We start from the raw sequence: 243,793 nt of genomic DNA, 5'->3' as shown, positions 1-243,793 counted from the left end.
GAAGGAATCAAACTTTCAGGTCAGGAAACCCTGAACAGACAAATACAATCAATCGCTGCATCATTCACTACAATGAAGCTAAGAACTAAATTTAACCTAGCAGCCTAACTAGAGGAGGAAGCTACATGAATAATTAAACATGGGGGACAGTTTCTTCTTTCTTTCTTTCTTTTTTCTTTTTTTTTAATTGAGAGAATTTTAATTCTTGGGACAGTTGTCGGTGGGGAGCATGTCTCTGGTTAAAAACTGTAATAATCTTCAGTTGTATTGGAACATTTGGTCATGGTAAAATTATATTTGAGACAAACAGCAGCTACAACTTTTTCTTCCATTATTTTTATTTATTATAATGATAGGTACTAAGGTACCTATGTGACATTATTGCATTTTATTTGAATGTACTGTAGTAGTTCAGCTAACACTAAACACCACATTTATGGAAATTGTAGATCATTCAGAGCATACATCCCTTAAAGTCCAGATCTTCTTCCAGTTGCTGGGCTTTTTCACAGAGATAAGAATATTTAGGATTCTGACAATCATTTGGGTTTGGGAACCATTCAAACCACGTGTCTTTGCCTATAATATAGGAATATCTGCAGGAAGAGAACAAGTACAAAAAGTGATGGAGGGTGAGAAACTGAACACACCAGAGGAATTGTTGGGGCCAGGACATATTGTGCATAATTTTATACAGGTTTCTTTTTTCAGAGAATAGCTGCAGGAACCCACCCTCCGCAGTCAACTCCCGCCCCCAATCCAGTCCCCAATCCCATCATTCCTCAGGAAAGATAGCCAAATAATACATGTGGTTAAGCCCCGATCTGCAGCTAATCTCCCCCCCATTCAAAGCTCCCCCTCTCCCCCTCCATCTATAGCTCACCCTCTCCCCTGTCATTAACAGTTCACCTCCCCCCCCCCATTCACAGCTCACCCTTTTCCCCATCATCCACAGCTCACCCTCTCCCACACCATCAACAGCTCACCCTCTCTCTTATGTCCACAGCTCAGCTGGAATAGTCTAAAAAATGTATTGAAAGTCCAACGTGACAATGCCCAACACCAAAAAATAAAAGTGCTTCTAGACAGATGTGTCTTCTAGTGGCTTCACCACGTTTGTTTATAGAGTAGACGGCAACGCACCAAAGATGTTTGACCCCTTTTTACAGAAGGTCAAATATGCACCTTTGGATAACCAGATTGGTTCCTGAGCTTGCACCCTTCCACTCCACTGATCCCTCAGGGTAAAACTAGAATGTAGGAATATACTCCACCAGAGACACAGAAGGATTTTATAGTGTAGTAAGTTTTATTTAATGTTTAAAAGCAAGTGCATAAAAAAAGTTGCAATGACAAAATACGATATTTAACATTTTGGATTTCTATTATAAATGAACGTGATTGTGTATCCAGTATGGGCGGATGGACAAGTTTTGGCTGAGGGTCATAAAGGAAAAGAGAAAGGCGCCTCTAAGTGCAGTGGTTAAAAGATTTATTACAGGCACAATGGGATTAAAACACTTATAAGATAGTAAGAGGTCATAGGCATATCATGATTAGTCCTCCTGCGTATCTCTGTAATCCTTGTCTGTCTGGGGGAGAGAGCCGTTCTGCAGCTGTCATAGTCCCCGGTGATGAGGATTAGCAAGGAGGTGAAGATGCAATGAGGTGGCCTGGGTTCTGGGACCAAACTGGAATGCACACGTGTAACATCAGGTGATGGTGGTGGGCGGTAACGCATTTCGGAGCATGCATGGCTCCTTCATCAGACCTATGCCCATGCTTGCGTGGCAGGCTTATGAGAGGTAAGGGGAAGGGTGGAGGAGAGAGGAGGGATTGGTGTCTGCTGATAGGCTGCGGGAAAGAGTGTAAACCTGTTGATGGATGTTGGTTTCATAAAGGGCCAGAGTCATGTGACTAGACATGTATAAGCACATTAGATTTATGCCCCGTACACACGGTCGGACTTTGTTCGGACATTCCGACAACAAAATCCTAGGATTTTTTCCGACGGATGTTGGCTCAAACTTGTCTTGCATACACACAGTCACACAAAGTTGTCGGAAAATCCGATCGTTTTAAACGCGGTGACGTAAAACATGTACGTCGGGACTATAAACGGGGCAGTGGCCAATAGCTTTCATCTCTTTATTTATTCTGAGCATGCGTGGCACTTTGTCCGTCGGATTTGTGTACACACGATCGGAATTTCTGACAACAGATTTTGTTGTCGGAAAATTTTATAGCCTGCTCTCAAACTTTGTGTGTTGGAAATTCCGATAGAAAATGTGTGATGGAGCCCACACACGGTCGGAATTTCCGACAACAAGGTCCTATCACAAATTTTCCGTCGGCACTTTGTCCGTCGGATTTGTGTACACACGATCGGAATTTCTGACAACAGATTTTGTTGTCGGAAAATTTTATCTCCTGCTCTCCAACTTTGTGTGTTGGAAAATCCGATGGAAAATGTCCGATGGAGCCCACACACAGTCGGAATTTCCGACAACATGCTCCGATCGGACATTTTCCATCGGAAAATCTGACCGTGTGTACAGGGCATTAGTGTGCATCTGGTCTTAATGGTCCCAGAAGGTGAGATACCCAGCCTCGCCAGAGCACCCTCATTTCTCCCATGTTTTGGCTGAGGAAGATTGTCTATCCAAATTTTGTTTGGAGGAGCCCAACCAATAGAATCTGTTCTTCCATTATAAATGCAAACCGGAAATGGCGGTTTGTCACTTCCTAAGGACGCCAAGTACGGTGAAACGTACGTCAGAGCGGGGATTCGTCACTTCCAGGTTCCTATATGACTACCCACTAAGGCCCATCATTGAGAGCGAGGCGTGGATTGCACATCAGCGCCTGACTGACAGGCCCCATCTGTAGCTGTAGACACCTAGTGCCAGGTTTAGGCATGGATACATGTTTTTTATATACTTGCTTTTAATCACTTCAGCCCCGGAAGGTTTCACCAGGCCATTTTTTGCCATACGGCACTGCGTCGCCTTAACTGACAATTGTGTGGTCGTGCAATGCTGCACCGAAACAAAATTTATGTCCTATTTTCCCACAAATAGAGCTTTCTTTTGGTGGTATTTGATCACCTCTGCGGTTTTTATTTTTTGCGCTATAAACAAAAAAAGGCCCACAATTTTGAAAAAAAAAAAAAAAATATTTTTTACTCTTTAATATAATAAATATCCAAAAAAAAATGTAAAAAAAAATAATTTCTTCATCAATTTAGGCCAATATGTATTCTTCGACATATTTTTGGTAAAAAAAATCCCAATAAGCGTATATTGATTGATTTGCGCAAAAGTTATAGCATCTACAAAAAAGGGAATATATTTCTGACACTTTTATTTTTATCTATATATATATATATATATATATATATATATATATATATATATATATATATATATATATATATATATTTTTTTTTTTTTTTTTAATAGTAATGGCAGTGATCAGCGATTTATTAGCGGGACTGCGACATTGAGGCGGACAGATCGGACCCTTTTGACACTTTTTTGGGACCATTGACATTTATACAGTGATCAGTGCTATAAAAATGCACTGATTACTTTGTATATGTCACTGGTAGGGAAGGGGTTAACAAAAGGAGGCGATCAAGGAGGAGTACAGAGAGAGATCGCTGTTCCTGATCACTAGGAACATACGATCACTCCGTAATCCCCTGACAGAACAGCAATCTGTTTGTTTACATTGACATCCCCATTCTGGCTCTCTGTGGAGCAATCGTAGGTGGCCGGCGGACATTGCGTCCACCAGCCATGCGAATCGGCTTCGGCGCTGTGCACGAACCCACTGTATCTGTTGCATGAAGCGACGTACACCTAAGGCGATTCGCGCAATAGAGCCGACCTGCCGCAATATAACTATGGTGACTGGTCAGCAAGTGGTTAAAGACTACAATAAAACTTACTACACTATAAAGTACTTTTCTGTGTCTTTGGTGGAGTATATTCCCACATTCTGGCCTTATCCTGAGGGATTATCAGAGTGGAAGGGTGCAAGCTCAGGAACCAATCTGGTTTTCCAAAATTGCATTTTGACCTTCTGCAAAAAGGGGTTGAACACCCTTGGTGAGTAGCCATCTAACCTATGAACACCCGTGGGGAAGCCACTAGAAGACACATCTGTCTAGAAGCATTTTTTAATTTTGGTGTTGGGCATTGTCACATTGGACTTTATGTCTTGCATTTCTTATTGTATTTTTTTTTCCATTATTCCATTTTTTGGATTTATAACACACCACGTGTTATTCATTCATCACTTTTATCCTATGACTATGACTATGATTCCACATTGTGAGCGCCAATAACTTCTCCCTATGGTTTTTTGTTTTTTCTAATTTTGAGGTGATTTAATCACCCTCTTGCCTGCCATCCACAGCTCACCCTCTCCCCTGCCAGCCACAGCTAACCCCCCCCATCTACAAGTTACCCTCTCCCCCTAGGTTCACAACTCATCTTCCCCCCACCAACATCTCACCTTCTCCCCCCCAACATTCCACAGTTCACCTTAGAATGCCCCCCCAACCCCACATCTTTCACCTCTGCACACCCAGCTCCCCCAACAGCTCTCTTAACTCTGCACAAACTCCCAGCCCCCCCCCCCTTCACTTTGAACAATTTACCAACCCCCCCAGCTCTGAAATGTGTAGGACATCCACAGCTTTTCCACAGGTGTCTCACTGCACAACTGTCCCCTTTTTCCCTTTGCGGCTCTCTCATCGCTTCACATTTGCATTAGAGCGGTTCAGCCAGCTCCATTTTATTAGGTAGAGCTGGCATTTTTTTCCCTCAGCCTACTGCACTCTCATGTCTGCAGCTTCGCCTGTTAGATCTGTGTAGCACAGAGCCAAGGAGGACTTCAAGAGCACTTCACTTGGCTCTGTGCTACAGAGATCTGACAAGCAGCAGGCAGGGATAGGAGCTGCCTCAGGAATCCCTCATCAATTTACAAGTTGCTAGCAGTTGCAGTGTCTGGACCTGGGGGGGACCCATCAGATGTTCGGCAGGTGCCCTGGGTGTCGGGGCTGGCACACAGAATCTGGTAGAGAAGAACTACAGAAAACGTCCTCTACAGGCTTGTGTGTTCCGCCACGTTCCGGCTGAAAAAAAGCTCTGATTTTATACATGTATTTGTATAGTTTTTCAATTTTGTTTTCCCACAATTATAAGCAAACTTTGGAAAAAAGGTTAATGGACAAAAATTGCTACCTACCTCTGGTGGACAAGAAGTTGGAACAAAGATGCTGTCCAATGGAACAGGCAGGACTTTGTTTCTATGGGGTTGATTTACTAAAGGCAATTAGTATGTGCACTTTGCAAAGTGCAGTTGCACTCTACCAGTGCAATTGCTCCAGAACTTAGTAAATGAGGTAAAATTTCACTTTGCAAAGAATGCCCAATCACGTGCAAGGAAAAAAAAACTATTTTTGCTTGCACATGATTGGATGATAGAAGTCAGCAGAGCTTCTGCACATTTATTAAGCTCTGTGGCAACTTTACTTGCAGAGTGCAACTGCACTTTGCAAAGTGCACAGACTATTTGCCTTTAGGAAAACAACCCCTTGCTGTATTTAGCATAAAGCTAATAGTAGATTGAAAAACCTCAGAATTGTTTGAGACTTACACAGATGGCAGACTCCAAAGATCCTCACTTTTACCCCAGAGGAAGTAATCTCTTCCCTTCTCCAACTTCAGAAAATGTTGACAAGCTTTGTGATTCAGAAAATTACGCTTCCAACCTTGAGATACTTCATCTGCACCTAGAAAGTAAAAAAAAAAAAAAACTTTTGGGGGTGGATTCACTAAAGGCAAATAAGATTGTGCACTTTGCAAAGTGCAGTTGCACTCTGCAAGAGCAGTTGCTAAAGAGCTTAGTAAATGAGGTAAAGGTCCACTTTGAAAAAAGAGTACCCAATCATTGCAAGGAATTTTTAAAAAAAAAAGCATTTTTTGCTTGCACATGATTGGATGATGGAAGTCAGCAGAGCTTCCCTCATTTACTAAGTTCTGGAGCAACTGCTAATGCAGGGTGCAATGCACTTTGCAAAGTGCACAGCCTATTTGCCTTTAGTAAATCAACCCCCTTAGTATCTTGAATATTCTTGGTGCTCTTTTCATTAAACATGAAGCATTTTTGGAAATACTACTGTTGAACTTTTTTGTGGAGCTACAATTTTAGGAAAACAGCTGCAGGTGGTCATCTTTGAAGCATGGGTATAGTACTGATACAAATGTATGTGCCATACATACAAGTGTACATAAAACCTAAAAATAGCAAAGACCCCCTAGGGTACCTCTGATTTTAGAGGGTCCTCCTAGCCCTGCTAGTGATGATCTGGCCTACAGCTGCTCCAGAGTACTCAATGACACACCGGTAGCGACCAAATGACAAACATTCATGCTGTCAGTCTTTACTTGTAGGTCTTATTGGCTCAATGCCCAGGGGAGAGAGGGATAAGCCGTACAGCAGCCTCTCTCAACCAGGGTCCCTCCAGAAGTTGTTTTGACTCCCAGATAAGTAACCACTGACAACAATCATCTTTTTAGCTATCTGTAAGAAGGCATTCTTCCCACTAACGACCAATGTAATGAGCATTCTCTCCACTGGCCTTCAATGTTAGGAACATTCTTCCCACTGACCACCATTGTAATTATCATTCTTTCCACTGACCAGTGTAATGGGTCTCTTCTTCCCACTGAATAGCAATGAAAGGAACATCTTTGCACTCACCACCAATGTAGGGAGCTTTTTTCCCTCTGGCCACCATTGTATAGGGGCCCTTCTTCCAATGATCACCAATGTGAAGGTCTTCTCCCAGTGACCAACATCATAATAGGACTTTTCCCCACTGGACACCAATGTACGGGGGATCTTCACAGACCATCAGTTTAAGAGGGACCGTCTCCACTGACCACAAATGTGATATAACACAACAACAACATTTTTCATCATCTTTTCCAGCCATTACTATTATTCTTTCATTTTTATTGCTGAAAAGTGTTGTATAAAACAGGCCATATCCAGGTGCTAGACTTTGAAGCTGATAATGTGTCCCCAGGCAACAGGCTCGAGAGTTAAAAACGTTCCTCTCAGTGGACCTCCTTTCCAAGCAAAGTCTGGGAGGCAAAGGCTGGGTCCCTGGATTCACATGTTCTCCAGGTAATGCCTGGAGGGAAAGACTTTTTTAAAGGGTTCTCTGAATTATTATCTCCTTCCTCAGCCCACATCACAGGCAAAACAACTAATAGTGATTAAACAGGAGAGAACAAATTTGGGACTTTGAATGAGGCACAAGGGGGCAAAACATGTAAATTGGATAAAAATGCGATTTATTCTTGAATTAATACAAAGTTTCATATTTTTACATACATATTTAGGCACGTGGCTCTGTATATGCTGGCACATGGCTCTACAATAATAACTATAATCATCCAAGAAATCTCCTATCCCCCTTTTTCCACACTCCCTCACCCTCTGTTCTTTATGTTTCTCTCCTTCCACATTTTTTTCCCTTGACTATCTCTTTCTGTTCCCTTTACTTGATTATTCTCTCACTTCCCCTCTCTTCTTCTTCCTTTCTTCTTCCCTTATCTTTCCCTTCCCCCATTCCACCCCACACTTCATATCTTCGATAGCATCACACACTCACTTGATTTTTACACAGTACTCCCCACACTTGTTTTTATAGGCTGTGCATCGTATACCTCCCCTCCTCCTCACGAGGCCACATACATCCCTATTCCCCACACTCACCCAGTCTGGGGGGCCACCTGTGTGGGCGGCGCCGCCGAATCACACCCCCTCAGCTTCGGACCCTGGCACATGAGCTGGCTGGGCATGTGGGGCCGTGCTACCTCTCCACATGCGGGTTGTGAGTCCATGTTTCTGGTGAGAAAATTGCACTTAGTTTTGTTCCATTACTACCCATTTGTTTTTCATCATTACTTAATACTGCTATTTCTCTAAATCTATAGATGGTACAACGGTTATTGCTCCTGATGAGTGGCTATAAGGCCCCGAAACGACGTAGAGCTTAGATCCACCGTTTTGTATACACAATGATCCATCATAAGCGTATGAACGTTCCTACCCATTGCATGTTATATTTGCTTTTGTAACCCATGTTGAAATTATATTTCTTGGATGATTATAGTTATTATTGTAGAGCCATGTTCCAGCATATACAGAGCCACGTGCCTAAATATGTATGTAAAAATATGAAACTTTGTATTAATTCAAGAATAAATCGCATTTTTATCCAATTTACATGTTTTGCCCCCTTGTGCCTCATTCAAAGTCCCAAATTTGTTCTCTCCTGTTTTTTCATTGAATCGGGATGGAGGAGGGGTATTGGGCGGCCCCATTGTCCTCACGCAAAGTCCCAAGCACTACTTATCCACATATTTAAACTAATAGTGATTAGTCAAAGTGAAAGAAAATATTCATAACCTATACCTATAACATGCTGGGAAGATACTGTTTGAATGAAAAGCGGCCAGAAAACGTAATCAGGGACTCATCAACACAAACAACGTGATCGGGAGTAAATAAGAGTGCAAGCTGCTGGTTGAAGTGGTTTACAAGGGGCCGAATTTTGTAGAGCCGATCGTATTCAGGATCATCCTGAGGACGACAGAGTTTTTTGTCATTGAAATGCATGAACTGCAAGATCTGCTCGCATCGTGTCCTGGAGGCAGAGAACAAGGGCATATGGTGAATTGGGTCAGTGGACCAATATGACCGCAACTCATAGGCCCAGGAAGGTCTTAAAGTCGGAGACAGTAATAGGTCTCCAATCTCTGGCAAGGGTCAACTGGGGATTAGCGGCGATGAATTGACCAGCATACAAATTGCTTTGGTCCACAATAGATCTATAGAGATCTTCTGTGAAAAACAGTGAATAAAAATAAAGTGACGTAAAATCAACTGTTTCCACCTGAATTCCGGTTGGGCCAGTGAATGGGGGAAGTACGGGTGCTGCAGAAGTGGTGGGCTCCCAATTCGGATTGACAAAAGCAGCAGGAAGGACACTTTGGGATAGATGGGCCTGTCTTTGTCTTCTTGGTGGCTGTGGGACACTAGTTGTGCTTACCACCTCACCAGCTTGAACTGCACTTCTGGGACTCGCCACGTCACCAAGTGTTACATCAGTGCTGGATGTATGACCAGGATGTACTAGGCTGTTGGTACTTGCCAGTTCACCAGAAGGATGAACGGCACTAGTACTGGCTCTCTGCTCCTTTCGAGAGCTTGGCAAGGACCACTACTCCATCATCAGAGCTATCTGTCAGGGTGCCGCTGCTGTCTACAGGTTTGTATTCTGAGCCTGAATCTGATAGATATGTGACTTCCTCTTCACTCTCATCTGTCATGCTCAGAAACGTGTAGGCCTTTTCACTAGTGTACCTTCAATTGGACATTTTGGCCTCTAAATTTACTGGTACAACTAGTGAGACTCACATGAAAAAAGAGCACCTGTCAGGGACTGCTTCAAATACTACCAAAAAAACTGTTAGCATTCGCAGGGATCAGGCCTGACTCTGCGAATGCTGCAGTTATGAAAAAATTGATATAGTGTTTTTTCAAGAAACAGATTTCCGTTTCGGATGCTATCCCAACATGTGAAAATAAATATTATACTACTTGGTTTTATAGTACAAATCCATATGCAAAATCCAAAGGAGTATCAATCGCTATGCAGAAGAAGGTGAAGTGTCAAGTTTTAGATTCTAAATCTGACTTTCAAGGTAGATATTTATTTCTAAAAATTAAAAATGGAATAAAAGTATATACTATAGCTAATGTATATTTCCTGAATACCTCTCAAGTCTCTGAGAGTCTTAAATACATACGTATTCTTGAGACTTTTGCAGAGGGTGATATTATTCTTGGGGGTGATTTTAATCTGGTTTTCGATCCCCGAATGGATTCATCTTCGGGAAAAAAACATATTTCATATTCGGCTCTTCGTAAATGAAAGCAGAAATAATCTTCAATGACATTATTTGATTCATGGCGTATACTACACCCTTCTGATAGGGACTATACTTTCTTTTCTTCAGTTCATAAAACTCATAGTAGGCTTGATTATATTTTTGTTTCACAATTTTTATTAGATGCTACTCCGACAATTAGCATTAAACCTAAAATTTTGTCATCTTAATTTCACAGAATTTCGTGCCAGGAATAGATTCTGGCAACTTAATGATAATCTACTAGTAGTTCCATTATGTGTAACTGATATCAAAAAATCAATTTTGCATTTTATGGAAGATCACGAATTGGACAATACTGCACCACCAATTAAATGGGTGGCTCTAAAATACGCCTTGAGGGGAATTCTCATATCGCATGGATCAAGATTAAAAAAAAATTAGAACTGCAGAACATCTAACATTACTACAGAAGATTTCTTATTTAGAATCAATCAATAAAAATATTAATAGTGATAGAGTCAGAATTGAACTTACCAATACCAGAAGTCAATTCTTGCGTTGTCTTGATCAACATTCTTTAAGAGATAAAACCTTGAGGATTTCCTACAAATATAGTAACAAGAGTGGTGCCTTTTTGGCACATTCTCTTCATCCTAAGACACTATCATCATCTGTCTTGAAATTATCTGGTCCTGGTAAAGGGTTGGTTTATACTAACTCAACTATCATAGATCCTTTTCGCAATTATTATTCCTCCCTATATAATATTTAACAAACATTTCAGAGTTACTGAAATTGACTATTCTTTTATAGAGATGGAAAAAAAAAATTTCATATATGAAAAACACAGCTTTTCCAAGTCTTCACTTGGCCACTAGTTCTTCCTTAGAGGTTCCTTTTACTCCTGAGGAACTACTAACTGTTATTAAGACTGCTAAGATTGGTAAAGTGCCAGGCCCGGACGGCTTTTCTAGCCAGTTCTATAAAACGTTTGCGTTAGATTTGTTTCCAATTCTTTTGCATTTGTTTAATTCTATTTTAGAGTCTCAGTCTTTTCCCCCGGAAGCCTTGAAGGCTTATATTTCTATTATTTCTATTATTTTTCTATTATTTTGAAACCAGGTAAAGATGAAACAAACCCAAGCAGGTTATCTTCCTCTCTCATTGCTGAATCAAAATATAAAATTTTACGCTAAACTTATTGCTAATAGGCTTCAACCAATATTGCCTCAAATAATTCATACAGATCAGACTGGTTTTGTGAGGTCTAGAGAGACCCGAGATAACACCAGTAAGACTCTCTCATTAATCTCTCTAGCACAGAAACAAAATATCCCGGTGTGCTTGCTTTCAATCGATGCTGAAAAGGCATTTGATCACCTAAACTGGAGGTTCTTGCTCCATTCACTTTGTCAGATTAATCTGGGCAATAATTTGATTAATAAAATCATGGCATCATATACAATTCCATCTGCACAGGTTCGAACAAATGGTACTCTTTCCACTTTATTCAAGATTAATAACGGAACCCGTCAGGGTTGTCCATTATCTCCATTACAATATGTGATCACAATGGAGCACTTAGCAATAGCTATACGTAATAACCCTTCTATACATAGGATCACTATTAATGAGATAGACTATAAAACCTCACTTTATGCAGATGACATCTTACTTTATATAACATCACCAAAGATTAGTATTCCATCTATCTTAAAAGAATTGAATTCCTTTGGATGCCTAAGCAACTTTAAGGTAAATCTAACTAAATCTGATCTATTAAATATTTCACTACCCAGAGATGAGGTTTCTTCGTTAGCAGCATTATTTCCTTTCCATTGGCAAGAAGTAGCAGTGGAATATACAGGAGTGAAAATTTCAACAGACCTTACTATTGTTTAGGAGCTAAATTTTCATCCACTTTTATTACGAACTCAGGCTGAACTGTTATCATGGTCAAAGCTTTCTTTATCATGGTTTGGTCATATTAATTCCATCAAGATGGATATTCTTCCAAAATATCTATATTTATTCCAAACCTTACCTATTAAACTACCTAAAAAATTTTTTTTAAAATTGAACAGCTTTTTTTCACAATTTGTTTGAAAAAGCACTAAACCTCGAATAAATTGGAAAACACTTTGTCGGTCAAAAGTTCGTGGAAGAGCAGCTTTGCCAGATTTTGAGTATTACTATAATATTCTCTCGCATTCTGGATTGGTTTCCCCACTTTCATGACAAACAATGGATTCAATTAGAAATAGGTTCTTCTCCATTAAATCCTAAAACTGCTCTCTGGCTCCCTATCAAAGATACAGGATCACATTCTTCTTGGCCCTGGCTTACCTATACGGTTTTGGAATGCTGGCATCATTATTTAAAATCATTTCCTTTGTCTTCTATTCCAGGTCCTCTCACTCCTTTAATAGATAATCCTTCATTTCCTATTGGTGTCCATTCACATTCTATTTTAAGCTGGGACAAATCTTACTGGCCCCAGATCAGACATATGATTCTGGAGGGTACATTTATGTCATTTTTAAATTTTCAAACTCTACATGATCAGAAGAAAGGCCTTTGTTTTTTTTTTATCTGCAACTACAGAGTTTTTATTATTCTTTGACTCCGAAATATGCCATCCATCGACCGCTCTCAGACTTTGAGCAGTTATGTACATCTCTGGAACCAACAACACATACTATATCTAAGATATATATGTTACTATCTATTCTCTATTTACCTGATCTACCATTATATATGGCTAAATGGGTGATGGAACTCGTCCGTCCAATACAAGAGGAAGATTGGGATCAAATTTTTATTAATACTTATAAATTTTTAATTTCTTGTGATACCCAAGAGCGCAATTTTAAATTGCTATCAAGATAGTATCGCAGTCCAGTTAATCTGAACCAAATCTTTCCATCACAATCAGATCTAGGCTGGTGTTGTAATGCTGCTATAGGTAATCTTTCTTATCTCTGGTGGGCCTGTCCTTCTATTTATAAACTTTGGGATCAAGTAATTCGTTTATATAATACTGTTGCGGATGAGTCAATCTGTAATTCTGTTGATTTAGCTTTTTTTTTCTTTTTTACCTTGATCACTGCCTAAAACCAAAAAAAATCTCTCCTCTGTTTCTTTCTTTCAGCAGTTAGACAATTGATACCAAGATATTGGAAATCTTCTACTGCCCCTTCAATTCCAGAGTGGATTGAGACTCTTAATGGTATTATGCATATGGAGGAATTGGTAGCTAAAAACAATGATACTATTAAGAAGTTTAAAGGGGTGTGACAGACCTGGATAACATTTAAAGTCTCATCAAAGTTCTTAGAATTTTTTTAATTTCTAAGTTCATTGAAGCCTAAGCACATATATTCTATTCTGTTTTAAATTAGTAAATGTTGAAGAAGAAAGATTCTATACTTTATTTAGTATATTCATGGGAGACATCCCTATGTGTGCCCCCCCCCCCTTTTTTTATGCTGGAGGGTTTTTGTGGAGATGTATTATTACGCAATTTAGTTGTTTTGTATAGTATTTAGAATTATAATGAACCTATCAGTTATTGGTATGCATTCAGGTTGGTTGTATTTGTTTTTGTGTGGTTTTTCTTTTTTTGGTTATCTTGTGCCTTTTTTTTTAACTCTGAATATCAATAAAAATATATTGGAGTATAAACAGTTGGATAACTATTTCTCTCCAGGCAATAACCACCTTGTAGATTTTTCTGTAGCTTCATTTTTTACCTTAAAATTTTTGTAATTTTTCTTTTTGTTGACATAGCAGGCGTCTATTTTATTTCACACAATTGATCACTTACTTGCAGTATAGTAACTTGTGAATTCGTGAAATACAGACATTCTGTCTAATCGTCATATATACATGGTTATTGACTCTACAGGGAAGTTTTATAATTTCTGTGTCATTTAAAAAGTATAGCACTACCATTAGCGGGTGTTTCAATTAATTTTCTTTATATTTTATGTACCATTTATTTCTGTCAACCAATACATATAACTATTTTGTATGAATACATGTCTGGTGAATAAATCTCCTATTTTTAGTCTGTGTTCATATTGATTGATCCTGTATCTTACAAATATTATCATATAAAAATTATCCATAATTATCGTGCGGGAAAAATTATTCTCAAAAGTACAACATGCCACAGAATTAGATATTCAGTCACATAAACATGGTGACCTCCATTTTTAAAGTCTTTCCTCCACTTGACTACTATAGTAGTTTTGCAGTGTCTCTATCTATAACTATGCAGTGTAAAATAAACTAGAGTCTGCACACTGCCCAGTGGCCAGTAATATAGCAGACCTGGTCAGACATGCCACTTCTCTTCCTCAGCACTACAAGTCTGTGTAAGGATGCCAATGATAAGGGGTGTGGCCATTACTCCGCTATGCCAGCACAAAGCACTGGAGTGGAATGACAGAAAGAACATTTCCACAAAGACAAAAAACATTTTTGGGTATTTACAAGTGAAAACTGATTTTTAAAGATAAGGTACAGCAGTATTATACTAGTATGAAACTTCAATTGAGCTTCATTCTAATCACATGCAAATAAAAGGTGTTACCTTCCTTAAAAACTCTTTGAATGGTCATCACATAAGTGGTGTAGCTGTCACTGTCTTCTATGTCACTGAGTGTTGCCTTGTATGCTGTGGAAAAAAAAAAGATCTAATTATTTTTGATTTAAAAGGAAATCAACTGAGAAAAAAATATTTTGGGGAGCCACCTATAGATACTGAGCTGGAGACCTAACCCACATCCCAAAATACAGAGAAAAAACTGGGATTTTATGGGCAAAGGATGAAGACCAGATAAAGGAGTAAAGAACGTATGTAAAAAAGTAATAGAAAATTTATTAATTACAAAAAACATGTAAATACACAAAATTCAATGATTATAAAAGCAAGATGGATAGTCATGCTATAATAATACAATACAGCTAGGCTCTGGAACACATGATTGATCTCATCGTGGGAGGCCAAACAAAGTGCATATGTACAGAAATCCCAACATGTTTCGGAATATATGTTTAAATGTTTAATTCCTTCTTCAGGGTTGCTTTAAGCAAGCTATATTATCTGGTGAGACAACCACAAAAAAAAATAAAGTCAAAAAAAATATTTATATACAGAATACAGTATATATAAGTATACAAATATATGAACAAAAGCAGGAAATAGCAAAATATAAATACAGAACGTGGCTTGGCGCAGCTTGGATGGCAGCACACCAGAGGAGCTCCGGCGAACACACAGACTTACAGCCTGATACCCAACCTCTAAGACGCCAATGTTGGGTAAAAAGCTTTACAGCACCTCACACTCACGTTCCCGTCACGGGCAGGCGACCGCCGCAGCACGGAACATATCGAATCTATTTAAACAAAAGTCAGCGGCCCATAACAGTGCGGCCTGCTCCAAGATGGCGCCAGCACACCACAAAGAGGGATTCTGAATCAGCTGCAAAGACACAGGTAGGGGAAAATCCCGGTCCGATAAACCCCTGATCTACGCTGACATGAAACTTGAGGACTTGAAAACTAACCTCGTGATTCTCACTGAAAAGTTAGCTTCAGTGAAACATGCAGCGAGGCAGAAAGACAAGGCCATCCACAGGCTGGACAGGGTCACTGTCTCACACGCACAGAATTTCATTAAAATGAACAGGCACTTGGAAGATCTTGACAAAGGCAGGAGGAACAATATTAGGGTGAGGGGCATTCCAGAATCTGTTGAAAATGGCCAAATTATCCCTGCTTTCAAAAGAGTATTCAACAGCCTGCTAGACAGACAGGAAAATATGGAGATAGATTTCATCTGGGCTCACCGGGGCCTCAGACTGAGGGGACCAGACATGGCTCTGCCAAGAGATATAATATGCTGTCTTCAGAGCTTTCAAATAAAAGAAGACATAATGCAAAAGGCCAGGAGAAATTACCAAATCATTTTTAATGGAGAAACTATAAGGCTGTTTCAGGACTTATCCCAAATCCCACCTTAAAAAAAAAATCGCAGGGCCCTGCGTCCTCATCTGGATAAACTGAAAGACAAGGAATTAAAATACACTTGGCATTTCCCCTTTAGGCTCATTGTGGTCACCAATGGCCACCAACATGTTCTACGCACCCCGGCGGAGTTACCTGACTTCTGTGAGGGTTTAGGCCTGGATTTGATAGAACTGCCGGACTGGTACGCTGACTGCAATACCACCTCCAGATAAAAGCCCACTCAGTTCGCAATTCTCCGAGGAGAGGATCTCCAAAAAGATGAAACATAACAGAAGTGGATTTTCCAAGCCTGGCACTCCTAATTCATGACCTATGGCTGAACGAGGGGTCGAAGAGGGTTAATGGGCGGGTCAGACCAACAATTTCACCCTTACTCCACTCTTTGTTTTCAATTTGCAGGTCTTTTCATTTTTCCTGTATCTTCTCTCAGCCCCCGAAATGCAGCTTTGCCACATGGCCTGAACCTCATGTTTTCCCTGAATGTTCGATAGTAAATGTACCAATGGGTGAATCTTCTGGGACGCATCAATCTCCTTAAAATGATGATACTACCTAAATTTAACTACCTGTTCAGAAATTGCCCGGTTTGGGTCCCTGTTTCGTTTTTTAAGGACATTGATCAAATAGTGGGCTCCTTTATTTGGTCAGGGAGGAACCCTAGGCTGGCACGTTCCACATTATGGTTACCTGCTGATTTGGTTGGACTAGCTCTACCCAACTTTCAAATTTACTTTTGGGTGGCTATGTTGGTGACAGTACACTGGTGGTTTCAGGGCTGCAGAACTAATGCTGCAGTCTGCCTCAAGGCGAATATTCTGGGCTCCTTGACCGACCTTCATAACTTTCCCTACAGAGGGTCCAGGGCATACCCTGAGGTGCCCGGACCTACTAAGGCAACATGGAGGGTATGGGTGGCTGTTAGACGGAGGTATCTAAAACCTGGCCAATTGTCTCCTGCTCATCCTCTGTGGGGAAACCCAATGCTTAAACACTTCCGTACGATTCCGGACCCGCAGGTTTGGCCCAGATACGGTATTACCACATTGGGACATATAATGCCTGGGGGACAACTGCTCTCCTATCAGGAGTTGACAACTAAATTTGGTCTGCCCCGGTGGATGAGGTTCAGGTATCTGCAGCTGAGACACACGGCCAGAGCTCAATTCCCACAAACCCCCCTGTTACAGGCAGACCCTATTGAAGACCTATTGTCTCCTGGAGATGTCTCTAAACCTCTATCTTCTCTTTACAATGCGCTTATAGGAACAGATTCCCCCAAGTTGGACAAACTATGGGAAAGACGGCGGGCGGACATACCATCACTGGATAAGGAGGGATGGGAGGACTGTTTAGAATATGGCCCCAGACTGGTGATAGCATCCAAGGACAAACTAATTCAGGTTAAATTTATACACAGGGTTTATTATACCCCACAGAGACTCAATCGCATATTTCCTGAGAAGGATCCCATATGTCCTAAATGTAAAGTTCAAATTGGTACATTTTTCCATATGTTCTGGGAATGCCCAGCTGTAGCGACATTTTGGTCTGAGATATTTGGAGAAATGAACTCCAGATTGCAACAGTCTATTCCGCTTTTGCCGGGGTTGGCCCTTTTGGGGGTACATGATGACGAGCAGAGGCCCTATCATCTTAAGATACTAATTTCCTTCCTTCTCTTCTATGCAAAAAAGGATATCCTCATGAAATGGATTGACTCTTCCCCTCCATGCTTTTCAGCCTGGGAGGCACAGATTGAGGCAGTTATCCCCATGTATAAAATGACCTACATAAATCGTGGTTGCCCATGGAAATTTGAGAAAGTGTGGGATCCATGGATGGCCTCATAGGGGCGTGCAGTACATTTTTGGTCTTGTGCTTAAATGGGGGAGGGCTCTGGGGGGAGGGCTCTGGGGGGAGGGCTCTAGGGGGAGGGAGGGTGGGCGGTACTTGGTATGTATGGTACTACTACCCGTATATGTTACCCTACAGGTTGTTCACACTAATTCTCTATGATAAGTATGTATTTCCTCCATGAAGTGTATTGTACTGTGTCAGTTGGTATTTTGTAATTTTTACCTCTTTACAACAATAAAGCACCACTGTTTTTGTCAAAAAAAATGTACCAATGGGGCTCTTCAGGAAAAGTATCTGAGAACATTTGATATACTTTAAGATTACACATATTTTAGCACAGGTTTCATTTATCATTCCAGGGACTATCGATGTTTATCTCTGGTAGTAACATAATTGCTGACATAGTGAGGGTCAGTACCTTTTTGCTGCAATTGTTATGCTGCTGCGGAGGTCTAAACTGTTAGGCCTGAACCACCCATCTCTGCTGTGGCACAGATGGGAGGTGGGTTGAGTACTGGTCCTGCCACCTACGTGTGGCTGACACAGATGGGAACTGTGACGGTGCAAACCATTAGGTCACATCATACGTTTCAGAAAGGGGTGGTGACGATGTGCTCTAATGTTTACATGGGAGCATATACCCACCGACCAGTTGGGTTTTAATAAATAGCACTCTATATTGTTGCCCTTAAGGCTGTGTGTTTTGTGGAGGTGTGGTTTCACCCGTTAATACATATACTATTCTATACTGTACGTTAGTAATATCTGTTCACTCAACGAGTAGCCGCCTCCCTCTCTCCCCCACAAAGTGATCTGGAACACAAAAGCAGTGTCCAGGATACACTAACATTAACCTTTACAGATAGTGTTCTATCTAAAGGTAGTTCTGTACTTCTCCAACTTTCTATCACTTAGGGTCTTAGATTGACCATTTTGCTTATACAACAGTGAAATAATACCCGGTATATACAAGTCTGTATTTCAGGTGCTCATATCAATACACCTCCTCCTGAATCTTTATCATGGCGTACTCCTCCTTAGGTCGTGGCCCTATGGTGATCTCACATAACGTGAGGGGGCTGGATATTCCAGAAAAGCGATCCACGCTACTTATGAAACTCAAAAAAGGTTACATTTTGTGTTCTTACAAGAAATTAATTATAATACCCACCACATGCCGAGACTCACTGATTCAGTCTTCACTAGGACATTTCATGCCACCAATGACCACGCCAGATCCAAAGGGGTATCGATTCTAATAAGTAAAGATGCCCCTTTTGAGCTGACGGAACAACTGACAGACCCTGACGGCAGGTTCGTTTTTTTGAAAGGGGGCGCACACCTCACTTTAGCAAACGCGTACTTCCCCAACAAGTCCTACCTTACATTTTGCAAACATATAGTAAAGCAGCTACAGGGTTTCATGTCAGGATGCCTAATATTGGGAGGGGATTTTAACATCCCATTGAACCCTCTGGCGGACACTTCCACCAGTAAGACCAGCATTAAATACAAGGTTCTCAAGAAAATGAAATCCCTCCTACATTCTCTCCAGTTAATAGACTCATGGTGCTTTCTCAACCCCGACGGACGAGACTTCACGTTCTACTCGATCCCACATGAGAGATAAGCCCACCTAGACTACCTTTTCATATCACAAAAAGATCTCTCAGTCGTAACAGACGCCTGTATAGGCATACAGTCGATATCCGACCATTTACCAATAGCTTTGACACTTTATCTGACGAAGACTCCTCCTAAACCTCAGAGCAGGAGACTTAACTCCTCTTTAATTTCTAGCCCCTCTCTTTTGACCAAACTCACAGCATCACTTAAGAACACACTAGGAAGACACTGCAACAGATCCTAGACACTAGAACTAAATGCTTCCTGTTCTGTAGGAAGAAAATCTATTATGAATCAGGGAACAAAAGGGGCAAAGTGTTAGTGAGGGCCCGAGGGGACACACCGCTAGCAATACCATCATGGGCATTAAGCGAGCCAATGGCTGCTTAGATGTCACAACGGAGGTGATCGCACAACATTTACACACTTTTTACTCTAACCTATACAATCTACCACAGCAACGTAGACAACCAGGCATGGTCGGTGACAGGTCACAGATTATTCAGGACTATCTAGACAAAAGTGTCCTACCTGCCCTGGAGGATTTGGACCCTGTTAGAAAACCAGATAGAACCATCAGAAATAAGAAATGCAATTAAACATTTAAAAATTGGTAAAAGTCCGGGCCCAGATGGTTTCACATCTATATATTACAAAACCTTCATAGACATCTTAACAGATCCATTGGCGGCTGCTTTGAACTCCATGTCTCAACCTAGAGAGCTAACTCCGGACCTGCTTTCAGCCTTTATAACAGTCCTTCCGAAACCCGGTAAGGACCCCTGAGTGTGTGCAATCTATCGACCTATATCCCTTCTAAATCTAGATGTAAAATTTGCAAAGATACTTACCAACAGACTGAGACCCCTCCTACAGAAGCTTATCGGCCATGAACAAGTAGGCTTCATGCAGAGAGGCTAAGGATAATGTGACTAAGTCCCTGATTTTAATTAATTCGGCCAGAGCACGGGACATCAGGGCCCTTCTCCTATCCACTGATGCAGAGAAGGCCTTTGACCGTGTGGCGGGGGACTTCATGCTGGCCACCTGTAGACATGTGGGAATGGGCTCTCGTATGATGGCATGGATCTAAGCTCTTTACCAAAAACCAACAGCGAGATACAAAGTGTGCCGTTTATTTTCAGAGAGGGTCCTTATCACTAATGGCACGAGACAAGGCTGCCCATTGTCCCCTCTTCTATTTATCCTCTCCTTGGAGCCCTTTATCAGAACAATTAACGCAGATACCTCCATAAGTGGATTCAAGGTGCTGGATAGGGAGTTCAAGGTAGCCGCCTATGCTGATGATTTATTATTTTTCCTAACCAATCCTCACATTACACTTTCCAACCTAACCAAAGTGTTTTCACACTATGGCTATATTTCAAATTTATAGATAAACTACTCCAAATTCCGAAGCTATTAATGTGTCTCTACCTGATGACATTCTTAAATCCACTAAAGAGAACTCCCCTTACAAGTGGGATCCCAAGACCCTGAAATACCTGGGAGTTAGGCTGACACCGCAGCTTTCACAAATTTACGAACAAAACTTTCCATCATTACTCAAAACAATAGAGACAGGCACCTTTTCATGGTTTGGCCGAGCGGCCATCATTAAGATGACCATCCTACCTAGGCTTCTCTATCTCATAAGCACACTACCAGTCAAACTACCCCAACGTCTGTTTAAATCACTACATTCCATCCTATTAAGGTTCTTATGTGCTCATAAGAAACCGAGAATTTTTCTGACTTGATTTTTTTGCTGTTGTGTCACCAGATAATACAGCTTGCTTTAAATCAGCCCCTGAAGAAAGAATTAAACATTTAAACATATACATTCCGAAACATGTTAGGATTTTTGTACATATGCACTTTGTTTGGCCTCCCATGATGAGATCAATCATGTGTTCCAGAACCTAGCTGTATTGTACAGGCATACCCTACTTTTAAGTACACAATGGGGTTTATTTACTAAAGCTGGAAAGTGCAAAATCAGGCTCACTTCTGCATAGAAACCAATGAGCTTCTAACCCCAGCTTGTTCAATCAAGCTTTTGTAATAAAACCTGGAAGCTCATTGGTTTCTATGCAGAAGTGAGCCTAATTTTGCACTTTCCAAGTTTAGTAAATAAACCCCATTGTGTACTTAAAAGTGGGGTATGTCTGTACTATTATAGCATGACTATCCATCTTGCTTTAATAATTATTCAATTTTGTGTATTTACATGTTTTTTGTAATTAATAAATGTTGTATTACGTTTTTACATACATTCTTTACTCTGGCCTTCAAACTTTGCCCATAAAATCCCAGGGGCACCTCCTCTGTTTTTTTTTTTTTTTTTTTAAAGGAAATCAACAATATGTTTAAAGTCAAACTCCAGGCAAACAGCAAATATGTAGATTAAATACAATTAGTGTAGCTGTTTTATTTACCAAAGACCCTCCAGTAAGCACGTCAGGATTAAAGTTAGAGATGTTCACGAGGGAAACATTTGTTTCATTTCTGATCCATTTGTTAAGTAAATCATTTTGTTTTGTAATAATTTCTATGTTAGAATGATTTGTTTTTGGAATTTGTTTTGTATATTGGGATTTGTTTCATATATTTGTTGTTTCAGATCAATTTGTATGTTCGCAAGTTATTTCGCAAGATTGGCTGTGTTCCTTTTTAACAAGTTAATTTGTAAAATAGGGGTCAGTGCCCATCAATGCAGCCTCAGCATTGCCCAACTGCAGCCTCACCATTTCCATTAACGCAGCCTCCCTATTGCCATGAATGCAGCCTCACAAGTGCCATGAATGCAGCCTCACAAGTGCCATGAATGCAGCCTCACAATTGCCATGAATGCAGCCTCACCATTGCAATGAATGCAGTCTCACCATTGCCATGAATGCAGCCTCCCCATTGCCATGAATGCAGCCTCCCCATTGCCATCAGTGCAGCCTGATCCATGCCCATCTGCAGCCTCGAAGAGGACAGGGAGGGGGGCGGGACGAGCGCTGACAGATTACATACAGGAGAATCTCCTGTTTACTCAACGGCCTCTTTAATACAAAGTCCCGCCTCCTATGATAGACAGAACAGTCATCCAATGCCAGCCCAGGGGACAGGACTTCCTATTACAGAGGCCACTGAGTAAAAAGGAGATTCTCACTGCATGTAATCTGATAGTGCTCGTCTCGCCCCCCTCCCTTTCCCCTCCGAGGCAGCCAGGACTGAACGATCGGCGTATAACATGCACACACGATTTTCACCTGATTTTCAGGGTAAAAAAGTGCGTATTATACGCCAGTAAATATGGTAGTTAATGTTATGATTCAGAGATTCCGATGGATTCACCTCCATCCAACTCAAACACAATAAGTAGGGATCATCAACTTATTTCACTTTATATCTTACTGTATTTATTGCAATATGTTAAAATTTCATATGTAGAGCACTTTTTATAAAAATTTAAAATGTTGATTAAAAGAATCGGCTTATTATCCAAGAGAGTCAAAGACTATCACGCCCCCCCTCATCCAAAACATAAATATTCGTTTGTTATGTTATTAAGTTGAATTCATTTCCCCATTTCCAAATGACTTTGTTGGGCCGTGCACATACAAATGAAATGAAAGGTCTCTCAAGTTGTACCCCAATACAAAAAGAATCTTACGCTCACTAAAATAAAAATGAATGGATCTGAATCAAGTTGGATAATTTGTTATGTTGTTACATTATTTCGGATGCTTCAGACATTAACAAAAAGCCCAAATTATCGCATATTGTCATCCGAATGAATACTAATGAATTTTTTGTTTTTGTCATAATTTATTTTGGATTAGTTGAAATTTGTTACTATTGTGATTTGGAGATTTATAATGAAACAATTGCACATGACTAGACTGAGTTTAGTTTTTTTGTTTTTTTCAGCACAGCATGCTTCATGGGGAGTGCAGGTCAAGCAGCTAAATTAACCCCCACGCACTGAGGATTTATACAGCCCCACTGGGGGTTACTCATCCTAACACATGTCATGTTCTCCTCTCTTTGTCGGATGTCTCTGTCCACACCATTTCCAGTGGATTCCCATAACGTATGAGGTGTGGGCTTCTAGCATTTTAAAAACGCCAGAAAACTCTCTGGGAAGTGACTATTGAGTTTTTATATTAATTGATGATACAATTTACATTTGTGAAAAGCGTAGAGGCTGCTGGGAGATTTTGACGTCACTTCCCGTCTAGTGAGAGCGAGGCTTGGAACACACGCAGCGTGAGAGTGAGGCTTGGAACGCACACGGCGTAGGAGATACACAGGGGAACGCACAGACAGGCATTCCAGGCCCCGCATACACAGCTGTGCCGGCTTATGGGCACAGAAATATGTGAGTGCAATAGTCTATTTATACCTTTTTAATAAATAAGTTTAGACATACTACACCATGATGGTCATTTATTTTCCATGAGAACTGGTAGTCTGAAGAGGGTGCGGATTGATCCATTGTGTGGTTATCCAACTAATGAACCAAAGGCGCATATTCACCTGTATCCGGTGAGTGGCCAATCTATAAGTGGTGGTGGAATCACAAAAGGGTGGTACTTAGTTGCACTAATAAGAGATGAATCCATAGGAACTGGCTTATCACTCACTGAGGTGACTTATCTGGGACTTGTCAGCTACTTGGAATCACTCACTGCACTGAGTGTATTGAACCTTTTACTAAAAAATTACTGTATTTATCGGCGTATAACACGCACTTTTTTCCCCTTAAAATTGCGGGTGCGTGTTATACGCCGATCCCCTGCGATCCCCCACTGACTGAGCGGAGCGATCGCCGACCGCGATTTGAAAATGGCGCCGCTGGCGCCGAAATACACAGAGCTGGTCCTCGGCTCTTCTCGGCCACTTTTGGCTTCACTCGAGCGCCGCCCGAACCTAGCCGAGAACACTTCGGCTAGCTCCGCTCACAGCCACGCCCATCCCGGGCGGGACTACGAGTGGAGCCGAAAGTGGCCGAAAGTGAACGAGAGCCGCCGAGAAGAGCCGAGGACCGGCTCTGTGTATTTCGGCGCCGGCGGCGCCATTTTCAAACTGCAGTGACACTGACATGTCACTGCAGTTTAACTGCAGTCTGGGCAAGGCTGCAAAAGGACACAGACAAAGCTGCAGATCGGCACTGGCAAAGCTGCAAGGCTGCAAATGGACACTGATAAGGCTGCAAATGACACCAAGGCTGCTGACTGCAAGGCTGCAAATGACACCAAGGCTGCTGACTGCAAGGCTGCAAATGACTGCAAGGCTGCAAATGACACTGGACAAGCATGCAGATGGACGCTGTGCAAGGCTGCATTGATGGGCATTTAAATGTAAGTTTTTTTCCTTGAAACATTTTTTTCCTTAAAATTCCCTCCTAAACTTGGGGTGCGTGTTATACGCCGACGCGTGTTATACGCCGATGAATATGGTATATATTGAATGGTTATTTATGTCACAACAGTTATTTTTATATATATTTATATTTTTTTTGTTTTTACATATGTTCAGTTGGATATTGCATGTGGGTCTGAACCTTACGGTTTAGGACGCGCATTTTTTTATATGTTTATCATTTGGGCACATGAGCGTCTTTTGAAGGGCACAATCCTTAGTGTTTGACATAGAAATATAGTTATTCACGTAGCGCACTGTTAGGATAATTTAATATGTATAAAGTCTATGGTAACTAACACATAGTGGTGGTACACAAATTTATTTAAACTAGTTGGCGCAGTCCACAAACATGTCTATTCTTGGGGTATGACCCAAACACAGACAGTGTGCGTACACACCTTCACACCTGTCAGATTGGGAGCAGCGATTATGTCTGTGCAGCCATTGCGTCCCAATTGACCTGAATGGGACTGCCTGCACGGGAATGCACAAAACATCTGTGCATGCCCTTGGGGGGAAACACGGTGTAAGCTGCAGTATGCTCAAGTGAACAAGGCCTTATGTTAACTTTTGAAATACTTCTCCTAAAAAAGCAGAATTCTGTTACGAGAAACAGGTATAGAATACACTCCAACCCATTACCTGTCCAGCAGAATAGTAATAAATAGTGATGACAATTTTGAGCCATTTATATGAACAATGATCACAAGTGATACAGATATATTGAATGCGGGTAGGTATGGGCCAGGGGTAATGACAAATACTGAGACCTAATAATGTAAAACTATGATGTGAACCATTCATTTTTTACCACTTCCCGCCTGGCCTATAGCAAAATGATGGCCAGCGGTGACTTTCACGTTCTGACTGGACATCATATGACGTCCTTCAGAACAAGCCACTTGTGCGCGCCCCTGGGGGTGCGCAGCGCGACGATCGGTGGTGGGGTGTGACGCTTGAACACCAATCACAGTAAAGAGCCTATGACATGCAGCTCCATCAAGGATGCCTGCCAGTGCCCACCAGTGATGCCAATCACTGCCCATCAGTATTTCCAACCAGTGCCAATCAGTGATGCCTTTAGGTGCCTCCTCATCAGTGCCGCCTATCAGAACCGCCCATTAGTGCAGCCTATCAGTATCCATCATTGCCGCCTATCAGTGCCCATAAAGGCTGCCCATCAGTGCTCATCGGTGCCCCCTATCAGTGGCCATTACTGCTGCATATCAGTGACGCTTATCAGTGCCCATCAGTGCTGCATATCAGTGCCGCCCATCAGTGCTGCATATCGGTGCCGCCTATCAATGCCCATCAGTGCTGAATATCGGTGCCGCGTATCAGTGCCCATCAGTGCTGCATATTAGTGCCTCCTCATTAGTACCCATCAGTGTCCTTCAGTGGCGTCCCATCAGTGCCTATCAGTGCTGCCTCATCAGTGAAGGTGAAAAATTACTTATTTGCAAAACTGTATCGTGGAAACAAAGAAAAACATTTTTTTTTCAAAATTGTTGGTCTTTTTAAATTTATTTAGCAAAAAATTAAAAACTCAGTGGTGATTAAATACCACCAAAAGAAAGCTGTATTGAAGTGGTTAAACATATTTTATTATGATACCTATAACAAATTCTATAGATTTTGACATACCTATGTTGTAATCTGCTACATTAAAATCCTACCCTTTTTCACTGTTCTAACCTAAAATATTACTATATGGATGTGGTACTTTCAATGGACCATTATCCTTGTATGGTGTTGCATTCAGTCAGGCCAGATACTGTACTTCAATGGTCTGACTTTTAGTTTGTGACATGAATGATCACCTTTAGGCACAGAAATTTCAAAACTAAAGTGCAAAAAGTAGCATTCATGCGATTGGTTTGTCACATGATTATCATTATCCAGTATCTCACCATAGGCCACACTTTCTTCACATATCTTGTTGTACAGGAAGTCAGGATTGTTGTCATCTATTTGATGTTCAAAGTAACAGTTTCCTAAAAGAAAGTAATTGAATACAGTTTACTAAATGTGTATAAAACATCAAGAGTAGGGATGAGCTTCGTGTTCGAGTCGAACCCATGTTCGACTCGAACATCGGCTGTTCGATCGTTCGCCGAATTGCGAACGATATGGGCCGTTCGCGCCAAATTCGTGTGGCGCGTCACGGCCCATAATTCACTGCGGCATTGCAGTGCATTGCTTGCTGATGATTGGCCAAGCATGCACTATGACCCGCATGCTTGGCCAATCACAGTGCCGCCTTAACAGAGAGCCATAATTGGCCAAAGCCAAGGAGGCTTTGGCCAATTATGGCTCAGGGGATTTAGTACACGCCCCACACTATATAAGGCCACCTGCACGGCGGCCCTGTGCACTGTGTTCCGGTGTGCTTAGAGAGAGAGAGAGAGAGACAGTGTCATTTCATTTGAGTTAGCTAGATTAGGCAGGACAGTCAGTCAGTTAGCTGCACTTAAAGTGTATTGTGTATATATATGCATCCCAGGTGTTGCATATATATATATATATATATATATATATATATACACACTGTATTCAGTTTAGCTAGATCCGTTCCTGTTATCTTCTAGACTATTTACATTTAGTGCAGTGCGTCCTGCTCACAGTGTTCAGCTAGATCCGTTCCTGTTATATTCCTACTGACAGGCAGGCTTGTCTTGTTACAGTATTTTGAAGAAAATTACTGATGTTCTTTTGATCCTATTAGTACCACAGTCAGGCAGCTAGACTATTTACATTTAGTGCAGTGCGTCCTGCTCACAGTGTTCAGCTAGATCCGTTCCTGTTATCTTCTTACTGACAGGCAGGCTTGTCTTGTTACAGTATTTTAAAGAAAATTACTGGTGTTCTTTTGATCCTATTAGTACCACAGTCAGGCAGCTAGACTATTTACAGTTCGTGCAGTGCGTCCTGCCCACAGTGTTCTGCTAAACCTACAAGTAAGTGGGGTGCGTCCTGCTCACAGTGTTCAGCTAAACCTACAAGTTAGTGGGGTGCGTCCACCTCACAGTGTTCAGCTAAACCTACAAGCTAGTGGGGTGCGTCCTGCTCACAGTGTTCAGCTAGATCCGTTTCTGTTATCTTCTTACTAACAGGCAGGCTTGTCTTGTTACAGTAAATACAGCTACCTGAAGAAAATTGCTGGTGTTCTTTTGATCCTATTAGTACCACAGTCAGGCAGCTAGACTATTTACAGTTAGGGCAGTGCGTCCTGCTCACAGTGTTCTGCTAAACCTACAAGTTAGTGGGGTGCGTCCTGCTCACAGTGTTCAGCTAAACCTACAAGTTAGTGGGGTGCGTCCACCTCACAGTGTTCAGCTAAACCTACAAGCTAGTGGGGTGCGTCCTGCTCACAGTGTTCAGCTAGATCCGTTTCTGTTATCTTCTTACTAACAGGCAGGCTTGTCTTGTTACAGTAAATACAGCTACCTGAAGAAAATTGCTGGTGTTCTTTTGATCCTATTAGTACCACAGTCAGGCAGCTAGACTATTTACAGTTAGTGCAGTGCGTCCTGCTCACAGTGTTCTGCTAAACCTACAAGTTAGTGGGGTGCGTCCTGCTCACAGTGTTCAGCTAAACCTACAAGTTAGTGGGGTGCGTCCACCTCACAGTGTTCAGCTAAACCTACAAGCTAGTGGGGTGCGTCCTGCTCACAGTGTTCAGCTAGATCCGTTCCTGTTATCTTCTTACTGACAGGCAGGCTTGTCTTGTTACAGTAAATACAGCTACCTGAAGAAATTTGCTGGTGTTCTTTTGATCCTATTAGTACCACAGTCAGGCAGCTAGACTATTTACAGTTAGTGCAGTGCGTCCTGCTCACAGTGTTCTCCTAAACCTACAAGTTAGTGGGGTGCGTCCTGCTCACAGTGTTCTGCTAAACCTACAAGTTAGTGGGGTGCGTCCACATCACAGTGTTCAGCTAAACCTACAAGCTAGTGGGGTGCGTCCTGCTCACAGTGTTCAGCTAGATCCGTTCCTGTTATCTTCTTACTGACAGGCAGGCTTGTCTTGTTACAGTAAATACAGCTACCTGAAGAAAATTGCTGGTGTTCTTTTGATCCTATTAGTACCACAGTCAGGCAGCAAGACTATTTACAGTTAGTGCAGTGCGTCCTGCTCACAGTGTTCTGTTAAACCTACAAGTTAGTGGGGTGCGTCCTGCTCACAGTGTTCAGCTAAACCTACAAGTTAGTGGGGTGCGTCCACCTCACAGTGTTCAGCTAAACCTACAAGCTAGTGGGGTGCGTCCTGCTCACAGTGTTCAGCTAGATCCGTTTCTGTTATCTTCTTACTGACAGGCAGGCTTGTCTTGTTACAGTAAATACAGCTACCTGAAGAAAATTGCTGGTGTTCTTTTGATCCTATTAGTACCACAGTCAGGCAGCTAGACTATTTACAGTTAGTGCAGTGCGTCCTGCTCACAGTGTTCTGCTAAACCTACAAGTTAGTGGGGTGCGTCCTGCTCACAGTGTTCAGCTAAAGCTACCTGTAGAAGGTTGGTGGTGTTCTCATACTACAGGCAGGCAGTTGATTTTGCTAGCTGCAGTATCAGTACATATATATATATATATATATATATATATATATATATATATATATATATATATATATCCCAGCTTAGTGCAGCTACAGGCCATTAGTATGTCTGGAAGGCCAAGAAGGAGAGGCAGACAGTCACAAGCCAATAAGAGAGGGCAAGCAGGCTCTGTGTCAAGTGCTGGTCGTGGAGACGGTGCATCCTCATCAGCACGTGGCCATGGGACACGCTTGGCCTTTTTTTCGGCAGCTGGCCATGTTGAGCCACAACATGCGGAAGACTTGGTCGAGTGGATGACCAAGCCGTCCTCATCCTCCTCATCCTCTCTCACCCATGCCCAGGGTACTTTGTCTGGCAAAGCAGCGGCCTCTTCCCTCGGCTCATCAGTGACTCCTTCCCTAGCCCCACCATGTCCTCCTGAGGAGTCCCTCGAACTGTTTGACCACAGTGTTGGGTACATGCTCCAGGAGGATGCCCAGCGTTTGGAAGGCTCTGATGATGATACTGAGCTCGATGAAGGCAGTAACACGAGCACGGACAGAGGGGGTGCCCAAGAAGGACAGCAATCTGGCAGTCATGCTCCCCCTGCTGCAGCATACTGCCAGGTTTGCTCCAGTGATGAGGAGGGAGGGGATGATGAGGTCACTGACTCAACGTGGGTGCCTGATAGGAGAGAGGAGGAGGAGGAGGAGGAGGCGGCACATCACCAACGAGGCAGGATGCCCTCCAGGGGCCAGCCTAAGGGCAGCACATTGACTGCATCACACCCCAAAGCTCCACATGTGCAGGGCGCTGCAGTCTCTGCGCGTTATTCAAAAAGTTCTTTGGTGTGGGCCTTTTTTGAGACGAGTGCATCAGATCGCACCGCTGCTATTTGCAACATATGTCTCAAGCGTATCTCGCGTGGCCAAAACATCTCCCGCTTGGGTACCACATGCTTGACCAGACATATGTTGACCTGCCATGCAGTTCGTTGGCAAGCGTGTCTAAAAGACCCACACCAAAGAACAAAGAGGACCTCTGCTTGCTCCTCATCAGCTGAGATTTCCAACCCCACTAGACCTTCAGTCCTCTCTGAGACCTGCACTGAGAGGAATGAAGGTGTAGAATTAGGTGTGTCACAGCCACGTACTTGTGGGCAATCTGATTTTGGTACACCGACGTCAGATTGTACCAGGCAAATTTCCCTGCCCCAGCTGCTGCACCGCCGAAAGAAGTTTGCTCCCAGCCATCCACATGCCCAGCGGTTGAATGCTAGCTTGGCAAAATTGCTAGCACTTCAACTGCTGCCTTTTCAGTTGGTAGACTCTGCCCCCTTCCGTGAGTTTGTGGAATGTGCGGTTCCTCAGTGGCAGGTACCCAAACGCCACTTTTTCTCACGGAAGGCGATTCCAGCTCCCTACCAGCATGTGGAAGGCAATGTCCATGCCTCGCTGGACAGGGCGGTCAGCGGTAAGGTGCATATTACCGCTGACTCATGGTCCAGCAGGCATGGACAGGGACGTTACCTAAGTTTCACGGCGCATTGGGTGACTCTGCTGGCAGCTGGGAAGGATGCAGGACAAGGTGCAGTAGTGTTGGAGGTTGTTCCGCCACCACGCCTCCAAAATGCTAATGATTGTGACACACCTCTCTCCTCCACCCCCTCCTCTTCTTCTTCCTCCATGGCCTCTTCCTCTGAACCAGCGGTGCTCCGTAGTCGTTCAAGGGGCTACGCAAGTACGCAGGCCAAAAGATGCCATGCGGTGCTTGAGCTGGTGTGCTTGGGGGACAGGAGCCACACTGGGGCAGAGGTTCTGTCAGCTCTGCAGGGGCAGGTTCAGAGGTGGTTGACGCCACGCCAACTTAAGGCAGGAATGGTGGTTTGCGACAATGGCACCAACCTCCTCTCTGCCCTCCGACAGGGACAAATGACCCATGTGCCCTGTTTGGCTAACGTCCTTAACTTGGTGGTGCAGCGGTTCTTGGGCAGGTACCCGGGCTTACAGGATGTCCTGAGGCAGGCCAGGAAAGTCTGTGTGCATTTCCGCCGGTCATATAATGCCAGTGCTCGGCTGACGGACCTCCAAAAGGAGTTTAACCTGCCCAAGAACCGCCTAATCTGTGACATGCCCACCAGGTGGAACTCAACGTTGGCCATGCTGCAGCGGCTGCACACGCAGCAGAGGGCCATCAATGAGTACCTGTGCGACTATGGCACCAGGACAGGGTCAGGGGAGCTTGGTTTTTTTTCCCCACGCCAGTGGGCCATGATCAGGGATGCATGCACTGTCCTGTCACCATTTGAGGAGGCCACGAGGATGGTGAGCAGTGACAGTGCATGCATCAGTGACACTGTCCCCCTTGTCCACCTGTTGGAGCACACGCTGCGTGGAATAATGGACAGGGCACTTGAGGCAGAACAGAGGCAGGAAGAGGAGGACTTCCTTAGCTCTCAAGGCCCCCTTTATCCAGACAGTGTTCCTGCGTGCCCGCCGATCACACAGGAAGAGGACGAGGAGGAAGAGGAGGAGGAGGAGGAGGAGGAAGATTGTGTCAGTATGGAGGTGGAGCCTGGCACTCAGCATCAGTAGCAGTCTTTAAGGGATCAGTCCCAAGAAACACATGGACTTGTACGTGGCTGGGAGGAGGTGGCTGCGGACCATGTCGTCCTTAGTGACCCAGAGGACTCCGGACCGAATGCCTCAGCAAACCTACGCTGCATGGCCTCCCTGATCCTGCAAAGCCTGCGTAAGGATCCTCGTATTCGTGGTATCAAGGAGAAGGACCAATACTGGCTGGCAACCCTCCTTGATCCACGTTACAAGGGTAAGGTTGCGGACCTTATCTTGCCATCGCAGAGGGAGCAGAGGATGAAACATCTTCGGGAGGCCTTGCAGAAAGGTCTGTGCAACGCGTTCCCAGAGACTGGGAGGTTACAAACTCCTGTTTCTGGACAACGTGTTGCTGAGGCTTCGGTCAGTCAAAGAAGGAGCGGTGGAGAAGGTGGCCGTCTGACCGATGCGTTCAGACAATTTTTTGGTCCGCAGCCCCAAGGTATGATCGGTTCCAGCAACCATCGCCAGCGTCTGTTTTACATGGTGCAGGAATACCTAGGGGCAAGATCAGACTTGGACACCTTTCCCACCGAAAATCCTCTGGGTTACTGGGTCTTGAGGATGGATCACTGGCCAGAGCTTGCACAGTATGCAATTGAGCTACTGGCCTGTCCTGCATCCAGCGTTCTTTCGGAACGCACATTCAGTGCTGCTGGAGGCGTGGTAACCGATCACAGGGTGCGTCTGTCCACTGACTCGGTCGATCGACTGACCTTCATAAAAATGAATGAGTCTTGGATCACCACCAGCTACCAAGCACCTGATGCTGATGTAACCGAATAATTTTTTTTGAAATCTCAGATCCCTTCAAAGACTGCCTATGCTGATGCTGAGTGACTATCCCTGAGTAATTATCCTCTTCCTCCTCAATCATCACGCTGATAGCTTGTAAGAACATTTTTGGTTCTGGGTGCCACCACCAGTGCCTAAGGCACAATTTTTCAGCCCCTGTTTAACAGGGGCGTGTAATTACGATTTTTGATGTAATACTTTGCAGCAGGGCTCGTTCCTGCATTCCAACTAGAGTGTCTGTGAGGGGTTGCAGTGTTGTGGCACCAGCACCAGTGCCTAAGGCCCAATTTTTCAGCCCTTGTTTAACAGGGGCGTGTAATTACAATTTTTGATGCAATACTTTGCAGCAGGGCTCGTTCCTGCATTCCAACTAGAGTGTCTGTGAGGGGTTGCAGTGTTGTGGCACCAGCACCAGTGCCTAAGGCCTAATTTTTCAGCTCCTGTTCAACAGGGGCATGTAATTACAATTCTTGATTTAATATTTCACAGCAGAGCCCTGTGAGGGCTTACAGTGTTGTGGCCACAGCAACACCTAAGGCCCAAATTTCTGCTGAGTATATAGGGCAGGACCCTACTTTCAAACAACTAACTTACAAACGACTCCTACTTGCAAATGGAAGGAGACAACAGGAAGTGAAATCTACCCCTAGGAAGGGAAATTCTCTCCTGTAAGCGTTAATATGGGAAAAACATTTCTCCTTTCCACTGATGCTTTCCAATCCATTGGGACAAAAAGTGAGGTGAAATCTTCTGAAGAGGAGGAAAGACAGCAAAACAAATGTCACAGGGGTGATAACCCTTCCCTATGTTTTCCAAAAAGCTTAAAAAAGATTTTTTGGCTGGAGCTGGAGCACGTTAAAAATGTACCCGTTCAAAATTACAAAGAGATTCTACTTAACAACAAACCTACAGCCTGTATACTGCTGTTCAGAGTATATAGGGCCTGGTGGCCCCACACCTTTCCTTATTTTAATTTGGGTGCGGGGTTCCCCTTAATATCCATACAAGACCCAAAGGGCCTGGTAATGGACTGGGGGGTACCCATGCCGTTTGTCTCATTGATTTTCATCCATATTGCCAGGACCCGACATTACATTAAACCCGCAAGCAGTTTTAAATTTGATTTTTTCCTTTAAAAATGACATTTGGTGCAGGGACTGTTCTAAACACGGGAAACACGCGTCACTTTACAGGCATACTATAGACACCCCTCAGGTACGATATTTAAAGGAATATTTCACTTTTTTTTTTTTTTACTTTAAGCATCATTAAAATCACTGCTCCCGAAAAAACGGCCGTTTTTAAAAGTTTTTTTTGCATTGATACATGTCCCCTGGGGTAGGACCCGGGTCCCCAAACCCTTTTTAGAACAATACCATGCAAATTAGCCTTTAAAATGAGCACTTTTGATTTCGAACGTTCGAGTCCCATAGACGTCAATGGGGTTCTAACGTTCGTGCAAACTTTCGGTCCGTTCGCAGGTTCTGGTGCGAACCGAACCGGGGGGTGTTCGGCTCATCCCTAATCAAGAGTCACCTATTCAGCAACAATTGCTGGGTTCACCATCTTTGATTACAGTCTGCTTCTGCAGAGGTTACAGGACACTCGCCCCTTGACATGGGTAAAAAAATGAGAACACCAGGCAGAATAATTAATAAATACATCACCCAATAAGGCCCCATTCATGCTTGAAAATGGGGCTATCAGAGATTACATGTGTAAGACTTAGCAGGGGTTCTACAAGAGGAAGGTCCAATAAAATCAATAGGAGGCTGACAACTTCCGCAGATAATCATGTAACAGCTCATGGAGCAATTAGCTTCAAATGATCAGCACAGGACACAGTATTCAGGGCTGAATCAGTTCAGGTAGATGCTGCTTGAGTGATTACATGTGAGAAGCTGCCATTAGCTGTGCTCCCATTGCTTTCAATCAGTGGCAGCAGCTCTACTAGGGGCGCAGGGGCGCGGCCCGACTTATCCATGCACCTGGCCCCAAATCTACATGCAGGGCGCCGGAAGCATGGATTTCAATGGGTTTTTTTTTTTTTTTGAAGCACATGATTAGAGCCTGAGGCTCTAATTGGCTTCAAAAAAGGGTGAGCACTGTGCCCTGAGCCCACCCAGTTGTGTGACAATAGCAAATTAATATTTGCTATTGTCTTCCTGATTCTCCTCCCAGCCAATCAGGAAGCAGGTCTTAAGACTCTATCGGCCGAGAAGAGAAGCGACTGTATTGGCCGCTAAGGAGGAAGCCGGCAAAGAGGAGGAACCTGCCGAGGAGGAGGAGTTGCAGGGGAAGCCGTCGAAGCTGCCCGCCACCTAGATGGGGTAAGTGCGGGGCTGGTGGGCGGACGGCAAGCAATGGTGGGTGGGGTGTATTTACTAATGAATTGACCGACCCAAAGAGGGGGTTGTTGGCGGTTGGTTTGTTTGTCCACCCCCAAAAATGAAGCACCAGCCACGACTGTTTTTAAATGGATCTTCCACCTGCAGCTTTTTGTTGGGAACCCCTGCTTGGTCTCCTACATATAATTGCTGATAGCACCATTATAATACTCAATTTCAATCTGAAAACTTCCCCCTGCAGTAATTGCATTCCACCACAAGATGTCCTTCATCTTTTGGGTTAAATGACAACCTGCATCATTCAACTCTCTTCCTTTGAGCCCAGGCAGTCATAGTAGAGCAGAGTCTGGCACACAGATATCAGTCTTGCAATGTGAATGTGTTTATTAGCTGATGCTTTCCAGCCCACAAAAAGGCCTTAGCCATAGATGACTGCAAATACTCTACAGTGAATAAAATACCCCTCCTCACACACAGGTGGGTATAGTAATAATCATCAGCTGAAAAATATTAAAAACATTCCAATACAAAATAACATAAGCATTCAATAAAAAGATAAGATTAGGATTCTTGACAAAGTGTAAGCTCCCTCAAAAATGCATTGCCGCCCCCTGTACCTGAAGCATGGTCCAACTAGGACAGCATATAGCACGGGGAACATTACTTTGGGTCAGCGGAGGTCTTTTTTCCCTTACTGCACAGCTGGATCCTAATGTGCTTCCCACCTCCACATACCTATGCCTGATACAAGCTACTGAAAAGTAAGCAGCCTATGGCCAGAACAGGGTTCAACCATGGATCCACTTCTTTGAAGGGAAAATCACCAAAGATCAAAGACCAGAATATTAGATATTAATTATCAGAGCACACTGTTACCGCAAGAGCAGAGGAAAGACCCATGACATCACCACCAGACTGGTTGGAAGATCCTTGAATAAAAGATATCCTTGAGTATGTATAGTTATGAAACCAGCAGATGATTTGTTTTTCTCTATGCTAATATTGGTTTAGGATTCCAAGCAGAAAAAAAAATTGGCAAACGGTTAAGACTTGCCTTCAGTACAGCGACAAATATCTTCTTTACAGACTTTGTTCAGATCTTTGTTTTCCTCCTTCATGTGATAGAATTTAGTGCATCTGTTGTCTACAAAGAGAAAATATCATCCTAAACACACAATTTACACAATTTACATAGAGTTCCTGGACTGATTAGTATACTAAATTCCTCTGAAGACCTAGCTGTGGGTTAAAGTACACAACTCTCTAGAGGAAGATTAGAAAATATTAGAGATCCTGTTACAATAAATATTATGTTCCCCTTCCCCCTACAAGATAAGCTCTCCTCCACCCTACATCTGCCATGCTCAAGCCCACATTTTAGAAGGGGTTAAAAGAAATAAATAAAACTTGTCAACTTCCAGTGGTTCACACACAGTCTCTTACCCAATTTATGTTGCTCCCGCAGACTCTTATGCCAAGTACACACGACTGGTTTAGCCGTCGGAATAAACACCAAAGGTTTCTCCGACGGAACTCCAACGGAATTCCATTCAAGTGGTCTTGCCTACACATGGTCAACCCAAAGTCCGACTAAAGTCCGACTGTCCAGAACGCGGTGACGTACAACACTTACGAGGGGACTAGAAAAAGGAAGTTCAAAAGCCAGTAGCCAATAGCTTCCATCTCGTACTTGCTTCAGAGCATGCGTCGTTTTTGGTCCGTCGGACCAGCATACAGAAGATTGGTTTTCACGATAGGCATTGGGTCCGTTGGAAATATTTAAAACATGTTCCATTTCTAGGTCCGTCAGAATTAAAAAAAAAAAAGTCCGATGAGGCCTACACACGATCGGAATAGACGATGAAAAGCTTTTGGATTTTTTCTGTCGGACATTCCGCTGGTGTGTATGCGGATTTAGTGGTGTATACCAAGTCACAAGTTTAGGGCAGCTAAATATAAGTGCCTGTTGAAGCCAAGAAAGATAACGATTCTTACCTGGAATGTAATAGTCGTATATAGTGACAGATGCAGGCTGTAGGTGTTCGAACCAGAAGTACTGGTGAACATTAAACTGTAGGCATTGTTTCTTGGTCTGGGAGACCTGGCTCACATAAATAAAAAAATAAAGATAAAGAGAGGGGCAGAACAATAAATATACAGGACTGACAACCATCAATCTAAATTGGACTATAGCAACATGCAACGTTTGACAGCATTCCACAACTTACCTTTAGCTATGTAAACTGAGGAACTAACACCTACAGTACATAAGCTTTCTGACAAGAACTATGTAATTAAAAAAAAAAACAGGCAGTAGAAACCTTTCTGCCCCCCTCGCAGGTTTCTGGAGGTTTCTCATGTGCAAGGTCTGGTGGGATAACTTTAAACTAAGTAGTGTGCACAACAGCTGGTAGATGGAGATGGCCATCGTTACTTGGCTTGTCACGTTTTTTTGTGGTTGTGTTCCATATGTGCAAAGAGAAATTTAAGCATAAAATTTATTAAAGATAATGACAGATAAAGATAAAGAAAATGTAGCGGTACCCCCATAGGGGCTGCCAAGTGATGTGGCCCACCTGTCACCTTGCCCAGCCCGGCATTCACTTCCAGACACTCCAAGACAATGAACAGTCCATTAGCTATGTTTTGTGTTGTTATTGAGGGATTGTAACTTGGATGGGTTTAAAGAATTCATGGGATGCCCAGAATGATTTGCATAGCTTGGGACAAAATGACAAACTCTCCTCTTCCTCCAGCACAACTCTTGCTGCAGACTATTCTTCCCTCTTCCTCCAGCACAACTAGCACATGGTTCGGCCTGACACTGGCTTCAGCCAGGCCTTAACAACAGCCCTTTGCAAGCAGGGACTACGGGCCCCTCTGGTGTAGCAACAAAGAATGTAAAGTTCTGGTTCTAGCTGCCCTAGGTGGACTATTGATCCTATTCAGCCCTCTTCAGGCCCTGCCAGCCCCCCTGGCTGCAGCTGCCTGTCTCCACTGCCCATGACACCCCAGTCCTCACTGGCTCTACATCCTTCTCAGATTGCATCCTCCCAATCCGCTCCGGCATGCCTCCCCAGGTTTCCTGGCTGTGTGTCACTCACCAACACTTGGTGGATCTCTCAGTACACTCCCGCAGTACACTCCACTGTCCTCTCCAGCTCCTGGTCAGGACACCCCCGAGCTCCAGGCCCAAGGTCACCCCCATTTCTTCCACCCGACAACTCCTCCCCAGCTGGGCTGACTCTAAGTATTTAAAGAGGCCTGCCCCCTACCAATCCAGATTGGGGATTGGTCAGGGCTCCTTGGAACACCCCAGACAGCTCCACCCTTCTTCCCCACCTTCCTTCTAGAAGCCTCTAGAAGCAGAAGGAAGATAACCGAAAGATGATGCTATCTGTGAGTCACCAGCCTACTTTGAGCCACTCTCAGCCTACAAAGATCAAAGCAAACAGGCCTAGCTAGGCCTGCCCAAATTTACCTGCTCTCTCAAAAATATCATTCTAGCACCTACCTAATGTAGAGGATGCTACAAAAATATGACAAGAATACCTAACTAAAGATGCTGTTTCCAGCACGAGTCCCTCCACTTAAATTGGCATGTCAGGCAGGTGACCACAGACGCATGCATATTTGCAAGCTCTGAAGACAAGACTAACATCAGTTTGGGCTGTGGTGTTTAGACTTGTGTATAAGGAATAGACAACTCCCTTTGCAATATGACCCCTCAAGGACTTGGTCAGTTAAAAATAACATTCATTTGGTATAAGGTAAAGCCATGCTTTTGTTCTTATATGGCCTCCTTAACCAAGATTTGGAGGCCTAAAATGCATTAGTGAGCTACAGTATTAGCAAGGAAATATTTAATATGCAATTTCCCTTCACTACTGTACATTACACATACATAAGTTGCACCACAATTTATTACAAACTGACAGCTGAAAGAAGATGAGCTTTTAAAGATACAAACTGTAATGTGACCCTGATGTTGATGGTTTATGTACCGTATTTATCGGCGTATAACACGCACCCCAAGTTTAGGAGGGAATTTTAAGGAAAAAACTTTTAGAGGGAAGTTTAAGGAAAAAAACTTACATTTAAATGCCCATCAATGCAGCCTCATCAGTGTCCATCTGCAGCTTTGTCAGTGTCCATCTGTAGCATTGTCCCTCATTGCAGCCTTGTCAGTGTCCATATGTAGCATTGTCCCCCATTGCAGCCTTGTCCCCCATTGCAGCCTTGTCCCCCATTGCAACCTTGTCCCACATTGCAGCATTGTCCCCCATTGCAGCCTTGTCCCCCATTGTAGCATTGTCCCCCATTGTCCCCCATTGCAACCTTGTCAGTGTCCATCAGTAGTCTGCAGCCCATTCCAGCCTTTCCCTGTGTCGTTTGCAGTACATCTGGCGTTTAAAAATGGCGCCGCCGTTCTCAGCCGCTCTCGGTGGCTCTCTCGGCGGCTTTCGGCTATTCTCGGCGGCTTTCAGCCATTCTCGGTGGCTCTCGCCCGTTCTCGGCGGCTTTCGGACGCACTCGGCTTTCAGCGGCACACGCGGGACTGCGAAAGCCCCCGAGCATGGCCGAAAGGGCCCGAAAGCCGCCGAGAACTGCCGAGAGCCGCCGAGAATGGCCAAAAGCTGCCGAAAGCCGCGAGAATGGCCGAAAGCTGCTGAGAACATCCAAAACCCGCCGAGAGCCGCCAAAAGGCTCACAATCAGCGGGGGATCAGCGTATAACACGCACACACGAGTTTCCCCTGATTTTAAGGGGAAAAAAGTGCGTGTTATATGCTGATAAATACGGTACTTTAAATTGTTATTGGCTACATTACATCAATACAGTATTTGCTCTATAGAGTCTTTAATGGAAAGTTTTAATTTCTTTGAGTCTTTTGTAAACAATTTAGGGAAGCTTCATTGTAATTTTCTTTCATGATCAAATCAATATTATTTTCATCTGTTTTTGCGGGGCCCTTAAACAATGTGGGGCCCAAAGGCTGGTGCCTACTTTGCCTACAGTGCCTTGAAAAAGTATTCATACCCCTTGGAATTTTCCACATTTTATCATGTTACAACCAAAAACGAAAATGTATTTTTTTGGGATTTTATGTGATAGACCAACACAAAGTGGCACATAATTGTGAAGTGGAAGGAAAAGGATAAATGGTTTTCAATAAAATACATCTGTTCTGTGAAGCCCTCAAAGGTTTGTTAGAGAAACAGCATCATGAATGCCAAGGAACACACCAGACAGGTCAGGCATAAAGTTGTGGAGAAGTTTAAAGCAGGCTTAGGTTATAAAAATATTTTTCCAAACTTTGGACATCTCACGGAGTACTGTTCAATCCATCATCTGAAAATGGAAACAGTATGGCACAACTGCAAACCTACCAAGACATGGCCGTCCACCTAAACTGACAGGCCGGGCAAGGAGAGCATTAATCAGAGAAGCAGCCAAGAGGCCCATGATAACTCTGGAGGAGCTGCAGAGATCCACAGCTCAGGTGGGAGAATCTGTCCACAGGACAACTATTAGTCGTACACTCCACAAATCTGACCTTTATGGAACAGTGGCAAGAAGAAAGCCATTGTTGAAAGAAAGTCATAAGAAGTCCCATTTGCGAGAGTTTGCGAGAAGCCATGTGGGGGACACTGCAAACATATGGAAGAAGGTGCTCTGGTCAGATGAAACCAAAATTTAACTTTTTGGCCTAAAAGCAAAACGCTATGTGTGGTGGAAAACTAACACTGCACATCACCCTGAACACACCACCCCCACCGTGAAACATGGTGGTGGAAGCATCATGTTGTGGGGATGCTTTTCAGAGTGAAGCTAGTCAGAGTTGATGGGAAGAAGGTTGGAGCCAAATACTGGGCAATCTTATAAGAAAACCTGTAATGCCGCGTACACACGGGCGGACTTTCCGACTGGACTGGTCCGCCGGACTTTCCGACAGACTTTTGACAGACTTCCGCCGGACTTTTTTTTACGGACTTGCCTACACACGACCAGACTATGGACAGACTTGCCTACACATGACCGGACTTTCCGGCAGACTATGCCCACCGGTCTTCCCGACGGAGTTACGATGGACTTTCTGAATTAACGGACTTGCCCACACACGAATAAGTCCGTTCATTTTGAACGTGACCCGGGTACGACGGGACTATAAAAGGAAGTCAATCTCGCCGCTTTTATCTGCGAGATTGACACCTTGCTAGCCCAGTCGTGGGGCATACCAGGCCCTTAGGTCTGGTATGGATTTTCAGGGGAACCCCCCTACGCTGAAAAACCGGCGTAGGGTCCCCCCAAAATCCATATCAGACTCCTATCCGAGCACGCAGCCCGGCCGGTCAGGAAAGGGGGTGAGGAAGAGCGAGCGCCCCCCCTCCTGAACATACCAGGCCACATGCCATCAACATGGGGGGTTGGGTGCTTTGGGGGAGGGGGGCACCCTGCGGCCCCCCCCACCCCAAAGCACTTTGTCCCCATGTTGATGAGGACAAGGGCCTCTTCCCAACAATCCTGGCCATTGGTTGTCGGGGTCTGCGGGCGGGGGGCATATCGGAATCCAGGAGCCCCCTTTAATAAGGGGGCCCCCAGATCCCAGCCCCCCACCCTATGTGAATGGGTAGGGGTACACAGTACCCCTACCCATTCACCTAGGGAAAAAGTGTCAATAAAAAAAACACACCACACAGTTTTTTAAATTTATTAGACAGCTCCGGGGGGTCTTCTTCCGACTTTGGGGGGTCTCCTTCTGACTTTTCCGCTCTCTCCGGCCTCTTCTCTTGGTGTCCGGTTCTTCTGCCGCTCTCCGGCCTCTTCTCCCGGTGTCCGGTTCTTCTGCCGGCTCCTCCGATATCTTCTGCCGCTCTTTAGCTAGCGGTGGCCCGGACTTCTGCATTGTCTTCTTCCCTCTTCTCTTCTTCCGATGTTGACACGACGCTCTCTTCAGCTGTAATGCTCTCTGAGCGCTCCACTCTGACTCATATAGGTGGTGACCCCGCTCCCTTATAATGTCACAGTCCCTGAGCATGCTGGGACTGTGACGCTATAAGGGGGCGTGGTCACCGGGTGATGTTGACCATACCCCCTTATAACGTCACAGTCCCTGGGCATGCTGGGACTATGACGCTATAAGGGGGCGTGGTCACCGGGTGATGTTGACCATACCCCCTTATAACGTCACAGTCCCAGCATGCCCAGGGACTGTGACGTTATAAGGGGCGGGGTCACCGTCTATATAAATTAGTGCAGAGCGTTCAGAGAGCATTACAGCTGAAGAGAGCTTTGTGTCAACATCGGAAGAAGAGAAGAGGGAAGAAGACAACACAGAAGTCCGGGCCACCACTAGCAAAAGAGTGGCAGAAGATAACAGAGGAGCTGGCAGAAGAACCGGACACCGGGAGAAGAGGCCGGAGAGCGGCAGAAGAACCGGACACCGGGAGAAGAGGCCGGAGAGCGGCGAAGTTGGAAGAAGACCCCCCGAAGTCGGAAGAAGACCCCCGGAGCTGTCTAATAAATTACTTTAAAAAACTGTGTAGTGTGTTTTTTTTATTGACACTTTTTCCCTAGGTGAATGGGTAGGGGTACCATGTACCCTATACTCATTCACATAGGGTGGGGGGCCGGCATCTGGGGGCCCCCTTATTAAAGGGGGCTCCCGGATTCCGATAAGCCCCCGGCCGCAGCCCCCGACAACCAACGGCCAGGGTTGTTGGGAAGAGGCCCTTGTCCTCATCAGCATGGGGACAAGGTGCTTTGGGGGAGGGGGGGGCCGCAGGGCGCCCCCCCTCCCCCAAAGCACCCACCCCCCCATGTTGAGGACATGCGGCCTAGTACGGTTCAGGAGGGGGGGCGCTCATTTGTCCCCACCCCCTTTCCTGACCGGCCAGGCTGCGTGCTGAGATAGGGGTCTGGTATGGATTTTGGGGGGACCCCACGCCGGTTTTTCGGTGTAGGGGATTCCCCTGAAAATCCATACCAGACCTAAAAGACATCGTCGCCTCGCGCTCGCCGCAATAGGAAAATGTGTTTTTCCTATTGCAGAGAGTGCGAGATGTAGTACCCTGCCCTTGCATCGTATCTGGCCCGTCGGACCAGCATACAGACGAACGGGCTTTCCATTAGGAACTGAGTCCGGCAGAGTTACGACGTGAAGATTTGAAGCCGGTTTCAAATCTAAAGTCCATCGGATTTCCGACCGGAACGGTCCGTCGGAGGTCCGATTCAGCCCACACATGGTCGGACTGTCCGCCGGATTCGGTCCGTCAGACCAGTCTGGTCAGAAAGTCCGCTCGTGTGTACGCTGCATTAGAGTCTGCAAAAGACCTGAGACTGGGGCGGAGGTTCACCTTCCAGCAGGACAACGACCCTAAACATACAGCCAGAGCTACAATGGAATGGTTTCGATCAAAGCATATTCATGTGTTACAATGGCCCAGTGAAAGTCCAGACCTAAATCCAATTGAGAATCTGTGGCAAGACTTGAAAATTGCTGTTCACAGACGCTCTCCATCCAATCTTACAGAGCTTGAACTATTTTGCAAAGAACGGGCAAAAATATCACTCTCTAGATGTGCAAAGCTGGTAGAGACATCCCCAAAAAGACTTGCAGCTGTAATTGCAGTGAAAGGTGGTTCTACAAAGTATTGACTCAGGGGGGCTGAATACAAATGTACCCCACACTTTTCACATATTTATTTGTAAATAAATTTGAAAACCATTTATCATTTTCCTTCCACTTCACAATTATGTGCCATTTTGAGTTGGTCTATAAAATCTAGACGTGCACTGACAAAAAATGTGTTTGTTTTCATTTCATTCTTTTTTTTGCTTTTTTCGGAAATTCGGAAAAACAAAAATTCGGATTTCTGAATTTCCAAATTTCTGAATTTCGAATTTCCGAATTTTCAAAAATTTCCAAATTTCCGCATTTCCGCATTTACAAATTTACAAATTTACACATTTTCGAATTTACGAATTTTCAATTCACGAATTTTCAATTTACGAATTTTCAATTTTCGAAATTTCGGAATTTCAAAAATCTGAAAATCAGTAAATCTGAAAAAAAAGAAAGAAAATCTGTAAAATTTGAAATAATAACTAACTATTAAATTATAGGTATTGGAATTTCCTTTCAAATTTGGCTGTTAGTGAAGGTAACAAATACAAATTTATCTGAAGTTACAAATTATCTGAAATAACGAATGCCGCATCTAAACAAATGGAATGGAACAAATTAATAATAAATAATAATAATAAAAAGGTTTTATTATCATTATCGTTATTTACTATTATTTGAACATTCGTTTAGATGCGGCATTCGTTATTTCAGGTAATTCGTAACTTCGGATAAATTCATATTCGTTATGTTCACTAACAGACAAATTTGAAAGGAAATTCCAATACCTATAATTTAATACTTATTATTAGTTAGTTATTATTTCAGATTTTAGAATTTTCAGATTTTCATTCTTTTGAATTTTCAGATTTTCATTCTAATGCCGCGTACACATGAGCGGACTTTCCGGCATACTTGGTCCGGCGGACCAGAGTCTGCCGGACAATCCGATCGTGTGCAGGCTCCGGCGGACTTTTCTGGCGGACTTTTTCCCAAAAGCCCGCCGGACCTAGATTTGAAACATGTTTTAAATCTTTCCGTTGGACTCAGTTTCTGTCGGAAAGTCCGCTCGTCTGTGTGCTGGTCCGACGGAAAGCCCGTTCGTCTGTATGCTGGTCCAACGGACCAGATACGACGCAAGGGCAGGGTATTGCATTTCGCGCTCGCTGCAATAGGAAAAACAATTTTTCCTATTGCGGCGAGCACGGGGCATACCAGGCCCTTAGGTCTGGTATGGATTTTAAAGGGAAGCCCCTACGCTGAAAAAACGGCGTGGGATCCCCCCTAGAATCCATACCAGACCCCGATCCGAGCACCCCCGGCCGGTCAGGAAAGGGGGTGGGGACGAGCGAGCACCCCCCCTCCTGAACTGTACCAGGCCGCATGCCCTCAACATGGGGGGTGGGTGCTTTGGGGGAGGGGGGCCCTGTGGGGCCCCCCTCCCCCAAAGCACCTTGTCCCCATGTTGATGAGGACAAGGGCCTCTTCCCGACAACCCTGGCCGTTGGTTGTCGGGGTCTGCGGGCGGGGGGCTTATCGGAATCCGGGAGCCTCCTATAATAGGAGGGTCCCCAGATCCCGGCCCCCCACCCTATGTGAATGAGTATGCCCAGGGACTGTGACATCATAAGGGGGCAGGGTCTCCGCCTATATAAGTCACAACGGAGCGCTCAGAGAGCAGTCCAGCCGGAGAGAGCATCGTGTCAACATCTAGAGAAGAGAAGAGAAGAGGGAAGAAGACAAGAAGCCCAGAAGTCCGGACCTCCGCTGGCAAAAGAGCGGCCTGAAGACAGCGGAGGAGCCAGCCGAAGAACTGGAACACCAGGAGAAGAGGCCGGAGGGAGCGGAGAAGAACCAACCGGACACCGGGAGAAGAGGAACAGGAGGGACCCCCGAAGCCGGAAGAAGACCCCCGAAGCCGGAGGAAGACCCCCCCCCGGAGCTGTCTAATAAATTATAAAAACCTGTGTAGTGTATTTTATTATTGACACTTTTTCCCTAGGTGAATGGGTAGGGGTACCATGTACCCCATACTCATTCACATAGGGTGGGGGGCCAGGATCTGGGGGCCCTCTTATTATAGGGGGCTCCCGGATTCCGATAAGGCCCCCACCCGCAGACCCCGTACAACCAACGGCCAGGGTTGTCGGGAAGAGGCCCTTGTCCTCATCAACATGGGGACAAGGTGCTTTGGGGGGGCCCCGCAGGGCCCCCCTCCCCCAAAGCACCCACCCCCCATGTTGAGGGCATGCGGCCTGGTACGGTTCAGGAGGGGGGGCGCTCGGTCGTCCCCACCCCCTTTCCTGACAGGCTGGGCTGCGTGCTCGGATCGGGGTCTGGTATGGATTTTAGGGGGGGCCCCACACCGTTTTTTCGGCGTAGGGGGTTCCCTTTATAACCCATACCAGATCTAAGGGCCTGGTATGATCCGTGACGGGGCTCGCAAGGTGTCAATTTCACCGATAAAAGCGCCAAGATTGACTTCCTTTTCTAGTCCCGTTGCACCTGAGTCACGTTCAAAATGAACGGACTTGTCCGTGTGTGGGCAAGTCCGTTCATTCTGAAAGTCCGCCGTAGCTCCGGCGAAAGTCTGTCGGAAACACGGGCGGATTTAGCCCGCCGGAAAGTCCGGTCGTGTGTGGGCAGGTCCATCCGTTTTAAAGTCCGGCGCACCTGGTGGACCAAGTATGCCAGAAAGTCCGATCGTGTGTACGTGGCATTATTCTTAGATTTTCACATTTCCAAATTTTAGAATTTTTAAACTTATGCAATTTCGAATTTCGGAAATTTTGGAAATTGAAAAATTCTGAAATTTTCTGAATTAACGAATTTGTCAAAATTCGTTAAAAAATGAATTTGGAACTAAACGAATTGCACGTCTAATAAAATCCCAATTATATACATTTTTGTTTTTGGTTGTAACTTGACAAAATGTGGAAAATGTCAAGGGGTATGAATACTTTGTCAAGGCACTGCATTTGGTAATCCGGCACTAGAGTCACCTGACTTATACATGTATTGGAGATGTTTTACATGGCAAAGAATATGGTATTGCTGTCCATCCACCAATGAGATTAACATTATTAACATTGCTCTGCCACACAGCACAGTCCTGTCTGGTGATAGCGGGGATAAAATGTATCCCTGCTGCAGTTAAGAAGGACCCCCCCTTCCTCCTCTATATACCACTAATACAAAGGGGGGGGGGGTAAGTAAGTATACTTACCTATGTCCATATGACTTTCCTATATTTTTAACAGTTTTCATTCAGCCTCCAATCTGCCTGGAACCCCACTCCCGCCATTTTGAAAATCTTCCAGTTGAATTCTGTCCTACTGCGCATGCGCATGACCTCATGCGTCTTATCTTGTGCATGCGCCATACGTCATCGTATGCATCTTTTGAAATACAAAGAAAACCCTTCCCCTATTGTCTCGTGAGCTCTCAGGGGGAAGTTTTTTTTTTTTTTTTACAAGCAAATGAGTGTAATTGCTTACAGCACACGCCGCAGTCAATGTCATACATTTCATCTTACAGTGTTAGTTTATATCAGCAAGAAATGCATGCCGATGTGAATTTTAGTGAAAGGAGGTAAAAGATCTGCTTTAGGTAGCGTTTACAGGTCTTGTCCCCCCCCCCCCCCAGCCTGTGAGTGGAGAGTGAGAAACAACAGACTGAGTTCATCTCTGTCACACTGCTCTCTCATCCTATCAGCAGGCTCCTTGTCAGCATATGTACAGTATATAGGCTCAATGTGTTGCTTCTTCCCCTCCAAGTCTAAGCTCTGCTGTGTGAAAGATTTCTAGAGGCTGATACCAAGTCAAATTCAGATACATATGTTGATTACATTCAAGAAAAAATATATTTCAGGATGTACATGCAGAGCTGCATTAATAGGCATTTATTATACACTGCCAGGCCACTTTATTAGATACACCTGTTTGATTGCTTGGTAACACAAATCGCAATCAGCCAATCACATGGCAGCAACTCAATGCATTTAGGCATCTAGATGTGGTGAAGACGACTTTCTGAAGTTCAAACTGGGAATAAGAATAAGGAAAAAAGGGGATTTAAGTGACTTTGAACGTGGCATGTTTGTTGGTGCCAGACTGGCTGGTCTGAGCATTTAAAAAACTGCTGATCTACTGGGATTTTCACACACAACCATCTCTCGGGAAAATATCCAGTGATCGGCAGTTGTGTGGAGGAAAATACCTTGTTGAAGTCAGAGGAGAATGGGCGGACTGGTTCTAGATGATAGAAAGGCAACAGTAACTCAAATAATCACTCGTTACAACCAAGGTATGCAGAATACCATCTCTGAATGTACAACACATCAAACCTTGAAGCAGATGGGCTACAGCAGCAGAAGACCACACCGGGTGCCACTCCTCTCAGCTAATGACAGGAAACTCAGGCTACAATTTGCACAGGATCACCAAAATTGAACAATAGAAGATTGGAAAAACGTTGCCTGGTCTGATGAGTCTTGATTTCAGCTTCGACATTCAGATGGTGGGGTCAGAATTTGATGTAAACAACATGAAAGCATGGATCCATCCTGCCTTGTATCAATGGTTCAGGCTGGTGGTGGTGATGTAATGGTGTGGGGGTATTTTCTTGGCACACTTTGGGCCCCTTAGTACCAATTGAGCATTGTTTAAACCCCTCACGGCCTACCTGAGTATTGTTGCTGACCATGTCCATTCCCTTATGACTACAGTGTACCCATCTTCTGATGGCTCCTTCCAGCAGGATAATGCACCATGTCACAAAGCTCCAATCATCTCACCACTGGACAATGAGGTCACTGTACTCCAATGGTCTCCACACTCACCAGATCTCATCCAATAGAGCACCTTTGGGAGACTCACATCATGGATGTGCAGCTGACAAATCTGCAACAACTGCGTGATGCTATCATGTCACTATGGACCAAAATCTCTGAGGAATGTTACCAACACCTTGTTGAATCTATACCATGAAGAATTAAGGCAAAAGGGGGTCCAACCCGGTACTAGCAAGGTGTACCTAATAAAGTGGCCGATGTGTGTGTGTTCCTGTATTTATACCTATATTCCTTTGGGACACAGACATCAATAAAAACATGAGAGGGGATGTAACTTTTACATCATATGTTATGAATAGAGATATGGATGCATTTCAATGTAAATCAGTGTTACAGAAGAATATTAAAAAATGGCAATTAAAAAAGAAATAATACACATACATATACACACACACACATATATATATATATATATATATATATATATATATATATATATATATATATATATATATATATATATATATATATATACACACACAGTATCTCACAAAAGTGAGTACACCCCTTACATTTTTGTAAATATTTTATTATATCTTTTCTTGTGACAACACTAAAGAAATGGCACTTTGCTACAATGGAGAGTAGTGAGTGTACAGCTTGTATAACTGTGTAAATTTGCTGTCCCTCAAAATAACTCAACACACAGCCATTAATGTCTAAACCACTGGCAACAAAAGTGAGTACACCCCTAGGTGAAAATGTCCAAATTGGGCCCAATAAGCAATTTTCCCTCCCCGGTGTCATGTGACTCGTTAGTGTTCCAAGGTCTCAGGTGTGAATGGGGAGCAGGTGTGTTAAATTTGGTGTTATCGCTCTCACTCTCTCATACTGGTCACTGGAAGTTCAACATGGCACCTCATGGCAAAGAACTCTCTGGGGATCTGGAAGAAAAGAATTGTTGCTCTACATAAAGATGGCCTAGGCTACAAGAAGATTGCCAAGACCCTGAAACTGAGCTGCAGCACGGTGGCCAAGACCATACAGCGATTTAACAGGACAGTTTCCACTCAGAACAGGCCTCGCCATGGTCCTCCAAAGAAGTTAAGTGCACACGCTCAGCATCATATCCAGAGGTTGTCTTTATAAGCATTAAAGGCTCTCCTCCTTTTAAACGTTACTTCGCGATTGGAGTCCCTTTGTCTCCAAGTGTATTTTTTAGATCAGAGTGTCTGCCTGTCGGGTTTTTTACCGCACCCTGCTGAAGTGATCCCCGCTCATTACTGGAAGACACTGGAGGTATCGGAGGTACTGGAGATTCATCAGTCCTTGCAGAGGGCTTAATCTGCCTGCGCTTAAGACCCCACTCTTGAGGGGGTCCACCTGTTCTGGTAAGGGTTCCCACTTACAGAGCTCCTTCTCTTCAGACTGAGACCCCTTTCTCCTTTCCCTATCCCTTCCTTTCAGCGAAGGTCGACAGGCATTGGAATTCATGCCTTAATTGGACTTAGTTCATCTTTATTTATCGCTCCATATATTCATCAGTTTTTTTGTATTCAATATTAACTTGTGTTATATTCATTGATTTGTGCATATGGACATTTTCTGAATGATTACCATTGTAGTATTTGTTATTTGCACTTCGTGTCTTCGTGTCTTCGTGTCTAATTCTTTAGCGCGGTATTTATTTATTTTTACTTGTAAATTCTTGGGCTGTCTTGCATAAACTGCACATTTGAGATCTCCCCAGAGTGGCTCAATGATAATGAGGTTAGGAGACTGAGATGGACACTCCAGAACCTTCACTTTATTCTGCTGTAGCCAATGACAGGTCGACTTGGCCTTGTGTTTTGGATCATTGTCCAAGTACGTCCCATGAGCACACACACACTAATTCCAAGCAAACAGATCACAGGTGAGGATGGTACCTTTAATAGCCGTTCAAACCCCTTTGTGTCAACTTGTGTGCATGTTAGACGAACAAGACAAGGAATTGGTCGCACATTGGAACTCCAAATTATCTCGATGTCATCTTTATTGTAAAAAGGGTCAGACAGATACAGGCAATGGTAACCATTACCATTGCCTGTATCCAGGGCTTTTTTTCTCAGAGAATAGGTGCAGGAACTCAACCATGCCCACCACACACACATACCTGCCAAATGGCATCAAATAGTAGCTCTTCCCTCTGCATACAGCCCCCTCCCTCCACTGCCCTCATCTCCCCCCCCCCCCCTTAAAAGCTTCACCATCTGTCATATGCCTTACCTTTGTTGCAATATTAATCTAAAACACCTATCAGGCTGTAGTACCTCCCAGCATACTATACTATACTACAGTCACTTGCAAGGGAGATCATGCAGTAGGAGCATCAACAACTGGTCACCAGGGAAAAAATGGAGACCACAGAGGGTGCAGCCTACCACACACCCTCTCCTGCCTATGACTGCACTGAACCCTGGGCACCTGTTCTGTATCTCCCTTGTCCCTGTCCGTCACTCAGTGGGATCTACGCAGGAGATATGAGCTGTGGTGGGAGCTACTGGGAAATAAGCTATCACTTCTAAATGCAGAAGCTGGACTTCAGTGTTACCAAGTGATAGTGGTGAGCAGGGAGCAGAAAACCTGAGCCAGAGGTGGTGGAACTGAGTTCCCCCTAGTTCCTGCTGAAAAAAGTCCTGCTTGTATCTGTCTGACCCTTTTGACAATAAAGATGACATCGAGATAATTTGGAGTTCCAGTGTGCGACCAATTCCTTGTCTTGTTCATCTTCCACTGTGGTGAGCCGAGGTCTGCACCTGTAATCCATTCTGCACCTGATTTTGCCTGGAGCGGTGTGCTTCTCTTTGTTCTTTGTTGTGTGCATGTTATCAGGCCAAAATCACCGGGGTATGTAAACTTTTGATTAGGGTCATTTGGGTAGTTTCTGTTGTCAATATGATTTAAAAAGAGTAAACACAGTTGATTGATAATAAATGGCTTCAGCCAAACACTAACCATGAGTGAAAGAAAAGTGTTTGTGTTATCATTCATATTCTCTGAAAAATGGCCAAGAAATCATAAATTCTGCCAGGGCATGTAAATTTATGAGCACAACTGTACATAAATATATATATATATATATATATTTATGGTCGGAGCCCTATGTCCGATATGGACATAGATAACACTTAATAATAAAGATAAGACTTACCATCGGAAATAGACCTGGAAGTGTGGACTTACCATATGAAATGGACCTGAAAGTGTGCCTTGGTCTAATGGCCGGTATGCCAAAATAAGGGGGCATACCCTGGTTTTAAGAAATGATTATTCTGTAGAGAGAAATGAGATGAAATGAATGAAATGAAATGAATGCCTTGAAATGGGGATGGGAGGGTGGGTATCGCGCACAGGAAACCGACAAGCACCACAGGTGAGCGGGCTGCTTAAATACCCACCGGGCTCCTCCCATAAATTCAGGCCACCATACTGGCCTTCCTACTTATGGTCGGAGCCCTATGTCCGATATGGACATAGATAACACTTAATAATAAAGATAAGACTTACCATCGGAAATAGACCTGGAAGTGTGGACTTACCATATGAAATGGACCTGAAAGTGTGCCTTGGTCTAATGGCCGGTATGCCAAAATAAGGGGGCAAAAACATTCAGGTAGGGATATAATATATAATTGGTTTTCAGGTATTCATTGAGCCAATTTGGAGAATGCCTGTGCCATCTCTACTTGAGGATTGGGTATATACCGGGCGACGCAGGCTGATTTCCATCTGCCTAGTCTTTTGATGATGTGGTCTGGAACCCCCTGGCGGGTTGCTGCGGAGGCTGCTCCGATGCGGAAGGAGTGTCCGGAGTACTGACTGGGTTTAAGGTGAAGATTGCGGAGAAGTATCCTTATGTGTTTTACAAAGTGACATGCGTTTAAGGGTTTAACTGGGAATGGTAGAAGAGGACTGGTGTCCGATTGTTCAGGCAGGAGTGAGAGGAGACGGTTAAGTACGGTGACTGGACACCAGCTGTTATTGGTTCTGTAGAGGTGAAATGTCCACTCCAGAGCCTGTTTCCTGGGTTTAAGAAACCTCGAGGTGAAGGATGAAATGGTCTTGGTGGCGAAGCAAGTGCCGTCTGCGTAATACTTGGTCTGTGGGGTGGTTATAGGTGAACCCGTAGTAAGCCAACTATATGGCTGCTTGTAGGACCGTGCTGGGCAGGAGACCGAATGGCGAAGTAGCCAGAATAGTCGACATATCCCTGAAGATGGGCCCCGTAATGGGTAAGCGCTTAGTACTAATCACTGGTTGTTGTTTCTGGATGCCCCTTAGGATGGCTCGTATAGCGTGTGATGAGAACAGTGAAGATTTTGTGGGGTCTTCCAGGGTCACGAAATGTTGTATGCCGGCTAGGTATAGCCGAATGGTATTGTAAGATAAGGTCAGCTGAGTGTGGCAGTATGAAATGCAGGCCAATACCTGTTTGACATCTATTGGTCCTTTACGGCAGGATGTGAGAAATTTATTGAACGCCTTTCAAGCTGTCTGGTAGGCTTTGAGTGTGTTATGAGAGAGTGAGTGATTGATGAGCTGCGTTGCTCCTTGTAAATGTTAAACTAGTCCAGGGTCAGTTGTGACCAGGCAGGGATAGGGGCCGACACTGGATCGGCTCCGGGAACCTGTTTGGAAAGGAGGTGTAGTTAGAACGTGACAGTGCGTCAGCAGCTAATTGTGTCTGCCTGGAATAAATACACAGTGTATGTTAAACTGATGCTGTAAGAACAGTTGTACCAATCTGCGCAGGAAGGACATGACTGCTGGGGAATTGGACCTGCCTTTGTTGATGTCTGCCGTGGCCTGATTGTCGGTGGTGAAGATTACGGTTTGCCCTGTCCAATGGTGACCCCAGAGTTGTGCAGCTGCCACCATGGGGTAGAGTTCGAGGAGGGAAGATGTTTTGAATAAGCCGGGTATCAACAGTATCTGTTGAGGCCAGGGTCCTGAAAACCAATGATGGCCAAAAATTGCAGCGAAACCTGTGGTGGCTGCAGCGTCTGTCACCACCTGGGGTGACAGGGCTGAAACCATGGGTATAATTAGGGATATGCCATTCCGGGAGGACGGAATTCGTCCCACATAGATAGGTCCGCTATTGCTGCGGAGTCTAGATTTAAGATCTGACCGGGGTCTTGTGTTTCTGGCAGGAATCTCAGCAGGCGTGACACGAAGGTGCGGCCTTGTGGAATAATTCGTATGGCGAAATTCAGCATTGCCAGGAGAGATTGCAACTGCTTCTTGGTACACCCCTTGGTGTGGGTGAATTTGTGAAGGACCGCCTTAATGCGGGTTAGTTTGTCGAGGGGGAGACTGGCTTGCATAGCGCAGGTGTCTAAGTTGGCCCCCGAGAAAGGTGATGTTATGTGCTGGGCCTTCTACTTTGTGCTTGGTGATGGGAAGATTGGGTTTTCCGAATATCGCTCTGAGTTTGTCGAGGTCTCCTGGGGGCTTGCTGGGAGGTTCCATTAGTAGGAAGTCGTCCAGGTAATGGATGACTTTTGTCACTGAGCCTTGTGTAACAGTATCCAAGCAAGAGACTGAGCGAATGTGTCGAAGAGCCAAGGGCTGCTCTTCGAACCGAACGTCAGTTTTGTGGCCAAATAATATGCCTCCTTCCACTTGATGCCATGCCAGCACCAAAGGGATGGATGGATAGGCAGGAGCTTAAAGGCATCCAAGATGTCGGTTTTGGAAAGCCAGGCACCTGTACCTGCTTTGATGACTGCTTGTATCGGCATGTCTACGGAGGAATATTTTAGGGAGAATTCTTCGGAGGGAATCAGGGAATTGAGACTGGGGATGTGGGAAGAATGAGGCGCAGACAGGCGGTACCCCAAACGTAATTTATTTGTGAATTTGCCCTTGACGAGCCCCAAATAGGGCTGACTCTCCAAGTGCTGAAAGGGGGCTGAGTGAAAGGCCTATAACGTACTCTCGGTCTAGTTCTGTTTGTAAGAGCCGACCTATGGTTTGTTCGTCGATGGCTGCTGAACGAATATTCCCACATTCGTACGTACTGTGAGGTAGTGAAATGAGGCCTGTGTGAAAGCCGACAGAGGGGCCGTGAAGTCTTCGCTGCCGGCCTGTGACATGATTTGATCTGATGAGAATATCCTGTTTTTGAGCTCGTATATTTTTTTTTTTTTTTTTTTGTGAGAACGAAATGATTCGAAATGTTTGCCTTGATGTTTGAAATGACTGAACTGCATGACAAAGGTCCGGCCTGGCCGTGTCGTGACTGATGCGACCGTGAACCGGGCCCTGGAGCATGCACTGAAACGAGGCAACAGAAGAAACATTGGTGCACACCGGGACGAATCGGTGCTTGTTTGATGCATCTGGATTCGAATCGGAGCGCAGCATGAAATGAAATGAGAGAAATGTTTACCTTGACCGAGGCTTGAATTGGTTGTGCCGTGTTTTGCGACTGGCAACCGACCGAGCTCTGGTATAGGTATGGATTTTTTTTTTTTTTTTTTTTTTTTTTTGAGGAAAATGAAAAGGTGACAATTCGTGAAGGGATTGCTAAGTAACTTGAAGCAATGATTTGTATGATGCTTGCAATCTTGTGACAATGAAATGATTCGAAATGTTTGCTTTGATTGTGAAATGAATGAACTGCATGACAGAGGTGCGGCCTGGACGTGTCACGATTTGTTCGACCGTGAACCGGGCTCTGGAGCATGTATTGAAATGGGGCAACTGAAAATATTGGTGCTCCTGGGACGAATCGGTGCTTGTTTGATGCATCTGGATTCGAATAGGAGTGCAGTATTAAATGACATGAGAGAAATGATTGTTTTGACCGCGGCTCGAATTGGTTGTGCCGTGTTAGCGACTGGCAACTAACCGAGCTCTGGTATAGGTATGAAATGCGATCGGAACCAGTGATGCATGCCGTGACGAATCGGTGCACCTCAGATGCGACTGGTTTCGAAACGGTGATGCGTTGTGGGAGTGAAATGGTAGAAATTGCATGACAGAGATGTGGATCAATCCCCCGATGTCTGCGATTAGCTATGATCTGGACTCTGGAGCATGTGTCAGAAATGTGGCCAATCCTGGGCACGCCGAGACGAATCGGTGCATTTTCATGCGACTGATTTCATGTCGGAATGTGACACGTGGAAATGAAATGATAACCATGACAGAGGTACAAATGACTGATAACGTAACTCTGGAGCATGTATAGAAATGAGGCCAATCCTGGGGCACGCCGAGACGAATCGGTGCATTTCATGCGACTGAATTCATGTCGGAACGTGATACGTGGAAATGAAATGATAACCATGACAGAGGTACGAATGACTGATAAAACGTAACTCTGGAGCATGTATAGAAATGAGGCCAGTCCTGGGGCACGCCGAGACGAATCGGTGCATTTCATGCGACTGAATTCATGTCGGAACGTGATACATGGAAATGAAATGATAACCATGACAGAGGTACGAATGACTGATAAAACGTAACTCTGGAGCATGTATAGAAATGAGGCCAATCCTGGGGCACGCCGAGACGAATCGGTGCATTTTTCATGCGACTGAATTCATGTCGGGACGTGATACATGGAAATGAAATGATAACCATGACAGAGGTACGAATGACTGATAAAACGTAACTCTGGAGCATGTATAGAAATGAGGCCAATCCTGGGGCACGCCGAGATGAATCGGTGCATTTCATGCGACTGAATTCATGTCGGAACGTGATACATGGAAATGAAATGATAACCATGACAGAGGTACGAATGACTGATAAAACGTAACTCTGGAGCATGTATAGAAATGAGGCCAATCCTGGGGCACGCCGAGATGAATCGGTGCATTTCATGCGACTGAATTCATGTCGGAACGTGATAGATGGAAATGAAATGATAACCATGACAGAGGTACGAATGACTGATAAAACGTAACTCTGGAGCATGTATAGAAATGAGGCCAATCCTGGGGCACGCCGAGACGAATCGGTGCATTTTTCATGCGACTGAATTCATGTCGGGACGTGATACATGGAAATGAAATGATAACCATGACAGAGGTACAATTGACTGACAATAACGTAACTCTGGAGCATGTATAGAAATGAGGCCGTAATAACTGGGGCACACCGGAACGAATCGGCGCATCTTTGGTGCGACTGGATTCGAATCGGAGCGCGGTAGCTGACTGAAATGAGAAATGATTTGAAAATGTCAGAAATGAGTTCAGAAATGTTTTCAGAAATGAGAAATGATTTGAAATGTCCGAAATGAGTTTAGAAACGTCTCAGAAATGAGAAATGATTGGTATCGAACTAACTTGATTTGATCTTTTACAAAATTGCGACTGGCTATGGCTGTCTACTGATACCGACATGCTAGAAATGAAGCGACGTCAGCGTCGCTGTGCTATCGAATTTGTAACATATCGAAAGTACGAGCGATACACATTGCAGTTTGTGAAATGCGGGTGAAACGAAATTTGAACTCACGGTTTAGTGACATGATATGAAAAACGAAAAGTCCGACGGGACCCTACCTGCGACAGCCAAGCCAGACGCGTGGTACGAACGATACGGATCGGTAAACACTGACACTCTCGAGCACGAAATAGCAAATGCGGGAACTTCGCGAGACAACGATTTACGGACGTTTGGTATTCGGATAGTCGGCCTAGTGACGTAACGTATCGCGCACAGGAAACCGACAAGCACCACAGGTGAGCGGGCTGCTTAAATACCCACCGGGCTCCTCCCATAAATTCAGGCCACCATACTGGCCTTCCTACATATATATATATATATATATATATAATTTATTTACATTTCTTTTATGCTTACCTTGCTTAGGTAGAAAATGAGAGGACCTTTAGAAAGGTTGAAGTCAATGCTCATGTCCTTTCTTTCCTTTAGCTGTCATTAATGGAAAAATATAGTATGAGTAATGTGACTGACATTCAGCGTTTAGCTATATAACATTTTTAACCACCTCGCAGTTCACACTGCAGAGATGTGCTGAAAATAAAGACCCTAACAAAGTACATGGATGTAAAATATACTGGACTTCCCTGACTAACAAACAAAAAAAAAAGACTATAACCCAAAAAAAAGCAATATATATATTAGAAGTCTCCTAGATTCCTTCTGTTCTGCCCTTTGCACCACCCACACTCCAACACTTAGACAGGAAATGGGAACTCTCTAGACACCGATGACGTCATATAAGTTCCATATTATTGTAGCCAACAATCACTATAACAGCCCTCGCCCTTGGAACCTCCCAGATAAAGTATTTTGTGTAAAAGGGCTTTGTGACAGAACCACTTGGCACCCCAATTAGTTGCTTCCTTCCGCCAAACAGTGCCTCCTGCACTCCAAACTGTTCTGAGCAGACCGAGAGCTGATACCGGCCCTTTTTACGAGCCAGAAGCTGTCAGTCTTGTAAACAAGCGTTTGTAATGGAGAATTAACATTAGTGACCTGGCAAATTATGAAATCTTGAAATACAGCGCACAATTCTCTTCTTTTTTAATGGGATAATAATGAAGCTGCTTTGCTGGTGACACTGATGGAATTATTGCAAACAAATTTTCAAAGGCTTTTTTTTTTTTAGTGATATCAAGAATAATATTACTATGCTTTTTTTTTTTATTTGGGCAAGTTACCACAACACCATTATTATCCCGTAGTTTTTCAGATCAAAGATACAACTATGTTGGTGTTCCTTGTTAATTTTACATTGTATTTTTTAAAATGTAACTGCCTACTCCAAAACTGTCATTTGAAGTAAAACACATAGCCAAGTATTATTCTCCACAATTTTTTTATTGTGCATTAAAAAAAGAAAACAAATAAAATTAGACATGCTATCTGCCAATAGAACTTAACCAAAAAGTGCATTCTATGCATCCAAAAAGAAAGAAAATATAACAAATCAAATCATTATTCAACCAAAAAAATAATGTCAAGCAATAACTCCAAGGCCAATAATAAATAACAAGTTATCTCCTCCGATTCCGCAACATGTCTGGTTGACGAACGACCGTTCAGAAACCAACTGAAACGCACAAAATGAAAAACGCAAACTGAAAAGCGCTAAATGAAAAGTGCGAAAAGAAAAGTGCAAATCAACACCCACCAAACTTCTACTAACACGAAATTAGCAGAAGGAGCCCAAAGGGTGGCGCTAAAGAGCTGAAAAACAACGTAATACGTCACAACATTCGTATTTGTTGGCCAACAATTGTTTGGCCGTGTGTATGCAAGACAAGTTTGGGCCAATGCCCTTCGGGCAAAATTCCACGGTTTTGTTGGTAAACAATCCGAACGTGTGTACAGGACTTAAGAGACAGAAACTTGGATTTAATCTTGCCATTCACAAATAGAATTTTGTTCGAAATTTTTCACTTTAAAAATGTTCAATCAAACAGGGGGTCAAACCGACATTAGTTTCCAACCACAGTGATGAGAAAATTTGAAGGAGTAGGATGGAAAGTTTTTGTTGCACAAACAAATTTCAAACAGTGAATGTGGTATTCTTTGCGGAAGGTTCATTCATTTAATAACTGAATGTTAAAAGTAATGCCGCTAACACACGGTCGGACTTTCCGGCAGAAAAGGTCCGACGGAATCATTCCATCGGATAGTCCGATCGTGTGTGGGCTTCATCGGACCTTCTCTTTCGTAAAATTCGGACGGACTTAGTAATAGAACATGTTTTAAATCTTTCCGACGGAATCAATTCCTATCGGGAAAACCGTTCGTCTGTATACTGTTCCGACGGACCAAAAAGGACGCAAGGACAGCTATTGGCTACTGGCTATTTAACTTCCTTTTTCTAGTTCCGTCGTACGTGTTGTACGTCACCGCATTCTAAGTGATTGGACTTTGGTGTGATCATGTGTATGCAAGTCCATTTCAGCGGAACTCCGTCGGAACTCCATCGGAACTCCGTCAGAAAAACCGTCAGAGTTTATCCTGCCGGAAAAACCGGTCATGTGTACGCGGCATAAGAGTTTTTTTATGTACTTTGACCATTCATGAAGTCATCGAATGCACTGATGAGAATTTTTGTACAAATATATAGAACCATTAACAGCGGAAGAAGGAAGCTGTCATATTTAGTAGTGTAGCATACCCCACATAGGAGCTGCAAAGAACAGGGATCCCCCACTCCTGCACAGCCAGGCACACTGAATCTTCACAAGCACTCAGAGTCAGAAAACAGTCCTTAGCTTTGTTTTATATTAGGGGGTTAACAACTTGGATGGGGATATGGAGTTTATGGGATGCCCACTTGACTGTAACAAGAACTTCAGGGACAACTTTCTATATACTGTACAGACTCCTCTTCAGCTTTCCTCCTGCACACACTTCTGCTGATTCACTCCTGATGAAACCGACAGACTCCTTGTCAGTTCAGTAACAGCCCAATTATGGACAGGAACTCACAGTCCCTTAAAACAGCATGTGGAGTGAAACAGCGCTTTTTATCTCCTTCCTCTGTCTCCACTGATCCAGCACCACTTCTTCAGGCAATGCTGAACCTGGCTGCAGCTGCCTCTTCCACTAGCCCTCCTGGCTGTCTCTCTACACCAGTGGTGGCTGGTGCTCAAAAAATTTTGGGGGGGCGCAAACAAACTGAAAACATTTTGAAGAAAAAAACATCAATTGCAGCCACTGTGCCATCAAATGCAGCCACTGTGCTCATCAAATGCTGTCAGTGTGCCCAACTGCCCATCATATGCTGCCAGTGTGCCCATCAAATTCTGCCAGTGTGCCCATTAAATGCTGCCAGTGTGCCCCCTGCCGGGCCCAGCACTTACCCTGTGTCTGTGGGGCAGCAGGTGACAGCGACGAGTGAGGTCTTTCATACGTCTCCTGCCTCATCTCCCATCCTCTCCTCCTGATAGGCGTCCAATAGGGGCGCCTTTTGTTTCAGCCAATCAGGTGACAGGTAACAGACCCGAGCACCTGATTGGTGGAGAGGCGGTTCAGTGTTAGGAAAGCGAATAGTCATTCGCTTTCCTAAAACAGCTGAGTGGACTGCGAGCGCCAAGCAGCCTATTGGAGCCTTACTTGCCAGCTCCGCTCGGGCCGTGCGTTCCACGGAGCTTCTGACGTCACTTCCGGTTTACCACTAGCACAGGGAAACGGGAAGTGACGTCTTAACTCGGAGAACAAAGCACCTCCGAGTTAAGTGATACTACGGACAAGCGAAAGTAGTCCAGCGCAATGGACTAAGCAGAAGTAGTCCATCGCAATGGACTGCGCCACAAGCCAACTCAGAAGCCTGCAAATGAAGTGCCTCATCTGCAATCTCGTGATTGCATTGACGTGGCGCTTCCCATATGCACTGTGTCCGGCGCCCGAACACAATGCACTTAAAGGACATTTTTTTCTATTTTATTTTTTTTAAAGGGCCTTTTTTTAAATTTTTCTTTATTTTCCTAATTTTTTTTGTGACTGCTGGGGGGGGGGGGGCCTATGGACAGGTGGCCACTGCTCTACACCAGTCCGCCTGACTGACTCTTCATCAGCCCACCTGGGTGACTCTCTGGAGATCTCTCAGGGGAAAGGTAGAAGACTTAAGCCCACCTCTGTCTTCAACGGAGACTGGCTACATGTGGCAGTCTCCCCCCTTTGTTAGTCCCCACAGTGTTGCACTACTCACTCTCTCCTCTCTTTGCTCCTGTACCTCCAGGAAAGCTTTCTCCCTTGTGTCTTTGGAAGGATCCTTCCAGAACCCAAGCCCTGGTCACCCCCCAGACTAGGGCGCACCCCTCAGGGCCACCGACAGCCTCCTCAACACTATATCGCCAACTGCCCCTGCTGGCATGGCTCATCAATATTTAAAGGCTCCCTGCCAGGCCCAATCCCGGGGATTGTCCAGAGACCTCTAAATATGCTGAGCAACTCCTCCTAGCCTCTGCCCAGCCAACACTCTGGAAACAGGGGGAGGCACCAGATCTGCTGAGATGCGTCATCCAACCCTGAACTCCAATAATCCTGACCCAATTATAGACTCACAAATTTACAGCATGAGTCAGGATATAGTTTGCCTATTCTACTTCTAGCACACACTAGAGGGTGCTACAGTAGCAGGAGATGTTTGGTTCCTGTTGAATGGGCTAAAACTTTGACATTGGGACAAAAGACTCAAGAGGCTAAATTGAGTCCTAACTTCTGCTGGGAATAAACTGAAAGCTTATCTCTGTTAATACTGTAAGAGTTTTTAACCACCTCCCTCCTGGCCACTGTAAACAGCCAGGCAGAAGCTTCCTTGTTCCAGGAGGATGTAGCGGTACGTCCTCCTGCTCGCTCGCCTCGTTGGCACCCCAATGGAAGCACAGCAGTGCAATTTGTGACCGTTGTGTCCAACAGACACAGCAGATCACCGATCTGGTTACTGGGCCACTGTGATTAGCCTTGTGACCTGTGGCCAATCACAGCAATCGCAAAAGTATACAATGGTATCATAAATGGATGCCAAATAAAGTTAAAATGATTGCTTACTATAAACGGTGATCATCACTGTAATAAGCAATCATAGTATAAAAAAAAAAAAAAAATCCCAACCCTCCCCTAGAGCATTGGTGTCACTATGGTGATACTACACTGCTCCTGTGACAATATGTAAAAAAAATTGTAAAAAAAAATAGTAATAAAAAAAATATAACATTTTTTTTCTTTTACATACTGTCAACAGTCAGTGTAAATAACCATCACACCAATTATAGTATCCCTGATCACTGCCACACCAAATATAGTGTCCCTGATCACTACCACACTACTCCCAGTGTCCCCGATCACTACCACACTACTCCCAGTCAGTGCCGGGATAAGGTCATTTGGTGCCCAGGGCGAAGATGGCAAACTGCCCCCCCCCCCCCAAACACACACACAATATTTTCGAGCCAGCAGCACAGCAGTGGAGCTCATTGTGGCAGTCAGTAATAGCTTAACCTGCTATCCTCTAGCCTGCAGAAGCAGTATTAGGGCTAGAGGATAGCAGGTTAGGCAGTTCCTAATGGCTCAGTCCCTAGGATCAGTAAAGGATAATGGCCAACAGGCCCTCTCACCAGACCCAGTGAAACTGCCGCAGTGATCCCTCCAGCTAGATGTTTGCTCACTCTGTGTTGCCAGGGGCAACTCTGGTCAGTAGTGTAGCACGTCTGTACCCTGGTAGTGGCTCAGCGTGGCTCTCTCTGGTGGTTCTGGTTAGAAGTGTGGCTCTCTGGTGGTTCTGGTTAGCAGTGTGGCTCTCTGGTGGTTCTGGTTAGCAGTGTGGCTCTTTGGTGGCTCTGGTTAGCAGCGTGGCTCTCTGGTGATGCTGGTTAGCAGCGTGGCTCTCTCTGGTGGCGCTGGTTAGCAGCGTGGCTCTCTCTGGTGGCACTGGTTAGCAGCGTGGCTCTCTCTGGTGCCGCTGGTTAGCAGCGTGGCTCTCTCTGGTGCCGCTGGTTAGCATCGTGGCTCTCTCTGGTGGTGCTGGTTAGCAGCAAGGCTCTCTCTGGTGGTGCTGGTTAGCAGCGTGGCTCTCTCTGGTGGTGCTGGTTAGCAGCGTGGCTCTCTCTGGTGGCTCTGGTTAGCAGCGTGGCTCTCTCTGGTGGCGCTAGTTAGCAGCGTGGCTCTCTCTGGTGGCGCTGGTTAGCAGCGTGGCTCACCCTGGTGGCACTGGTTAGCAGCGTGGCTCTCTCTGGTTAGCAGCATGGCTCTCTGTTTGGGTTCCCCGGGTACACTCCTCTCTCTCTATTTCTGTCTTTTGGAGCAGTTAAAGTATATCACTCATTCCCCCAGCTTGTTTCTGGGTTCCGGGCTCTCTCTCTCTTTTTTCCCCCAGCAGAGTGCATGCTGGGAGCTGTAGTCTCTTCCCTGTGGAGAGCAATGGGTCGCTGTGATTGGCCCTGCGTTGTGGCCAATGGGGAGGGGATCACTATCCCGATCACTACCACACTACTCCCAGTGTCCCCGATCACTACCACACTACTCCCAGTGTCCCTGATCACTACCACACTACTCCCAGTGTCCCTGATCACTAACACACTACTCCCAGTGTCCCTGATCACTACCACACTATTCCCAGTTTCATTGATCACTACCACACTACTCCCAGTGTCCCCGATCACTACCACACTACTCCCAGTGTCCCCGATCACTACCACACTACTCCCAGTGTCCCCGATCACTACCACACCAGTCATATTGTCCTTAATTACAGCCACGCCAGTGTGGCTGTAAAGTCAGAAGGTTTTTTATCTTAATGCATATGCATTAAGATAAAAAACCTTCTGTGTGCAGCAGCCTCCCTCAGCCCCCCAATACTAACTTGAGCCCACCTCGATCTAGCGATGTTGCGGGAGTGCCTTGGCTGCCCAGGACTCTCCCTCCTCATTGGCTGAGACAGCAAGGGGTGCCATTGGCTCTCACTACTGTCAATCAAAGTCAGTGAGCCAATGAGGAGAGATAGTGAGCGGGGCCCAGCCGCAGCTCCGTGTAAGAATGGACACAGGGAGCTGTAGCTTAGCTCGAGTGCCCCCATAGCAAGCTACATGCTGCGGGGGCACTAAGCAGAGGGAAGGGGCCAGGAGCGCCAGTGAGGGACCTGAGAAGAGGAGGATCTGGGCTGCTCTGTGCAAATCCACTACACAGAACAGGTAAGTATAACATGTTTGTTATGTTTAAGGAAAAACAACTGAGACTTTAGTATCATTTTTAACTTACCTTATCGAGGGTAGACGTATCTGGGATGAACCCAGACAACATAACTACTTCCACCACAGCTAGAGATGCATAACTTGCTTTCAAGGACCTTAAAAATTTTAACAATTATATTAGTAAATTTAATTAACAATGATGTCAAACAACTAAAATGCAGCAAAATAGCTGAATAAAAGTGAGCTGAATGGATTGGAATACAAATCCTTTGGCAGGTCATACAGCTCCTATATATGTAGTGTCTATTTAGATGTAAACCTGGAATTGCTGAGGCTGATGCTTTGCTGGCATTGAGTGTATGTTTTTATGTTAAGTGCATACATGCCTCTACCAGACATCACTGACCATGCCTTCATCTGCTTTTCTCTCCAGGCAGACAGAGCCATCTTTGTTCAGGCATCGTCTAGGGTCAACATCTACTTCCTGGACTGAGATGCCGGTGTTCTATACACAGGCGCCAGGATTTACATAATTGTGTCATCTCTGAGCCGGTGTTCTATCAGATAGCCGCTACCCATCAGAAAGCCGCTATCCGGCCTACTGCGCATGCGCGATGCGCAGACGAAGTGACGTTGCCTTGGCACACACGCACTCCTTCGCAGTAAGCCTGGAGTTAGAAGTCGGCAAGCGGACATCTTTATACACCCAGCAGAGTCTTGCTTTTCACAGTTATTTTTAACAGTAAACTCCGCTTACATAGTGAAATGCAGTACTTAGAAGTCCGTAACACTGTTTTGATGTCTAATTGTAAAAGCAGCAGTGTTCGGTCACATCCGCAAACCTGTGAGGTCAGCAGGCTTGCCACTGCTTTTAAATGTCAACATCAAAAGAGTGTACCCCTACCATTTCACAAAACTGTGTGAAAATGGTAAAAATGACATGGCTTGGGACAAGTCCTTTATTAAAAAATAAAAAAATAAAAATGTCCCACAAAGTCTTCTTCTTCTTCTCTTGCTCCACCGACGGACCGAAAAAGAAAAAAAAAAAACGCCCTCAGGTATAAAAGAACTGTCAAAGCAAAGACGCGTCATACAGCAGGTTCCTTGTGGGTTTTTTTTCCGTCTGTGGAGCAAGAGAAGAAGAAGACTTCGTTGGACAGTTTTATTTTTAAATTTTTTAATAAAGGACTTGTCCCAAGCCGTATCAAGTCATTTTTTTTTTAATTTTGGTGCTGGGTTCCCCTTAAAATCCATACCAGACCTGAAGGGTCTGGTCCCCACGCCTTTTTTTTTAAAAAATATTGGCACGGGTTCCCCTTAATATCCATACCAGACCTGAAGGGCCTGGTATAGAATTTGGGGGGACCCCCAAGCTATTTTTTTTTTAATTTTGGTTCGGGGTTCCCCTTAATATTCACACCAGACCCAAAGGACCTGGTAATGGACTGTGGAGGAATCTCATGCCGTTTTTTTTAAATGACTTTTATGTGTATTGCCGGGACAGACAATTCATTATAGCCGCGAGTACTTTTAAATTACTTTTTTTCCTTTAGAAATGTAATTTTGCTCTCGGACTGTTCTAAACATGGGAAACATGCGCCACTTTACAGGCATACTATAGACACCCCCCAGGTACGAAATTTAAAGGAATATTTCACTTTTATTGTTTCACTTTAAGCATTATTAAAATCACTGCTCCCGAAAAAACTGCCATTTTAATAAAACGTTTTTTTGCATTAATTAATACATGTCCCCTGGGGCAGGACCCAGGTCCCCAAACACTTTTTATGAAAATACCATGCATATAAGCCTTAAAAAGTAGCACTCTTGATTTCTCCCATAGACTTTTAAAGGGTATTCCGCGGCTTTCGAGTTTGCCGCCAACACACCAAATTGTTCGCTATTCGGCGAACAGGCAAACACCCGATATTTGAGTCGAACTTACATTCGACTCGAACATCGGGCTCATCCATAATACTGACCATCGTTTACCTTCTGAGACTGGCGGCATCTAATGGCAGTAAGGTATTACTGCAAACAGCTCTAGAATGAAGGTAAAGAGGATCTTCAGTGGCCCCAAGAAAAATTAAAAGTCAGCAACCACAGATACTGTAGCTGCTAAAATTTATTAAAGGGAAGTTTACCTGTCCAGGGATCCAGAGCTGTCCTCACCTGGCTGGTTTCTTGGCCAGTCTTCTGGTCCCCAGCGCCAGCATCTTTATTATGGGATGTCCTCTGTGAGCCCTAGCAGCTTCAAAGTCGGCTTCCTACTGTGAGCTGCACTGCGCTTTGTGAATGGTCCGGCAAATTTCTGGGACATGTGACATGTCCCAGAAAACTATGGGGGAATGGGGCGCAGTGGGAGCGGGTGCTTTCAAAATCACGTACCTGCTCCCCAAGAACAAAAATGTGTGTTCTAAGGTGTTTGGGAGGAGGGGGAGAAGGAAAGCAGAACTCCATTTGGGTGACGTTCCCATTTAACTGAAGCAGCAAATCTGATAATTTTATTTTGACTTTTACTGGTCTGTTTTTTTTTTCCTGGAATTGTGCTTTAAACATTTAATTGGAAAACAAAAATGTATATACATAATAAAAACATAGCTATAAAACAATAGAATTGGCCCAAAACCCATTGTATGTCTCTATAAGAATAAGAACCCTTGTCTCTCTTTATTTCCCACAGACACAGTTAAAATGTTTAATATTTTGGTTTATGCATTACCTGACACAGATGGTGATGGCCACAGTAGACTTCACATCTTTGGGGTTCTCAACTGCTCGAGAGGAAATAAAAAAACTCATTAAAATAAAGCAACATAAATCATTATATATATATATATATATATATATATATATATATATATATATATATATACACACAGTATTTTTAACTATGGCTTATAGAAGTTTTTCTTGGTATCAGCTTCCTCTGTGTAATTCCCAGTAAAGCAGTACTCAGGCCATAGCTTCCAACTGTCCCTGATTTGGAAGGACTGTCCCTCTTTAGGTACCAAAGCTCTCTTCCCTTTGCATGTATCCTTTATTTTTGGTCTGATGCATAGACCTCTATAAACAAATGCAACATTAAGTTATTGGACATGTTTTGCTGCAGTCCACCGTACATCTAACCACTAAATTATTGCATTTTTTTTCTTTGAAAGTAGTGGTGAAAAAAAAAATCACCCCATTTAACCAATCTTTTTTTGCATATTAAGTCTTCATGGTCCACATAAATAGATGCATTGCAGGAGTGTGCCCTTTGCCTAAATACCTTATACCAGGGATCTCCAAACTACGGCCCTCCAGCTGTTGCCAAACTACACGTCCCATGAGGCATTGTAAAACTCTGACATTCACAGACATGACTAGGCATGAGGGGAATTGTAGTTCTTGATAAACTGGAGAGCCATAGTTTGGAGACCCCTGCTATACTAAGGTGTCCCTCTTTCTCATCTTAGAAGGTTGGGAGATATGCTTAGACTGGAAATAGGAAGCTACAGTACTAGTAGCTAGTCACAATATGCTGAAAAGGAATATGCTCATTGAAAGGGACAGTAGAGTGAGCTGGTAGTTATACTCTTCAATTTGTAGTGTCTCTCTCATTGTCTAATAAGTAAAAGTTGTGTTCCTGACCCAACTGTGCTGCTGCAATGTTGGTAGTGATATGGCTATGCTGTCCTACAGGGATACTTAAATTGTAAGGCTGGCTAAACATGATTACAAATCTTTTGTCAGGAAAAACAGTTCCCACATATGTATTTCAACTGTGTATTAAGCTAATTGCCTGGAGTTCAGCTTTAAGCACATACACTGTATTACCTAAAGTATTGGGACACCTGCCTTTACACGCACATGAACTTTAATGGCATTCCAGTCTTATGCCCCGTACACACTGTCGGATTTTCCGACGGAAAATGTGTGATAGGACCTTGTTGTCGGAAATTCCGACCGTGTGTAGGCTCCATCACACATTTTCCATCGGAATTTCCGACACACAAAGTTTGAGAGCTTGCTATAAAATTTTCCGACAACAAAATCCGTTGTCGGAATTTCCGATCGCGTGTACACAAATCCGACGGACAAAGTGCCACGCATGCTCAGAATAAATAAAGAGATGAAAGCTATTGGCTACTGCCCCGTTTATAGTCCTGACGTACGTGTTTTACGTCACCGCGTTTAGAATGATCGGATTTTCCGACAACTTTGTGTGACCGTGTGTATGCAAGACAAGTTTGAGCCAACATCCGTCGGAAAAAATCCTAGGATTTTGTTGTCGGAATGTCCGATCAATGTCCGGCCGTGTGTACGGGGCATTAGTCTGTAGTGTTCAATATTGAGTTGGCCCACCCTTTGCAGCTATAACAGCTTCACGTCTTCTGGAAAGGCTGTCCACAAGGTTTAGGAGTGTGTCTATGGGAGTGTTTGACCATTCTTCCAGAAGCGCATTTGTGAGGTCAGGCACTGATGTTGGCCTGGCTCACAGTCTCCGCTCATCCCAAAGGTGTTCTATCGTGTTGAAGTAAGTACTCTGTGCAGGCCAGTCAAGTTCCTCCACCCCAAACTCGTTAATGCATGTCTTTATGGACCTTGCTTTGTGCACTGGTCCAAATCATTTGGTGGAGGGGGGGTTATGGTGTGGGGTTGTTTTTCAGCAGTTGGTTCTGTCCCTTTAGTTCTAGTGAAGGGAACTCTTGGAAAATGTAATGCTCCCAACTTTGTGGGAACCGTTTGAGGATGGCCTTTTCCTGTTCTAACATGCCAGTGCACAAATAAGGTCCATAAAGACATGGATGAGCGAGTTTGGGGTGGAGGAACTTGACTGGCCTGCACAGAGTCCTGTCTTCAACCCAATAGAAGATGGGTGGTAATCTTTTAAGGTTAATTTGTAGCATCTTACTTCGCTTTTCCCTGAGCTCAGTGTTGCTGCTGCTCTTGGCTGCTGCCAGTAGGTGTCACTGGCAGCATTAGACAGGGGAGCTGCAATAATGCTGGGTTATGAATATTTACGTCCCCCCTGGCCAACGACAATAAAGTTTACTGTCAGTGGGTGTAAACAAATGGCCCCTGCCCCCACCTATAACTGGCCTTCACAGCAAGGAGCACATGGAAGGGCAAACATGAAAGACAGAAACAGAACATTCCATAGCTCAACTCACCAACCAGTCTGCCAACTGACCAAATTAACCTGTCCAACAGTTTGCGTTAAAAACAGGGGTTTAGTTAGCACGCATTTGCAAACGCATGCATTAGCAGCAAGGCCTCTTCACGGCACCCTGTGTATGCTTGCAGTCCTAACACTACTGAATTTATGAGGGGCATGCTGGGAGAGAAAATAGATATTTTGAAGGTGGCCTGGTGATTGGTGCTTCTCCATGAACTGCAGCCTGGGGAGGTATGTGTAGTTGTATGTGCTAGTTAAGCAGGGAGCCTTTTTGGGCCTAGCACAGTCATCCTGAAGCAGTCCTCCCAGGTGGAAGAAGATACAACACCCAAAGTGGAGTCAGGGGAATAAGACCTGCTGGGGCCGGAATGAGTCTGACCCTCAGAGGATCCTGGTTCTTTTGCTTGGTGAGGATGCATGGAGGTACCCGCTCTCTGAATGTGAAGCTCTGATGACAGTGCTGCTGTTGTTAGCCTAATGGTATTTATTTATGCAATACACCATGGACCAAGTTCTCTTCATGCACTGTGACAGCGGGAGTACGCTTAGAGTCTGGAAAATATGCTGCTGGAGGTGTCTTAGCTCTAACCCTCTCCCCCTGTGAGCTTAAAGCAGATATACATCTGGAAAAGACAAGTAATTACTGGTGCCCAACATTATATCAATCCTTGACTACATTGATGGATCCACCCTGGGGCAATGTCAGCCTGCTCCAGCACTAGGGGTTCTCTTTCCTGGGGTGGTAGGTCGCAGCATAAAAATAAAAAAAAAACTTGAATACAAAGCAAATAACTGTACTCAGTAAGCTGGCCCTACACACCTTAAATCCTCTAAATCAGCTGAAATTCAAGACGTGGGTGACCCTGCTGATACCACATAACTCAACTACTACTTATGACAGATGCAGGTGCTTTCAGAATACAATAGCCGTCAGTGGGAGATTCATCTATCCATGCTGTTCAGCATGGGTGGGGGAAACTATGGATTTTTTTCACGCATATTGCCAACTGTACATTCACTGTCAGCATGCACAAAATACCCTTATGCCGCGTACACACGGTCGGATTTTCCGATGGAAAATGTTCGATGGGAGCATTTTGTTGGAAATTCTGACCGTGTGAAGGCTCCATCGGACATTTTCCATTGGAATTTCTGAAACACAAAATTTGAGATCTGGATTTCTAGATCTGGATCTGAAGTTCTACACATGCTTGGAATCAAGCAGAAGAGCCGCACTGGCTATTGAACTTCAATTTTCTTGGCTCGTCGTACATCACCACATTCTCAACGTTCGGAATTTCCGACAACATTGTGTGACCTTGTGTGTGCAAGACAAGTTTGAGCCAACATCCATCGGAAAAAATCCCATGGATTTTGTTGTCGGAATGTCCGTTCGTGTGTACGCGGCATAAGACAACAGACAATACAATGAAAAAGTAAGTTAAACCAGCACTCACCCAAGTACTCTTCCCGTGCTGTCACAGAAAGATCATAATTGTCACAGTCCTTTTTATAATTGGAATAATATGATCGTGTTATCTAGAGAGAGAATTACAAAATGACTGATAATATCATGAAAACATAAAAAGCTGTGAACTTTACAGCTCAAACTAGAACAAAAAGTAGGAGCACCAACACTGGCCAAACATTCATTTCTGAACCAAATCTAGCAAAAACACAAAGTTTTTCATTCTTAAAGTTCATCTCTAGAGTAAAACTGGCAGTGACCTCTCTACAAGCTTCCCATCTCTCTCCTACCAATTCACAGTTTAACAATAAAGCCCCTTCCTAAAACCTTTTTTCTCTTGCCTGAACCTGTTGCAGCTCCTGAATCTCTTGTGGCTCCTAGTTGATCCAACGCTGCAGTCCAGGTCCGCCACTAAGCAGTTTTGTAGTCACCACTCATCGTGGTGTCATCCTGTCGCCACTAGAGACTTCAAGATCTTGTAAGCACCCCACCACTGGACCCAAAGGGAGAAGTCCACCCCCCCACCCCAGCAGATTCCCCCCCAATCCAACTCACTCATCTTTTTCCTACAAATTCACAATTTAATTATAAAAAAACTTCCTGAGCTCTTTTTACTTACCTAATCTGTTGTGTCTCCTTGAGAAAGATCAAGATCTGCTGCTGCAGTTGGGGTCTAACACTGATCAGTTGAAGCCATCGCTCATCGTGATGTCACACCACCACTGGACACTGCAAGATTTAGTAAGGAGCCCACTGATGGATCCAAAGAGAAGAGAGGTGTCTGCACCCCCTTCTCCTGGCAGCCTTCCCCACTTCCAATCCTCTCATTTCTTTCCTACTAATTCACAATTTAAAAAACGTTCTCGGAACCTTTTTTCACTTATCTGAACCTGTTGGGGTTCCCGAATCTGTTGCAACTTCTCAGTGATCCAACACTGCAGTTCAGGTCTGCCACCAGCCAGTCCTGTAGCAATCACTCATCATGATGTCATCACGCCACCACTGGAGGCTTCATGATCTTGTAAGAACCTCACTACTGGACCCAAAGGGAGGTGTCCATCCCCTCCTCTGGCAACCTCCTTCCCCCTTCCAACTCACCCATCTCTCTCCTACCAAATCACAATTTAACAACAAAAAACCCTTCCTGAACTTTTTTTTCACTTACCTAATCTGTTGCAGCTCCTTTTTTCAGGAGTGAAGACTGAGATCCACTGCTGCAGACTGGGTCTAACGCCGATGAACACAAAAGGAGGTGTCAGCCCACCCCTTCTTTCTGGCAGCCTTCTCTCCCTTCCAACTCACCCACCTCTTTCCTAAATATTTACAATCTAATATCAAAAACCCTTTCTAGGTAATCACACAAAATCTGTTAAAGCCAGAAGACTTATGCCCCGTACACACAAGCGGAATTTCCATCGGAAAAAGTGTGATGGGAGCTTTTGGTCGGATATTCCGACCGTGTGTATGCTCCATCCAACTTTTTCTGTCTGAATTTCTGCCGGCAAAAAGATTGAGAACTGGTTCTCTATTTTTCCGAAGGAAAACGTTTTTGACGGAAATTTCGTTCGTCTGTATGCAATTCCGACGCGCAAAAAAACAAGCATTCTCAGAAACAATTTGACGCATGCTCGGAAGCTTTCAACTTTAATTTTCTCGGCTCGTCGTAGTGTTGTACGTCACCGCGTTCTTGACGGTCCAAAGTTCAGGGAATATTGTGTGACCATGTGTATGCAAGGCAAGCTTGAGTGGAATTCCGTCGGAAAAACCATCCAAGATTTTTCCAACGGAAATTCCGCTCGTGTGTACGGGGCATAAGGACAATGTGCGGTGGAAAAGATACCAAGGGATACTCTGAGGGATAGCTCCAGGTTGTGGCCAGAGCTGCATTTAAAAATTAAAAAAAAAAAAAAACAAATAGGCCAGAGTTGGGCTTTAATTCTCTTTAGAAAATTACCAGAGATTTTTTTTCTAATGGCTAACCGAAAGGACAATGCTGACAGCATACCTATACATTCACAGCTAGAATAATGGACAATAGATTTTTACAACTCACTGTTAAATTCACCAGTCCTTTCCCTTTTGCAGTTATGGTACAATCTTCTTTAACAGACATCTGAAAAGATATCTGTAAGGAAATTGATACAACTTTAAATTTAAATTGTAACCAGAAAAAAAAAACTTACAGTACTTACGTGATGTAGTCTGCCAGGAGCATCAACGAGGTAATATTTGATCTCAAACATAAATTGTATATGTAAACCAACATGTGGGGCCACACTTCACCTCCTTCATCGGGGCTTAATAGAAACAGGTTATATGGACTCAAAGAATTTTTGTACAGTGAATAGATTGGCACATCAACAGTCAGCAGCTGGTTAATGCCGCTGCAATTTTGTTGATACTGTTGGGAATGGGGGAGAGGGGTGCATAAGGAAGTCTTATAGGTAAAATATATTGTACTTAAAGTGAACATTAATTTTGAGTTACTAGTATATGGTTTACATTAACCTGTTTTTTTCATATAATTTTAATAAGGACTTGATCTAATTGTGCCCATTAAGTCGAAAAATCAAACAATCATGCATTGCAATAAAAATTTTCTTCAATATTGTACTTACCCACAGTGGAGAAACTAATTATTTGATCCCCTGCATATTTTGTAAGTTTGCCCACTTACAAAGAAATGAAGGGCTCATCAATTCCCGGGACTTATGCCGCGTACACACGGTCGGACTTTTCGTCTACAAAAGTCCAACGGACGCCGACGGACTAAAGCCGGCTGACAATCCGATCGTGTGTGGGCTTCCCCGGACTTTCAGCGGACTTTTCCAGCCGCAAATCTGACAGACTTTAGATTTGAAACATGCTTCAAATCTTTACGTCGTAACTACACCGGACCCAGAAATCCGCTCGTCTGTATGCTAGTCCGACGGACAAAAACCCACGCTAGGGCAGCTATTGGCTACTGGCTATCAACTTCCTTATTTTAGTCCGGTGTACGTCATCACGTACGAATCCGTCGGACTTTTGTGTGATCGTGTGTAGGCAAGTCCGTTCGTTAGAAAGTCTGCCACAAGTCCGCCAAAAGTCCGTCGAAAATCCGTCGGACAGGCTGTCGTACTTTTGTAGCCGAAAAGTCCGACCGTGTGTATGCAACATTAGAGATGAGCTTTTACTGTGTGCAGTAATAACAAACAGAGTTTCTTTGAAAAGCAACTTGTCCTATGTCCATACAGACTATAACGAATATACACTATCTCACAAAAGTGAGTACACCCCTCACATTTTTGTAAATATTTTATTCTATCTTTTCATGTGACAACACTGAAGAAATGACACTTTGCTACAATGTAAAGTAGTGAGTGTACAGCTTGTATAACAGTGTAAATTTGCTGTCCCCTCAAAATAACTCAACACACAGCCATTAAAGCGGAACTTCAGTAATTTTTTCATCTTTCCATCTATTAAATCTTCTGCTCTTGTTGTTTTAACTTTGGATAGTAAAACATTTTTTTTTCTGCCAGTAAATACCTTGTACAGCCCACTACCTGTTTCTTATCTGGTAAATAGCCTAGGCTTTTGACATCATGCACAGCTCTCTCTCACTCTTGTGAGAGTTTACCAGGAAGGAAGGGGGGATGAGTCATAAGAGGGCCAATGAGAGCTGCGGGACTGAAGAGCTGTGCCTCGGTGTGTCTGTGTAAATCCAGGAAGTGAACAAGCAGCAGCTTCAGCTGCCCTCAGTTAAAGTGGTTGCCGCCAGACTCAGTGGAGGGAGATTTCTGCAGCATATTTGGCAAGTACAGAATTACAGTATATATAAAATAATATGTAAAGTGGTTGAAGGGAAGCTTCAGAATTGCAAAGATGTTTTTTATTGCAAATTATGCAAGCAGACTGCAGTCCCTCTTTAAATATGCTGTACAAATTTTTTTTTTTTAATTTATTTATTACAGGCACCTGTATAACACCAACAATTTACGCAGCCTGCAGTTCCTCTTTAATGTCTAAACAGCTGGCATCAAAAGTGAGTACACCCCTAAGTGAAAATTTCCAAATTGGGCCCAATTAGCCATTTTCCTTCCCCGTGTGTCATGTGACTCATTAGTGTTACAAGGTCTCAGGTGTGAATGGGGAGCAGGTGTGTTAAATGTGGTGTTATCTCTCCCACTCTCTCATACTGGTCACTGGAAGTTCAACATGGCACCTCATGGCAAAGAACTCTCTGAGGATCTGAAAAAAAAAATTGTTTCTCTACATAAAGATGGCCTAGGCTATAAGAAGATTGCCAAGACCCAGAAAATGAGCTGCAGCACGGTGGCCAAGACCATACAGCGGTTTAACAGGACAGGTTCCACTCAGAACAGGCCTCGCCATGGTCGACCAAAGAAGTTGAGTGCAGGTGCTCAGCATCATATCCAGAGGTTGTCTTTGGGAAATAGACTTATGACTGCTGCCAGCATTTCTGCAGAGGTTGAAGGGGTGGGGGGTCAGCCTGTCAGTGCTCAGACCATACGCCGCACACTGCATCAAATTGGTCTGCATGGCTGTCGTCCTAGAAGGAAGACTCTTCTAAAGATGATGCACAAGAAAGGCCGCAAACAGTTTGCTGAAGACAAGCAGACTAAGGACATGGATTACTGGAACCATGTCCTGTGGTCTGATGAGACCAAGATAAGCTTATTTGGTTCAAATGGTGTCAAGCATGTGTGGCGGCAACCAGGTGAGGAGTACAAAGACAAGTGTGTCTTGCCTACAATCAAACATGGTGGTGGGAGTGTCATGGTCTGGGGCTGCATGAGTGCTGCTGGCACTGGGGAGCTACAGTTCATTGAGGGAACCATAAATGCCAACATGTACTGTGACATACTGAAGCAGAGCATGATCTCCACCCTACGGAGACTGGGCCACAGGGCAGTATTCTAACATGATAATGACCCCAAACAGTGGCGGCCTGTCCATAGAGGGTGCATGGGCACCGACCACTCCCCCCCAAGGAAAAAAAAGTCCTTTAAGTGCACAAGTACAGGCGCTGGATACAGTGCACTATGGGTAGCATGATGTCTATGCAATGACATGATTGCATGTAAGACGCTTCATTTACAGGGTTTTGTGAGTCATTGCTGCGCAAAGCACTGCGTCGTAAAACTTCCATCCTGCAGGCATTCCCCTTGCTGTGGGGTTTTCTATTGGCAGGTGGGCGGTGCTTTCCCCGGGCAGCAGCGTCACTTCCGGGTTCTGTGCCAGTGGGAAATCGTAACCCTGACCCTGCAGCTCTGTGGATGGAGAAGCCACACTGCCAAAGGTACTATCTATATATCTACCTGTAATGTGATGATCTGACACCCTGTCCGTAGCAGTATCCTGTGAAGGTGGAGAGATGGGAAGGATGTCCTGCTTCACCTCTGCCCCAGCTATTCTCTTGCAATCTGTTGGATCAGACAGAAACATGAGAGGAGAGGAGAGGGGGGATGGGGGACTGCTGATTGGAGCAAATGCTTCTCCCATTCACCACTAAATCCCTCTCTCATCTGTCTGTCCATCCTATCTATCTGTCTGTATATTTATCTGTCTATCTATCTATCTATCTATCTATCTATCTATCTATCTATCTATCTATCTATCTATCTATCTATCTATCTATCTATCTATCTGTCTGTCTGTCTGTCTGTCTGTCTGTCTGTCTGTCTGTCTGTCTGTCTGTCTGTCTATCTATCTATCTATCTATCTATCTATCTATCTATCTGATTCCCAATATCTATCTGTCTGTGTGTCCATTTATCTGTCTGTCTATCTATCTATCTCTTTATTTGCCCTATTGCGGGTAAGTGACGGGGGGAGGTTAATTGGGGCTTTGTTTGCGCCCCCCAAAAAAATGGAGCACCAGCTGCCACTGACCTCCAAGATAACATCCACCAGCTCCATGATGTTGTCATGGAAGAGTGGAAGAGGACTCCAGTGGCAACCTGTGAAGCTCTGGTGAACTCCATGCCCAAGGGGGTTAAGGCAGTGCTGCAAAATAATGGTGGCCACACAAAATATTGACACTTTGGAACCAATTTGGACACTTTCACTTAGGGGTGTACTCACTTTTGTTGCCAGCGGTTTAGACATTAATGGCTGTGTGTTGAGTTATTTTGAGGGGACAGCAAATTTACACTGTTATACAAGCTGTACACCCACTACTTTACATTGTAGCAGAGTATCAATTCTTCAGTGTTGTCACATGAAAAGATATAATAAAATATTTACAAAAATGTGAGGAGTGTACTCTTTTTTGTGAGATACTGTATGTTGCATTAGGAAGGACATACTGAGCCTGTGTCCACTCCACCAGTCCTGCGTACCTCATGCGTGCTTATTCCTCACCATATGTTGTGACCATGCCATAGATCTTCATAATGCAGGTTTGGATCCGGTTGCTATTGGATCCCCTCCCCCCCCCCGGAGAGAGATCCAAATAATGACCGCTTCACTATCACAGGACCTGTCACCTTACCAGGTACCACACCTTCAGACTGGTTGCGTGGTGTCTTGAACTTGTACTTGGTTTATCTTAGCAAGTGTTCTCTTCTTCTTGCCTTGCAAAGTTAGCCCCTTGTAGTGGTGTTACTTCATACCCTGTAGTGGTTTACAAACCTTGGTTCTTTTGTTACGACAGAGCCAAAAGGCACCCCTTTGAATAACTTCAGACCAGGCTCATAACAGTTAATTTAACTTTACTGATGAAACGTCTTTCCTCTAACCTTAGTTATAGTAGTGTAGTGGCCCATGCATACCTCGGTGAGGTGAGGGTCCATTACGGCATTTTCCATGGCTAGATGTCTTACAAAAACACTGGTGTCTTCAGCAGCACCAACGATTCCACACAAAGGTAATCCAGAACCCAGCACCCTAACACTTCAGTGTCCCCCCTTTTTATAGCATAGGGGGGCTGGCTAGGACCAAAAGCCCAGGAACTGAACTTTTAATCCTTTTTCATCTGCCTGTGCCAGCCACTGACTCACTATAACTAAACACTTTCAACCTTCCTACAAGGAACTAACTTTGGAGGAGAAGGCTTGGCTCACAATTTGTGTTCAAGTTCATCCCAAAGAAGTTCAATAGGGTTGATGTCAGGCCTCTCGAGTTCCTCAACACCAAACTTATGAAACCATGTAATTATGGAGCTAGCGTTGCACCCAGGGGTCATGGTGGAACAGAAAACAGCCTTTACCATAAGCAACTGTTACCACAAGGTTGAAAACGCTCAGTTGTCTCAGTTTATAGAGAAATCTTTCTCAGCCTTATTACCCCAGAGGATTCCTAAAATAATTTTCTGGTCTTAGGGATGATCGGCTAAATTAATTCATTGGGGTCAGAGAGAAGAATGCCCCCTTTACAGCAGTAGTCAGAATGGCAACCTTACAGACAGATAAAAGATTATTGGTGGTCATAGCTCTGGCTCTGCCAAGTAACTGTGGACCCAGAATTATACAGGCACGATCAAATGGGAGGTCAATCCGCCACAACTCAAGAAGCCCTTAGCACCTACAGTGTAAGCATACTTTTGGCCAAAGAGTTCATTTCTGTCAACTGTTAATGAGTAATCTCACCACTCGACTGTGTGTCAAGATGCTGTCGGTCTTCAAGATGAACCTTTCAAAGGCCCTCGTAGGAAACCGCAATAAGACTTCCATGTCCAATTGATATGCAACTGTGTAATACCGAGCAAGGGCTTGAAACATCATAACAGTAGCCTAGAATATTGCAAAAAAACTGTCAATACATATAGGTGTACAGACTCTTATATTATTGTGTTGAATGAGGGGTGGGGGATGTTTACTTAAAGTAATTGCAAATCTTTACATTTTCATTTTGTAAATGAACCTCTTGGTGCCGCCTGTATACATACAGTATTTGCAATCTCACTGAATTGGGTCTTCTTCTGTGATGCCGCATATATGCAAACCTTTGTGCTGGGAGCACAGATACTGGGCTTATACTAACGATCGTGAACCGGGGCCCCCGATTCTGATTTTCGTCTGCTCCCTGTCTAGGGTGTGGTGGTAGATTGCAAACTGAAGGTTCCTGAGAAGCTGATCGTGGTCTCCGGTATAGCTCAGAGTGTCCAACGATAAAGAAAAGAGAGGGAGATGGGAGAATCCTTAAAGTGTAGTGGATAAATTCAGAAACAAGGATAAAATGCTTCCACAATAAAAGGACAAAATGTCTAAATAGATTTACAACTGTTGAGGCTGCAGTCACCCAGCAAGGAGGCACCGTGTGGACTTCCTAGTGCTTGGGGGGAGATAATCTGTCTCTGTGCAGGGTCAGTGTGGATACTCTCTAAGCCTTAGGTATTCCCATCCTGGGTGCTCTGTGGCGTTCTCATGTGGGTGAACAAATTGGTAAGAAGCACAAAATTGGTCAGAGCACAAAAGACCCATCAATAGTTTGATTGGCAGAGGCGCCCAATGTGGTTTTTCAAGGACTCTGATTGCCTATCACATTGATCAATCACTGTGCCTCTCACCCATGTGTTTTCTTTCTCTTGTGAATGGGGAGAAAGATACATTTTATCTCTCTTATTGCAGGGGAGAAAGATATAAACAATCAAAAGTGCATATAAAAAAATAAATAAATAAATAAAATTAAGAAAAAAAACCCAGTTCAAGGTTTGATCTAGGTCAATCTCATGGTGAGTTTTAGGGTCAAGGTGAGGGTCAAAGGAAAGAATCAGTATATTTTGAGTAGTATTTAAAAAAAAAAAAATTTTTAAATATATATTAGTGTCAGTATGCTTTAGGTAGAATAAAAAAAGCAAAATGCATACTATTGTTTTTGGCCCGTACTACAAGTACAAACAACAACAAACATACACATGTGAGGCATCGCTGCAATCATCAGGAGCAGGAAAATTTATTTTGGGTTCTTTGGAGGTAAGTTATGGTAATAGCAAGAAATATACAGCTAAATTAACAAAGAAATATATATATATATATATATATATATATATATATATATATATATATATATATATATATATATATATATATACATTTATATTTATTATTTTAGGCCAGTTTTTCTTTGATAATAATAATAATAAAAACTCAGGAGATATTCATTACCATTTTACCACCAAATGAAAACCCAAGTTTAATTCATTTGGATATGCTAAGTAGTTGTGATCATGTGTACAGTTTTTTTACGTAATACATGTCAAAGCTGCAAAATTGTGTTCAGGCATTAAGATTTGTTCTATTTAAAATGACACCAAGATTATGACTATGGTTCAAAGCAATGCAACGTTATTTGCAAATTAAATAAAAGTTTTTTCTTCATTTTTGCTCTTTTTTTTAATGCAACACTAAAAAAATAACAAACAAAATAAATAGAAAGAAATAAAAGTTTAAATATCAAAGGGGTTGTAAACCCTCGCTTTAAAAAAATTAAAAATAACAAACATGCCTATACTTACCTGCTCTGTGCAATGCTTTTGCACACAGCAACCCCAATCCTCTTCTTCTAGGGTGCCCCGCCGGCGCTCCAAGCCCCTCCTTTTCATCGAGTGCCCCCACGTGAAGCCGCTTTCCCTGGGGTCACCCGTGCAGGCTCACTCCCGAGTCCCGCTACTGCGTCCATTGACACAGACAGCGGGACTCGGCCTGTGTCACAGCTTTTGATTGACATTGCCAATGGCTCCTGCTGCTATCAATTTGTCCAATGAGGATAACAACAGCAGTTGGAGCCGCTGCACTCGTGCACATCGCTGGATCGGATCGGACTCAGGTAAGAAAAATAGGGGGGGGGGGGTGTTTTTCAACTGAATGCATTCAAAACCTTGAGGGTTTACAACCACCTTAATGTTGAATAAAATAGACAAACAAAAAAATTATCATCAAGAAAATAATAGTCAAAGGGGAAGGTGAAGAGGGAGTTCATTAGGGTTAAATAGACTATAATAGATTAATAATAGATTTTTTATAAAATGAAAAACATTTTTTATTTTTTTATTTTCCAGGTTGCTTTCATAACTTGCTTTCATAACTTTGATCTGCAGATGAATGAAGCTGAGCAGATACAAAAGTAACAGTGTTACTTTGTATCTCTCTATTTTTCGTCTGAACAATGTCTATACACACTGAGTTAAATTAGAGTTAGAAGGTTCTTTTTTTGAGAACTGAGAATTGTCATCAAGTGGACGAGGGGGTGCAGCAGAGCTGTGTATTTTGATGAAATTTTTTTGCGGCGTATGCAGCACATCCAGTGTGCTCAATTAGGTAATATACTGCCTGTAGAATCATCCAAGGCAGACATTTTTGGCCAGATCACGAGATGGTTCGTTAATCGATCAAGCAGATACCCCTCTGGATGACTACACTGAGGGTATATGTCCATTGGACACCATTCTGAGACAGGCAGAGCTAGCAGTGTCTCTCCACCCTACTCTCTTATTCCCCCTTCTTCTTCACACCACATGATAGTTACATAGTAGGTGAGGTCGAAAAAAGACACAAGTCCATCAAGTCCAACCTATGTGTGTGATTATGTGTCAGTATTACATTGTATATCCCTGTATGTTGCAGTCGTTTAGGTGCTTATCTAATAGTTTCTTTAAACTATTGATGCTCCCCGCTGAGACCACCGCCTGTGGAAGGGAATTCCACATCCTTGCCGCTCTTACAGTAAAGAACCCTCTACGTAGTTTAAGGTTAAACCTCTTTTCTTCTAATTTTAATGAGTGACCACGTGTCTTGTTAAACTCCCTTCTGCGAAAAAGTTTTATCCCTATTGTGGGGTCACCAGTACAGTATTTATATATTGAAATCATATTCCCTCTCAAGCACCTCTTCTCCAGAGAGAATAAGTTCAGTGCTCGCAACCTTTCCTCATAACTAATATCCTCCAGACCCTTTATTAGCTTTGTTGCCCTTCTTTGTACTCGCTCCATTTCCAGTACATCCTCTTGCTGCTCATGCAAGACTTTAACAGTTGCTGGAAGGCATCTGTATGATTCCTGCATGGCCATCTACTCTTTTATGTCTACATGCAATTTTACATAGCAGCTTTGCATTCATAATCGATAATCTTTTTTTATAGTGACCAGCATTGACTACTGGTCATAGAGAGTTTAAAGAGTTTGGGGCTCAGCTATAGTCTATGTGCAGTATAACCAGTCAAAGGCATGATCTCCTGCTCCAGAGAGCTGCCTAGAACATTCAGTTTATGGCCCTTGAATTTGTTTTGGTTGTATTATTTTTTTGCTTCACTACGCATGCTTTCTAACACTGAGCAGAGGGCATGTGCTGTACAGATATCATAACTTTGTGGCAGCTGTCTTTGAAGTCATTGAATCAGCTAAAAGCACAATGGGAACCTAACTTGCTGAAACCAGAAGCATAAATACTCAACACTGCTGCTACTTTTAGAGAGTCTGATGAAGGGAGAATAACTCCATGAAAATTGTTATATCCTACACCAGCATGCTTTATGCCTGAATGTTCTTCTCTCCCCCCTCATTTTCTTGGTGGTCCAGTACAGAGGTGAATAGAAATATACTCACTTGGGTGGTGTCTCCAGTGGTGCCTCCATAAAAATTTTGCTCTATAAGCCACTGAACAATGCGATCAATCGAATTCCATTGCTCCATTTTTATTAGTGCGAGAAGGGCATAAGAAGTTGCCTCAATGGATACAAAGCGGGAGTTTGGGTCATTCCAATAGTTACCTGTAACCAGTCACAAAAGAAAATAAAAACATAATGGTTGATGCAATATTGATCTACTGTTCCCATTAAATATAGCAATAATGTCAAGTGCACATGCTTTCTAAAGTTGCGTACACACAATCGGATTTTCCGATGGGAAATGTGTGATGTCAGGCTGTACGCTCCGTTTGTACGCTCCATTGGACAATTGTTGTCGGATTTTCCACGGGCAAATGTTGGATGGCAGACTTTAAAATTTTCCGCGGACAAATGTCTGTTGTCGGACACAAGTCTGTTGGACAAAAGTCCAAAGTACAAACACGCATGCTCGGAAGCAAGAACGAGCATGAATCGGGCGGTCTTGTAAACTAGCATTCGTAATGGAGAATTAACATTCGTGACGTGGCAAATTCTGAAATCTCTAAATGCAGCGCACAATTCTCTTTATCTTTAATGGGATAATAATGAAGCTGCTTTGCTGGTGATATCGATGGAGTTATTGCAAAGTAATTTCAAAGGCTTTTTTTTCTAGTGATATCAAGAATAATATTATTATGTTGATCTTTTTTTTTTTTTTTTTTTTTTTGGGCAAGTTACCACAACACCATTATCCCGTAGTTTTTAAGCTCAAAGATATAACTATGTTGGTGTCCCTTGTCAATTTTACATTGTATTTTTTTAAATGTAACTGCCTACTCCCAAACTGTCATTTGAAGTAAAACACATAGCCAAGTATTATTCATCACAATTTTTTTTTATTGTGCATTAAAAAAAGAAAACAAATAAAATTAGACACGCTATCTGCCAATAGAACTTAACCAAAAAGTGCATTCTATGCATCCAAAAATATAGAAAATATACCATCAAATCATTATTCAACCAAAAAATAAAATAAAATCCTTATGCATGTGTCCTGCTTCCTAATATAGGGGGTCAACAATGCCAAGAGTTGGTGAAAGCAGGGGTCCGTCATCCGGAGATAATTCCGAAAATCATCCGGATTATTCTCCTGGAGCTCCCGCAGCAAAGGCATATGACATAATTGGTCACAATTAATAAAGCAACCAATTTTTGGTCCAAGAAATCCTCCTCCTCCTGTTTCTGGACAGGACTTGGGTCAAAGCAATAACTCCAAGGCCAAAAATAAATAACACGTCATCTCCTCCGATTCCGCAACATATCTGGTTGATGAACGGCCATTCAGGAACAAACTGAAAAGCACGAAATGAAAAGAGCGAAATGAAAAGCGCAAAATGAAAAGCACGAATCAACACTCACCAAACTTCTACTAACATGAAATTAGCAGAAGGAGCCCAAAGGGTGGTGCTAAAGAGCTAAAAAACCACATAGTATGTCACTATGTTCGTGTTTGTTGGTCAACAATTCCTTGCCGTTTGTATGTAAGACAAAATCCAGGCACACACCTTCGGACAAAAGTCTGAGGTTTTGTTTGCGGAAAATCTGATCGTGTGTACGAGGCTTAACACTGAACGGTAGGCATGTGCTGTACATAAATCATGTCTTTGTGGCAGCTGCCACTGAAGTGCTTGAATCATTTTTTTTCGATTAGGCAAGCAGCAACGTTCAGAATGCGGCAACCTATGATACCCAATAAGGGGTTCATTTTTCACTGAGTTGACTTTTGCACAATGAACCATTATCAGCAGTTATTTGTTTTATGACATCATCATTGTACTATTTCAATAATGAGCCTAAAATCAATGGAATCTGATAAAAAAAAATTACAGTTACAGTATAATACAATGTTTTTTACAAGCTGTATCAAAAAGCATAGCTAAAACTGAATTGAATTTAAAGCTGAACTGAAGATGGGGAAAAAAATATAAAAATGCTAGCTATTCTGCCTACTTTTATCTAACTTTTCTGTTTTATGAAATGCTTAAGGGCCACCCCATAGCTGACATACTGCTACAGGGAGGCCCCCCCCCCGCCTATATATTTGGGATCCTGCACTTCCGCCGAGGAGGCACGCGTGACGGCGGTGGCCCGCTTCTGCTGTGATTCTTTACAGCAGAAGCCAATCTGTGGGTGCCAGGCATTGGATGTCAGCTGGCACCCGCCGATCGTCAGGCAAAAGACACAGAACAGAGATCTGGAATGGATTTTTGGATCTGAATAAAATCCATCACTTTCCTGAATAAAAGCAGCACACGTAGTACAGTAAAACACAGGCTAGGCCCACAGTTAACCCTTTGATCACCCTTTGAATGTTTAACCCCTTCCCAGCCAGTGCCAATTGTACAGTGACAGTGCATCTTTTTAGCACTGATCACTGTATTAGTGTCACTGGTTCCCACAAAGTGTCAAAAGTGTCAGTGTCTGACTGTCCGCTGCAATCCCGCTAAGTCGCTGATCGCGGCCATTAAAAAAAATAAATAAATAAAAATTCCAGTATATACAGTATATCGTAGTTTGTAGATGCTATAATGTTTGTGCAAACCAATCAATATACGCTTATTGGGATTTATTTACCAAAAACATATAGCAGAAGCCTAAATTTATGAAAAAATTAGATTTTTTACATTTTTTTTATTAGATGTGTTTTATAGCAGAAAATAAAAACTATTGTTTTTATTTTTTTTCAAAATTGTCATTTTTTTTTTTTGTTTGTTTATATCGCAAACAATCTAAAATCAAAAGAAAGTTCTATTTGTGGGAAAAAGATATTATTTTTTTGGGGTACAGCATCGCACGACCGCGAAATTGTCAGTTAAAGTAACGCAGTGCTGTATCACAAAAAACGGCCTGGTCATGAAGGGGGGTAAATCTTACGGTGGTCAATTGGTTAAACTGAATGAGGTTGTTATTGTTCTGTAATATGTTGTCAACTAGTGGCAGTTTTGGCCCATTACAGCCACTCTCCCCTCCTGTTTAGTGCTAGTATAGCTAGCTAGATCCTCCCCACTTCTTCCACGTTCCATCAGTTAGTGTTACTTATTTGCAAGGATGGGTGTTAGGAAAGTCACTGGCTTGTGGATGGTGCCAAGTCAGCAAGAGACCATACTGACCAGACAGACTGGGTCTAAGGAGGCATTTCAATGCAAAAAGTGCCATTTAAAAACAGAACAATTGTAATATTGATGATTCAGAACACCTGGACTCTTCATGTTTCCATTTACTTGTGGAATAGCAGCAGCACATACCTGTAGATGCAGCCATCAATGTGTTGGTGTCCTGAAGTCCTCCAGCTAAGGCCAGAGCATAGGATGTAATAGCAACAGAATATGGATTTTTCAGAGAAGGATAGGCTATTCTCAAAAATGCCACAGAATTTTCAATTGAACTAAACTGGGGAAAGCAAGAATACAGACAGTGTGAGAAACATTCCGATGCTTGATAGGTCCGTTCATGTAATATTTTAAAGTGACAAAAAAAGACATTTTTATCCAACCACCTAATTTTTGGGCTAAAATCCCCCTATAGGTAAAATGCATTTGCGAAGGTGAAATTTATAGCGATCTAAAGTAGTTTGGGGTGTTCATTATGTTTTTTAATGGCATTACAATTGCCATAGAGTAACTTTTTGGGGTGTTTTTCACTTTTCCATGTGTTACTTGATATTTTTTACTTATTAACCACTTAAGGGCCGAGCTTCTTTCTGAGATTTGTTGTTTACAAGTTTAAAAACTATTTTTTTTTTTGCTAGAAAATTACTTAGAGCCCCAAAACATTATACATTTTTTTTCTAACACCCTAGAGAATAAAATGGCGGTTGTTGCAATACTTTTTGTCACACCGTATTTGCGCAGGGGTCTTACAAGCCACTTTTTTTGGAAAAATTGCACTTTTCTGAATGAAAAAATAAGGCAACAGTAAAGTTAGCCCAATTTTGTTTTATATTGTGAAAGATAATGTTACGCCCAGTAAACTGATACCCAACATGTCATGCTTCAAAATTGTGGAATGGCGACAAACTTTTACCCTTAAAAATCTCCGTAGGCGATGTTTAAGAAATTCTACAGGTTGCACGTTTTGAGTTACAGAAGAGGTCTAGGGCAAGAATTATTGCTCTCGCTCTACCGATCACGGTGATACCTTACATGTGTGGTTTGAACACCGCTTTCATATGCGGGCGCTACTCACATATGCGTTCGCTTTTGCTTAATATTTATTTTACCTTTTATTTTTGCACTGTTCTTTTGAAAAAAAAGCACGACAGGACCTCTTAAATATGAGATCTGGGGTCAAAAAGGCCTCAGATCTCATATTTACACTAAAATGCAATAAAAAAAAATATAATTTAAAAAAAAATAGAAAAAAAATGGCCCTTTAAGAGCTATGGGCGGAAGTGACGTTTTGACGTTGCTTCCGTCCTGCAATAGTATGGAGACGGGTGGGGGCCATCTTCCCCTCACTCGTCTCCATGCCAAGGAAGGAGCAACATCCGATCACCTCCGCTGCTGCCGACGGAGGGCAATGGAGTTTGGCGGGAGGGGCCCTCTCCTGCACAAACCACTTTTATCTGAAAGCGGACCGCCGGCCGAAGAAGAGGATACCGGGGTTATGGCAGCTAGCTGCTGCCATAACAACGATATTCATCTTCAAGGTTAGGACATATATCGACGTGCTGCGGTCCCTAAGTGGTTAATATATGTAAATATTAAATGTTACCGAGTATTAGTAACCTGGCCAGTCACCTCCTGGCTCACCTTAGTTGCCACGCATTCTTTTGAGTCTCCTAAATTTCCACTCAACAGCGTTTGACGTTTCAGAACGCCTTCTTCACTGCGCCTGTCGTTCCTTTGCTATTCTTCTTCACCTTTTTCTCATCTATGTTTACATACTCCATCTCTCTTCTTCTGTTCCCACCTTTCTGACTCTTCTTAAACATACACACTCCACATCAGCCGGCGGCACAGAGATTCAAATCTATGGCTCAAGACGACACGTTTTTCTTTTACACACATCACAAGCTTCCGCAGCTCGGCCTCCCCCTCGAGGCACCTGCCTGAAGCACCCAGTCTCTACTCATACCACTCATTCGTACGTTCGCACACACTCGCTGCTCATATGATTCTCCGGTCTGCAGGTTCTGACACGAGTCGGCACGTTCCGTTCTCATTTACCAACATACGATCACGATGCACGACTAGCATAGTCCATGGTTCCTCCCCACACTCACACCAGTTTCTCTACTTCTTTTTGTTTTCTGTCCCCCTCACAGGGTTTGAGGCAGAACGCCATTGCAACTCGTCCACCAGTGGCACGGTTACGGCCATTCATCATCTACGAGTGGCACACGTTCACAGCCACTCATTCACATATCTGTCTTTTCCCTCTCAGGTCAGTTGGGTTCAGCTTTACCCGTCCACGTCACAGGCCAACAGCGTAGATCTTGCTTCTGCCCCTCTGACACCCCCTCCCCGTGGATTCTGAGCACGGCAGCACTCAAGTCTCTGAGGGGTTGAAGGCTTCGCTTCCTACGACTACCATCAGTCATTTGCAGACCTGAAGGATCTGGTATGGATTTTGAGGGGAGCCCCCACGCCATTTTTTATTAAATTTCGGTGTGGGGTTCCCCTTAATATCCATACCAGACCTGAAGGGCCTGGTATGGAATTTAGGGGGACCTCCACGCATTTTTAAAAAAATTTTGGTTCAGGGTTCCCCTGTGGGGAAATTCCATGCCGTTTTTATCAATGAACTTTTATGTGTATTGCCGGTCCGACAATTCATTATAGCCGGCACTAGCTCTAGCACTTTTAAATGACTTTTTTTTCCCAACAATTCATTATAGCCTGCACTAGCTCTAGTACTTTTACATGACTTTTTTTCCAGACAATTCATTATAGCCAGCACTAGCTCTAGCACTTTTAAATGACTTTTTTTCCTGTGAAATGTCATTTTGCTCTCGGACTGTTATAAACACGGGAAACATGCGCCCCTTTACAGGCACACTATAGACACTCCCCAGGTAGGAAATTTAAAGGAATATTACACTTTTATTGTTTCCCTTTAAGCATTATTAAAATCACTGCTCCCGAAAAAATGGCTGTTTTTAAAATTTTTTTTGCATTGATACAAGTCCCCTGGGGCAGGACCCGGGTCCCCAAACACTTTTTATGACAATACCATGCATATAAGCCTTTAAAATTAGCACTTTTGATTTCTCCCATAGACTTTTAAAGGGTGTTCCACGGCTTTCGAATTTGCAGCGAACACCCCAAATTGTTCACTGTTCGGCGAACGGGCGAACAACCAATGTTCGAGTCTAACTCATGTTCGACCCGAACATAAAGCCCATCCCTAGTTGTGAGTGCTGTTCCCCTAGAGGTCCTGGTAGAAGTGTACAGAAACTAGAGGAGCAGCTGGAGCAGTCCTGTCTCCGGTGCGACATGCAGGGTGTTGTGCACTGGATGCATAGAGCCTAATAGGCAAGTCAAGCCCTCTGAGTGATTTACTAATGACTCTGGGAATGAGCGAGAGAGGCTCCAAGCCAGTGGTTCTCAACTCCTGTCCTCTTGACCCACTAACAGGCCAGATTTTAAGTATTACCTTGGGGAGATACAGACTAGAATACTGCAATCACTGAGCAGCGAATGATATCACCTGTGATTATTTCAGTTATTCTGCAAACCTGGCCTGTTAGTGGGTCCTGAGGACAGGAGTTGAGAACCACTGATCTAAGGGAAGATGGCTTAACAGTGATGTGCGATATGTGGCTTTCACATATTGATTGCTATGGTATGTCCACTACAATATATGTGATTGGCGAATTATGCCAGGTCACCCCAAATAGTATATCTGTGTGATGTGATTTGTCACTGCCATTTTTGATGACCAACAGTAAAGTGCTGAAACTATAACTTTGGCGTGGACATACCTTTCTTGTGAATATAAAAGCTAACAGCCAGAGATGTTGTGGAAAGACCTCTGGCAAGGAGATAGGCACGATATGGCAAAGGCTATCAACTACCTGCAGGTGGGTCCTGTCCTATCCAAGAAGAAGCGGGGTGGGAACTTGGAAATTTGGTGCTAATAGCCTGCCAATCACAGGCACCCTTACAGACAGGGGACACTCATATTTTAGTGTTAGGACCACAGATATCAGGGTGCCGTGACGAGGCTCTGTGGCTTACGCATGCGTTTGCAAATGCGTGCGGACTAAACCCCTGTTTTTAATGCATACTGTTAGACAGGTTAATTTGGTTGTCTGCGAGCTGGTGGTAAGTAGGCTTGGAATTTTTTTCCTGGGCATTCCCCAGGCCTTGTTTATAAACCCTTACAGACATACATGCCAACACGAGAAACAATGGCATGCAGCGAGGAGAGCAGATACTTGACCCAACTGATGGGTAGAATACCTGCAGTGGCTGGAGAACAGTTAAGTGGTGACGTTTCAAGACATGGGGCACCGGAAAGGTAATTAGAGTGCCTTTTCTTTTACATGTTAAAGCGGAGGTCCGGCGACCAATAATTTTTTTTTTTTAAGTCATTGAGACACTTTCCCAATCACAAAGTAAAACTCACAGTTTGGGTGTAATATTTCAGCCTCTGTCTGTTTTCGTACGTAAGAAAAAGTTATAAAATGTGATGATAGCCGTTTCCATCTTGTGGGCATGTGAAGCCCCCAAGCATTGATTTCCTGGATGCGGTGAATGTTGAGCTCCCAGCATTCACCGCTCGTTCCCGCATATGCTCAGTGTTTACGGCGAGCAACGCCGTAAAATTCCGGGTTGCCATCACAACGGGCGGCGTCGTCGGAAGTTCCCGCCTTGTTGTGATGCCAACCAAACCTATACAAACAAAAAAGACACGCCCTCATCACGTGACCGGCGTCACTTGGTTCCAAGATCGCTCGAGATTTCGCAGGGCGGGGTTCCGCACTGAATCTTGGGAAGCCTGACACTAAGCTCCCAGGAAAAAAGTGCGGTGCCGGTGAAAGGCAATAAACACGCCTACTCCCGCGGGAGTGAGATACAGGAAGTGCCAGAATAAACTACAATACAAAGGTAATTACAGTGCTAAAAAATGTTTCTTGGGTCATTTGAACAACTATGCAATTAACTGAAGGGGATAAGATTAAGTTAAGAATTTGTGTGAACCTCCACTTTAAGGAAATGCAAGAATATGAAGAGAGAGAGAGTTGTATGAGGTAAAAGTGTGGTGAAAAGGAATCTTGTCTGGTCACCTACAGAAACAAAATTATTACATATCTTCCGGCTTTCCAGAATGGCCACAAGAACAAAAGCTGTCAGTGTAGTCTTCAGTTCATTGCTAGTTCTTTTGTTTCCACCCTAGACAAAAGAGAAAATATAAGCAAGACACACGAAAGCCAAATATACATCAGTTCCATCATATGTTAGAGTTCAAAATATCTTAGAAAAGCAAGAAAATTTGTACATTTAATGATTTAACTTTTCCCTTACTTCTGCTGTCCCCTGAGAACTGTAGTAGAATCCTACACTTAGTAAGTCAGTCAACAGTAAGTGGTTTCAAAAATGCTTGGGACAAACATAGATCAAAAAACACGATGGACCACTTGGTCTTTTTTCTGCTGTCACTTTTGTAGGTTTATATGTTTTTGTTTAAATGAACTTGCTCGCAATGGGGGTCATTTACTAAAGACCTATAGACTGTTCACTTGGCAATGGAAGTTGCCCTTTGCAAGGCCATTATCTTCAGAGCTTGGTGACTGAGGTGAAACTTTGATGACGCACATGATTCAATCACGTGCAAGCAAAAATCCAGGGTTTTTTTTCATTGCATGTCATTGAGTATGCTTATAGTGTAAAGAGGTACCCCGCGCTGCCTAAACTAGTGGTAGCAGCTAACACAACAAACAGATATTTTTGTTTAAAATCACAAAGGTGTATACGTGTAGCGCTCAAGTGTTTGGGTTGATGAACACAACCCAACCATTAACATAAAAAAGTGAATCACAAAATCTTGGTAAATAAAATTAGGTAAATCTGCAAACCATAATAACTGAAAAAATGTACAAAAATTATAAAAAAAACACATGTGATATGTACCATATAAGTGACTAAAAAACTAGATACAAAAAAGTTTGTGCAAAAACGTAAATAAATAAATAAATAAGTCTGTGAAGTTCTTTAAAATCCACAGTGTGTAATGGGTGATTAAAGGTCCACAGTGTATAGTGAATAGATTGGAGGTCCTAATCACTGCATAGGCATCCAATATAGTGGAGGTAGAGGTAGATGTAAGCTTACCGGATGGTTTGAACTCAGAAGATCATACGTTCTGTGAGTCAAACAGGCTTACATTGTCAGCCGACAACCAGGATGGAGTCTTAGGAATCCTCTGTGGTTGGAACCCAGAACATCCCGGAACCTCATGAGAAATCGGTCTCCATGCAAGGTGGTTGTACGTCAGAAGATGTGGATAATGGTCAATTGGATAGGGAAAATGGAAAAAGATGGCCACATAGCATAATTCTGTATGAACTATTAAAATTTATTAAAAGTAAAACACTTACATTTGGAAAGGGATTTCAAATGCTTGTATAAAATAATGGCGGCAGTGGATTACTCCCAAAGCATTTCGTCTCATTAGACTTCATCTGGGGTCTAATGAGACGAAAGTCTAATTTTATTTACCAAGATTTTGTGATTCATTTTTTTATGTTAATGTTTGGGTTGTGTTAATCAACCCAAACACTTGAGAGCTACACGTATACACCATTGAGTATGCTTTGCAGAGACTACTTGCCTTTAGTAAACCAACCAAAAATGAGTCACTAAAATTTTACATTAGATCAAAATGACTTTGTTTGGGCTTCCTACTCTGCTCACTTTTGGATTTGAGCAAAGGAATTGGGTTCAGTTTTGTTTTCTGCTGGGTTTTCCCTTTTTTTGCAATGTTCCTAGAAAATTGTTCCTAAGGACATTCTTTCTTGCCATCATTAAGTCAATTGATTTCATTTGAAAGCCCTTAAAATTTCATCCAGAAATTTCATCCAGACCTGCTATTTCAATGGATGTATTGAACAGGTTGCAATATGTATGCGTTTTCCGAAACAAAAAACAAATTCACAGTACCGCATACACACGAACGCACATTCCGACAACAAAATCCATGGATTTTTTTCCGACGGATGTTGGCTCAAACTTGTCTTGCATACACGCGGTCACACAAATTTTGTCGGGAATTTCGAAAGTCAAGAACGCGGTGACGTACAACACGTACGACGAGCCAAGAAAAATGACGTTCAATAGCCAGTACGGCTCTTCTGCTTGATTCCGAGCATGCGTGGAACTTTGTGCGTCGGAATTGTGTACACACGATCGGAATTTCCGACAACAAAATCCAGATCTCAAATCTTGTGTGACGGAAATTCCGATGGAGCCTACATAGGGTCGGAATTTCCGACAACAAGCTCCCATTGAACATTTTCTGTCGGAAAATCCGACCGTGCGTACGGGGCATTAGAATTGAATTTGTTCGACAAAATTTTCCATCTTACATAGTTACATAGTTACATAGTAGGTGAGGTTGAAAAAAGACACAAGTCCATCAAGTCCAACCTATGTGTGTGATTATGTGTCAGTATTTCATTACATATCCCTGTATGTTGCGTTCATTCAGGTGATTATCTAATAGTTTCTTAAAGCTATCAATGCTCCCCGCTGAGACCACCGCCTGTGGAAGGGAATTCCACATCCTTGCCGCTCTTACAGTAAAGAACCCTCTACGTAGTTTAAGGTTAAACCTCTTTTCTTCTAATTGCAATGAGTGGCCACGAGTCTTATTAAACTCTCTTCTGCGAAAAAGTTTTATCCCTATTGTGGGGTCACCAGTACAGTATTTGTAAATTGAAATCATATCCCCTCTCAAGCGTCTCTTCTCCAGAGAGAATAAGTTCAGTGCTCGCAACCTTTCCTCATAACTAAGATCCTCCAGACCCTTTATTAGCTTTGTTGCCCTTCTTTGTACTCGCTCCATTTCCAGTACATCCCTCCTGAGGACTGGTGCCCAGAACTGGACAGCATACTCCAGGTGCGGCCGGACCAGAGTCTTGTAGAGTGGGAGAATTATCGTTTTATCTCTGGAGTTGATCCCCCTTTTAATGCATGCCAATATTCTGTTTGCTTTATTAGCAGCAGCTTGGCATTGCATGCCATTGCTGAGCCTATCATCTACTAGGACCCCCAGGTCCTTTTCCATCCTAGATTCCCCCAGAGGTTCTCCCCCCAGTGTATAGATTGCATTCATATTTTTGCCACCCAAATGCATTATTTTACATTTTTCTACATTGCCATGTAGTAGCCCACCCCATTAATTTGTTCAGGTCTTTTTGCAAGATTTCCACATCCTGCGGAGAAGTTGTTGCCCTGCTTAGCTTAGTATCGTCTGCAAATACAGAGATTGAACTGTTTATCCCATCCTCCAGGTCGTTTATGAACAAATTAAATAGGATTGGTCCCAGCACAGAACCCTGGGGAACCCCACTACCCACCCCTGACCATTCTGAGTACTCCCCATTTACCACCACCCTCTGAACACGCCCTTGTAGCCAGTTTTCAATCCATGTACTCACTCTATGGTCCATGCCAACGGACCTTATTTTGTACAGTAAACATTTATGGGGAACTGTGTCAAATGCTTTTGCAAAATCCAGATACACCACGTCTACGGGCCTTCCTTTATCTAGATGGCAACTCACCTCCTCATAGAAGGTTAATAGATTGGTTTGGCAAGAACGATTCTTCATGAATCAATGCTGATTACTGCTAATGATATCATTCTTATTACTAAAATCTTGTATATAGTCCCTTATCATCCCCTCCAAGAGTTTACATACTATTGATGTTAGGCTAACTGGTCTGTAATTCCCAGGGATGTTTTTTGGGCCCTTTTTAAATATTGGTGCTACATTGGCTTTTCTCCAATCAGCTGGTACCATTCCAGTCAATAGACTGTCTGTAAAAATTAGGAACAACGGTCTGGCAATCACCTGACTGAGTTCCCTAAGTACCCTCGGATGCAAGCCATCTGGTCCCGGTGATTTATTAATGTTAAGTTTCTCAAGTCTAATTTTAATTCCATCCTCTGTTAACCATGTAGGTGCTTCCTGTGTTGTGTCATGAGGATAAACACTGCAGTTTTGGTTACTGAAGCCCCCCGATTCACTCGTGAATACTGAGGAGAAGAATAAATTCAATACCTTTGCCATCTCCCCATCCTTTGTAACCAGATGTCCTTCCTCATTCTTTATGGGGCCAATATGGTCTGTCCTCCCTTTTTTACTGTTTACATACTTAAAGAATTTCTTGGGATTTTTTTTTGCTCTCCTCCGCTATGTGTCTTTCATGTTCTATCTTAGCCGTCCTAATTGCACCCTTACATTTCTTATTGCATTCTTTATAAAGTCTGAATGCTGAGGATGATCCCTCAACCTTGTATTTTTTGAAGGCCTTCTCCTTTGCTTTTATACGCATTTTTACATTGGAGTTAAGCCATCCAGGATTTTTGTTCGCTCTTTTAAATTTATTACCCAATGGGATACATTGGCTAATGCCCTTATTTAATATGCTCTTAAAGCAAACCCATTTCCCTCCGTATTCTTTGTTCCTAATATTTTATCCCAATTTATGCCTTTCAGCAAGGTTTGTAGTTTAGGGAAGTTGGCTCTTTTGAAATTCAGTGTCTTTGTGTTCCCTTCGTGTTTCCTATTTGTGTGATTTATACTGAAACTAATTGACCTGTGATCGCTGTTACCTAAATTGCCCCGTATTTCCACATCTGTGATCAGGTCTGTATTGTTGGTAATCAGTAGATCCAGTAATGTTTTATTTCTAGTTGGTGCGTCTACCATACCCATAAAATTGTCCTGCAATTTCTTTGAAATTTTCTCTTTGCTTCAGTCTGAAATTAATGCTGATGTTACTCCACTAACCATTAGAAACTCAAACAAATGCTCCAAAAACAATAATTTGACTGGTTTATGGCCTAAGGAATAAGTGTTAAAACTTTATTTATAAATATACCAATTCCAACAACTACAGTCTTTAGAGAATCCTGTAATATAAAAAGTATGGCCATGGTGCAACCAGGATAAAAGAGCATTATAACGTTTAATGTACTGCAGATCTAACTTGCTTAAAGCGTAGTTCCACTCAAAAGTGGAACTTTCGCTTCTCCGTCTCCTCCACCCCTTCGATGCCACATTTGGCACCTTTTAGGGGGGAGGGGGGAACCGGTACCTGTTTTTGTTCCCTACTTCCAGGGATGGCGCCGACTCTCGGAAGTTCAGCCCCCCTCCTCCTTCCTCCGCCGCAGGGTCAATTAGAAAGCGCAGCGCGCTTCGCGCACGCACAGCAAGGAACCGGCTGTGAAGGCTTACTAAGATCGGCTGGGGTGCCCTGGACAAGTAAGTGTCCATATATTAAAAGACAGCAGCTACAGTATTTGAAGCTGCTGACTTTTAATTTTTCCCCGGGGGGGGGGGGGGGCTGGACCTCCTCTTTAAGTAGACACAATTACTTAAAGAATATGTAATCCCAACATTTCATATTCCTGATATGTGCCTGCTGTAACATGTACATGTATAAAAAATTATCCTTTTCTCTATGTATTGCTTCCTTTGTGTGAAATCCCTGGTGTCCCTGCCAGTCACTCTGCTTTACTCCTAAAAACCAACCACACTAGGCATGAAAGCACAGTGTGGTCCGTTTTCTAGCTGTGTTGGGAACTGAGCCTGCTCTCCTCTAAGGCTGGATTCACACCTATGCATTTTTAGTGCTTTTTGCATTTTGTACAATTTCACTACAGAACGTGACGCATAGGAAACCATGTTAAATGGAATGTAGTGCAAATCTGCAAAATGCAAAAAGCACTAAAAATGCATAGGTGTGAATCCAGTCTAATGATCAAACCTGTCCTGACAGGTCCCCCCAGCACAGCCATTCACTGGGAAGACCAGTGTGCTGCTGTTTCTCCTCCCCTAGCTTTTATGAGAGCAGAGGGAAATAAAGGGGAAAAACAGTATTTGTAATGTTTTTCATATATATATATATATATATATATATATATATATATATATATATATATATATATATATATATATACAGTGGGTACAGAAAGTATTCAGACCCCCTTAAATTTTTCACTCTTTGTTATATTGCAGCCATTTGCTAAAATCATTTAAGTTATTTTTTTTTCCTCATTAATGTACACACAGCACCCCATATTGACAGAAAAACACAGAATTGTTGAATTTTTGCAGATTTATTAAAAAAGAAAAACTGAATATCACATGGTCCTAAGTATTCAGACCCTTTGCTGTGACACTCATATATTTAACTGTCCATTTCTTCTGATCATCCTTGAGATGGTTCTACACCTTCATTTGAGTCCAGCAGTGTTTGATTATACTGATTGGACTTGATTAGGAAAGCCACACACCTGTCTATATAAGACCTTACAGCTCACAGTGCATGTCAGAGCAAATGAGAATCATGAGGTCAAAGGAACTTCCTGAAGAGCTCAGAGACAGAATTGTGGCAAGGCACAGATCTGGCCAAGGTTACAAAAAAATTTCTGCTGCACTTAAGGTTCCTAAGAGCACAGTGGCCTCCATAATCCTTAAATGGAAGGCCTTTGGGAAGTACAGAGATATCCTGGACGAAAACCTTCTCCAGAGTGCTCAGGACCTCAGACTGGGCCAAAGGTTTACCTTCCAACAAGACAATGACCCTAAGCACACAGCTAAAATAACGAAGGAGTGGCTTCACAACAACTCTGTGACTGTTCTTGAATGGCCCAGCCAGAGCCCTGACTTAAACCCAATTGAGCATTTCTGGAGAGACCTAAAAATGGCTGTCCACCAACGTTTCCCATCCAACCTGACAGAACTGGAGAGGATCTGCAAGGAGGAATGGCAGAGGATCCCCAAATCCAGGTGTGAAAAACTTGTTGCATCTTTCCCAAAAAGACTCATGGCTGTATTAGATCAAAAGGGTGCTTCTACTAAATACTGAGCAAAGGGTCTGAATACTTAGGACCATGTGATATTTCAGTTTTTCTTTTTTAATAAATCTGCAAAAATGTCAACAATTCTGTGTTTTTCTGTCAATATGGGGTGCTGTGTGTACATTAATGAGGAAAAAAACTTAAATGATTTTAGCAAATGGCTGCAATATAACTAAGAGTGAAAAATTTAAGGGGGTCTGAATACTTTCCGTCCCCACTATATATATATATATATATATATATATATATATATATATATATACATACATATATACACACACATACATGTTTTGCCTTTAATTTCTATTTTAAACTAAATGGGTGGTTTTACAAGGTGAGTGTTTACATACACTTTAAATCTCATAAAAGCTTTAACATGTTAATACAACTCCAAAAATGTTTTCAATATTTTTAAACCTACAGCTTTCATTTAAATAATACCTGGCAAATCCTGCTATGAAGGTCATTTTCCGGCACTTCCTGTTATAGGGTGACTACTGGCTTCAAATTGTGGTTCTGCTTTGTCAGCTTTGTCAACCCCTGTTGGAAACTAGTATCAACCATGCTGACATGCATTGTGCAGGCGTGGCCCACAATTGTCATTACCAGAGCAATGTGGTATAGTTGACACTGGGGCAAAGGTAGACAGGAAGTGCATGAAAGAGGATGAGTATCCCTGAGAGCAACAAATGAGGAAAAATAAAGAGATACAGTATGTATAGTGACTATTCCAGAATTCCATCCTTCCTTTCATCCATCCGCCCATTATCTACCCATCCTTCCATCCATTAACCGCTTGCCGACCGTCTCACGCCGATATACGTCGGCAGAAGGGCACGTACAGGCAGATTAACGTACATGTACGTTGGCCTTTAAGAAGCCCGCCACAACCTCCGTGAGTGTGATCACGGGTCCCGCGGATTCGATCTCCGCGGGGATACCCGCGATCGTCTCACGGAGAGGAAGAACGGGGAAATGCTAATGTAAACAAGCATTTCCCCGTTCTGCCTAGTGTCACTGACACTGATCACGACTCCCTGTAATCGGGAGCGATGATCAGTGTCGTGTCACACATAGCCATGCCCCCCCACAGTTAGAATCCCTCCTTAGGACACACTTAACCCCTTCACTGCCCCCTAGTGGTTAACCCCTTCACTGCCAGTGTCATTTACACAGGAATCAATGCATTTGTATAGCACTGTTTGCTGTATAAATGACAATTGTCCCAAAAATGTGTCAAAAATGTTCGATGTGTCCGCCATAATGTCGCAGTCCCAATGAAAATCGCAGATCACCGCCATTACTACCCTGTTTCCCCGAAAATAAGACCTAGCGTGATTGTCAGTGATGGCTGCAATATAAGCCCTACCCCCCAAATAAGCCCTACCCTGTTTCCCCAAAAATAAGCCCTACCCTGAAAATAAGACCTACAAGGACTTTAACTAGGGCCTATTTGGGGGTAGGGCTTATATTGCAGCCATCACCGACAATCACATTAGGTCTTATGTTCGGGGGAAACAGGGTAGTAAAAAAAAATTAAAAATAAAAATGCCATAAAACTATCCCCTTTTTTGTAGACGCGATAACTTTTGCGCAAACCAATCAATAAACGCTTATTGCGATTTTTTTACCAAAAATATGCAGAAGAATACGTATCGGCCTAAACTGAGGAAAAAAAATGTTTTTTTATATATTTTTTGGGGATATTTATTATAGCAAGAAGTAAAAAATATTGCATTTTTTTCAAAATTGTTGCTGTTTTTTTGTTTATAGCGCAAAAAATAAAAACCGCAGAGGTGATCAAATACCACCAAAAGAAAGCTCTATTTGTGGGAAAAAAGGACGTCAATTTTGTTTGGAAGCCACGTCGCAGGACCCCGCAATTGTCAGTTAAAATGACGCAGTGCCGAATCGCAAAAAAACGCTCTGGTCTTTTGCCAGCCAAATTGTCCGGGGCTTAAGTGGTTAATTCGCTCATTACCCACTGATCCTTCCTTCCATCCATTGACTGCCCATCTAATGATCTGTCCACCCATCCATCCATATCTCCGTCCATTAATCAATCCATCCATCTGTCAGTTCGTCCATCCATCCAATGTTCTTTCATTTTACTCTATATGTCATGTTGAATGAGGTGATTTCAGTTCCTACCATCATTTCCTGATTGGAGACTGGAGTGGATTCTTCAAACAGTCCATCAGGTTTCTGTCTAAGTAACAGCAGCCACTTAACAGAATTACAGATTACAAGGTTGTCATCTCGAAAAAGGTTATCGGCCAATGAAAATATCTTGACAATATAAGCAGTAAGCCTGTGAGAAATATGTAACAATCAGTTCTGATAACCAGAAAAGGTGTGTAGAAGATGGATAAATAGATGATTTTTTTCCTGTTTCCCAATTCTGTTGGAGGCTTACTTTACTGGGAGTTTGCTGAAGATGACTAATCATCTGAGGATCTAGTCTGGTATCACGGGGTGAAAGTGTCTTGAAGGTATTGAAAGGTGGCAACCAATTATCCAAGGACATTAGTGAGTACAGACTGGTGTGGGATATCCTGAAGACTGTGTGCTGCTACCATCCCTCTTATGCTAGATAGAGATGGGCCCCCCTGTTTGGTTCACATCAGAGCTACCGAAAAAGAAAAAAGTTTGGCCCCATGCTGCAAACTCTATTAAAGTATTTGAGACTCGAACATGAAAAATATCAAAGGTCCACACTTTGAAGGCTTATATGCAAGTTATTGGCTATAAAAAAGGGTATGGGGACCCGGGTACTGCCCTGGGGGGCAAAAAGTTTTTAACCACTTAAAGAGCAGCCGCCACAGTTGTACTGTGGCAGGTTGGCTCTCCTGGGTGAATCGCCACCATTGGACGTCGGCTGCTTTAAAACTAGGGGGCCACCAACGATGGCTCCTGAGAGAGACATAACGGGGATCTCTCAATGTAAACAGACAGATCCCCGTTCTGTCAGGCGAGGATAGACAGATCTGCTGTTCTTAGTGATTAGGAACAGCAATCTGTCTTCTCCTCCAGTCACTACACTGTCCCCACAGTTAGAAACACCTACCTAGGGAACACTTAACCCCTTGATCGCCCTCTAGTGTTAACCCCTTTCCTGCCAGTGACATTTATATAGTAATCAGTGACTATTTTTAGCTCTGCTCCCTGTATAAATGTCAATGGTCCCAAAAGAGTGTCAAAAGTGTCCGATCTGTCCGCCGCAATGTAGAAGTCCCGCTAAAAATCGCAGATCACCGCCATTACTAGTAAAGAAAATAATTAATAATAAAAGTGCCATAAATCTATCCCCTATTTTGTAGGCGCTATAACGTTTGTGCAAAACAATCAATATACGCTTATTGCAATTTTTTACCAAAAATATGTAGAAGAATACATATCGGCCTAAAGTAATGAAGACATTTTTTTTTACATATTTTTTTGGGATATTTATTATAGCAACAAGTAAAAAAATATTGTTTTTTTTTTGTCGGTCTTTTTTTGTTTATAGCGCAAAAAGAAAAAAGAACCCAGCAGAGGTGATCAAATACCACCAAAAGAAAGCTCTATTTGTGGGGAAAAAAAGGACATACATTTTCTTTGGGTACAGCGTTGCACGACCGCGCAATTGTCAGTTAAAGCGACGCAGTGCTATATCGCAAAAAATGGCCTGGTAATTAAGGGGGCAAATCCAAGCTTTTACAGGAGCAGTGATTTTAATGATGCTTAAAGTGATACAATAACAAAGAAAAATTCATTTAAATATAGTGCCTGGGGGGGTCCTCTTAGTTTGCCTGTAAAGTGGAGCATTTGTGCAGTCTATAGAACCTGCTGCAGCAAAACTGACATTTCTAAAGAAAAAAATCTGAATCCTACCAGACCACATGCCCTCAACATGGCGGGGGGGATGCTTTGGGGCAGCTCTGCCCCAAAGCACATTCTCACTATGTTAATGAGGACAAGGGCCTATTCCCGACAACCCTTTGTGGTGGTTGTGGGGGTCTGCAGGCGGGAGGCTTATCTGAATCTGGAATGCTGGATCGGTGAAATCACAAGGGCCAGTGCCACCAGGTGACGTCATCAGATGGTCCCGCCCCTTACCTACATAAGAACTGTCACCCAGCGGAGCAGGCATTCGGCGGCCAGCCTTCCTGATGTGGAGCATTTTGTTTTCTTTTTAAGGTCCAGCGGTGCGGCGGGCATCGTGATTGATGATGGATCTACATCAGGGGACATTTCTTTTTAATATTTTATTTTTTCAATAAGGGAATTGTCAAAAACTGTGCTTTTTTTTCTTATTGACACTTTTTTTGGTGAATGAGTAGGGGTACAATGTACCCCATACTCATTCACATAGGAGGGGGCCAGTTTCAGGGGGCCCTCTTGTCAAAGAGGGCTTCCAGATTCCAAAAAGCCTGCTGCCAACAAGGTGCTTTGGGGTGGGGGGGCAGAGCCCCCTGTCCCAAAGTATCCCCCATGTTGAGGGCATTTGGCCTGGTATATTTCAAGGGGGCGCTCACTCGCCCCAACTTTTCTGGCCTGCCAGGCTGCATGCTTGGAAACAAAAAGGGGGGGTCTCCGGCGCTCCGCAGCATGTGATGTCTAAGGTAAATAGTACAATGGTAGCTATAATAGCACATTAACATAAGGCAGGTAAATTCTAGAATGAGGAGGCAGCCATCCTCAGAGGGTGTCCATTACTTCTGTTGATAATCAATGTTGAAAAAAGGAGGGGTGTGGAGCGCGGAAGAGTGGTCAGCGTGGAGCTTTCCATGCACTGGATGCAGTGGTTCAGCCTGTTTACAGACTCCACACCCAGACGCCTGAAGGAATGAAATCCGAGCTGGAAACAAGATAACAGCACATTCCAGGACACTTCCCATCTCAAAGAAACACCTCCACCCTGCGAACCAGTAAGTGTAATTGTTACACTAACATTCATTTTTGCATAAACAAGCTACCACAGTTGGCGTCTCCACACCCCTCCTTTTTTCAGGCTGCATGCTCGGATAAGGGTCTGGTATGGGTTTTGGGGGGGACCCAAAGGGCCTGGTATGAATGGGGGGGCCCCACATTGTTTTTTTCACTTTTTTCTATTGCCGGAAATTTTTCTTTTTATTCAGCTGTCGGCGGGGAAGCCCAATGACAGCTGATGATTCATCTGTTTTTAAGGACATGGCGGACAGTTTCCTGGCCTCGCTCCTTAACAACCAGCTATTCACTGTGCCCTGATTGGACAAAGCTTTGCCCAATCAGGGCTTAGAATGCACTGTGCAGCACACAATTCATTGTGGGGCACTCTGTGGGTGAACATCCTGCCAAGCACCCCACAAATTTGGGTGTTCGCCGAACGGGGGAACAGGTAATGTTCAGCCAAACTTTTGCTTGGCCGGAACCGTTCCCCCAACACTAATGCTAGAGTCAGCATGTTTAAAGAGGACATTGTGTCTGGCGCCTTGAAGAGCTCAGCTCAATAATCTCTCCAGGTCCATCATTTTACATGTGCAAGGACTTGGCTTACAGTTCTAAAGGAGAAAGTTTAGTGTCCTCAAATCGCTACTAAAAGTTACCGGAGTGTCCTACAATTACCCACTACCTATCCAAGTTCAAGTTTTCATTAAAGCATCCAAAAAAGTATACCCCTAGACTGATTAATGGGCCTGAAGAGTGATCAGAATTGTTTACCTGGCTGAGGGCAATTATCTAGATAGATAGATACAGGGCTTTTTTTTCAGGGGGAACTTGGTGGAACTCAGTTCCACCACCTCTGGCTCAGACCCTTGGGGGGGGCTGCTCACCACAATCACTTGTAAACACAGAAGTCCGGTTTCTGTGTTTACAAGTGACAGCTCTGCACTCTGTGTGTAACCCCCCTGAACTCTGCACTCTGTATGTGATGCAATCCTGGAATTTATTGCCCCTTTAAGACCATCGTACTGAAATTTGACTGACCACACCCACTATTTGATGTAATTTGGAGGGTGTGTGTGGGGGGAGGGGTTTTGGGGGGTCGTGGTTGAGTTCCAGCACCTATTGTTTGAGAAAAAAAGCAATAGATAGATAGATAGATAGATAGATAGATAGATAGATAGATAGATAGATAGATAGATAGATAGATAGATAGATAGATAGATAGATAGATACATAGATAGATACATAGATAGATAAATAGATGGCCAGACAGACAGATAGACAGACAAATAGACAGATAGATAGTCAATTATTAACCCAAGGCCTTACAGCCTGACATTTCTGCTTTGAGAGGCAGGGTCAGATTTATCTCACCGCAAATTCTGTTGCTAATGCCCCTAACAAGGCTAAACGTGCCAACAGGGAGAGAATACGAGTAAACAACAGCACATAAACCCATCCCTGAAAAGTCAGCCTAAACTACCATAAGAGTCCTAAGTCAGATTTTTGGAAATGCCTGTTCCTGACTGGTTCTCTTTACGCCACAAAAGATAAATATTAGCCTGGAGATACTTACATTTACTGCTGTGTGATTGCATGGTGCGTTATGTTACCCAACACCTGGACATTTTCCCCTTATATTTAATAGTAGGATTAGACTTAGCTTTAGCCAAGATCATGTAATTGATCGTCATGGGATTCTGGAGCAGCAGTTCCAAAAGGTCTTGATTTCAAAACTTCTGCTACCTTTAAAGTATTTAAGAAGTCAATGTGGGTAGGAAACTAGGGCAGAATTTCTTTTTTACTTCAACTCCGTTTTAAATGAATAAAACACTTATCTTTTTTTTTTCATATTTTAACAAAGGAAACGCTCTGAGGTGCATCTTAAACAAGCTGACACCAGTTAGATGTCTCTTTGATTTTACCTATCTGATCAGAAAAAAATTAGCAATAATTATGTTGTGTGCTAATAGTTATAGGAACATTTTGCGGATTTAACATCCAAGGAAAATCTAACTTTTGGGTGGTTTGTTTAACAATCTTGGTGACTGTAATATAAATGATAATACAAACACCATGGTAATTTACAAGGATATAGGTCAATAGGATTTGCTTCTGAAGTACAATATGTGGTCATGATGCTCCTTGATTCTACCTATCCTTATAAACTAATATAGATCATGGTGCATTATCCCATGCTGTACTAAGGAGAAAAAACACAATGTAAAAGTACCAACATGCCTACACAATAATAGTTCAAGAGGTGAGTAAATAACATACCATGTGCTTGCGGGAGAGGTAATCGTTTGTCCATAGGAGTAGTCTGGTTTGCGGAATGTTAGCTGATTAATTATACCTTTAAAGAGGAAAGCAAAACCCATGGTACAGCGACATTTACAGTTTACAGTTCATTAACAATCCATCACTACTCCTAAAGCAACCCTCACTGCTATAGGAATAGTGATGGATTGTGAAGCTGATGCATGGTAGCACATTAACAGAATTCTAGGATCAGCCCATTTAAAAGAGCCATTTTAATTTTAGGCGCTGTCTATTGTTGGGTCACCATCAGGTTGAAGTCATGACAGAATAGAAGTACAGTACTATTCAAGGATACTAGTTTGCTTTCAATTTTTTACTAAGATTCATTCAGCTCATATAGCAATTCAGAAACATTGCTTTTTTTTATTCTACTTCACATCTTCATACTATAGTCATGGTCCTTAAGTCTCTTGTCAACTTCTTAAGCCATGTGGATTACATGTCCTCTCACCAAGGATACAGATCAGTTCTTCACATCTTCAGATTACAGTAATGCCATTTATGTCTCTCCTTTACTTGCTTTCTTGAGCCATGTGGTCATGCGTAGGGCATATTAGGATGGGACCCAAGCAATTTTCTTAGGCTGACAATATGTTAGCTGACCTAATTTTTAAGTCAACAGGCAGAGGTCCTAGTGACCCGAAGGGTAAACTCTTAATCGCCAGGAAAATTTTACATTTTAATAGCAATCTTTATGTTTAAAAGGAATGCATTAAAATGATCAATTTCCAATTGGCAATGCAGTTTGGCTAATTTTCAGCATAGCTCAGGCAGATTTCTGAATACCGCAATAACCAAATGGTCATCCTTATTTAAAAAGACACTGTCAACTTGCCCATGTAAGGTAAAGTGCAAAGCACCCACCATCCTATACTCACCAGCGTTCCTTTACTACTTTACTACTAGCAAGTGACCCCAGATGACGTCTAATCAGACGAAACGCATCGGATCGAGTTCTGCCAACATCATCGTGCCTTTCCATGTCTACTTATGAGCTTTTAATGTACTTCTGAAACATGAGTATTCCATTTACCCTCTTTTTTATTAAATTAATTTTAAAGGATATCACACTATGTGGAACCTTTCTTTGATTTTTGCTTTAATCGTGTGAGCAAGAGGATACCTTCTGTCTCTCCTTCCCTCCATTTGTACTTCATCCGCATGTTTATTGTGAACCTACTGCTGACCAGTACCGTTTAAAGCCTGAAATTGTGTTTGAGGCGATGTAGATCCCTCATGGTTTTCCATTATACACTGTGTTCATCACCACAAGCCTGGTTGACTTAAGTGGTATAAGCCTCTTTAAGTCTACTGCTTCCGGTAAGCCTTCATTCAATTGGTGGCGATTCTTCTCACAAGACTCTCTCTCTTTTTATTTTGTTTCCATTTGATGTCATCTGTTCCATAGATGCATCTGAGATATCAACTTACTGACAACATTTACTGATGCCAGGACTTTTTTCGATCTAATTTTCTTTTTTCTCTGTCACCTAATATTTTTATTATTTTCACTTGCTGGACATTATTCACATATTTGTACTTATCTTGCGGTGTATTTGGTCACATTTAATACCGCCACTTCCTAATTAGTTTATATAAGCACTGCATTTTTCTTTTTGGGTTTATTTTGCTGTTTGTATCCAGCTGTGCTAGCAGCTTTATATAATTTATTTTATAACACAGCGCAGTGTATTTTTTGATATTTTTATACTACTAGCAAGTGACCTGGTCCCTTGTGGCAAAAGCGTGTTTCTAGCAGCCAAATCCATATATGCATAATACATATATAAAATATACAGTAGCAGGCAGTTTATGCTACTAGTGATAGAGATGATCAAAGAGCCAGGCGCATGATTGTGAACGATGCCTGTGAAAAAATGTAGAGATCTGGCCGCTGCCCCAAAACTGTGTTGGAATTTTGCTACTAGTGTGATAGGCTTTCATTTTAGTAATTTGGTTAATAAACTTTCAAAAACAATTTTTCAAACAAAGAAAATACATTTTTAAATGTCTGGTGGGAGGTTGGATTCTGTTCATTCATATTATACTATGCAAATAATATAAATGATAAAAACTTCCATGGCACAAGTAGACCTTTAGGGTTTTCATAGGCCAAAGCCTGCTGTGGATTAATAGGTTTTAAATTCAGTGGGTAGAGAAAAACCTATCTGTAGACAAAATTGAGGAACTATTCCAATATTTTGTTTCACACTACAACACCCAGACTCTCACCAGATTGTATATGCTGGATGGCTTCATCCCTGCGGTTCAATTGTAATTGGCCCCACTGGTGTATAGTGTCCAAATAAAAACTTGCCATCACAGGGGCAGTCAGAGCCACCATGTTGCTTTCTCCATTTCCTTTCACCTCTTTGATCAGATGATCCAAGTGGGCTCCATCTATACCTCTCTTCACCATCTCAATTAAGGGATGAGCTGGATCATTAATAAAACATAAATACATGTAAAATACATATATACTGAATATACCACATACACTAATTTTAAAATGTCTGACAATTTATGTTTTTGAGAATGTCACACAGCGTATTATGAATGATTTAACATACTATCAGGGCTTGGCCTTCAAGTCTTCTCAATCTTGGCAATTCAAAGAGAAGCTACTGCATGTGTTTTGTAGGCACACTTCATAATATTGTAAAGAGTATTTTTACTTGACTATAAAAGAGCAAATTGACAGGTTCTCTTGATAGTCCCTCTCCCCCCTTCCGATTCCCACAGATACTTACTTCCCCCATATTCCCTTGAATCTCTCTAAACCCTGCATATGCTCTGTGTCTTTCAGTGTTAGAGCTTACACAAGGCTAATGACCTTCTTCCTACCCCCAAGTAACAATGATCAGCCATGGTGATTGGTCAATTAGTCCTGAGCACTGCATCTGAAAGGAAGAAGGTTACATGCTACCCCATACCTGGAAGTACAGGATATATCACAGTTAGGGATGAGCCGAACACCCCCCTGTTCGGTTCGCACCAGAACATGCGAACAGGAAAAAAGTTTGTTCGAACACGCGAACACCGTTAAAGTCTATGGGACACGAACATGAATAATCAAAAGTGCTAATTTTAAAGGCTAATATGCAAGTTATTGTCATAAAAAGTGTTTGGGGACCTGGGTCCTGTCCCAGGGGACATGGATCAATGCAAAAAAAAGTTTTAAAAACGGCCGTTTTTTCAGGAGCAGTGATTTTAATAATGCTTAAAGTCAAACAATAAAAGTGTAATATCCCTTTAAATTTCGTACCTGGGGGGCGTCTATAGTATGCCTGTAAAGGGGCGCATGTTTCCTGTGTTTAGAACAGTCTGACAGCAAAATGACATTTTGAAGGAAAAACTCATTTAAAACTACCCACGGCTATTGAATTGCGGACAATACACATAGAAGTTCATTGATAAAAACGGCATGGGAATTCCCCAAAGGGGAACCCCGAACCAAAATTTAAAAAAAAAAAATGACGTGGGAGTCCCCCTAAATTCCATACCAGGCCCTTCAGGTCTGATATGGTTATTAAGGGGAATCCCGGCCAAAATTAAAAAAAAAAAATGACGTGGGGTTCCCCCTAAATTCCATACCAGACCCTTCAGGTCTGGTATGGATTTTAAGGGGAACCCCGCGCCAAAAAAAAAAAAAAAAAACGGCGTGGAGTCCCTCCAAAAATCCATACCAGACCCTTATCCGAGCACGCAACCTGGCAGGCCGCAGAAAAAGAGGGGGGGATGAGAGTGTGGCCCCCCCCTCCTGAACCGTACCAGGCCACATGCCCTCAACATTGGGAGGGTGCTTTGGGGTAGCCCCCCAAAACACCTTGTCCCCATGTTGATGAGGACAAGGGCCTCATCCCCACAACCCTGGCCGGTGGTTGTGGGGGTCTGCGGGCGGGGGGATTATCGGAATCTGGAAGCCCCTTTAACAAGGGGACCCCCAGATCCCGCCCCCCCCTGTGTGAAATGGTAAGGGGGTACAAAAGTACCCCTACCATTTCACTAAAAAACTGTCAAAAATGTTAAAAATGACAAGAGACAGTTTTTGACAATTCCTTTATTTAAATACTTCTTCTTTCTTCTATCTTCCTTCATCTTCTGGTTCTTCTGGCTCTTCTGGTTCTTCCTCCGGCGTTCTCGTCCAGCATCTCCTCCGCGACGTCTTCTATCTTCTTCTCCTCGGGCCGCTCCGCACCCATGGCATGGGGGGAGGCTCCCGCTCTTCTCTTCTTCTTCATCTTCTTCTCTTCTTCTCTTCTTCTTTTCTTCTCTTCTTCATTTTCTTCTCCAGGCCGCTCCGCACCCATGGCATGGGGGGGAGGCTCCCGCTCTTCTCTTCTTCTTTTCTTCTCTTCTTCATTTTCTTCTCCGGGCCGCTCCGCACCCATGCTGGCATGGAGGGAGGCTCCCGCTGTGTGACGGCGCTCCTCGTCTGACAGTTCTTAAATAACGGGGGGCGGGGCCACCCGGTGACCCCGTCCCCCTCTGATGCACGGTGACTTGACGGGACTTCCCTGTGGCATGCCCCTTGACGTCACAGGGAAGTCCCGTCAAGTCACCGCGCGCCAGAGGGGGGCGGGGTCACCGGGTGGTTCATTGATAAAAACGGCATGGGAATTCCCCAAAGGGGAACCCCGAACCAAAATTAAAAAAAAAAAATGATGTGGGAGTCCCCCTAAATTCCATACCAGGCCCTTCAGGTCTGATATGGATAATAAGGGGAACCCCGGCCAAAATTTAAAAAAAAAAATGACGTGGGGTTCCCCCTAAATTCCATAGCAGACCCTTCAGGTCTGGTATGGATTTTAAGGGGAACCCCGCGCCAAAAAAAAAAAAAAAACGGCGTGGGGTCCCTCCAAAAATCCATACCAGACCCTTATCCGAGCACGCAACCTGGCAGGCCGCAGAAAAAGAGGGGGGGACGAGAGTGCGGCCCCCCCCTCCTGAACCGTACCAGGCCACATGCCCTCAACATTGGGAGGGTGCTTTGGGGTAGCCCCCCAAAACACCTTGTCCCCATGTTGATGAGGACAAGGGCCTCATCCCCACAACCCTGGCCGGTGGTTGTGGGGGTCTGCGGGCGGGGGGATTATCGGAATCTGGAAGCCCCTTTAACAAGGGGACCCCCAGATCCCGCCCCCCCCTGTGTGAAATGGTAAGGGGGTACAAAAGTACCCCTACCATTTCACTAAAAAACTGTCAAAAATGTTAAAAATGACAAGAGACAGTTTTTGACAATTCCTTTATTTAAATACTTCTTCTTTCTTCTATCTTCCTTCATCTTCTGGTTCTTCTGGTTCTTCTGGCTCTTCTGGTTCTTCCTCCGGCGTTCTCGTCCAGCATCTCCTCCGCGAGGTCTTCTATCTTCTTCTCCTCGGGCCGCTCCGCACCCATGGCATGGGGGGAGGCTCCCGCTCTTCTCTTCTTCTTCATCTTGTTCTCTTCTTCTCTTCTTCTTTTCTTCTCTTCTTCATTTTCTTCTCCGGGCCGCTCCGCACCCATGGCATGGGGGGGAGGCTCCCGCTCTTCTTTTCTTCTTTTCTTCTCTTCTTCTCTTCTTCATTTTCTTCTCCGGGCCGCTCCGCACCCATGCTGGCATGGAGGGAGGCTCCCGCTGTGTGACGGCGCTCCTCGTCTGACAGTTCTTAAATGACGGGTGGCAGGGCCACCCGGTGACCCCGCCCCCCTCTGACGCACGGTGACTTGACGGGACTTCCCTGTGGCATTCCCCGTGACGTCCCTGTGGGGAATTCCCATGCCGTTTTTATCAATGAACTTCTATGTGTATTGTCGGACCGGCAATAGCCGCGGGTAGTTTTAAATGAGTTTTTTTCCTTCAAAATGTCATTTTGCTGTCAGACTGTTCTAAACACAGGAAAAATGCGCCCCTTTACAGGCATACTATAGACGCCCCCCAGGTACAAAATTTAAAGGGATATTACACTTTTATTGTTTGACTTTAAGCATTATTAAAATCACTGCTCCTGAAAAAACGGCCGTTTTTAAAACTTTTTTTTGCATTGATCCATGTCCCCTGGGGCAGAACCTGGGTCCCCAAACACTTTTTATGACAATAACTTGCATATTAGCCTTTAAAATTAGCACTTTTGATTTCTCCCATAGACTTTTAAAGGGTGTTCTGCGGCATTCGAATTTGCAGCGAACACCCCAAATTGTTCGCTGTTCGGCGAACTTGCGAACAGCCAATGTACGAGTCGAACATGAGTTCGACTCGAACTCGAAGCTCATCCCTAATCACAGTATGAGTGTGGACAAATTGAACATCTGAGAGTATAACAAAGTTTTCAGCGAGTAGTGGGATGCCCAAGAAAGTGAACCTGTCATTTTGCCCATTCTTACCCATACATTCTTTTTTAGAGATACAGGATTTTTTGGTACGTTATTGGCCATGTTTTATACACAGGCCATAAATGCTGCCTTTAATTCTCACCTATGAATCAAGAAACGTTTTTTTTTGGCAGTAACTGCTCAAAAAGAATCTACCAAAATAGTACTCTTGGACTTAAAGTTGCATTGAAAAGTCTAGACTTCATTATGGAGATTCCATGAGGAAAACTGAATGTTCCTTAGATGGCTATTCTAATGGAAGCATTAAAACCATATCTTGTTTACAAAGAAGATTCTGACATGTTGACTGTAAGATGTTACGAATGTAACATCTAGGACAGTGTTTCTCAACTCCAGTCCTCAAGGTGCCCCCAACAGTTCATGTTTTCAGGCTTTCCATTATTTTAAACAGGTGATTTGATCAGTTTCACTGCCTTAGTAATTACCAAAGCTGTTTCATCTGAGGGAAATCCTGAAAACATGACCTGTTGGGGCGCCTTGAGGGCTGGAGTTGAGAAACGTTGATCTAGGATACAGAAATTTAATTTGGCAATCAGCCTCTAGAAACTGACTGGAAAGGGTGAGGAGCACCCTTGTGCAGCAAGGAACAGAAACATCTGAAGGGCACAGTGAAGAGAAGTGTGTAAGCACACTTCCTCCTGAACTAGATAAGATAGCTAAACCGTTAACCAAAAACAACATAAAGTAAGCTCCTCATTATGTTTTGAGACATCAGGAGAACTTATACACCAACCAACACACTTGCTCTTAATAGCTCAATTGAGCTGTAAAGGTGCTTACACATTTACTATAGACTTGAACAATTGGAATCTACATAAAGCATTGCTTACCTTGCATTGTGAAAGTTGTGTAAATGTTTGCTTTATGGTCAATGTGGTCCACGGAATCCAGTGCTGTCATTTTTTCAACCTGTACACCATCTGTAGAAGAACTCCACAATTCAGTCTTGGCTGCTTACAAAACAAAATAGCTATGTGTTGTGTAATCACAATGGAGCACACAATGAAATAAAAATTCAAAGCTGCATGCATGTTAATATTGCATTATCTTAGAATTTTCAAAATATCTTTACACCAATATACCCACACACGGCATGGAGGGTAGTCATGGGTAAAATCATACCAAAGAACTATCCAGAACTGACTCATATACTTTGGTTAATCAATACCTGGTCCCTGGGCTTCCAAGATTCATCCCAATTGGCTTACTAGAGAAGTGATTTTACAATTCCCAATCAAACTGTGTGTCAGATTAGAGATTATTGCTGATGAAGTAGACAAAGGTGGCAGCGGCTGTACAGTGCTCCCCTTATCTCCATCTGGCCACACACTTCTCAGTTGAAGGGGGAGTAAAAAAGTCTACCAAATGTACTGGGAGTAGGGGAAAGATGTGTGATGAAGGCAGCATGGGCTCTATACAAGGCAAAGCAACTGGTTGACTTTAATTCTGCCCTCCCTAGTTGCACATACTAACCTTTCTTTTGCTGCCATGCCATTCAGCAACTGGAAAAAAGAATAGCAACTCTGGATTGGCTTCAGCTCACACCAAATGTTGGTTATGTGATGAGGACTTTCCCCGGGCCCATGTGAAAACACAGGGTCAAGCATCAAGCATCAGCATTGTAAAATGGATTCATTCACAGGCTCCTCCATTCCATTGCATCCAATATCTTAACAATGTGATGAGGAAAGCGAGAGAAGGTGAGTATATACTGCTCAGGGGTGGGAATAAAGCAGACCTGTTTATTGCCCTTTGTGAGCAAAGCACAAGAATGGTTTAAAGGTCAGTCATGCTATTTTGGTTTTGGGTAGATACCAGTGGGTGAAGTTAATTTTTGGCTCTTTATTTATCCCATGAAGACTCTGATAAAAAGATTTTTTGTCAATGCCCCTCCCTTGGAGACTGCAGCAATAATGCAAAAATGAAATCAACATTTTTGAAAGAGCTGTATTTAATATATGAAATACAAACCTTTTCCTTTTACAGCTGGCTCAAGTACAATTGATTGTGTAGTGTGCACCAAATGTCCTTTTGGCTGAAATAAACACAAGTAACTGTGAGAAGCAACTGTGGAAAGAGCCCTCCTAAAGTTGTGCAGAGATTTTCATTTTGCACCTGCTCCTGTTTGAGCTTCTGCTCTGATTGCTGGCAATCCATGTTTAAAGCTATTACCACTCCAACCTTCCTTCTCGGCAAAAAATCATTCCCATTTCTTCCCAAGTAGTACCATTTATCCTTTGGATCATTCAGCCAAGTGGGGACCCAGACCAATCCTCAAAGCTGTTCCACTACCTGACTCTGCTCCAAAGACCCTGCATCCAATCTCTGTTTCTGAGTGCACTTAAAACTGCTCTATATGTTCAGCTCTTTGAAGAGCTCCAGAAATCCTGCAACTCTTCCCCAGAAGTCTTGTACCCTGCCCCCACTGTTCATGCACCTTGAATTTGCTCCAGAAGTCCAGTTATTTCAGAAGACTTGCACCCTGTCTTTGTTTCAGTAGGTTTGCACCCCCACTCTCCTCCAAAAACTTTGAACCCTGTTCCCACTCCAGAAGTCATCTATATCATCCCTTTTCCAAAGATCTTGTATCCTCTTGCCTCTCTAAAATTGTTGCAATTCATCTCTGTTCGGAGGTCCTGTACCCCAATTCAGCTTCGGAGGTCCTACTGCTTGACCCTATCAGTTTCCCACCAGTTGTCTATCCTGACCTGCTGACTGTCCACCTGCTGGCTAGCCTGACTCCACTGACTTTCTACCTTCTGCCCAGCTTCATTCAGGTGTTCATGTTGAGCTTTTGACAGCTGATTGGCTGGTACTACTAATACCGTGTACACACGATCGGACTCGTTGGAAAAATATATGATGGCTTTTCCGACGGGATTCCGCTCAAGATTGCCTTGCATACACATGGTCACACAAAAGTTCGCTGAACTTTCGACTGTCAAGAACGCGGTGACGTACAGCACTACGACGAGCCGAGAAAATGAAGTTCAAAGCTTCCGAGCATGCAGTAATTTTGCAAGTCGGAATTGCTACAGACGTTTGCATTTTTGGTTAGGAACTTTTTCCGAATGAAAAATTGAGAACATGCTCTCAATTTTTTGCTGGCTGGAATTCGGCCAACAAAAGTCCGATGGAGCATACACACGGTCGCATTTTCCAACGAGAAACTCTCATCAGTCTTTTGCGGGCCGAAATTCCGATCGTGTGTATGTGGCACGTCTCCACTTTTTTCATATGGCTGACATAGGTTGCCCGTCTACCCCAAGAGTAATTTTGTAGCCATCTTGCCTAGGTTCCCTTTACAGCTTTCTGCAGCTTTCCCCTTTGCAGCTTTTCTGTTGTGCTAAACCCTGGTGGTCCAGTCACTAGGTCTAAAACCAGTACTTGTATTTCCAAAGACAACCCTAGTTGTAGCTATCTTCTGGGATATTCCAATTGAAACTTTCTCTGACACAGATATAATCACTGGGCCTTCAATTGGATTAGGAACCCTGGGTCATGTAACCAGGACCCTGGAAAGACCTAGGTGGGTGTCAACATACAAATCAGGACCTAGACTATACAATCTGCCCAATTGAGGAGTGTGGTTGTATGTTGTCAAGAGGCCCAGGCCTTCTAGTGACTTATGTTACCACACATGAAACCCAATTCCTCAAATCAGTCAAGGCCAGGGTTGCCAACTGTCAGTAAATTTACGAACAGTTTGTAAAATCTATAATTTTTGCATCTGTCCATGAACGTCCGTTACGGACATGCAGTCTGCATGTCCATAACGGACACCCATGGACAGATACAAAAATTACGAATTTTACAAACTGTTTGTCAATTTACTGACAGTTGGCAACCCTGGCCTTGACTGACTTGAGGAATTGGGTTGAGTATGGGGCACAGTCCTCCAGTAACCCCTTGAGGCTGGGTTCACACATATGGGAATTGGATGCAGGTTTCCCTGCATCAAATTCGCATGACAGACAAGTGTGACCGGCTTTCAATGGAGTCGGTTCACACATGTCCAGGGGGCAGCCGCAGTCCAGTTTGAAAAAGGGTCTGGTGCGTGTTTGGGTCTGGTTCAGGTGAGAATTCAGGCAAAAATTAAGACCTGAATCGCTCCTGAACTGGTGAACAGTAGTGTAGCAACGTTTCAGAGCCTCAAAGGACCTCTTCATCAGGCATGTGATGATGAAGGTGTCCTTTGAGGCTCCAAAACATTGCTACACTGCTGTAACTATGTGATCTTCAATAAGGTTTGGACCCATTTTCTGGAGATCCTCGGTGTGCTGGTGACATTTCTTCAGTCTGACTTTTGACAGTTCCAGTCGTTGGTCTCTACGGCACCCATCTATTTACACAGCCATTGCTGCAGGAACATGTGCATTTGGATTAAGTATGCTTTAACCGGTGAACAGACACACATCGGACCCCAGGCATGAACCCGCAGCCCCACATGTGTGAACCCGGCCTGAAGTCCTTTGCACTGGTGGGGGGAAATCATGTGAAGAAGGACAATTTTTATGTATCGAAGATGGAAAATGTGATGTGAAATACGCTTAAGAATTCTCACATCGGATTACTGTAAGTGGTAGACTAGAATAAAGAGACAGTGCTTCTGCTAGGACAAAGAGATGTGTTGAAGCAATAAAAATGGCATATTTCAGGCAGACAATTATTTTCAACATTTGGTTAAATAAAGACAATTGCAGTAGCTCTTTAACCTGAGAGATTAAATATTAAAAGTCTTTACTGGTAGAATTAATGAGGGCCCATTCACACTTGGCCAAATCAGGTGGGAATCAGTGCAAAACACAACGCTCATTTGGGTGCCATTAATTCTAAATGCTGCTTTTGAGCAACAAACAAACATAGGACAGCCCATTAAAGTGAATGGACTGCCCTATGCGCGACATGCGGAATCGCGTGAAAAATCACCCACACAAAATCGCAAACGGGAATGCAAGTTCCCGCTAAGCGAACTGTGAATAAGAAATACAATTTAATTATTGACAGATTTTTTTCACATCAGGGAGGAGCATGCATGCAAATACATTTAGCAAATTGTGGCTGAATTTACAGAGCTTGAATTAAAAACTAGCAAAACAACAAGGTAAAAGGCCCAAAATATTTTGTAGTAACAAGCTATGATTTCTGATGATGAGCCTATTTAATTGAATATTAAGAATGATCATTAAAAAGAAGGATGCTATTTGTTAGCTTTATGTTACGTGTGCTCAACCAGACTCTTCCATATTCTCTCCTACTTACCACCACCTTTATCTTCTTCTGGATACCATCTGAGACAGACGGTCCAGCAGTTGCCCTCATTTCAACATTATGGCTACCCAAGGATGTTGGTACAAAGACAAATGGGAGTCTTACAGATGAAAAAGATTGAATTGTTACTTCTTGGGAGTATGGCAGCTGCATGTTAAAAGCACTGCACAATTCTGGACTGTGGACCCACTTCACATGGACCTGGTTAACAAAAATAGCCAAATTATTAGAATTTTTAGCTTCATACTTTATGGTGTGCCAAAGTCCTAATTATAGTAAATTACATTATGCAATAGAAGAAGAATCGATTGGCCAGGATTCATTTTTACTCTTTGCATACAGTTTTTGTAGGCTACACAAGTGCTGAAGCTACTGAATAACCCTTACCTAAAACTACATACAGCAAACATCTTTTTGTGCCAAAATATTATCAAAATTACCAATTTTGTTTTTCCCCCGAACCATGAGTCAGAAAATCACAAAATCACACAAAATCACACAAAATCAAAGTACATCCATGTGGCAGGCTGATAAATAAGTAGCCTGTGAAGCACATTTTTCAGAATGACCATTGCTCACTGTAGTGATTATTAAAGCTTTTTCAAATTAGCTTAAAGTGGTTGTATACCCGCTGGGTTTTTTTTTCTACACCTGCAAGGGAAAAGGCATAATGAGCTAGTATGCACCGCATATTAGCTCATTATGAGATACTTACCTTAGAACGAGGCGCCGGCATCTCACCCTGTCCACGCAGAGGGAGCTGACATTTCCCCTCGGCGTGTCTTCCAGGTATCGCAGCTCCGGCGCTATGAGTGGCCGGAGCCGCGATGTCATCACTCCCGCGCATGCACGCGGGAGACTTCTGCCCGGCAAGCTCCGGAGTTTTCCAGGCTGTCAGCCGAGAATCCCCTGTGCGCATGCGCCGCTGCAGTCAGCGGCTCATTGTGAAGGGAATATCTCCTAAACCATACAGGTTTAGGAGATATTTTTTTTACCTACAGGTAAGCCTTATTATAGGCTTACCTGTAGGTAAAATTAAAAAAAAAAGGTATACAACCGCTTTAAACTACATGCATAGTGTACCTAGATTTACACCTTTCCCCAAGGTAGTTTAATAAGTCATTTGATACAGCGGGCCTAATATTAAAACTCCTCTTAGGCCGGATTGGGGTTGATTTACTAAAGCCAAATAGACTGTGCACTTTGCAAGTGAAGTTGCTCCAGAGCTTAGTAAAGGAGCAGAAGCTTCACTGACTTCCATCATCCAATCATGTGCAAGGAAAAAGCTGTTTTCCTTGCACATGAATGGGTATCCTTTGCAAAGTGAAGCTTTACCTCATTTACTAAGCTTTGGAGCAACTGCTCTTGTAGAGTGCAACAGCACTTTGAAAAGTGCACAGTCTATTTGCCTTTAGTAAATCAACCCAATTGTAATTTGAAGATTGGCAACTGTGTACAAAAATGGCAAAACTTCAGTGAGAAACCCATATGGTTTACTTGCCTTAATATGATGTTCCTTATTATTAAAAATAATGGCATAGATTTCCACCTGTTCATTTAGCTCCACCGAGAATGGTAATTTTAGATCAATGAAAAAACTTTTCACAACTTTGATTTCAAGTGGTGGAGCCACACAGATACCTTCAGATGCAACGTTGAAGAACATAGAAATAAAAAAAAAAAAAAAAAAGAACATAAAACTCTATAAAAAAAGTTTTAAATTGGTAAAAAGCATCTTTCATAGTGAAACGCCACACTTATCCCATAACACAGCCACCCTACATGAGGAAACTCCCATCAACCTTCTATAGCAACAGTAAAAACACCATACTTGTTCACACATCCTATATAAGGAAACACCATCCCCATCCTAAATCGCACACATTCTACATCAGGAAGCATAATCTGTACCCTAAATCTCACTTATACTACATGGGAAAAACATATACCTGACATATACTGTATTACATGCATCCTTCATGAAGTAACATCATCCTTCTCCTAAATCACACATATGGTACATAAACACCATCCAATCCTAAATCACACTCACCCTACATGAGAAAACACCATCCACATTCAAAATCACATAAACCCTATAAGAGGAAACCCCATCCTTGTCCTATATCACACCTATCCTACATGAGGAAACATAATCCCTGTCTTAAATCACATCCATCCTACATGAGGAAACACCATCCCCATCCTAATTCACCCCCATCCTACATGGGGAAACTCCATCTTTATCCTCAATCACACCTATTTCTACATGAAGAATCACCATTCCATTAAAATTACACCCATCCTACATATGGAAGCATGATCCACGTCCTAAATCATACCCATGCTACATGAGGGAACGATTCCCCCACCCATCCTATATCACACCCATCCTACATGAGGAAACATCATCACCATCCTAAATGACATTCTGCACATCCTACATAAAGGAAAAAAAAAAACATTTCCAACCACAATCATACCCATCCTACATGAGAATAGACCATCCCATCCTAAATAACACACATCCTGCATGAAGAGCCCCAATTCCATCTTAATTACCTTACATACTATATGAGGAATTTCCATCCCTGCCCTAAATCACACATTTCCTTCATGAGGAAACCCAATGCACTGCCTATGTCACATACATCCTACATGATAAAACACCATCCCCATCCTAAATTACAGATATTTTATATGAGGAAACACAATTCCAAATTATTAAACATTATAAATCACACCCATCCTACATGAGGAAACCCCATCCCTGTTCTGATTCACACCAATCCTAGATGAGGAGACACCAACCCATATCACAAACATTCTATCAGAGGAAACACCATCCTATACTAATTCATACCTGTTCTACAGGAGGATACATCAACGCCATCCTTAATTACATCCATTCTACATCAGGAAACACCATCCCTATCCTGAATCACACCCATCCTACATGCAGAAACATAGACCCCTGCACTCATCTGTTATAGCTAAAACCTAGCACTAGTACCTGTGTCTTATATCACAGGTATTTTATCAGGAAAACCTCATCCCCATCATAAATCGCACCCATCCTAGATGAGGCAACACCATCCCATCTTAAAGCACACCCATCCTACATGAGGGAACACCTTCCCATCCTAAATCACACTCATCCTACATGAGGGAACATCTTCCCATCCTAAATCATACCTCTCCTTCATGAGGGAACACCATCCCATCCTAAATCACACTCATCCTACATGAGGGAACACCTTCCTATCCTAAATCACACCCATCCTTCATAAGGGAACACCATCCCATCCTAAATCACACTCATCCTACATGAGGGAACACCTTCCCATCCTAAATCACACCCATCCTTCATAAGGGAACACCTTCTCATCCTAAATCACACTCATCCTACATGAGGGAACATCTTCCCATCCTAAATCACACCCATCCTTCATAAGGGAACACCTTCCCATCCTAAATCACACTCACCCTACATGAGGGAACATCTTCCCATCCTAAATCACATTCATCGTATATGAGGAAACATCTTCCCATCCTAAATCACATTCATCCTACATGAGGAAACATTGTCTCATCATATAATACAACCATCTTACATGAGAGTACACCATTCCATCTTAAATCACACACACATCTTACATGATGAAACACTAATCCCAACCTAAATCATACACATCCTATGTAAAGAAACACCATCCCCATTCAAAAGCATACACATCCTATAGGAAGAAACACTAGGGTTGATTTACTAAAACTGGAGAGTGCAAATCTGGTGCAGCTCTTCATAGAAACCAATCAGCTTGCAGGTTCTTTTTTTTGTCAAAGCTTAAAGTGGTTGTAAACCCACTAACAAAAAACAAAACAAAAAAAAACCTGCAAGACAAAGGCATAATGAGCTAGTATGCAGAGCATACTAGCTCATTATCAATTACTTACCTTAGATCGAAGCCCCCGCAGTAGTCCTCGTACACCGCTTTGGCCGGCGACATCGCTCCCGGAGTTACTTCCGGGTATCGTGGGCTCCGCCGCTGTGATTGGCCGGAGCCGCAATGACCTCACTCCCGCGCCTGTGCGCGGGAGCGGCCGCTGACAGCACACTAACACTAACATATGTGCCGTTGCGTGGTTGTACAGGGTTTACAACCACTTTAATTGAACAAGCTTAAGTTAGAAGCTGATTGGCTGTAGGGATGAGCCGAACACCCCCCCGGTTCGGTTCGCACCAGAACCTGCGAACGGACCGAAAATTCGCACGAACATTAGAACCCCATTGACGTCTATGGGACTCAAACGTTCGAAATCAAAAGTGCTCATTTTAAAGGCTAATTTGCATTGTTTTGTCCTAAAAAGGGTTTGGGGACCCGGGTCCTGCCCCAGGGGACATGTATCAATGCAAAAAAAACTTTTAAAAACGGCCCTTTTTTTCGGGAGCAGTGATTTTAATGATGCTTAAAGTAAAAAAAAAAGTGAAATATTCCTTTAAATATCGTACCTGAGGGGTGTCTATAGTATGCCTGTAAAGTGGCGCGTGTTTCCCGTGCTTAGAACAGTCCCTGCACAAAATGTCATTTTTAAAGGAAAACAAGTCATTTAAAACTGCTTGCGGCTTTAATGTAATGTCGGGTCCTGGCAATATGGATGAAAATCAGTGAGACAAATGGCATGGGTACCCCCCCAGTCCATTACCAGGCCCTTTGGGTCTTGTATGGATATTAAGGGGAACCCCGCACCCAAATTAAAATAAGGAAAGGTGTGGGGCCACCTATATACTCTGAACAGCAGTATACAGGCGGTGCAAACAAGACAGGGACTGTAGGTTTGTTGTTAAGTAGAATCTGTTTGTAATTTTGAACGGGTACATTTTTAACGTGTTTAGCTCTAGCCAAAAAATCTTTTTTAAGTTTTTTGGAAAACATAGGGAAGGGTTATCACCCCTGTGACACTTGTTTTGCTGTCTGTCCTCCTCTTCAGAAGATTTCACCTCACTTTTTGTCCCAATGACAAATGTTTTTTGAAAATTTGGGTTTTTTTGTGGAACAAGGATTGGAAAGCATCAGTGGAAAGGAGAAATGTTTTTCCCATATTAACTCTTACAGGAGAGAATTTCCTTTCCTAGGGGTAGATTTCATTTCACTTCCTGTTGTCTCCTTCCGTTTGCAAGTAGGAGTCGTTTGTAAGTTAGATGTTTGAAAGTGGGGGCCTGCCCTATATACTCAGCAGAAATTTGGGCCTTAGGTGTTGTTGTGGCCACAACACTGTAAGCCCTAACAGGGCCCTGCTGTGAAATATTAGATCAAGAATTGTAATTACATGTCCCTGTTGAACAAGGGCAGAAAAATTGGGCCTTTGGTGGTGGTGGTGGTGCTGGTGCCACAACACTGTAAGTCCTCACTCGCTCTTGGTGGGTGCAGAAATGGGCCCTGCTGTGAAATATTAGATCAAGAATTGTAATTACATGCCCCTGTTGAACAGGGGCTGAAAAATTAGGCCTTAGGCACTGGTGGTGACGCCCAGAACCAAAAATGTTCTTTCAAGCTATCAGGAAGAGGATAATTACTCAGGGATAGTCATTCAGCATCAGCATAGGCAGTCTTTGAAGGGATCTAAGATTTCAAAAAAAAATATTCTGTTACATCAGCATCAGGTGCTTGGTAGCTGGTGGTGATCCAAGACTGATTCATTTTTATGAAGGTCAGTCGATCGACCGAGTCGGTGGACAGAAGCACCCTGTGATCGGTTACAAAGCCTCCAGCAGCACTGAATGTGCGTTCCGAAAGAACGCTGGATGCAGGACAGGCCAGTAGCTCAATGGCATACTGTGCAAGCTCTGGCCAGTGATCCATCCTCAAGACCCAGTAACCCAGAGGATTTTCGGTGGGAAAGGTGTCCAAGTCAGATCTTGCCCCTAGGTATTCCTGCACCATGTAAAACAGACGCTGGCGATGGTTGCTGGAACCGATCATACCTTGGGGCTGCGGACCAAAAAATTGTCTGAACGCATCGGTCAGACGGCCACCTTCTCCACCGCTCCTTCTTTGACTGACCGAAGCCTCAGCAAAACGTTGTCCAGAAACAGGAGTTTGTAACCTCCCAGTCTCTGGGAACGCGTTGCACAGACCTTTCTGCAAGGCCTCCCGAAGATGTTTCATCCTCTGCTCCCTCTGCGATGGCAAGATAAGGTCCGCAACCTTACCCTTGTAACATGGATCAAAGAGGGTTGCCAGCCAGTATTGGTCCTTCTCCTTGATACCACGAATACGAGGATCCTTACGCAGGCTTTGCAGGATCAGGGAGGCCATGCAGCGTAGGTTTGCTGAGGCATTCGGTCCGGAGTCCTCTGGGTCACTAAGGACGACATGGTCTGCAGCCACCTCCTCCCAGCCACGTACAAGTCCATGTGTTTCTTGGGACTGATCCCTTAAAGACTGCTGCTGATGCTGAGTGTCAGGCTCCACCTCCATACTGACACAATCTTCCTCCTCCTCCTCCTCGTCCTCTTCCTGTGTGATCGGCGGGCACGCAGGAACACTGTCTGGATAAAGGGGGCCTTGAGAGCTAAGGAAGTCCTCCTCTTCCTGCCTCTGTTCTGCCTCAAGTGCCCTGTCCATTATTCCATGCAGCGTGTGCTCCAACAGGTGGACAAGGGGGACAGTGTCACTGATGCATGCACTGTCACTGCTCACCATCCTCGTGGCCTCCTCAAATGGTGACAGGACAGTGCATGCATCCCTGATCATGGCCCACTGGCGTGGGGAAAAAAAACAAGCTCCCCTGACCCTGTCCTGGTGCCATAGTCGCACAGGTACTCATTGATGGCCCTCTGCTGCGTGTGCAGCCGCTGCAGCATGGCCAACGTTGAGTTCCACCTGGTGGGCATGTCACAGATTAGGCGGTTCTTGGGCAGGTTAAACTCCTTTTGGAGGTCCGCCAGCCGAGCACTGGCATTATATGACCGGCAGAAATGCACACAGACTTTCCTGGCCTGCCTCAGGACATCTTGTAAGCCCAGGTACCTGCTCAAGAACCGCTGCACAAACAGGGCACATGGGTCATTTGTCTCTGTCGGAGGGCAGAGAGGAGGTTGGTGCAATTGTCGCAAACCACCATTCCTGCCTTAAGTTGGCGTGGCGTCAACCACCTCTGAACCTGCCCCTGCAGAGCTGACAGAACCTCTGCCCCAGTGTGGCTCCTGTCCCCCAAGCACACCAGCTCAAGCACCGCATGGCATCTTTTGGCCTGCGTACTTGCGTAGCCCCTTGAACGGCTACGGAGCACCGCTGGTTCCGAGGACAAAGCACAGGAAGAGGCCATGGAGGAAGAAGAGGAGGGGGTGGAGGAGAGAGGTGTGTCACAATCATTAGTAGTGGCATTTTGGAGGTGTGGTGGCGGAACAACCTCCAACACTACTGCACCTTGTCCTGCATCCTTCCCAGCTGCCAGCAGAGTCACCCAATGCGCCGTGAAACTTAGGTAACGTCCCTGTCCATGCCTGCTGGACCATGAGTCAGCGGTAATATGCACCTTACCGCTGACTGCCCTGTCCAGCGAGGCATGGACATTGCCTTCCACATGCCGGTAGAGAGCCGGAATCGCCTTCCGTGAGAAAAAGTGGCTTTTGGGTACCTGTCACTGAGGAACCGCACATTCCACAAACTCACGGAAGGGGGCAGAGTCTACCAACTGAAAAGGCAGCAGTTGAAGTGCTAGCAATTTTGCCAAGCTAGCATTCAACCGCTGGGCATGTGGATGGCTGGGAGCAAACTTCTTTCGGCGGTGCAGCAGCTGGGGCAGGGAAATTTGCCTGGTACAATTTGACGTCGGTGTATCGAAAGCAGATTGCCCACAAGTACTTGGCTGTGACACACCTAATTCTACACCTTCATTCCTCTCAGTGCAGGTCTCAGAGAGGACTGAAGGTATAGTGGGGTTGGAGATCTCAGCTGATGAGGAGCAAGGAGAGGTCCTCTTTGTTCTTTGGTGAGGGTCTTTTAGATACACTTGCCAACGAACTGTATGGCAGGTCAACATATGTCTGGTCAAGCATGTGGTACCCAAGCGGGAGATGTTTTGGCCACGCGAGATACGCTTGAGACATATGTTGCAAATAGCAGCGGTGCGATCTGATGCACTCGTCTCAAAAAAGGCCCACACCAAAGAACTTTTTGAATAACGCGCAGAGACTGCAGCTCCCTGCACATGTGGAGCTTTGGGGTGTGATGCAGTCAGTTTGCTGCCCTTAGGCTGGCCCCTGGAGGGCATCCTGCCTCGTTGGTGATGTGCCGCCTCCTCCTCCTCCTCCTCCTCCTCCTCTCTCCTATCAGGCACCCACGTTGAGTCAGTGACCTCATCATCCCCTCCCTCCTCATCACTGGAGCAAACCTGGCAGTATGCTGCAGCAGGGGGAGCATGACTGCCAGATTGCTGTACTTCTTGGGCACCCCCTCTGTCCGTGCTCATGTTATTGCCTTCATCGAGCTCAGTATCATCATCTGAGCCTTCCAAACACTGGGCATCCTCCCGGAGCATGCACCCAACACTGTGGTCAAACAGTTCGAGGGACTCCTCAGGAGGACATGGTGGGGCTAGGGAAGGAGTCACTGATGACATTGAGCCAAGGGAAGAGGCCGCTGCTTTGCCAGAAAAAGTACCCTGAGCATGGGTGAGAGAGGATGAGGAGGATGAGGACGGCTTGGTCATCCACTCGACCAAGTCCTCCGCACGTTGCGGCTCAACACGGCCAGCTGCCGAAAAAAAGGCCAAGCGTGTCCCACGGCCATGTACTGATGAGGATGCACCGTCTCCACGACCAGCACTAGACACAGAGTCTGCTTGCCCTCTTTTATTGGCTTGTGACTGTCTGCCTTTCCTTCTTGGCCTTCCAGACATACTAATGGCCTGTAGCTGCACTAAGCTGGGATATATATATATACATATATATATATATATATATATATATATATATGTACTGATACTGCAGCTAGCAAAATCAACTGCCTGCCTGTAGTATGAGAACACCACCAACCTTCTACAGGTAGCTTTAGCTGAACACTGTGCAGAGCTCGCCAAAAAATAACTTGCAGCTTATTTAGCTGCCTGCGGTAGTGATAGGATCAGGAAAACACCACCAACCTCCTACAGGTAGCTTTAGCTGAACACTGTGCAGAGCTCGCAAAAAAATAACTTGTAGGTTTAGCTGAACACTGTGAGGAGGACGCACCACACTAACTTGTAGTTTTAGCTGAACACTGTGAGCAGGACGCACTACCCTAACTTGTAGCTTTAGATGAACACTGTGCAGAGTTCGCAAAAAAATAACTTGTAGGTTTAGCTGAACACTGTGAGGAGGACGCACCACACTAACTTGTAGTTTTAGCTGAACACTGTGAGCAGGACGCACTGCACTAACTTGTAGCTTTAGATGAACACTGTGCAGAGGTCTCACTACACTAACTTGTAGTTTTAGCTGAACACTGTGAGCAGGACGCACTACACTAACTTGTAACTTTAGATGAACACTGTGCAGAGCTCGCAAAAAAATAACTTTTAGGTTTAGCTGAACACTGTGAGGAGGACGCACCGCACTAACTTGTAGTTTTAGCTGAACACTGTGAGCAGGACGCACTGCACTAACTTGTAGCTTTAGATGAACACTGTGCAGAGGTCTCACTACACTAATTTGTAGGTTTAGCTGAACACTGTGAGGAGGACGCACCACACTAACTTGTAGTTTTAGCTGAACACTGTGAGCAGGACGCACTGCACTAACTTGTAGCTTTAGATGAACACTGTGCAGAGGTCTCACTACACTAACTTGTAGTTTTAGCTGAACACTGTGAGCAGGACGCACTACACTAACCTGTAGTTTTAGCTGAACACTGTGAGGAGGACGCACCACACTAACTTGTAGTTTTAGCTGAACACTGTGAGCAGGATGCACTGCACTAACTTGTAGCTTTAGATGAACACTGTGCAGAGGTCTCACTACACTAACTTGTAGTTTTAGCTGAACACTGTGAGCAGGACGCACTACACTAACTTGTAGCTTTAGATGAACACTGTGCAGAGCTCGCAAAAAAATAACTTTTAGGTTTAGCTGAACACTGTGAGGAGGACGCACCACACTAACTTGTAGTTTTAGCTGAACACTGTGAGCAGGACGCACTGCACTAACTTGTAGCTTTAGATGAACACTGTGCAGAGGTCTCACTACACTAATTTGTAGGTTTAGCTGAACACTGTGAGGAGGACGCACCACACTAACTTGTAGTTTTAGCTGAACACTGTGAGCAGGACGCACTGCACTAACTTGTAGCTTTAGATGAACACTGTGCAGAGGTCTCACTACACTAACTTGTAGTTTTAGCTGAACACTGTGAGCAGGACGCACTACACTAACCTGTAGTTTTAGCTGAACACTGTGAGGAGGACGCACCACACTAACTTGTAGTTTTAGCTGAACACTGTGAGCAGGATGCACTGCACTAACTTGTAGCTTTAGATGAACACTGTGCAGAGGTCTCACTACACTAACTTGTAGTTTTAGCTGAACACTGTGAGCAGGACGCACTACACTAACTTGTAGCTTTAGATGAACACTGTGCAGAGCTCGCAAAAAAATAACTTTAGGTTTAGCTGAACACTGTGAGGAGGACGCACCACACTAACTTGTAGTTTTAGCTGAACACTGTGAGCAGGACGCACTACACTAACTGTAAATAGTCTAGCTACATGACTGTGGTACTAATAGGATCAAAAGAACACCAGTAATTTTCTTCAGGTAGCTGTAAATACTGTAACAAGACAAGCCTGCCTGTCAGTAAGAAGATAACAGGAACGGATCTAGCTAAACTGAATACAGTGTATATATATATATGCAACACCTGGGATGCATATCTATACACAATACACTGTAAGTGCAGCTAACTCACTGATTGTCCTGCCTAATCTAGCTAACTCAAATGAAATGACACTGTCTCTCTCTCTATCTCTCTCTCTCTCAACGCCGGAACACACTACACAGGGCCGCCGTGCATGCGGCCTTATATAGTGTGGGGCGTGTTCTAAACCCCCTGAGCCATAATTGGCCAAAGCCAGGGTGGTTGGCCAAGCATGCGGGTCATAGTGCATGCTTGGCCAATCATCATTTAGCAATGCACTGCGATGCCGCAGTGAATTATGGGCCGTGACGCGCCACACGAATTTGGCGCGAACGGCCCATAACGTTCGGAATTCGGCGAACGACCGAACAGCCAATGTTCGAGTCGAACATGGGTTCGACTCAAACACGAAGCTCATCCCTAATTGGCTGTCATGCACAGTAGCACCAAATTTTGCACTCTCCAGTTTTAGTAAATCAACCCCACCATCACACTCATCCCACCTGAGGAAACGCCATCTAATCCTAAACCACACATCTCTTACATGAGGTACCATTATCGTCATACTATGTTATTGGTATTCTTTCACACTTTAATTTTAAAAATCTCCAAAACACAGCTGGTATATACCTTTGCCTTCAACGAGGCTTACAGCCACAACTTCCCATGTAGCAATGGTGTCCTTAAGAAACACACTGAGCAATTTGGTAGAAACACTTAATGGAAAAGAAAACAGATATTTAAAACATTGTTTGCTTTAAAGATCCCTGTCATATACATGTGTACAATATATCCCATACTCAGGCCTTAGGGTTGCTAGGATGCAATATGACAATTGTGCCTCAAACAAAAACTTTTTGACACAGTTTTAATGGGGCTGTTTTTCTCCCTCCTTCTCATTGGCTTATGATTAAAGGGGATCAGTAACGATCACATCCACACTTTCTGGCTAACCACACACTATTAAAGTATTAAGTCCCCTTTCACACTGAAGGCGCTTTTCAGGCGCTTTAGCACTAAAAATAGCGCCTGTAAAGCGCTTGAAATGCGCCTCTCAAGCCTCCCCAGTGTGAAAGCACATGCCGGAAATAAAACTGTTATATGGATGGGTTTACTTCCACTTTAAGGCCCCTTTCACACTGGCTTTCTGATCAGGTCCGCCTGTCAGTTTTTCATCTGGCGGATCGGATCGGATGAGTTTGGATGAAAGCGGACAGGCGGTCCGTTTTCATCCGATCTCCCCGTAGAGCGGGACTCTGACAGGTCTGTCTCTGCACAGTGAGCGGAGACGGACCTGTCATCCGCCGGCTCAGCGGGGATCAGCGGATTGATCCTCTACTGAGCAAGGCGGAGTCCGCCAAGCGCACAAGATCGTGTGAAAGGACCTATAGGGTGGTGAGAGGGTTTTGGTGCACAGTAGTGCGGTGGGGAGATATGATTGATAAGCTCTGATTTATTTTAGCTTATGAGTCTAGTCTTTTATTATTTATCTTTCAATCTAGTTTTTTATTACAAAAATAAAGGGTATTGCACCAGAGCCTGTATACTCTTCTCTTCTGCCTGTGTACTCTACTCTTCTGTTTGAATACCAAATTGTGGAAGTGTTGGGTAGATCTATTATCTCGTGTGAAAACCATTTATGACCAATTGACCATCTACTGTATGTAATCCAACCTGTACTTTATCTTAACTGAAACTTAAACCCAAATTTTTGTATAGTGCTGGGTATTTACAGCTTTCTGGGGCTCTGAAATATATGCAACAGGAACATAGAAAGAGAAATATATATATACACATATATATATACATATATTATATATATATATATATATATATATATATATATATATATATATATATATATATATATATATATATATATATATATATATATATGTGTATTTATTTATTTATTTATTTATACACCTTGCCAACCCTCTCCTCCAATCCCTACACTGGCTCCCAATCACCCAGCGAATTAAATTCAGGGGATGAAGTCACGTGAGGTGTGACGTCACGCGTAGTGATGAGACAGGCTGCAGATACTGTTAGAGGCTTACGAGCTAGCCGCTCGTTGGATACAAATTGCTGTTTTTATTGTATGGATGTGAGTCCCTATTTATTTTCTAAATAAAATATATCTGAGTAAACAGTATTACACTATTGGGATCCTTCCTGCTTTTCATATACCCCCCCCCCCCCCCCCGCACCACATCTGAGGGAACCACATCTCGGATCTAGGACTGTGAGGGACGCGCTGGAGCCCCTAGGTGGACACCCCAAAGGCTTATTGATCATATGCGCTTGCCCTATTACCCCAAGGTAAGGGGCCATTACCCACTTGTGTGTATGCACACGAAGACGCTTATGATGTTACCCACACTGAGCACTTTAATTGCAACGGCCGCATGCTAAACCGTTGCTGTCACATATTTTAGCTATATCAAGGACTTTCCGTGTATAGCACTGTTTTGCACTTTACTTTTTGGGACATTTATGTTTTACTTAGTTGAATGGATGTTTTTGCACATTTGTCACCTTGTATAGAGTATGGGGTACGGACCCATTTGATTTGAATACTCCATTGCACCTTGTCACTTTTTTGAGCATTGTTTGCACACAGTTTATATTATTTCTTTATTTATATATGTATTGCACTATATGATGTAACGTTTTTTATTGCAAGGTTTACTAAATTGCTAGGAGGTTATATTTACTTACTCTCACTTATTTGATATATTAATTTTATTATAAATATGGATGAATGAATGTACTATATGAAACAGCAATTAACCCATCAAAGCAGCGCTATTTTCAGTCCTCAATGCTGACTGATAAAACAAAGTCTTTGTAAATGCAAGCAAAACACATGCAGGCAGGTAAATTCCAACAAAGACACAGCGGTAGGAGCTCGGTCTGGATTCCCTTATATGAATAGTAGATCTGATGGGTGCACCTTTCACCATCTATTGGGACACCTTGTGCTGCACACACCCCATAGGGGTTCAAACTCACCGGAGCCAGGAGGTTAACAAGCCTTGGATCAAATCCTCTCTCTGTTTACTCCCGAAGTCCTCCAGGGTTGATGATCAGATAACAGCAACAATGTCCACATGTAAAAAAGAGACCCCGAATAGTCCAGTACCGTTTTGATAATTTATTATAAGTCACAAATCAGGGGAAAAAAAAAACTAATAAAGTAAATACACTGTAAAAATCAGTGGGCGCAGTTCCTTACAAAGGATAGCCTTCTAGCTTTCAGTTGGTTGGTAATAGTGGATAACTCAAACTGCTTCTCTCAAAGCACAAGGGTACTGGTTGCAGACTGAATGGATGATACACACTCACAGCTGATCAGTCCTTCATTCCACTAGTATACAACTACAAGCTTGGAGCGCACTGCGTGTCAACCAGGCACAGCTGATCCGCACTTCCTCCCTCTCGTGTCTGAAGCTTCAGGCTAAAAGCACACTGCGTCCTCACGTGATAACGGTTGCTGTGGTATCGTGCTCTGACTAGTTTCGTCAGGAAGACTTTTTCAAAGAGCAATGATGCTCTTTGAAAAAGTCTTCCTGACAAAACTAGTCAGAGCACGATACCACAGCAACTGTTATCACGTGAGGACGCAGTGTGCTTTTAGCCTGAAGCTTCAGACACGAGAGGGAGGAAGTGCGGATCAGCTGTGCCTGGTTGACACGCAGTGCGCTCCAAGCTTGTAGTTGTATACTAGTGGAATGCAGGACTGATCAGCTGTGAGTGTGTAACATCCATCCAGTCTGCAACCAGTACCCTTGTGCTTTGAGAGAAGCAGTTTGAGTTATCCACTATTACCAACCAACTGAAAGCTAGAAGGCTATCCTTTGTAAGGAACTGCGCCCACTGATTTTTACAGTGTATTTACTTTATTAGTTTTTTTTTTCCCCTGATTTGTGACTTATAATAAATTATCAAAACGGTACTGGACTATTCGGGGTCTCTTTTTTACATGTGGACATTGTTGCTGTTATCTGATCATCAACCTTGGAGGACTTCGGGAGTAAACAGAGAGAGGATTTGATCCAAGGCTTGTTAACCTCCTGGCTCCGGTGAGTTTGAACCCCTATGGGGTGTGTGCAGCACAAGGTGTCCCAATAGATGGTGAAAGGTGCACCCATCAGATCTACTATTCATATAAGGGAATCCAGACCGAGCTCCTACCGCTGTGTCTTTGTTGGAATTTACCTGCCTGCATGTGTTTTGCTTGCATTTACAAAGACTTTGTTTTATCAGTCAGCATTGAGGACTGAAAATAGTGCTGCTTTGATGGGTTAATTGTTGTTTCATATAGTACATTCATTCATCCATATTTATATTTCTATTTTTTATTAAGTGGCTGCTGAGAGATATCTCACTCAGAATATGGTGACATCAGGTTAAATCACTGCGGTTTATTACAATCATTATTTTCCATCTTCATATACCGAATATCCTTTAGCGCTGAGATAGGAGGATTGGAATAGGGCGTATTGTCTCCTTTTTGTTTGTATATTAATTTTATTATTTTCTCGCATTAGCCATATTTGCTGTTTAGTGTCACTTATCACGGTTTTATTTTATCTCTTGTATTTGGTTTATGATATAAGATTTGATTCTGGGATCTTTTTACTCACTTTTTTTGTTTGTATAGTGAGGATTAGCGCTGCACCACTTATCTATACGTATCCCCTACTCTTGCTGCCTTCAGGAGATCCCTGAAAACTCATCTCTTCAGGGAAGCCTATCACACCTCCAACTAATCTCTTACCACTTCCATCAGCTTATTTCCCCACAGTTACAACCTTTTGTACCACCTGCCCCACCCTATTAGACTGTAAGCTCTTCTGAGTAGGCCCCTCTTAATCCTCTGGTATTTTATTGTATTATAAATGTATTGTCTCCCTTTTATATTGTAAAGACCTGCGTAAACTGTTGGCGCGATATAAATCCTGTATTATAATAATAATAATAATAATACTCTGTGTGTAGGGCAGTAGAGCAGTGGACGCTGACAGTAGAGCAGAGATTGATGTCGGTAGGTTATTTTTATAATTTTTTTTATTATAACTTTCTAACAATTTTATTATTTTTACAATTATGTTTTGTTTTGTTTTTTTTACAATAATTAATTTTTATTTATTTTTTTACATTTTTTTTGGATCCCTATTGGGGGGCTTTGGTGAAATATTAGGGGTCTCAACAGACCCCTGATATCTCACTTTTGAGATAGGAAACTGAGGACAGAGATTCCCCAGTTCCTTTGTCTGTGCCCAAGCAGCAGGAGGAATCTGTGCAGCACAGCGTGGTTCTAACCTTCTTCTACTCTATCCGAAACTAAAAAAAAAAAAAAAAGGGTAAAGCTACAGTCCTATCACATATCATTCCATCACTTTAGAAATTTTATTTTATTATGTAAGAAATGGTAAAACAGATAAAATGGAGAAGTATATTTCAAATATTATATTGCTCACCCATTTCTGTCTGGTCTTTCATGTATGGTCTCTGTTTTCCACCACATGGTCTCTGGAAATTCATTTCTAATACGGACATCCGTTTTATCCAGTCCGTCTTCCATTATATAAGATAAATACAAATATATATTTTCTATTAGCTAAAGTGCTATTGAACCCAATAGCAAACATTTGTTATATTGTAGCTTACCAATTCTTAGATGTGATGGCTGCATTTGTTTCCTTTTTCAGGCTTTCTTTCCCCTAGTTTCACCTGGTGATCTGGCCAATAGGTCTGTTGTTTTTCAAAAGAACAAGTTCTTCAGCAAATGTATCAGTTACCAGGATGAGGCAAAACATTTAACACTGGCAGGTGTGCTTACAATGATGATTATGTAAAACCTTTATCCCAAAAGGCAAACAAAATATTCGCTGCAGCTGCTTATAAAATTTTAGCTGGAGTTCAGCTTCAATTCATTAGTGTATTTAAATCTTCTAGTACATCTAACACCCCCCTCCCCCCAAACTGCCACTGCTTCTGTCTAAATATGCTCCTTGTGCTCCTTCATCCAGAGTGGGGGCACTCTAATACAGACGGTGTGTGTGGCCAGATCACCAGGTGAAACCAGAGATGAAAACGCCTTAAGAGCCCTTTCACACTGCCAGCGTGGGGGCATCGGCAGTAAAGCGCCGTTAGTCTTAGCAGCGACTTACCGTCGTTTTTTGCGGTGCTTTTCGGAGCTACAGTAGGAGGTTAAAAGCGCCGCTGCCGAGATGCTTTGCAGGCACATTGCAGGCGCTTCCGCAGCACTGCCCATTGATTTCAATGGGCAGGGGCGCTTTAGGAGAAGTGTATACACCGCTCCTAAAGAGCCTCAAAGAAGCCGCTTGCAGGATTTTTTTTGACGTCCTGCCAGTGCAGCGCCCCAGTGTGAAAGCATTCTGGCTTTCACACTGGGATTGCAGTTGAGGCTTTTTTTAGGCACTTTACAGGTACTATTTTTAGCACTAAAGCGCCTGAAAAACGCCTCCAGTGTAAAAGGGGTCTAAAAAAGAAAACTAACGCAGCCGCCACATCTAAGGATTGGTAAGCAGTAATATATGGCATTTTTTTTTTTGGTTTAATACTGGTTTAAAGCACATCTGCCATACATTTAGACATTTCAACCTAAACACATGATAAAAAAAATTCACATGTGAATGACGTTTTAAGTGAAGAGTATATATTTTAAAATTCTGTAAAGAGAAAAGGAGAGCTATATTAAATGCAGTTTTCTTGTAAAATGTAAGCTTGATGCTGCCTGTTTCCCTTCCAAGGCTTCCCTATTGGTCAGCAAGGTTGTCCATTACTAAAGTGAGCAATAGAGAGGAATAGGAGACAGAAAGGGGAAGAGCCAAACCCTGCATGCAGCCCTTGGTGGACCTCAGCTCAGGTCTGGAGCACAGTGGGCTCTGCTGTGCTGCAGTCCTGGAACCACCAGCTATCAGTGGCAGCTATACTATATTACCAAAAGTATTGGGACACCTGCCTCTACACTAGGGATGAGCCGAACACCCCCCTGTTCGGTTCGCACCAGAACATGCGAACAGGAAAAAAGTTCGCTCGAACACGCGAACACCATTAAAGTCTATGGGACACGAACATGAATAATCAAAAGTGCTAATTTTAAAGGCTTATATGCAAGTTATTGTCATAAAAAGTGTTTGGGGACCTGGGTCCTGCCCCAGGGGACATGGATCAATGCAAAAAAAAGTTTTAAAAACGGCCGTTTTTTCAGGAGCAGTGATTTTAATAATGCTTAAAGTCAAACAATAAAAGTGTAATATCCCTTTAAATTTCGTACCTGGGGGGTGTCTATAGTATGCCTGTAAAGGGGCGCATGTTTCCTGTGTTTAGAACAGTCTGACAGCAAAATGACATTTGGAAGGAAAAAACACATTTAAAACTACCCGCGGCTATTGCATTGCCGACAATACACATAGAAGTTCATTGATAAAAACGGCATGGGAATTCCCCCCAGGGAAACCCCGAACCAAAATTAAAAAAAAAAAAAATGACGTGGGGGGGTCCCCCTAAATTCCATACCAGGCCCTTCAGGTCTGGTATGGATATTAAGGGGAACCCCGGCCAAAATTTAAAAAAAAAATGACGTGGGGTTCCCCCTAAATTCCATACCAGACCCTTCAGGTCTGGTATGGATTTTAAGGGGAACCCCGCGCCAAAAAAAAAAAAAAAAAACGGCGTGGGGTTCCCCCAAAAATCCATACCAGACCCTTATCCGAGCACGCAACCTGGCAGGCCGCAGGAAAAGAGGGGGGGACGAGAGTGCGCCCCCCCCCCTCCTGAACCATACCAGGCCACATGCCCTCAACATTGGGAGGGTGCTTTGGGGTAGCCCCCCAAAACACCTTGTCCCCATGTTGATGAGGACAAGGGCCTCATCCCCACAACCGTGGCCGGTGGTTGTGGGGGTCTGCGGGCGGGGGGCTTATCGGAATCTGGAAGCCCCCTTTAACAAGGGGACCCCCAGATCCCGGCCCCCCCCTGTGTGAAATGGTAAGGGGGTACTTACCCCTACCATTTCACTAAAAAACTGTCAAAATAGTTAAAAATGACAAGAGACAGTTTTTGACAATTCCTTTATTTAAATGCTTCTTCTATCTTCCTTCATCTTCTTCTGGTTCTTCTGGCTCTTCTGGTTCTTCCTCCGGCGTTCTCGTCCAGCATCTTCTCCGCGGCGTCTTCTATCTTCTTCTCCTCGGGCCGCTCCGCACCCATGGCATGAGGGGAGGCTCCCGCTCTTCTCTTCATCTTCTTCTTCATCCTCTTCTCTTCTTCATCTTCTTCATCTTCATCTTCTCTTCTTTTCTTCTGCGGGCCGCTCCGCATCCATGCATGGAGGGAGGCTCCCGCTGTGTGACGGCGTCTCCTCGTCTGACGGTTCTTAAATAACGGGGGGCGGGGCCACCCGGTGACCCCGCCCCCCTCTGACGCACGGTGACTTGACGGGACTTCCCTGTGACGTCACGGGGAATGCCACAGGGAAGTCCCGTCATGTCCCGTGCGTCAGAGGGGGGCGGGGTCACCGGGTGGCCCCGCCCCCCGTTATTTAAGAACCGTCAGACGAGGAGACGCCGTCACACAGCGGGAGCCTCCCTCCATGCATGGATGCTGAGCGGCCCGCAGAAGAAAAGAAGAGAAGATGAAGATGAAGAAGATGAAGAAGAGAAGAGGATGAAGAAGAAGATGAAGAGAAGAGCGGGAGCCTCCCCTCATGCCATGGGTGCGGAGCGGCCCGAGGAGAAGAAGATAGAAGACGCCGCGGAGAAGATGCTGGACGAGAACGCCGGAGGAAGAACCAGAAGAGCCAGAAGAACCAGAAGAAGATGAAGGAAGATAGAAGAAGCATTTAAATAAAGGAATTGTCAAAAACTGTCTCTTGTCATTTTTAACTATTTTGACAGTTTTTTAGTGAAATGGTAGGGGTAAGTACCCCCTTACCATTTCACACAGGGGGGGGGCCGGGATCTGGGGGTCCCCTTGTTAAAGGGGGCTTCCAGATTCTGATAAGCCCCCCGCCCGCAGACCCCCACAACCACCGGCCACGGTTGTGGGGATGAGGCCCTTGTCCTCATCAACATGGGGACAAGGTGTTTTGGGGGCTACCCCAAAGCACCCTCCCAATGTTGAGGGCATGTGGCCTGGTACGGTTCAGGAGGGGGGGGGCCGCACTCTCGTCCCCCCCTCTTTTCCTGCGGCCTGCCAGGTTGCGTGCTCGGATAAGGGTCTGGTATGGATTTTTGGGGGAACCCCACGCCGTTTTCTTTTTTTTTTTTTGGCGCGGGGTTCCCCTTAAAATCCATACCAGACCTGAAGGGTCTGGTATGGAATTTAGGGGGAACCCCACGTCATTTTTTTTTTTAATTTTGGCCGGGGTTCCCCTTAATATCCATACCAGACCTGAAGGGCCTGGTATGGAATTTAGGGGGACCCCCCCACGTCATTTTTTTTTTTTTAAATTTTGGTTCGGGGTTTCCCTGGGGGGAATTCCCATGCCGTTTTTATCAATGAACTTCTATGTGTATTGTCGGCAATGCAATAGCCGCGGGTAGTTTTAAATGTGTTTTTTCCTTCCAAATGTCATTTTGCTGTCAGACTGTTCTAAACACAGGAAACATGCGCCCCTTTACAGGCATACTATAGACACCCCCCAGGTACGAAATTTAAAGGGATATTACACTTTTATTGTTTGACTTTAAGCATTATTAAAATCACTGCTCCTGAAAAAACGTCCGTTTTTAAAACTTTTTTTTGCATTGATACATGTCCCCTGGGGCAGGACCCGGGTCCCCAAACACTTTTTATGACAATAACTTGCATATAAGCCTTTAAAATTAGCACTTTTGATTTCTCCCATAGACTTTTAAAGGGTGTTCCGCAGCATTCGAATTTGCCGCGAACACCCCAAATTGTTCGGTGTTCGGCGAACTTGTGAACAGCTAATGTTCGAGTCGAACATGAGTTCGACTCGAACTCGAAGCTCATCCCTACTCTACACGCACATGAACTTTAATGGCATCCCAGTTTTAGTCCGTTGGGTTCAATATTGGGTTGACCCACCCTTTCCAGTTATAGCAGCTTCAACTCTTCTGGGAAGGCTGTCCACGAGGTTTAGGAGTGTGTCTATGGGATTGTTATTTCCAGTGAACGGAACTCTTAACATACTGGCCTGTGCCCTGGAATTGCCAGTATGCCTCACTCTGCAAAGTGATATGCTGATCTGCTGCCCTGGATTATCAGCATGTCTGAGGCCTATCCAAGAGTCCTACTGGCTGCTAGATCTACATGAGGCCTATCCAGTAATTCAGGTTTCCGCAAAGGATGAGCAGCAAAGGTTAAGCCTGGGGTAGAACCGCATGTGTTAGAGGCTCAGCCCGAGGGGAGCCTGATTGTTGCGGGGGATAAAGGAGAAGCAGTTGCCGGAGGGATAACCACTCCTGTTACCAGGTGCAAGTTTGGAAGTTATGAAGTTCTAAAGGAGTACCAGAGAAGATGCTTCACTAACCGGAGACGGTGAAGTAAGTGGGAAAGCTTCAGTGGAGACTCATCCAGGAATACAGTGAGTAGCTGTGAGTAAGGCTTGAAGATAAATACAGAGGTTAGCTGTCGGTGAAGCTCGAGGTATCCAGCAGGTAGATGAGAGTCAAAGAAGTCTAGTGAGAGACGGAGCTTGAGAATCTACAGTGGGATACTGTGAGTTAAGCTGGAAGATCTACAGGGTGATACTGTGAAAGGAGTTGTTGCTATAGGAAACAACAGTTGCTACAAGATACAGATTGCTGCATTCAGCTTAAAGGCCTGTTATCTGTAGTGCTGTCTGCCTAGTTCTATTTTTGGTCTGCGGAGTTGCATAATTGCTATTGCATTTGCCTAAGGGAGTCCTGTGCCCTAACCCTCTTTCCCACCATTCCTGTTAAGAGAAATAAAATCTCTTTGTTCATTTTTACAAAAAGTGACTGGCTCCCAATCTTCCCACCTTGCACCACACCTACTATGCCTATTAACCTGCACCCTGAGGAGGAATGTCAGTTCTCCCTGGCTCTGAGTGTCGCCATCAGGCCCTTGGAAGTTGGGGAGACAGCTACATAACCGAAACAGGAAGTGAGGGGAAATCTTCCAGTAGGGACACCTGTTTTAGTGACAAGAAAAGATTAGGACAGGAGGTGAGAAGAAGTTCTCCCCATAGGGACAGCAAAAATAAAATAAAAACACAAGGGTTTTAAAGTTTCCCAGCACTACCCCAAAAAAAAGATTTGGCTTTAGAGACATGGGTGTATTTATTTGTATGTGTGTGTAGGTTTTTGAGTATTTTTTGGGCATTAGACTACATGTTTTAGCTAATCATCACAAACACATGAAAAAGGGTCATCTTGGTAGGTACATAATAATGTCCTCACTCTATGTATGTCCTCACTCTATATCTGTTAATGACATCACATCAGGCACAGTAAGAAAATGCATTTTATCTTACCAACTATTGCACGACGAACCCGTCTTTCTGTTCCCTTGCACAAGTACTCTAAAGAAAGATAAAAAAATAAATGTTTATGGAGAGTTCCTAATAATTAAAAACACCAAACTGAGTTCAGAATGGCGGCAGGACCTCTGAGCTTGACTAATGCCGCGTACACGCGAGCGGACTTTTCGACCGGACTGGTCCGACGGACAATTCGACCGTGTGTGGGCTTCATCGGACCTGCAGCGGACTTTTCCGGTCGAAAATCTGACGGACTTTAGATTTGGAACATGTTTCAAATCTTTACGTTGGAACTCAGTGGACCCAGTTCCTATCGAAAAGTCCGCTCGTCTGTATGCTAGTCTGACGGACAAAAACCGACGCTAGGGCAGTTATTGGCTACTGGCTATCAACTTCCTTATTTTAGTCTGGTCGTATGTCATCACGTACGAATTTGTCGGACTTTGGTGTGATCGTGTGTAGGCAAGTCCGTTCGTTGGGAAAGTCTGTCGGAAGTCTGCCAAAAGTCCGTTGGACAGACCGTCGGACCAGTCCGTTCGAAAAGCCCGCTCGTGTGTACGCGGCATTACAGTATATGCCAGAGATCCTGCCCCCATTCTGAGCTCAGTTTGGTGGCATACTATGTAAGTTTATGTGCCTCATGTTTTCTTATGCACTTTATATGGACTGCTTGCACCATTAGTTGTAGAGTCCAAAACACCATTCCCAGCTGTTTGTGGTTTGGTGTTTTTTTTATTTGTTTTTTTACATATTTTAATAAATACTACACTATGAGCAATTTTTTCTGGTGTCAGTGATCCTTCTGTCTGGCTTGATGAGACTGAGCAGTTTCCCTGATGATTTCACCTGTGGGGTTTGAATATCTACCATATCCATAGAGTATCAGATGTATCTTCATAAGGAAGACCATTGAAGACTGAATGCGCTTTTGCTGTCCTATAACTTAGACAGCAACTGGTTCTGGTGAGTGTGCACTTCTTATATTTGGTGGGGGCAACACACAGATGACGATTCACTAAAATTGTGGAGTAATAACTGCTGGCACCTATCGTCTTAGGTTGTTGGGACACAGGAAGCTCAAGCCTTGTTGTAAAAATAGGCAACTACCTGAAGCTAAATGGCTAGTGGAATCCTAGCTTGCTATTACGCGGATGGCTTCTGCCATCTATTGGCTTAGGTTTCTGGGATGCAGGAGGCTCAAGCCTTGTTGTAAAAATAGGCAACTAAATAAAACGAAATGGCTACTTTTGCCTGGCATAAAAATGTTATTAGAAAATCACCTGATCTTTGCGTAGTCTCCTTTCCAAAGTTTGACTGTAGAGCCAACCCAGCATCATAAAACACTTGTAAGCCATCAGCACCTGCCCCTGCGGTGCAGCCTGAATCTGACTGCCCCACAATGTCCCAAACCTGAAAAAGAAGTAAAAGCAACAAATGCACAGAAGCAACGTAGTTGTTGTGTGTTTATTGCTCTCCCTAATAAGGAGAGTTCTCTTTTCCTTCTGAGTGATCCCCTAGCAAGAAAAAAAGTATAAATCTCTTAATGGACACACAAACAAGAATAAACATGCAGCAGGGGTTGTAATTCTCTACCACCCTTTCCAAAACCTAAGAAAACATTTTCCTTAGCGTCCCACCTAACATGAGAGTGCAAACATACGGTATGTGCTTATAAAAGAAATACTACGTCTGTAACAGGGGCTTAGTGGTTGGCTAAAATTGGCACCCAGAGCACAAGTCCTTACCTCTGCTTCTGTCCTGCTAGAATACTGCCCCTCCTGCTGAAGCCAAATCCTCTGTCATATTGTGCCCCACTCCATGCTGTGGCAGCGCCTAAAAACCTAATATGGCTGCGTTTATGGCTGCTTTTGACAAAATGGTTCTAGTTTTGGAAGTTCCCTGACAGTTTGACATTTCAGCTTGTCAGACAGATAAAAGTAAGTTAGCTGTATACAGTAATTGTGAAACTTAAATCAGGAATTTATATGTGAAGATATATACCTGTCAAATGTCTTGGCTGACAGGAAACCGCCTGAGCTTTTTATAAACTCAGTACAGTATAATTTGCCTAGCTACTACTATGTAAAGCATTCTAAATATCTGTATCTCTATGATTCGTTAAATTAACCAGGAGGTCTTCTCCTTAGTATAGAGGAAATATGTATTGTGACGCAACTGCTGGTATATATGCTGAGCGCCCTAAAGAGAGGGCTCATTCTCTTGAACGTGAGTTCAGTGAGCCCTCGCTAGCGAATAAGAGATTTGTTTTCCTGAAGTCTGTGTCTGGAGTCCATTACTGGTTTCCCAGAACTGGTTTCTGCAACAATGCTAGACGCCTTGGCCTGATATTTAAGGCCATTCACCTGTATATCCCAAGGATGAAATATCCACACATATGAATAGATTCTCTGAAATGTACTAATGGAATGCAGGGATTGGCATAACAGTCACATCACATTGACATACATGGTCAATCACATTTAGTAGATGGTACGCAGTAGTCACATTTAAAAACGCATATGCTGCACCTTTAGCAGCCATCTCCCTCTAACGGTCTCTCCTTCCATCTGGGGTCCTTAGTACTCACAGGACTGTGCTCTCTGTAGTCACGTCCTTCACAGGTGCACCTCTCCCAAGACCCTCCAGAGAAGCAGCCTCACGCAGGGAACTTTGGGCTACACTTTGCAATGCACCCTAGCCCCCACCTCCAAAAGGGACAGAAAGTTTACAGCTGGCTCTTGCTGGACGCAGGTCTACTCTAGCTGGCCTCCTGCCCTGTCCAGGGCCAACATGTGCTGGATACACTGTTTGCTGTAACCAGACACTATTCCAGTAAACAGCCACCTAGTGGCAAAGTAGCTGACTGTACCTGTCAACATGCCCACTTACAGCTGAGCATCAGGCATTAGGTCGACTGGGAAAGCTGACCTGGTTTCCACTGCTTAACTCAGCCACAGCTTTGCCTAGCAATTTAATGTCCCTGCCTAGCATCTGCTGATCTGGTGTCTACCCAGCCTGCCCTCTGACCTTTGCCTCTACCTGCCCACACACCCAGACTAAACACTGTTCCATCCTCACCCTTTTTGCTCAAGACATCTATCAAATTAAATAATAAAGATATTTTATCTTTTTTGAAGATTCTGTACAAATAATTTTCTGTGTTTTCATTAATCTTTCTTTTCTAATCTGTTAACTTTCAGGGAATACTCTGGAAAGATCTATGTGTTTGAGTTCCAAGGTCTACACACCTACTGCAACCAGTACAATGGTGTCCCACTCTGCCTGCTGTTTGTTTATGTACTTTATTAGGAAGAATGTGACCTCACATCTTAAATGTATGCAGTGACATGGCCTAATCCCAAGGTGTCCAGGAATACTTCCCATCTCTGTAGTGGGATGGAATACCCTCTATCTCCAAGGTGGAAATAAATATTTCCCAAGGTAGGAGGGAACACCCACCAACTGAAAGATAGATAGGAATGCCTTGCAACTCTATAGTGGGTTGAGGCAAAACCTAAAGCCAAGCTGGTTGGGAACACTTCACAAGTGGGAGAGACCTTCAAGGTGGGTGAGAACATCTCTCAACTCCAAGGTGGACAGGAAAACATCAGAACTTTATATTAGAGAGAATATACTGTAAAAGCAGAGCAGGAATATCTTCTAACTTCAAGGTGGGCAGGAATACCTCCAAACATCAAGGAGGGATAGGACACCCCCTGACTCAAAGGTGGTCAGGAATACCTTTTGGTTCCAAGGTAGGCATGAATAACTCCCAACTTCAAGGTAGGCAGGAACGCATTCTAATTACAAAGATGACAGGCATACAGTATCTTTCATCTCCAAGGTTGGCAGGATTACATTCAAACTCCAAGGTAAGCGAGAACACTTTCCAACTCCAAAGTGGGGCAGAAACACTTTTCAAACTCCAAAGTGGGCAGCAATACCTCTCAGGTACAAGGAAGGCAGAAGTAACACCAAATTCCATGTGGGCAGGAATACCTTCCAACTGCAAGGTGGGTGGGAATACCTCCTAACTCCAAAGTAGGTAGGAACACCTACCAACTACAAGATGGGCAGGAACACCTTCTGATTCCAAGGTGGGCAGGAATACCTTCTGAATCCAAGGCAGGTAGGAATACATCCCGACTCCGAGGTAGGCACGGATATGTGCCAACTCTAAGGCAGGCAGAAATTCTTTCCAATTTCAAAGGTGGCAGGAATACCTCCCAACTCCAAGGTAGACAAGAATACCTCCTAACTCCAAGGTAGGCAGGAATACCTCCTAACTCCAAGGTAGGTAGGAATACCTCCTAACTTCAAGGTAGGCAGGAATAACTCCCAACTTTAAGGTGGGCAGAAATACAGCTAACTCCAAGGTTGGCAGGGATACCTTTCAACTCCAAGGTGGGTAGAAATACCTCTAACTCCAAGGTTGACAGGGATACCTTCCAACTCCAAGGTAGGTAGGAATACCTCCCAATTCATAAGTGGGTAGGAACACCTACCAGCTCCAAGGAGGCAAAAATGCATCCCAATTCCATGGTGGGAAGAAGCAGATCCTGAAGCCACAGGTACAGTTGCCACTTTTTCATCAAGCCAAAGCCGAACACTTCAGCGGCGCATGTCAATTTTTTTTATTTTTTGCAGTATACCCTATGGGATTGTAAAAAACCTGGGTAGTAGTACTTGAGTAGTACTTCAGCGCATGTAGTTTCCTGTGACGAACAATGGGTGTGGCCAAATTGTGTTAATAATGGGAGAAGCTTAAGGAGCATAGTTAAATCAAACAAGCTCAGTCTATCCCCCAGTCCAAACCCCCAAGGTCAGCCTGTACTCTAGTACATCCCCCCAGGTCAGTCTGTCCTCTAGTACGATGCCTCCTTGTTGAGTATGTCCCCCAGTACATCCCCCCAGGTCAGTTTGTCCCAGGGTATAATACCCCCAGGTCAGTTTGTCCCCCAGTATAATCTCCCTACATCAGTCTGTACCCCACTTAAAGTGCCTCCCCTACCAATGTAATTAAAAGCACTAGAAGCCAACGGGAGGGGAGAGGGGGATAGGAGAACTAGTGCTGCGGGGCTGCCAGTGATGTATCCGGGTTTCGGGTGGACTGAAACCTGGACACAGAATTTAAAACCCGGACTGTCCGGGTGAATCCCTGGCAGGTGGGAACCCTAGCTACAAGATTCTATAAGACATGTAATAAACCAGTCTGTTATAAAATATTGTTTTTGGATGGGGTGACAATTCAAATATACTCAGGTCTATTAATCTTCTGAAACATTTGCATATTTATACAGATATGTGATTAAAAGTTCTTATACATGAAGCAGTTTATTTGGGCCTAATGCCAGCCATGCTTAGGACACAGCCTGATTTTCTTAGCAGGTTCTTCTGACTGCACTCCCAGTCAGCAGATCAGTATCATTTTCTTAGCCATTGTTGTTTTCTCACCTTCTTTTGTGACATCCAAAACTTTGCATTCTGTTTATGGACAGACTTCTCCACAATAAGTAGGTTCACTAGAGCCTTGTAGTCAGCTGTCATTTTCACCCTTGAAAAAGCTCCAGGATTCAGTTCCTTACCTCTTCTTGTATTATCCTCTGTGATCTCCAGCTGTAGTTGTAGTAACAAATCAGAGGATGTTCGAATATTTACAGCCCTCCAAGACATCAACTTCAAACATCTAGACACATTTATGCAAAATGTCTTATTTTATAAAAGATAAGGTATACGTGTTTGCTTTTGGGTCAATTTTATTTATTTTTTTAAAGTGGTTGTAAACCCATGGAAAAAAAACAAAAAACAAAAAAAAAAACCCTGCAAGACAAAGGCATAAAGCGCTAGTATGCATAGCATACTAGCGCATTATGAAATACCTTAGATCAAAGCCCTGAAGCTGACATGTCTCCCTGAGTTATTTCCGGGTATCGTGGACTCCGGCGCTGTGATTGGCCAGAGCCGCGATAACGTCACTCCCACACATGTACACGGGAGCCGCTGGTAATGGCACAGCAGCTGAAGAAACGGCACGAGCGATGACATCGGCACATGTTGATACAGTGAATATCTCCTAAACGGTGCATGTTTAGGAGATATTCACGGTACCTACAGGTAAGCCTATAACTTTCACCAAAGATTTGCCCATTTTTGTAATGAAACTGTATGGAGAAAATGGACAAATCTTAGTTGAAAGCTGTGTAAATCTTCCTCTATGGCAGTGTTTCTCAACTCCAGTCCTCAAGGCGCCCCAACAGGTCATGTTTTCAGGATTTCCCTCAGATGAAACGGCTGTGGGAATTACTAGGGCAGTGAAACTGATCAAATCACCTGTGCAAAATAATGGAAAGCCTGAAAAAGTGAACTGTTGGGGCACCTTGAGGACTGGAGTTGAGAAACACTGCTCTATGGAATTGATTTACTAAAACTGGAGAGTGCAAAATCTGGTGCAGCTGTGCATGCTAGTCAATCATCTTCTAACTTCAGTTTGTTCAATTAAGCTTCGACAAAAAAACTGATTGGTTTCTATGCAGAGATGCAACCGATTTTGCACTTTACAGTTTTAGCAATCCAACCCATTTTGTTTTGTTTTTTTAACAGGATGTAAGGTAAAACTTGAAGATATGGGAAAATACACCTAAAGGTCCACTTGCTGGCTGAACATGAGAATACATGGCACATTTATAATTCTTAATATCACAGACACCCTATATAAAAAGTACATTTCATTCATGCTCACAACATGAGAATTTCCACCATGACATCCATAAATAGGGATCGGCCGAACACCCCTGGTTCGGTTTGCACCAGAACGCGCGAACAGGCAAAAAGTTCTAGCGCACATGCCAACCCTATTAAAGTATATGGGACACGAACACAAAAAATCAAAAGTGCTAATTTTAAAGGCTTATATGCAAGTTATTGCCATAAAAAGTGTATGGGGACCCGGGTACTGCCCTAGGAGACGTATCAATGCAAAAAAATGTTTTTAAAATGACAGTTTTTTCAGGAGCAATGATTTTAATAATGCTTAAAGTGAAACAATAAAAATGAAAGATTCCTTAACCTCCCTGGCGGTATGATTATTTCAGATTTTAGGTGCTGAAAGCGGTACCATTATTTTGCACAGAAATTTGGCGTTTTATATTGTAGGCCTGTAATTCTTAGGAATAATTCAGTTAAATCTGTCCAAACCATAGTCTAGTAGACATCCCGGGTATGATAAATTTTGAAAAACGAAATAAAAAATTATAATATAATAAATAACTATAAATAATTATAACAAATAATAATATAATAATAAAAATTATTCAATAATGTAATCAAATCAAAAACACTGAAATTTGCTCAGTTGCAGAATTGTCACTTTCGTTACTTTTAGTGTTTGGTGATGGATTTTCCCACAAATCACTATCACTCAATTCTGCAAGTGATTCAAATTTATTATCACTGTTTTCTAGTTGCTCTAAAGCCACTTTTGATGTAAAGGGACAGTTTTGGTTGCTATGGACAATCTCCAGTTTCCAGGCAGAAAGAACAGTTTTTATAATATAAAACTGCATGCAGGGCACTGGGCAGACCACTAGGGACAAAGGGGATGTGTAATTATTTGATACAGTACTGTAATCTGTAAGATTACAGTATACTGTATCTATACTGTGTGTTTCACTATTTGAATTTGCCGCCGAACTCCGTCCTCGTGCATCACAACGCTCGCAGGGAACGGAGCTCGGCACTGTGAATCGAGCGAGACACGGCGGCTCGCCGATCACAGCGGAGAGACATCGCAGGATCCAGGGGACAAGGTAAGTAAACTCTTCCTGGATCCTGCAATGCGATCCCGAGTCTGGCTTGGGGATACCGCTTTTGGTATTGAAAATCTACCCCGAGCCAGGCTCGGGAATACCGCTAGGGGGGTTAAAATATCGTGCCTGGGGGTCCCCTTAGTCTGCCTGTAAAGCGTTGCGTTCGCAATGCTCAAGGAGCCAGCGTGTTTTGCGGTTCTGTATATATATACTGTATTTACACTATATATTACCAAAAGTGTTGGGATGCCTGCCATTACACGCACATAAATTTTCATGGCATCCCAGTCTTAGTCCGTAGGCTTCACTAATGAGTTGGCCCACCCTTTGCAGCTATAACAGCTTCAACTCTTCTGGGAATACTGGGAATTCTGGGAATACTGTCCACAAGGTTTAGGAGTGTGTCTATGGGAATGTTTGACCATTCTTCCAGAAGAGCATTTGTGAGGTCAGGCACTGATGTAGACAAGAAGGCCTGGCTCGCAGTCTGTGCTCTAATTCATCCCAAAGGTGTTCTAACAGGTTAAGGTCAGGACTCTGTGCAGGCCAGTCATGTTCCTCCACCCCAAACTCGCTCATCCATGTCTTTATGGACTTTGCTCTGTGCACTGGTCCAAATCATTTGGTGGAGGGGGGATTATGGTGTGGGGTTGCTTTTCAGGGGTTGGGCTTGGGCCCCTTAGTTCCAGTGAAGGGAACTCTTAAGGCATCAGCATACCAAGACATTTTGGCCAATTTTATGCTCCCAACTTTGTGGGAACAGTTTGGGGATGGCCCCTTCCTGTTCCAACATGACTGCACACCAGTGTACAAAGGTCCATAAAGACATGGATGAGCGAGTTTGGGGTGGAGGAACTTGACTGGCTTGCACAGAGTCCTAACCTCAACCTGATAGAACACCTTTGGGATGAATTAGAGCGGAGACTGCGAGCCAGGCCTTCTCATCCAACATCAGTGCCTGACCTTACAAATGTGCTTCTGGAAGAATGATCAAACATTCCCATAGACACACTCCTAAACCTTGTGGACAGCCTTCCCAGAAGAGTTGAAGCTGTTATAGCTGCAAAGGGTGGGCCAACTCAATATTGAACCCTGCGGACTAAGACTGGGATGTGATTAAAGTTTATGTGCATGTAAATGCAGGTGTCCCAATACTTTTGGTAATATGGTGTATATTGATATTTACTATCTTATATATTCAAATCTATCTATCTATCTATCTATCTATCTATCTATCTATCTATCTATCTATCTATCTATCTATCTATCTATCTATCTATCTATCTATCTATCTATCTATATCTTAACCATCTGCAATTCATCTTCATGTAAAGGAATATATAGACATAAGATGAAAATATCACCTTTGCGAACCAACACTACAGGAAAAAAAATATATTATTGAGGATGGACTGTTCACCATTCCCGCCAAGTGTTTGGGTTGTCTGCACGTGGTATTAACATGCACACTCATGGGATTGCTCATGTTTATGTTTCTCCGGTTCTATGAATGATTGTACAGCAGTTGGATCTTCCATCCACTGCCTTATGGTTATAGTTCCTTTAGGCCCAGTTAGTACTTCTGTTAATATATTTCTTTATCACATATTCTAAATGTATTTGTCCCCCATCTTACCTTGCAGGAATCCTCTACATCTATCCAAATGGAGTCAGATACGATTTCATGGCTTAAGCCAGTTTTTACCACATAGTAGGCCACAAAGCGAAAAGATGGAAGCAGCTCCCATGTTATTGGCAGGACCAAAGTCACCAGGGTCTGACTTTCCTTCTTCTCCTGTCTGCCAACTTTAATTATCTGTCCTCTGCTTAGAACCTGAGGAAAGCAAAGGTAAAGGATACAGAGTCAGGATGGAACCTATGTTGTATGTGTACGTATAGTAAAAAAAAGGTTTTGGTTATACATTCACTTTAATTTTGTAAAAAGTCCAATGGTGGCTAAAAAAAGTAAAATTTTAAGCTAAATAATAGAATGTTTTTGAGGACTAGATTAAAAAAATATTGTACTTTAGGCAAACATCAGCTTTTCTCAACCAGGGTTCCTCCAGAGGTTACTAGGGGGTTCCTTGAGCTGTGGTGGATTGACTTCTTGTACGTTGGTGCCTTCAGAGTCCCAGGGCCAGTGTTAGCAGTCTCTAAGACCAGCCATAGACGGAGCAAATTTCTTTCCTGCAACCACAGACAGTGTTGACAGCGGAATCCCTCCCATAGAGCCATTGTGTTCTCCCTTCGGTGGAAGCCATCCCTGCTGGGAGAACACTGTGGTATTTGCAATAATCACATGTAAAATCCGTCAGGCTGGTTGTACCCAAGTTGATCGATCCATCAACTTGGGTACATTCAGCCTGCCCATACATGGTTTGAATCTTGTCCAGTTCCTGCTGAACCGTCCGAGATTCAAACTGCCTATGGACAGCTTTAGAGTGGCATTCCTTCCATTGACCACCAACTTAAAGTGGTAGTAAACTCTAGAGGACAAGTCAGTACAATTTCAGTCAGTATAATCTAACTTGCTTCTAAGTGGCTTTAAAAGCTTTTCAAAATGCCCCGTTTAGGAGATATCGTCGCTCCTTCTGTCCATTACGTCACTCACGCATGCACGGTGTAAATCCTTTTCACGGCAAGCTGATCAATGTAGATCAGTGTGCTGTGTTTTTCATTGTTGTATTTCTTTGTAGATTTTTATGTCATTTTTATATTACGTTGGTATTAGATCAATTATGTGTAATGATTTTTGAGTAATATTAGAGAAAGTGGTGTAATATTTGCATGCTGGTAGTTTGATTTTCTGTTATCTTTTTTTAGTCGGTGTTATTAATTCTATGTAGTATTTTAATGGGATGGTATGGTTGATTAGAGTACAGTATTAATTTAGTTTTGTATAGTATTAATTGCTATTATTGGTGATTGTATTAATTGTATTGTTGTGTTTTGTTATTGTGATATTTTTGTTAAATGTTAAATGTAATTGTATTTTAGTAATTTCCCTGTGGGATTAATAAAATAATCTGAATCTGAATCTGGTTTTGGTACAGCACATTAGTACATAACAGAAGTTTTTATGCTTCCTCCTTTTACTGCAAAGTAGCCTTTAAACACTTGTCGACCGTATACTGTACATATACCGCGGCAGCTCTCCTTTGCAAAATCACGTACAGGTACTTGATTTTGCACTTCCGGGTCTGCCGCACACACACCAGGCAGGTCTGCCGGGACCCACCATTTGTTTCAGAGAGAGGCAGAACGGCAGTCTGCCTATGTAAACAAGGCAGATCGCCATTCTCTCAGAGGGGAAGGTAGTAAGGTAGGGATCCTGTGTTCTTGCTAAGCAGGAACACGAATCTCTGCCTTCCCACAGTAACCCCCCCCCCCCCACACACACACACACACACACACATACACACACAGTTAGCAAGCACTCCCTAGGAACACATTTAAGCCTTTCTTTGATCGCCCCTGATGCTAACCCCTTCCCAGCCAGTTTCATTAGTACAGTGACAGTGACCGTGCATATTTGTAGTGCTAATCACTGTATTAGTGTCACTGGTCCCCAAAAAAAGTGTCACTTAGTGTCAAATTTGTCTGCCGTAATGTCACAATCCCGTTATGAGTCGCTGATCACCGCCATTACTAGTAAAAAGAAATAATTAAAAATTCCATAAATATATCCCATAGTTTGTAGACGCTCAAATCGATCAATGGGATTTTTTGGGAATTTGGGATTTTAATTGGGAGCAATTGCTTATTGGGATTTTTTTTTACCAAAAATATGTAGCAAAATACATATTGGCTTAAATTGATGAAGACATTTTTTTTTTAATTATTGGATATGTTTTATAGCAGAAAGTAAAAAATATTGTTTTTTTTTTTTTTTCTTTTCAAAATTGTCGGTATTTTTTTGTTTATAGCGCAAAAAATAAAAACCGCAAAGGTGATCAAACACCACCAAAAGAAAGCTCTTTTTGTCGGAAAAAAGGACATAATTTTTTTTTGGGTACAATGTCACACGACCGCGCATTTGTCAGTTAAAGTAACGCAGTGCTGTATTGCAAAAAATGACTTGGTCATGAAGGGGGGGTAAACCTTCCGAAGCTGAAATGGTTAAAAGCCAAAGCAAAACACAGGCTGCCCTGGTTTTTGGGGCTTCTGAGGACCTCTGAAAAGCATCTGACCACATTTGCAAGTACCAGGGGGTACATGCTATTCTTCAAGTGCCTGCTTATAATAAACTTTTGTACAATGCGATCACAGTGGAGTTGATAATTATTGTTACCAGGTAGGTAAAGTGGTTGATCTGACTCAGAATTGTTGGGTTGCTGTTCCGAATAATAAAGTTAATGAAGACATTCTTTCCAACTCTCAGCAGCTCCGTCCCTGCGACACTGAGGTGAAGGTAATTGCCAGAAACTGGTTTGTACGCTGTGGCTGTCATGCTGGCGGTGGCTTGATGTTCATTCTTGAATGACGGAACATCTGTTTTAACCTAAAAACCAACAGATTTTGGACAATGAAGTAGCTGTCAGGGGAAGAGTGAATAGCAATTCTACAGAGTTTCACTAGAGTGACAGCTCTTATGCCGCGTACACACGATCGGACATTCCGACAACAAAATCCATGGGATTTTTTCCGACGGATGTTGGCTCAAACTTGTCTTGCATACACACGGTCACACAATGTTGTCGGAAATTCCGAACGTCCAGAACGCGGTGACGTACAACACGTACGACGAGCCGAGAAAAGTGAAGTTCAATAGCCGGTGCGGCTCTTCTGCTTGATTCCGAGCATGCGTAGAACTTTGTGTGTTGGAATTGTGTACACACGATCGGAATTTACGACAACGGATTTTGTTGTTGGAAAATTTGAGATCCAGATCTCAAATTTTGTTTGTCGGAAATTCCGATGGAAAATGTCCGATGGAGCCTACACACGGTCAGAATTTCCCACAACAAGCTCCCATCGAACATTTTCAGTCGGAAAATCCGACCGTGTGTATGCGGCATAAGTCTGCCGGGGATGCTGTTATCACGTCAAAGATGGCGACGCCCACCAGCAGCTTTAGGGCTTTTGGATGTCTAAACAAGGGAGAATTTTATAGATGAATGACATGCAAAAAATGCATCAATAGTTTTTTGTTAAAATGATTGGTCTGGTGAAAGGGTCCCTTTAACCTCCCTGGCGGTATGATTATTTCAGATTTTTGATGCTCAAAGCGGTACATTGTTTTGCATGGAAATTTGGCATTTTATATTGTGGGCCTGTAATTCTTAGGAATAGCATCTGTCCAAACAAGAGTCTAGTAGACATCCCGGGTATGATAAAGTTTGAAACACAAAATCATAAATTATAATATAATAAATAACTATAAATAATTATAACAAATAATAATATAATAATAATAAAAATGATTCAATAATGTAATCAAATCAAAAACACTGAAATTTGCTCAGTTGCAGAATTGTCGCTGTCATTACTTTTAGTGACAATTCACTATAGCATGCTGTTGAGAAAAGCTATTTAGCAGTTAATATTTACTAAAATAATTGCATTTCCATGTTCTGTGTACTGTGGGAGACCAGATATAGTGAATGCAGGGTCCTGGGTTCAGTAACGCTTTAACTAAAGTAGACAATATGGACCACCTATTACAAATATTGCCATGAGTAAGTAAAGATGATTTTTTTTTTTTTTTCGCTTACCATTATTTGCAGAGAGTTTATATTGGCTTCTGTATTCAGGGTCAGTTTGACAATCCCTTTGTCTTGTGTTATTCCTCTTAATAGTCCAGGTTGGACCACCACAGGGACACCACGAGCTGGTGAGCCATCAGGGTTTGTGACCAGAACCTACAACAGAAAAGGAAGAATTATACATTTTTAGTCCAATCTGACAGCATTAAATAAAGGCATGCTGCTGACCAGTTCAATTCTGTACAGGTAGTTATTTTATTTCTTTATATAAAGGATAGGTTTAAAGTGTATCTTAAAAGGTCTTCCTTTTTTTATTTTGTTTTTTATTTGCTGTCCGTCCCATTAGTTCCTTTAAAGAAATATACAGCTGGAATTTAGAGTGTAGAGGAGTGCATGATACAGTATATTGCATTGCACTTAGATCAGGGGTCTCCAGTCTAAACTTTTTAATACCAGGACCACATTGTACAAATATTTGGGGGCTGATAAAAAAAAAAGTTTTATAAATGAATTAATATAGTTAAATGAATGAATATGTTTTATTTGGCACTTTTTCTGTAATCAGCGCGACATGATTTGAAACAAAAGAGAAAGAACTTTGGCAAAACAAAGCAAAAAAAATCTAAATAAATGCGAGCCAATAATTGAGTCTCCACCTTTCTCATCAGAATCTCCTTTATATCAGGGTCTCCATCAGAGTCCCCCTTACATCAGATTACCTATCAGAATCCCCCTTTCATCAGTGTCCCCATCAACATTCTCCTTACATCAGTTTTCCCAGCACAGTCCCTCTTTAATTTGTGTCCCCACAGATTCCCTCCTTACATCAGTGTCCTCATCAGAGCTCTGCTTACCTCAGTATTGTCCCTATCAGAGTTCCCTAACATCAGTGTCCCCATCAGTGTCCATCAGTAGGAATAGGGATGAGCCCGATGTCGAACATCGGGTGTTCGCCTGTTCGCCGAATAGCAAAAAATTTGGGGTGTTCGCGCCAAATTCGAAAGCTGCGGAACACCCTTTAAAAGTCTACAGGAGAAATCAAAAGTGCTAATTTTAAAGGCTAATATGCAAGTTATTGTCATAAAAAGTGTTTGGGGACCCAGGTCCTGCTCCAGGAGACATGTATCAATGCAAAAAAAAGTTTTAAAAACAGACGTTTTCGGGGGCAGTGATTTTAATAATGCTTAAAGTGAAACAATAAAAGTGAAATATTCCTTTAAATTTCATACCTGGGGGGGTGTCTATAGTATGCCTATAAAGTGGCGCATGTTTCCCGTGTTTAGGACAGTCCCTGCACAAAATGACATTTCTAAAAGAAAAAAGTAATTTAAAAGTACTCACGACTATAATGAATTGTCGGGTCCCAGCAATACAGATAAAAGAAGTCATTGAAAAAAACAGCATGGGATCCCCCAGTCCATTACCAGTCTCTTTGGGTCTGGTATGAATATTAAGGGAACCCTGAACCAAAATTTAAAAAAAAAATGCATGGTTGTCCCCCCAAATTCCATACCAGGCCCTTCAGGTCTGGTATGGATTTTAAGGGGAACCCCACGGCAATTCTTTTAAAAAAATGGCATGGGGGTCCCCCCAAAAATCCATACCAGACCCTTATCCGAAGTCCCACGAAGTCCATTCATCTTCTTTTTTTTTTTTCGGTCTGTCGGCGGACCGAGAGAGGAAGAAGTTGAATGGACTTCGTGGGACATTTTAATTTTTTTATTTTTTAATAAAGGACTTGTCCCAAGCCGTGTCTTGTCATTTTTACCATTTTGACACTTTTTTGTGAAATGGAAGGGGTACATTTGTACCTCGTTACCATTTCACACAGGGGGGAGACCGGGATCTGGGGGTCCACTTGTTAAAGGGGGCTTTCAGATTTTGATAAGGTCTCTACCCGTAGACCCCCACCACCACCACAAGGGTTGTTGTGATGAGGCCCTTGTCCCCATCAACATGGGGACAAGGTGCTTTGGGGGGCTACCCCAAAGCACCCTCCCCATGTTGAGGGCATGTGGGCAGATCAGGAGGGGGGCGCTCTCTCATCCCCCTCTTTTCCTACGGCCTGCCAGGTTGCGTGCTTGGATAAGGGTCTAGTATGGATTTTTGGGGGGACCTCCACACCATTTTTTTTACATTTTGGCACGGGGTAGACCTGAAGGGCCTGGTATGGAATTTGGGGGGACCCCCGCACAATTTTTTTTTTTTTTTAATTTTGGTTCGGGGTTCCTCTTAATATTCATACCAGACCTAAGTGGACTGGTAATGGACTGGGGGGATCCCATGCCATTTTTTTCAATGACTTCTTTTATCTGTATTGCCGGGACCCGACAATTCACTATAGCCACGAGTACTTTTAAATTACTTTTTTTCCTTTATAAATGTCATTTTGTGCAGGAAATGTTCTAAACATGGGAAACATGCGCCACTTTACAGGCATACTATAGACACCCCCCAGGTACGAAATTTAAAGGAATATTTCACTATTATTGTTTCACTTTAAGCATTATTAAAATCACTGCTTCCGAAAAAACTGCAGTTTTTAAAACTTTTTTTGCATTGGTACATGTCTCCTGGGGCAGGACCCGAGTCCCCGAACACTTTTTATGAGAATAACTTGCATATAAGCCTTTAAAATGAGCACTTTTGATTCATGTTCGTGTCCCATAGACTTCAACGGTGTTCGCGTGTTCGAACAAATTTTTTGCCTGTTCGCATGTTCCACTGCGAACTGAACTGGGGGGTGTTCTGCTCATCCCTAATTAGGAACAATTCTATTTAGTGTGACGGACTGCCTGGCACCTCAAGATACAGCTTCCTCCACTCTGGAACCAGGAACCAGGTACAGGGGGTCCCCGGGTTACAAACATGTTAGGGACTGTAGGTTTGTTCTTAAGTTGAATCTGTTTGTAAGTCGGAACAGGTACATTTTTTAAGTGAAGCTCCAGCCAAAAAAACTATTTTTAAGCTTTTTGGATAGCATAGGGAAGGGTTAACACCCCTGTAACATTTGTTTTGCTGTGTGTGCCCCTGTTCAGAAGATTTCACCTCACTTTCTGTCCCAATGACAATTGGATTTTGAAAATTTTGGGTTGTTGTGGAAACAAGCCTTGGTGATAAAGCATCAGTGGAGGTACCTTTTCCCCATAATAGCTCTTACAGGAGTGAATTTCCCTTCCTAGGGGTAGATTTGCTCTCACTTCCTGTTGTCTCCCTCCGTTTGTAAGTAGGAGTCGTTTGTAAGTCGGATGTTTGTAAGTAGGGGACCCCCTGTATTGTAGCTGATATTTGCACCCAAGAACTAGACGACACTAGTTTAGGTGCAAACTGGAACTCTCTTTATTGAAAATTCACACAGAATTTATACCACATAAAATCAGATAAAAGCTTGATCACATTATCCTAAACAATGCAAACTTTAAACAGTATTATTATCATTACATCTAACAGTACATCTAATGAACCGCTAGCAGCTAACAGTGATCTAATCAAACAGCAATCCAGTCAACAGCTACCTAAATAATCAGTAAGTTAATAGCTAGACCCCTAGACAAGCCTTGATTAGTCAGGGAGTGCCCACCCCAGAAAATTCGGCACCAGTTCCCCAGAATTTAAGAAGACTAAGAGCTTTCAAAATCTCTTTAACCAGCTTTCTTTTCACATCCAACTACTCACTGCGTTTCCAGTGGGCAGAGATCATCATGACCTCCCTGACTGCCAAAATTATGCAATAACCTGTCATCTTGCATTATATAGTAGGACATCTTCCTGAATGCTCGTAGCTCCCTCAAATGCCAAAGCTCAAAATCAGTAGGCAAGAGGCTGCCCTGCAATCCCCTCCAAAAGCCCCTGTTCCAGTTGGGTCTGTCACACATGGGCTGCCCCTTAGTGGGGAGCATGAGGACTTCTTCTATGGGGGATAAGGCTGATTGCATTCTTCCTTTGCAGGAATGCATATTCCAGAACCCACTGCTTGAGCACAGGTCTCACTTCTCTCTATACCTCTCTTTATGTGTTATTGAGAACCAGTTAATAAGAAGGCAGACATTATTTAAAACTAAAGCTTGCCTACACCAGTAGAATTTCATCTGAGCATTCGTACAGAAATTCTGAAAAATCAGAGCTTTTGATCTTGCCATCAACGAGTCAACTAACTTTATTTGAAGCCCTTAAAATTTAGTCCAGACCTTCAATTTGAATGGAATCTCAGATGTATTTCTTTTGTGCCTAGAATATGCACAGTACAATATGTATGTTTTTTTCCTAAATTAAAACCACAATCAGTTAGAACTTCATCCGAGAAAAAATTTCCTTCCTGCACCTTGAATTTGCTTTGACCCCACTAGCCACTTGAAATTCCAACGAATAGTTTGAAAATGAAAAAATGTTGTCCGAAATTCTACTAGTGTATGCCTAGCTTAGCATAAGTTTTAACCCTACTCTGATCTATCCTAAACAAATTAAAAAATCTATATAATTCTGGTCCTTCTTGTAGAGAGATACATACCATAAAGTCATGTGGCAGCCCAGGCTTGAAGTATGCAGGGGTTTTGGTGAAGATAATTTTATATAGCTTATTAACTATGGGAATATTTTCCAATTCTTCTTTTATTATACCAGATCCTAAGGTGAGAGACAACATGCAAGAAACAGAATAACATATCAGCAAGTAGAAGGATTCGTATATACAGCATGTGTGTAACCTATTCTAAGCCTGAATTCTATAGGTTCTGTCTAATAAAACCTTATTTTCTCACTTTTCGTATTAGATTATTAACCACTTATAAACAAAAAAAGAGCGACAATTTTGAAAAAAACACAATATTTTGTACTTTTTGCTATAATAAATATCCCCCTTTTAAAAAAATAAATAAATAAATATGGCCGATATGTATTCTTCTACATATTTTTGGTAATAAAAATCGCAAGGAGCGTATATTGATTGGCTTGCGCAAAAGTTATAGCATCTACAAAATAGGGGATAGATTTATAGCATTTTTATTATTACTTATTTTTCTTACTAGTAATGGCGGCGATCTGCGATTTTTATTGGGACTGCGACATTATGACGGACAAATTGGACAATTTTGACACATTTTTGGCACCATTGGCATTTATACAGCGACCAGAGCTATAAAAATGCACTGATTACTGTAAAAAATGGCAGGGAAGGGGTTAACACTAGGGGGCAATCAAGGGGTTAATTGTGTTCCCTGTGTATGTTTCTAACTGTGGGGGGAGGGGACTGACCTAGAGGAGACGACAGATCGTAATTCCTAGCTATTAGGAACTCACGATCTGTCTCTCCTCACAGAACAGAACAGGAATTTGTGTGTTTACAAGCGGTTAAAGTAGGTAATACTACTTAATCAGAAAGTATAGTTCATAGAACATTTTTTGAGCTATTATTGCAGTGGCTACCTTACCTTTAAAGTAGAACTCCATTTTTGAAAGCTAAAAATCAAGAGGCTGGGCATTATTAAAGCGGAGTTCCACTCAAAAGTGGAACTTCTGCTTAGTTGCCCTCCCCCCTCCGGTGTCACATTTGGCACCTTTCAGGGGGGAGGGGGAGAACAGGGAACTGTTTTTGACAGGTCCCCTTCCCCACCTCCGTTCTGCCCCCTCCTCCTTCCTCCGCGGTCGGGCCAATCAGAAAGAGCAGCGCACTTTGCGCATGCACAGTAGGGGGGCGGCCGTGAAACTGAAAGGCTTCACTTCCGGGTTCCCTTACCTGGAATGGTGGTGGCTGCACCCGACAGTCCATCCGAAGATCGGCTGGGGTGCCGACATCGCAAGCTCCCTGGACAGGTAAGTGTTTATATAGTAAAAGTCAGCAGCTACAGTTTTTGTAGCTGCTGACTTTTAATTTTTTTCCCCAAGGCAGAAATTCGCTTTAAAAATAGAAAAGCAACTGCAATTTTCCACCTTCGATCCAGAGCTTTTCCCCGTGCCAGTGTTCTGAGTCAAATGACGGCAAGCATCATTCAACGCACTTGGAGCCCAAGCTGTTATGGATCCACCACCTGAAGACTGTGCAGAAAAGGTCAACATTGTCATAGGGGTCTATTTCCAAATAGACATGTGCAGAATGGAAAAATTGTTTAGTTTCAGATAGATTCATTGTTACTCATTTTGCTTGGTTGATTAGTTTTGGAATTCATTTAGTTTAGTTTCTTTAGTTTATTAATTTTCTAACTAATTCAAAATTTTCGAAACAATTTGAATTTGGTATCAGTAGAGAAATGATCGACTGATTCAAATTCTTTGTGAAGAATAGCTGGTTGTTAAAGAGCGGGGAGCATGAAGCCGGCTGCTGCATCCTTAACCACTTAAGGACAGAGCCTCTTTCTGAGATTTGTTTTTACAGGTTAAAAACAGGGTTTTTTTGCTAGAAAATAGCTTAAAACCCCCAAACATTATACTTTTTTTTTCCTAACACCCTAGAGTATAAAATGGCGGTCTTTGCAATACTTTCTGTCACACCGTATTTGCGCAACGGTCTTACGAGCGCACTTTTTTTGGAAAAAATACACTTTTTTGAATTAAAAAATAAGACTACAGTAAAGTTAGCACAATTTTTTTTTTTATATTGTGAAAGATAATGTTACGTCGAGTAAATTGATACCCAACCTGTCACGCTTCAAAATTGTGCCAGCTCGTGGAATGGCGACAAACTTTTACCCTTAAAAATCTCCATAGGTGACGTTTAAAAAATTCTACAGGTTGCATGTTTTAAGTTACAGAGGAGGTCTAGGGCTAGAATTATTGCTCTCGCTCTATCGATCATGGCGATACCTCATATGTGTGGTTTGAACACCGTTTTCATATACGGGCGCTAGGCACATATGCGTTCGCTTCTGCACGCAAGCTCTTCGGGACGGGGCACGTTTAAATTTTTTTTTTTTTTCTTATTTATTTTACCTTTTTTTTTTACAATTGTATACTGTTTTTTTTTTTTTTTAAATTGTGTCACATTTATTCCTATTACAAGGAATGTAAACATCTCTTGTAATAGAAAAAAGCATGATAGGTCCTCTTAAATATGAGATCTGGGGTCAAAAAGACCTTAGATCTCATATTTACATTAAAATGCAATTAAAAAAAAAAAATTGTCATTTAAAAAAAATGGCCCTTTAACCTCCCTGGCGGTATGATTATTTCGGATTTTAGGTGCTGAAAGCGGTACAATTATTTTGCATGGAAATTTGGCGTTTTATATTGTAATTCTTAACACTAACACACTTAAATCTGTCCAAACAAGAGTCTAGTAGATATCCCGGGTATGATAAAGTTTGAAACACAAAAACATAAATTATAATATAATAAAAAAATAAAAATAATTAAAAAATATAAAAATAAATAGTAATAAAATTAATTTCCACACGATTCACTATCGCTCAATTCTGCAAGTGTTCTAATTTACTATCGCTGTTTTCTAGCTGGTCTAAAGCCATTTTTGACGTAAAGGGACACTTTTTGGTTGCTATGGACAATCTCCAGTTTCCAGGCAGAAAGAACAGTATATGCAATATAAAACTGCATGCAGGGCATGGGCCAAAGCACTGGGGACAAAGGGGATGTGAAATAATTTCATACTGTACTGTAATCTGTAAGATTACAGTACTGTATGTGTTATGTTTTTACACTTTTTTTGAATTTGCCGCCAGGCTCCGCCCCTGTGCGTCGCGCCGCTCGCAGGGAACGGAGCCTGGCACGGAGAGGCTTCGGAGGAGGACGGAGCCCCGCGGACACTGCGGGGGACATCGCAGGATCCCGGAGACAAGGTAAGTAAGGAGGCACCAGGATCCTGCGATGTAATCCCGAGTGTGGCTCGGGGTTACCGCTAATGGTCCTGAAATTTAACCCCGAGCCACACTCGGGAAAACCGCCAGGGAGGTTAAGAGCTATGGGCGGAAGTGACGCTTTGACGTCACTTCCGCCCTGCAGTGATATGGAGATGGGTGGGGGCCATCTTCCCCTCACTCGTCTCCATACCCAGGCAGGGGACGGACGCGATCGCCTCCGCCGCTGTCGACGGCTACGTATGTGGCGGAGGGCACAGATCACGGCGGGAGGGGGGGCCCTCTCCCACCGCCAATAAAAGTGATCTTGCGGTGAATCCACCGCAGAGACCACTTTTATCTTAAACCAGACTGCCCGCTGAAGAAGAGGATACTGGGGTTATGACAGCTAGCTGCTGTCATAACAACCATATCCTCCTTCAAAGTACCGACGTATAACGATGGTGGGCGGTCCGGAAGTGGTTAAAACAGTTGTAAACCTAGGAAAAAAAAAAACGTGCAAGACAAAAGCATAATGTGCTAATATGCATTGCTTACTAGCACATTATGAAATACTCAGCTTAGAACAAAGCCCTCTCAGGGGCGCCCAGTCACCACTGAGATGGCTGACATCTTCTCCCATCCTTCCTTCTGGGATCGTGGGGTCTGGCGCTGTGAGTGGCTGGAGGCTCGATGACGTCATTTCAGTGCATGCGCACGGGAGCCCTCGGTTCCGGAAAGAAGCTCTGAAGTTCCAGCACAGTAAGTCGAACCTTCAGAGTGCATGTCCTACTGACGTCAGCAGCTGCATGCAGGGTGAATATCTCCTAAACCGTACAAGTTTAGGAGATATTCATTTTACCTACAGGTAAGCCTTGTAGGCATACCTGTAAGTAAAAAAATCACCAAGCGGGCAACGCAACTGCTTTAACAACCGACGACTCATTAGCTGACAGAGGGCTTTCCCACTGACAGCTGAATGTAAATAGAACTGCCAGCAAATAAAAAATCAGAAAAAAAAAAAAACGTGTGCCCCCCCCCCCCCCAAATCCATGCGTTTTATATTCAGACCAAAACGAATAGCACATGTCTGTTTCTAAAACATTTGCTGCACGAATGTCAGAAGCATTCGTGCAAGCTGAACAAAATGTCTTGTATTTTTCTAAGAGGTTAATGCCTGTATCATCAGCACCATCTATGCACCAAAATGCGCCAAAATCAGATACAAGGTTCTCCTATAACTGTCAAATCTCCAGCCTCACCTGAGTCAGTGATAACAGTGACAGTCACGTACAGGGTCCACTCCATCATTTCCTGTTCATTACTGAACACTTTCTGCAGATCTTTTCTTTCCAAAATAGCTTTACCTTCACCATGATAGATCTGATGACCAAAAGTATGAAAGAAGTTAAAGCAGAACTCCAGGCAAATATATAAAAAGCACCAATAATATCGTTATTTATTATAAAACATGAAATGCATTATTGAATGCAAAGTGTATCTGACCTGTTATCAGCCTCTTGTAATCCTCACACATAGAGTACAGAAGTATTTAGACTGGGAGAAGGAGGGAAAGCACTAGGAGCCAATCAAGTGCTCTGCAAAAAGTAGCGGAGAACCCATTTGTTCACCATGCTCAGATGCCAGTGAAGACCACTTTAACTTTTTTTTCCACAACTTGATCAGAGGCCATCCTTGATGAGGCAGAGGTAGCTGGGTAAGTGATCTGTAGCCAAGTGAAACAACCTAAAACTGTCAAAATCGGGTTTGGGCAGCTGAGCCAGATCCCAAGCTTTGTGGGGAGCCCTACCCCAGTTGCTACCATTGTACTGCATTTCCAGTGGAGTTGATGCCTCCAGCTGTTCACCTGTGTTACCAGAGCCACCCTTGACTTTACTGTGAGGGACATTGTCTCTGAAGATAATTGCAAGTGCTCTGCAATGTTTAACTGAAGTAGAGATTCTCAGTTTGACTCTGTTTTTTATAGAGTATTTGAAGGATTACACTATGCAGCCACGTGTTACTCTAGAAAGGACAAGGGGGCACTTTTTACGTCAGGAGGAAAAGAATTTTAACCTTCATGTATGGGAAGGTTTACTTGACTGTGAAAATGTGGAACAGATTCCCCCAAGAATTAGTTCTTGCCATCTCACTAGATGCATTCCTAAATGAACAAAATATAACTGGATATTAATTTTTAAGTAATAACACCAAATATTGTTGATTCAAGGAATATCTGATGACCTTAAGGGAGATCAGGAAGAATTTTATTTTTCCCCTGCTGGAGCAAATTTGACCATGCTTTATACAGGGAAAAGGGGGAGGGGTTGTCTTACTCTTAATTAACTGTGGGTATAGGGTCACATTAGGTATTCTTTTTATTTGTTCTCTCGCCTCAGCTGCTTGCCCCACAGCATGGCACCCAAGGCAGATGCCTCTTCTGCCTCTGTGTCGGCCCAGCCTTTACTGCTAATGTCTCAAAGACATTAAATTGGCTGGATCCAGGTATCGTTACCTAACATCCAGGAGAACTACTACATAGACTTACTAGAAAATAAAAGTTAACACTCTCACCTTAGTTCTTCTCAATGAATCTGGCAAATGTTTCCTTTCATTGCCCCTCTTCACTCCAAATAGTACAAATGCATCACCATTTACTTGAATGCCATGTGTATAACTAAGAAAACAGAGAAAAACCTAATGTTCTACAGTTTGCAGTGTAAATGCTTTTTAGCAAAATTGATAGAAATGACATAAATTCACTTACGTTGCTTGAATTTTGATAGTATAATCTTGATCCTGAATATAGAAAAATGGTTCATGTGGCTCAATACTGATGTCAACATCTGGCTGAACTATGTATAAATAGAAGAAGCACACCATGTAAAGTATATACATAGTAAACATTCAATTCACACAGCGGGAGATTGTGACTGGCTCTCTATGGATCCGGTTCACACATCTTCACAGCGGCTCCGGTGCAATTTTGACAGGAGTCCTGTGCGTCTTTTGGTCTGTTTCAGGTCCAAATTCAGCCCAAAATTCAGGCTGAAATCGGACCTGAAACGGTGAACGAGGACACACCAGACTCCAGCTGTGAGTCGCTGCATGCTCATATGTGAACCCAGCCTTACATTTGTGGTCAGTTAGAATGTTCCTAACATTGATGATTAGTAAGAAGAAGACTGCCCCTTACATTGGTGTCAGTGGGAATAAGAATCTTCCTTAAATTAGTGTTAGTTGAGGGAAGGAAGGACCCTTACATTGGTTGTCAGGAGAAGGAACATCTCCCATAGCATTGGTAGCAACAAAAGAAACAATTCTCTCTACACTTGGTCAGAAAAAGGAAGAATGGCCATATATAGGCTCAGTGGGAAGCAGAATGGTCCTACATTGGTGGTCAGAGGGAATAAGAACACTCCTTACATTGATGTCAGCGCAAAGAAGAATGTCCTAAATATTTGGTGGTCAGTGGGAAAATGAAGGCACGTTACATTAATGTCAGTGTAAGAAGGAATGTCCCTTACATTGGTGGTCAGTTGAAAGAAGAATTATCTCTTACTTTAGTGTTAGTGGCAGAATACTCCTTACATTGGTGGCCAGTGAGAAGAATAACAAACACTTATTATGGTTTTAGTGGAAAGAGTATGTTTACATTGGTGGTCAGTAGGTAAAAGACTACCCTTATATTGGTGTAATTTGGAGAAAAAAATTGCCTCTCACATTGGGGGTAAGCAGGAAGAAGAATCCCCCTTACACTGATGGTCAGTGAGAAAAAGAATGCACATTATATTGGTGTTACTGGGAAAAAGAATGTTCATTAAATTGGTAATCAGTGGGAAGAGGAATGTCCATTATATTGATAGTTGGGAGGTACAATAATGGTTCCTTACTTTTGTGGTGAGTTAGAAAAAGAATGCTCCTTACATTGATGGTCAGTAAGTAGAAGACTCGCCCTTACATTGGTGTCAGTGGGGATAAGACTGATCCTTATATTGGTTTATATGGGAGAAAAAGGTTGCCTTACATTGATGGTCAGCAGAAGGAAGAATTCCTATACAACTGGTGATTAGGGGAGTAAGAATACTCCCTTACACTGGTGGCCATCATGAGGGAACAATGTTCCCCTTACAATGGTGGCCCGCAAAAGGAACAATGCCCTCTACATTGATAATAGGTAAGAAGAAGAATGGTCCTTACATTAGTCAGAGAGAAGAATAATGCTCCTTACACTGGCATCAGTGGAAAGGTGAATTCCCCATTGTCTTGTTCGTCAGTAAAAATATCTCCTTGCATTGGTTTTAGCAATTGTCTTATTGCGTAAACCGATTGTGGTTTGACAGATATAATGTGTGTTATCTATTTTTTTTTGCAAATTTTCTTGCACCCAGTTATCAATGTCTCTCTCTACTTTTCACTTACCATAGTCCTTCACTTCAAAGTGCGCAGTATATTGTTGAAGAGAACCCCCATAGGATGCTGAAATGGTCCAAACCCCAGAACTGCAAGGTAAAATGTACAATAGTTTCATGGTTGTGGCTGAATGCCCAAACATATTGAAGGGAATTTTGACAACTAGCTGTGTACACTTTTCAGGTCCGCATCCCTGGTACATAGAATGAACAAAAATCTTCCTCAAAAAGTGAGATTTTAATGGACCAGTGATGAAATATAGTAAAATAACAAATTTTATTGATAAAACATACAGACAGATATATATAAAGAAAACAAACACATGGTGTGTATAATCTTTGGAATAACCTAGAAATCAACTGTCCAAAGTGGGATAGAGGAAATCCACTTTGGACAGTTGATTTAAAATTCTACTTTTTCGGGGGGGCGTGGCCGACCGGAGCTATAGATGGACGCTTGATACCTCAGCTCGTCTCACAGGGGAGATATACCAGCTACTCAGGCCGCATAGCGAAGCTCATCCAGTGCCATCCTAGCCTCCAGGACACCGGAGACCATGGCCAGCACATCAAGGAAGAGAAACCCGGAATATAAACCAAAGAAACTTACTGAATTCTCCTACAAGCCGGCGGAGCAGGTCAATGATCTCCAAGATGGCGACGGCCAGGCCGCGCCGCGGGACTCATACACGGATCTGCCGGACGAACTCCTGGCAGATCCTGCTACACCAGACCCCCCAGCCTTACCCCCTCACCCCCCGGAGGGCGACAACCTCCTGAATAGCCCTGCTAAGGCTAAAATGAGGCTCGATGCGCCGCCGCAGCGGCCGCCCATTCCACAAATTGAGACCCAGGCTTTCAGCTCCCTTCTCAACAACCAGGCCCTGCATTCATCCATGGCTGCTTTCCCCACCTCAGGACAGCCTGTTATGGATACCACATTAAAGGACATGCTACTCTCACTGCAGACCTCCCTTATGACAGATCTCTCCTCACTTTTTGCAAAAATCTCCTCAGACATACACTCAATAGATGACAGAGTGACATGCATTGAAAATGATATGAGTGACTGCACTTCCAAAGTGAATGAGGTCATGGATGTATGTGCTGATATGAGAAAGGAACAGACATGGATCCGCGCCAAGCTGGCCGATTTAGAGGACAGATCTCGCAGGAACAACATCAAACTGCGTGGAGTCCCTGAATCCATACTGCCTGCAGACCTTCCACGCTATGCGAAAGAAATGATGCATGTCATAGTCCCAGAAGCATCCCCCAGGGACATAATCATCGACAGAATACATAGAATAGCCAAGCCATCCCACCTAGCTGCCTCCATCCCCAGAGATGTCCTGATGAGGGTCCACTTCTTCCACGTCAAAGAGAAACTCCTGCTGGGGGTTAAAAATAAATCACCACTGCCCGCTCCGTACACGGGAATCCAGTTTTTCCCGGATCTATCTAAATATACTCTCCAACAAAGAAGAAACCTGAACCCGATCACCAAAGGGCTTCAAAACCACAAAATACCATACAAATGGCGCTATCCAGCCACTATCCTAGTCACTAGAAATGGGCAATCTCACGTCATACATGACCTGCACAAAGGCCTACACCTCCTCCATAACTGGGGAATAATTCTGGAACCCCCCAAGAACCCACAAACGCGCAGCGGCACATTTCAGGTCCGCAACCGCATGGATCATCACCCCAGCTGAGGTGGCTTCACAGTTAATACCGTAATAGGCCTAACTACAGTACCGCACATCCCCTGGAGTTAGACGTATTGTTCCACTGATTGCTCAGCTCCTCTTGTTACTAACTGTTTATACCCCCATTTAGAGGTTGAAGCGGTGTGATACACCTCCTCTACGTCTCCCTTTTCACTTTTGCAAAGTTACCTTTTCGGCGGCTTGCTCATTGGTATTGCATCGTCAACTGTGATTAACATTTTGCTCTATCTGCAGCTCTATTACCCTACCTCTACTGGCTCCAGAGACCGACCACCATCCACCAACTGCTACTGTCACCAAACTCCTCCGGCAAGTAAACCAAGTCGTCTAACTGTAAGTGACTTCCCACACCAACCTACCTACACCTCCCAACACCATGCCACTAAATATATTATCGCTTAATGCTAAAGGCCTGAATCATCCAGCCAAACGTCACTCCCTTTGGAAATCTGCCAATGCTCTACAGAGCGACATCTTGTGTATCCAAGAGACACATCTGATAAAGTCAGACTCTCCATTATGCACCGTCAGTTCCCACATATCTTCCATGCCTGTCACTCCACCAAATCCAAAGGCGTCATGATAGCAATAAAAGACACAGTGGACTTCCAACTATCCAAGATACTAATTGACCCTGACGGTCGCTACTTAATTTTAGTATGCTCCATCAACAAAATCTTTTATACCCTTTCCAACATTTATGCACCGAACTCCCACCAAAAGAAATTCCTCCATAAGGTACTACGCCTAACCAATCAAATAAAAAAAGGTCACCTAATCCTATGTGGGGATTTCAATATTGCCCCTGATGTCATCATGGATACTACGTCTCCAGCGAAGAGGCGTATATCGCCACTGAAAAATCTTTTGTCCTCACAGGAACTTTTTGATGTATGGCGCTGCCACCACGGCTCAGAAAAGGACTATACCTACTACTCTCACGTGCATAATTCGTATTCGCAAATTGATTTATTTGTCACTGATAAATGGCTCCTCCAGAAAATATATAAATCTGAAATCCATGCCACAACATGGTCAGACCACGCCCCAATATCTATTACTATCTCAGATTCCACTCCACAACGTAACACATTCTTGTGGCGTGCAAACAATTTTATACTGCAAAATGAAAAATACACGACAGAAATCTCCAACCTTCTCACTGAATTTTTTACTATAAACAAAGGCACAGTGTTTGACCATGGGGTGGTATGGAGTGCCCATAAGGCCTATATTAGAGGTATGTTGATTAAAATGAGCTCCCTTCACAAAAAAAAGAGGACGCAGCGTTTAGATGAACTAACATCCCAAATCACCTCCCTAGAACAACAACATAAAGCCAACCCCCAACCCCCACAAACCATCCAATTATTGAACCTACGGCAAGAACTGAAAACCTTGCTCCTCCACTCATTTGAATATCTCCAACGTAAATTAAAAGCCACTTCCTACGCTACCTCCAACAAGGCAGGTAAAACTCTAGCTCTGAAACTCAGAGGCAGAAGACTCAAGTCTAAAATATCTCAGATTATCCACCCCCACATGAACATCCCCCAGTCCAATCCCCAGGAAATAGCTAACGCATTCAGCGACTACTATAGCGACCTTTACAACTTAAAACGCGATGCTAACACACCGCAACCAATGATCGACTTGATACACCACGCGGAATCCACCAGAACGCCTTCTCTGCTCCTGTCCTTGGATGCAGAGAAGGCGTTCGACAGGGTTCACTGGACCTACCTAGAATTGGTCCTTCAGAAATTTGGCTTCAGAGACCACATCCTTAGAGCCATATTAGCTATGTATACCACCCCTTCGGCCCAAGTATTCACGGAAGGTATGCTTTCAAAACCATTCCCAATCACAAATGGAACGCGCCAAGGTTGCCCCCTGTCCCCACTCATCTTCAACTTATTAATGGAACCTCTAGCACAACACATCAGATCCAACACTACAATATCCGGAATACAAATAGGTCCCGTCACCCACAAAATTAGTCTCTTGCGGACGATGTTATCTTAATACTCACTAATCCCACAATCTCCCTGGCGGAAGTACAAACCACATTAAATTGGTTCAGTAAAGTATCGTACTATAAATTAAACACATCAAAATCTTCCATTCTTGACATCAATCTGGATGCCACCACTAAAAATTTACTCCAGGCACAATACTCCTTCACATGGGCAGACAAGGAAATCACATACCTGGGAATTCAACTCCCGAAAATGACAAAGAATTTATACTCATCTAACTTCTTCCCACTACTTCACAAAATCAAAAATGATTCACAACAAATCACAAAACACGAGCTCTCATGGTCGGGGAGGCTAGCAGCCTTTAAGATGACATGTCTACCTCAAATATTGTACTACTTCCGAACACTACCAATCCCAATTCCTGCCTCGTTCTTTAAGTCTCTCCAATCAATCTTCACCAAGTTTCTCTGGAACGGGAAAAAACCCAGATGCGCACACGCCAAATTAATTAAGCACAGATTGGCAGGAGGCACAGGATCCATAGACTTTAGAGACTACTACCTAGCGGCCATACTCGCGCAACTCCCAGAGTGGTTCCAATCCACTACTCAATCTCTATGGGCCCAGATAGAAAATCTCTCACTGGTACGCCCAAACCTAAAAAACTGGTTAATGAGTACACCTTTGGGCTCTTATGTCTCACCCTCCATCTCCCCGACTATGAAGGCCTCAGTCTATGCCTGGGAAAAAATGCTCGCCCTCTCAGAATGCACCCCCCCCAACACACACCTCCACATACCCTTGGAGACACTACACCATCTATCACCTGATCTCAGACTCTCCAACTGGTCCATCAATGGAATACACTCGATACACCTCCTTTTACAAGGAAATCAAATTAAATCCTTCTCCCAACTACAAAAAGAATACGATCTGCCAGATGGGGAAAGATTTACATTCCTTCGTATACACCACTGCCTAAGTAAACTTCCGCGCCCCCTTTACAACATCCCTCAAAAAGCCTGGCACTTCCTCACAAGCCCCATTCCAAGGCCCAAAGGTATATCCTACTTCTACACCCTGCTTCAAGGGAAAAGAACCTTTAATAAGTTGATCCCCCATTGTCAATGGGAAAAAGACCTTAGCACTACCTTCTCTGACGCTCAATGGCAACTAGCTCTCAAGTCCACCTACAAAGTAACCCAATGTTCATCACTTTGGGAACTCACCCAAAAAATCTCGCTCCGCTCTTACCTAACCCCAGTAAAGTTAGCTACCTTCCACACCCACACTCCCAAGACATGCTGGAGATGCAAAGCATCTAGAGGGGACATGATCCATATTTTCTGGGCATGCCCCCTCATCCGAAAATTCTGGTTAGATACGTTTGATTTGATAGCCAACATTACAAACTGTTATATCCCACCCTCACCAGAGCTGGCGCTCCTAAATTTAACCATAGAAAACATACCTGGACCTCTCAGACACACAATAACCCATATTCTTTTGGCTTCCAGACTCAATATAACACGTAATTGGAAGTCCGACATACCCCCAAACATAAAACAAACCATTGACCTGGTCTCACTACACTTTAGCTACGAAACGATGGTGGCCACCAGCAATGGTCGTGCCACACAAACCAGTAAACAATGGTCTCCCTGGACTGACTGGACCAATGCTGCACCCCAAGCCCAGACTTCCCAAACTCAACCTTAGACCTTCTTGACCGAGCAATCTGTTCACCATACCTTAGTCATGCGAGTTCCATCTTGATTACTACAGAATCTTAACACCTTATCACAATTGAAACTGTCTGTATTTAACAAAGTTCATGTGGAGGCCACTCTCCCCCTGCAGCACAAAGAGATCCCAAGCGGGGTGCTGCGAGGGGAGAAGAGGCCCTAATCGCAAAGTATTCCAACCATAGTACAGTGAAATGTAATACCCATGATCATTTGAGAGCGCTCAAACCAATGACAAGCTGCTGACTATTACGTATAATTTCTGTTTGCAAATTCTTTGTTGTATTTCTAGTTATACTCTACGTCGTTGCACGACGTACAATATCTCAATTGTACTCTGTATTTGCCTGCAAAAAACCAATAAAATAATTTGAAAGAAAAAAATTCTACTTTTTCAGGAAAATTTCTGTTCATTGAATGCCCAAACATAGGGTATTGATTGATTTTTAAATACTACAAACTTAATATAATAAACAATACAGTGAAACCTCGGATTGCGAGTAACGTGGTTTACAATCGTTTTGCAATACAAGCTATTTTTTTTTTTAAATGCTGACTCGCTTTGCAAGCATTGTCTTACAAGATGAGCAGGATTCAAGCCTCTGGCGTGTGCAATACTGCACTTGGTCAGAGGTGCGGGGGCGCCAGTGAAGCTCGGAGACACTCGGAAATACTCAGAAACGTCTCCAAGCATCTTTTAGTACCTCTCAGTGTCTCCAAGCGTTTCCAAGTGTCTCCGGTGCCCCTGCACCTCTGGCCACATGCGGTACTGCATAGACAAGCAATGGCTGTGGAACGGTTTATCTGAGTTTCCATTATTTCCTATGGGGAAACTTGCTTTGATATACGAGTGCTTTGGATTACAAGCATTCTTCTGGAACAAATTATGCTTGTAATCCAAGGTATTACTGTAATAATCTTTTTTGTAATAACAAGCCTTATTTTCAGCAGTTATCACAGAAAATAACAGTCACATGGCTAAAATCAATCATAAAGGCTGATAATAATTGAAGTAGTGAATTAAGCCTAATCACAACTGACATTTCTTCTGTAGATTTATAAACTGATCTGACTGTTTAAGGAATTTTCTACATACAGTTGTGCTCATAAGTTTACATACCCTGGCAGAATTTATGATTCACAAAAACTTTTCTTTCACTCATGGTTAGTGTTTGGATGAAGCCATTTATTATCAATCAACTGGGTTTACTCTTTATAAATCCTAATGACAACAAATACTAGCCATATCACCCTGATCAAAAGTTTATATACCCCAGTTCTTAATACTGTGTATTGCCCCCTTTAACATCAATGACAGCTTAAAGACTTTTGTGGTATTTGCGGATGAGGCTCTTTATCTTCTCAGATTGTAAAGCTGCCCATTCCTCTTGGCAAAAAGTCTCCAGTTCCTGTAAATCCTTAGGCTGTCTTGCATGAACTGCACGTTTGTGATCTCCCCAGAGTGGATCAATGATATTGAGGTCAGGAGACTGAGAACCTCCAGAACCTTCACTTTATTCTGTTGTAGCCAATGACAGGTAGACTTGGCCTTGTGTTTTGGATCATTGTCATGTTGGAATGTCCAAGTACGTCCCATGCGCAGCTTCCCGGCTAAAGAATGCAAATGTTCCTCCAGTATTTTTGATAACATACTGCATTCATCTTGCCATCAATTTTGACCAAATTTCCGTGCCTTTGTAGCTCACACATCCCCAAAACATCAGCGATCCACCTCTGTGTTTCACAGTAGGAATGGTGTACCTTCCATCATAGGCCTTGTTGACTACTCTCCAAATGTAGTGTTTATGGTTGTGGACAAAGGCTAGAACTGTAGCGGGGTGAGGTCATGACGTAGGACGTCGGACGGGAGGGGAGGAGATGGAGGTGTGTGGGCTGGCTGGCTCTGAGCGGCCTCGTGGAGGAATAAATGAACGGCACAGTGGAAGGTAGGGAGAAGAGGGGACTCCGAGTGCCTGAGTACAGGCAAACACAGACAGACTCTCTTCAAGAAGCAGTTGGTGCGGCCGCGGCGCCGTGATAATTCCTGCTGTCTGTCCTGAATCTCTCGGCCCCCCTCCCTCCCCCTCCCTCTCTCCCTCCTGTATCATAGCAGCAAAGTACGGAGCGCTGTGTGTAAGAATCATCCCTGTTGACAGGGACAGGGACACAGAGCGGAACGCTGAACGGACGAAGCAGCACACAGATACCTGAGCCTGACAGCATACAGATACCTGAGTCTGACATCCTGACAAGGAACAGAGAGCTGATAGCACCTTCAGAAGACGCTGCAAACGCTGGTCTAGGGACTGGGGTAAGAACCGTCTCACGAACTCAGCTCAAGAGGTAAGAGATTTAAAACAGCGCTCTCCATGTCAAACAAAGGTGAAGTAATCCTGAAGGTATGAACTAGATATTTCTATATTAAGAACGGGGAAACTGACTCTAATTGAGGAACACTATTGTCTGCATTCTTTCAGTATACTGTGGATTGAGTGGACGCTGTAGATGTTGCTTAGCCTTTTCTATGCTGCTTGTTAATGAAATACTAGTGACTCAATTGGACTGAGTAACGCACTAAGCAACAATCCCAGTAACAAAGTAATTAAGCACCAATAAAAGATCAGGGTTAAAGTGTGCTACTTTTGGCAGCACTAGAAAACCCCCACAATATCCCAAAAAATATAAAGATCAACCTAAGTCGCAGCATAGGAACATAAACTATAGATATAAAATATAAGTCTTCCCCAAGACACAGGTGTATACCATGAGTAGAAATGCGACAAAACCCGGGAGGGGGGGGTACCCAAGACCCCCAAAGATAGCACCACAGGGAGTTCAACTATGGGGAGCTCAATTAAGCAATACATGACCCGGGGAGGTAGCCCAGGGAAAAACCACCTTGAACCCCAAACGCTAAATACGGCGGACGGGAAAACCGGGGAGAACAACAGGAGAGCTCAGACACCTGACCACTCCAGAGACGAGCTTTTAGCGGAGAATACGTTAGAGACAACTAGACTGGAGGAACATAGATTGGATATACAGTACCCCTCGAAAAATGAAATTTCTGAAATGTTCAAATCATTAGAGGCCTCAATTAAACAGGACATACATGCCCTTAGGACGGATCTGGGAAATATATTGGCCAGAGTCGAGAAAACTGAAGACACAATAGATAAACATGAGCGGGCCCTCTCTGACTTAAAAGATCAATTTAAATCCATTCAACAAAACCAAATAAGAATTTGCTACAGATTAGAAGACCAGGAAAATAGGAACCGTAGACAGAACCTAAGAATCCGTGGGGTACCGGAAAAGAGGGGCGAAGAGCTGAGGAAGATCATTGCAGCAATCTTTACCCCCATCCTGGAACTAGACGGAAGAGACTTGCCCAAAATCGAGCGGGTACATCGGATAGGAAGGTTCGACGCTAGACGAACGGAAAGAAGTCAGGACATTATAGTGAGGTTCAGTTTCTATGAAGATAAAGAATGGTTATGGATAAAGTTAAGAGGGAAAACCCCACTCAAATACGGGGAGGCAAGGGTATTAGTCTTTGCTGATTTAGCTAAAGACACTTTAGCCAGGAGGCGCCATCTTAAGCCCCTCCTAGACCAAATGGTAAAACAAAATATAAAATACACGTGGGGGTTCCCGGCATGCTTATTTGGAAGCAAAGATGGCAGAACAGCAAGGCTTAGATTTCCTGAAGAATTGGAGGACTTCTGTGAGAAGTTGGGGATCCAAGCCCCCCCATTACTGGACTGGTTTAATGATCAGGAGGTTGATTTAGGAATGAAAATTTCTGTGGATTGGTTGGGGTGCTGGGTGGAGGGGAGGGGTGGGGGAGAGGGAATTAGCTAAAATAAATGGGGTTCTCGGAGTTGGCCAGCCCGACGGGTAGCCGTGCTAAACGGCGGCTCGCTATGATACACACCGAAAGCTCCACCCTTGGAGGTGGTGTCCGAGAGTGGCTCACGTTATTTGGGTCCCTCGAGGGTTTAAGGGTCCAATTGGGACCGGGAAGAGGAGGTGGGGGGAGGGGGGGAGAGGGGGGGGATGGGGCTGGGGGGAACGAGGGAGACAGGGAAGGGAGGGGACCAATAGGGTCTAAGGGGGGGGAGGAGGGTGTAGTGGAAGGGAATAAGGGTACAATGATTAGGGGGAAAGGGGGAGGGCGAGGGAAGGGGGGACATTTATGTTATAAAAAAAAAGCTAAGGGAATCTCTCCAAGGCCAAAAGAAAAAAAAGGTTCACCTATCAGAGCGAAAGATAGCTAGGTCTATGTTAAAATTTATAACGTATAATGTCAGAGGCCTAAATATGACTGTAAAACGAAGAAATATTTTTAATGAGCTTAAAATCTTAGGCCCTGATGTGGTGTTCCTCCAGGAGACACATATCACACAACAGTCAAAGTTAAGATTGTTCTCAAGTGATTTCCCGTACTGGTACCAAGGTGATACTATATCAAGTAGAACTCGAGGAGTGGCCATCGGGTTTGCAAGAGGAATAAGTTTTGAGCTAGAGGACAGACTAGTGGACCCAGATGGGAGATTCCTTTTTATTAGGGGTAGATTAAATGAGGGGGAATTTACCTTGGCTAATATCTACGCACCTAACAAAAACCCAATGAAATATTTCGGGCACGTCCTAGAGAAGTTGATGGAGTTCAGGAAGGGACACTTGATCCTGATGGGGGACTTTAACTTTTGCATGGACTCAAGAATGGACAGTACGGCCCGTGCACAGGAGACGAAGGATAGCCAATTAAAAGGCACTGAAACAAAAACTATTTAGATACCAACTGGTAGATATTTGGAGGGTCCAACACCCAAGTAGACGGGACTACACGTTCTTTTCCCCTGTGCATGGTTCTTACTCTCGGATTGACCTTGGTTTCATAGAACATAGAGAAATAGAGGAGGTTGTGGACTCTAAGATAGGTAGCATAACATTCTCAGATCATGCTCCTATGATCATGGAAATGAAAATAGGAGGCGGGGCGGGGTCCCGGGGTCAGTGGCGCCTCAATGAGGAATTGATTCAGGAAGAGGAGGGATATGCCCTAGTTAGAAAAGAATTGGAGAACTACTTCCTAATAAATGACAACGGGGAAGTCTCAGGATCTACACTATGGGAGGCACATAAAGCCTATATTAGGGGGGTCCTAATTAAGTTGGGAGCTAGGAAGAAGCGAGAAAGACGAGAAGAAATCTCAAACCTAGCAGGGGAAGTAGATAAGCTAGAACAGGACCATAAAAAACAACCAAGACAGCAACCCCGTGAGGTATACCAACAGTTGATAATTAAAAGGGCAGAGTTAAAAAAGGCGCTGGAGCTGGATTCAAGAAGAGCATATAATAGATTTTTAAGGGATAAATACCGCTGGGGAAACAAATCAAGTAAATTTTTGGCAAAAATGATACAAAAGAAAACAACTAGAAATTTCATTGAGAAAATTCAGACTAAAGATGGCCATTTAGAATATTCATCAAGAAAGATAGCGGAAATTTTTAAGAACTATTATCAAGGTTTATATTCTGTTAGAACATATGATCCCCACTCTAAAAACAGGAGAGAGAAAAATAAGAACTATTTAAAGAAAGCTAAGTTACCCATAGTCTCAGACTCAACCAGGGAACTTTTGGAGGCGCCAATATCGGAAGATGAAATTAGAAGAGCACTAATAGGGGGGGCCCCCGGGAAAAGCCCCGGCCCGGACGGGCTTACATTGTTATACTATAAAAAATTCAAAGAGATACTTGTTCCAAGACTCTGCCACTATATGAATGGGCTGGGGGATAGCTACGAGATGAGCAGGGAAGCCCTTCAGGCTTCCATCGTAATTATTTCGAAGGAGGGCAAAGAGAAAACACTCTGCTCAAGCTATCGCCCTATCTCTCTGCTCAACACTGACACAAAGTTATTTGCGAAGGTCTTGGCAGAGAGGTTAAAGGAGTCTATGAATTTCTTGGTTAACCCCGACCAGGTGGGGTTCGTCCCCAGACGGGAGGGGAGAGACAATGGGGTAAAGACCCTCCTCCTGTTACAGAGGTTGAGGGAGAGTGGACCCCCAGGACTACTGCTGTCAATTGATGCCGAAAAGGCATTTGACAGAGTAGACTGGGGGTTCATGTTCCATACCTTGGAGACTATGGGAATAGGACCCAAGATGATCCGGCGGATAAAAACGCTGTACCATCGCCCCACGGCCACAATAAAAGTTAATGGGCTGAAATCTCAACCCTTCGAGATGAGGAACGGTACGAGACAGGGTTGTCCCCTGTCTCCGTTGCTTTTTGTCCTGGCCCTTGAGCCACTCCTGGCAACAATACGCAGCGACCCTGACATAAGAGGCATAAAAGTGGGGGAAGACGAACACAAAATCGCAGCATTTGCTGATGATGTGTTGTTCTATGTGACAGAACCAAGGACCTCCCTACCCAAATTAGTGGAAGTTTTAAGAAACTATGGCGAGCTCTCCAATTTTCGAATAAACTTAGCAAAATCCGAAATATTAAATATTAATTTAAACAAAACAGAGGTTGAGAAAGTGAAGAGAATATCAGACTTTGGGTGGACCAAAGAACTGAGATATCTAGGTATCAAATTAACAAATTCAATTGAGAGGATATACAATATAAACTATATCCCCCTACTCGACGATATTAGATCAGATTGTAAGAAATTCGCCAGTAAACCCCTCTCATGGATAGGTCGCATTAACATTACAAAGATGGTCCTGCTCCCCAAAATAATGTATCAATTTCAGATGATCCCCATTCCACTCCCCCAATATTACTTAACAAAATTAAAAAAGATAATAATGGACTTTATTTGGAAGAATAGAAGGCCAAGAGTCTCCTTCCAGATATTAAAACAAAATAAAACAGATGGTGGACTGGCCGTACCAGATGTACGGAACTATTATAAAGCCATAGTCCTATCAAGATTAGTGGAGTGGGCAAAAAGAGATAATGACAAAACATGGGTAAAAATTGAGAGTGCACTTAACAAGACACAGCTAGGAAATATTATTTGGAATCCCCCACATTCTAGATCTTTAGAAAACACTTATGTAATTACACAAAACGTTTTTAAAATATGGGATGGGGTATATAAGAAAGTGATAGGGAAATATAATTCACCATTGTTGGCACTTAAAAACAACGAGTATTTTGCACCGGGTACAGAAAATGTAGGAGGAAAAGAGGCATTTGGGGGGTTAACACAGATAAGGGAAATAGTTAAAGAGGGTAAAATAATAACACTTCAACAATTTAGACAAGGTGGAGGAACACGTGGGATAGATGAGTGGCGATACCTCCAACTAAAACATTTTGTGAGTAGGTTACCACATCCCATCAGGACAGGGGAAGAACTGACAGAAATGGAAAAGTTATGTGATCTTGAAGACTCGAGAAATACAATCTCGAAAATATATAAAATCCTGATGAAAACAGAAAGGTTGGAGATACCGCCATTCATCGAAAAATGGGAGAGGGACCTGGGCACGAAGAAAGATAAAAACACAATTCGCAAAATTCTTGATAGGATTTTTAATTTAACACTAGATGTACGCTCAGCAGAAATGAATTATAAATGCATAAGCAGAAGTTATATAACCCCGGAGATATTAAGTAAATACCAGAGCGGCGCTTCGGCATTCTGCTGGCGTGGCTGCCAAGATATAGGAACAATGGGCCACATCTGGTGGAATTGCCCCAAAATAAAAAGTTTTTGGAAGAAGACTCTTGCGCTAATAAAGATAATTACGGGTATAGAAGTGGTAGAAGATCCATGGGTGATTTTGTTCCATGGGGGGGAGGGAGAAACAAAAAAATATAAGCAGACCCTGGTACCGTTTCTTTTGAATGCTGCAAAGAGATTGATACCGAAGGGTTGGCAGAGAAAGGAGGGCCCAGAGACATGGGAATGGTTCGATGCAATAGAGGAAACATACAATAATGAGATACTGGCGAATACTACAGAGGAACTAGGAAGTGGGAATATTGAGGCTTGGGAAGGCTGGAAAAAAATTAAAAAAACCTGGAGATACGCCAAGGAATTAATTGCTCTGAATTAGAAATGGAAAGTGGAAGAGAAATTGGCCTTGGAGAGAGTGAAAACGGGCCGGGAGGGGAGGGGGGGCGTGGGGGGAAAACAATGAGAAGAGTTTAAAATATGCGATCAGGGCCTGTTATTGCCCACTGGGAGGTGCAATGTTTTGTATATTGGAATTATTTGTTTTCATAAAGGCATAAAGCTACGATGATGAGACATTGAGAGGGTGATTGTACAATATGATCTACAAAGTTGACTAAATACCCTCGGAAAAGTTGTCTGAAGTGGCAAAAAAAAAAAAAAACAAAAAAAAAAAAAAAAAATGGTTGTGGACAAAAAGCTCAATTTTGGTCTCATCGCTCTAAATGACTTTGTGCCAGAAGGTTTGAGGCTTGTCTCTGTGCTGTATGGCATATTGTAAGTGGGATACTTTGTGGCATTTGCGTAGTAATGGTTTTCTTCTGGCGACTCGACCATGCAGTCATCTTTCTTCAAGTGCCTACTTATTGCGCATCTTCAAAAGCCATACCACATGTTTTTAGAGAGTCCTTTATTTCACCTGAAGTTATTTGTGGGTTTTTCTTTGCATCCCAAACAATTTTCTTGGCAATTGTGGCAGAAATTTCAGTTGGTCTACCTGACCGTGGTTTGGTTTCAACAGAACCCCTCATTTTCCACTTCTTGATTAGAGTTTGAACACTGCTGATTGGCATTCTCAATTCCTTGGATATCTTTTTATATCCCTTTCCGGTTTTATAAAGTTCAACTACCTTTTCCCGCAGATCCTTTAACAATTCTTTTGCTTTCCCCATGACTCAGAATCCAGAAACGTCAATGCAGCACTGGATGATAGATGCAAGGGTCTGTCATGATTCCAGAAACTTGTTGACCTTTTATACATGCACACTATTTACAAGCAAACAGATCACAGGTGAGGATGGTTACCTTTAATAGCCATTCAAACCCCTTTGTGTCAACTTGTGTGCATGTTATCAGGCTAAAAGCACCAGGATATGTAAACTTTTGATCAGGGTCATTTGGGTAGTTTCTGTTGTCATTATGATTTAAAAAGAGTAAACCCAGTTGATTGATAATAAATGGCTTCAGCCAAACACTAACCATGAGTGAAAGAAATGTTTTTGTGTTATTCATATTCTCTGAAAAATGACCAAGAAATCATAACTTCTGCCAGGGTATGTAAACTTATGAGCACAACTGTAATTATTATATACACACACACACACACACACACACACACACACACACACACACACACACACACACTATATTACCAAAAGTATTGGGACACCTGCCTTTATACGCACATAAACTTTAATGGCACCCCGGTCTTAGTCTGTAGGGTTAAATATTGAGTTGGCCCACCCTTTGCAGCTATAACAGCTTCAACTCTTCTGGGAAGGCTGTCCACAAGGATTAGGAATGTGTCTATGGGAATGTTTGACCATTCTTCCAGAAGCTCATTTGTGAGGTCAGGCACTGATGTTGGACAAGAAAGCCTGGCTCACAGTCCCCGCTCTAATTCATCCCAAAGGCATTCTATCGGGTTGAAGTCAGGACTCTGTGTAGGCCAGTCAGATTCCTCCACCCCAAACTCGCTCATCCATGTGTTTATGGACCTTGCTTTGTGCACTATTTGACAGACCTGCAGAGTCCTGACCTCTACTCCTTCTTCATTGAAGACGTCAGACGGTGAGCTAAAATGTACCCTCACATTCATGAGGCATTTTGTTTATGGCCATTTTCCGTCCATCCTTAAAAGCCCTCTATGTGAGGTTGCTTGAGTTGCAATTGTTCACCACACAATCAGGACACCGTTTCCTTCCTTGGCTCTGGTTGATTGACACATACATATGTCTAACCAGCCATTGGTTCACATCCGAGGGGACTTTTGTTGTGTATTAGCACTTGCACTTTACCTACAAGGACCTAGTCTACCCACTTATGTAGCCAATCCAGCTCTGGAATTCCAGTGAAATAGTATAGACCCGGGTCTCTAGTGACTTTAATTGATGAGTGTGAGTGCATGAATGCATGAGATATATGTGTAATGTCTGTGGTGGCCACCAGCACACAATAGGACTTTTATCTGCCCTATTTTTAAATACACATGGTTGTTGGATTATGTTTCTACATATTGTGACACAATAAAGTTTTTGTAGGTTCAACTGTTTGTTCTTGAGCGGACCATCCTTTTTTTTGGGGGGGATCTCCTCTTGACCCCTTCCTTCCCTTTCTTATATATGCTTTATGGTCCATTGAACAACCGTTTGACAGCTAGTCAGCTACATACCACTGAGTTATATGATTAATGATACGGGTGACATGAGAGACATATTAATTTGATTAATTACCACAGTGGGAGGGAATTCCCCTTCCCCCGTTTGTCACCCCAGAACCTACTATTGGACGACTTTAAGGTGTCCTTCCCCCCTTTTCTTTTCAGAGTCCTGACCTCAACCTGATAGAACACTTTTAGGATGAATTAGAGCGAAGACTGTGAGCAAGGCCTTCTCATCCTTATCAGTGCCTGACCTCACAAATGTGCTTCTGGAAGAATGGTCAAACATTCCCATAGACACACTCCTAAACCTTGTGGACAGCCTTCCCAGAAGAGTTGAAGCTGTTATGGGTGCAAGGGGTGGGCCAACTCAATATTGAACCCTACGGGCTAAGACTGGGATGCTATAGGGCCAGTTCACACCAGATGCAGTTCCGTGTGCTTTTTTTCTGCACTAAAAATGCATGCACAGTGTTTTCCATGTATTCCAATGGCTCTAGTTCACACAAAATGAAATGGCAACCTGGAGGCGTTCTGTGCACAGAATGTATACAGTATGCCCCCCAAAAACATAATTTACTGCTCATGTGATTGACTCACTGTTTTTCCCAGAAGTCTGCACTAAGATACAATTCTAAATAACAACAATGGCCTTTTATCATTAACTCTTTATTTGGTTTTAGGCAAGATACAAACAAACCGCCCTTGGCGAATACACATATGATAGTGACAGTAGACCATTGATAGAAGAAAGGAGAACAAAGATTAGCACAGCAGTTGGTACCACAATTCACCAAACCCTACAATACAATCCATAACAGTTTTAGATACAGTGGGGGTTATTTACTAAAGGAAAATCCACTTTGTACTACAAGTGCACTTGGAAGTGCAGTCGCTGTAGATCCGAAGGGGACATGCAAGGAGAATAAAAAACAGCATTTTAGCTTGCACATGATTGGATGAAAAAATCAAAAGAGCTTCCACTCATTTCAGATCTACCCCTTAGATTTAGAGCGACTGCACTTCCAAGTGCACTGCAAGTGGATTTTGCCTTTCATAAATAACCCCCAGTGTGTGTTGCAAAATCAATCAGCAATCCAAGTAGACCAGGATTCCCAAAGAGAATCAAAGTTATTAATTTGTCCATTCCAGGCAGCCAAGGTACGCTCATAAGAATGGTGAAGCTTAGTAATAAATGCTACTTCCGATGGGTTAGGGGCCTCCTGGGTTTTCCAATGTCTGGCAATCGTGAGTCTAGCAGCGATAAGTATGTGTGTTACAACAGTACGCATAGGATGAGGCACAGCATCGATGCCTAGATTCAGGATCGCCAGGTTCGGAGTGGGAGAAATTATTGCACCCGTTATCTCAGGGATTATTTGAAACACTTTTTTCCAGAAGCTCACAATACACTTGCAACACAAAAACATGTAAATAAGATTTCCAGTTTAACTACAACCTCACCAACACAGGGGGGATTGTGCAGAGGAGATCTGGGCCAATTGTAATGGGGTAAAATACCAACGCTGGGAAATTTTTTGAGTCAACTCCCAGTGTCGTACACAGTGTGTGACCTTATAACTTGTCCTGAAAGCAGTACTCCACTGTGAGGCAGAGGAGGTGAAGCCCAAGTCTGTTTCCCATTTTTGGAAGGGTTTTCATTTAAAAAAGTTTAATTTCTTCTGTAAAGAGGGAGATTCCTTTGCTTTTGGGAGGGGTGGAGAGGTAGAAGTTTAGAAGTAGTTTAGGTAGCTTTATGTCGGGGCTGAGGAATTCTGTATGAGGTGTTGTAACCTGCAGTAAGTATAGTGGTCAGTAGAACTTAGCCCAAATCTTCTCTGCAGCCCCTCCCAATCTTGGAGTTTAACAATGGCCTTTTATAACATAACAAAAAGTCTCTCCTATTGTTATTAATTAATCAACTCTCACAGGGTGCATCTGCCCACGCACCAGGAAACCTAGGGACAACACCTGAGAATGTTTAGGACTTTAATAAGTAGATTTGTGTGATGTGTGTTTCTTACTTATATGAAGGGGTGAACTGAGAGATACGTCTCCACCTCAATTTGTCATTGAACTCTATCTTAGTGGCTCTGTAAACAACTAAAGGAAGTACAAAAAGAAAGCACAGGGGTTCTAATCAACTGATAGAAATCATCTACTCTATGTTCCTAAATTCAATCTATAACTTCCATTCTTCTCCATTCTTCCTGGACTTAAAATGCGTCCTGACACCATATTCAACTCCCTAAAACCTTCTTTGCATCATACAGGAGAGCTTGTACACTTTTTGTCTGGGGCCACAAATATCCCAGACTCAGATATGAGATTCTTACATTACCTAAACTAAAAGGCGGCATTGGTTTACCAGACTTATACAAATACTGTGTAGCTTGTCACCTTACAAGAATTGCTGACTGGAATATACATGCAAAAACTCAAGCCTGGATCCAGATAGAAAATGCAGGAGCTCAAACCTCCCTACAACTGACAGCCTGTCTACTAACCTCGCATACAGCAAAACTTCACAAAGACCATCCAACTATAGGCCCATCCCTTCAATGCCTACACTTCATTAACAAAAACCTAAAACTGACATCTTACCCAGGCCCACTTTCTCCTATCAAACACAATCCTGACTTCACACCAGACCACAAAGTTTTTCCAATGGATTTGTGAATTCAATGTGAATTGACAGTTTTCCCTGAGCAGTCTCAGCTAGCTGCCATAACCCTGGTAATGCTCTTCTTCATCGGGCGGTCCAGGTTCCGATAATAGTGGTCTCTGTGGCGGATTCACCGCGAGATCACTTTTATCAAAGGCGGTAGAGGGGCCCCTCTCCCGCCATGCTTCAGTGCACTCCACCGCTTACCGAAGCCGTCGGCAGCGGAGGAGGCGATCATATCCTTCTTCCTGCTAGGCATGGAGACGAGGGGAAGATGAACCCCACTCCTCTCCATACCACTGCAGGGCAGAAGCGACATCAAAACGTCACTTCCGCCCATGGCTCTTAAAGGGACATTTTTTTTAGATTTTTTTAAATGACACATTTTTTTATTTTTATTTTTTATTGCATTTTAGTGTAAATATGAAATCTGAGGTCTTTTTGACCCCAGATCTCATATTTAAGAGGTCCTGTCATGCTTTTTTTCTAGGGGGATGTTTACATTTCTTTTAATAGGAATAAAAGTGACACATTTTTTTTTTAAAGAACAGGCTAAAAATAAAAGGTAAAATAAATAAGAAAAAAAAAATGTAAACACTCCCTGTCCCGCCAAGCTCGCGTGCAGAAGCGAACGCATATGTGAGTAGCGCCCGCATATGAAAACAGTGTTCAAACCACATATGTAAGGTATCACTGAGATCGGTAAAGCGAGAGCAATAATTCTAGCCCTAGTCCTCCTCTGTAACTCAAAACATCCAACCTGTAGAATTTTTTTAAACGTCACCCATGGAGATTTTTAAGGGTAAAAGTTTGTTGCCATTCCACGAGCGGGCGCTATTTTGAAGCATGACATGTTGGGTATCAATTTACTCGGCTAAACATTGAAATTGGGCTAACTTTACTGTTGTCTTATTTTTTAATTAAAAAAATTGAATTTTTTTTTTTAAAAAGTGCGCTTCTAAGACCGCTGCACAAATACGGTGTGGCAGAAAGTATTGCAATGACCGCCATTTTATTCTCTAGGGCAGGGGTCTCAAACTGGCAGCCCTCCAGCTGTTGCAAAACTACAAGTCCCAAGAGGCATTGCAAGGCTGACAGTTACAAGCATGACTCCCAAAGGCAGAGGCATGATGGAACTTGTAGTTCCACAACAGCTGGAGGGCCACCAGTTTGAGATCCCTGCTCTAGGGTGTTAGAAAAAAAAGTATAATGTTTGGGGGTTCTAAGTAATTTTCTAGCAACAAAAAACTGTTTTTAATTTGTAAACAACAAATCTCAGAAAGAGGCTTGGTCTTTAAGTGGTTAAGATCTTCACTGGTATTCAACACTTTCAGGAGTACCAATCTTATGGTTTCCCACCTCACACTGTAATCCCACCCACTGGCCCCTTCATCACTATGGCAGGAAGAATCCCATCGCACAGCAGGGGATCAGGTATCCAGCATGAAACACTTTGTTTTACGGGGGGTCCCCGGGTTAAGAACAAGTTAGGGACTGTAGGTTTGTTCTTAAGTTGAATCTGTTTGTAAGTCGGAACAGGTACATTTTTTAAATGTATCTCCAGCCGAAAAAACTATTTTTAAGCTTTTTGGATAACATAACACCCCTGTAATGTTTGTTTTGCTGTCTGTGTCCTTGTTCAGAAGATTTCACCTCACTTTCTGTCCCAATGACAATTGGATTTTGAAAAATTTGGGTTGTTGTGGAAACAAGGATTGGTGATAAAACAGTGGAGACACATTTTCCCCATAATAGCACCTACAGGAGTGAATTTCCCTTCCTAGGGGTAGATTTCCTCTCACTTCCTGTTGTTTCCTGTTGTCTCCATCTGTTTGTAAGTAGGAGTCGTTTATAAGTCGGATGTTTGTAACTAGGGGACCCCTGTTCTAAGAGAATATAGTCACTGGGTTCTGTCTCAGACCTACCTTGCAAGCTCATCCAGTGTAAAGGAATGGCTGCCTATTCTGGATGATAGGAGCACACTTCTCTTCACAATCACGTTATCAGGACCCTGTAAAGAAAATAAGATCTGAATTAGGAAAAATTCATATGATTAATCTGTGCTTCGTCCTTGCAGAGCAGAGTAACAGGTTCAGTTAAAAGCCTAATTTCAGGTTGCCACCCCCCCCCCCCCGCACATGTTCCCTGCTCCTTTCTTCCACCTTGGAGCACTCCCACCTCATTTATTTCTTAAAAAAAGAAAAAATTATCTGGATACATAACTGTTTTTCTACTTTAAACCGCTCTGAACACTTGCTGTACTGACGTGGCTGTGTTCTTGGCAGTAAGTCCACAAGTCACATCCTTTGAGGACTTTCAGGACTTTCATTATCCTTGGATACACTTTTTTATGTCCCCCCTTTTTATATTTTGGATGTGCTGATTTGAGGAACCTAATGGTCTTCATATTACATAACATATGGTTGTTTCATATTAGCCCTACACTTTTTCTGTTATTTGGTTTTTGCTCATATCCTACTGGCCATGTTAGCTGCTTATCATTTGGGTAGCGCAGAATTACTTGTTATAGTAAGTCCACAAGTGACTTCATAATGTGCTCCTTGGTGAAGGAGTGTGCAGAGGACTGCGCCACTATTGCAGCAAGAGTTGCTTGTTTTAAAAAAATATATATATTTTTAGAGTTTTTTTTTTCTAAAACTTGAGTTGTGGTTCAATGCCAATACTACAATTGCTTAAACTTATCTACCTTTCACTCCCTCAACTTTCCACACATCTGGAGAACCTACATGTTGTACCTGGTACTTCTGGGTATGGGGAGCATGTGACTCATTTCTCTTTCCTCCAAGCTGCAGGTGCTTAGTAATTAGCCAATCAGGCACCAAGCGCTGTCACATGGATGTTAGAAGAGAGTATTTAGCTCTGTGTGAGTTCCAAATCACTTGAGTTAAACGTTAATGATGTGCTTACAGTGAGGTTTTTAATAGCACAAATGGAGTCTTAAGCCTCACCTGGTAGTAGAAGATTACTTCTTTATGCTGAGACTTCAGATTGTAATTCATAGTGTAAAACCGGGCAAGAACTGGAAATGGAAAGCGTATAATGTAAAAAAGAAGAGTATGAATTAAATCAATGAAAATCCATCAAAAGAGCAACCGGACAGCCATTTTAGTCCACATTTATAATAAACATAGATGCTTTATAGATGCAGTTTAATGATTTATGTATTTTTTTAATCAACACCAAGGACGGTACTTACATGAATGATGAGTGTCCCCTGTGCTGGTAGCGGCTCTGTTAATTGAAATATTTAGCCCACTGCCCCCCCCCTCCAGATACTCCCCCAGCTATGATCTTCTGGTGCTGTATGATTGGTTCCCACAATAAAAACGTTCTATGAATGGAGGAGGCAAATCTTTCATTCATCCTTCCATCCTCCATTCATGGAGATCTTTTCATTGTGGGAACTGATAATACTGCTTGAATGAATGTAGAAGGGGGAAGAAATGGCAGGCATAGTCTGCACTTTTTCCCATTAACCCCCACAGCTGAAGATCACAGCTGTGAGGGTATCTGGGCGGCAGAGGACTAAAGATTTCAGGCAACAGTGCAGGCACCAGCTCATGGGACACTTGTCATTCATGTAAGTACCATCCATTAATTAACAGATTTTAGAATACTTTATTGACCCCAAAGGGAAATTAAAAACAAAAATTGAACATTAGAAAACAAAAACCTTAAAAAAAATTGCTAAATTCCAGCTTTAAATTACCCAAATGAGGCTCCATTCACACCATGGCATTCCAAATCACGGGCAGAATCGCGATGGAGCCTTAAAGGTGATTTTATTTTTATTTTTTACATTTTTTAAGTGTTCCATATTTTTGTTATTGTGTTAAATATTGAGATCTAGAGATTAGCCACTAAAGGGAGCAAACACTATATTTGCCATCATTACCTCCCTTCTTAACAACTGTTAAAACTGAACGTCAGACACATATAAAAGACAAAAATGAATGCAGCCCTATATTCATTAATTAACCATAATTATCAATATTTCCCACACACCTGAGCATATGTAGGGGAAGATCCATCTCTTAGCCCCATAGAAATCTATGGGGTTTCACTGCGCATGTGCGCGGTGAAAAAGTCTGTGGGGGTATTTAAAGATGGCAGAGGACATTGGTGGCAAGATTGAGGTAAGTATAAAGATTCGAGCGGGAGGTTGAGCTATATCTGCTCAGGTGGGTGGGGCAAAAGGGTAAGGAAACTTTATTTGAAAGCCTTCTTACCCTTTTTCATTTATTTTTAATGCATCTGTTGTAAAAAAAAAAAAAAACTTTTTACAAATCCCTGTACATCAGAATTCAGCCTGGAAGAAGGCACGGACAGCTAAACAGGTGTGCTGCATGAAATTACATTGACTATGAATATGCTGATAGATGGAGACATCAGAATGAGCAGAAGGATGAACTTATCTGCTAATGCTCTGTAATCATCCAATCAGCAGGCTGCAGGTAAAGAGAAGACATCACTGTCATCCTTAAGGTGGAGTTCACACTGGTACAACGAACGCTCCGACATTGGCAGCTCATGTCGCATGACGTGTTGAAAATCAATGTTTCCCTATAGGAGCCGTCTTAACTGGTCTGACACAAGTCGGTCCGACTTCGAAAATGCTCTCTGCACTACTTTGGTCCGACTTTGATCCTACTTCAGCCCATTGAATATCACTGAAGTAGGATCAAAGTCGGATCGCCGTCTTAACTGACCCGACTTTGGCATGCGACTTGTGCTCTGAGGATCTTGAAGGGGAACTCCACGCCAAATAGAAAAAAAAACAAAACATGGTTTTCCCCTCCAAGAGCATATCAGGCCCTTCATTCTTGTATGGATTTTAAGGGGAGCTCCCATGCCAAAAGAGCGGCATTGGGGTCCCCCCCAGGATCCATACCAGACCCTTATCAGAGCACACAGCTCAGTAGGTCAGGAAAGGGGGTTGGGATGAGCGAGACCCCCCCCTGAACCGCACCAGGCTGCATGCCCTCAACATGGGGGGGTGGGTGCTTTAGGACAGGAGGGCCCTGCGCCCCCCACCCCAAAGCACCTTGTCCCCATGTTGATGAGGACAAGGGCCTCTTCCCGACAACACTGGCCTTTGGCTTATCAGAATCTGAAAGCCCCCTTTAACATTGCACCACTACCTAGTCACCTAAAAACAGCGTCAAAAAATAAAACGCAGTACACAGGTTTTTAAAGTAAATATTTAGGCAGCTCCGTCTCTTCCGACTTCTTCTCCCCTTTCCAGCTCTTCTTCCTCTTCTGGCAATGTCTTCTGCCTCCTCCGCTGATGTCTTCTGCCTCTGCCAACTCTTCTCCCTTCTCCGGGTCTTCTCTGCTCTCTCTCTTCGGTTCTTCTCCCTCTGTCCGCTGTCTTCTGCCTCTGCCGGGTCTTCTCCGCTATCCTCTCGCTCTTTTGCCGGGTCTTCTCCACTGTCTTCTCCCTCTGGTCTTCTTCTGATGTTGACTCGATGCTCTCTCCCACTCTAATGCAGAGTGCGCGGTGTAGACAAAACAGAGAAAATGAATCACCGCTCAGGTAGACCTGCTTCCAGGTGTGTATGAGTAAATCCTTCAGAGGAGGGGAGTCCCAGGTGCTGGCTAAATGCAAATTGAACCTAGAGTGCGCGGTGTGCCGCTACTTATATTGGCATAGGGCGGAGTCACCGTTTAACGTCATCCGGGGGCCCCTTATGACGTTACTGTCGGGGCATGATGGGTGGTGACATCATAAGGGATGGAGCTCCGGTGACCCCGCCCTATGCCAATATATGTAGTGCCACACCGCGCACTCTGCATTACAGCGGGAGAGTGTCAAGTATCGGAAGAAGACCAGAGGGAGAAGACAGCGGAGAAGACCCGGCAAAAGAGCGAGAAGATAGCGGAGAAGACCCAGCAGAGGCAGAAGACACCGGACAGAGAGAGAAGAACTGAAGAGAGAACAGAGAAGACCCGGAGATGGGATAAGAACTGGCAGAGGCAGAAGACATCAGTGGAGGATGCAGAAGACGTTGTCAGAAGAGGGAGAAGAGCCGGAGAGGGGAGAAGAAGTCAGAAGAGACACCGGAGCTGCCTTAATAAATTACTTTAAAAACCTGTGTATTGCGTTTTCTTTTTTGCTACTTTTTTTAGGTGAATGGGTAGGAGTACAATGTACCCCATACTCATTCACATAGGGTGGGGGGCCAGGATCAGGAATCCAGATTCTGATAAGCCCCCTGCCCACAGACCACCGACAACCAATGGCCAGGGTTGTCGGGAAGATGGGGACAAGGTGCTTTGGGGTGGGGGTGTAAGGCCCCCCTGCCCCAAAGCACCCACCCCCCCATGATGAGGGCACATGGCCTGGTATGGTGCAGAAGGGGGGGCATTCGCTCGTCCACACCCCCTTTCCTGACCAGGCTGTGTGCTCGGATAAGGGTCTGGTATGGATTTTGGGGGGACCTCAACGCCGTTTTTTCAGCGTGGGGGTTCCCCTTAAAATCCATACCAGACCGAAGGGCCTAGTATGATCTTGGAGGGGGAACCCATGCCGTTTTTTTTTTAATTTGGCGTGGAGTTCCCCGTAAAGATTCATACCAGACAGAGTGCCTTGTACTGTCGGGGATCAAAGTCGGATCCCTGTTCATTGAAGTTGGACTTGAAGTCGCAGGGCAAAGTCGGAACCAAAGTGGTACGACTGTCGTGTCATACCAGTGTGAACCCAGCTTTACTCTAAGTGATGTCATCCACCTAGATGAGCTGACTGATGTTTAAAGCGGTTGTATACCCGCTGACGTTTTTTTTTTTTTTTTTACCCCTGTAAGGCAAAAGGCATAATGAGCTAGTATGTACCGCATACTAGCTCATTATGAAACACGTACCTTAGAACGAGGCGTCGGTATCTTACCTGGTCCACGCCGAGGGAGCTGTCATGTTGCCTCGGCGTGTCTTCCGGGTATCGCGGCTCCATCGCTGTGAGTGGCTGAAACCGCGATGTCGTCACTCCCGCGCGTGCGCGCGGGAGATTTCTTCCCCGGCAAGGTCCGGCAGCTGCCGGGCCTTCAGCCGAGAATCCCCTGGGCGCATGCGCCGCTGCAGTCAGTGGCTCATAGCAAGGGGAATATCTCCTAAACCATACAGGTTTAGGAGATATTTTTTTTACCTACAGGTAAGCCTTATTATAGGCTTACCTGTAGGTAAAAGTTAACAAATAGACTATACAACCACTTTAAGGAACTCCGGGTAATAAAATAAAAAAAAAAACTGCTAGTAAACTGCTAATAATAACAATAAAGAGATGATTGCAAATCTAGCCAGTTTACCTTTCTATTATATCACAGTAGATGCACAGAGCTGGGAACTCAATGCAGAGATCCAGAAATAGACGGAATTGTCAGGTGGAATAACACTCCATTATTCTTACATTGCAAAAGTCCAAAAATATTTTTTTACCAGAGTTCAGTTTTAAGTTTACCCATTACTTGTCATTTAAAGAGAGAGGAAAGCACAAACAGGCCCCTCTTAGCCACGATATACACTATATTGTCAAAAGTATTGGGACATCTGCCTTTACACGCACATGAACTTTAATGGCATCCCAGTTTTAGTTCGTATTGTTCATTATTGATTTGGCCCACCCTTTTCAGCTATAACAGCTTTGACTCTTCTGGGAAGGCTGTCCACAAGGTTTAGCAGTGTGTCTATGGGAATTCTTCCAGAAGCGCATTTGTCAGGTCAGGCACTGATATGAACGAGAAGGCCTGACTTGCAGTCTCCACTCTAATTCATCCCAAAGGTGTTCTATCGGGTTGAGGTCAGGACTCTGTGCAGGCCAGTCAAGTTCCTTCTCCCAAAACTCGCTCATCCATGTCTTTATGGACCTTGCTTTGTGCACTGGTCCAAATCATTTGGTGGAGGGGGGATTATCGTTTGGGGTTGTTTTTCAGGGGTTAGGCTTGGCCTCTTAGTTCCATTAAAGGGAACTCTTAAGGCGTCGGCATACCAAGACATTTTGGACAATTTCATGTTCCGAACTTTGTGGGAACAGTTTGAGGATGGCCCCTTCTTGTTCCAACTTGACTGCGCACAAGTGCACAAAGCAAGGTCTATCAAGATATGGATGAGTGAGTTTGGGGTGGAGGAATTTGACTGGCTGCACAGAGTCCTGACCTCAATAGAACACCTTTGAGATGTATTAGAGCGGAGACTGTGAGCCAGGACTTCTAGTTCAACATCAGTGCCTGACCTCACAAATGCACTTCTGAAAGAGTGGTCAAACATTCCCATAGACACACTCCCAAAATTTGTGGCAGATTTCCCAGAAGAGTTGAAGCTGTTATAGCTGCAAAAGTTGGCTCAACTCAATGTTGAACCCTACGGACTAAGACTGGGATGTCATTAAAGTCCATGTGCGAGTAAAATTAGGCACCCCAATACTTTTGGCAATATAGTGTATTTTGAAACCTCTGATGGCGCTGGGAAGAGTCATTCTTCTTGTGACTCATTGACTTGTCTGTGTAGCTTGGGCTTGAGCTATTGAGCTCTCTTAACAACAGCCTTTTAACAACAGGTGACTAAGCCCTGTGAGTGGAGTTAAGCACAGCACAGGGGCATGGCCTGGGAGGAGCTACGCTGAAGCCGTATCTCATCTTTCCGTACCTGGGCTGTGCTTTTGGTGTGTGGCATTCCTTTGGTTGTTCCTGTGCATATCCTCTGGAGCTGAAATTAGCTCTTTGGGTGCCAGCACCCGCCAGCTGTGGGAGTCACTGAGGGATTTTATAGTGGCACTTTGAGCGGCATTCTAAGCACTACATATGGGTCCCAGGTGGTAAAGTAGCATATAATTAAATAAAAAAGCAAACAGCTCCACCTACCAGTAAGACTGCATAATAAAATATGCAACATTTTTTATACTGACCTGACTACAAAAAAGGAAACAAAATAAAGAAAAGTAATTTGCATATCCCTTTAGCATTCACATATTGTGTGGATAAATCAAGAATATTATTCAGTTTTACCTGTAGACCCCTTAGTGTAAACAGTTTTGTCTGTCTGTATGAAGATGTATCCAGCTTCGGGTGATACTAAGACAGTTTTGCGTAGGGAACACCATGTGGACGTCACTGTCACGGTGACAAAGTGCTTTTTTTGTAGAATTCTTGTGTAATGTGCGAATGAAGGTATCTACAATAAATAGAAATGTATAAATCCATATGAGATATGTATATATTAAATAACTTCACTCTGATTGACCACGTTTGCAGACACAAAAATAATTGAATCTACATTGCATCTGGTCCACTAATTCTTACCCTGATTATACACATTACTGGGTTTCTACACTTGAACCACCATCATGAAAAATATTGTATTCTGGACAAAGTTTCCACCTGCAAAAAATTATGGAGACCATGGATAACCCATGAGGAAGAGGACCTCCTCCTCCTCCTCGGAACTTGCCTTCGGTTTCGAATATGTTGCTTAATATTGTATTCTGGACAAAGTTTCCACCTGCGAAAAATTATGGAGACCATGCATAACGGAGGAGGAGGACCTCCTCCTCCTCCTCGGGACTTACCTTCGGTTTCGAATATGTTGCTTAGCACTACTTGTTCGATGCTAACCTCCTGTTTATCGTCTTTGTCTAAAGTTATGCCATGATGAACTGATACTATGTCCTACGAATCTTATACACTGATACACTGTGGCCAAACGTGTGTAGACACTAGGGATGAGCTTCGTGTTCGAGTCGAACCCATGTTCGACTCGAACATCGGCTGTTCGATCGTTCGCCGAATTGCGAACGTTATGGGCCGTTCGCGCTAAATTCGTGTGGCGCGTCACGGCCCATAATTCACTGCGGCATCGCAGTGCATTGCTGGCTGATGATTGGCCAAGCATGCACTATGACCCGCATGCTTGGCCAATCACAGCGCTGTCAGTAGAGAGAGCTGTAATTGGCCAAAGCCAGGGTGGCTTTGGCCAATTACGGCTCAGGGCATTTAGTACACACCCCACACTATATAAGGCCGCCTGCACGGCGGCCCTGTGTAGTGTGTGTTCCGGTGTGCTGAGAGATAGAGAGAGAGAGAGACAGTGTCATTTGATTTGAGTTAGATAGATTAGGCAGAACAGTCAGTCAGTTAGCTGCACTTACAGTGTATTGTGTATATATATGCATCCCAGGTGTTGCATATATATATATACACTGTATTCAGTTTAGCTAGATCCGTTCCTGTTATCTTCTATCTAGACTATTTACATTTAATGCAGTGCGTCCTGCTCACAGTGTTCAGCTAGATCCGTTCCTGTTATCTTCTAGACTATTTACATTTAGTGCAGTGCGTCCTGCTCACAGTGTTCAGCTAGATCCGTTCCTGCTATTTACATTTAGTGCAGTGCGTCCTGCTCACAGTGTTCAGCTAGATCCGTTCCTGTTAAATTCCTACTGACCGGCAGGCTTGTCTGGTTACAGTATATAAAGCTACCTGAAGAAAATTACAGGTGTTCTATTTGATCCTATTAGTACCACGGTCAGGCAGCTAGACTATTTACATTTAGTACAGTGCGTCCTGCTCACAGTGTTCAGCTAGATCCGTTCCTGTTATCTTCCTACTGACAGGCAGGCTTGTCTGGTTACAGTATATAAAGCTACCTGAAGAAAATTACAGGTGTTCTATTTGATCCTATTAGTACCACGGTCAGGCAGCTAGACTATTTACATTTAGTACAGTGCGTCCTGCTCACAGTGTACAGCTAGATCCGTTCCTGTTATCTTCCTACTGACAGGCAGGCTTGTCTGGTTACAGTATATAAAGCTACCTGAAGAAAATTACAGGTGTTCTATTTGATCCTATTAGTACCACGGTCAGGCAGCTAGACTATTTACATTTAGTACAGTGCGTCCTGCTCACAGTGTACAGCTAGATCCGTTCCTGTTATCTTCCTACTGACAGGCAGGCTTGTCTGGTTACAGTATATAAAGCTACCTGAAGAAAATTACAGGTGTTCTATTTGATCCTATTAGTACCACGGTCAGGCAGCTAGACTATTTACATTTAGTACAGTGCGTCCTGCTCACAGTGTTCAGCTAGATCCGTTCCTGTTATCTTCCTACTGACAGGCAGGCTTGTCTGGTTACAGTATATAAAGCTACTTGAAGAAAATTACAGGTGTTCTATCCCAGCTTAGTGCAGCTACAGGCCATTAGTATGTCTGGAAGGCCAAGAAGGAGAGGCAGACAGTCACAAGCCAATAAGAGAGGGCAAGCAGGCTCTGTGTCTAGTGCTGGTCGTGGAGACGGTGCATCCTCATCAGCACGTGGCCATGGGACACGCTTGGCCTTTTTTTCGGCAGCTGGCCATGTTGAGCCGCAACATGCGGAAGACTTGGTCGAGTGGATGACCAAGCCGTCCTCATCCTCCTCATCCTCTCTCACCCATGCCCAGGGTGCTTTGTCTGGCAAAGCAGCGGCCTCTTCCCTCAGCTCAATGTCATCAGTGACTCCTTCCCTAGCTCCACCATGTCCTCATGAGGATTCCCTCGAACTGTTTGACCACAGTGTTGGGTACATGCTCCAGGAGGATGCCCAGCGTTTGGAAGGCTCTGATGACGATACTGAGCTCGATGAAGGCAGTAACATGAGCGCGGACAGAGGGGGTGCCCAAGAAGGACAGCAATCTGGCAGTCATGCTCCCCCTGCTGCAGCATACTGCCAGGTTTGCTCCAGTGATGAGGAGGGAGGGGATGATGAGGTCACTGACTCAACGTGGGTGCCTGATAGGAGAGAGGAGGAGGAGGAGGAGGAGGAGGAGGAGGAGGAGGAGGAGGCGGCAGCACATCACCAACGAGGCAGGATGCCCTCCAGGGGCCAGCCTAAGGGCAACACATTGACTGCATCACACCCCAAAGCTCCACATGTGCAGGGCGCTGCAGTCTCTGCGCGTTATTCAAAAAGTTCTTTGGTGTGGGCCTTTTTTGAGACGAGTGCATCAGATCGCACCGCTGCTATTTGCAACATATGTCTCAAGCGTATCTCGCGTGGCCAAAATATCTCCCGCTTGGGTACCACATGCTTGACCAGACATATGTTGACCTGCCATGCAGTTCGTTGGCAAGCGTATCTAAAAGACCCACACCAAAGAACAAAGAGGATCTCTCCTTGCTCCTCATCAGCTGAGATTTCCAACCCCACTAGACCTTCAGTCCTCTCTGAGACCTGCAGTGAGAGGAATGAAGGTGTAGAATTAGGTGTGTCACAGCCAAGTACTTGTGGGCAATCTGCTTTTGGTACACCGACGTCAGATTGTACCAGGCAAATTTCCCTGCCCCAGCTGCTGCACCGCCGAAAGAAGTTTGCTCCCAGCCATCCACATGCCCAGCGGTTGAATGCTAGCTTGGCAAAATTGCTAGCACTTCAACTGCTGCCTTTTCAGTTGGTAGACTCTGCCCCCTTCCGTGAGTTTGTGGAATGTGCGGTTCCTCAGTGGCAGGTACCCAAACGCCACTTTTTCTCACGGAAGGCGATTCCGGCTCTCTACCGGCATGTGGAAGGCAATGTCCATGCCTCGCTGGACAGGGCGGTCAGCGGTAAGGTGCATATTACCGCTGACTCATGGTCCAGCAGGCATGGACAGGGACGTTACCTAAGTTTCACGGCGCATTGGGTGACTCTGCTGGCAGCTGGGAAGGATGCAGGACAAGGTGCAGTAGTGTTGGAGGTTGTTCTGCCACCACGCCTCCAAAATGCTGATTGTGACACACCTCTCTCCTCCACCCCCTCCTCTTCTTCTTCCTCCATGGCCTCTTCCTCGGAACCAGCGGTGCTCCGTAGGCGTTCAAGGGGCTACGCAAGTACGCAGGCCAAAAGATGCCATGCGGTGCTTGAGCTGGTGTGCTTGGGGGACAGGAGCCACACTGGGGCAGAGGTTCTGTCAGCTCTGCAGGGGCAGGTTCAGAGGTGGTTGACGCCACGCCAACTTAAGGCAGGAATGGTGGTTTGCGACAATGGCACCAACCTCCTCTCTGCCCTCCGACAGGGACAAATGACCCATGTGCCCTGTTTGGCTCACGTCCTTAACTTGGTGGTGCAGCGGTTCTTGGGCAGGTACCCGGGCTTACAGGATGTCCTGAGGCAGGCCAGGAAAGTCTGTGTGCATTTCCGCCGGTCATATAATGCCAGTGCTCGGCTGACGGACCTCCAAAAGGAGTTTAACCTGCCCAAGAACCGCCTAATCTGTGACATGCCCACCAGGTGGAACTCAACGTTGGCCATGCTGCAGCGGCTGCACACGCAGCAGAGGGCCATCAATGAGTACCTGTGCGACTATGGCACCAGGACAGGGTCAGGGGAGCTTGGTTTTTTTTCCCCACGCCAGTGGGCCATGATCAGGGATGCATGCACTGTCCTGTCACCATTCGAGGAGGCCACGAGGATGGTGAGCAGTGACAGTGCATGCATCAGTGACACTGTCCCCCTTGTCCACCTGTTGGAGCACACGCTGCGTGGAATAATGGACAGGGCACTTGAGGCAGAACAGAGGCAGGAAGAGGAGGACTTCCTTAGCTCTCAAGGCCCCCTTTATCCAGACAGTGTTCCTGCGTGCCCGCCGATCACACAGGAAGAGGACGAGGAGGAAGAGGAGGAGGAGGAAGATTGTGTCAGTATGGAGGTGGAGCCTGGCACTCAGCATCAGCAGCAGTCTTTAAGGGATCAGTCCCAAGAAACACATGGACTTGTACGTGGCTGGGAGGAGGTGGCTGCGGACCATGTCGTTCTTAGTGACCCAGAGGACTCCGGACCGAATGCCTCAGCAAACCTACGCTGCATGGCCTCCCTGATCCTGCAAAGCCTGCGTAAGGATCCTCGTATTCGTGGTATCAAGGAGAAGGACCAATACTGGCTGGCAACCCTCCTTGATCCACGTTACAAGGGTAAGGTTGCGGACCTTATCTTGCCATCGCAGAGGGAGCAGAGGATGAAACATCTTCGGGAGGCCTTGCAGAAAGGTCTGTGCAACGCGTTCCCAGAGACTGGGAGGTTACAAACTCCTGTTTCTGGACAACGTGTTGCTGAGGCTTCGGTCAGTCAAAGAAGGAGCGGTGGAGAAGGTGGCCGTCTGACCGATGCGTTCAGACAATTTTTTGGTCCGCAGCCCCAAGGTATGATCGGTTCCAGCAACCATCGCCAGCGTCTGTTTTACATGGTGCAGGAATACCTAGGGGCAAGATCAGACTTGGACACCTTTCCCACCGAAAATCCTCTGGGTTACTGGGTCTTGAGGATGGATCACTGGCCAGAGCTTGCACAGTATGCAATTGAGCTACTGGCCTGTCCTGCATCCAGCGTTCTTTCGGAACGCACATTCAGTGCTGCTGGAGGCGTGGTAACCGATCACAGGGTGCGTCTGTCCACCGACTCGGTCGATCGGCTGACCTTCATAAAAATGAATGAGTCTTGGATCACCACCAGCTACCAAGCACCTGATGCTGATGTAACCGAATAATTTTTTTTGAAATCTCAGATCCCTTCAAAGACTGCCTATGCTGATGCTGAGTGACTATCCCTGAGTAATTATCCTCTTCCTCCTCAATCATCACGCTGATAGCTTGTAAGAACATTTTTGGTTCTGGGCGCCACCACCAGTGCCTAAGGCACAATTTTTCAGCCCCTGTTTAACAGGGGCGTGTAATTACAATTTTTGATGTAATACTTTGCAGCAGGGCTCGTTCCTGCATTCCAACTAGAGTGTCTGTGAGGGGTTGCAGTGTTGTGGCACCAGCACCAGTGCCTAGGGCCCAATTTTTCTGCCCCTGTCTAACAGGGGCGTGTAATTACAATTTTTGATGCAATACTTTGCAGCAGGGCTCGTTCCTGCGTTCCAACTAGAGTGTCTGTGAGGGGTTGCAGTGTTGTGGCACCAGCACCAGTGCCTAAGGCCCAATTTTTCTGCCCCTGTCTAACAGGGGCGTGTAATTACAATTTTTGATGCAATACTTTGCAGCAGGGCTCGTTCCTGCGTTCCAACTAGAGTGTCTGTGAGGGGTTGCAGTGTTGTGGCACCAGCACCAGTGCCTAAGGCCCAATTTTTCTGCCCCTGTCTAACAGGGGCGTGTAATTACAATTTTTGAAGCAATAATTTGCAGCAGGGCTCGTTCCTGCGTTCCAACTAGAGTGTCTGTGAGGGGTTGCAGTGTTGTGGCACCAGCACCAGTGCCTAAGGCCTAATTTTTCAGCTCCTGTTCAACAGGGGCATGTAATTACAATTCTTGATCTAATATTTCACAGCAGGGCCCTGTGAGGGCTTACAGTGTTGTGGCCACAGCAACACCTAAGGCCCAAATTTCTGCTGAGTATATAGGGCAGGACCCTACTTTCAAACATCTAACTTACAAACGACTCCTACTTGCAAACGGAAGGAGACAACAGGAAGTGAGATGAAATCTACCCCTAGGAAGGGAAATTCTCTCCTGTAAGAGTTAATATGGGAAAACAATTTCTCCTTTCCACTGATGCTTTCCAATCCTTGTTCCACAAAAAAACCCAAATTTTCAAAAAACATTTTTCATTGGGACAAAAAAGTGAGGTGAAATCTTCTGAAGAGGAGGAAAGACAGCAAAACAAATGTCACAGGGGTGATAACCCTTCCCTATGTTTTCCAAAAAGCTTAGAAAAGATTTTTTGGCTGGAGCTAAACACGTTAAAAATGTTCAAAATTACAAACAGATTCTACTTAACAACAAACCTACAGTCCCTGTCTTGTTTGCACCGCCTGTATACTGCTGTTCAGAGTATATAGGGCCTGGTGGCCCCACACCTTTCCTTATTTTAATTTGGGTGCGGGGTTCCCCTTAATATCCATACAAGACCCAAAGGGCCTGGTAATGGACTGGGGGGTACCCATGCCGTTTGTCTCACTGATTTTCATCCATATTGCCATGACCCGACATGACATTAAACCCGCAAGCAGTTTTAAATGAGATTTTTTCCTTTAAAAATGACATTTGGTGCAGGGACTGTTCTAAACATGGGAAACACGCGTCACTTTACAGGCATACTATAGACACCCCCCAGGTACGATATTTAAAGGAATATTTCACTTTTTTTTTTTTACTTTAAGCATCATTAAAATCACTGCTCCCGAAAAAACGGCCGTTTTTAAAAGTTTTTTTTGCATTGATACATGTCCCCTGGGGTAGGACCCGGGTCCCCAAACCCTTTTTAGGACAATACCATGCAAATTAGCCTTTAAAATGAGCACTTTTGATTTCGAACGTTCGAGTCCCATAGACGTCAATGGGGTTCTAACGTTCGTGCGAACTTTCGGTCCGTTCGCGGGTTCTGGTGCGAACCGAACCGGGGGGTGTTCGGCTCATCCCTAGTAGACACCTGCCTATCCCACCTATATAGGCTTGTTGGACATCCCGTTCCTAAACCATGGGAATTACTATGTAGCAAAGCATTTTAATGAGCTGCACGGTGGTGACTTTTCTGCTATTCGTATAAAGGGAGTGGAGAGAGTAAAAGCTAGTAGTAGTAGAGGAGGAGATATTTTCTGTATTCTTTGCAAAGGAGAACTTTCCATCTGATAACTATGGTTATAAAAAGCTGAAAATGTGGTCTACAGGGCTGTCTTAATAGCCTCATGGGTCCCTGGGCAAAGTAATGCACTGGGGCCCCTACCAGGTAGATGGCAACCTAAGCGGGCCACGGCAAAAGATGTCTGTGTTATTGGGAGTGGAGTTAACTTTTACTGTCATGACCACAAATGCAGAAGGTGGGGGGGGGGTTACGGGTTCAAATTTTACTACTAACTTTCACTGCCACTGACCACCAATGCAGGGGAGGGGGTCAGTGGCAGTGAAAGTTATCCCCCCCATCCCCCACCTGCATTGGTGGTCATAGCAGTGAAAGTTAAAGCAGACCATCAGAAATGTTTTAAACTTTCCATTTATTAAATCTTCTGCCCTTGTTGTTTTAACTTTGGATAGTAAAACATTTTTTTTCTGCCAGTAAATACTTTATACAGCCCACTTCCTGTTTCTTGTCTGGAAAAAAGTCTAGACTTATGACATCATGTACAGCTCTTTCTCTTACTCTCATGAGAGTTTGCCAGGAAGAGAGGGGGGATGAGTTTAGGGTTGCCACCTGTCTGGGATTCACCCGGACAGCCTGGGATTTTAATCATGCGTCCGGGTTTTAGACCACCTGAAACCTGGACACAGTATTCAGAATGGACTGTGGCTCCCCAAGTAACCAAGTACCACAATTGTTAAATGTGCATAGGTGTGCACACAGGCCCCATCTCCATACACGGACAGGAGAGGAGAGAGGGCTTGATCTGCTCCTCCTCCTCCCACCCCTACCCCCCTATCTGCCCACCCACACTCAAAAGCTTAGCATTCTGGGCCTCAGGAAAGGGATGTGTGGGCTGGAAGTTTGAAGCTCAGCAACTGGCAGATACATCATGGAAGAAAGGTGTTGATGCTTGAGCCTCCATCCTCGGGTAAGTGAGCTCACCATCCAATGTCTGTGACTAAAGTCTCCCCCCTCCCTCCCTTCTTTCTCCTGCCTCCAAGCAAGTGAGTACACTAAGGTAAGGGAGACTCAGATGTAAGGGGTGCCTTGTGGACTATGATGTAAGAGGGGCTTTGGGAACCCTAATTTAAGGGGGAATGCTGGGAACTCTGATGAAAGTTGGAAGTTTGGTGAGCAGAAACCACCTTACATAAGAGTTCCCCTTTACACCAGAGTCCACAGCACCCCCCCCCCTTAAAAATAAAATGCTGTTATGTTATGTTATAAGAGGGTCAATGAGAGCTGCAGGGCTGCAGAGCTGGAGGTGTGCCTCTGTGTGTCTGTGTAAATCCAGGAAGTGAACAGGCAGCAGCTTCAGCTGCCCACTGTTAAAATGGATGCAGCCAGACTCAGTGGAGGGAGATTTCTGCAGCATATTTGGCAAGTACAGAATCACAGTATATATAAAATAATATGCAAAGTGGTTGGAGGGAAGCTTCAAAATGGCAAAGATGTTTTTATTACAAATTATGTGAGCAGACTGCAGTTCTTCTTTAACCCCCATCCCACACTCCTGCATTAGTGGTAATGGCAGCGAAAGTTAACTCCCCAATCCCCCACTCCCGCATCAATGGTAATGGCAATGAATATTACCCTTTCCTTAGTCATAGCCCTCTCCCCCATTGTGACCACTTACAGTACATGATCACAGACTCCCGCACCCCTCTCTCCTGGCCAGGACTTTGCTTTTACTCTGTCCAGGCACCCACAGTGCATTCTTCCTTCCTGTGCCGGATGCTGGAACACAGACAGGGCTCCAGGGCTAGGCCCCCACTGCTACTCTGCATGTTTTCGGATGGTAGGAGCAACTGATTTGGGCCCCACAACAATGACTGGGCCCGGGGCAGCTGCCCCTTTTGCCCCACGTAAAGATGGCCTTACTTGTCTAAGACACATCTGTACCGAAAGCATAGGCGTGAGCACAGGGTGTGCTGGTTCTGCCCAGGCACACCCTAATCACCCCATGCGCATTAGTGTTATCGCACTGTGTAGCAGCAGGAACATGGTAAAGATCTCCCTCTTACCTGCTCTGCCATAAGAAAAGTGTTTATGCTCTTCCCCTTCACTGTGCTGGCACGGAGATCAATGTGCCGGGTTCATATATATGTAGACACATACACATGCATGTGTGTTTGAGCTTAAGAGTGCACACCCATGGGCTTCCACAGAACTCTTTTCAGGGGGGGCATCATTTTATATCACCCATGCTCCACCCCTTTTTGACAATGTCATGAAGGGGCTTAGTCATTATCACATAAAACGCAGGCATGTGCCCATCAATTGCAGTCTCATTGTGCCCATCAAATGTGGCCTGTACAGTACGTGTATATATAGGGGGTGGATTGTAATAATATATACAGGAAGGAAGGCGTGTGCATATAGCTGTATACAGGACAGATGATGTAAATCTGCAGTTAGTGATAATGGAGGAAGGTCTCTATAAACAGGAAGGAAAGTGGGTATATACAGCTACCTGTATATACCCACCTTCCTTCCTGTATATAGAGACCTTCCTCCAACATCACTGTGCAGATATACATCATCTGTCCTGTATACAACTACATATACAGGACAGATGATGTATATCTGCAGTCAGTGATGAAGGAATACAGGAAGGAAGATGGGTTTATATAGCTGTATACAGGACAGGACAGATGATAGGATCTTTCCTATACAGTATCTAGCACCCCTCTTCACTGATCATACCTGTATTCACTCAGCTGCCCCCCTCATCTGTATATATGTCAGGCCCCCACACACACACACAGCTCTGCCCCCCCCCCCTCTATACACAAACAGCCTCCTTCCTTCACTTGTACTCACAGCCCTCACTTGTAAGGTGGTCTTCCTTCTCCCAAGTCCTGTTTCCACATGTCCGTGTGAAAATACAACAGGCAGCAAAGCAAACACGAGGGGCGCACATACAGGAAGCAGCCATAGGTGGCAGTAAAGAGCTCTGTAAGCTCAGTGACACTGATCTGAAGCAGCTGTGGAGCCGACTAGCACAAACCCAGAGAGCCAGCACAGCTACAGGTGCGGCCACGGCAGACCCTTGCCAATTCCAGGGGGGGGTCACTCGCCCCCCCTTGCCCCTACCTGCGGACGCCCATGTGCACACCCTAATGCAATAGGCTGCGCACACCTATGACTGAAAGGAAGAGTATGAAACCAGGATGGGACAGACCATGGAAGGCCCTGGAGGAGTGGGAATTTTCTGAGGCCCAGAAGAAACAGTGAATCACAAAGTATCTAAGAGGAGGTACAGTAGAAGCTATCAGAATATTGAAATTCAGCCAGGAGATTTGCACAGCTCATGACTAGGGATGAGCCGAACACCCCCCTGTTCGGTTCGCACCGGAACTTACCAACAGGCAAAAAATTTGTTCGAACACGCGAACACCGTTAAAGTCTATGGGACACGAACATGAATAATCAAAAGTGCTAATTTTAAAGGCTTATATGCAAGTTATTGTCATAAAAAGTGTTTGGGGACCTGGGTCCTGCCCCAGGGGACATGGATCAATGCAAAAAAAAAAATTTTCAAAAACGGCCGTTTTTTCGGGAGCAGTGATTTTATAATGCTTAAAGTGAAACAATAAAAGTGTAATATTCCTTTAAATTTCGTACTTGGGGGGTGTCTATAGTATGCCTGTAAAGGGGCGCATGTTTCCTGTGTTTAGAACAGTCTGACAGCAAAATGACATTTCAAAGGAAAAAAAAGTCATTTAAATCTACTAGCGGCTATTAATGAATTGCCGGTCCGACAATACACACAAAAGTTCATTGATAAAAACGGCATTGGAATTCCCCACAGGGGAACCCCAAACCAAAATTTAAAAAAAAAATGACGTGGGGGTCCCCCTAAATTCCATACCAGGCCCTTCAGGTCTGGTATGGATATTAAGGGGAACCCCGGCCAAAATTTAAAAAAAAAAATATGGCGTGGAGTCCCCCCTTAAAATCTATACCAGACCCTTTAGGTCTGGTATGGATTTTAAGGGGAACCCCGCGCCAAAATTTTAAAAAAAAACAGCGTGGGGTCCCCCCAAAAATCCATACCAGACCCTTATCCGAGTACGCAACCTGACAGGCCGCAGGAAAAGAGGGGGGACGAGAGAGCGCCCCCCCTCCTGAACCGTACCAGGCCACATGCCCTCAACATTGGGAGAGTGCTTTGGGGTAGCCCCCAAAACACCTTGTCCCCATGTTGATGGGGACAAGGGCCTCATCCCCACAACCCTTGCCCAGTGGTGGTGGGGGTCTGCAGGCGGGGGCTTATCGGAATCTGGAAGCCCCCTTTAACAAGGGGACCCCAGATTCCGGCCCTCCCTCTTGCGTGAAATGGTAAGGAAAAAAACTGTCAAAAATGTTAAAAATGACAAGAGACAGTTTTTGACAATTCCTTTATTTAAATGCTTCTTCTTTCTTCTATCTTCTATCTTCTTTCTTCTATCTTCTATCTTCTATCTTCCTTGGGTTTCTTCCTCCATCTTCTTCTTCTTCTTCTGGTTCTTCTGGTTCTTCCTCCGGTGTTCTTGTCCGGCATCTCCTCCACGACGTCTTCTTATCTTCTTCTCCTCGGGCTGCTCCGCATCCATGATGGCATGGAGGGTGGCTCTTGCTGTGTGACGCTTCTCTCTTCATCTTTTTCTTCATCTTCTTCTCTTCATCTTCTTGTCTTCATCTTCTTTTTGGGCCGCTCTGCATCCATGATGGCATGGAGGGAGGCTCCCACTGTGTGACGCTTCTCCTCTTCTGACGGTTCTAAAATAACGGGGGTGCTGGGTCACCCGTTACGTAACCCCGCCCCCTTCTGACGTCAGGGGGAATGCCACAGGGAAGTCCACGTGCTTCAGAGGGGGGGCGGGGTCACCGGGTGCCCCCCCCCCCTCGTTATTTAACCACCTCAATACAGTGCATTTTCAGCCCCTTCCTGCCCAAGCTATTTTTCAGCTTTCAGCACTGTCGCACTTTGAATGACAATTGCGCGGACTTACAACACTGTACCTAGATGAAATTGTGATAATTTTTTCCCCACAAATAGAGCTTTCTTTTGGTAGTATTTGATCACCTCTGCAGTTTTTATTTTTTGCGCTATAAACAAAAGAAAAGTGACAAGTTTGGAAAAAAAACACAATTTTTTTTTTTACTTTTTGCGATAATAAATATCCAATATTTTTTTCTTTAAAACAAATTTTTTCCTCAGTTTAGGCCGATACATATTCTTCTACATATTTTTGGTAAAAAAATCGTAGTAAGCATATATTGATTGGTTTGCACAAAAGTTATAGCGTCTACAAAATAGGGGATAGATTTATAACATTTTTATTATTTTTTTTTTTTTACTAGTAATGGCAGCGATCTGCGATTTTTATCGTGACTGCGATATTGCGGCAGACACATCGGACACTTTTGACACATTTTTGGGACCATTCACATTTATACAGCGATCCGTGCTATAAAAATGCACTGATTACCATATAAATGTGACTGGCAGGGAAGGGGTTAACACTAGGTGGTGATCGAGGGGTTAACTGTGTTTGCTAGGGAGTGTTTCTAACTGTAGGGGGAGGGGACTTACTAGGGGAGGAGACCGATCGGTGTTCCTCTGTATTGGGAACATACCATCGGCCTCCTCTTCTCTGACAGACACACACACAGATCCACGGTCCTGCTGTGTTACCGGCAATCGCGGGTGCCCGGCGGACATCGCGTCTGCCAGGCACGCGCACCGGGTGCCCAGTGACATGGCGCGCGCGACTGCCGTCGGCGGCGCGTGCGAACACCGTCGGCAGCGCGCGTGCACCCCCTGGTGGGCCGGGAAAGCGAGGCCGTCACAGCCGGCGGTCAGCAAGCCTTTAAGAACCATCAGAAGAGAAGAGGCATCACACAGAGGGAGCCTCCCTCCATGCCATCATGGATGCGGAGTGGCCCGAAAAGAAGATGAAGACAAGAAGATGAAGAGAAGAAGATGAAGAGGAAAAGATGAAGAAAAAGATGAAGAGAGAAGCGTCACACAGCGGGAGCCTCCCTCCATGAAATCATGGATGCGGAGCGGCCCGAGAAGAAGAAGATAAGAAGACGCCGCGGAGGAGATGCTGGATGAGAACACCGGAGGAAGAACCAGAAGAACCAGAAGAAGAAGATGGAGGAAGAAACCGAAGGAAATAGAAGATAGAAGAAAGAAGATAGAGGATAGAAGAAAGAAGAAGCATTTAAATAAAGGAATTGTCAAAAACTGTCTCTTGTCATTTTTAACATTTTTGACAGTTTTTTTGTGAAATGGTAGGGGTACAGTTCACACAGGGGGGAGGGCCAGGATCTGGGGGTCCCCTTGTTAAAGGGGGCTTCCAGATTCCGATAAGCTCCCTGCCCACAGACCCCCACAACCACTGGGCAAGGGTTGTGGGGATGAGGCCCTTGTCACCATCAACATGGGGACAAGGTGTTTTTGGGGGCTACCCCAAAGCACCCTCCCAATGTTGAGGGCATGTGGCCTGGTATGGTTCAGGAGGGGGGGTGCTCTCTTGCCCCCCCCTCTTTTCCTGCAGCCTGCCAGGTTGCGTGCTCAGATAAAGGTCTGGTATGGATTTTGGGGGGGACCCCACACCATTTTTTTTTTTTAATTTTGGCGCGGGGTTCCCCTTAAAATCCATACCAGACCTGAAGGGTCTGGTATAGATTTTAAGGGGGGACCCCACGCCATTTTTTTTTTTAAATTTTGGCCGAGGTTCCCCTTAATATCCATACCAGACCTGAAGGGCCTGGTATGGAATTTAGGGGGACCCCCCACGTCATTTTTTTTTTTAAATTTTGGTTCAGGGTTGCCCTGTGGGGAATTCCCATGCCGTTTTTATCAATGAACTTTTATGTATATTGTCGGACCGGCAATTCATTAATAGCCGCGAGTAGGGATGAGCCGAACACCCCCCGCTTCGGTTTGCACTAGAACCTGCGAACAGACCGAAAATTCGCACAAACTTTAGAACCCCATTGACGTCTATGGGACTCGAACGTTCGAAATCAAAAGTGCTCATTTTAAAGGCTAATTTGCATGGTATTGTCTTAAAAAGGGTTTGGGGACCCGGGTCCTGCCCCAGGGGACATGTATCAATGCAAAAAAAACTTTTCAAAACGGCCGTTTTTTCGGGAGCAGTGATTTTAATGATGCTTAAAGTAAAAAAAAAAAAGTGAAATATTCCTTTAACCGGTTCAATACAGGGCATTTTCACCCCCTTCCTTCCCAGACCAATTTTTAGTTTTCAGCGCTGTCGCACTTTAAACGACAATTGCGGGGTCGTGCGACGCTTTACCCAAACCAAATTAACGGCCTTTTTTCCCCACAGATAGAGCTTTCTTTTGGTGGAATTTGATCACCTCTGCGTTTTTTTTTTTTTGCGCTATAAACAAAAGAAGAGCAACAATTTTGAAAAAAACACTATATTTTATACTTTTTGCTATAATAAATATCACAATTTGAAAAAAAAAAAAAATAATTTTTCCTCAGTTTAGGCCGATACGTATTCTTCTACATATGTTTGGTAAAAAAAAATGCAATAAGCGTATATTGATTGGTTTGCGCAAAAGTTATAGCATCTACAAAATGCCGGATAGATTTATGGCATTTTTAAAAAAAATTTATTTATTTATTTTTTTTTTACTAGTAATGGTGGCTATCTGCGATTTTTTCCGTGGCTGCGACATTATGGCAGGCACATCGGACACTTTTGACACATTTTTGGGACCATTCACATTTATACAGCGATCAATGCAATTAAAATTGCATTGATTACTGTAGAAATGTGACAGGCAGGGAAGGGGTTAACAACTAGGGGGACACGAGGGGTTAAATATGTTTCCTAGGGGAGTTATTCTAACTGTAGGGGGTGTGGACTCACAAGGGGAGGAGACCGATCGGTGTTCCTCTGTACTAGGAACACAGATCGGTCTCCTCTCACCTGACGGGACGTGGATCTGTGTGTTTACACACACAGATCCACGGTCCTGCTCGGTTAACGGGCAATCGTGGGTGCCCGGCGGACATCGCGACACGCACCAGGTCCTGAGCAATGCGCCCCCGAGAAGGCCCGGGAAGCCCATGACATCATATGGCGGCCACCCAGGATGGTAGACCCCATCTGAAGCCGTCATATGACTATGGGCAGGTAATGAAGTGGTTAAATATCGTACCTGGGGGGTGTCTATAGTATGCCTCTAAAGTGGCACGTGTTTCCCATGCTTAGAACAGTCCCTGCACAAAATGACATTTTTAAAGGAAAAAAAGTCATTTAACCACTTCAGCCCCGGAAGGTTTTACCCCCTTCCTGACCAGAGCACTTTTTACAATTCGGCACTGCGTCGCTTTAACTGCTAATTGCGCGGTCATGCAATGCTGTACCCAAACGAAATTTGCGTCCTTATCTTCCCACAAATAGAGCTTTCTTTTGATGGTATTTGATCACCTCTGCCGTTTTTATTTTTTTGCGCTATACACGGAAAAAGACCGAAAATTTTGAAAAAAAATGATATTTTCTACTTTTTGTTCTAAAAAAAATCCAATAAACTCAATTTTAGTCATACATTTAGGCCAAAATGTATTCGGCCACATGTCTTTGGTAGAAAAAATGTCAATAAGCGTATATTTATTGGTTTGCGCAAAAGTTATAGCGCCTACAAACTAGGGTACATTTTCTGGAATTTACACAGCCTTTAATTTATGACTGCCTATGTCGTTTCTTGAGGTGCTAAAATGGCAGGGCAGTACAAAACCCCCACAAATGACCCCATTTTGGAAAGTAGACACCCCAAGGAATTTGCTGAGAGGCATGTTGAGCCCATTGAATATTCATTTTTTTTGTCCCAAGTGATTGAATAATGACAAAAAAAAAAAAAAAAATTACAAAAAGTTGTCACTAAATGATATATTGCTCACACAGGCCATGGGCATATGTGGAATTGCACCCCAAAATACATTTAGCTGCTTCTCCTGAGTATGGGGATACCACATGTGTGGGACTTTTTGGGAGCCTAGCCGCGTACGGGGCCCCGAAAACCAATCACTGCCTTCAGGATTTCTAAGGGCGTACATTTTTGATTTTACTCCTCACTACCTATCACAGTTTTGAAGGCCATAAAATGCCCAGATGGCATAAACCCCCCCCAAATGACCCCATTTTGGAAAGTAGACACCCCAAGCTATTTGCTTTGAGGCATGTTGAGTCCATGGAATGTTTTATATTTTGACACAAGTTGCGGGAAAGTGACAATTTTTTTTTTTTTTTTTGCACAAAGTTGTCACTAAATGATATATTGCTCACACAGGCCATGGGCATATGTGGAATTGCACCCCAAAATACATTTAGCTGCTTCTCCTGAGTACGGGGATACCACATGTGTGGGACTTTTTGGGAGCCTAGCCGCGTACGGGACCCCGAAAACCAATCACTGCCTTCAGGATTTCTAAGGGCGTACATTTTTGATTTTACTCCTCACTACCTATCACAGTTTCGGAGGCCATGGAATGCCCAGGTGGCACAAACCCCCCCCAAATGACCCCATTTTGGAAAGTAGACACCCCAAACTATTTGCTGAGAGGCATGGTGAGTATTTTGCAGCTCTCATTTGTTTTTGAAAATAAAGAAAGACGAGAAAAAAAAATTTTTTTTTTCTTTTTTCAATTTTCAAAACTTTGTGACAAAAAGTGAGGTCTGCAAAATACTCACTATACCTCTCATCAAATAGCTTGGGGTGTCTACTTTCCAAAATGGGGTCATTTGGGGGGGGGTTTTGCCACCTGGGCATTCCATGGCCTCCGAAACTGTGATAGGCAGTGAAGAGTGAAATCAAAAATTTACGGCCTTAGAAAGCCTGAAGGCGGTGCTTGCAGAATGTATTTTGGGGTGTAATTTCACATATTTCCATGGCATGTTTGAGCAATATATCATTTAGTGACAACTTTGCGCAAAAAAAAAAAAAAAAATAAAAAATTGTCTCTTTCCCGCAACTTGTGTCACAATATAAAATATTCCATGGACTCGACATGCCTCTCAGCAAATAGCTTGGGGTGTCTACTTTCCAAAATGGGGTCATTTGGGGGGGTTTTGAACTGTCCTGGCATTTTATGCACAACATCTAGAAGCTTATGTCGCACATCACCCACTCTTCTAACCACTTGAAGACAAAGCCCTTTCTGACACTTTTTGATTACATAAAAAAATAATTTTTTTTTGCAAGAAAATTACTTTGAACCCCCAAACATTATATATTTTTTTTAAAGCAAATGCCCTACAGATTAAAATGGTGGGTGTTTCATTTTTTTTTTTCACACAGTATTTGCGCAGCGATTTTTCAAACGCATTTTTTGGGGAAAAAACACACTTTTTTAGATTTTAATGCACTAAAACACACTATATTGCCCAAATGTTTGATGAAATAAAAAAGATGATCTTAGGCCGAGTACATGGATACCAAACATGACATGCTTTAAAATTGCGCACAAACGTGCAGTGGCGACAAACTAAATACATTTTTAAAAGCCTTTAAAAGCCTTTACAGGTTACCACTTTAGATTTACAGAGGAGGTCTACTGCTAAAATTACTGCCCTCGATCTGACGTTCGCGGTGATACCTCACACGCATGGTGCAATTGCTGTTTACATTTGACGCCAGACCAACGCTTGCGTTCGCCTTAGCGCGAGAGCAGGGGGGACAGGGGTGCTTTTTTTTTTTTCTTTATTATTATTATTTTTTTATCTTATTTTTAAACTGTTCCTTTCATTTTTTTTTTTTTTAAATCATTTTTATTGTTATCTCAGGGAATGTAAATATCCCCTATCATAGCAATAGGTAGTGACAGGTACTCTTTTTTGCAAAAATTGGGGTCTATTAGACCCTAGATTTCTCCTCTGCCCTCAAAGCATCTGACCACACCAAGATCGGTGTGATAAAATGCTTTCCCAATTTCCCAATGGCGCTGTTTACATCCGGCGAAATCTAAGTCATAAAATGCTTGTAGCTTCCGGTTTCTTAGGCCATAGAGATGTTTGGAGCCACTCTGGTCTCTGATCAGCTCTATGGTCAGCTGGCTCACTGGCTGCATTCTCAGGTTCCCTGTCGAGACAGGAGAGCCAGAGAAAAACACGGAAGACGTTGGGGGGGGGCATTCCCTCCCACTGCTTGTAAAAGCAGTCTAGAGGCTAATTAGCTGCTAGGATTGCTTTTACATGAAAGCCGATCGCTGGCTGAAAAGAATGATACCAAGATGATACCTAAACCTGCAGGCATCATTCTGGTATAACCACTCAAAGTCGTGAATGGCGTACCTGAAGACAAAAAAATGGTTAACAATAAAGCACAGTAAATGGTAAGGTATAAAAAATTGCATATCTGAAAAGCAAACATGATAAAACATAACAACAATAAAACATTGCAGAATAGAATACAGTAAAAAAGAACAGAACAATAGAGAGAGAATAGAGAGAGAGAGAACAATAAAACGACAACTATTTTTTTTTTATTTTATATTTTTGTATGTGTTTTTTTTTTTTTTTTTTTTACACTTTTTTTTGTAACTAACTTTTATAACTGTAACCGGTTCGGGTCTCTCAAAATGCGATGGCATCTTGGGAGACCCTGTGAAAGTGTGCCTAGTCTGTGCAATGCTGTACCCTACGCTAATACTCAACTAGTGCATGGTAGCGTTCAAAACATTCACCAATGCAAAGACCAGGATTATCAGGACAGGAGGGACAATAATAGCGGGTGTCACCCCTATATCCGCGCTTGCTGCAGACACAACATCTTTTTTGGGGGGGTTCGTTGGGTAGGGGTACTCGGGAGGACATAAAGAAAATGCCTCTCATGCAGCCGACTGCATTTGGTTGGGGATGTGAATGGGGGAAGTACGGGCGCTGCAGAAGCGGTGGGTTCCCAATTAGGATTGGCGAATGCAGCAGGAAGGGCACTATGGGCACGACGGGCCTGTGTTTGTCTTTTTGGTGGCAGCGGGACACTACTTGTGCTTGCCACCTCACCAGCTTGAACTGCACTTATGGGACTCGCCACGTCACCAAGTGTTACTGCAGTGCTGGTTTGACTACGACCGGGGTGTACTAGGCTGCTGGTGCTTGCCAGTTCACCAAAACGCTACCAAAAAAACTGTTAGCGATCGCAGGGATCAGGCCTGACTCTGCGAACGCTGCAGTTATGCGTTTAGTGTTTTGTAAGTGTCAGTGATCGATCGATACTGCACTTGGGTGGGCTGGGCTGGGCCGGGCGGAGGGGCAAAACGCAGGTGCTAGCAGGTATCTGGGCTGATCCCGCTAACACTGCGTTTGTGGGAACCCTAAACTGCTGGGGACACTAGTATAGATCTGATCGGATCAGATATTGATCCGTTCAGATACTATACCACTAAGGGAGGTGTACGGTGCGTGCGTGGGTGTTAGCGGTACTGGCGCTAACCTGACGCTGCCTGGGGCTGGTGCTTGCCAGTTCACCAAAACGCTACCAAAAAAACTGTTAGCGATCGCAGGGATCAGGCCTGACTCTGCGAACGCTGCAGTTATGCGTTTAGTGTTTTGTAAGTGACAGTGATCGATCGATACTGCACTTGGGTGGGCTGGGCCGGGCCGGGCGGAGGGGCAAAACGCAGGTGCTAGCAGGTATCTGGGCTGATCCCGCTAACACTGCATTTTTGGGAACCCTAAACTGCTGGGGACGCTAGTATAGATCTGATCGGATCAGATATTGATCCGTTCAGATACTATACCACTAAGGGAGGTGTACGGTGCGTGCATGGGTGTTAGCGGTACTGGCGCTAACCTGACGCTGCCTGGGGCTGGACGCTTGCCAGTTCACCAAAACGCTACCAAGAAAACTGTTAGCGATCGCAGGGATCAGGCCTGACTCTGTGAACGCTGCAGTTATGCGTTTAGTGTTTTGTAAGTGACAGTGATCGATCGAAACTGCACTTGGGTGGGCTGGGCCGGGCAGAGGGGAAAAAAGCAGGTGCTAGCGGGTATCTGGGCTGATCCCGCTAACACTGCGTTTTTGGGAACCCTAAACTGCTGGGGACGCTAGTATAGATCTGATGGGATCAGATATTGATCCGTACAGATACTATACCACTAAGGGAGGCGTATGCTGCGTGCGTGGGTGTTAGCGGTACTGGAGCTAATCTGACGCTGCCTGGGGCGACGCATATCACCGCCGGGCGATCAGGGGGCTAAACCTTTATTCGGTAATAAACGGCGGGTGCCCTGACACTATAAAAAATAAACAAACTAACCAGCGTCACCCGTAACGATTATACGGTGATCAGTGGTGAAAGGGTTAACTAGGGGGCAATCAAGGGGTTAAAACATTTATTAGGTAGTATGTGGGGGTCCCTGTCGCTATAAAACGCTGACGGCGAACCTAAATATTTAGGTCCCTAACTAGCGTCACCAGCGACACTAATACAGCGATCAGAAAAATGATCGCTTAGCGACACTGGTGACAGGGGGTGATCAAGGGGTTAAAACTTTATTAGGGGGGGTTAGGGGGGTATCCTAGACCTACAGGGGGGTAATACTAACTGCCCTAACACTGTAACTGTCACAAACTGACACCAATGCAGTAATCAGAAAAAAAAAAAAAAATACTGCTTGCTGTCAGTTTGTGACGGGGGGGGGGGGGTGATTGGGGGGGGGATCGGGGGGCGATCGGGGGGGGATCGGGGGTGTAAAGTATGCCTGGCATGTTCTACTGTGTGTGTGTGTGTGTTGTGCACTTACATGTCTTCTCTCCTCGGCGCTGGACGGAAACTGCCAAAGCCGAGGAGAGATGACATCACATCCTGTGTGAAACTACACACAGGCAGGGGAGGATTCCGATTGGCTGGGAGCGATCGCGAGGGGGGGGCCACGATCGGATGGTCTCCCCCTCGCCTCCCGACGCTCCCAGTCAAATGCCGACCGCCGCTGGCACCGGGGGGGGGTCCGATCGGACCCCCCACCCGCGGGAGGCAGATCACGTACAGGTACGTGATTCTGCCTGCCCGTGACATTCTGCAGACGTATATCTGCGTTAGGCGGTCGGCAAGTGGTTAAAAACTGCTTGCAGCTTTAATGTAATGTCGGGTCCTGGCTATATGGATGAAAATCAGTGAGACAAATGGCATGGGTACCCTCCAGTCCATTACCAGGCCCTTTGGGTCCTGTATGGATATTAAGGGGAACCCCGCACCCAAATTAAAAAAAGGAAAGGCGTGGGGCCCCCAGGCCCTATATACTCTGAACAGCAGTATACAGGCGGTGCAAACAAGACAGGGACTGTAGGTTTGTTGTTAAGTAGAATCTGTTTGTAATTTTGAACTGGTACATTTTTAAAGTGTAGCTCCAGCCAAAAAATCTGTTTTTAAGCTTTTTGGAAAACATAGGGAAGGGTTATTACCCCTGTGACATTTGTTTTGCTGTCTGTGCTCCTCTTCAAAAGATTTCACCTCACTTGTTGTCCCAATGACAAATGTTTTTTGAAAATTTGGGGTTTTTAGTGAAACAAGGATTGATGATAAAGCATCAGTGGAAAGGAGAAAAGTTTTTCCCATATTAACTCTTACAGGAGAGATCTTCCCTTCCTATGGGGTAGATTTCATCTCACTTCCTGTTGTCTCCTTCCGTTTGCAAGTAGGAGTCGTTTGTAAGTTGGATGTTTGAAAGTAGGGGCCTGCCCTATATATTCAGCAGAAATTTGGGCCTGCTGTTGTGGCCTCAACACTGTAAGCCCTCACAGGGCCCTGCTGTGAAATATTAGATCAAGAATTGTAATTACATGCCCCTGTTGAACAGGGTCAGAAAAATTGGGCCTTTGGTGATGGGGGTGCTGGTGCCACAACACTGTAAGTCCTCAGTTACTCTTGGTGGGTGCTGGAACGGGCCCTGCTGTGAAATATTATATCAAGAATTGTAATTACATGCCCCTGTTGAACAGGGGCTGAAAAATTGGTCCTTAGGCACTGGTGCTGGTACCACAACACTGCAACCCCTCACAGATACTCTAGTTGGAACGCAGAACGAGCCCTGCTGCAAAGTATTGCATAAAAATTGTAATTACACACCTCTGTTAAACAGGGGCTGAAAAATTGGGCCTTAAGCACTGGTGCTGGTGCCACAACACTGCAACCCCTCACAGATACTCTAGTTGGAATGCAGGAACGAGCCCTGCTGCAAAGTATTGCATCAAAAATTGTAATTACACACCCCTGTTAAACAGGGGCTGAAAAATTGGGCCTTAGGCACTGGTGCTGGTGCCACAACACTGCAACCCCTCACAGATACTCTAGTTGGAATGCAGGAACGAGCCCTGCTGCAAAGTATTGCATCAAAAATTGTAATTACACGCCCCTGTTAAACAGGGGCTGAAAAATTGGGCCTTAGGCACTGGTGCTGGTGCCACAACACTGCAAACCCTCACAGATACTCTAGTTGGAACGCAGGAACGAGCCCTGCTGCAAAGTATTGCATCAAAAATTGTAATTACACACCCCTGTTAAACAGGGGCTGAAAAATTGGGCCTTAGGCACTGGTGGCGGCGCCCAGAACCAAAAATGTTCTTACAAGCGATCAGCATGATCATTGAGGAGGAAGAGGATAATTACTCAGGATAGTCACTTAGCATCAGCATAGGAAGTCTTTAAAGGGATCTGAGATTTCAAAAAAAATTATTTGGTTACATCAGCATCAGGTGCTTGGTAGCTGGTGGTGATCCAAGACTGATTCATTTTTATGAAGGTCAGTCGATCGACCGAGTCGGTGGACAGACGCACCCTATGATCGGTTATAAAGCCTCCAGCAGCACTGAATGTGCGTTCCGAAAGAACGCTGGATGCAGGACAGGCCAGTATCTCAACTGCATACTGTGCAAGCTCTGGCCAGTGACCCATCCTCAAGACCCAGTAACCCAGAGGATTTTCGGTGGGAAAGGTGTCCAAGTCAGATCTTGCCCCTAGGTATTCCTGCACCATGTAAAACAGATGCTGGCGATGGTTGCTGGAACCGATCATACCTTGGGGCTGCGGACTAAAAAATTGTCTGAACGCATCGGTCAGACGGCCACCTTCTCCACCGCTCCTTCTTTGACTGACCGAAGCCTCAGCAACACGTTGTCCAGAAACAGGAGTTTGTAACCTCCTAGTCTCTAGGAACGCGTTGCACAGACCTTTCTGCAAGGCCTCCCCAAGATGTTTCATCCTCTGCTCCCTCTGCGAAGGCAAGATAAGTTCTGCAACCTTACCCTTGTAATGTGGATCAAGGAGGGTTGCCAGCCAGTATTGGTCCTTCTCCTTGATACCACGAATACAAGGATACTTACGCAGGCTTTGCAGGATCAGGGAGGCCATGCAGCGTAGGTTTGCTGAGGCATTCGGTCCGGAGTCCTCTGGGTCACTAAGGACGACATGGTCCGCAGCCACCTCCTCCCAGCCACGTACAAGTTCATGTGTTTCTTGGGACTGATCCCTTAAAGACTGCTGCTGATGCTGAGTGCCAGGCTTCACCTCCATACTGACACAATCCTCCTCCTCCACCTCCTCTTCCTCGGCGGGCACGCAGGAACACTGTCTGGATAAAGGGGGCCTTGAGAGCTAAGGAAGTCCTCCTCTTCCTGCCTCTGTTCTGCCTCAAGTGCCCTGTCCATTATTCCACGCAGCGTGTGCTCTAACAGGTGGACAAGGGGGATAGTGTCACTGATACATGCACTGTCACTGCTCACCATCCTTGTGGCCTCCTCAAATGGTGACAGGACAGTGCATGCATCTCTGATCATGGCCCACTGGCGTGGGGAAAAAAAAACAAGCTCCCCTGACCCTGTCCTGGTGCATAGTCGCACAGGTACTCATTGATGGCCCTCTGCTGCGTGTGCAGCCGCTGCAGCATGGCCAACGTTGAGTTCCACCTGGTGGGCATGTCACAGATTAGGCGGTTCTTAGGCAGGTTAAATTCCTTTTGGAGGTCTGCCAGCCGAGCACTGGCATTATATGACCGGCGGAAATGCACACAGACTTTCCTGGCCTGCCTCAGGACATCCTGTAAGCCTGGGTACCTGCCCAAGAACCGCTGCGCCACCAAGTTAAGGACGTGAGCCAAACAGGGCACATGGGTCAGTTGTCCCTGTCGGAGGGTGGAGAGGAGGTTGGTGCCATTATTGCAAACCACCATTCCTGCCTTAAGTTGGCATGGCGTCAACCACCTCTGAACCTGCCCCTGCAGAGCTGACAGAACCTCTGCCCCAGTGTGGCTCCGGTCCCCCAAGCACACCAGCTCAAGCACCACCTGGCATCTTTTGGCCTACATAATTGCATAGCCCCTTGAACGCCTACGAAGCATTGCTGGTTCCGAGGACAAAGCACACGAAGAGGCCATGGAGGAAGAAGAAGAGGAGGGGGTGGAGGAGAGAGGTGTGTCACAATCATTAGTAGTGGCATTTTGGAGGCGTGGTGGCAAAACAACCTCCAACACTACTGCACCTTGTCCTGCATCCTTCCCAGCTGCCAGCAGAGTCACCCAATGCGCGGTGAAACTTAGGTAACGTCCCTGTCCATGCCTGCTGGACCATGAGTCAGCGGTAATATGCACCTTACCACTGACCGCCCTGTCCAGCAAGGCATGGACATTGCCTTCCACATGCCGGTAAAGAGCCGGAATCGCCTTCCGTGAGAAAAAGTGGCGTTTGGGTACCTGCCACTGAGGAACCGCACATTCTACAAACTCACGGAAGGGGGCAGAGTCTACCAACTGAAAAGGCAGCAGTTGAAGTGCTAGCAATTTTGCCAAGCTAGCATTCAACCGCTGGGCATGTGGATGGCTGGGAGCAAACTTCTTTCGGCGGTGCAGCAGCTGGGGCAGGGAAATTTGCCTGGTACAATCTGACGTCGGTGTACCGAAAGCAGATTGCCCACAAGTACTTGGCTGTGACACACCTAATTCTACACCTTCATTCCTCTCAGTGTAGGTCTCAGAGAGGACTGAAGGTATAGTGGGGTTGGAGATCTCAGCTGATGAGGAGCAAGAAGAGGTCCTCTTTGTTCTTTGGTGTGGGTCTTTTAGATACGCTTGCCAACAAACTGCATGGCAGGTCAACATATGTCTGGTCAAGCATGTGGTGCCCAAGCGGGAGATGTTTTGGCCACGCGAGATACGCTTGAGACATATGTTGCAAATAGCAGCGGTGCGATCTGATGCACTCGTCTCAAAAAAGCCCCACACCAAAGAACGTTTGGAATAATGCGCAGAGACAGCAGCGCCCTGCACATGCGGAGCTTTGGGGTGTGATGCATCAGTGTGCTGCCCTTAGGCTGGCCCCTGGAGGGCATCCTGCCTCGTTGGTGATGTGCCTCCTCCTCCTCTCTCCTATCAGGCACCCACGTTGAGTCAGTGACCTCATCACCCCCCCCCCTCCTCATCACTGGAGCAAACCTGGCAGTATGCTGCAGCAGGGTGAGAATGACTGCCAGATTGCTGTCCTTTTTGGGCACCCCCTCTGTCCATGCTCACGTTACTGCCTTCATCTAGCTCAGTATCATCATCAGAGCCTTCTAAACGCTGGGCATCCTCCTGGAGCATGTATTCAACACTGTGGTCAAACAGTTCGAGGGACTCCTCAGGATGACATGGTGGGGCTAGGGAAGGAGTCACTGATGCCATTGAGCCGAGGGAAGAGGCCGTGTTGGCAGCTGCTTTGCCAGACAAAGTACCCTGAGCATGGGTGAGAGAGGATGAGGAGGATGAGGACGACTTGGTCATCCACTCGACCAAGTCTTCCGCATGTTGTGGCTCAACACGGCCAGCTGCCGAAAAAAAGGCCAAGCGTTTCCCACGGCCACGTGCTGATGAGGATGCACCGTCTCCACGACCAGCAATGTTGCCTCTAGACACAGAGCCTGCTTGCCCTCTTTTATTGGCTTGTGACTGTCTGCCTCTCCTTGTTGGCCTTCCAGACATACTAATGGCCTGTAGCTGCACTAAGCTGGGATATATATATATATATATATATATATATATATATATATATACTGATACTGCAGCTAGCAAAATCAAATGCCTGCCTGTAGTATGGGAACACCACCAACCTTCTACAGGTAGCTTTATCTGAACACTGTGCAAAGCTCACAAAAAACTAACTTGTAGCTTATTTAGCTGCCTGCAGTAGTGATAGGATCAGGAAAACACCACCAACCTTTTACAGGTAGCTTTAGGTGAACACTGTGCAGAGCTCGCAAAAAACTAACTTGTAGCTTATTTAGCTGCCTGCAGTAGTGATAGAATCAGGAAAACACCACCAACCTTTTACAGGTAGCTTTAGGTGAACACTGTGCAGAGCTCGCAAAAAACTAACTTGTAGCTTATTTAGCTGCCTGCGGTAGTGATAGGATCAAGAAAACACCATCAACCTTCTACAGGTAGCTTTAGCTGAACACTGTGCAGAGCTTGCACTACACTAACTTGTAGCTTATTTAGCTGCCTGCGGTAGTGATAGGATCAGGAAAACACCACCAACCTTCTACAGGTAGCTTTAGGTGAACACTGTGCAGAGCTAGCAAAAAACTAACTTGTAGCTTATTTAGCTGCCTGTGGTAGTGATAGGATCAAGAAAACACCATCAACCTTCTACAGGTAGCTTTAGCTGAACACTGTGCAGAGCTTGCACTACACTAACTTGTAGCTTATTTGGCTGCCTGCGGTAGTGATAGGATCAGGAAAACACCACCAACCTTCTACAGGTAGCTTTAGGTGAACACTGTGCAGAGCTAGCAAAAAACTAATTTGTAGCTTATTTAGCTGCCTGTGGTAGTGATAGAATCAGGAAAACACCACCAACCTTCTACAGTTAGCTTTAGCTGAACACTGTGCAGAGCTCGCACTACACTAACTTGTAATTTTAGCTGAACACTGTGTGGAGGACGCACTACACTAACTTGTAGCTTATTTAGCTGCCTGCGGTAGTGATAGGGTCAAGAAAACACCACCAACCTTCTACAGGTAGCTTTAGGTGAACACTGTGCAGAGCTCGCACTACACTAACTTGTAGTTTTAGCTGAACACCGTGAGGAGGACGCACTACACTAACTTGTAGCTTTAGCTGAACACTGTTCAGAGGACGCACTACACTAACTTGTAGCTTTAGCTGAACACTGTGCAGAGGTTGCACTACACTAACTTGTAGTTTTAGCTGAACACTGTGAGGAGGACGCACTACACTAAATTGTAGCTTTAGCTGAACACTGTGCAGAGGTCGCACTACACTAACTTGTAGTTTTAGCTGAACACTGTGAGGAGGACGCACTACCCTAACTTGTAGCTTTAGCTGAACACTGTGCACTACACTAACTTGTAGTTTTAGCTGAACACTGTTCAGAGGATGCACTACACTAACTTGTAGCTTTAGCTGAATACTGTGCAGAGGTCGCACTACACTAACTTGTAGTTTTAGCTGAACACTGTGAGGAGGACGCACTACCCTAACTTGTAGCTTTAGCTGAACACTGTGCACTACACTAACTTGTAGTTTTAGCTGAACACTGTGCAGAGGTCACACTAAACTAACTTGTAGCTTTAACTGAACACTGTGAGGAGGACGCACTACACTAACTGTAAATAGTCTAGCTGCCTGACTGTGGTACTAATAGGATCAAAAGAACACCAGCAATTTTCTTCAGTTAGCTGTAAATACTGTAACAAGACAAGCCTGCCTGTCAGTAGCAAGATAACAGGAACGGATCTAGCTAAACTGAAGAATACAGTGTGTATATATATATATATATATATATATATATATATATATATATATATATACACAACACCTGGGATGCATATATATATACACAATACACTGTAAGTGCAGCTAACTCACTGACTGTCCTGACTAATCTATCTAACTTAAATCAAATGACACTGTCTCTCTGTCTATTAACGCCGGAACACACACTACACAGGGGTGCGACCTTTTATAGTGTGGGGTGTGTACTAAATCCCCTGAGCCATAATTAGCCAAAGCCTCCTTGGCTTTGGCCAATTACGGCTCTTTGTTCAGACGGCGCTGTGATTGGCCAAGCATGCGGGTCATAGTGCATGCTTGGCCAATCATCAGCCAGCAATGCACTGCGATGCCACAGTGAATTATGGGCCGTGACGCGCCACACGAATTTGGCGCAAACAGCCCATATCGTTCGCAATTCGGCGAACGGGCGAACAGACGATGCTCGGGTCGAACATTGATTCGACTCGAACATGAAGCTCATCCCCGAGTACTTTTAAATGACTTTTTTCCTTTGAAATGTCATTTTGCTGTCAGACTGTTCTAAACATGGGAAACATGCGCCCCCTTACAGGCATACTATAGACACCCCCCAGGTACGAAATTTAAAGGGATATTACACTTTTATTGTTTCACTTTAGGGCATTATTAAAATCACTGCTCCCAAAAAAACTATTGTTTTTAAAACTTTTTTTGCATTGATTCATGTCCCCTGGGGCAGGACCCAGGTCCCCAAACACTTTTTATGACAATACCATGCATATAAGCCTTTAAAATTAGCACTTTTGATTTCTCCCATAGACTTTTAAGGGGTGTTCGGCGGCATTCGATGCCGCGAACACCCCAAATTGTTCGCTGTTCCGCGAACTGGCGAACAGCCGAAGTTCGAGTTGAACATGAGTTTGACTCAAACTCGAAGCTCATCCCTACTCATGACCATCTTAGTATGTTACACGATGAGTCTGAAAAAAACAGAGAAAGCTTCTGATGTGATAATTCAAACATGTTAAGGCGAGTAACTATGTGAGTATATTAGATGTTTGAACAAGATGCTGTATCAGACAATAATAAAGAAATTAATAGAACTTGCAGTTGTAGATCAGGACAGAATGAAGAAGATATTGTGTACACACTGCCTTTTGCCCCATCTGGAACTAACTGAAAACTTCAGAAAGAAGATCATCTGTAGGGTATTCTGAAGTCATCAAGATAGTAAGGGAAGAAGAAGCCCTGCTAGCAGCCAAGACACAGAAATCAGTTACTCAGGCAGGGTCTAGACAGAGCCAGACCAGATCACTTACCTTGATTTTCATTATTCCCAGGAACTGATTACTAGCATTTACTGAGACCCGGTCAACAACACGTACATACTGGCCCACAGGAAAGTCTTCTACAATCACATCAGCATCAAATGCAGTGTTGAGTCCATCAATTACAATGGTTTCCTCAAAGTCCATGTGAAACACACTAGGTGTGATCAGGATGCATCTGTCAATGCAAAGCACAGTCCCTTATATGTTTCTACAAGAGGTACAGGCCACCCAACAATTATATTTCTGTTAGGGGTTCCAGCTACACATCCCTACTTCTGCTGTTATGATGGGATCTTCCAACAGCTGAATTATATAGATTTTACTTAATAGAATGTAGCATAAGGACTGGAATTCTCTCTTTTGGTTTCAATTTGTTTGGAAATTCTTATGCATAGATATTAACACTAGACTCCTCACGATAAATAGAAACCAGTTTGCTGGTAATCTCCATGCGCAAATGAAATATGTAATGGGCAGACATTGCCCTTACAGCTGATATATATACACCCTATATTTCATGTGTGCATTCCTTTAGACATAAAAGGATTTTTACAAATAACAGGAACTAATATTTTGGTTTGTCTTGACGTCCGCCTCCTGTCATCCGCTGCAAACCAGCACTTAGCCAGGGGGAAAGCAATATTAGGTGCCCATGACGCTCTGCTACCTTTAAATATGCTGATAGGAGGAGCATAATTGTGTAGCGCTACTCCTGTAGAAGCTACAGGGATATTGCCCAGGTCTTCCCCGAATGTTTGCCCTGCAGCCAGGCACACAAACTCAGTCACACATTTCTACAATGACCAGTCTAAGGGTGTTTTTTTTTTTTTTTTTTCGGGAGAATTTGGGCCCGCTAGAGGTGCGCGGCCAGTCGTGTTATCAGCCCTTCTCATTATCTTTTGCTAAACTACTCAACCGCTCCAACAGCATAAAGGCTAATTGAATTATAGTCCAATATAAGAACATGGGGCGTGAAATAGTCTCCTTCAAATCACATAGGCACAGAGCTCAATTTTTTGGACAAGATTAATGGGCATTTTGTTGCATTTATAAAACAGATACAACAAAACACTTCCAATGGTATATTTAACAAATAAAAAGGGGGCAAATAAAAAGGGGGCTCAAATTAGGGCTGATATGCACTTAAAGTATGTGTTAAAGGCTCAAGGTTTTTTACCTTCATGCATTCTATGCATAAAGATAAAAAAACCTTCTGGGTGCAGCAGCACCCCCAGCCCCACTATAACTGACACGATCCAACGATGTGCAGGAGAGCCTCGGCCTTCGGTCTCCCCCTCCTCATTGGCTGAAACAGCAGCGGGAGCCATTGATTCCCACTACTGTCAATCACAGCCAGTGATCCTATGAGGAGAGAGTGGGACAGGGCTGAGCTGCGCTATGTGTGTGAATGGACACACAGAGCAGTGGGTTGGGTGCAAGCCTCCTTGGGTGCCCCAATAGCAAGCTGCTTACTATAGGGGCACTAGGCAGGAGGGAGAGAACTGAGAAGAGGAGGATCGGGGCTGCTCTGTGCAAAACCATTACACAGAGCAGGTAAGTATAACATGTTTATTTATGAAAGAAAACTGCGCTTAGAAAAAGAAAAGAAGAAAAAAAAAAAGAAAAATAAAGCTGCGGTTATAAGTGAGGCACACCAAAACAAAACAACATACAAAAAACCGCGCTAAATTAATGAATGTGTGATATTAGTATAGTCCTTATGATCCTATAAAAATGTCCACATCAAGATGAAGGAGGTAGACTGCTATGTAAATTTCATAAAAGTTCATCCAATAAGGTAATAACAGTGGAACTGGAAAACATCAAATTGTTGCGCTTACCAGACGTAAGCCAAATATAAACAGATAAACAGATGGCTTAAACCCAGCCTGGGCCTTTAAACAGATGTCCTGGACGGATCAAGATATTCGCACTCGTCACATGTGCCCAGTCCATGAAGATATTTATCCAAAAATAAATAACACAAGCATAGCGTAATACTGATAATTATTGCTAAAAAAAAAAATTCTCAAAATGTGGAAAAAAAAAAAGTGTAACACTCAATGCAATAATAATCATAAATATCATAAATCATCCAAAGATGACACTACAACTAAGGATGACAAGTGAGTGTCATGCAATCATGCAAACCAGTAAAACAGGGTGAGTGAAATAAAAGTGACATTTAACAACACCCCATAATTATTCGGGCAAGTTCAGGTGAAAATAAGGCTTTACCCAATCACCCAAAAATATTAACAACAGAAAAGGATTTGTGATCCAAAAGAACATGGAAAAAAGGAGAACCAAAAAAACCTTTATAGGCAGCACACCACATGCACAAGCTGCTTACCAGACAGCAGATTCTTATCAGCAAAAATAACACACCCAGCGTGTAACTGGACTGGGCACATGTGACGAGTGCGAATATCTTGATCCGTCCAGGACATCTGTTTAAAGGCCCAGGCTGGGTTTAAGCCATCTGTTTATAACATGTTTATTATTTGTTTTTTTTAAAAACAAACCTTTAATGTCACTTTAAAGCTAAACTTAAGCCAAACATCTAATTATGCAGACATTAAGTATACAGGAGCTATGGTATCTTCTAAAGCAGACGTCTTTGCTCAAAAAGTTTGGAGACCCCTGTTCTAAAGGATTAATAATAAAAAAACAAGATAAAATAAAATAAAAACAGCTCTCTGTTCCTCAGAACTCTAAACCTGCAGTTGAACCAAAGATAACGAATCAAGTCAAATCAAGGAAAAATCTTATACCAGCAGAAGCAATGTGATGGTTTGGACCATGTTCTGCTGGGAAACCTTGGGTCCTGCCATTCAAGAAAATGAATAGAATAAACCACAAACCCATTCTAGTTTCTTTTTCATGCAACCTTTCCATGGCCTGCTGTGCCCTGCTTTTTCTGTGAATAACTATTCACTATTTTTTGATTCTCCAAAATCTTGTAAACAGACCTCGAACATTAAAATTGGGCAACTATGATCTACATACTGGGGGTTGTTTACTAAAACTGGGGAGTGCAAAATCTGGTGCAACTCTGCATGGAAACCAATAAGCCTCCAGGTTTTAATGTCAAAGCTTAACTGAACAAGCTGAAGTTAGAAGCAGATTGGCTATCATGCTCCGCTGCACCAGATTCTGAGTGCACCAGTTTTAGTAAATCTACCCCACTGTGTATCTATGCTGAAAATCTACTATAACATACTATCCACTAAAAATTTAATTTAATGCAATACTTACGGCTTTTGGGCATAGGATCCAGCGAGCCAGCAGAGCAGTGTAAGACAGAGAAGCTGATGGCCCATGATGCCACCAGAAATATGACTGGCCTCTTTCATGTAGAACTAAGCTCTGATAGTTGAACTCCGGTCTCAGTAATCCTCTTAATCAGTAACAAAAGAACAAATGGGGTTATCATTGCCAGGAAGTAAATATCGGACTTTACTGTATGTTGCAATAAGCCATTATTTGTGTTTGTCTATAACAAAGAAAACAGTGGCAAAAACACTATAAGACCATATAAACATTTTATTTCAGATACTATCATAATATCATGGTGAGCATAAACGTCAAGGGGTCTTGGGATGTTGGGACCCCTTTGGTGACCATTGCATTTACCTTTTCAATGGCTATGCTACCCTGATGCCACATTTTGGCAAGTTCTACATGGCTTATACATATTACTGACCTGGTGTAAGTATTGGGAATATATACGGGAAGGGGTTCAGTCCCATAGAGTGCCAGACAGCAGGAGAAGTCTCCTTTATACCGGAGAGTCCAGGGTCAGATTTCTGCATAGCAAACAGCTTTACCATAGCCTAGTGGAACAAGGCTTTAAGGCCCTGGTGCCCAACCTGCAAGCTAGGGGCTGCATGCCCTTTGGAACTTTTTGTGCGGCCCTTAGGGCCGCCACAGACTTCAATGTGTGAAACTATTGTCCTGTTATAAGCAGTTATTTTTAGCAGTCTTATATTATACGTATCCAGTCTATGAATGTCTCCTGAAACATGTCCCCAGTCTATAACAACTCCTATAGCATGTTCACAGCCTCTGAATTAGTCTTCTGTATTACGTCCGCAAGTCTCTGACCATCTCTTATGTTATGTCCACAATCTCTAACCATCTCTCGTATCATGTCTATAGTCTCTAACCATTTCTTCTATCATTTCCGTAGACTCTGACCATCTGTTCTATCACGTCCATGGTCTCTGGCCATCTTTCATATGTCCACAGTCTCTGACCATTTCTTCTATCATGCCTATAGTCTTTGACTATATCTTGTTGCTTGTGTCTGCTGTCTGATTTTATGTGTGTCCCTTTGGTAATGTTGGGGGTCACAGATGAGGCCCCACATATCTTGAAGGCTGATCACAACTGCTTTAATGAACATACACAGGAGCTTCAGCGTTCCCTATGAGAGTCCAAGATGTCCACCAGCCCTGCAAGGCACCACAGGTACCAACCTGAGCTGGCGTCCTCTACCCCTTCTGCGGCCTAGACACCAGCCTGAGCCCCAGTTCCTTCATCACCTCCATACCTGACTGGGTGGAAGGTAAAAGCATGAGGTATGTGCTCACAGGAGTTCCGGGATACCCCTCTGTACCCGGGAGGCTCCTTGCCGGGGAAAAACCTCTCCTCTGGCCATTGGGGGGCCCCCCTGAGAAGGACAGAGCCCTGGCTGGACCCGCCACCCTCCCCGGCATTGGCGTCCAGCCCTCGGGGGGGACCATCCACTACCAGCTTCAGGTCTGAGAAAAAAACAACAAACGTTTCGCTGCCGGGAAACACAATCAAGAACTGAGGTGCAGGGGGAAGGGAGGGGCCTTTTAACCTTGTATGTTGATTGTGTTTCCTGTCAGGTGGACCAGTCATCTCTTAGGTTATGCCATCCTGGAAGATGACTAGAGAAAATGCCTTTATTGTGAAAAGTATCAAAAGTTCATGGAAACTTGTCCTGTACCCTGCTGTTTTCATGAACTTTTGATACTTTTCACAATAAAGGCATTTTTATTGAAGTGCGGCTGTCCAGATTTCCTCTCTTCATTACCATATGTTGAACCTGCATCCATACCTTCCAGCTTTTTGGGATTGGAATAAAGGGACACCTATCAGCAAAAGTATGCAGGCATAGGACACAGTCCTTGGCACGCCCCCTTAAAGCGGAGTTCCACACAAAAATGGAACTTCCGCTTTTCGGAACCCTCCCCCCCTCTGGTGTCACATTTGGCACCTTTCAGGGGGGAGGGGGGTGCAGATACCTGTCTAAGACAGGTATTTGCACCCACTTCCGGCATAGACTCCCACGGGAGTCTATGCCTCTTCCTGTCCCTCTGCGCTGTCTCCTGGGAAACACACAGGTCCCAGGAGATAGCGGGGACCAGTTATGATGCGCAGCGCGACTCGCGCATGCGCAGTAGGGAACCGGGAAGTGAAGCCTTCCTGATTCCCTCACCTAGGATGGCGGCGGCGGCTGCCGAGAACCGAGCGGGTTATCGGCGTCCGCTGCCGACATCGCTGGACCCAGGGACAGGTAAGTGGCCATGTATTAAAAGTCAGCAGCTGCAGTATTTGTAATATATTTTTATGTATTTTTAATATATTTTTTTTTAGGTTGATGTAGGTGGGCTCCCTCTTTAAAGGAGAATTGTACAAAAAAAACAAGATTGGTTAAGCCCACAAGTGCTTTTTATACCACTATTATTCCTTTATACTGGCTTTTGGAATTTACAAATGCAGCAATTTAGAAATCAGATGAAAGGTATAGCACTGGAAAACACTTTTTAATAGATAAAAAGTGTATTTTATATACATCTATATAGATCAGACCAAAATGAGGGACAAATGAGGAGGAAAGAGGGACAGAGGGACATTGCTTCAAATCAGGGACAGTCCCTCCAAATCAGGGACAGTTGGGAGCTATGCTGCATCTGCTACTTCCACCTTGAGGAGGGTGTCACCTTCAAGACACCCCGTGGAGCAGTAACAATCTTTTCTCACATCTGCTTTAAGGTGTGACACACAGCCACCCCAATATCATGTTGCTGCTGGGTTACCCTGTTCGTTCAGTGCTAGGTGTACTGACGTAGAGCGGGTGAACTGACTCCTGTAGATTTTGATCCCAACTCCTGCTGTCTGTGGATGCATATGTGCAGCATGTGGACGTTAAAGCACTACGCTTAAGCAGCCCATAGACAGAGCGAATTTTTTTCTTGCAACCATGGGACTCCCTCCAGCTGAGTCATTGTATTCTTTCGGCAGGGAAGGGGGAGCTGTCCCCACTGGGAGAAGACAGTGATTATTGCTAGGGGCTATATTAGCCACTAATGATAATCGCATGCAAAATCAGACAGGCTGGTTGTACCCAAGTTGATCGATCGATCAACTCAGTACATTCAGCCTGCCCATTCAGTGCCTTGAAAAAGTATTCACACCCCTTGAAATTTTCCACATTTTGACATGTTACAACAAAAAAAGTAAATGTTTATTGGGATTTTATGTGATAGACCAATACAAAGTGGCACATAATTGTGAAGTGGAAGGAAAATGATAAATGGTTTTCAGAATTTTTTACAAATAAATATGTGAAAAGTGTGGGGTACATTTGTATTCAGCCCCCCGGAGTCAATATTTTGTAGAAACACCTTTCGCTGCAATTACAGCTGCAAGTCTTTTTGGGGATGTCTCTATCAGCTTTGCACATCTAGAGAGTGAAATTTTTGCCCATTCTTCTTTGCTAAATAGCTCAAGCTTGGGGGGGGGGGCGTGGCCAAGATGGCGCTGTGAGTGGCAGCTTTTTCTGAGAGCTCCGCTCTTCTGCATCCAAAAACCGGGATCCATCGACAACAAATATCCCTGGAAATACTACCTTGCTGCTCAGGAGGCTGCCAGGATCTTCCGACTGCTGCAGGGAGACAAAGATTTCACCCCCAGGCCGCGATCGGCATCCTGTCCGGACACTCCTCGGCCTACCTCGGATGACTAGGCCGCAGCCGCAGCCTTTCCTGACGGGCCCAGCCGCGAGACGGAGGACCCTTGGCGCGATCGGCCCTACAGACCGGGACTCCCAGATCGACACAGGCCGCGGACGGAGGTCGGAAAATTAGGCCTTGCTGGGATACAGGCCGAATCCCGGACCAATCTCTCCTTCCACGAGTTACTAGGCCGCAACTGCAGCCTTTCCTGATGGCCCACAGACTCCGGACCGGCCTGGAGTCAAAATCAAGCCCTAGGCCTGGAACAGGGTGGCCTGAGAGGACGGGTGAGTGCCTTCTAGGCAGCGGAGAGGGCTTGAAGCACCCCCCACCCCAGACACCCTGAGTGAGACAGGCTGGGCATGGACTGAAAACCCCTGTAGATCCCTGGAAGTCTGGAGACAGCTCTTGTAATCAACAGGCCACAGGTGGGGGGGGAACTTTCTGGAGGGATAAATGCCACACTGCACTCACCGTTTGACTACCCCTGTCCCCACCGATAGGCTCCCACAGATACCTACTGAATATTACCCAGAGCAAGACCCCGGACATCTGAATGAGGCGCAGGAACTCTAGCGCAAAGTATAGTAAAGGGGGCAAAAAACTGACCTTTCCGCCACAGTCGGATTCCCCTCAGACACCCACCTACCCCTGTCCAGAGGCTCACTCCACCCGCAGCGCCCATAGAGCCTCACAGACGAGCCTCATGGAGTCGGACGACTCCCGACCCCCCTGGCTGGCGTAACGTAATGGCGGCCATCGCCACTTGCCAATCAACGCTCACAACAAAAATTGAGGCTGTTCAGTTGGATAAGGGACTAATCCGCCAAGATATAGACAAACTCAGGTCGCGAGTCACTGAGACGGAGCAAAGACTGAGCACCACTGAAAACACTATGGCGGAGCATGGAGTAGCTCTCCGCACACTTCAAACCAAAGTAAAGGCCCTAGAATACAGAGCCGAAGATGCGGAGAACAGAAATTGGCGCAACAACCTCCGTATTATCGGTTTACCATAGGGGGCAGAGGGGAACAATCCTACCTCTTTTATAGAGGGTATGTTGCGTGACCTTCTACCCGAGGCCCGTTGGTCCCCCCACTACATGGTTGAGAGGGCACACCGCATCCCGCCTAAGCCGGGGCCTCCTGGATCCCCTCCCCGCACCTTCATTCTCCGTCTGCTCAACTTCAGAGACAGAGACGAAGTCCTCCGCGCCTCCAGAAATGTTGGGGACCTCAGATACCAAAATGCTAAGTTGATGATCTTCCTTGACTACTCGGTGGAGACCCAGAAGCTCAGGAAATCTTTCGTTCAAGTCAAAGCGGCATTGAGATCACGCAACATTCGCTACAGTGTACTCTTCCCTGCTCGCCTGAGAGTCCAAGATGGCGAGACAACTCGATTCTTTAGCACACTCGCTGGACTCGTTACCACAGATCCGTTGATCGACTAACCGGTATGTGCCGCTTGACCTGCTTTCATTGCTTATTCAGGGTGACCAGGGCTCAGGTCTGAGTCTCCACACGAACTACCCCATGGATGCTTAGTTTCGTTGCACTTGTTATGCCCAGTTTAAACCCATGGTGTGTGCGGACTTGATGGGGTAGCTAATTATCCCTACTAGAAACATCTAAGTTTGTGCCCCTGCCAAAGGATATGGTCAGGAGACTGTTGAGATATGAAGTTCCTTTTCTCTTACTTGCTCCCTTTTGCGGAGCTCTAGGGTTCATACTATATGTGTCCTCCTTTTGCTGGATCGAATTTACTGTGGGGATGCAACATGGTTTACTTTTCTCCGGTTGACTCTTACATCCTCACAGCCTGTTATATTACAACAGCGGAGATCTTACACTTGGAAAGCTGCTTGAACTGCTGCTTACCCCCCCCCCCGTAGGAAGTCTCGGGGGGTTAGGCTCACCTCTTCCACAGAACCCCTGTTGCAGCCGGCGAGCTGAATCAGTTTGGGATTGAAACCCGCCTCAGTTTGGGGGGGTTGGGTGGGGTGTGGGGGGTGGTTAAGTTCCCCTTATGGGGCTAGCTCAATTTACTGTAGATATTGGGCTCCTATATTTGTTTTAGTTTGGTTTTGTTTTTGTTCTATATTTGCACTAAAATAATTGATTTATCAGCATTGCATTGTTTTCAGATGTGTCAGATTTGGATTTGGGGGTCCAGTTCAGGAGCCGTGACCTATATTGATCCTAATATTCTTATCATCTCTAGTAACCATGTCCTCCCTTAATATCATTTCCTGGAACACCAGGGGATTGAACTCCCCGGTTAAGCGATCCCTGGTGTTCCAATTCATTAAAGCTTATAACCCACATATATGTGTGCTCCAAGAAACGCACCTAATAGGAAGTAGGGTTCTGGCCCTTAAAAAACCATGGGTGGGCTACCACTACCACTCCACGCACTCCAGTTTCTCCAGGGGTGTTACTATCCTGATACTGAAATCTCTTCCTTTCCGGCTCTTGGATTTGGCCCTGGACCATGATGGACGGTATGTTATTATTCATGCTAAAATATACTCTCTACGTGGACCATTGTGGGCTTGTATTTGCCCCCGCCGGCTTCCTTGCTGGTGCTCAATCAGATCACCAGCAAAATGGCCGACTTTGCATCTGACAATAATATCATACTGGGTGACTTTAATTTGGTCCTTGACCCGGATCTTGACAGACTGACGACTGCGGGACATCATTGCCCTGGGTTGGCTGAGTGGACAGATACCTATGGCCTGACAGATGTTTGGAGGTGGAGACACCCCCAGGCCAGGGCGTTCACATGCCATTCGGCCTCTCATAGAACATTTTCCCGTATAGACTTAGTCTTTGCTGGGAGCCCGGTCCTCCCACGGGTCACAGACATACAAATATTGCCTAGGGGAATCTCTGATCACGCACCCTTGCTGTTGTCATTGGACCTCTCCCTGGGCTCAGTAGACAAGATATGGAGGCTCTCTAGATTTTGGATTTCAGACACTGCTGTGGACTCCCAATTCAGAACTGAGTTGATTGACTTCTGGGCGGTTAATGTAGGCTCGGCTGACCCCACAGTTGTGTGGGACGCCTTTAAGGCCACGATGAGGGGACATTACCAGACCATCATTGCCAGAGTTCGCAGGGAGCGTAAGGCAGATTTGATAAAGGCTGAGAGAGAGGCGAGTAGTGCAGAGGTCCTTTTTGTTCGTACTCGAGACCCTATACACTATTCACAGTTACAACTTATGACGAAGGAGCTTATTCGTCTCCGTACCTCTCTTACCCAGAAGAAAATGCTAGCTCAATCCCAACAGATCTTTGAGCAGGGGGAGCGGTCCGGCCGTCTGTTGGCCTGGCTCTCTAGAGAACAGGCGGGAGGGATGAGCATCTCACATATTAGGGACTCCTCGGGACAGCTGACCCACACACCAGAGGGGATCAACTGCTGTTTTGCGGAATTTTACGAATCCCTCTACACGTCCAGGGCAGACTATGAAAGGGAGGATTTGGTAGCATATCTAGATGACATCGATATCCCAACTCTTACAGTAACGTATCGTGACAAACTCGACGCCCCAATTACGTCCTTAGAGATAATCCAGGCACTTAAATCAATGCAAGCAGGGAAAACTCCAGGACCCGATGGCATCCCTGTGGAGTTTTACAAACAATATGCTATAGAACTAGTTGATAAACTTCAGGGCCTTTTCTCTGCATTGATGCGCCTCAAGAAACTCCCGGACACAATGAGTGACGCGATTATAGTGGTGATCCCCAAGCCAGGGAAAGACCCCACATTATGCTTCTCATATCGCTCCATATACCTTCTGAATGTGGATGCAAAAGTACTGGCGAAAGTATTTGCCAATAGGCTTAATTTGGTCATTACTGCCCTGATCCACAGGGACCAAACAGGCTTCATGCCTGGAAGAGGTACTGACATCAATATCAGACGCCTTCATACACACATAGACAGGACAGACGAGAAGACTAAGGGAACGGTGGCCTCACTCGACGCGGAGAAGGCTTTTGACTCCGTCGAGTGGGGCTACTTATGAGAGGTGCTCTCACGATTTGGGTTTGGCCCGGGTTTCACGAACTGGCTCCGCATGCTATACCATAGCCCTTCAGCTAGAATTCGTACCAACAGCTGCCTATCAGGGAAGTTCCAATTATCATGAGACAGGGTTGTCCCCTCTCCCCGGGCCTATTTGCTCTGACAATGGAGCCCCTGGCTATATTGCTGAGGGCGGATCCTGGTGTAAGGGGGCTCCAGGTAGGTCCAATCGAGGAAAAGATATCGCTGTATGCGGACGATGCTCTGCTTTATTTAGCGGATGCGTCGTCCTCTTTACAGACTGCACTGGAACTAATTAATTGATTCGGCGGGTACTCGGAGATTCGCATCAATTGGGACAAGTCTGTTCTTTTCCCGCTCCATCCCTCGACCCCTAGGGTGCCACATCCGCAGCTCAAATGGGTAGATGACTTCAAATACCTAGGGATTAAAATTAGTGGTAAAGTCCAGGACTATCGGGAAAACAATCTGCGACCACTCATGACACATCTAACGACTAGGTGTGCTGCATGGCATTCCCTTCCATTGACCCCTGTCGGCAGAGTCAATCTGCTAAAAATGATTTACCTTCCCAAATATCTATATTTCTTCCGCAACACCCCCATACACATCCCCGGGACTTTTTTCCGGAGGTTGGAGAGTCTGCTGATATACTTTGTCTGGGCGGGGAGGCCACCCAGGGTGGCCAAACAGATCCTATATCTCCCACTTTCGGGGGGTGGACTGGCACTATCGAATTTTCAAATTTATTATTGGGCGGCCGTTCTGGTCACAATTCGGTGGTGGTTCTCCCAGCCCACACAGAATCCAGTGGTAACTCTGGGATCCTTCGCTGCCCTGAGCAATCTCCCGTTTCGTGGACTTAGGGCCAGTTCGTCCATGACAATTCTGATGCGAACCACCGTGAGGGTCTTGCAGGAGGCTAGGAAGAAATGCGGGAAACCTAATCACGTTTCACCACACATGCCCATTTGGGGTAACCCTATGCTTCTTCACTTTTACAGTATACCGGACCCCTCTCTATGGGCAAAGAAGGGAATCCTTATGTTAAAACATATAGTTCAGGACGGTAGGCTTATGACTTTTCAGGCTCTGAGGCAGTCGTTTGCTATCCCATCCTCTTTTCAATTCAGCTACTGGCAGCTGGAGCACGCCTTTGAAGCCCAGTTCACTGCCCCCCTCACTTTGGAACCTGACTCCATTGAACGGGTCTTGATTTCCAGTGTGATGGGGAAGCCACTCTCAACACTATATCTATACCTTACAGTAGAGTATGATACCAAATTAACTAAAACCTGGGAAAAGTGGAGGATGGATATTCCTTCTTTGGACGAGGAAGAGTGGAAGGAGTGCTTAATTTCCTACATTCCTTCCATGATCACTGCAAAAGATAGATTCGTACAATTTAAGTTACTACACAGAGCGTATTTCATCCCACAGAGATTGGCGCACATTTACCATCAAAGAGATCCCAACTGCCAAAGATGCAGGCAGGAGGTGGGCACCTTCTGGCACATGGTCTGGTCCTGTCCCAAACTCCGACCCTTTTGGACAGAAGTGGCCTCCACACTGGGCAATGTCACAGGTTTAAATATACCGGTTGATCCTCAAATAATATTACTCAGCCATTTGGAAGATGTTGAGGGAGACAGGTATAGTAAATTGTGTCTTACCGTCTCATTATATTATGCTAGACGTGAAATTTTACTGAGATGGAAACTGGTAGAGCCTCCTACTCTAGCCTCGTGGAGAAGGTCAGTTAACTTGGTACTCCCTCTGTATAGAATGACATATGAAAGTAGGCAATGCCCAGGGAAATTTGATAAAATCTGGTGTCCTCTTGGGTAGATGCTTCCGGGGACCCTGAACCCCGTACCCCATAATCATGACGCGAAACACATTGGAGGACATTTTCTATCCCATGCTTATTCTCCTTCTGTCCTGTTCCCCCCCTCATCCCCTTCCATCCCCCCCCCTCCATTCCTTTTTTTAATTGGATTTAGGTCTGGACTTTGACTGGGCCATTCTAACACATGAATATGCTTGGATCTAAACTATTCCATTGTAGCTCTGGCTGTATGTTTAGGGTCGTTGCCCCTGCCCCAATCTCAAGTCTTTTGCAGACTCCAACAGGTTTTCTTCTAAGATTGCCCTGTATTTGGCTCCATCCATCTTCCCATCAACTCTGACCATCTTCCCTGTCCCTGCTGAAGAAAACATCCCCATAACATGATGCTTCTACCATCATGATTCATGGTGGGGATAGTGTGTTCAAGGTGATGTGCAGTGTTAGTTTTCCGCCACACATAGCGTTTTGCTTTTAGGCCAAAAAGTTAAATTTTGGTCTCATCTGACCAGAGCACCTTCCTTCACATGTTTGCTGTGTCCCCCACATGGCTTCTTGCAAACTGCAAACGGGACTTCTTATGGCTTTCTTTCAACAATGGCTTTCTTCTTGCCACTCTTCCATAAAGGCCAGATGTATGGCGTGTACGACTAATAGTTGTCTTGTGGACAGATTCTCCCACCTGAGCTGTGCATCTCTGCAGCTCCTCCAGAGTTACCATGGGACTCTTGGCTGCTTCCCTGATTAATGCTCTCCTTGCCCAGCCTGTCACTTTAGGTGGACACCATGTCTTGGTAGGTTTGCAGTTGTGCCATACTCTTTCCATTTGAACAGTGCTCCGTGAGATGTTCAAAGCTTGGGATATTTTTTATAACCTAAGCCTGCTTTAAACTTCTCCACAACTTTATCCCTGACCTGTCTGGTGTGTTCCTTGGCCTTCATGATGCTGTTTGTTCACCAAGGTTCTCTAACAAACCTCTGAGGGCTTTATACTGAGATTAAATTACACACAGGTGGACTGTGCTGTCTATTATAGAAAGTCAGAAAGACGAGGTGTCAGCCACTAATTCGACTCCACAAGTGAGCAGCCCTGAAAAGAAATCTATGGAACCAGACAGTCCATGTCCAATTCATAATAAACCACACCCACTGTCAAAGTGCCGTGGGTTCAGAATCAAGCACATTGATGAACGTAAATATTACTTGAAAGAAAATGGTATCTGCTTCAGATGCTGTGCATCGACCAAACATTTTGCTAAGGACTGCAGAGCTAACATAAGATGCAGAGAATGTAACAGTGACCAGCATATCTCAGCATTGCATCCAGGTCCAGCCCCATGGACAGCAGAGACTCTTATAACCGGAAAAGAACAAGGCGGGGAGAAAGATGAAGCTACCGCATCCTCTATTGTTTACTCTATTGAGTACAAAGGTATGCACGCAAGAAACAAGGCCCGAATCATGTTCCAAGATTTGTTTAGTGTCTGTGTATCCCTCTAACAAACCTGACTGTGCAGTGAAAATGTATGCAGTGTTAGATGATCAGAGTAACTGGTCATTAGCCAAATCAGAGTTCTTTAATATGTTTAACATTAGTGGTGAAACATTTTCCTACACTCTAAAAACATGCTCGGGCATTATGGAGAAAACAGGGCGTAGGGCGTCCAACTTCACTGTTTAGTCTATTGATAAGCAAATACACATAGAACTTCCCACACATGTGCCATGATACCTGATGACAGGTCAGAAATTCCAACACCTGAGGTTACACAGCATTTCTCTCATCTGAAATACTTGAAGGATAAGATCCCAGGACTTGACCCTAATGCCCAAATACTTCTCTTTCTAGGAAGATATCCTAGGGGTGCACAAGGTACGTGAGCAGGCTAATGGTCCCCAAAACACGCCCTATGCACAATGTTTAGATTTAGGTTGGTTATAGTTGGGGAAGTATGCTTAAAAGGAATTCATAGATCGGTAGGTGTGAACTCTTTCAAGGCAAATGTGCTGCCTAGTGGACACACTTCTCTATTCAACCCTTGCACTAGCTATATGCAGGTTAAAGAGTTTTTTGATACTTACAAACAACAGCCACGCACCCCCTCACTATGCTATTGCAAAAAAACCTGAGATGAAAGAACATTTTGTAGGGTTTTTGCAGAAGATCTTTGACCATGACCAAGTAGAACCTGCCCCACCATTGAAAACAGAAGCCGGGAAGGCGGAGATGTTAAATCATATCATCTTGTTACAAGTCATTAAAGAGCAACAGATGCAGCAGAAACATCTTCTGGATCAGCAGGAGAAGCGGCTAGCTGTGATCAAGGAGAAACACACGGAGATCCACCAGGAGCAGGAAGGTGACAAGACGGACGGCCTCGCTCCAGAACATCCACGGAGTAAAGAAGAAATAAAAGTGGTAAGAGCAGAAGATAAAGACCCCGCTATTGATAAGGAGCCGGCACCAAGCCCACATAAGGAAGAGCAGAGAAAAGACACGGAGATAGTCGCCTTAGATGAAAGCAGCCCAGGAAAACGCCATCCTGCAGAACAATAATGATCTGAATATTATGAAAAAGGCCCCGGAGGCTGAGATGGTAAAGAAGACTGAGGACAATCTCACTATCCAGAGGGTTGGCATTCCACAGCAAAAAGCAAAAGTCAAAGTTCCAGCTAAGCAGGCGATCCGTATACAGAAGCCAGCACAGGAAGAGGAGGGGCAGGGAAGAAGCAAAACCAGAACAAGAACCTTCTCAAAAACCAAGAGGGTAACCTAACAGTGAACGAGGCCTTGCCTTGTCCTCCGGAACAGAAGCTGGTTGTAGAACAGCACGCCCAGGGCGATACGGTGGTAAAAATGACAGCCGGAGGCTTGGAGCAACAGAAGGCCCAACCTCAAGAGGTCAAAGTTCAAAGAGTGGACCAAGATCTGCAAAGACCAAGTCCTAATCTTAATGTTCCCAAGGAACCAAACCTTAAGGAGCTGAATAATAATCCAACTGATGCAGAAGCAGTGGAGGTGCCAAGGAAAGAGCCTGCAGTACTGGGGCAAGCTAGGAAGGTTGCTGGGGAGAACAAGATGGAAGATAGAAAAGATGGGGCAGTACCAGATAACGAACAAGGCAAGCTGCAGAACGATTTGGATCCCTGGAGAAGAAAGAGACCTTGCCAATGAGGCAATGGAGAGCGATGGGTCCCATATCATGGCCTTCAACCAAGCCCCCGACCCCAGAGTCAGTGACTTCTATGCCATACTTGAAGCTCATCTCTAGTTTGTCCATAAGTGTGTAATCTGCAGAAAGTTGAGGGGAAAATGTCAGATTTCCCAACAGACAGGCTCAATGTAGCTCTTCCATTCTCACACGTAGGGCTTGATGTTCTCGGGCTTGGAATGTAATGTCTCATTATACTAGGGGGCACTCTGCAGAGAATAAAAGAGGGGCTGTTATGTTCACTTGTTTAAATACTAGAGCAGTTCATTTTGAGGTGATTAAATCCATGTCATCTTCAAGTTTAAAAGAGAAGTATGTTTTTTTTTTTTTTTAATATTCATACTTACATAGGTGGTGCAGCATTAGACCGATGCTGCAGCTGTACCCCGACGTCTCTGCACTGAGAACCGAGGCACCGAACACCGACGATGGCTCAGCTCTCACTCCTCCCCGAGCGGAAAGATGCTATCTGTCAGTCAGCATCTCTCCTGCTCTGATCCTCAACGCTCATTGGAGCGATGAGGTGGGGAGCGGCCGTCTTAGTGTCCATCAGTCAAGGCAGCTGGCGGATCCAGACTTGGGAAGTCGGGATGACATGCTGCCTTGACTGATAGCAGTGACGTCAGTGGAGAGCGGACTCCAGACCTCTCTCCGCTGAAAACGGGTCACAGGATTGCAAAACAAATTGCACTCCTGTGACTCAGAGGAGAAGCCCAGCCTAAAAAGCTCAGGCTGGACTTCTCCTTTACGTAATGCCTTGAGAAGATTTTTGTCTCTTCATGGACCAGTCATGCAATTCCAATCTGACCAAGGGACAAACTTTGTAGGAGCCTACAAATGAACTCAGAAGATCCTGAGATCCAAAAGTACCTACTGGGTCAGGGATGCACTCGGACCTTCAATGCTTCCCACTCATCTCATATGGGAGGTGTGTGGGAGAGAATGGTATTGCTAGGCATATTCTAGACTCAATGTTGTTGCAAAATAAAAACACTCCACTGCTTACTACCACGATGGCTGAGGTTACAGCTATAATAAACTCTAGACCAGGTATATGCTATTAGCGGACCTCCAGCTGTTGCAGAACTACAAGTCCCGTGAGGCATAGCAAGACTCTGACAGCCACAAGCATGACACCCAGAGGCAGAGGCATGATGGGACTTGTAGTTTTGCAACAGCTAGAGGTCCGCTAATTGCATATCCCTGCTCTAGACCTTTGGTTTCCATTTCAACAGACCCTGAGGACCTGAAATTCTTATGCCACAAAAGCTCTTCACACAAAAAAAAAACTTGTGCAATATCAGCTCCTCGTTGTGAGTTCACCTTTAAGGATCTTTACAAGTGTCAGTGGAAGCAAGTTCAGAACCTTGCTGACACCTTTTGGAAACGTTGGAGACAAGAGTATTTATCATCGCTCCAAACAAGAAGAAAATGGAAAGAGGAGAAACCAAACGTTGAAGAAGGAGATCTTGTGTTGTTGAAAGACCCTCAAGCAAAGCGCAATGATTGGCCAATGGGTCATAAAAACCATTTCCAGCGATGACGGTAGAATTCGCAAAGTAGAGGTCAAAATCAATAAACAAGGAATTGCTAAAGTATATCTCAGGCCTGTCTCAGATTTGATTGTTCTTGTCCAAAAGATAGAGTCACCTGTTTGAATAGTACAGTAATTCATAGATTATATAGTAGTAGTATATATTTATACCAGGCGGGAAGTGTGCTATTATAGGATTGTTTTAGGATTGTCATTTTGAGGACACCTGGTGGCTGCGTATTGCAATTGCCGTTCAGTTCCTCCTGGGAAAGAAACAGGAAAACTTGGCTTTGTTAATAAAGTTTCTTACTGAACAACATAAAGTTTTAACTTTAACCTCAGTTACAGAAGCCATTTTATTTCTGATGCAGGTAATTGAAGGTCTTCAAACTTACCTCTAGATACACAAATGCCTGTAAGTCTTTTACTTATTTCCCAAAGTTCATTTTACACTTGGACTGCAATGGTATGTGTTTGATATATGATTTAAATATAATCTTTCTGTATAGTAATATTTACCCTCTTCCCGACCAGCTCCTGTATATGTACAGCGGCAGGATGGCTCTCCTGCACGAATATAAGGTGGCTCCTTTAAGAGCCATAGCCCGCTGCACGGCGGGGCACCTGATGTGCGTGGCCAGCGGTCGCGGTCACCGCCGGCCACCTGCAATCACGGGCACAAGAGCCAGAACGAGGATTTGTGTGTAAACACACAAATCCCTGTTCTAACAGGGAGGAGAAACTGATCCTCTTTTCCTACTAAGTAGGAACAACAATCTGGCTCCTCCTCTAGTAAGTCCCATCCCCTCACAGTTAGAAAACACCTCCCAGGGAACACACTTAACCCCTTGACCGCCCCCTAATGTTAACCCCTTCCCTGCCAGTGTCATTTATACAGTAATCAGTGACTATTTTTAGCTCTGATCGCTGGATAAATGTCACTAGTCCCAAAAAAAAGTGTCAAAAGCATCCGATCTGTCCGCCGCAATGTCGCAGTCCCGATTAAAAATCACTGATCGCTGCCATTACTAGTAAAAAAAAAAAATATAAAAATGCCATAAATCTATCCCCTGTTTTGTAGTCGCTATAACTTTTGCGCAAACCAGTCAAAATATACGCTCATTGAGATTTTTTTTTTTTTTACCAAAAATATGTAGAACACATACTGGCCTAAACTGAGGAAGAAATTTGTTTTTTAACCACTTGCCGACCGCCGCACGACTATATACGTCGGCAGAATGGCACGGGCAGGCAAAAGGACGTGTATGTACGTCCTTGCCTGCCCGCGGGTGGGGGGTCCGATCGGACCCCCCCCCGGTGCCTGCGGCGGTCGGCAAATCTTCTCCGGCGATCGGAGGTGAGGGGGAGGCCATCCATTCGTGGCCCCCCCCTCGCGATCGCTCTCAGCCAATGGCATCATTTCCCTGCCTCTGTATTGTACACAGAGGCAGAGGAAATGATGTCATCTCTCCTCGGCTCGGTATTTTCCGTTCCGGGCCGAGGAGAGAAGACTGCAATGTAAGTGCACAACACACACACACACAGTAGAACATGCCAGGCACACAAAACACCCCGATCCCCCCCCCGATCGCCCCCCGATCCCCCCCCAATCACCCCCCCCCTGTCACAAACTGACACCAAGCAGGTTTTTTTTTTTTTTTTTTTTTTTTTTTTCTGATTACTGCATGGTGTCAGTTTGTGACAGTTACAGTGTTAGGGCAGTGAGTGTTAGGCCCCCTGTAGGTCTAGGGTACCCCCCTAACCCCCCCTAATAAAGTTTTAACCCCTTGATCACCCCCTGTCACCAGTGTCGCTAAGCGATCATTTTTCTGATCGCTGTATTAGTGTCGCTGGTGACGCTAGTTAGGGACGTAAATATTTAGGTTCACCGTCAGCGTTTTATAGCGACAGGGACCCCCATATACTACCGAATAAATGTTTTAACCCCTTGATTGCCCCCTAGTTAACCCTTTCACCACTGATCACCGTATAAGTGTTACGGGTGACGCTGGTTAGTTTGTTTATTTTTTATAGTGTCAGGGCACCCGCCGTTTATTACCGAATAAAGATTTAGCCCCCTGATCACCCGACGGTGATATGCGTCGCCCCAGGCAGCGTCAGATTAGCGCCAGTACCGCTAACACCCACGCACGCAGCATACGCCTCCCTTAGTGGTATAGTATCTGTACAGATCAATATCTGATCCGATCAGATCTATACTAGCGTCCCCAGCAGTTTAGGGTTCCCAAAAACACAGTGTTAGCGGGATCAGCCCAGATACCTGCTAGCACCTGCATTTTGCCCCTCCGCCCAGCTCGGCCCAGCCCACCCAAGTGCAGTATCGATCGATCACTGTCACTTACAAAACACTAAACGCATAACTGCAGCGTTCGCAGAGTCAGGCCTGATCCCTGCGATCGCTAACAGTTTTTTTGGTAGCATTTTGGTGAAATGGCAAGCACCAGCCCCAGGCAGCGTCAGGTTAGTGCCAGTACCGCTAACACCCACGCACGCACCGTACACCTCCCTTAGTGTATAGTATCTGAACGGATCAATATCTGATCCGATCAGATCTATACTAGCGTCCCCAGCAGTTTAGGGTTCCCAAAAACGCAGTGTTAGCGGGATCAACCCAGATACCTGCTAGCACCTGTGTTTTGCCCCTCCGCCCGGCCCAGCCCAGCCCACCCAAGTGCAGTATCGATCGATCACTGTCACTTACAAAACACTAAACGCATAACTGCAGCGTTCGCAGAGTCAGGCCTGATCCCTGCGATCGCTAACAGTTTTTTTTGGTAGCGTTTTGGTGAACTGGCAAGCACCAGCCCCAGGCAGCGTCAGGTTAGTGCCAGTAGCGCTAACACCCACGCACGCACCGTACACCTCCCTTAGTGGTATAGTATCTGAACTGATCAATATCTGATCCGATCAGATCTATACTGGCGTCCCCAGCAGTTTAGGGTTCCCAAAAACGCAGTGTTAGCGGGATCAACCCAGATACCTGCTAGCACCTGCGTTTTGCCCCTCCGCCCGGCCCAGCCCAGCCCACCCAAGTGCAGTATCGATCGATCACTGTCACTTACAAAACACTAAATGCATAACTGCAGCGTTCGCAGAGTCAGGCCTGATCCCTGCGATCGTTAACAGTTTTTTTGGTAGCGTTTTGGTGAACTGGCAAGCGCCAGCGGCCTAGTACACCCCGGTCGTAGTCAAACCAGCACTGCAGTAACACTTGGTGACGTGGCGAGTCCCATAAGTGCAGTTCAAGCTGGTGAGGTGGCAAGCACAAGTAGTGTCCCGCTGCCACCAAGAAGACAAACACAGGCCCGTCGTGCCCATAGTGCCCTTCCTGCTGCATTCGCCAATCCTAATTGGGAACCCACCGCTTCTGCAGCGCCCGTACTTCCCCCATTCACATCCCCAACCAAATGCAGTCGGCTGCATGAGAGGCATTTTTATGTCCTCCCGAGTACCCCTACCCAACGAACCCCCCCAAAAAAGATGTTGTGTCTGCAGCAAGTGCGGATATAGGCGTGACACCCGCTATTATTGTCCCTCCTGTCCTGACAATCCTGGTCTTTGCATTGGTGAATGTTTTGAACGCTACCATTCACTAGTTGAGTATTAGCGTAGGGTACAGCATTGCACAGACTAGGACACACTTTCACAGGGTCTCCCAAGATGCCATCGCATTTTGAGAGACCCGAACCTGGAACCGGTTACAGTTATAAAAGTTAGTTACAAAAAAAGTGTAAAAAAAAAAAAAAAAAAAAAAAAAACACAAACAAAAATATAAAATAAAAAATAATAGTTGTAGTTTTATTGTTCTCTCTCTATTCTCTCTCTCTCTCTCTATTCTCTCTATTGTTCTGCTCTTTTTTACTGTATTCTATTCTGCAATGTTTTATTGTTATTATGTTTTATCATGTTTGCTTTTCAGGTCTGCAATTTTTTATACTTTACCGTTTACTGTGCTTTATTGTTAACCATTTTTTTGTCTTCAGGTACGCCATTCACGACTTTGAGTGGTTATACCAGAATGATGCCTGCAGGTTTAGGTATCATCTTGGTATCATTCTTTTCAGCCAGCGGTCGGCTTTCATGTAAAAGCAATCCTAGCGGCTAATTAGCCTCTAGACTGCTTTTACAAGCAGTGGGAGAGAATGCCCCCCCCCCCACCGTCTTCCGTGTTTTTCTCTGGCTCTCCTGTCTCAACAGGGAACCTGAGAATGCAGCTGGTGATTCAACCAGCTGACCATAGAGCTGATCAGAGACCAGAGTGGCTCCAAACATCTCTATGGCCTAAGAAACCGGAAGCTACGAGCATTTTATGACTTAGATTTCGCCGGATGTAAATAGCGCCATTGGGAAATTGGGAAAGCATTTTATCATACCGATCTTGGTGTGGTCAGATGCTTT

At 44.1% G+C, this 243,793-nt stretch overlaps 1 protein-coding gene across 2 annotated transcripts; it reads right to left on the bottom strand.

Annotated features, from left to right (window-relative positions):
• Nucleotides 1-320: 320 nt before the first annotated feature.
• Nucleotides 321-225,140, bottom strand: LOC141133436 (A.superbus venom factor 1-like). Of its 2 annotated transcripts, XM_073622823.1 has the most exons (41): nucleotides 224,989-225,140; nucleotides 221,719-221,905; nucleotides 192,069-192,234; nucleotides 186,021-186,091; nucleotides 184,977-185,062; nucleotides 164,571-164,650; nucleotides 162,916-163,003; nucleotides 162,723-162,825; nucleotides 161,411-161,531; nucleotides 156,875-156,990; nucleotides 152,377-152,523; nucleotides 150,954-151,163; nucleotides 148,299-148,496; nucleotides 144,312-144,473; nucleotides 140,138-140,267; nucleotides 138,852-138,899; nucleotides 132,841-132,937; nucleotides 127,985-128,070; nucleotides 117,961-118,100; nucleotides 116,451-116,660; nucleotides 113,160-113,223; nucleotides 112,019-112,108; nucleotides 107,049-107,252; nucleotides 104,775-104,850; nucleotides 99,738-99,897; nucleotides 90,785-90,886; nucleotides 85,793-85,937; nucleotides 82,486-82,649; nucleotides 78,533-78,676; nucleotides 72,991-73,062; nucleotides 70,927-71,008; nucleotides 67,031-67,082; nucleotides 64,376-64,463; nucleotides 57,497-57,568; nucleotides 37,209-37,314; nucleotides 36,268-36,357; nucleotides 26,831-26,914; nucleotides 14,578-14,661; nucleotides 9,897-9,977; nucleotides 5,668-5,803; nucleotides 321-596 (listed from the first exon to the last, which is right to left on the bottom strand). In XM_073622823.1, exons 1-41 carry the CDS (start codon nucleotides 225,084-225,086, stop codon nucleotides 455-457), a joined length of 4,782 nt encoding a protein of 1,593 aa, XP_073478924.1. In that variant the 5' UTR covers nucleotides 225,087-225,140; the 3' UTR covers nucleotides 321-454. The 2 variants fall into 2 exon arrangements, with proteins under 2 accessions (XP_073478924.1, XP_073478925.1); XM_073622824.1 differs by lacking the exon at nucleotides 9,897-9,977.
• Between the last annotated feature and the right edge of the window lie 18,653 nt (nucleotides 225,141-243,793).

This window comes from Aquarana catesbeiana, linkage group LG03 (assembly GCF_042186555.1).
Source record: "Aquarana catesbeiana isolate 2022-GZ linkage group LG03, ASM4218655v1, whole genome shotgun sequence".
Lineage (NCBI taxonomy): Eukaryota > Metazoa > Chordata > Amphibia > Anura > Ranidae > Aquarana > Aquarana catesbeiana.
The sequence above is the reverse complement of the archived record's forward strand: the minus strand, read 5'-3'. Positions and strand labels throughout refer to the sequence as shown.

Excerpts from the sequence above, each read along its gene's own strand:
- LOC141133436 (XM_073622823.1), bottom strand. The coding sequence starts at position 225,086 with ATGAAAGAGGCCAGTCATATTTCTGGTGGCATCATGGGCCATCAGCTT. Across the intron at positions 64,464-67,030 it reads GCCATCACCATCTGTGTCAG|GTCCTTGAAAGCAAGTTATG; the intron begins GTAATGCATAAA and ends AAAATTTTTAAG. Across the intron at positions 14,662-26,830 it reads TGAAGAAAGTGTGGCCTATG|CATACAAGGCAACACTCAGT; the intron begins GTGAGATACTGG and ends TTTTTTCCACAG.